The sequence below is a fragment of the Panthera pardus genome, unplaced genomic scaffold (assembly GCF_024362965.1).
Source record: "Panthera pardus isolate Hobbes unplaced genomic scaffold, ASM2436296v1 HiC_scaffold_6, whole genome shotgun sequence".
NCBI lineage: Eukaryota > Metazoa > Chordata > Mammalia > Carnivora > Felidae > Panthera > Panthera pardus.
The window spans coordinates 24471699-24760056 of NW_026526991.1; the positions used below are offsets into that span (position 1 = coordinate 24471699).

General features: G+C 40.8%; 2 protein-coding genes and 1 pseudogene across 7 annotated transcripts; 1 reads left to right on the plus strand and 2 right to left on the minus strand.

Moving 5' to 3' along the window:
- The first annotated feature begins 2145 nt into the window (after positions 1–2145).
- CDK17 (cyclin dependent kinase 17) lies at positions 2146–110927 on the plus strand. Of its 4 annotated transcripts, none has more exons than XM_019446499.2 (17): positions 2146–2252; positions 73229–73375; positions 78062–78226; positions 82378–82511; positions 85182–85307; positions 93762–93818; positions 94845–94959; positions 95932–96026; positions 96265–96327; positions 97312–97435; positions 102074–102194; positions 102792–102889; positions 103517–103622; positions 106148–106190; positions 107194–107284; positions 108590–108667; positions 109194–110927. In XM_019446499.2, the coding sequence occupies exons 2-17, from the start codon at positions 73258–73260 to the stop codon at positions 109229–109231; spliced, it is 1572 nt and encodes a 523-aa protein (XP_019302044.1). In that variant the 5' UTR covers positions 2146–2252; positions 73229–73257; the 3' UTR covers positions 109232–110927. The 4 variants fall into 4 exon arrangements, with proteins under 4 accessions (XP_019302044.1, XP_019302046.1, XP_019302043.1 ...); XM_019446501.2 differs by lacking the exon at positions 2146–2252 and adding an exon at positions 52067–52129; XM_019446498.2 differs by lacking the exon at positions 2146–2252 and having other exon boundaries at positions 108840–110927.
- A 7836-nt stretch (positions 110928–118763) lies between these two features.
- ELK3 (ETS transcription factor ELK3) lies at positions 118764–184740 on the minus strand. Of its 3 annotated transcripts, none has more exons than XM_019446496.2 (5): positions 184608–184738; positions 157382–157590; positions 135564–136343; positions 125397–125519; positions 118764–119528 (listed from the first exon to the last, which is right to left on the minus strand). In XM_019446496.2, exons 2-5 carry the CDS (start codon positions 157586–157588, stop codon positions 119430–119432), a joined length of 1209 nt encoding a protein of 402 aa, XP_019302041.2. In that variant the 5' UTR covers positions 157589–157590; positions 184608–184738; the 3' UTR covers positions 118764–119429. The 3 variants fall into 3 exon arrangements, with proteins under 3 accessions (XP_019302041.2, XP_053751393.1, XP_019302042.2); XM_053895418.1 differs by lacking the exon at positions 184608–184738 and adding an exon at positions 146588–146683 and having other exon boundaries at positions 157382–157486; XM_019446497.2 differs by lacking the exon at positions 125397–125519 and having other exon boundaries at positions 184608–184740.
- A 75529-nt stretch (positions 184741–260269) lies between these two features.
- On the minus strand, positions 260270–260771 carry LOC109265217 (cofilin-1-like; annotated as a pseudogene).
- Between the last annotated feature and the right edge of the window lie 27587 nt (positions 260772–288358).

Here is a 288358-nt window from a genome sequence, read left to right on the forward strand (position 1 = left end):
GCTTTAGATGAGGCAGTTAGGACAATCTTTGGATTTCTAATTGAGTAATTCCAATCTAATAATATGAAAGGGGAATCATTGATATGCAACTCAGGATGTCGTTTTGTAGACTCACTTTTATTATGATTTTTAACATTTTCTAAGGGACCCAAAAAAAGACACACAATTTTTTTTCCAAATAAGACAAATATGTGAAAAATGCTTGGCATGTAAGTAGGCCTTATATAAATACTAATTTTTTAGCTCTCTAACTTTAAAAGGCCTCTAAAAATGATGCTATATTACATAGATGCTATATTCTTGGTATAGCACAAAGTTCTCTGACTTGGACAAATCAAAAAAGCATCACTAACGGTGTTTTTTTTTAAGCACACTTGTTCTAAAAGAAAGCTTGTGTTCTACATTTGCATTCGTATATGAACGATAAGCAGTGTTAAATATGTGCAGAGCATAAATGTTTCTAATTTATGGATCCTGGTAATTTTAGAGGCATGGGAGAAGTCTGATTGAAATGTATGATTTTCGTTGGCTATTACAGTAGATATATTCCATTTTGCCCAACAAAATAAGAGAAAGAAGTCAGCAGGCATTATTTTTAGAGGGAAAGGATTCATCCAGGAATCCAAGAAGGTAATTGTCAGAAGTCCTTAGGATATAATGTGATTTGAAATTGCATTAAAAACTTACAAAGTCTATTTCCTGGTATTAAAATGGAAAAAATATTTGTATCTCACTTCAGCAGACTTTTATGTGGTTTAAAATTTTTCGTTTAGGTTGTCCACATCCGGTCCCCATTCTTGTCTTTTCTATCCTCTCATTATCTCCCTCTAGGGGTTTGTTTTTACCTTCTGTCTTTATCCTTATTAGTGGAAAAAAGTGGGTCAGTATTACTTTAGTTTGTCTTCACTTTCACTCTGCTGTTCATTCCTGAACTAGCTTTTAGCCTCTGGGAAAGAAGAAAGTAAAAATATTTACAGAAACTGGGCCAACCTCTTGGCGCTCCCTCCCCCCAAGAAAACAAAACCTAACCAAAGGCAACAGTAGCTCCTCTCTGTTCTCTTATAGCACCTTGTATTTCTCTTCTCACATAGCCCATATTTTTATTATAACTGCGTATTGACTATCTTTCATCCAGCTAGGCTCTCAGTCCTTTGAGGACGTAGCATATTGCCAAGAACACAGTACAAAGAAATTAAAAGAACAAATGCTGCGTGAGTGAATGACTGCTGCCCTGCTACCCCACTCAACCACCCATAATAAAGGAGAAAAGTTGCAATCAGTATGCTCAGGTGTGGGCCCCTTGACATCAACTCTCTAGAATACCAGTAGAGAACTGCGGCATTGATATCTTAATTACATAATTGCATAATTTAAGCAAGAGTTTTTGTTTTGTTGGGGGTGGATGGGAGGAAGATGCAGGGGCTGAATTGCTCAGGTAATCTCTTCCCCAGGCGCTGTGTTGTTGCGTCACTACGTAACCATCTCACATCTGCGGGGTCTTCTCACCCCTCTCACCTCGGTCGGACGGCTTCAGAAGCCCTGCTGGAGAGACCAAGGCCCCCACCTCGGGGCGGGGGGTTTCCCGGGGATACCCCGCCCCGCCCTCTAGGCCCCGCCCCCGGACCGTCGGTTCCGCCCCTCCCGCCGCCGCCGCCAGCAGGGGTCGCGCTGCCCGCGGCAAGCCGCTCAGGCGGGGGTGGGGGAAGCTCCCGCGGCGGGTCGCTTTTCTCCGTCGCTGCTGGTTGGATCGTTTCAATAAAAGTCTTTTTTCTCGCTCGCTCGCTCTCCTCCGGGGAACAGGCGGAGGCGTCAGTCCGCAGCCACCGAGTGAGAAAGCGACGCACACGCAGAGAACGAAAGCGGCCGCCCGCGGTCTCCGGAGCTCCTCACGGTCCGGCCGCAGAGAAGAAGGAACCCTCGTCCGGGCGGGCCGCCTCAGCCGGGCGTCACCTCCCTGCCCGCCTCGCTCCCGCCCAGGCTCCTCCGAGGGGATTAGTGGGCTGCCCGCGCGGCCCGGCGGCCCGGGAGCCATGTTGTCCGGGGGGCTTGGCAACGCGTGAGGGACCCGCGGCCCCTCCCGGAGGCTCCGGACCCTCGGCGAGAGCCGGAAGGCAGCGGCGGAGGCCTGCGCCTCGGAGGCGCCTCGGGTCCGCCAGCCGCTGGGACCCGGACCTGCATCCGGTCGCCGCGGGCGTCGGCAGAGCAGCTCACGCTCCGCGCCTCGCTTCGCGACGCGGCCCCCGCACTTGCTGGTGAGTTGGTGGCGGGCGACCTCGCGGGGCTTTTCCTCCTGCCGGGCGGACCCCGAGCCGAGGGGGGCGGGAGGGTGCTTGGGACCGAGGGCCGGGGCGGGAGGCTTCGGGGGCGCTGGAGGCTCAGGCCCGGCCGGGAAGTTGAGAGAGGGAGGCGCGGCGTAGGGAGCTCGCGAGTGCCTGTCGCCCCTCTGGTCCAGCGCGAACCCCGGGTCGCCCAGGCATTTCCGGGGTGGGGTGGGATGGGATGTGGGTATGTGATGGGCTTCTTCGCGGGAGGCGCCTCCAGCCGCAGCCTCCTCTGGTGCTTGCTGCCCGTTTGGTCTCCGGGGGAGGCCCAGGAGGAAAGAGGCTGAAAGTCCCCGGAGACACAAAGATCCCCCTCGGCGGGGGTGGAGCTGCAGGCGCGGGCGGCGGAGGGGAAAGGAAGGGCGCGAGTCCGCGGGAGGTGGGCGAGGAGGCGGCGGTGGCCGCCGCGCTTCCAGCTCCTTGGAGACGCCGGGGGTGTGAGCGGGTGGCGAGCGCGGGGGAGGAGGGGGAGGAGGAGGAGGAGGAGGAGGAGGAGGAGCCTTCGCGTGGGGAGCCGGCCGAGACAAAGATCACCGCAGCCTCCCGCTGGCGGGTCACACCCCTGAGTGTCGGTCAAGAGCTGAGGTGGAGGGAGTGTGGGAAACCCAAAGAACCGATGGGGAGGGGAATATGGGCAGTTGCCAAGTATTGTCGTCTCCGTTGCAATTGCTTTTCTCAGCGTTTTCGTGCCCGATGCTTTTGCTCCCCAACTCAGCTGGATAGCTCCAGATTCCCTGCTTCCCGTCACCACCTCACTGCCACATTGACTCCCTTGTGGTTTCCCCCTCATTCTCCCCCTACTTTTCACCCACTCCTTTTCGGGTAAGCAGTATTTTGCCTTCAGCTTGGGGGAACGTTTGCTAATGACAGGATGCCTGAGCTTGTTCTGACCCTGAACTGCCTTGAACTCCTCTCTCTTCCTCCCACCCTTTCCTTTCTGGGATCTTATAATGTCACATGGCCACTAACAATTAGCTTTTCTTCAAAAATGGCAAAAACATTTAGCTGAAACCCGTGGCGCTCCTCTTTTATATTAATTCGTCCACTAAAGACACGGCCTTGGTTATGGTTTATCACTTCTTAGCCAAATAAATTTTCTAGGTAACAAAAGTGGCAAATTTTGTTTTGAGTCTCGGCTCTTACTAGGGTCAGCAAAGTGTATTCCTGGCAGCCAGACCTTCTGTCACTTATCAGGAAATGCTTGACTTAAAGACAATTCTTTCCTCAAACTTTGCTGATTCTTGTTGAGGGATTTCTTTTAAAGGGTGCTGGTGTTAGAAGGTCAAAGTAACAAATTTGAGTTACTGTATCTTAGACTTCTGTTAACCATTGGGCAGAAGAAAATGAATGGGATTTTAAGATCTTTAATGCCTGGAGTCAAGGAAAGCCTCCGTTGAAGCTAGAGGCAAGGTTCAATCAAATTTTAAGAAAAAAATTTGCTGCCAGTGGTGTTATTGGTTTTGTTTGTTAATGAGGTCATGTCAGTCTTTGTAATTCTAATATCTGCATACTTCCAAAAACAATCGTTGTAACAATGGAAAAAAATTGGCAATATTTAAGGAAAAGTCCTTTTTTTATTAGGGAGAATATTGGAATATAGAAGTGTCATCCTTTTATCTGGTGGACTGTCTCATAGGCCAGAAACACTAACAGTTTGAATGCTGGACTTCAAAGAAAATAGCTGAGCCTTTGGCGTATGTATATACACACACACATATATGTACATGTATACATGTATATTTTACAGCCAAAATAGACATTGAAGCATGATGGAAAGAAATTAAAAGTAAAGACTTTGGTATAGGGACGTTACTGTTGATATTATTCTGGGAACAGCCATATCTTGCTGCCATTACAATGTTGACGCTATAAAAATTGTGAAAAGGATTTCGTTTTAGGGACCCGCCTCTGAATTGTGTACTCCCTACCCCACTCTCACCACTTAATACATTTCAAATATCTCTGTGAAATTAAAGATCGTATCATTAATGATTGGTGTTTTGTATAGCATATTTATCAAAAGGCCAAATCGAAGATACATTGGCTATTTTCTACATGTTGGTTAGTGTTTAATTAGATTATGAAGTTTAATTCTCTGAAGGAAATCTACCAAAAAGTTAACGAAGATTTCTGGGTGGTGTGATTTATGGATGAAAAAAAATACAGCTCTGTATTTTCCAAATTTTTACATTCCTTTTAAAATCAGAAAAAAAGTGTATGAAGTATAAAGCCTTGTTAGTAACCTAATTTTCCTGTTACTGAAAGAAGCTCCCGTAAAAGAGTTTATGCTCATCCTTGAACTCTGACCCAATAAAGTCACTTTCAGGTGTTAGGTATTTGAAATAGTGTAGCCTGCCAGATGTGCTCTGATTACCTGAAGGGAGAAAGAGACATACATAGTAAGGAAAGATGAAATTGCAAGAGTTATTTCAGTGTATGGTAGTGATCCAATATACAGTGGTAGCTTTGTACACCAGTAATCTTGTTCTAATAAGTCATTGGTTTTACAAAAAATAGAAAATTTAAATTTTATTTTCTCTGTAGTCGTGTTGACTAAACAGATTTTAATGTATATATTTGTTGATATGTTTCGTTTTTAGATACTGCTTCTGTCCTATGATTAGGGTGGAAAGAGATGGCATAAAATAATGTACTTTGTTGAGGCTTTTGTTTTTCCCCTTATTTTCAGCAGTATTTCCCTCCTTTTCCTTTATTGGTGAAATAGTACTAACCAAACAACTGGAGGCATTTTACTGTGAATGGTAGAAACTATAGTGGCAACTGAAGAAGTGAAGATGATGTCCTGTAATACTATAAAACATTATCTGTGAACACAGAATTTTCCCCCTGGTATTTTCTTTGTTATTGTCTAATCGTGTTGCATATTTATAAGGCATTACATTTTGAGTCTTTATTACTGTTCTCTAATCTTTATAAAAATTGCAGCATCATGTCATGGCATTCTTTTTTATAGTTTTTACACTTCCACGGAGGATAATTTCTTAACAAATGTATTGCTGTGTTGTAGAAAAAGGACATTATATGTTAAATTCAGTTAATAAAAATATTCATTAGAGTATTTTATCTATTTTAAAAATTGTCTCCTTTCATATATGGGAAGGAAGAATAGTTTTGAGGTTCTTTGAATTTTGAATGTGTAATTTTTGCTTAAACTTTTAAATGGAAAAGTTACTTAAAGTGCAATTTATAAACTGATCATGGCATTTTGCGTTTTATTTATTAATTTTTTTTAATGTTTATCTTTGAGAGAGAGTGAAAGAGACAGAGTGCAGTGAGAGAGGGGCAGAGAGAGAGGCAGACACAGAATCTGAAGCAGGCTCCAGGCTCTGAGCTATCAGCACAGAGCCCAGTGCAAGGCTCAAATCCATGAACTACAAAATCATGACCTGAGCTAAAGTTGGATGCTTAACCCACTGAGCCACCCAGGAGCCCCGGCGTTTTGCATTTTAGATGATAAAGATAAACAGGAGGTTTATGGCATTTAAAATTGTGCTTTATATACTATTTATGAGGTTAAAAAATCACCTAAATAGAAAATTTGGTGTAGGTTACTAGCATTCAACCTACAGTGTTGGCAATTTCTTTGAACTGGTGGGGAGAGGACCTTTTTTTTTTTTTTTTTAATTTCTATTTACAATATTTATGAATTAAGCCAAGAATTCTTACTGTCATTACTGGAGTCTTAGTCATTATTTTACTCTGAGCCTTTTTAGTTGGCAACTGCTTTCATATCTGCAAAATATTGACCTGGAAAGAGTAATTGCCAAGGGCCAGGAAAATGTATTGAATATATCTGAGTGTAGCTTACCTTTCCTAGCCTGTTTCCCTCTCTCTGTTGGCCAACTTGGAAAATAAATAAAAACCTAACAATAAATCTAATGGGAAGGTGCCTACTATAAATAATGTTATGTTCCATAGTAACCTATGATACTGAATACTGTATGTGAGGAGGTAGATTTACAGATCTGTGGCATATTGGGATGAATGAAAATTACCTTGCTCTCCAAGTCTCCTTTAAAAATTTTTTTTTGGGGGGTGCCTGGGTGATTTAGTCGGTTAAGGGTCTTGACTTCAGCTCAGGTTCTGACCTTGCAGTTTGAGCCCTGCATTGGGCTCTGTGCTGACAGCCTGGAGCCTGCTTTGGATTCTGTCTCCCTCTTGCTCTTCGCCTCCCCTGCTTGCACTCCTGCCTCTCTCTCTCTCTCTCTCTCTCTCTCTCTCTCTCTCAAAAGTAAATGCTAAAAAAATAAAATTATTATTATTATTTTTACATTTATTTATTTTTGAGAGACAGAGCACAAGCGGGAGAGGGGCAGATAGAGAAGGAGACACAGAATCCGAAACAGGCTCCAGGTTCCAGGCTCCAAGCTGTCGGCACAGAGCCCAACGCGGGTCTCGAACTCACCAGCCGTGAGATCATGACCTGAGCCGAAGTCGGATGCCCACTGACTGAGCCACCCAGGCACCCCAAAATAAAATTATTTTTTGATGTAAACTATATGTGAAAGAAATTAAACTCAATTACCTCTTTTGCTAGTACTATGCCAGGTATTACTTTGTTTAATCCTCATAGTAAGCTCATCATATAGGTATTGTGCCTGATTTCAAATAAGGACACAGAGGCCCTAGATTAAGTGGTGGTCTCCAAGCTCCTACCTCTGTGATGAAGCTGAGGTTCCAGTGTTGGTGTTCAAACCACTATATTACACTGCCTCCTTGGGGATGTGATGTTAAAAAGTCTGTGTTAAATGTCTGCTATAGAGAGAACTAAAAAGTGATAAATTTAAAAACTCATCAAAATTAGATTTAAATTCCTACACACAAAACAATTGAACTATACAAAATGTATAAGAGGACATGTTTATAGCTAAATATGAATTAAAAATGCTAAAAAATACTGAAAATATTTGTAGATTTATTTTTAATCATGGATTTATCAATTATTTTGGGGGGGCACAAAGTAAAATGAATAGTGGTGCTGAAAAGCAAAAATAATTATACTGTATATTTACTCTCATTTTTGCTTCTGAATTTTCTTATTTGTTTTGATTTTACATGTGTTAAAATTAGTTTGCATTATTTTAGCATATGTCGTAAATGGGAAGGTGGCTCAGATGCATGCTGTGTAGGTTGCTTCAGTATTGGGTGAGAATTTTGCTTTAAGGTAGATAAATTTTATATCTATATCTGTACACAAATAATTGCCTATTGGTTTGGGTTTTGGAATTGCTTATTTAGTTAAGTAAAGTGTAAATTTTGATTTTTGTGTTTTTATTACTATGTGTCTATATACCACTGAAAATGGAAATATCAGAGCAGATTGTACATTTTTGGTGATAACTTTTTACACTGAAAGCCAGCCCTTATGATGTTATTGTTGATATATATCCTATCCGTTGTTCAATTTGAAGAACAGAAAATGTTATTGAATTGACTAGGGTATTACATTAAAGTGGAAAAGCAATGAAAGCAGATTTTCTTTTGTTGTCATAAAAGTTAATTTGGAAAAGGTTTTGTCAACTTTTTTTTTTAATGTAAGCTCTACACTCATCATGGTACTTGAACTTATGACCTTGAGATCAAAAGTTGCATGCTCTACCAACTGAGCTGCACATTCCCCTTGTCAACCTTGTAAAAGCGCATTTTTATTTCTTTTTATGCATTTATTAGTGTAAATACTTTCAACAATAGTCTAAGTTTTAAATGCATATTTGTAAACAGTGGGAAAAGGACCCAAGAATAATTTAACTATATTCTAGGTTAGTGACTAACTCACTTTGGTCTTCTCAGTCATATATTTAGTCCATCTATTCTTATAATTGATGGTTAATATTTGTTAATAGTGTGTATTAATATTAAATAATATAAACAAAGTTTGGTAAAAATTGGTATTAATATTTGTGAAAAATCATTAGGTAACAACATTGAAGCTCTTACTCCAAATTTAGAAGCATTATCCTTTAAATCAGCTAATATGTAAAATAAACTAGCTAATATATATTTTTAAGCATTATCTTTAAAATAAACCTTTCCCATAATTCCAGATTTTAATGTTTTAATTACTGGTTTGTACTGTTATTTCTGGTGGAAAGCTTTTTATTGATTTTTGAAATAAATTTTAGATTCCTTAAGGAGACTTTAGCACTTTGAGCTTGTCTTATTGAAATATTTTTAAGAAATCCTTTATGGCTTTATTATACTTCATACGTTTTCTTTCTCTTTTAGTTTCCTTTTTTTTTTTTTTTTTTTGAGAGCAAGGAGCTAGAGGGAGAGGTGCCCATGTGCATTCAAGCAGGGGAGGGACAAAGCAAGGGAAAGAGAATCTTAAGCAGGCTTCCGGCCCAGGAGCCCAGGGCAGAGCCTGAGGCAGGCTCTATCTCCAGACCTGAGAGAGCATGACCTGAACCAAAATCATGAGTTGGACACCTAATTGACCAGGCCACCCAGGTGCCCCAATACATTTTGTTTTTCAATTCAGGGGTATAATAAGTAAGCACTTTTAAAGCATTTGTTGTGCCCCAGGCATTGTGTTAGTCATTGTATATGGTATAAAAATATAATTTAATGACGAACTATTATAATACGTGAAATAACAGCAACACCGGTTGACCGGAGTGTTCTGCTCTTGGTCCTAATCTCATGTTTTACATGTTCCCTGGGTAGTCTCCTCTGTATTCAGTGCTTTGTTCTTAATTACCTCTATGTTGATGATCTCTACACCTTTACTTCTAATCCAGACCTTTTTTCCTGAATTCCTTCTAGTTACCTCCCAGATGTTGCCTCTTAGTGTTCCTTTACCAGAGCTGAACGTTTTTTTAGTCTCTGCCTCCGTTCCCAACCACAGTAATGCACCACCATCAGCCTTGTCACTTGAGCCAAAAGCTTTGGCAGATTATGCTTTTCTGTTAGCTCTCCTCTCCCTAGTCCAGTCTCTCACACCAAACTTTATCAATTTTATTTCCTAAATATATTTCAGATTTATTTTTTCCTGTTGTTCCTTTAATATGTAAGGGTTTTGGAATACCTCATCTGTATTATTACATCCAATTTTGGCCATTTAAATCTAACAGGTATTCATTCTTCTTTACATTTATGTATATGTCTGTCCTTCCTTCTGCCCATCTATCCATGTATCTATGTCTGTTCTATACTAGCATTCCTGGTCCATCCTAAGAAATAAAGATGAGGAAGCTGATGTGTTGGTGTTACAGTGCTGTGATGCTTGGAGAGAAATTCTCATTTTTGAGGGCAAATGTCACTTTGTCATCTTTCATCTACTCTGGTGGAGTTGTGGTAATTGTACTATAACATTTATGTCTACCATAGTACTTAAGACATTGTTTTGTAATTAATTATTTATAAATCTCCATTCTGGTTGGCCTTGTGCTCCAGATAGACCATGGTTTTTTGGTATTCCCTCCAAATTATGTATTGCCTAATTGAATGAATGAAGTGATAGGATTAGGATCTGAATTGGTAAATTACGGTCAGATTAATCATGGCCTAGAAAGAGTCAAGAGTCAATTCTGATACGGGAGAAAAATTAAAAGCCATCAAAAGTTTTGAGTATTGTTGTTACATGTAGGTGGTATTTGTGTATGAGCAATATGGAAGCAGTTTGTAGGCCAACCTGGAGGGGCAATAACGGCATTATTGGGTCTTTTTAATTACATGTAAACTGTACTAATTTGTTTTCTTAGACAAATTGGAAATATAAAATTACATTATTTATATGTACATAAAGCATCTGTTTCTAAAGATCTAAAAACTTTGGTCGATATCAAGAGTGAAATCTGGTTTAGCTGATAAAACTTCGTGCTTAATGAAATTGAGCTCTTTACCTATGTAGTACTAGAGCTAAATGCATTTACTGAAGTATAGAATTGCACTCAAAGGGAGAGAACAGTGCATTTATTGCCATCCCTGTTGCCCTGATAGTTTATGTATACAGTTGACCAAGAATTTTGTTTTTATTGGGATTATTGTAATTAAATAAAAACTGCTTTAGAGTCTGATTTTAAAATTAAAGACATTTTATTGATATATTTTTAAATTGAGGTTTAAATTATACCTCTGTTATAGTAGGTATGTTGTAAGAATTAGATACATTTTAGAAATCAGAGATTATGGCTTGATGACATCTTGAAATGTAACATTTAAAAATGAATTTTCATAATTTGTGAGATGTAGTGCCTTTTCATATTTCTCAACTTATTATATGGTCTTAAAACATTAAAAATTTTTGTATCAGTTAAATTTTCAAGATCATGATTTATTTACTGACCTTTTTATCATTTCAGGAACAGTGGAGTCAGCACTGTATTTTACAGTAGATTTTTTTGCCCATAATTTAAAAAAAATTTTTGTTTAAAAATTAAGCTCCTAATTTCTAATATGGGGCTTGAACTCACGACCCTGAGATCAAGAGTTGTTTGCTCTACCGACTGGGCCAGCCAGGCGCCCCTCCCCATAAATTTGTGAGCATTTGCCCCCCCCCCCATCAAATGTTATTTCTATTTCTATTCTCCTCTGATCCTGTTTCTTCCTTAGAAGCTATAAAATGGTTGACACATTTTTTAAAAAGTTTATTTATTTTGAGAGAGAGAAAGAGAGAAAGTGAACGAGCTGGGGAGACCAGAGAGAAAGGGAGAAAATCCCAAACATGACATCATAACTTGAGCTGAAATCAAGAGTTGGTTGCTTAACCAACTGAGCCACCCAGGTGCCCTGACACATTTTTAATTTTAAGTACAATTTTTTGGGAAAAAATCTGAACTCTTATAAAGTTGGAATTGGTTATATGTGTCCATATGTTTTCCATAAAGAAATTATTTCAGTCGTAACTGATAATCATGTGATCTTGAACCAGTTACTTAAACACTTAAGGGTCAGTTTCTTCTATGAAATTGGGAAGTGCCAGAACCTATTTCATGGGGTTTGGGGATTAAATGAAATGGTATGTGTACAGCACTTTTCAAAGTACCTTGCATTTAGCATTCAGAACTGGCAGTTTTGTTTTTTTTTTGTATTCCTCTTTAATAGGAAGAATTGTTGGTAATGTACCAGAATTGTTTTGCTGATCTATTCCTTCAGGTTTATTCCTTCAGGTTAAGTAAGTGATTCACAAGGACAATTGAATTAAAATAATCTCTCTGGCTTTTAAAACTGTACATAACCTCCAGGATTTTTGCATATGCTTCCCTACTCCCACCCAATTTGAGAAACATTGTTAGTGAGTTAGCGTTACTGATCGGCGTATGTTGCGTCCTTCAGGTATATTGTGGGGAGGAGGATACTATAGACTATTGGACCAAATAATGTAGGATATTCATTATTGTTTCTTATCTAATGCCCATTATGAATAAAAGTGTTATAACCTTCCTGGTAAATAAGCACATTGATTAATCTTTTCTTTAGGACCAACCAGATTTTTCTTGTAACCATTTGCCCTTTGTCTGTTCCCCTTCTTCAGACCTATCCTGTACCGCTTGTTTGACCTCTTAACAGTATTTGCTGTCCATGTTAATGACTTTTATGTGTGATTCAGATATTCTGAAAGTCAAAATAGAATAACAGGTCATAACATCCACCAAAAAAAGAAAATTGTTTTTGCGTTTTATTCTTTGTCATAAACTCTTATCTTTTTTTTCTTTAAGTTTGTTTTGAGAGAGAGAAAGAGAGTACCTGTGCGAGTTGGGGAGGTGCAGAGAGAGAGGAGAGAAAGAATCCCAAGCAGGCTTGGGGCTGTCTGCACAGAGCCTGACACACAGGGTTCGAACTCACAAACTGAGCCATGAGATCACGACCTGAGCCAAAATCAAGAGTTGGATGCTTAACCATCTGAGCCACCCAGTACCCCTATTATCTTAGGTTTTTATTATCTTATGTTCTTCTAGGTCAGTGGCCTTCACATGAACTTCGGAAGCACTCTTGTTGATTAAAAAAAAACAAACAAAAAAAACCCAACTAGATGTCTCCGTGATGTGTGTGTGTGTGTGTGTGTGTGTGTGTGTGTGTGTGATGTAAAATCTTAAGCTCTGTCCCAGAGCAACTGAATTCAAATCTCTGAGCTTCGTTTTTAAAATGTTCCAGGCAATCCTTGGGTTTTAGAAACACAGTTCTAGGGTTTAGTACAGTGTTAAGAGGAGCAATCACTCGTATAGAAATTAAAGTAAGGGCAAAGTGATTGAAACTTTCCATCATTGCATCTTATTTTTTCTCTCTTTGTATTCTTTTTTGGATTTCCTAGTTTTAGCATGTTTTGGAGGATTTTCTTAACACTATAAAAGTCTTATGTTCCAATTATTGTATTTATTTTTTATCCCTTTAGTGAATATCTTTTTGTTTTGGTTTTTTAGTTTGTTTTCTAAAAAGCAAACTGAGGCATGTTAATTTTTTTTTTTTTTCAAAGTTTAATGAGCATACATTGATTGAGTTAGGGAGCACCAAACCAGAGGTTTTTACCTGTCTACCAACTAGAGCTGGGAGAGTGGAAAGTTTTTACAGGGAAGACCTAGAAGCAAAGGGAATTATTTGATTGGTGATATTTTAAGCAGTTGCCTTCTTTGGAAAGCCTAGTTGACTGTGATTGGTTGTTCTTAAGTTTCATTTTCTCAGATTCTTGTATAGTGACTGTGGCTTAGGTTTTGGTTTGCTTACCTAGGGTACCAAGGCATTAGAGCCACCTTAGTCTAATCACCTTCTTGCTTAATTACTTTAACAGTTTGAGTGTCTTATTGTTTTGCATCTGTACAGTCTCAATTATTATATTTTTAAAAATTATTTTTTAAATGTAAGAACATACCAATGTAGAAAATAGACCATGATCTAAATTCCCTAGCAGTGGTTATCATCTTCAAATATTCTCTGTGTTTTTTCATATACAGAGTTTAATATTTTTGTTTAAGATCCTTTTTATAATGTAAGTTTTTTAAGTTACCAAATAATTTTTATGGCTATCGTTTTCATTGTTACAGCAACAGTTAACTGTTTCATAGCGGTTAATAATAAATTACTACTTTTCATTTTGCATCATTTTAAATTGTGCTGGGACAGGCTGTAGCACGTGACCACACCATCCTTTCCCCGCCATTTTACATTTCCTTAGGGTAGCCAGATACAGAGACAGGGAATTCCCAGATCAAACCCTGTGAACCTTTTCAATTAATGCTTGTTGTGGCAGTGCCACTAGTAATGTGCCACATCTACTTTTACTGACACTACTCTTTAAAATTCTTGCTTCAGGGGCGCCTGGGTGGCTCAGTTGGTTAGTTACTTCCCAGATGTAACTTAGATTTAGATGTCAACTAAGTTTGGTTATGTGTCTGACTCTTGACTTCAGCTCAGGTCTTGATCCCAGGGTCATGGGATTGAGCACCCATGTCAGGCTTTGTGCTAGGCTTGGAGCCTGCTTGGGAGTTGCTTTCTCTTTCCCTCTGCCCTGTCCCCTGCTCATTCTCTCTCTTTCTAAAAAAAAAAGTAATAATAATAATACTTGTTTTAGATAATTTATAGAAAGATGTCATTGCTTGGGTTTGGATTTCTTTGATTGCTGGTTTTTTTTTCCTTATTTTCCCCTCAGATTGCTCAGGAGGAAATGTTTACCATTCCCTGAATCCTGACAGCTTCATTTTTCATTATTTTGTAATACTTTTTTTTTTTTTTTTAATTTATTCTGAGAGGGAGAGACAGACATAGCACAAGGGGAGGAGAGGCAGAGAGAGAGAGGGAGAGAGAGAATCCCAAGCAGTCTCCACACTGTCAGTTCAGAGCCCGATGCAGGGCTTGAGCCATGAGATCATGCCCTGAGCAGAAACTGAAATTTGGATGCTTAACTTACTGAACTACCCAGGTGCCCCTGTGATACTTTCTTTTTTTTTAATCATATTGCTATATGTAACGTTTTTTTCTCTTAATCTGAAATAATTTGTTTTGGTGATCCATCTGTTCTTATTCTAGCTCCAGTTTATTTTAGTTATCACTGCTTTGTAATATATCTTAATGTCTGGTATGGCAAGACAGTTTTTCTTCAAATAATTTTGATACTATGTATGTATTTTTATTCTACTTTTATAAATGGTAGGCAAAAGAGAAGTAAAAGAGGTGTCTCCATTTTTTTTTTTCTTTTCAACCTCGTCTCTCTAGCTTAAAACTTCAGTCCTAGATGTGTCAGCACATCTGTAAGAGTTGGATCAGGAATCAGGGTAGACTTCCATTTCCTCATTGTCCAGGTTGTATCTTGTAAAGAGCATCTCTGTAAAAATTAGGTAATTTATGATTTTGTTCATTTATTCATGCTGTACCAAAGGTGGACTTGTCCTGAAGAGGAGGGAATGACATTCAGCCAAGGGGTACTTGGTAGATTTCTTGGAGGAAGTAATGCTAGAGATGATTAGCTTTAGCACTTACTAGGATAAAAGGGCAGTATGTAAAAAGGAATTGTGAAAGAAGGGTTTACATTAAAAAAAAATTGTTATTCTCCACCAGCCTATTAAGTATTTCCATGTAGTAGAAATAGAGAAATAGAGGTTGCATGTGGAAGATGTGGTAGGTGAGATCAAAGAGGGAGCTATACCAGTAAGAAGTTTGGATTTTATTCATCTATGGAATTGACCTACTGAATATTTTTTAGGCAGAATGTCCTCTTTTCTACATTGAAGTCTTTGGGAAAGTTCTGTGAACTGCTACAAATGAGCTACTTTTTCAGAAGCAGCCTCAAAGGATTGCTTCCTTACTTTAGGAATGCTAAAAAGAGCTACTTGTGCCTTTTTTTTCTGGTCTGGTTCACCTCGGAGACATGAAATTATTTTATTATCTCTTAGGAGCATTTAGAAATGTGTATTTGTAAACCTTCCATTTTTATCTTCCAATGAGGAAGTGATCCCACATGTTAAAATTTGGTTTCATCATTTTATTGGGGAAATAGATAAAAATAGTAAGTTTATGACATTGAAAAAATCCTTTTATTTAACTGTGAATATCAGCATGCCAAAGAAGGATACAAATACTAATTATACCTCTACAAATGATTATTTAGTTCTTTAGACTTTACCTCTGTGTTAATATAATACAGGTAACCATGTAACACTATCCATTTAATAGTAACTCAGTTAAGCTATATGCAGGTACTGAGAATAGGCTAATTTTAGCAGCTACTGGGTTTCAGCACTTTAAAGTCAACTAAGTTTGACTTTACAGTTAATCCTTGAGCAACACAGGTTTGACTGCACTGGTCCACTTATACATGGATTTATTTTGGGAACAAAAAGTACAGTACTATAAAAGTATTTTCTCTTAGGATTTTCTCAGTAACACTTTTTATTCTCCTTTGTGAGAATATAGCATATAATACATGTATGACATAGAAAATATGTGTTAATTGACTCTTTATGTTATTGGTAAGGCTTCCAGTCAACAGCAGCCTATTAATAGTTAAGTTTTTGGGGAATCAGAAGTTAAATGCAGGTTTTGGACTACACAGGGGTCAGTGCCCCTAACCCCTGTGTTGTTCAAGGGTCAACTGTACTTCTAATAGTTACAAAGAATTTTTGATACATTTTTGATCTTGTTCCTAAGGTGGAGGTAACTTTTCTTAAAGTATTTACTCTTCACAAATGATTATCTCCCTGCCCCATTCCTTTCTTACTTTGAACTCTTCAAATCCTTCCACTTTTGTAGGCATTTAACATTAACAAAAAAAATTAAACTTAATTTTTTTGAATAGGTGATATAATTAAGAACTTAAAACTATGTAGAGAGATAGAGAAGTCTTGTTTCACCCTTTGCTTTCTCCTGCCAGTTTTTCTTCCCACACCTTTTATAAGGAGACATTTCCTTTTGTGTTTATCTTTCCAGTGTATTTTTTGCAAATACAAACAAATACATGTATATTTTACTTTGAAGATTTTTCCATGTCTAGTTAAAGATCTTCCTTTATTTTTAATAACTGTCATAAACCCACAGAAGTAAAATTCAGTTAAGTCACTGAGTCCTTTGTGGACACTTGGGTTGTTTCTTATCTTTTGCTATTACAATACCAAATGAATAGCATACATACAACATTTTGTACTTGCATAAGCAAATGCATGATTTAGATTCTAAGAACAAGAGTCCGTCAAGTAGTAAATACCTCTGTACACAGGTTTCTTTGCTCTGTCAGTTGAGAAGGCCTAGAAAAAAATGACACCCCAGTAGCAGTGAGCAGTTAGTGCCCAGATCTTGGTTTCTAATACTATTCTCCCATGAAAGGAACCAGAGCTCTGGAGAAATGGCTGATTCCAGGACTGGGACAGGAAATAAATACAATAATACTGAAAAGTTAAGAAGTACTCCCAACAAAAACAATGAATGAGGTATGTAAAAGGGGCATAGGAGCTGACTCAGGGAGCTCCCAATGATTAATAATAGAACAATTTGAGAAAATAAAGTAGAATTTTAAAAATTGGATTATAATTTAATTATAAAATATCCATGAATCCATACTGAAATAAATAAATGGGGGAGAATAGACAAAACTCCTGTGCAGAGGAATTCCAAATAATTTATGTAGATACTCAGCCTTCAAAGAGGTATAATAAAATTCTCCTCTAAATGAGTGGAAAAACAGAGAAAAGGGTAACTTAGCAGGGGAAAAACCTGACAAACACTACCTCAGCTGTGTGACCAAGGTTTAATACTATAAATACATTGTATTAATACTATAAACCAAGTGTATCTCCCCCGTCCCCTGTAATTTATATGTTGAAACCTGATGGTATTTGGAGGTGGGGCCTTTGAGAGGTGCTTATATCAGTAGGGCATGGAATTAATACCTTTTTAAGAAACACCAGAGAGCTACTTCCCCTCTTGTGCCATGTGAGGACTTAGTGAATAGATGGCAATCTATGAACTATGAAGTGGGCTCTTACCAGACACCAAATCTGCAGGGGCCTTGATCTTGGACTTCCCAGTCCCCAGAACTGTGAGAAATAAATTTCTGTTGTGTCTAAGCTACCTAGTCTAAGGTATTTTATTATAGCGATATTCCTTAAAGCTGTCAAGGTCATCTGAAACAGGGGAAGTCAGAAACTGTCCCAGCCAAGAAGAGCATAAGAAGACATGACAGTATAATAATGTGGTATAGTGCTTGGGATCCTGTAACAGAAAAAGGACATTAGGTAAGAACTAGTGAAATCTAAATAGAGTGGACTTTAGTCTGTAATGCATCAGTTTGGGTTCTATTTGTGACAGATATACCATAGTAATATAAGATCTTCATAGCAGAGTCTAGGTGTCTGGTATAGGGCAACTATGTGTACTATCTTTGCAATTTTCCTATGAATCTAAAACTATCATAAAATATTTTTTAAAATTGCTGTAATTCTGTTGCAGTCCTCTTGGCCATTATGTACCGAATTGTTTGAGAGGCTTATTTTCCCATAGCCTCACCAACTGAATGTGTATCACATTTTTGGAATTTTGCTCTTTCAATAGATGAAAACTGGTGTAACTCAGACTGTTGTATTTTTCTCATTATGAATGAACTGAATTTTTTTTTTCTTTTGTATTTATAATGGACGTTTTACTTATTTCTCCCTTCTGTGAACTCTAGCATTGTTTATTTTTCTGTTAGGTTTTTGTCTTTTACTTCTTGGTTTCAGGAATTCTCTGTAGGGAGTTTAGCCCTTTATTTGTAATACAGGTTGCAAAAAATATATTTTTTCATTCTTTATGATGTTTCTTATGCAAAAATTTTCCTTTTTTATATGGTGATACTATTTTTTCTTTTGTTTCTGAACTTTGAAACATAGTTCGAAAAGTCTTCACCACTCCCAGGTTTGTGAAGGAATTCATCCATCTTTTTTTCCAGTACTTGTGGTTTCCATTTTTACATTTAGATCTTAAAATTTGAATACTTCATTTCCTCCTCAGCATCGAGGCATTTTAAATGCTTAACCTTTTCTTTCAAATTACTCCTGTGTAAGCATCCTTGTGGCCTTATAAGTGCTTTAAATGATTTATAGTAAAATAAATGCTTACACATTTATTCTTGGTGGATAAAAAGCCTCAACTTTCTGGAAAATATATTAAGCATTTCATTGTGTCTTAATTCCAAATCATGGTTTAAAAATAATTTTACAGTAATGAAAATTCCCTTAAAGTTACTTTTCACTGTTAAATTATAGTAAATTTAGCAGTATTTCTTTCCTTGAACTAATTATTAGGTTGTGGATTATTCTAATTTAGTTTTTTCCCCATCCTGTTTCTCCTAAGATTCCTGCTTCAGTTTTCAAACCTGTCTGTGATTTATTTACCTCCCATTGTCTTCAGAACTCCTCATTGGTTTTATGGCTGCAATGATACTGGTAATCTATTTGGTATTATGTAAAGTTTTATTTGGAGGCCAAGTATCTGTTTTAACTCGTTAAGAAAATGGAACCAATGGTGTCAACTGATGTTGCCTAGTGGAGGATGATTTCTTACACCTTTTTATAAAGGTATTCATATTTACCTCATTTTACTTGCGATGAAACTAGTATTGCTGAACTGAATTTTAATAGATATTTGGGAAACTATCTGGTGATGCTGTGGAATGTTGGCTCTTAGAAAATACTACCAAAAAACTACCTAATGACTTTATTGCATGAAGGAGAGAACCACCTTTACAGAGTTGTTAGGATCTGCTAGGGGAAGGGGAGGGCATATGAAAAGAATAGTGAAGTAGGAAGAGAGAGCAAAGTTGGTATGTTTTTTGAGGATTTGTTGGTATCTTTAAGACATATTTAGGACCTTGACTAGAATTAGTAAGGATCATGATATAATAGCTTAGGATTGATAGACACAGCAAAGCAAGGGTTTTGAGGTGGGATTTTTAAAGTGTCCTGGAAAGTGAACAGTCATTTGCTGCTATTTATTAAAAAGTTGAATAGTCTGCTCTTGGTTTATATGGGGTTTTTTGGAAGTTCCTGAAATGAACAATGAAGTTATTTGCAACTCTTATCTGCCTGGACAAGAGTTTCCTGGAATAGTAGAGTCATGTTGTCAAAGACAGCTGAACAGTGATGTTAATGTAGACTAAACTCTGGGTGTAGATGGTTTTAGTTCTCACTACCCATTCAGAACCACAATAAACTTGAAAATACAATTATAAAAAGTATAATTCTTAGGACCAGCTACTAAGACAATACATTCTTTTGGTGAGGTGTTTGACATTGAATGATTTCCCCTGAAGAATGAGGCCTTACTTTGATAATTAAGGCGTCTGAGACACCCGAATAGGCAGTTGGATATAGGAGTCTGTAGCTGAGAAAAGAGATCTAAAAGGATCAGTAATAGAAATTTGGGAGTTATTGTTTAGATTAAATCCAAATGCCTAGATGAGTTTGCCTGAGGAAGCATAGAGTGAGAAGAAAAATACTTGGGCCTCAGAACTTCTAATGCTTAATAGCTATATGTGGGGATGAGAGAGAGAGAGAGAGAGAGAGAGAGAGAGTGAGTGAGAGAGTCTAAACTTGCAAAAGAGTGGCCAGAGAGGTTGGAAAAAAAAAACAGGATATTGTAATGTGATCTCTGGAGATGTGGCTGAAAAGTGGTGGGGTCAGAACACGAAGGCCTTATAGGTTTAGGTAGAGAAAGACCTATTGACCTCAGTGATGAATTTTCACTGAACAGTTCTGTGCTCTTCCCAGAGCTGTTCAGTCTCTTCCCAGAGCTGTTCAGTCTATCATGACATTCTTCACCTAAGAATTGCCTAATGGGGAATTCTGTTTGCAGGGTAGTTATGTGAAGTTAAGAATATTTTCTTAGAAATAATTGTACTGGGGGAGCACCTGGGTGGCTCAGTTGGTTAAGCATCTGACTCTTGATTTCAGCTCATGTCATGATCTCACAGCCTTCTGAGTTTGAGCCTCGTGTCAGGCTCTGTGCCGATAGCATGCAGCCTGCTTGGGATTCTCTCTCTTCCTCTCTTTCTGCCCTTCCCCTGGGTGTGCTTTCTCTCTCTCCCTCTCTCTCAAAAATAAATAAACATTAAAAAAAATAATTTTACTGACTTGCTCCCACATTACCCTGTAAAAGTTATTTAATCTCTCATTTTGACTGTAATTGAGGACAGGTCAGTCGTGTGTAGCCTGCAATTTTGTATACGGTACATCTATTTAGTGTTAATACTTTGGGAGTGTACAGGGGAAGAAGTAATAACATTTGTTGAATACCTACAGTGTGCTAGGCACAATCCATACATTCTAATCTATATCTCACATCTTTCTGAGGTAGTTTTTTATTTCCTTCTCCAAAGAGGAAAAACTGAGGTTGGATTTCTCCGTGTCGTATTTTTCACACTCCCCAGTGTCTATATGAAGACATCACGATTTGAACCTGTGTTAGGCTTATTCTCAATTTTTGTTGAACCCCATGGACTTCCTATATGCTATAAACCCTTGATCGACCAATGCCACAGTTGTAGGTAATTAACATTTCATCAGATTTTAATTAAATGTAGGAATATGGTAGCTTTCAGTTTTTGAGGAACAAGACTGAGCACGTATCAAGCAGTAGTGAAGCAAAGAAGAGAGAATCTAAGCCCATGCACTTAATCTTTGATTAACTGGAATCTTTGAATAGCTATAATCCATTTAATCCCTCTTAAGGAAGCTATTCAGGTTGAAGAATAATGCCCTATTTGACAGAATTCTGGTTAATTCAGACTTTAGTGTTTTAGAATATTTTTCTCTGTCCTCACAGGAAGTCTTTCTTTGGAATTTTTTTAAAAAGTCTGTTATGATTAATGGGTATGCACATTTTGCCCGCTTTTTTTCTTCATGTTGTCTTAATCTAATATAGCACTTCATAGAAACAAAAACTATCAGAAAGTTGAAGAGTGCTGGCATTTTTAATATCTTGCCTTGTCTTCCACTGTTTCTGAGGAAAGTTGGTCACTATCGAGAAAGCTTTAATGAAGTGCTAGTTTTTAAAAAAAAATGTGATAAACTGTTATTGTGTCATCAATGATAGAATGATAACACATTCAGTTCAGATACGTTTTGGTGAGAAAAGCTAGAAAGTTGCCTATGTGTTTTTTCTTTTAAACATAAAGAGCAAATTCGTATTTACCTGTGCCAGGCATGGCTAAGAACATTCTCAATGAAACCTACAAGAATATTTAGAAAATGGGAGATTTTGTGAGATTTGTGCTTTGTTTTTTAATTTTTTTTTTAACATGTATTCATTTTTGAGACAGAGAGAGAGTGTGAGTGGGGAAGGGGCAGACAGAGAGGGAGACACAGAATCTGAAGCAGACTCCGGCTCTGAGCTGTCAGCACAGAACCCGACGTGGGGCTCGAACCCATGGGCCATGAGACTATGACCTGAGCTAAAGTACAACGCTTAACTGACTGAGCCACCCAGATGCCCCTTGAGATTTGTGCTTTGAAAACACATAATTCTTTATTTGGTGGTAATTGAAAATGTGTCATATGATTAGAATTAAATTGTTATTTTTGAAGGGAATTAAAGTTTCATTCTTTAAGAATATGACCTTTTAAATATCTAAATATTTTTACTTCTTTCTATTAAAATGAGGTCCCTAAAATGCTTTTTGAATTTCTTACTGTTAGAGTTAGGAGGTGTTTAAAAGAGTGAATGATGAGCTGAGCATCACAGGATATCTTGAGTGGTGTCATCATGTGTCACCAAGTAAAAAGTCTGATCTTTTCAGTTTCTTATGCAGTTAGTTCATTTTGAGGTGATATGGTACTGTAGAATCCTTTATGTTACTGAGAGATGAAGTATAGTGTTAATTTAGAAAGATCAAGTGAGGAGTAATCTGGCTTGATAACAAATCAATAACAAATTTTGGAGGGATATGAGTGATATGATTGGGGTAGGAAGGGACACAAAGGTTTGAAAAAATATTTCTGTCCTTAAGCAGTTTATAATATGGTGAAACCCAGGAACTTTACATTTACATAGCCCAGTTAATTTTGGTGAATAAATCCATTTAGAAGACCAGATTTTATATTTGGGGATAGGTTGAGAACAACCTTAGAGCAGCAGCTTTTTCTTTTTTCTCTTTTGATCCAAGTGTTTTTTATTTATTTTTTATGTTTTTGGCTTTTTAAGGTTTTATTTTAATTCCGGTTGGTTAACAGGCACTGTTATGTTAGTGTCAAGTGTGCAATATACTGATTCAGCAATTCCACCTATCACCCGGTGCTCATCAGCACAAGTGCACTCCTTATTCCCCATCACTTATTTTAGCCCATTCCTGCCCCCACCTCTGATAACCATCAGTTTAGTTTGTTCTCTATAATTTATGTATGTATTGTATTGTATTGTATTGTATTGTATTGTATTGTATTGTATTGTATTGTATTGTAGTTTTAGAGCACATGAGCCGGGGGAAAGGGGCAGAGGAAGAGGGAGGACAGAATCACAAGCAGACTCCCATGTTCAGTGTGGAGCAGAATGCGGGGATTGACCCCATGACCCTGGGATCTTGACCTGAGCGAAATCAAGAGTCAGACCCTCAACTGACTGAACTGCCCAAGCCTCCCTGTTCTCTATAATTTAGATTTTGTTTCTTGATTTATCTCCTTTTTTCACCTTTGCTCATTTGTTTTTTAAAAAAAATTTTTTTTAATATTTGTTTTTGAGAGAGTGAGACAGAGTGTCAGAGAGAGGGAGAGACACAGAATCTGAAGGGGCTCGAACCCATGAGCCGTGAGATCATGAGCTGAAGTTGGAGGCTTAATCCACTGAGCCACCCAGGCGCCCTCATTTGTTTTGTTTCTTAAATTCCACACATGAGTGAAATCATGTTATTTTCTTTCTCTGACTTCATTTAGCTTATACTCCAGCTCCATCCATGTTGTGGCAAATAGCAAGATTTCATTCTTAATGGCTGAATAATATTGCATTATACATACACACACACACACACAAGCACACTCCACTTTGTCCATTCATCTATTTATTGATGGATGCTTGAGCTGCTTCCATAATTTGGCTATTGGAAGTAATGCTGCAAACTTAGGGGTACATGTATCCCTTTGAATGAGTATTTTTGTATTCTGACTTTTTGAGGAACCTCCATACTCTTTACCACAATAGCTGTACCAATTTACATTCCTATCAACAAGGCAAGAGGGTTCCTTTTTCTCCACATCCTCACCAACACCAGTTAGTTACTCCTTGTGTTGATGATTTTAGCCATACTGGTAGCTGTGAGGTGATACCTCATTGTAGTTTTGATTTGTATTGCCTTGATGATAGGTGATGATGAACATCTTTTTATGTGTTTGATGGCCATCTGTATATCTTCTTTGGAATGTCTGTTCATTTTTTAATTGGATTATTTAGATTTTGGGTGTTGAGTTTTCTCAGTTCTTCATATAACTTTTTATGAGATATGTCATTTGCAAATATCTTCTCCCATTCCATAGGTTGCGTTTCAGTTTTGCTGATTGTTTCCTTTGCTGTGCAGAAGCTTTTTATTTTGATATAATCCCAGTAGTTTATCTTTGCTTTTATTTCCCTTGCCTCAGAAGACATGTCTAGAAAAATACTGTTTTGGCCTATGTCAGAGAAGTTACTGCCTATATTCTCTTGTAGGATTTTAATGGTTTCAGGTCTCATATCTAGGTCTTTAATCCATTTTGAATTTCTTTTTGTGTATGGTACAACGAAGTGGTCCAATTTCATTCTTTTGCATGTTGCTATCCAGTGTTCCCAACACCACTTGAAGAGACTGTCTTTTTCCCATTGGATGTTCTTTTCTGTTTTGTCGAGGATTAAATGACCGTATAATTATGGGTTCATTTCTTGAGTTTTCTATTCTATTTTACTGATCTATGTGTCTGTTTTTGTGCCAGTACCATATTGTTTTGATTCCTGTAGATTTGTAACATGACTTGAAGTCTGGAATTTGTTACACCTACAGCTTTGCTTTTCTTTGTAAAGATGGCTTTGCCTATTCAGGGTCTTTTGTGGTTCCATACAAATTTTAGGATTGTTTGTTCTAGTTCTGTGAAAAATGCTGTTGGTATTTTGGTAGGGATTGCATTAACTCTGTAGAGTGCTTTGCATAGTGCAAAATATTTGTTCTTCTAGTCCATGAGCATGGAATATTTTGTCATTTCTTTGTGTTGTCTTCAGTTTCTTTCCTCAGTGTTTTATAGTTCTCAGAGGACAGACCTTTCACCTTTTTGGTTAGGTTTATTCCTACGTATCTTAGTATTTTTCATAAATAGTAAATGGGACTGTTTTCTTAATTTCTCTTTCTGCTGCTTCATTATTAATGTATAGAAATGCAATAGGTGTCTGTATATTGGTTTTGTATCCTTCAGCTTTACTGAATTTGTTCATCAGTTCTCGCCATTTTTCGGTGGAGTCCTTAGGGTTTTCTGTATATGGTATCGTGTCATCTGCAAAGAGTGAAAGTTTTACTTCTTTACCAATTTGGATGCCTTTTATTTCTTTTTGTTGTCTGATTGCTATGGCTAGGACTTCCAGTACTGGGTTGAATGAAAGTGGTGAGAGTGGGCATCCCTGTCTTATTTCTGACTGTAGAGGAACAGCTCTGTTGTTGTTGTTGTTGTCATTTTGTTCTTCATGTAAGATGGATGATATTAGCTGTGTGTTTTTCATATATGGCCTTTATAATGTTGAGGTATGTTCCCTCTAAAACCACTTTGTTGATGGTTTTTATCATGAATGGATGTTGTACTTTGTCAAATGCCTTTTCTGCATCTTTTGAAATGATCATATGGTTGTTAGCCTTTCTTTTATTTATATATTTTTTGGAGATTTGATTTTTAGTAATCTGTACACCCAACATGGGGCTTGAACTTACAACTCTGAGATCAAAAGTAGCACGCTCCACCACACGAGTCAGCCAGGCACCCCTCCTTTCTCTTACTGATGTGATGTCTCACGTTGATTGATTTGTGAAGATTGAACCACCTCTACAACCCAGGAATAAATCCCACTTGATCATGGTGAATGACTTTTATAATGTATTGTTGGATCTGGTTTGCTAATATTTTGTTGAGGAGTTTTGCATCTGTGTTCATCAGGGATATTGGCCTGTAGTTTTCTTTTGTAGTGTTGTCTTTATCTGGTTTTGGTATGAAGGTAATGCTGGTCTCATGGAATTAATTTAGAACTTTTCCTTCCTTTTCTGTTTTTGGAACAGTTTGAGAAGAATAGGCGTTAACTCTTCTTTAAATGTTTAGTAGGATTGGGTGCCTGGGAGGCTCAGTTGGTGCAGCGTCTGACTTTGGCTCAGGTCATGATCTTGCAGTTCTTGGCTTCGAGCCTAGCACCAGGCTCTGTGCTGACAGCTCAGAGCCTTGAGCCTGCTTCCCATTTTGTGTCTCCCTCTCTCTCTGCCCCTCCCACACTAGTACTTTGTCTCTGTCTCTCTGTCTCTGTCTGTCTCTCTCTCTGTCTCTCAAAAATAAATAATAAAACATTAAGAAAATGTTGAGTAGGATTTGCCTGTGAAGCCATTTGGTCCTGGACTTTTGTTTGTTGGGAGTTTTTTCATTATGGATTCAATTTCTTTGCTGGGAATTGGTCTGTTCAAATTTTGTATTTCTTCCTGTTTCAGTTTTGGTTGTTTAGATGTTTCTAGGAATTTATCCATGTCCTCTAGGTGGTCCAAGTTTTTGGCACCTGTAAAAAATTTTTTTAATTTTTTAAATTTATTTTTATTACTTAAATTGTTTTTGAGAATGAGGGAGTATAGAAGGGACAGAGGGAAAGGGAGAGATAGGGTCACACCCGTGCAGAGCAGGGGGGTTGGGAGACCTTCTTCTCAGGACTGTGAGATCATGACCTGAGTTGAAATCAAAAGTCAGATGCTTAACCAACTGAGCCACCCAGGTGTCCTGGCATGAAGTTGTGGGTTTTTTTTAAATTTTTTAATATTTTTAAAATAATATTCCCTTATAATTGTTTGTATTTCTGTGGTGTTGGTTGTTATTTCTTCTCTCTTAGTTTTGATTTATATATTTGAGATTTTTCTCTTTTCTTTCCTTCATAAGTCTGTCTAGAGGCTTATCAATTATATTGATATTTGTCAAAGAACCAGCTCCTGGTTTCATCAATCTGTTTGTTTTTGTTTTTGTTTTTGTTTTTAGTTTCTGTTATTTCTTTTCTTTTTTTTTTTAATTCTTTTTCTTTTATTTTTTTAATTTACATCCAAGTTAGTTAGCATATAGTGCAACATGATTTCAGGAGTAGATTCCTTAATGTCCCTTACCCATTTAGCCCATCCCCCCTCTCACAACCCCTCCAGTAACCCTCTGTTCTCCATATTTAAGAGTCTCTTATGTTTTGTCCCCCTCCCCATTTTTATATTATTTTTGCTTCCCTTTCATTGTGTTCATCTGTTCTGTGTCTTAAAGTCCTCATATGAGTGAAGTCATATATTTGTCTTTCTCTGACTAATTTCACTTAGCATAATACCCTCTTGTTCCATCCATGTTGTTGTAAATGGCAAGATTTCATTCTTTTTGATTGCTGAGTAATACTGCATTGTATATATATACCACATCTTCTTTATCCATTCATTAGTTGATGGACATTTGGGCTGTTCCCATACTTTGGCTGTTGTTGATAGTGCTGCTATAAACATTGGGATGCATGTGCCCCTTCGAAACAGCATACCTGTATCCCTTGGATAAATACCTCGTAGTGCAGTTGCTGGGGCATAGAGTAGTTCTATTTTTATTTTTTTGAGGAAGCTCCATACTGTTTTCCAGAGTGGCTGCACCAGTTTGCATTCTCACCAGCAACACAAAAGAGATCCTTTTTCTCCACATCCTCACCAACATGTGTTGTTGCCTGAGTTGTTGATGTTAGCCATTCTGACAGGTGTAAGGTGGTATCTCATTGTGGTTTTGATTTGTATTTCCCTGATGATGAGTGATGTTGAGCATTTTTTCCTGTGTCAGTTGGCTATCTGGATGTCTTCTTTGGAGAAGTGTCTATTTATGTCTTTTGTCCATTTCTTCACTGGATTATTTGTTTTTTGTGTGTTGAGTTTGATAAGTTCTTTATAGATTTTGGATACTCACCCTTTATCTGATATGTCGTTTGCAAATATTTCTCCCATTCAGTTGGTTGCCTTTTAGTTTTGCTGATTGTTTCCTTTGCTGTGCAGAAGCTTTTTATTTTGGTGAGGTCCCAGTAGTTCAGTTTTGCTTTTGTTTTCCTTGCCTCTGGAGACGTGTTGAGTAAGAAGTTGCTGCGACCAAGATCAAAGAGGTTTTTGCCTCCTTTCTTCTCGAGGATTTTGATGGCTTCCTGTCTTACATGTAGGTCTTTCATCCATGGTCTAGTGTGTCATTCAAAGCCATTGTTTCCTTGTTGATTTTCTGTTTAGAGAATCTGTCTATTGATTTAAGTGAGCTGTTAAAGCCCCTTACTATTACTTTATCATTGTGAATTAGTTACTTTATGTTTGTTATTAACTGTTTTATGTATTTGGGTGCCTCTATGTTGGGTGCATAAGTATTTACAATTGTTATACCTTCTTGTTGGATTGTCTCCTTTATTATCATATAATGTCCTTCTTTGTTTCTTGTTACAGTCTTTGTTTTAAAGTCTGATTTGTCAGATAGAAGTATTGCTGCTCCAGCTTTCTTTTGACATCCATTTGCTTGATAGATGTTTCTTCATCCCCTCACGATCTGCTGGCGTCTTTAGGTCTAAAATGAGTCTCGTATAGATATCTTGTTTTTTTTATTTTTACTTTTTAATGTTTGTTTTTGAGATGATTATTTTTGAGAGAGAGAGAGAGAGAGAGAGAGCGCGGGTGCGCACTCAAATGGGGGAGGGGCTGAGAGAAGGAAACACAGAATCCAAAGCAGGCTCCAGGCTTTAAGCTGTCAGCAGAGAGCCCGATGTGGGGTTTGAACCCGTGAACCATGATATCGCGACTTGAGCTGAAGTCAGAGGCTTAACTGACTGAGCCACCCAGGCGCCCTTAGATGAGTTTTATTTTTTTATCCATTCTGTCACTCTGTGCTTTTTGATTGGAACATTTAGTCCATTTAAAAGTAATTTTTGATAGATAGGTATTGTCATTTTATTGTTTTGTGTTTTTTTCTGAAGATTTTCTGTGATTCTTTCTTGTTTTTCTCTTTCATTGTTTGCTGATTTTCTTTAGTGATATATATGGATTTGTTTCTCTTTACGGGTATTTATTAGTGGTTTTTGATATATGGTTTCTATCAGGTTTGTGTATAACCTCTTCTGCATATGGCAGTCTGTATTAAGTTGATGTTACTTAGGTCTGAACCCATTTTTTACTCCTCTTCTCTCAATGTTTAAGGTATATGTTGTTATATTTTACATCATTTTATTTTGTGAGCCCTTGACTAATTTTTCTACAGAAATATTAATTTTTACTGCCTTTGTGTTTCTCACTTTTATACTATCATTTTTGATCTCTCCTTTCCACCCAGAGTCCTTTTTATTATTTCTTGCTAAACTGGTTTAGTGGTCATGAACTCCTTTAGTTTTTGTTTGTCTGGAAAGCTCTTTCTCTCTCCTGTTCTGAATGGTAGGCTTGCTGGATAGAGTATTCTTGCCTGCAGATTTTTACCATTCAGCACTTTGAATATATCAGGATACTCCCTTCTGGTTTGGAAAATTTCTACTGAAAAATCCCCTGCGAACCTTGTGGGTTTTCCCTTCTAAGTTAACTAACTTCTTTTGTCTTTCTGCTAAAAAAAATTTTTTTATCACTATATTTTGCCAGTTTAACTACAATATGTCTTGGTGTGGATCTAGTTTTCTTGATTTTCATGGAAATTCTGTGTGCCTCCTGTATCTGAATTATCTGTTTCCTTCCCCAGATTAGGGAAGTTTTCAGTTATTATTTCTCCAAATAAATTTCTGTCCCCCCCCCCGCCCCTTTTCTCTTTTCTCCTTTCTCCTCGGATACTATAGTATGGATGTTACTATGTTTGATGAAGTCACTATTTTCCATAAGTCTACCCTCATTTTGTATAATTCTTTTTTTCTCTCTTTTGTTCAGCTTGATTATTTTCCATTATTTTGTCTTTTAGGTCATTAATTCCTCTTGCTTCTTCCAGCCTGCTGTTCATCCCATCAAGCATGTTTCTCATTTTGTTTATTGAGCCCTTTATCTCTACTGTGTTATTACTTATCTCTCTGTTAAGGGTCTCACTCATGTCTTGCACTCTTTTCTCAAGTCCAACGAGTATCCTTATGATCATTGCTTTAAATTCTGTATCAGCTATGTTACTTATATTTGTTTTGCCTGGATCTCTGGCCATGGCTTTTTCCTGTTCATCCATTTGGGATCAGTTTCTCTGTCTTCTCATTTTGTTTAAATCTTTGTGTCCTGTTTCTGTTGGTTAGGAAAGTCAGCTTCGGTATCCTATTCTTAAGGTTAGTGGCCTTATGAAAAAGAAGTTTTGTAATGCCCTGCCATGTAGTGTCCCCCGTTCTCCAGGGCCTGGAACATCTGGGAGTGCCTCCAGTATGTGTTGTGTGCACCCTGCTGTTGTGTTCTGGCTGCTCTATTCTTCAGGCCACTTGTTTGCAGAAACTTTACTTGCCTGCTATGGGCAATGTTTTTGTTCCTGGCCTCAACGTGGCGAGTTTTAACTAGGCGTGCTATGGTCTCCTTGTGAATCGAGACTTGATGCCACTGCTGCTAGAACTGAGGCCCCACCAAAGTCCTGGGTTGAGAGACATGGTAGGGGCAGGAATTGGGACTGGTCTTGTCAGGGAGGGGGCCCACCTTGCTGGGACTGAGGCAAGTGAGACTCCGAAGGACAGTTCCACCTGAGCACCAGAGGGTGGCGCTTGGTGTAAGCAAGTTAGGTAGCCAGTGGTGGCCCTGCACTGGTACCCTCAGGTGGCCCTGTATAATCTGAGGTGCAGGGGAGGGACATCCAGCCGGTCAGTTCCTTTGTTCCAGGAGGGGTCTCTCTGTGAAGGCTGCCTCTCTGGGACACCCTCAGAGGGGAGCAAATAAATTCCCCACTGTGTGCCCAGGAGTTCTTCAGATTGCATTTTCCATGCTGTATGCCTGCAGGTTGTTTGCATGCATTCTCTCCAAGAGCAGCACAATGTCCTTGGGGCTCTATCCCAGCAAAGCCTCTGACCATTAAAATTCCAGGCTTTAACCCTATTAGTTGCAAAGACTCATGAAATTTGGCCCTTCTCGCCTTTCAAGCCAGTTGCTATGGGGATTCATTTTCCCTGTGTGCTCCCCTGTGTGCTAGTCTGTCTTTCACCCTTCTCTGCAACTGTGGCTCCTTCCCCACTACAGTGGCCAAGGTCTGTTTCTTTTCCAAACAGTGTCTCCACACTTTCTACCTTCTTCATTTTGGCCTCCCCTCTACGTTTAGTTGTGGAATTTGTTCTGCCAATCTTGAAGTCAATTGTGGGGTATTTAGGATGATTTGATAGTTACATAGTTGTATTCGTGGGGCAGGGTGAGCCTAAGGTCTTCCTACTGTGCTGCTATCTTCCAGCCTTGATCTAGAGCAACAGCTTTTCAACCTTTTTGGTCTCTGTACTTCTTTATATTCTTTAACATTAATTTACTTAAAGTTAAAAAACATTATAAATTAATATATCACAGAACATATTTTAAATGAAAAATAACTTCAAAAACATGGCAAGAATATTAGCATTGTTTTACATATTTGTAAATCTATTTAATGCCTAGCTTAATAGAAAACAGCTGGATTCTCACATCTACTTTTGCATTTCAGTCTATTGCAATATTCTGTGCAGTGTAGTTTTTGGAAAACTCCTGTATACTTGAGAGAAAAGTGAAAAAGGCAAATAACTTCTTAGTATCACCATAAAAATAACTTTAATCTTGGGACCCAACCCCCCTGTAAAGATTTCACAGACTACACTTGGAGAACTTCTGCTTTAGATCAAAATGAAATTGGATCCTAATCCTGCCCTTGATCTTCCTCTCTCAGTTGGATATTCTTAGGGGCCATTTCTGTTAAGCTCCAGTAACTCACCAAATTCCAATTCAGGAATCTACTCCTGGGTATCTTCTGCTATGAATAGTTTTGGAGCTGTAGGCTTTGTTTCTTTTGTACACTTCCTTCCTTTTTTAAAGTCATTTAGACATTACCAACTGGAAATGGCAAGGCTTGCAAGCTATGTGATCTTAGGCAAATTTGTTAACATTTTTGAGTCTGTTTCCTTAATTTGTAAAACGGGCAGAGCAATACCAACTCATAAGGCCTTTGTGGGAATCCAATAAGATAGAAGTATATTCAGTTGCTAATATTACTGGATGTTCATGAAAAACAGTATGTTTTTCCACTTTTGTTGGAATATATTCCAATTTTGTTGCATAAATTTTGGACAGCTTTGATTAAGTATGCAAAATATATACTTTTAAAGTTTATTTATTTTGAGAGAGAGAGCAGGGGACGGGCAGAGACAGGGAGAGAGAGAATTCCAAGCAGGCACTGCTGTGTCAGCAGAGAGCCCCATGTGGGGCTTGATCCCATGAATTGTGAGAGCACAACCTGAGCTGAAACCAGGAGTCAGACGTTTAACCAGCTGAGCCACCCACGTTACCCCTAAATGTGCAAAATATTTTAAGCTCAACAAGATGTGGGTCTCCCTTTTTTATAAATCACTCTAGAGAATGACTTGTTTTTTCACTGCCCCCTATTTTCTGTCCAGTACTTGGGCCTTCTTAAAACTAGGTCCTTCATAAGGAAATGAATGGGATTTCAAAACACAAATGTCAAAATGTCCTTCCTTCTCTGAAAGTGTTTATAATCTTGTGCTTAAACTTACTAGAAACAAATAGGAAGATGCTATGTAAAAGATATGTATAAATATTATGAGAGCATAGTGTGGGGAATACCCAATTCTGTAGGCAGAGAAGTAGACAAAGGAAAGGAAAAGGACTCATTTGTACCTTATTCCTCACTCGCTGATTTTAACAACTCCTAGAAGAAAAATTAAGTGCCCAAGGAATGTGTTTATTGAGTGAGTCTATGTGCTAAACCCTATTATGGGTGATATTATGTAATGGTTAAAACATGGACTTGGGTAGGGTCTTACACTGGGTTCCCTCTGGCTCTTCTCCTTACTAGCTGTAACATTGAGTGAATTTTTAACCCATCAGTGACTAAGTTTCTTTAGATATGTAAAATGAGAATAATTTAAATAATTTTATAGGGTTACTGTAATGGTTGAAAGAGTTAATATAAATAGAGTACTAGAAGAGATTGGCACAGGAGTGCCTGGGTGGCCCAATTGGTTAAGCGTCCGACTTTGGCTCAGGTCATAAGCTCATGGCTTGTGAGTTCGAGCCCCACGTTGGACTGTATGCTGATAGCTCGGAACCTGGAGTCTGCCTCTCCCCTGCCTCCTTTCTCTGTCTCTCGCCTGCTCATGCTGTGTTTCTCTTCCTTTCTAAAATAAATAAACATTAAAAAAGATTTTAAAAAAATTGGCACATAGTACTTATTAACTACTTTATTACATAAAAAAGGGGAAAGATATTTCCTTGATTATACTAACTTCTGGTAGTTATATTGAGATCTTATGTTTTAAAATGATTGCTGAAAATTATATAATGTGGAAGGCTAATTTTATTTTTTTATTCCCTTGTTATTGTTATTTAAAGCACATTTTACTACTTTGACTTGTATTAGGAGAAGAAAATTGATAAAAGGACAGATCTTTTAGCAGGCAAAATGCATTTTACCTAAACTCACATTAATGATTTTTTTAAAATGTTTATTTATTTTGAAAGAGAGAGACCCACACGAGTAGGGGAGGGGCAGAGAGAGAGGAGAGAGAATCCCCGGCAGGCTCTACGCTGTCAGCATTCAGCCCAGTGTGGTGCTCGAACACACGAAATCGTGAGATCATGACCTGAGCCAAGATCAAGAGTCCAATGCTTAACCCACTGAGCCACCCAGGTGCCCCTACAGTAATAATTTTTTTCAAAGTACTGTTTTCCTCTTGAATTCATTATAGATGCCTTCTTAGATGATATTGCTAGAGAAACTAATGGATAGGGAAAGGTGTAAACTTAAACCTCATTTGAGAAAAAAAATTGTTGATATCACCAGGTACTAGTTGTTTTATATACATTTGTAATCTTTAAAAAAAATTTTTTTAATGTTTATTTATTTTTGAGTGACAGAGGGAGAGAGAGCATGAGCAGGGGAAGGCCAGAGAGAGAGGGAGACACAGAATCTGAAGCAGGCTCCAGGCTCTGAGCTGGCAGCACAGAGCCCAATGCAGGGCTCAAACTCATGAACCATGAGATCATGACCTGAGCTGAAGTTGCACGCCTAACCAGCTGAGCCACGCAGGCACCCCTACATTTCTAATCTTTTTCTTTAATGTTTATTTATTTTGAGAGAGAGAATGCACATGCAAGTGTGCATGCACACAAGTGGGGAGGGATAGAAAGAGAGGGAGAGAGAATGCCAGGCAGACTCCACATGCTGTCAACAAAGAGCCTGTCACAGGGTCAATCTCAAAAACCGTGAGATCATGACCTGAGCTGAGATTAAGAGTTGGACACTTAACCAATTGAGTCACCTGGGTGGGTGGCCCTCATTTTGTAATCCTATTTGAAAGATATGGTTGCTAGTGTATAGGGACATAAACTTGTAAATTGCCTGGTTAACTTACAAACAGAAGCTTGCTCATATTTTAATGTTGAAAGATTCGCTCAAATAAATCAGTCTCAATTGTCTTTAATAAATTTTGCATCAAAACCAGTTTCAGGTTTTATAGTAAGCTATAAATATTACTGCATTCTAGGGCACTGATTATTGAAAGCTATGTCTTTGGAACCATCAGTGAAAATAATCTTTAAATTTAATCTTTTTTTGCATACAGAAAGAGTAGAAAAAAGAATAAAAACCTTTCTTTGCCCTTTTGTGTTAATGAGGATGTCAGAGAGATAGATAGTAATGCTAACAAAATGTGTACATAGAAGGCAAATACACATTAGGGCTCCATGGAAGACCTAAATTGGAGTGATAGGCTTAAAACAAGAGACTTATGCCACCATTTTAAAATTTCAAGATAAAAATAAAATCTGGGTGTCAAAAATGACCTTTTTGTTTTCTCTTGGTAAAAGAATCCACATATTTGTTTTTTTTTTTTTTTTTAAGTTGGAGTTTTATTTATTCTTTTTCTTTTTTTTTTAATTTTTTTTAATGTTTATTTATTTTTGAGACAGAGAGAGACAGAGCATGAATGGGGGAGGGGCAGAGAGAGGGGGAGACACAGAATCGGAAGCAGGCTCCAGGCTCTGAGCCATCAGCCCAGAGCCTGACGTGGGGCTCGAACTCACGAACCGTGAGATCGTGACCTGAGCTGAAGTCGGACGCTCAACCGACTGAGCCACCCAGGCGCCCCAAGAATCCACATATTTGGAAGCAGTTGGAACCACAAAGGAGGGTCTATTTTGAACTCATTAAGAAGAATTTTAATGCTCTAGGCACTTTTTAAATCTAAAATTGAACATTCTCACTATAATTTAATGATGATTCCTCCCCCCTTACCCCTCCGTATTTGAAGTTAATTACTGTAAAATACATTCTGGAGTTCAGTAATAATGAATTCATACCCATTTTACTGCCTCTTAACTACTCATGAGTTCTGGAGAGCCTTGGTGAGTACCATTAGGTTTTCTTTCCTCTTGATTGTTTGCATACCTGATGCTTTGGATTTTGATCAGATTTTCAGCTATTTCTGCTATTATGAAAGCAGTCATATAAATGACTGTGTATTCAGGTGCCTATGAGTTCACCATAAACCTTGTTCCAACGCATGATAAAAACAGAAATTGATTTTCAAGCATTAGATCAAATTTTATAACAAACATTTATCGTATCGTATCGTACCGTATCTCATCATATCTCATCATATCGTATGTTATCTCTTTAGAAAGAGAGCCCACAAGTGGGACAAAGGAGCATAGTGGGGAGGGGGAGTATCTCAGGCTCCATGCTCAGCACAGAGCCCAGCGTGGGGCTTGATCCACAACTGAAGTCGGATGCTTAACCAACTGATCCACCCAGGTGCCCCACTTTACAGGTGTTTTCAACTTTTTCCCTTTATACTTAAAGAAATGAACTAGAAATTGTAGAGTCAGTGCTGGCACGTGGTTTATGTAAGGAATGCGTATCATGGCCTTTGTCTCACAGCAAAAGATTGGTAAGCACATTTGAGGGTTTCAAGTTAAAATACTTACAGTACATAGGTATACTTTTTCCCTCTTGTGATTTCCTGTATTACCAACTTGATTAGCTGACTGGTTGATTTACCATTTCTTACTTTTAGTGAACATACCTTTTATCTCAGACATTTTTCTTGAACTCTAACTTGAAAGAAAGTTAGTTATGGGACTGAAGCATGTTTTCAAACTTTAACATGGAATTTGTAATAAAATTGGATTAATGCTGGGATTTTGTAGTTAGGACCACTTGTAGGTATGGCAACAATCATAAAATTGTGTATTCAAGCCATTTCCTTTAAGAAGACTTTGTAATTACCTGGGTTTTGGGACTCTTTCTAGCATTGTTTGTCCCTCTTTAAAAAACAAACAAGCAAACAAACAAACAAAACAGACCAGTGGCTTCCTTTTAAATTTCCTCTACCAAGGAATTAGTTGATTTTTCTAAGGCTGACACTTGAAATCCAGTTTAGTGGTTTCGTATATAGAGTTGTTGAAATATTTCATTTTCTAATGAATGTTAGACTAAAATGTGGAACACTTCATTTACAGCTTACTTGGAAAATTAAAAGGAAGGCATTTTGTATTTATGTTTATTTTACTTCTTGGGGATCTGAAAATACCTTTTAAGAATTAGTGGCAATAGGATTGGCCTGTGCTCAAATCTTAGGAGGCACAGTGCCCAGAGAGGGCCCCAAAGCTCTTTTGCTGGCTGCCTACTCTGGAGCAGCTGACTAACCAGATGCAGAGCACATTGATCTGGTCATAATTGCTTTCATCCTGGAGCAGAGTGAGTTAACACAATTTAGATCAAGAACCACATTAGAAGATCCTGACCTCAGAATAACCTCTCATTTCCTACCTTTGAAACAGGCAACAATTCCAGTCACTTCCTAACTTCTAACCATAAAATTGCATGGGAACCTATAGCCACATCTAGAGATTGTGACCTTTTGACTTTCTTTATACTTTATACAGATGGATTCAGAATTATAAAAGTAGCAATAGTTTTAACCTACTGTTCTTTGTTGAAAAGAGAAACAATCCTTCCCCTCCTCTACTTATTTTTTTTTTTCCTGTTGAAGTCTTTCTAGATCATTCCTATAGATGCAGTACAGATGAAATAGACCTGGGATTGTGTTTGTAGACTCATCTTTCTCCAAAAAGCATACTAGGGTATGACAACTCTCTTCTCTGTTAGACAGCAGATCATTGTTTCTTAATATACACATTTTCAGATCATTGCTTTTGATAAATCTAGGCCGCCCATTATTCTCCAAATAATACTATAAGGTTTTGTTGAGCTTTATTTGCTAGAGATTTTAATTATGTTTCTGGTATAATGCACATAACAGAATAGATAATTTCACATATGGAAGACTGTAAGTTACTGTGTAGATAAGAGGGACTGGGAATTGTGAGCAATTCTACAATGTCTATAAAGATACTTTTGTATCCCATTCATTTTTGGGAATGGCGTTATAGGAATAACCCTGAATCTACAATAATTCATTAAGTATAATTCACATATTTCTTACTTCAACTCTTAGTAAGAAATTGAAGTGCTTACAATGTGAGCACAGAATATTTATTGTAAGAATTAACTACAGAAGTGAGAACGGTTGTTTTATTTTGTAAGTCTTCCTGATACCAAAGAAACTACCACTGTGATAGAAGTCTCTGTGCTTGACTCTTGGAAGACATATTGATTTGGAACAAAGTAAGGAGGGAGAGCAGCAGTCATTAAAAATATCATGAAATGAGAGGAAAAAACAAAATATAGAGGTAAAAAAATTGAGGTGTTTTATAAGTATTATAATTTTGTTGATTTATGTATTAGTAGCTTTCTACTCAGAAAAAAACAACAGGACCCAGATATCTACACAGTGGCACATCCTTTGGAATTGTGTACCTTCCTGGTGATTGATGGCATTGAGCCATCTATAATCTTGGCTAAATCCTCATAAGACCACCGATACGTATTTACTATTTCTGAGTGTCCAGAGTTATTGGTATATTGTATTCCTGGTAGCACAAAGATAATTGATTTATATAAGGATCAAATTATGGATCTTAACCTTAGCTAGTTAAACAAGCATGAATTACTACTAACTGACTTTTTTTGGATAATAGAATTTAAAAAGGAGCTTATAATTCCCCTTTTCATTTTTCAGAGGTGATTTTTACTTTCTTCATGTCTGTTAGTCCTATATGCTGCAATATACTAGATATAACACCAGATATTATATAATATATAATGTTACTATAATATGCCAGGGGCTGTAGTTTATTATACTTAAAACTGTGGGAGGGGTGCCTAGGTGGCTCAGTTGGTTAAGTGTCTGACTCTTGATTTTGGCTCAGGTCATGATCTCAGTCATTTGTGAGTTCGAGCCTGGTGTCAAGCTCCCTGCTGACATCACAGAGTCTGCTTGGGATTGTTTCCTTCTCTCTCTCTCTCCCTCCCCTGCTTGCATGCTCTCTCTCTCAAAAATAAATAAACTTAAAAAAAAAAAACAAAAACCTCTGGAGCTTTTCATATGGTTATTTATTTTTCTTTCCTTTATTTGAAGGGCTGGGTTATATTGCCCATAAAAGTAATGACAGAAATGGCTTGCTATGTAAGAAGGTAACATTTGTGTTCACAGTAAATGAGTGTGGCCTCTTTCTGTGATGGAATGTGTAGCACTTGACATTCTCAAAAAGAGTTTATTGATAATTGTAAATAACTATTTAAAAATATAGTGGCTAGATCTTTCGGGGGGTGCCAGCTGCAAGCTCCTCTGTACCCCTCGTAGCCATGCCTCACAAAATTGAAGAAATCAAGGACTTTCTGCCCATGGCCAGGCAAAAGGATGCCAACTCTGTTAAGATCAGGAAAAATAAGGATAATGTGAAGTTTAAACCTTTATACATTGGTCAACACATGAGAAAGAGAAACTGAAACAGTTTCTGCCCTCAGGTTTGGCAGTGAGGAGCTGAAATGAACCTGGCACACTGATTTGGAATGTATTAAAATTCTTAAAAACAAAACAAAACAAAACAAAACAAAAACCCAAAACACTGGCTACTCTAGAAGGAGAAGCAGAAGGTTTGGTAGAGGGTTTTTGTTCTCATTTTTTCAGAATTCTCTTCTCAGAAATGTTGAAATATCACCAGGAATATTTGAAAATTTTTCCTAACCATTTGTGGTATTGAGTCTGGAATTTGTCTGTAGGATTCTCCCCAAGGAGAAATGTTCACAGGCCTACTGAAGGAGGAAGGAGGAAGGAGGAAGGAGGAAAGTTTACAGGGCTCCTGCAGAAGTACTATTTGTAGTATTACCTACTTTGAATAAAAAAATACTTAGAAAATTGTCAATTAAGATATCTTCATTAGGAAATAATTTTTTTTTTTAAGTTTAGTTACCTTGAGAGAGTGTGTGTGAATGGGGGAGGGACAGAAAGAAAGGGAGAGAGAGACATTCCCAAGCAGGCCTCTCTCTGTCAGTGCAGAGCCCTGTGGGGGCTGGAGCCCATGAACCAGGAGATGATGACCTGAGTCAAAATCAAGATTTGCACGCTTAACCGACTGAACAATCCAGGTGTCCTGGAAAGAATTTGTTAAGCACATTTTGGTATAAAAGTAAATGAAATTTGTTGCCTTATAGATAATTTGATATTGCTAAAATTGCTTTAAGGTGTGGTTTTCTTTTTTCTTTCTCTCTTTTTATTTTAAATGTTAATCGTTGAGTGAGAGAGTATGAGCAGTGGAGGGGCACAGAGAGAAAGAGACAGAATCTGAAGTAGGCTCTAGCTCTGAGCTGTCAACACAGAGCCTGATGTGGGGCTCGAACTCAGGAACTGTGAGATTATGACCTGAGCTGAAGCTGGACACTTAACTGACTGAGCATCCAGGTGCCCCAAGGTGTGGTTTTTCTTTTGAAAAAGATGATCACGCATGCTTTCACTTATTTTACTCAAGAATATTACCTAAGTTTACAAAAATTAAAAAGGCAGTTTTTGTGTTTCACTTGTAATCTGCACGAGGCAATTTATTTGTAAGCAGATTAATGGAAAGAGCACATAGATTTTGAATTTCTGTTTTATCAGGATTTACTTAGTAGCTTAATGACTCTTGGATGAGTCACTTAAGTTTTGAGCTTTTGTTTTCTCATTTGTATAACAGGAATGGTAAATAGTTATACTTTTTTACCTCATGGAATCCTTTTAAGAATCAAGTAAGATGTGAAGACTGCTTATAAACTCCATAGGGCTGTGTATATAGTGGTGCCATTCATATTATTTTAACTGTAAATTGGTAAATGAATTATGTATATGTGGCTATTAATACATATCTCAACTTTGGGGGAGAAAAGCAATTTTAATTTAACATTGGATGATAGATTTAAGGATTTTAAAGCTTTAAAATGTTTACAGATAAAAGGGAGCCTGGGTGGCTCAGTCAGTTAAAGGTCTGACTTCAGCTCAGCTCATAATTTCAATGTTGTTGAATTCAAGCCCCGCGTCAGGCTCTATGCTGACAGCTCAGAGCTTGGAGCCTGCTTCGGATTCTGTGTTTCCCTCTCTCTCTGTGTCCCTCCCCTGCTTGCACTCTGTCTCTCTCTCAAAAATAAATTAAAAAACATTAAAAATAATTAAAATGTTTATGGATAAATACATAATAAGTATGAATATAGCATATCGACGTCAGAGGATAATTAAACTGACAAAATATTTGCGTCAAAAAGACAAAAGTTTGGTGTCTGAAAAGGCTTTTACCATAGCCAAGTGATACTTTTTGCAAATTAAGCACCTTCCTTACATACCTCGTTTTATCTCCTGTTTGTGATGACCTAAACATATTTAATATGTTAATGTTAAACATATTTAATAGCTTTCATGGATGAGACTGAAGGTAGGACTGAATTGACAGCATTTTCCCTAAAAGGGAAATGTAATTTGCTGATTTTAACTTTCTCTTTTCAAAGTAGGTTTTGAAGTTTATGCTTGCTGTGTTTCTTGATAGCACCCACCAAGAGGGTTGTTGCGAGGATATTTTTAAAGTAGTAAGGAAACAAGATGGAAAGAAACAGAACATTATAAAAAAACAAGTGTAACATGGCCAGGTGATTTAACATATGTATAATTGGAGTTCCTAAGTGTTATGGTCTGAATATTTGTTCCCCTAGATTTCATGTTGAAATCCTAATGTTCATTGTGATGGTATTAGGAGGTGAAGTTTGAGGACGTATTGAGGTCATGAGGGTGGAACTTTCATGCATGGGATTAATGCTTATATAAAAGAGATCCCCAGAAAGCTCCCTAGCCCCTTTCACCATGTGAGAATACAATAAGAGGTCTACAGCACTTAAGAGAGCCCTCACATGATCATGTGGCATCTTGATCTCAGACTTCTAGCTTCTAGACTGCGAGAAATAAGTTTCTGTTATTTATAAGCTGTCCAGTCTATAGTATTTTGTTATAACAGCCTGAACAGATTAAGCCATTGATGAAATGGATAGGGGAAGGAGGCAGAAGCAGTATTTGAAGAAATAATGGTAAATTTTTCAAAACTGTTAAGACCTCATACCACTGATACATGAAGCCCAGTGAATCCAAAACAGGATAAATAACAAACACCTTGCCTTAGTGCTTTGGAAACTTTTTCATAGCACCAATAAGCCAAAAGAAATAACTAATAATTCTATTTATTAAGTAGTCAACAACTTAATAGTAGGAATTAGTACTGTGTCTGTCCACTGTTGGTGTTATTTTCCTCAGCACATAGTTCCAGATCACAGTGCTGAAACCCACATATAAACAAAAATCTTAAAACACAGAAGGAGAAAAAGACAAGTTACTTACAGAGAAATAAGAATTTTCAAGATTGACTTTTCAATCGATTATGTAAGTCAGAAAATAGTAGAATGACACCTTTAAAACAAAGAAAAAAACCTGACAATTCTATACTCAGTGAAAATATCTTTCAGAAATAAAAATGAAATAAATACATTCTTAGATAAACAAAAGCTGATAGAAGTGTGGCATATCCATACTTCAGGAAATATTAAGGAAGTTCACCAGGCTAAAGAAAAAATTCTCAGGGACTCTTGGGTGGATCAGTTGGTTAAGTGTCTGACTCTTGGTTTTAGCCTGGGTCACGATCTCGTGTTTTGTGACTTCGAGGCCCATGTCGGGCTCTGCTCTGACAGTGGAGAGCCTGCTTGGGATTCTCTGTCTCCCTCTCTCTCTGCTCCTTCCTTTCTCTCTCTCTCTCTCTCTCTCTCTCTCTCTCTCTCTCTCAATGAATAAATAAACTTAATGAAAAAATTATTAAAAAAATTCTCAGAAGCATGATGAAATGAAGAGTAGTGGAGTAAGTATGTTGGGCAAGGCTATTAACTGCTTAAACCAATAGTTTTAACAATGTCCAGTATTCCATTGGAAATATTATATTGGTAAATAATATAACATGTGGAAGTAATTATATGACAGCAATAGCAAAAGAAGTAAATAGGGCCACCTGGGTGGCTTAGTCAGTTAAGCATCCAACTTCAGCTCAGGTCATGATCTTGCAGTTCGTGGGCTCGAACCCCACATTTGGCTCTGTACTGACAGCTCAGAGCCTGGAGCCTGCTTCGGATTCTGTGTCACCCTCTCTCTCTGCCCCTCTCCCACTCGCACTGTCTCTCTCAAAAATGGATAAACATTAAAAAAAATTAAAGTAAGTAAATAGAGTTAAATTATAAGAATGTCTCACTGCATGGAACAGAAATAAAGACAGAAAATAAAGATGCATTTAAGACATCTTTAAGACAGAAAATAAAGATGCATTTTTGTCTTTTACAGTAACCACTGAAAGAATGATGCTAAAAGATAAGCCTGTAGAATACATAGAATAGTAAATATTTAATTAATAGAAAAGAAAGGAAAGGAAGAATCAAAGGACAGAAAACAAGGGAACAAATGGAAAATAAGTAGAAAGATGGTAGACTTAAACTCAACTACATCAGTAATTAAATGCAAATTGACTAAATGCTCCCATGATAAGACAAATATAAATAAAAACAAAATCCAACTATATGCTGCTTACAAAGCATAAACTGAAGTTCAGGGTAAAAATAAGGGAAACAATGTGTCATGCAAATATTAAGTAAGAAATGGCTCTTCTGACTATTACTAATAGGAGATATAGTGGCTTTAGCCAAGAAACATTACTGGAGATAAAAAGGGATAATGTTAAAAGGTTCAGTTCATTAGGAAGATATAACAGTTCTTGTTTGTATACACCTAATTCATGGCTTCAAAACATGTTAGTTGTGGATTTAATACATCTATAAAATACATTTTATAGTTGTGGATTTAATACACCTCTTTCATAGACCTTTCTGATACAATAAGTAGACAAAAAAATACATTAAAAAATGAACAGTTACCCTTACCTCACACCAAATACAAAAAGTAATTGAAAATGGTTAATGGTATTAAATTGTAAGGCTAAAAATATAAAACTTATGCAAGAAAAATACAGAAAAAAATATTTGTGATTTACTGGTACTAAAAATTTCAGGACATAGAGAACCAACAATAAAATAAAAGGAACAAAAGAGAACCAAAGGCAAACCACAGAACAGAAAAATATATTTGTAGTATATATGTCATGCAAAGGGCTCCCACATAAAAAAGCCTTAACTCTATTTAAAATGGGCAAAAAATTGAAGAAGATAAGTGAATGGATCATAAGCACATGAAAAGGTGGTCAACATTGTTAGTCACTAGGAAAATACAACTTAAAATGACAGATGTCATCAGAATGGCTAGAAGTAAAAAAGATAATACCAGTGGTTATGATGATGTGGAGTAAACAGGAACATTTACATTGGTGGTAGGAATGTATAACTGATATACCCACTTCGGAAAACTGACCATTCCTTAGAAAATTAGACATCTACCGTAATGACCTAGCAAAAAAGATGTTTACAAGAATCTCCACAGGAACTTTAATCACAGTATTCAGAAACTGGAAATAACTCAAGTGTTCATTAACAGACTAATGAAGAACCTGTGGTATATCCATACAGTGGAATACTTTTCAGCAACAAAAGAAACTGGATGCACACAACAGCATGGATTAATCTCAGAGTCTTTATGCCGAGTAGAGAAGTCACACATTAAGAGTAAATACTCTGATGTGACTCAGTTTACATGGAATTTCTGAAAATTGCATTACCTTACGGAACTGACACAAAGCTGCCAGTGGACCTGCTTGATCACCTTGTAGCACTGTGACCTCTCTTTTAGTGCACAAAGTTCAAAGGCCAGTTTATTATTTTTTAAGTTACGATCTCTTGAATAAGTAGTACTTCATGGAACCCTAGGATTCTGTAGAATTCCAGTTGACAAAGTCTGTACTGGAAGTTCCAGTTAGTAAAACTAATTGATGATGTATTTACTTCCTTGCAAAACTGGCAATAAGTGAATTTTGATTAGATGTGTAGGGTATACATCAGTGAGTCCTTGTCCTCTCAGATCTTTTAGAAATAAATAGTGTGCATCATTAATGATAAATGTCTGAAGTTTGTCTTTTTCCACTTACGTACTTTGGATGCTGAGAAGATACATCTAGAACATTTGACTTATGGTGTGGAAATAATTTTTGTTAGTATTCACCTGTCCCTTGTCCCCTGTAGGAGTGGTATATGAATGGTGAAATGAATTTCTCAAAGACCAAAACTGCTTTTGTGTTTAGTGTCTCCACATTAATATTAGCATCACTATGAGCTACATTTGGTTTCTTTGTTTCTTTTTTTTTACGCTTAAAAATTTATTTATTTTTATATTTTTATTTTTAGAGAGAGAGAGCACATGCAAATTATGGGAGGGACAGAGAGAGAGAGAGAGAGAGAGAGAGTATCTTAAGCAGGCCCTATACTTAAGCATGGAGTCCAACACAGGGCTTGCTTGATCCTATGATCCTGGGATCATGACCTGAACCGAAGTCAAAAGTCAGACGTTCAGCTGACCGCCACCCAGGTGCCTCTTGACTGCTTGCATTCTGGAAAACAAATTTGTTCCGTTATTTATGGTTTTTTCTGAAAGAAAAAAAAATAGCATGTGATTAGAGCAGGGGTCAAACAAGCTATAGCTCTAGAGCTAAGAATGGCTTTTACATTTTTAAAGGTGGTTTTAAAAACACTTGATAGACACTGTATGTGGCTTATAAAGCTTAAAATATTTACTATTAAGTAATTTACAGATAAAATTTGCTGACACCTGAACAAGAGAATCTTCTAATATTTATTTACAGTTATTTCAAAAGTATGCAATATTTTAACTGTTTTGATGTAAGAAAGCAGAATTTACCATAATTTTAACAGCATTGTTGAATATAATTTCTGTGTTTTATATAGTTAAGTGGTTTTTTAATATATTTACATTTGCACAGTCATCACCATAATCTTAGAACATTTTCATGACCACCCAAAAAATCCTTGTACCTATTCTTTCCCATCCTCTCCCATCTCCTGCCTTAGGCCTGTAAATGTTGAATGAAATTATTTAGCCCATCAGTGTAAAATGAACAGAAATGAACTAAGGTTAGTATTTATGCTATTTGTTGAGTAAATATTAAGATAAAACTACAACGGAAATAAAAATAGAAGCTGAAAGAAACCAAAATACTAAAGAATTGATACAATAGAAGTTGATAATAAAAAAAAAATAAAGTATATCCTGAGATAATACCCTTTAGTAGTACATTAGATAATTAATGTGATAGAGTTCTCGCAATAATTCTTACAAGTCCTTGAAAGAACCCATGAAGTCATAATTTAACTTCTAGCATTTTTTTCACCTTAGTGGTTTATGGACTAGTGCTGTGTTCTAATGACATCTTAGATTTGGGGAAGTGTGGTATGTTTGAAATGATGTTTTCTTAAGTCACCTATTTCAGAGGAAGATTCAGAACTTTTCAGGCAATAAAAATAATTTTTTTTTAAAGTTTATTTATTTTGAGAGAAACATGGCACAAGCGAGTTAGGGGCAAAGAGAGAGGGAGAGAGAGAATCCCAATCAGGGTCTGCAGTGTAAGCACAGAGCCTGATGCCAGGTTTGAACTCACGAACCATGAGATCATGACCTGAGCCGAAACCAAGAGTCGGACGTTTAACTGACTGAGTCACTCAGGTGCCCCTCAGGCAATAAAAATATTAGAGTTAATCACTAAGAAAAGATTTGGTCTAATAGAAAAAGCTACTTATGTTTTGGAGTAATAAAATAGCATTCATCTAAGATTTTAGCAGTTCAGACCTTTCACTAATCCACGTTAATCCACATCACATCTTGTGATGATTTTTGAATACGTGAGAGTTTAAAGTTTGGAGTGTTAAAATAGATGCCCTTATTTTAGGGTTCATTTTTTATATAATTTCCTCAGAGCTCATGAGAAAAGTCAAATAGCATAATTTAACTAGAGTTTTCTGATTCTGAATATTTGCAGAATATTACCTTAAGTACCTAGAGAGGAGAAATTGGGATAGGTAGTGCTGGCTTTTAGGGTATTTTCAGTCAGCCTCATACACATCCTTTAAACTTTATTTTGTAGCGTGGAAGCTGAGACCCTACAAACTATATTTCTTTTTTGCCACCTAGTTCTTTATTAAATTCTGCCAATAGAATGGGAAATAGGAAAGCAAGAGGAGGTACAAGGGATTTGCTCTTTGTGTTTACTTCTCCCTATCAATATCTTCATAGCAACAGGACTTCACCCTGACAGTAAAAAGAGCGGCAAGTGGCTCCATTTTGCATTTTTCCCACTCATAGAACCCTCATCAAATCTTCTCCTAGATGCCATCAGCTAGCCTTTTGTTCCATCTCAGAGATCTCCCATCTTACCTTTTCAGGGACCCTCCTACAAATTCTTTGTTCTTAGCGTTCTTCAAAGAGTGCTTTGTTTCCAGAGAACTGGACCCCAAATGGTTTGGGGTTTCTCCAAACCATTGAGTTTTAGTAATTTCAGTCACTTCTTTTTTTCTCCCTCAGCCTGGGGGTCATAGCTGCTTCCTGTAATTACTATCTTTGTGATTATCTGAGTTCTCTTTTTTGCCTTTTCAGCTCTCCAATTCCTGGTTAACAATTTACACTTAAATTCTTTGTTAAAATTACTGGTGTGATTTCTGTCTTTTGACTAATACCTGACTAATAACACTGGTCAAAATATTAGTCCTGGAGACTAAAGTCCTGGAGATAAGGCCAGTCTTCATTTAGTAGTTACTGAACCTCTGCAGTGTGCTGGGCCTTTCTTTGTTCTCTGTATCCTCTATCAGTGGTCTTCCCTTATCTGTGCTCCCAGAGGTGCTTGAGATTACATCATTATTACACTTCATTGTCACTGCCTGCTTTTCTAGATTCTCACCTCTAGGCCAGTGATAGGGTCTTTTGTTTCTTTGTTGTTAGTGCCTAACACAGGATTTCTCTATACTAGATGTTCAATAAATATTTTAATTAATGAACATGCTTGAAATGTGGTTGTGAAGGGCAGAAGTCATGACAATTATCTTATGAAGGGAAGGATCTTATTTTGATTATTTTTGGCATCTGAAGCTACTCAGATATTGCAATATTTAAGCTGATGTTAATATGGCATCAAAGATTATTTAATACTCTTCTAAAAGTTACATACGTGAGGTTTCACTTGGGCTTTCTGGTTCAGTTGTTCTAGTTCAGTTGTTTTTGAGATTGAATATGCCTTATCTCCTTACATTTTCACCAGCTCTTATACAACTCTGTTCCAGGGAAGAATCCAGATCCATTCATCACACTTCTCAGGTTATCAGGCCTCTACATGTCATGTCTCACATTTAATTAAGCCTTTAAGCTTCCCTTTCTACCGTCATTGTACTCATGGAGTGAACCCCGTACTTCAGTGTACTTTAATTATTAGTGTATTATTAATGCTTGGTACAGGGACACCCAGAGGGTTTCCGAGTCTTCTCGTTATTTTGATTGCAGCATATCTTCTCTCCAGTAGTTAGTGGTGTAACCCTGGCCTACATCTATCCCAGTTCCAGACCCTTACCTCCATCATGGTATACCTTATTGGTATGCAGGTCATTCCTATTGTTATACCCTTTATTGCGGGCTACCTCCCCCTCGGTTTAATTCAAATAATTTAAATCTGTTTTCCAAAATGAGAGATTTGGGGAAATCTTTCTATTCTTGTTTCTTATTTGTAGTAGAGGATCCATTGATCAACTAACTGGATAATTTGAATCTCTTAGTCTACAATACTGAGATTTTAGGGAAAAAAGTAAATATTTCCCTGAAATTTCTTTACACTTGTGTTGTTGAGAGCTATAGATTGTTTTGCTTCTTCTTTCAGAATTGTGCTGGAGATTTGGTCTTTTGGCCTTTTCTTTATTTGCTTTTTGAGTTTTTATGTTATTAAATCTTTTTTTTTTTTATTCCAGTGTAGTTAACATACAGTGCAATATTCATTTAAGGTGTACAGTAGTTATCCAACAATTTCATACGTTACTCAGTGCTCATCAAGACAAGTGCACTCCTAATCCCCTTCACCTATTTCACCAGTCCCCTCATCTGTCTCACTTCTGGCAACCATCTGTTTGTTCTCTGCAGTTAAGTGTCTCCCTTTGGTTTGTCTGTCTGTTTTTCCCCCTTTGTTTCTTAAATTCCACATATGAGTGAAATCACATGGTATCTGACTTTCCCTGATTGGATTATTTCGCTTAGCATTATACTCTCTTGCACCATCTCTGTTGTTGCATATCATTCTTTTTTTTATGACTGAATAATATTTCATTGCATATTGTATATATATACCACTTCTTTATCCTTTCATATATTGATGGACACTTGGGCTGCTTCCATAGTTTGGCTATTGTAAATAATGCTCCAATAAACATGGGGATGCATATATCCCTTCGAATTACTGTTTTTATATTCTTTGGGCAGATACCCAGTAGCACAATTACTGTATCATAGGGCGGTTCCATTTTTAATTTTTTGAGGAAACTTCACACTGTCTTCCACAGTGGCTGCACCACTTTGCATTCCCACCAACAGTGCACAAGGGTTCATTTTTCTCCACATCCTCACCAACACTTGTTTCTTGTGTTTTTTATTTTAGCCATTCTGATAGGTTTGAGGTGATATCTCATTATGGTTTGGTGTTCATTGCCCTAATGATGAGTGATGCTGAGCATCTTTTCATATGTCTTTTGGCCATCTGTATGTCTTCCTGAAGAAATACCTGTTCATGTCTTCTGCTATTTTTAATTGGATTATTGGTGTTTTAGATGAGCCGTATCAGTTCTTTCTATATTTTGGATACTAACCCTTTGTCGGATAGGTTATTTGTAGGTATCTTCTCCCATTCAGTAGGTTGTCTTTTATATTTTGTTAGGAGACATATCTAGAAGGACGTTGCTATGACCAACGTCAGAAAAATTATTGCCTGAGCTCTCTTGTAGGATTTTTATGTTTCAAGTCTCATATTTGGTCTTTACTCCAATTTGAATTTACTTTTGTGTATGGTGCAAACAGGTGGTCCAGTTTGACTCTTTTGCATATAGCTGCCCAGTTTTCTCAGCACCATTTGAAGAGACTTTTCCTCTTTGCATATTCTTTCCTGCTTTGCCGAAGATTACTTGACCATATAATTCTAGGTTCATTTCTGAGTTTTCTATTATGTTTTATTGATCTGTTTTTTGTTTCAGTACCATATTGTTTTGATTCCTGTAGCTTTGTAATATGGCTTGAAGTCTAGAATTGTGATGCCTTCGGTTTTGCTTTGCTTTGCTTTGGCTATTCAGGATCTTTTGTGGGTCCATACAAATTTTAGGATTGTTTGTTCTAGTTCTGTGAAAAATGCTGTTGGTATTTTGGTAGGGATTGCATTAACTCTGTAGAGTGCTTTGCATAGTGCAGACATCTTAACAATATTTGTTCTTCTAGTCCATGAGCATGGAATATTTTGTCATTTCTTTGTGTTGTCTTCAGTTTCTTTCCTCAGTGTTTTATAGTTCTCAGAGGACAGACCTTTCACCTTTTTGGTTAGGTTTATTCCTACGTATCTTAGTATTTTTCATAAATAGTAAATGGGACTGTTTTCTTAATTTCTCTTTCTGCTGCTTCATTATTAATGTATAGAAATGCAATAGGTGTCTGTATATTGGTTTTGTATCCTTCAGCTTTACTGAATTTGTTCATCAGTTCTCGCCGTTTTTCGGTGGAGTCCTTAGGGTTTTCTGTATATGGTATCGTGTCATCTGCAAAGAGTGAAAGTTTTACTTCTTTACCAATTTGGATGCCTTTTATTTCTTTTTGTTGTCTGATTGCTATGGCTAGGACTTCCAGTACTGGGTTGGATGAAAGTGGTGAGAGTGGGCATCCCTGTCTTATTTCTGACTGTAGAGGAACAGCTCTGTTGTTGTTGTTATTGTCATTTTTTTCTTCATGTAAGATGGATGATATTAGCTGTGTGTTTTTCATATATGGCCTTTATAATGTTGAGGTATGTTCCCTCTAAAACCACTTTGTTGATGGTTTTTATCATGAATGGATGTTGTACTTTGTCAAATGCCTTTTCTGCATCTTTTGAAATGATCATATGGTTGTTAGCCTTTCTTTTATTTATATATTTTTTGGAGATTTGATTTTTAGTAATCTGTACACCCAACATGGGGCTTGAACTTACAACTCTGAGATCAAAAGTAGCACGCTCCACCACACGAGTCAGCCAGGCACCCCTCCTTTCTCTTACTGATGTGATGTCTCACGTTGATTGATTTGTGAAGATTGAACCACCTCTACAACCCAGGAATAAATCCCACTTGATCATGGTGAATGACTTTTATAATGTATTGTTGGATCTGGTTTGCTAATATTTTGTTGAGGAGTTTTGCATCTGTGTTCATCAGGGATATTGGCCTGTAGTTTTCTTTTGTAGTGTTGTCTTTATCTGGTTTTGGTATGAAGGTAATGCTGGTCTCATGGAATTAATTTAGAACTTTTCCTTCCTTTTCTGTTTTTGGAACAGTTTGAGAAGAATAGGCGTTAACTCTTCTTTAAATGTTTGGTAGGATTTTACTGTGAAGCCATCTGGTCCTGGACTTTTGTTTGTTGGGAGTTTTTTGATTACGGATTCAATTTCTTTGCTGGGAATTGGTGTGCTCAGATTTTGTGTTTCTTCCGTTTTGGCTGTTTCAGTTTCAGTTTTGTTTCAGTTTTGGCCATTTATATGTTTTTAGGAATTTATCCATTTTCTCTAGGTTGTCCTTTTTTTTTTTTTTTTTTTTTTGAGAGAGGGCACAAGTGAGCAAGGGGCAGAGAGAGAGAGAGAGAGAGAGAGAGAGAGAGAGAGAATAGCAGGGCTCACCTGGAGCTTGTGTTTTACCCAAAGTGAGGCTTGAGCTCACCCAAAGCGTGGCTCAAGCTCACCCGATGTGGGACTCAAACTCATGAGCTGTGAGATCATGACCTGAGCCAAAGTCAGATGTTTAATGACTGAGCCACCCAGGAACCCCAATTTGATGACATATATGTGTGGGTAAATCTTCAAAACCAAGTATATCAATTATTTCTTTGTAATCTTGATTTTTTAGTACATCATAGTATGTTAACATTTCATTTGATGTTTCCAATTTGTGAAATTGTGAAACTTGTTCATAAGTACTCTTACTCTCCTCTTGGGGTATATGGTAAGTATTCCTGCCAAATTAAAGGTGGGCATGGCCATGTGACTTGATTTAGCCATGAAGTGTGAGTAGAACAAGTGTGTGATACTCCTAGATGGAAACTTTAAATATTGAGTATGTACTTGGGGGGCCTGGGTGGTTCAGTCAGTTGAGCATACACTCTTGGTTTTGGCTCAGGTCATGACCTCACGGTTTTGAGTTTGAGCCCAGCATTGGGCTTTGTGCTCTCTGTGCAGGCCTCCTTAGGATTCTCTCTCTCTGCCTGCCCCCTGCTTACACTGTTTCTGTCTCTCTTGAAATAAATAAATAAACTTAAAAAAAAAAAAGTATATACTTTGCCACACTGTCTCCTTCCTATGGTAGCTGCTACTTTAGCCTAGGTCCTTTAAGTCACCTCTCAATGAGCATTTAGCATGAAGGAATAAAATCTTAGTTATTTTGAGACATCAGGATTTGTTGGTGTCTGTTATTGTAGCATAACTTGGTTAAACTTCTATGATTGGTCTTAATATGATTTTTTGTAGGAACATTTATTGATCAAACATATGTCAGATAAAAACTATTCTCCCAGAGTATATATATCTTTTGAATTTCAGCTTAAGTGATTGTAATAATCAGTAAAGTTATGAAGAGTATCTGTTGGAATGATCAGTTATGTGTCTTAATTTTATTCGTGAGCACAATAGTGTAGTGACAGGTATTAGACAATATTGGTAGGTTCGGAAAAGAAGGGAAGTTCAGAATGGAATGGTACCTGTTCCAGAAGTGACCAGATTTCATACCTGATAACATTAAATATAGGCCATTTGTTTCAGAAAAGAAAGAAAGAAAGAAATCCTTTCTGAGCATAGTCCATTTTGGAAGCTCATCTGTTAAGTAAGTGAGTAGCCTGAGATTACACAGCTACTTATTGGCAGGACTGGGGAAGAAAAGTCAGCCCTTTTGACTCTAACCCTGTGTCCTTTTTATTATTAAAACATTTTCACTTATTCTCTTATAAGATTTTTAAACCACTCAGTCTTTAATTATGCCTTTCCTTTCATTCTTAGTTTTTTCCCCTAAACTTAATTTACATTTTCCCACCAATTTGCACAGAATTGTGTTAATCACAATTTGCGGCTCATGACATGTTATTCTCACTGGTCTGTGCATGATTTTATCTAGAGTGTATTTATACATCAGTAAAGTAGTATCTGTGAATCCAACTTCTCAAACATTACCAATTGTTTACATCTTCTGTGTGTTCTTGCCTCTCCCTAAATGCTGGCTATCATTCTGAAATTTGTATTTCAGTCTTTTATGTTTCATAAAGATTTTATTATAAACACATTTACCTAAACAATGTATTTTTTTTTTTTTGGTTTTTGTTTATAAAACAAGTATGCTAAAAGGTAGTCTTCTGAATTTGTTTTTTTGATTTGATACAGTGTTATTAATATTCTTGTCGCATGTAATTGTCGTTCATTCATTTTTACCACTGTATATAGTCTTACATTCTGCAAATTTATCAGGATTTATCCATTTTCCTTATTACAGACATTTGGGTTGTTCCCAGTGTTACGCTGTTACAGACATGTTGCTGTGAGCATTTCTGTTCATATTTCTGGGTAAACGTGTATTAAAGTTTCTCTTGGATATGTGCCCAGAATAAGAATTATAGGATCATAGGGCATGTAATATTTAACTTTACAAAATGGTACCTAATTAATTTCCACTATTAATTATAATAATATATTGTATATTATATATTATATTAATCATAATTAATTTGTTAATATAAATTATATATTAATTTCCACTATTATAATACTGTTCATTTTTTTTTCTTGACCAGGATTGCCAGAGGTTTACCAATTTTATTAATCTTTTGAAAGAAGCAGGGAAACTATTTATGAGGCTTGTTGTAATGTTTTAGATAATCAATTGTCATGGTTTAAACTAAGGCTTAGCAGTGGAGGTAGAGGGTGGTGGGATGGAGAACTGTGACGGGTATGAAAATAGCACAGTCTGACTTGATCCAATTGGATATGCATTTGAGGGAATGGAAATTGTAAAGAATGACCTTTGAGTTTGTGGCCAAATATGAATCAAGAGTATAAATGTAGTTACTTTGTCTGATCTTACAATTGCAAAGTGCCTAGATCAGTTTTGTTTCCATTAGTGTATGTGCCATTATTTTCCTATTTTAAAAATAAAGCTTTTAGGGGTATTGTTTTTTCTCTAATGCTTGGGGAAACATTTTATTTAAACTACTTTACCTTCCTCAAGAAGAACTTTGAAACTATTGTTCTAATATTATCACTAGTTGACTCTTCACCAAATAAAATAAGCTGGATTACTCTAGAGAGGATAGGTCAGGTACTACACAAAGCTGTAAACTCCCAGTGCTTCCTTTATTGCTTAAAAGTGTTAGTTTTCAAGGGATTAAGTAATGTAATTTGAAGCCCAGAATAATCAATAGTCTACTTCAACCTATTGTGGATCTACTTTGAGAAATACTTACATGCAAACCCATGATTAGGAGCTCTTATCACTTAATTGAGATAGACAATAGTAATTTGAATTGCCTTCTTTGTTTTTGAATTATAGTGGAAGAGTTTCGATTTTTTTAGAGTAGTAATATTTCACTAGCCATCAAAGATGATTTTCAAGGGTAGGAGATAATTGGCAGAGCAAGTGTTTTAAAAACAGTTTGTAGGGGTGCCTGGTTGGCTCAGTCAATAGAGCCTATGACTCTTGATCTCTGGGCAGTGAGTTCAGGCCCCACACTGGGCATGGAACCTACTTAAAATTTAAAAAATTAAAATTAAAATTTATATTTTTCAGTGAACTTCTAGTTTTACAATATAATTTAAAGCATTTTTAAATCATAGAAAATATGGTAAAATTAATTTAGCTAGAGTGAATAATAATTTGACCCATTTACAAAGGAATAGATAAAAAGTAATGAAGTCTTACATTTTTCAGATACCTTTTTGTTTTCAAATCTTTTCTGCTTTTTCAGTGGGCCTTTTCCTTTTTGTGTATAACCATTTGTGTATCAAAATCACACACTACCTCAAATGATTACAATTGCTCTCTTGGTTCTGCTGTGAGTAAGCCCATTATTATCAAAAGCATCATATGACATTTCTAATAGATGACTTTCTGAATTCACTGAAACCAAACAGCTGTTTCAAACAAATGCCCTTTCTGTGGGGATTTATCATCTGCAAATCAATTTATTGTTATTTGTGATGAAAGTATTTACATTTTGAGTGATTTTTAAAAATCAGATTTTAATCATATTTTAAATTTTAATGTATTTTCCAACAATATAAGCAGAAATACATGTTAAAGAAAATAAAATACTTCTGGTGGAAAGCCAGAGGATTTGGGGATTATTTATACCAATGAATGTATTGAGATGCAACATTAATAAGCCTGTTAGAGATTTCTTGGTGACTGGTTTCGGTTTTGTCTAAGATGTTACTGAATCCAAGAGATAATGAATCAAGATGAGTAGGGATTTCACTTCATGTTCCAATATAGTGAACTAAAGGTCTTGATCTTTTCAGCCAATCAGATTGTTTTACATAAGTTATCAAATTGGTGAAGCAGTTTTCATGAAAAGTACAGTTTGAGTATTTTCTTTGTTGAATGAATTATTTGACTTTTGTAATAGTTTTAACAACATTTAGTGTATTAACCTGCATTACTGTCACTGGAGTACTGTAACTTTATTGTTCTGGAAATGATATACTACCTCCCCAAGACTAAGTTTCTTGTGGGCAGAGTTCATGTTTTATTTATCTTTCTGCCTTCATGCTACATATTGCCTAGGACATGATAGGGCCTCTGTGTGAGTGTTTATTGAATGAACGAATGAAACTTCTTAACATAAAAGGAAAAGCCTAAGCAGAGCCATCAGAATGGGACAGTGATCTAAAACTTTGCCAGTTAATAAATTGACTTTAAATAGAAATACTTCAGGTTATAAAAGATTACTAATCTCTGTTATTTACTTCATTCATTCATTCATTAGGCAGGTTTGGTGCCTATTGAGTGCTAGGTTTTGTACTAAATGCTGGGTTTTGTACTAAATACAACCAGTGAAAAAAACATTAAGTCCCTGCTCTCAAGGGGATTAAATTCTAGTGGAGGGAATCAGCAGTAAACCAGTATTTAGAATGTCAAGCAGGAAGACTATGGTGGAAATTAAAACAAGGAAGGGGGATAGAGTGTAACCTGGGTATAGAGTTGTCACTTTTATATAGGGTGACCAGGGAAGCGATGTCTGAGTAGAACCCAGAAAGAAGTGAGACTATCTGGGAGAAGTGCATTCCAGGCCAAGGAAGAGCAAGTACAAAGGCAGGATCAGCAAAGAGACTATGCTGTGCTGCTAGAATGGAGTAGGTGGGAGCAGAGAAGGATAAAAAAGGGGAATGGCAGACAGGTCATTTAGGACCTGGTAAGCCATTTAAGGATTTTGGCGTTAACTGTTGAGTAAAGTGCCATTTGTTGGAGGGTTTTTAAGAAGAGAGATGATGTTAGTATGTATGACTTAGTATGTATGCTCTGGTTGCTACTGGTGGTCAATGGGGCAGGAAGGTGGTGGGGTGGGAGCAGGAAGAGCATTCAGGATGCTCTGAATATTCTAGGCAAAGAAATGATTGAGGTTGAGTTAAAATTTTAGCAGTTTAGGTGGTAAGGCATGGTCAGACTCTGGATCTATTTTGAAGGAAGGGCCTACGGGTTGGGTGATGCATTGATTTGTGGGATATGAAGAAAACCAGAACACATGATAGACTAGTAAGAGGAGCAGGGTTTAGAGGGAGTGGAAAATACATGTGTTATTTACTCCTTCATATCTGTCCCTCATGCTAGGCTTTAATTCTCTAGCTAGAATAGGAAAGAATTGCTTCCTAACTCTCTGGAAATTTGGTACTCTGGAAAGAAAACTCAGTTGGGATCCCTAAAGTGGCATTTTAAGACCTGATGCTCTCACTTTCAGATGCTTGGCCAAATCATTTTTTTGAGCCTCTTCAAGCTCTGTTTCCCTAGCCATAAAATGGATTGGCTCCTATGGTCACTGACATTCTTTCATTTATCACAATTTGTGTCTGATTCATTCTTTTTGGAGGTGTTTTGTTGACTTCCCTTTATCCACTTAATAGTTGTAGGCATTCGTCACATTTCTGACCTTCCCTCTTATCACACAATTCTTCCTGGCTTTAATCAGTTTTATAAATGTCACTCTTAGGGGGCACCTGGGTGGCTCAGGTCATGATCTCACAGCCCATGAGTTTGAGCCCTGCGTTGGGCTCTGTGCTGACAGCTCAGAGTCTGGAGCCTGCTTTGGATTCTGTGTCTCCCTCTCTGCCCCTCCCCCAATTACACACACACACACACACACTCTCTCTCAAAAAAAAAAAAAATAAATAAACAAACATTAAAAAAAATAAATGTCACTCTCAGATCTATAAAGTGACTTTTTTTCTGAGTTGTGGACTCATTTAAGTTTGCTCCAGTAAGTTCAGTCTTGAATTCATTGCCCCCCCCCTCCAAATTTGCTCTTCTTCCTGAGCTCACCAATTGGTAATTTCGATTATGTGATTTCTATTGTTAATAGCTGACCATTAGCCTTATTGAATTACTAATATTCAGTTTGCTAAGATAAGTTCATTGGAATGAAGTTTGGGAAGTTGCCTAGCAGATCTCAGTGTGATCCATGATCCTGAAACACTTTCAGGGAGCCTGCGAAGTCAAAACTTAATTTTTATAATACTAAAACATTATTTGACTTTTTAAAACTGTTGACATTTGCTCTGATGCTACATATGCAGTGGTCTATAAAACTACTAGCTCCTTATTTCAAATTGTAGCAGTGGCATTCTTTCCCTATGTGCATTTGCAAGGAAGGAAACAATTTCACTTAACAAGGTTTTTGATGAAGCAGTAAAATATATTAATTTTCTTAAATCTTATCCTTAGATACATGTCTTAATAGTCTGTAATGAAAAAGGTAGTGTAAAACATTTCTGCCTCATGGTACATTTAAAAGGATGATGCATAGCATTCATTTACATAAATAGACCTCTGTGACATAGTTGAAGGAGAAAAGCTGAAATACAATAGTAATAGGAAAACAGCCTAATGTGAGTCTGGACTCTGTTACAGCTTTAGTTTTATTTAGTTCACCAGTGGTATCAGATGTTTTGAGTGCAGAATCAAAGACTTGCCCTTCATTATGTCTTAGGGTCTGAGCACTTGTGAGACTGAAGAAATCTTTATGCTTTACAGCCCAGCCAACAGTTCATAAAACTGTAAGATGTCTTGCCGTTTCACAGCCCAACTGCTGGGATTTTGAGCAGCTGAGACATTTTCTTTTCTCCTTTGCTCCATCCCTGGCTTTCCTCTCTTCTGGAGAAAGCATTTGCCTGATACCCTGATGCCATCCTGTAGTGGGTGTGGCTTTGCACTTGGTGAAGGCCCTTGTCCTTTGGGGATGCTTTTCTCTTAGCTCTGTTGCCCTGTTGCCAGCATTTTGCACCCGTGCCTCCCTACTCCGCAGCTCCAGTATTTGGAAAACATCCTTTTGAGAAAGTGCAGATTTGCTTTGGGAATGAGGCTGCTAATGATTTTAATCTGTTGTGTCAGCCACTGTGCTCCCCTTAAAAGTTTGTTAAATGTTGGACTAATTTTTTCCTTCTATAGCAGGTTCACTCTTCATTCCATCATGACCCCAGCTTCCTTTCATTACTAGAAAGGGCTTGTTCCTGTAGGAATTTAGTTTACTTATGTTTCTTTGCACCTCAGCTCTCTCTGAGATGATTTTATACTCTCTGTCTTGTTCTTGTTGTTGAGGTGGGAGCAACGAAAGTCTTTTGCAAGTTTCTATATCCTAACCATAAGCAGTAATCCAAATATTTACTCTCTTGTGTTCAAAATAATTGATATAGGTTGACTGTTCACAATGAAATTATTTAGCCAGTTCTTTTAATAAAATTCTACTAAAATAAGGTATTGGCCATATTTAAGCTTTATGAAAAACCGATGTAAATGTGTGCCGACACAGGAAAAAAAACCTTTTATTGTGGTAAAATACATAGAACATAAAATTGTACCATTAAGTGACATTAAATACGTTCAGAATGTTGTGTAATCATCACTATTGTCTATTTTCAGAGCATTTTCATCCCAAACAAAAATTCTGTACCCCTTAGGTGATAACTCCTCATTGCTCCCACCTTCTTACCCCTGCTAACCTCTATTCTGTATCTGTGCAGAATTTACCTAATCTAGATATTTCATATGAGTAGAATCATACAATATTTGTCCTTTTGTGTCTGACTTATTTCGTTTAGCATAATGTTTTCAAGGTTCATTCATGTTGTAACATGTATCAGAACTTTCCTTTTTTTGCAGAATAGTATTCTGTGTGCGTATGTTTCACATTTTGTTTATTCCACTTATGTTGTTTGTACCTTTTGTCTGTTAGGATTAATGCTGCTCTTGACACTAGTATTGAAACTAGCAATATACTAGCAGTTGAAAATTGCTGTTTTCAATTCTTTTTGGTATATCCCCAGGAGTGGAATTGCTGGGTGATATGGTTATTCTTTGTTTAACTTTTTGAGGAATCCCCAGACAGTTTTCCACAGTGGCTGCATATTTTAAGTTCCCACCAGCAGTGCACCAGTGGTTTTATTTGTCCACATCCTCACAAACATTTGTTCTTTTCTTTTTGATCAACATTTGTTATTTTCTGCTTTTTATTTGTTTTGTAGTAGCCATCCTAGTAGATGTGCAGTGATATTTCATGGTGATTTTTATTTGCATTTCTCTATGAATAATGTTGAGCATCTTTTCATGGTACTTATTGACCATTTGTGTATCTTCTCTGGTGCAGTGTCTTTATAGTCCTTTGCCCATATTTTAATCATATTTGTATTTTGTTCTTGAGTTATAGGAGTTCTTTATTTTGGCTATTAAGCCCTTACCAGATAGATGATTTGCACCCATTTTCTACCTTTGTGCAAGTTGTAATTTAAGTCTCTTGATACTCTCCCTAGATGCTCAAAAGTTTTTAAATTCTAATGAAGTCTTTCTAATTTGTCTACTTTTCTTTTTTGTTCCCTGTGCTTTTGGTTTCATATTTAAGAAGTGATTGCCAAATGTAACGTCATGAATATTACCTCCATGCTTTCTTCTAAGAATTTTATAGTTTTAGCTCTTAGATTTAAGCCTTTGATCCATAGTGAGGTAATTCTTTGGCATAAGAGTCCAACTTCATTCTTTTTCATGTGAATAGATCCAGTTTTCCCAGCATCATTTGTTAAAAAGCACTATGCTTTCCCTACTGAATGATCTTGGCAACCTTGCTGAAAATCAGTTGATCATAGATATGAAAGTTTATTTCTGGGCTCAGTTCTGTTTCATTGGTCTTTATGTCTATCCTTATGCCTATACCATGTTTTGATTATTGTGATTTTGTAGTAAGTTTTGAAATCAAGAAATGTGAGTCCTTCAACTTTGTTCTTTTACTTCAAGATTGTTTTGGCTATTCAAGGTTCCTTGGAATTCCGTATAAATTTTAGGATGGGTTTTTCTATTTCTGTAAAAATACCATTGGGAGTTTGATAGGGATTGCATTGAGTCTATAGATCATTTTGGGTAATACTGTCATCTTAATATTAAGTTTTCTAATACATGAATACAGAATACCTTTGCATTTATTTAAGTCTTCTGTTTAGGTCTTCTTAAAGCAACATTTTGTAGTTTTCAGTGTACAAGTCTTGTGCTTCCTCATTTAAAGTTTTTCCTAAGTATTTCATTGTTTTTTATGCTATGTAAATGTCCTTTTCATGTATTTGTTGCAGATATACAGAAATGGCAACTGATGTTTGTTTATTTTGTATCCTTCACCTTTGCTGAATTCATTTAGTAGCTCCAACAGGTTTTTATATGTGATTCTTTAGGGTTTTCTACATATAAGGTCTTATCATCTGTAAATAGAAATAGTTTTATGTCTCCCTTTTCAAGTATGATGCCGTTTATTTCTATTTCTTGCCCAATTGCTCACGCCAGAACTTCCAGTATTATGTTGAATAGGAGTAGTAAAAGTGGGCATTTTTGTCTTGTTCCTGATCTTAGGGGAACAGTTTCCAGTTTTTCACCTTTGCATATAATGTTACTTGTGGTTTTTTCATATATGACTTTAATCATGTTGAGGAAGTTCCCTTCTATCCCTACTTCATTGAGTATTTTATCATTAAAGGGTATTGGATTTTGTTAAATGTTTTTTTTTTTTTTTTCGGCATTAATTGATGTTCATGTGGTTGTTGTCTTTCATTCTGTTAATGTGTTATTACATTGATTATTTTCTCATATTGAACCTCCTTGCCTTCTGGGGATAAATCTCATTTGAGTCATAAGTGTGATCCTTTCAGTACTTTGCTGAATTTGGTTTCTTAGTATTTTGTTAGGGACTTCTACTCTGCAAATGAATTGGAGAATGTTAGTAGTTTTAGTATTACTATTTTAGTATTTTATTAGTAGTAGCCTGTAGTTTTCTTGTGGTGTTTTTGTCTGGCCTTGCTATCAGGGTAATACTGGCCTCATAGAATGAACTTGGAAGTAATCACTTCTCTTTAGCTTTTTGGAATATTTTAAGAAGGATTCTTATTAATTCTTCTTTAAATATTTGGTAGAATTTGTTAGTCAAGCCATCTGTTCCTGGGCTTTTCTTTGTTACAAGTGTTGATTACTGATTCAAACTGCTTATGTGTTTGTTCAGATTGTCTATTTCTTCTTGAGCCAGTTTTGGTAGTTTGGTCGTTTCCAGGAATTTGTCCATTTCATTAAGTTATCCAGTGTGGTGTTCAGCTGTTCATAGTAATTTCTTATAATCCTTCTTATTTCTGTGTAGTTGATGGGTTGTCATCACTTTCATTTCTGATTTTAGTAATTTAAGTTCTTTTTTTTCTTAGTCAATCTAGCTAAAAGTTGATTTTGTTGAAGGGTTTTTTTTTTTCCCCTCAAAGAACCAACTTTTGGTTTTGTTGACTTCCCATTGTTTTTTCTGATCTCTGTTTACAGTATAATCTTTATTATTTCTTTTTGCTAGCTTTGGGTTTCATTTGCTGTTTGTTGATTTAAGATCTTCTTTTATTATAGGTTTTACAGCTGTAAATTTCTTCCTAGCATTGCTTTTTCCTATATCCCATAAGTTTTGATACGCTGTGTTTTTGTTTTCATTTGTTTCAAGGTATTTTCTAATATCTCTTGTGATTTCTTCTTTGACCCATTGGTTGTTTAAGAGTTATGCTGTTTAATTTTCACATATATGTAAAATTTTCATTTTTTTTTCCTGTTACTGATTTCCAGTTTCATTTTATTGTGATTGGAAAACATACTTTGCATGATTTGCATCTTTTTAAATTTATTAAGACGCCCTTTGTGGTCTTACTAATAAGTATCATGGAGAATGTTCCATTGGCACTTAAGAAGAATGTGTACTCTCCTGTTGTTAGGTGGAGCATTCTATATATGTCAGTTAGATCTAATACATTAGGTATCTAGTGTTGTTCAGGTCCTTTATTTCTTTTATTGATCTTATATCTGGTCCTTCTGTCCAGTGTTGAAAATGGGATATTGAAATCTCCCAATTATTATGATTGTAGAACTATCTTTTTTTTTCATTTGTGTTAGTTTTTACTTAATATGTTTTCAAGCTTTGTTTTTAGGTATGTATATGTTTACAGTTGTTATATATTAATTTTTTATTAATATATAGTGCCCTTCCTTATCTCCTGTAACCTATTTTAATTATTTTAGTCTATTTTGCTTGACAAAAATATAGTAATTCCAGCTCTTTTAGTTACTGTTTGCATGAAATACCTTACTCTGTCCTTTTACTTTCAATCTCTTTGTGTCTTTGTATCTAAAATAAATCTCTTGTAGACAATATACAGATGGACCATATTTAAAAAAATCCATTCTGTCAATCTCTGCCTTTCAGTTGAAGAGTTTAATCCATTTACATTTAAAGTAATTACTAATAAGGAAGGATTTACGGTTTTGATTTAGTTATTTTCTGTGTCTTGTTTTTTGTTCTTCAATTCCTCCATTATTGCCCTGTTTTTGCACAGTTGATTTTTTGTAGTGTACTTTTCTGATCTCCTTCTTTTTTCCTTTTCTGTAATACTTTTTAATTAACTTCTTAATCATTACTTGGGAACTACAATTAACATCTTAAACATACATGAAACTAGTTTGTGTAGTAGTTAGTTCAATAGTATATAAACACTGATCTGTTTATCCCTTTCTTTCCTCCTTTATATTGCTCTTGTGACAGATTGCCTCTTTATACATTATGTGCCCATTAACATAGATTTATCATTTTTCTATGTGTGTACTTTGCCCTTTAAATCATAGGAAAAGGGAGAAAAAAGAGAAGCTACAAATCAAAAGTACAATTATACTGTCTTTTGTAAGTACATATGAACTTACTTTTACTGATGTTCTTTATTTCTTCTTATGACTTTGAGTTACTGTCTAGTGTCCTTTCATTTTAGGCTGAAACTGTTCCTTTAGCATTTTTTGTATGGCAGGTCTATTACTAATGAACCTCCTTAGCTTTTGTTTATCTGGAAATGTCTTAATTTCTCCTTCATTCTTGAAGGATACTGTTGCGAGATAAGATTTTTCTTTCTTTCAGACTTTAAATACATCATTTCCAGTGCGGCCTGATCTTCGTGGTTGCTGATGAGACATTAGTTGTTAACGTATTGAGAATCACTTCTGTGGGTCCAGTTACTTTTTTCCCTTGCTGCTTGCAAGATTCTTTCTTTGTCTTTGGGGTTTTACACTTTGAATGCAAAATATCTTGGCATGGATCTCTTTGAGTTTATCCTTCTTGGAGTTTCTTGAGATTCTTGGATGTGTATATTCATGTTTTCCTCAGATTTTTGAAGTTTCAACTATTATTTTTTCGGTTATCATTATTTTTGTCTATGACTCCTGTGATGCCTATGGGGGTACATAGGTACCTCAGGCTCTGTTTGTTTTTCTTCATTCTTTTTCTTTTTGTTCCTCAGACTTGATAATTTTGACTTTCTTAAAGTTTCCTGATCCTTTTATTTCCTGCCTATTTAAATCTGTTGAACCCTACTAGTGAATATTTCATTTCAGTTATTGTGCTTTTTTTCAGTTCTGGAATTTCTTTTGGTTCTTTTTTATAATTTGTCTCTTTGTTGATATTCTCCTTTTTCTCGTATATTGTTTTCCTTATTTCCTTTTTTTTCTTTTCTTTTTTTTTTTTTGTTGTTATTATTGGGTTTCCTTTAGCCCTTTGAGCGTATCTAGGACAGTTGATTTAATATCTTGGACTACAAGTTCCAAATTCTGGACTTCTTCAGGAATGGTTTCTGTTAATTTTTTTTAATTGTGAATGGGCCATGTTTTCTTGTTCGTTTGTATGCTTTGTAATTTTTTGTTGAGGCCAGGACATTTATAATGTAGTAACTCTGGAAACCAGATTCTCCCTCTCCACAAGTGTTTCTTTGATTTTCATTGTTCGGGCTATTCCCATCCATTTGTGACTTTCCCAAACTATTTTTGCAAATATATATTCTTGGTTGTGTGTGATCACTGACGTTTCTTTTCTGTTATCTTCGCAGTTAGCTATTGGCCTGATGAAGATTTTCTTTAATATCTGGCTCAAACAACAAAGAAGTATTGCTGTCTCTTTAAATCTTCCAACAGATGCTGTTGTGAGGAGCCCCTGCAGCCTGAAAGGGCTTAAAGGAAGGCATGTGTCTGCACTGTGCCAGTCTCTGATCTGCCTGACTGACCGAAAAGTTCAGCCCCCAATTTTTTGATGTCAAGATTCCCAATTGTCTGCCCTGGCACCAACCAGTTGCTCTAGGAGTGATGGACAGGGCTGAGGAATGGGCAGTGTTGATGGGTTTGCAGGTGTGGTTCTCCTAGCAGTCTCTCCCTTTTAGCAAACACTCAGGGTTGTTTTAAGTGTCCAGTCAGGTTCTAGAGTCCTTAAATAGTTGGTTCTGTTTTGGGTTTTTTTTTCTTCCCACTGTACTGGTTGTTTTGGGTGGAGGGACGAACCCCAATAGCTTCCTACTATGACATTTTTCATCTCGTGGGTCACGGTATTCTTGTATTTATTGTCTTTCTAATGTGTTTATATGGATAGAGGAAAGTTCTTAGGTTTCTTTTTTCTGGTTTGTGTGCTTGACTGTACTGTCAAAGGAAAAGAATTGTCTTCAGATTTTAACACATAAAGGATTAAGATATTTAAGTGTTTTGGGGGAAAAATATAAAGTATGAACTTTTATTTCAGTGCTCTGTCAGTATTTTGTATAGTAACTTCATATTTTATGTAAATAAGAAATTTGTTTCTAGTGAAAAAATTTAATGTTTTTAAATGTTAGTTATTCCTCATTAAGTATGGTTAGCTTACACGTTTGGCATTGGATGTTTATTATGATTTAATTATTGATGGATAAACAGTAGAAAATTTGCTTACAAACCACCTAATGCGTTTACCTTATTTATAATAAGTTTAATTTAAAGCCAGTCACTACGGAAAATGATATAAAGAAATACATGAAGCTGTCTGTATTGTGAAATCATATTACTCTACATGATATTTTAGAATGTTGGTCTGCCTTTGTAAAATTGGATTTTAATCCAAACTTTAAAATGCTCAATTTGTTCTGCATGTAAATTTTGCTTCTTTACCTAAAGAAAAGTCATTTAGGCATTTTAAAAGCAATCTGCAGCTTTTCCCTCAACCTTCTGTAGTTATTAACAAGAAATTGTTTTGATCTCTCAAAGACATAAGCCAAAAATTGCCACTCTAATAAATTCTTCACTATTAAAGAAGTTTGAATCAGTCCAAAGAGGTTTTTTTTGTTTTTTTTTTTGTTTGTTTGTTTTGTTTTTGTTTTTGTTTTTGTTTTTTTTACCAGAAGTGCCAAAGGGGCCACAATATGACACCATTTTTGCAGGTAAATACCCATAGTAGAGGATCTAGTTTGGGAGTGTTCACAGCTTTACAGCTGTTGTCTTTAAAAAAAAAAAAAAAAAGTGTACATATGTATCACCCATTCTTAGGACAAAACTCAGTTGGCATTCCAGAGTGGTTTTCTGTATTCTTGTAAGTAAGTAAAATGGTTACATTTCCACAATTAAAAAAAAAAAAAGAAAAGTTTTTTTAATTTAACAGTGGACAGTCCCAGATCAGGGTTAGCCCCAGATGATAAAGTAAGATAACACAAAACAATTCAGGTTTTTTTTTAAGTACTTGTAGTTGGACACTGATTTTGAACTTTTTCAGTTTGTGTGTGTGTGTGTGTGTGTGTGTGTGTATAGAGTTATATGCTGTCATTCTGAATATCATTTATTGCCCTTTTACCTTTTTAATTTTATCTAGCTATGACAAAAAGCTCGAGATATTTTTGAGAGCTACAAAAGCATAAACATTTTGCATACATACACAAATGTATGTACATATTTGAATGGGGATATATGTGCATATATATGGAATATGTGTGTGTGTGTGTGTGTGTGTGCATGCGTGCGTGCATACATACATGGTAAGTACAGTGAGTGAAAAAAAAACTAAGAATAAAGGAATAGAGAGTGTCAGGAAAGAGCCCTCTGAAGATTAGCATGTATGCTGAAATTTGAGCATTTACAATAGTTTATTATGTAGTTAAGTCTTTAAAATATTAAAACAATTGTAGAGTTTTTGTTTAGGGTTTATTTTATTTTATTTTTAAAAATTTTTTTTTAGCATTTATTTATTTTTGAGACAGAGAGACAGAGCATGAACGGGGGAGGGTCTGAGAGAGAGGGAGACACAGAATCTGAAACAGGCTCCAGGCTCTGAGCTGTCAGCACAGAGCCCGACGCGAGGCTCGAACTCACAGACCGCGAGATCATGACCTGAGCCGAAGTCGGATGCTCAACCGACTGAGCCACCCAGGCGCCCCTGGTTTATTTTAAATTATAGTGCTTTTTTTTTTTTTTTTTACTTTTTTTTTTTTAATGTTTTATTTATTTGTGAGAGAGAGACAGTGTGCCAGCGGGGAAGGGGCAGAGAGAGAGGGAGACACAGAATCCCAAGCAAGCTTCAGGCTCTGAGCTGTCAACACAGAGCCTAACGTAGGACTCGAAACCACAAACTGTGAGCTCATGACTTGAGCTAAAGTCAGATACTTAACCGACTGAACCACCCAGGTGCCCCTATAGTGCATTTACTTTTAAGGTGAAAATAACTTATTTAGTGGCATGAATTAAATATAAAGCTAAAAATTTAGGCATTTTACCATAAATCACATTTAATATTCATGAAAATGATAGTGTAAAGATGCCAACAACCCCAAGTAAAAGTTTTACCAGGTAAAATATTGTAGACAAGTTCTTGAGGGTTTTGATTTGAAGAAATCAGTAATTTAGCACTGCTTTATTACAATGCTGTAGAAAATAATCAACCTGAAACCTAATGTAAATAATTTTTACTTCTCAAAATTGTTTTTATTGTAGCATTATATGTGTTTTTGTTATCACCTAATGAGGGAAAATGTTGATATGTATAATTCTCCCTAATGGTAATTAGAAATGTCAAGGAATGTATCTAATTTGGGAGTACTTTTTCTTTAATACTGATCTAGGCTGTGACAATGGAATTCTTTAACTTCTGTGTTTACTGATCATGTTGATGTAATTAAAGGGTTATACTATGGATAATAAAAAAAAGGATCTTTTTGAAGATGTGGTTTTGAAAATTTTATAGTAAGATTTAGCTTTATAAAGTGAAGTATTTTCTCTTGCTAATATGAACTAGAAATGTGTGTCTTATTCCTGATGGAATAGAAAATACCTAAAGTTATTTTATAGATGAGAATTTTCTTGATGGGAAATAAGGGCAATGAATACTATTCAAAGTTATAAATACATAGAATGTCTTTTGATACATTGTCAAATGCATTCTGTGAAGAAAAGTTGATTTCCTTTTTTATTACTTATTTATTTATTGAGAGAAAGTACATGGGAGCATGAGTGGAGAAGAGGGAGAGGGGTAGAGAGAATCCCAATGAAGTTCCACACCTAGCATGGAGCCCTGTGTGGGGCTTGACTTCACAGCAGTGAGATCATGACCTGGGCTGAAATCAAGAGTTGGATGCTCAGCCAACTGAGCCACCCAGGTGCCTCAATTCCTTTTTTAAGTTGTACTCACTTAAAATCACCAAGATCAATTAGATGTTTTATATCAGCATTTGCCAATAGAAATATGTGGATCCCATACTTAATTTAAAAATATTTTGCATGTATATTTTTTAAAAGTACAATTAATTTTAGTAATACAGTTTACATAACCGAATATGTCTAGAATTATTTTATGTTATCCATATAATAATGAGTTAGTTATACGTGCTTTTAAATCTAGTTTGTATTTTACATTTACAGTACAAGGCAGTTTGAACTAACCACTTCTCAAGTGGTCAGAATGGGATGTTACCATATTATGTGAATTAATTCTGTAATAACATCAGAAGTTTGTTTCATTCTTATTTGTCATCTGAAATAGGAGGCAAGTACCGTGGTCAGCAGACTTTCAAATATGATATGCAAGATTCGAAAGTGGTGATATCTATATAGTTTGATAGACATTGGTGACCACGCCACTACGTTTGATAATTTTGGAGTTGAAAACTTGATAGTTGTGAGCTACCAGCCCTTAAGCGTTTTTGTTTGGACATATAGGTTTTTTGAAGGAGTGTGGTGGCAGGGGTGGGGGGAGGGAGGTTCCTAAGACTGTCCGCAGGCTTGGTGTTTTGCTCAAAGGAAACAAATCAGAGAAAAGCAGAGAGAAAAAACTCGTGATTATGATTTGTTACAGTGAAAAGATACAAATTAAAATCAGCAAAGGGAAAAGCGTGTGTAGGATGGAGGCCAGGTGTAAGATTTTAGTTGTCCTTTCCCGGTGGAATTGCATGGATAATGCTTCCTTCTACCAGCCACTTTGTATGACAACATATGCAAAGTGTTGTCAACCAGGAAAGCTTACCTGAGTCTTGATATCTGGGGTTTTCATCAGGGATCATTTACATAGGCAGGAAAGTACCCATATGACTATCTTAACTACTCAGTCTGCAGCTTCCCTTATCCCTCCTTTCCTCTGAGGTCCTACTGTGGCCCAGACCTCAGGCATACAAAAACAGAATTTACCATAATTTACATCATTGACATAAGTTACCTGGCCCAAGACCTCAGGTATACAGAGAGACTTACCAGGCAGAATATTCCAAGGGCTCAGAAGTTATTTCCCAGGAGTCTTCACAGGCAAGTCCTTTCTTTGGGATGTGCAAGGTTTGAGCCCCCAAGCTTGTTAGATTTTCCTTTTTACTGCACAAGGTGATTTGGATTTTGACAAAGGAGAGTGTCTCTAGTATAAATTCTTACAAAAACAAAAGGGTAGGTGAGATAGGCCATAGCTCAATTTGCCTTAAATATCTAATGTTTTAAGACAAATGGCATGGATTACTAACTGTCAAGGCAGAAATATGTTAGGGCTCACTGAGATGTAAGGAATCTAGCATTTAGGACCCTACAGTAACAGGTTTCTTAGTTGGAATCAACACTTACAGTTTACTGATTGCCTCCTATAAATTCACCTTGCTTGGTGAGATACATATATTATCTATTTTACTTATTTTTTATTAAAATTTTTATTTGAATAGACACAGTGTTAAATTCGTTTCACATCTACAACATAGTGATTCAGCATCTCCGTATGTTATGCTGTGCTCATCACAAGTGTAGCTACCTTCTGTTACCATACAATACTATTACAATATGTATTCCCTATGCTGTACCTTTTATTCCTGTGACTCATTCATTCCATGATAGAAAACCTGTATCTCCTACTTTCCTTCACCCATTTTGCACTTCCCTTCCTCCCTACCCCATCCCCTCTGGAAACCATCAGTTTGTTCTCTGTATTTATAGGTCTGATTTTGCTTTTTGTTTATTCATTTGTTTTTTTAGATTCCACATATAAGTGAAGCTATACAGTATTTGTCTTTTCCTTTATGACTTGTTTCACTTAGCATAATACCCTCTAGGTTTATCCATTGTTGTTGAAAGTGGAAAAATTTCATCCTTTTTTACGGCTGTGTAATATTCCGTGTGTGTGTGTGTGTGTGTGTGTGTGTGTGTGTGTGTGTGTACGTACTAAGTCTCCCTCTGAGAACTACTTGACATGTAGGGAACAAACCGCTTTCAAGGCATTGTAGAGCCTTGAAATCAGTCATAACTTGAGTCAAGGTCCAGGAGAAAAGGGAGATAGACATATTCCATGCTACTTTCCCTTTTGAGGCATTTTCAAACTCTCAGGTTACTTTGGATAAGAGGATAGAAGCTGAACATTGTAGAAGAGATGAGCAAAAAGCAAGGAAGTTGAGTGGAGTTTTCAATAGTTTTTTGTTATTGTTGTTCTAGCCTTAGTTTTGCAGCTGCAATCCTTTGAAAGGGGGCACACCATAAGAGTGGGAACAAATCAGAGGTAGGCCAGTCTTCACAGTGTTTGAAACCCTGTCTCATGCCAGCTCAGTCCTTGATTGGATTTAGGTGATCTGCTCCTACTCTGACTGTTTCTAGAAAAAAATTAAATCATTTCTGGAAGAAGGTAACATCATCTAGAGCCTCTATATTTATCCATATATATTTTCATGCAACCATTCACATACAATGTGTAACATTAAATAAAGAATTACTAGGCACACACATCAACACAGAAAATCAACAATAGATATAGGGATAAATCAACAATAGAAATAGGTTATGCATAGGCTATGCAGACTCTGAAGTTACATACAGGAGCTTTAAAATACTATAATCTATTCATGAAAATAGATGGCAAGGTGGAGAATTTGACCAGAGAACTGGAATCTGTAGAAAAGAACTAAGTAGAAATTCTAGAACTGAAAAATATAGTAACTAGGGCACTGAGTGGCTCAGTTCATGAAGCATCCGACTCGAGTTCAGCTCCGGTCATGATCTCCAAGTCATGAGATCGAGCCCTGAGTGAGGCTCCACACTCTCTTCCTTTCTTTCCCTGCCTCTCCCCTGCTCACATTCTCTCTCTTTAAGATATATATATAGTAACTAAAATTAAGAACACAATAGATGGTTTTAACTGCCAGTTGGACACAGCTGAAAGAGGATTAGTCAACTGGAAGATAACGTAGTAGAAAATATTCAGGACCATGGATTTGTCCTTTTGGTGTCATGACCAAACTAAGCTAAGGAACGGGTTTTTCAGTATCTCACCAAAAAAATATCCATTGTTTTAGAGCGTAAGGATAAAAAAAAAGCCCTTTTGAAGTGTAAGTACAATTTTTTGCTATTTTAATGTGTGTGGTTTTTATATTTTTGTTATAGGTTTTTAAAATAAGTATGTAAAAAGTAGTTGGTAAAATATAATATCACAAATTTCTACTTGAAAGCCTCCCCTCAGCCTTTGAGCAAACAAAAATTATTCATATAGTATCTTATGGAGAATTCACATGTTCAGCGTACTCAGCTATGTAAATAGACCTTAGAATGAGAAAATAAGCAAAAATATTTAGATTCAAAATAGATACCCAGAGCTGGATGGTAAAATATGTATTTTAGCATAGGGGAGCTCTTACTTTTAGTTGGGCTAATGGTTACAATATGTTTGGTAATCTTGTGAAATTGTTCATCCCAAGTAAGAAATAGTAAATTAGAAAAGAAGTTACAGGTAAATTATTGAGGGATTTGTTTTGGCAGTAAATACCTTGTTTGATTTTATCTGAGACTCTGCTATGAATCATACCTTTGCTGTATGTACCACTAAGAAAAAAGAGGCTGTCAATTATGTCAATATTTTGACATCCTTTAATTATAGGATGCATCCTAATTTCAGAGATGTTAAAATGTGAAGGAAAAGGTAATCTTAGTTTTAAATTTTAGTTGTGTCATTTATTGTTTGTTTGGCTTTGGTCAGAGAACTTCTTTGAACCTGAAATAAGTGAAAATAAGTAGTGTAGTCTAGTCTTTAGAGTTAGGAAAACTAAATGAATTAAGAAATATAAAAGTGTCATGTATGGGGTATGCATTTTATACTATTAATTTGGCTTTCATTACTTCCTTCTAAAACTTGGCATTGTTACGGTAACAGGAAGGGGTTCCTGACAGCTAACCAAGGCCGGTGGGGGGGGGGGGGGGGGGGGAAACAGCAAAGATGTAAGATATTGGTTAAATAAGAACTTAAAAAAAATTCCTGTTGGAGCCATTTAATGAGGTTCCAATATCATTCTTTATCTCTCCCCACCCCCTCTACCCCACCTATTATGTACATACATACGTACATATGTATGTATGTATGTATGTAGGCTCCACACCCAGTATGGAGTCCAGTGTGGGGCTTGAACTCATGACCCTGAGATCAAGACCTGAGCTGAGGTCAAAAGTCAGATGCTTGGGGCGCCTGGGTGGCTCAGTCGGTTGAGCATCCGACTTCGGCTCAGGTCATGATCTCGCGGTCCGTGAGTTCGAGCCCCGCGTCGGGCTCTGGGCTGACAGCTCAGGGCCTGGAGCCTGTTTCGGATTCTGTGTCTCCCTCTCTCTGACCCTCCCCCATTCATGCTCTGTCTCTCTCTCTCTCAAAAATAAATAAACGTTAAAAAAAAATTAAAAAAAAAGTCAGATGCTTAACCAACTATGTCACCCAGGCGCCCCTGGCATCCCCCATTTATATATAAAGATATCACTGACTGTTTCCAATGTGGTGATTGATATTTATAATAATGGTACCTATGCATCAAAATCATTCTGATATTTTTATTTTATTTATTTTTAATTTTTTTAAACATTTATTCATTTTTGAGAGAGAGCGAGAGCATGGCAGGTGGGGAGATAGGGAGACACAGACTCTGAATTGATATTTTTATTATATTGGTTTTTAAAAAGCACATTTTAGGAAAATTTCTAATCGTCCTAAATTCATTTGTTATGCTTAAAACCTCTGTCTTTATTTAGTTTTGTAGAATTCCTGCTCTTCTGATGGTGCTGCATAAATATAGCATTAATCAGAATGAGTGGATCTTTTTGTTTTTTATTTTTATTTGTTTTTTTTTTAACGTTTATTTATTTTGAGAGAGAGAGAGCGCGCAAGAGTAGGTGAGGGGCAGAGAGAATCCCAAGCAGGCCCCATGCTGCCAACACAGAGCCCAATGCAGGGCTTCAACTCACAAATGGTGATATCATGACCTGAGCGGAAGTCGAGAGTCAGACGCCTAATTGACTGAGCCACCCAGGTGCCCCAGAGTGAATGAATCCTTTTAAAGAAGGGGTTGGATAAAGAAGATGTGGTTTGTATATACAATGGAATACTACTTGGCAATGAGAAAGAATGAAATCTGGCCATTTGTAACAACATGGATGGAACTGGAGAGTATTATGCTAAGTGAAATAAGTCAGGCAGAGAAAGACAGATACCATATGTTTTTACTCATATGTGGATCCTGGGAAACTTAACAGAAGACCAGGGAGGAGGGGAAGGGGGAAAAAAAGTTACAGAGAGGGAAGGAGGCAAACCATAAGAGACTTTTAAATACTGAGAACAAACTGAGGGTTGATGGGGGTTGGGGGAGAGGGGAAAGTGGGTGATAGGCATTGAGGCACCTTTTGGGATGAGCACTGGGTATTGTATGGAAACCAATTTGGCAATAAATTATATATATATATATATATATATATATATATATATATATATATATATATAATAAGGGGTTGGACTTTGTGATGTTTGGTGGACATGAAAATTCCTTATTATATTCCTAGTTTGAAGATTGCCAGTAAATTCTGAATGACATTTTCCTTGAGCTTTAAAATATTTTATAGCCTTAATTTTGTGTTCATTCTCTTCTGTTCTTTCAGGAATTTTCAAGTCACATTCAGTTGATAGGATGAAAAAATTCAAGAGAAGGCTATCCCTCACTCTTCGAGGAAGCCAAACTATTGATGAATCATTGTCTGAATTGGCGGAACAAATGACTATTGAAGAAAATAGCAGCAAGGATAATGGTAAATATTTGGGGGCTGGGGAGGAGAGGGAAGGAGAGACGCTTCCCCCTTTTAATTACTTTGCAAAGTGTAAGCTTTCTTTTCTGATAAGTTCCTGTTAGCTTCCTTTTGGTTATTTCTTTGTCTTGTTCTCTGGTTCTTAGGAAACGGAAGACAACATAACTTTTTCTTGCTTACTTACTGGAGCAGTGTTACTTACTCCACTAGTACTACTTGAAACCTCCTCCTGGTCTCTAACCCTTGTGGATTCTTCTGTCCCATTTATCTTTCCATTTTTCATTGGCTCTTAAATAAGAATACCTTATATAATATTATCCTAGTTGTTAAATAACTATTTTTAAGTTAACCTAAGTTAATACAGCTTAAAAGTATATAGTAAGTTTGTGAAATTCCTGTTTGGGGCTTCATCATAGTTTTAGAACATTATATATGCATATTGACTAGATGACAGGGTTCATCACGTGAGTGAATTATACTCATATTTACTGCAGAATCTGTTCATAGTATTGAGAGCACTTGATAGGCATGTAACATTTCACATTTGGTAGTTCTTTTTACAGTGTAAAGCAGTAGTTCACATATGTTGACATAAAATGAAAAGAGCTCGTTAAATTGAACAGATTAAAATGTAAAATCCTGATGAAATTTACAGAGCAAGGTTACATATTCCAAAGTGAAACAGCCCTAGGGATGTCATAATAATATCCAGGAAGGGGTTACCGGAATGGCTGCCAGTATATCATGATGCACACGTTCTATGACAAGCCTTTCTTTCCTGTGCCTAAAATTCTTCTGTTAGAGATTTGTGGCAGTGGGTGAACGCATGAATACCTCTGCCCCCTGAATGCAAGTGTCCTTGTTGTGAGAGAGGGAAAAGTATAAAGGGAAAGGGCTCCGGACTTTAAGTTAAAAGTCATAGATTGGAATTTGGGATACACTAACACTTACTTACTAGTTAATATGACTCTGAGTAACTAATTGATCCTACTCAGGCTTTAGTTGATCAGGGTCATTATTTACTCAAGTTTATCTGGCTGATTGTAATATGAGAGAGAAGACATAGATGAATTCAGTAGAAAATACATTTTTAAATCATAATTTGAATATAACTTCTGTGTAGGAGGGGGACACATCTTGCATTTGGGTCAAAACTCAAAGACAATTTTATGATGTCTTACTTTTTTTCTTCTTGCCAAGAGCAAAATCCTTACTTCCCTCAGACCCTCTTTGAATTTTTGGTGTTTTCATTAAGCCCTGAGTATTTGTTCTTATGATCAAATAGTCTTGCAAGCACACTGTACATCTTGATAGGTTCTGCGTCAGCTTCTTAATGGGTATTTGACTATAAGACAAACCTCTCCTTAAAAAAAAGAAGGCACCTGGGTGGCTCAGTTGGTTGAGCATCTGACTCTTGATTTCAGCTCAGGTCATGATCCCACAGTGCGTGAGACTGAGCTCTGTGTCGGGTTCTGTGCTGACAGCGTGGAGTCTGCTTGGGATCCTCTCTCTCTTTCTTTGCCCTTCTCCCACTTGTGCTTTCTCTCTCAAAGTCAATAAACTTTAAAAAAAAAAAAAAAGAAGAATTTGGATCAAAGAAATGGACATCCTTCTTGGAGAGCTAATTAATATTTTAGATTATTTGCATATTTTCTGGAATATTTTAGTATTGTCCTAAAACATGCTTAATTTATAATGAGTGGTGAAATGGTGAAAAAATTTTTTCAAGTGGTTTATATTATTTACTTTATTAAAACTTTATTATAATAGTGACTTTAACAAGGAGTAAAGAAGAGGAAATAGGATCTCTTAGTGAGTTTTCTCTTAAGTTACTTGAAATAATATTTGAAGATGTTATAATAGACATGGATTCCTCTGGGGATGCAGAGATTGTTAGGAGCGTAGGCTGTTTCTGAGTTACAGTCTGCTGTTGCTTACACGCTTATGTGTATTGGCACATGGATTTCACCAATAGCTTTGACAAAGATTCTACACCTTTTTGGTTATTTATCAGTGCCTGTGAGCTGGTTCCAATATATTCTTTATGGAATTTATCTTAGAATATAAAAAGCTCCTAAGATAGGTGGCACACACAGTCTGCATCTGAATATGGTTTAATGAATAAGAAATGGTAGACTGGTATTATTTAATTTTTAATAATTATAGATTCAAAGGAAGTTGCAAACATAGGACAGGGAGGTCTCTTGTGTCCTTCTCTCAGTTCCCTCCTTTGGTTACATCTTCCTTAACTATTGAACTTTATCAAACCTAGGAAATTAACACAGGAATAAAGTGTGAGTATAGTTTTGTGTCATTTTATCACATGTAGATTCATGTAACCACTGCTGTAATCAGGATAAAGAGGTATTCCAGTACCACAAGGAGATCCCTCTCATGCTACTTTACACAGTTATTCCACTTCCTTACCTCCCACCATCTCTGATCTCTCAGAGTGGTATCTTTAAAACGTGAGTGAGATCATATTACTACCTGCTTCAAAGCTACCATAACCGATTGCAATGTCAGAATAAAATTTGAACTTTTGCAGTTACATACAAACCTGCTTATCTCTCTGCCCTCACTAAATAACAATTATGTACTACAGCTACACTTGCCTTCTTTGTGTTCTTCTAACAGAGTGTTTCTCAAGTTTGATCTCTGGGTCAGCAACAAACAGCATCACCTGAGAATTTGTTAGAGATGAAAATTTTTGGATTCCACATCAGACCTACTGAGTCGGGAAGTCAGGGGCTAGGAGTTAGCAATCTTCTATTTTAACAAGTCTCTGAAGGTGATTCTGAAACATGCTAAAGTTTGAGGACCACTGTTCTAGCAAGTCAGATTCCTGCCACATGTTGACTTTTGCAGTGGCTTTACCCTTTGTCTGGAATATCTTTTAACTCACCATCACCTATCTTCCCAGGATTGGCTCATTTTTCCATTTATATCTGTGTCAAAAAGACTTCTATAGAGAGAACTTTACTCAGTGTCTAGTGTAAAATAGCCACTCCTTTATTTTCTGTTCTTTTTTTAATCTTTTGCATATTGCCTATCATCTAATATTTTTCTTATTCATTAGTTTCTTGTTTCCCTTTCATAAGATCTTATAATCTTAGAGAGTAGTACCTTGTTTATTTTGTTCACCTGTTGATGCCCGGGACCTGGAATGGTAGGCACACAATAAAAGTCCCCTGAATAATTGAATGTTTTATGATCTCTCTCTTTTTTTTTTAAGCTGTATTCCTCAAGACTGTAAAAGTTCTATTCCCCACAGCAACTTTTCTATAGGCAGATTATCAATGTATTTTATTATGATTCCAGATAAGAAACATGACAACCTTGGAAGAGAAAAGTTTTCTTATGTGTTCTAGCTTGTATCCTACCTACACTGTTTGACTATTTAATTTTTGCATTTGTATCAGATACCCCTCCCTATTCATTATGAAATCATTCATTATTATACTAGGTTTAAATTAAGATCCCCCAAGTCCTTGATCAGCCAGCTACTGCCAAGGAATGTACAGGCCATGGGACACTTTGGACAGATGTTATCCATTACTAGTTAGGTACTTTTCCTTTTTCCAGTCTGGTATTCTACCCAAATTAGATAACTTGGGCTTTGTCTGAGTCCCGAGGATCCTTTGGCCCCATCCTCCCTCTCCCATCTTATATGCAACCATTATCAGTAGAAGTGCAGGCCATGTGGGCTTCTTGTTCTTGGTGTCTGATAAACCTTTACAGGTAGGAGAAATACTCACATTAGGAGATATTCTTACTCCTGATTATCAGCTACGAAAGAAGAGCTGGCTCCGTTTTAGAGGAGATACTCAGAGAAGCCCCCTTCCTTTTAAAATTCCTTGACTACTACCAGTAAAAACATAATTCTAATACAAAAGACTACTTATGTGTCACAGAAGACTTCATCGTGTCCTTAACCTGTTTTAGAGCTCTTCTTTAGAGGTGGAAAGGAATCTTGAGATTCCTTGTAAACATTACAAAACAGGATTTCTCCCATTTATAATTAAATAACTTTTTAAGTATTATATATTTTAAATGTTTCTGCTTACTTATAAGTGTGATTTCTTAAAAAAAAAAAAAAAGCTCTTTATATTAAAAATCCCAAATTTCGGGTAAATTTCAGAGCCACTGATTTGATCTTTGCTTAAGTACTTCTGTTTTATTCATTAACTAACAAACCTTTTGAATGTCTAGCAAATAGGGATATAAATTCCCTCAGGCCAGGACCATGTATTTTTTACACACACACACACACACGTACATATATATATGTATATATACATATATATGTAGCATTTGTAACCATAAGACATATATGAAGTTAGTAAATGTAGGAGAAGTTGGGAAACAAGCTTGGGATATATTAAAATAAGCAAATGGTTAAAAAAAATCTATGGGCTATAATAGTAGTTCTGTGATTGCTAACCAATTTGGTTACATAAGAAATGGATACTGAAGTTATTCGACCAATTTCAAATAGTAAAGTATTTTCTATAAGTATTTTTCACAGAAATTATTTTAATTTTGGCACTTTGTTTAGATAGCCAAAGAATTCTTAAATGTTACTGATCTCATAAACCTTTTGTTTTCTGTTTTGCTTTCTCAATCCTTCTCATGTGATCCTGAATCTTGGGCTGGTAATGGAATGATTTTGGATACTGTGAACCACAGAGCCTATTGTGAAGAATGGCAGGCCTCCAACCTCTCACAGTATGCATTCCTTCCTCCACCAGTACACAGGATCCTTCAAGAAGCCCCCGTTGCGGAGACCACATAGTGTTATTGGAGGAAGCCTTGGATCCTTCATGGCAATGCCCAGAAATGGAAGCCGACTAGGTAATTTAACGGTCTTTTTTTTTTTTTTTTTCCCTAGAGGTCATGTACATAGCTAGATTATAGTTGTATGGAATCAGCCTTTATTATCTGATTTTTCTTGTAAGATAAAAATCAAGTTGAAAATAACAGAGGTAGCAGGAAGATGGAAGGCTCTAGAGAGGTGATAGCACTGACACTACAGAGCAGTAACATTTGAAAACCTGTCCACCGAAAGAAAACAAAACCCTTAAGAGATGGATGCAAGATTTCAAGGTGAACAGAAGCTTGCTTAATTTAGGGTCATACCATAGTAACTCCAGATTGTCACCATGCAATAGCCCGGTGCGGTAATTAGTATCCATGATTATCCCCTGAGTTCTCATTCTTAGGTCACTGTGTCATTGTAAGTATTCAGGAAAAATACGTATCTACAAGTTTCTTTTTATCTCTCTGGTATTTTTTTTTTTTTTTTAACATTTATTTATTTGAGAGAGAGAGAGAGTGAGCGAGCATGAGCAGGGGAGGGCAGAGAGAGAGGGAGACTCAGAATCCAAAGCAGACTCCAGGCTCTGAGCCGTCAGCACAGAGCCTGATGTGGGGCTTAAACTCACAAACTGTGAGATCGTGACCTGAGCCAAAGTTGGAAGCTTAACCGACTGAGTCACCCAGGCATCCCATCTCTGGTCTCTTTTGATGGCATCTTACTATCATGCTTTGATTTTTTTAAGTAAAATAATTTTATAGTCTCATGGCATAATTATATTAACTGAAGTTTCTGAGGGTTTTATTTTGCTGCTTGCTTTATCTCCTTTGTCATGGTAGATTATTTCTTCATTTGTTTTGTTCATTTTGGGAGTATGAGCTTATCTCTCGTGGGGTTTTATCTAGGGGAGAAATGTATGAAGGTTTTATCCTCATAGGTGTAACCCTACAGAATGGTGTACTGGAGTAGGCTCACACTGGTTCATGAGAGATGATTGTTAAGTTTTCAGGAATTTTGCAAGCTGGTTGTTAAATGTAGCCATTATTAAGATTTAAATTATATAAATCTGTAATTAAGTAAGCTAATTAAAAACAAAGTTAATGAATACTTAAAACTCATTATTTCCTAATTATTTTACTACACTTTACTATTACCTCTGCTTTGGGGGTTATTTCTGTTATATCTGTATAATCAAAATTTTATGTAATGGCATGTACATTTCTTCCCAATTACGTGCTCAGTGATGGTCATATTGTAACTTGAAGTTGGCCGTGGAGGGAGTATTTACCCCACAGAAATTGGAGAACACTTCAGATTAGGATTTGATTTATAGTTTCGCTGTCTAGTCCAGGGATTGGCAAACTTTTCTGTAAAGGGCCAGATTGTAAATTTTTTGGGTTTTATGGGCCACATGTTGTCTCTATTGCATATTCTTTTTCTTTTAAAATAACTCTTTAAAGATGCAGAAAATATTTTTAGTTTAGGAGCCATATAAAAACATGTCACATTTGCTGATCTTTGGTCTGAATTTAAGAAAATGGTATTGAAAATGTTAGTAATGCAGATTAAATTTAAAAGTGTATTGTATCTGTAGCTGTTACAGTTGTAAGTGGCACAAAATTGAGCCATTTATTCTTTTAGTACTTGAAAACCATTACCTAATTCAGCAAAGAAGTGCTCATACACGTGACAAATGAATGAAACTTTGACATAATCCTTAATTATTTCACTTTTGTCTTATTAACGGAAATGAAAATGAACATGATAATCATGTTGGAACTACATTTGTTCATTAATGACATGAGTAATTTCTTGGTTGAGTCAGATGGTACTCAAGTATTTATTCATAGTCTGAGATTAATATGCTCCTTTGTGGTCCTTGTACAGGAGAACAGATTTATTTAAGTCTGTCCTTTACTGAAGATGTACTACTTTGAGAGTCTTGTGCCTTTCTTTGGGAGGCTCTCACTTGCACCTTGGACAGCCAGGGCTTCATCTTTTATCCTAGTGTGGTGGCTAAACCCATGCACCTTCTTACCAAGATCAGCAATCCCTCCTCAAGAGAGTGACAGAGTCCATTACGAGTAACAGCTTTTGGCTCTTACTTCTCTGTCTTCGCTTCCTCAATGTTGTGCCTATATTCTTGTAAACTCAGCTATACATTTTAAAATATTATTGCATTTTAATCAACATTTTCTTGAAGGAGGTAGATGTTCAGATTTTGCTGGAAGTTGAAGGCATGATTAAATCATCTTTAGCATTTTAAAAGTGTGACAAAAGAATACTTGGCCTCAGATGTGTCGGATACCATCAGATTAGGAATCAGTTCCCAGTGCACTGACTTTTATTGCCAAGTTAATTTTTTGTTTAAATCTTAGTATGAAATTTCTCCAGAAATCTTTGTATAATAGAAGTGTGTTCTTAAATTACATATCTATTAAAAATCATTATATTTGTAACTACTTACTAGTGTAAGAATTTTCTCAATAATGTGCTATCAGGACAAAAAACAAAAATACAGGAATTCTGAGACTGATTTGATAAGATCCTTGACTTAAACAGTTCTCATTTTCACAAGTAAATATTCATTAAAAATAAAAATTTACAGCTATAAAATACTATTTTTTTACATGTTGATATTTCATATAATCTTTCATTTGAAAGAAGAGGTGCAGTTATCTAGTCCATTCTTTGATTTTTAGTTAATAATCAATTTTAGATTATTTGTTGACTACTTTTTTATTTTTAATGTTTTTACGTATTTATTTTGAGAGAGAGAGAGAACATGAACAGGGAAGGGGCAGAAAGAGGAGAGAGAGAATCCCAAGCAGGCTCTGGCTATAGCACAGAGCTTGACATGGGGCTTGATCTCACAAACCGTGGGATCATGACCTGAGCCAAAATCAAGAGTTGGAGCCTTAACCAACTGAGCCACCCAGGTGTTCCTGTTAAGCACTTTCTAAATATCAGACACTCTTTTAAGTTGGGGAATACTAAAGTGAATAAGCTAAATCGTGCCTCCAATGATCTCAGAAGTTGGTGTAAAATCCCATGAAACAAAAAAATGCTTTTCAGTGCAATGGGAGCAGTAGGTGTGGGTACAGTAGTCATCTGTGTCTGAGAGTAGAAGAGATTTCACTGAGTAATGACAAATGAGCATAGTTTTGAAGAATGAGCTCATCAAATTGGTAAATTGGGGAAAGCCGTCTCTTATAGATACAACAGTGCGGCGGGGAGTATGTTAAAACACTCTAGCATGAAACAACCTACTTGTGGGGCCAATAACTAATTCTGTAAAGAGAACCAGTGGTAAGAGATCTATTTGGGATCTAGTATATGTTTCTGGTAGGCAACTCTTGCTATATGAATTACAGGATGATTGACAAATGCAAATATAGAGCAAGTATATAAGTATACAAATTTGTTTTCAGTATACCCAGATAGAATTAATCTTCCTCCTCTCTCATTTAACTTTTATCCTTAAAAAAAAAGACAAAAAACCAAAACCATAACCCACTTGTATGGTAATTTAAATATGTTTTTTACTTCAAACAGATTTTTGGTGGTCAAAAACTTATTTCTGCAGTTAAATAGATATTCAATGAATAATTTTTGAATTGTTCTTTTATTTTTTAACACTAGAGAGGGAAAGCTGCATTAGTGGCTTTGAAAACTTTTTTTTTTAAGAATATTCAAAGAAGTTATCATTTGTCTGTAGACCCAATGACACGTTATCTAATGGAAAAGTACTAAACTAAATAAAAGGCAAAAGACTAGGTTTCTATTTTAGCTCTGCCTCTAAGCTGTGTAACCTTTGAAAATCATTTAACCTTTCAAAGTCTCAGTTTCCAGATCTGGAAAATCAGAGAACTAAGAAATCCTCAAGTGTTATTTCCAGCCTATAACTTTATTATTCAGCTCTTGATAATAACTTGAATGTTAATTTTTTCCATAGTTTTTCATAATCTCAGAGTGTGAAAGCATTTCTCACTACTGTTTCAAGACATCTGAATTATATTTTGATCTGTTAGCTATATACCTAGAACACCCAGAATGTAAGACTTCTTATGCTATGATTTTTATGTCTTGGCTGTCTGTATCTTAGTTGTAGTGATAATAAATTATGTGATATATAGTAGGGTATAATACATCTCTCCCACGATAAGTGATGTTTCATTTTCTGATACAGATATTGTTCATGAAAATCTAAAAATGGGATCAGATGGTGAGAGTGACCAAGCTTCTGGGACATCATCTGATGAAGTACAGTCACCTACGGGTGTTTGTCTTAGAAATCGTATACATAGACGGATCTCAATGGAGGTAACCATTTAAAAAAATTAAAATGTACCTGCATATGTGTGTTTGTGTATATAAATACACATATATATCAAACAGAGCAAATGCCCATTTGAAAATTTTCATGAAGGCAAATGACATTGTAAGAAAATTTAGTATGGTCTTGTGAATATTTCCTTTTTTCCAATTATCTACCATGCCAAGGCAAGTATACATTAATTATATTTAACATTCTGCAAAACATGTAAGGGTCTGTTGTAGTGGAAATGTGAATTTTCAAAAATACTGGAAATTCAGAATGATACTTTAGCAAAGTTTTCTTTTTAGAAAATAGGATTTTAATTATATTTTTGAGGTTCATCTGGATACTTAATACTTTATATTTTATTTCAGATTTCAAAATGTATACATAAAATAAGCATCAGCTTTTTTTGTTTTGTTTTTGTTTTTGTTTTTTTTTGCTTTATATTGTAAATATGGTTATCATTTCCTTTATGGCTTATTATACCTACTATTGTAGAACATATAAGTTATTTCCCCATGTAAAAGAATTAATAGTTTATATATAACCTTGAGATTGGAAGTTGATTGTGAATGTTCTTATTTTGGTACATACTATAGATTAAAATAGTTTTGTCCAAAAAAATTGAACATGTTTTGAATTAAGAATATTGGGGTTTTTGGTGCTTTTGAGTTGACATTACAATGCGTAGGGTCTCTGTCCCATTGGTTGATTGCATTTTCATTGATAAAAGGTTGTTTCTAAAGCAGTTAAGTAAAACAGTATCAGTTTTCTAAATGATAAATTAATATTTTTAACTCTTGAGATCACCTTGATGTCTGTTCATATCACTGTATAAATTATATCACAATAATAATGAAAATATTTTCTTCATCATATATATGGTTTTATCATATGTTTAAAGTTTATTTACTATTAAGATCTATCGTCTGGACTTTCTAACTCTTTTATTGAGCTGTGTTTATTCCCCCCCCCCCAAAGGTGACCCACTCTTGATGATATTCTTACTTTCATATATTTTAATAGCTGAAGAAAGACTTCTTTCTTAACATCCTCCACATCTTGCACATCATTATATATTATTATTCAGGATGTTTTTGGATGTTACTTTCTGTGTATTCTTCTATATAAATTTTAAATATATTTTTTTAATGTTTATTTTGAGAGCGAGAACGCATACATGTGCATGGGCAGGAGTGAGGGGCAGAAAGAGAGGGAGAGAGAATCCCAAATAGGCTCCAAACTGTCAGCCCAGAGCCTGATGCGGGGCTTGATCCCACGACTTTGAGATCATGCATGATCTGAGCCAAAATCAAGAGTCAGATGCTTAGTGACTAAGCCACCCAGGGCCCCCTTAAATATCGTGTTCTAATAATAATGTTATTGTGATTTGTTTGGGATTATGGAAAACTAACAAACCATTATCTTTTAATTATTTAGTATTACCGTTTGGTAACATGGTATATATTTCAATACTTGATATCTCTCAGTAAATATTTACATAGTTCTTATACATCTCACTTTTGTTTTTTGGTTTGGTTACTATCATGAATAGTAGAGATTTTTTTACATGTTTGTTTATTATTGAGAGAGAGCAGGGGAGGAGCAGAGAGAGAGGGAGACAGCAGTGGGCTCTGTGCTGAGAGTGGAGAGCCGATGCAGGGCTCGGACTCAAGAGCTGTGAGATCATGACCTGAGCTGAAGTTGGACACTTAACTGGCTGAGCCACCCAAGCACCCCAGGGATTTATTTTTTATAGGATTTATGTTTTTTGGTATGATAATGTAGGAAAGATTCCCTTTTGATTTCTCAGTTCACATTTTGTAATTAAATGGAATAGATGGTGCCTGGGTGGCTCAGTCTGTTAAGTGTCCAACTTTGGCTCAGGTCATGATCTCACGGTTCATGGGTTAAAGCCCTGTGTCGGGCTCTGTGCTGACAGCTGGAGCCTGCTTCAGATTCTGTGTCTCCTCTCTCTCTGCTCCTCACCCACTCAAGCTCTGTCTCTCTCAGAAATAAAAAATAAACATCAAAAAATTAACAACAAAAAAGAAATAGAAGTGCCTTTTTTAAAACCCACCCTTTATCCCACCTAACTGTGGTGAGTTTTACATATATATATATATTGCTACTCTAATCTTTATTATTTCCTGCCTTCTACTAGGTTTGGACATTGTTTTTCTTTTTCTAGCTTCTTTAGGTATATAAAGTTAAGTTGTTTATTTGAGATTTTTCTTGCTTTTTATTTATTTCCATTGACATAGCATTAATAAAAGATTTCAGTTGTCTCCCTGTGCTTGTGCACAAAACTTTATCTACTTGGTTGTTACTTAAACCAGTCACATTTTGTGGTGGTCTTTTCCTCTTCCTACAAAGTATAAATCATGTCTAAGAAAATTCCATGTGAAATTTACCAACAAAAGGACTCAGAAATAACGGAGTTGCAGAGTACCATTTCTGTAGAACTCTGTTGTATACTTCTGCTTACAGTAAATATATTTGCATTCAGATATTATATATAATCAACATGAGTAACTTTGAAACTATAATAAAACTTGACAATTACTTATTAATAAATAGTACAGTAGAGCCTATGAATTCAAAAGTAAAATGCCCTTGTCTCTTCTATTTGTGATTACAAATACCTTTTTTCCCTTTTTTTCTTTTTAAAGGATTTAAATAAACGGTTATCATTGCCTGCAGATATCAGAATACCTGATGGGTATCTTGAAAAGTTGCAGATAAACAGTCCACCATTTGATCAACCAATGAGCCGAAGGTCTCGTAGAGCTTCTTTAGTAAGTTTTCAGTCTCCTATACCTATGCCATCCAGTCTCCTTGTTTGATTTTCTGGGTGTAAATACTTTACATTAATTTTTATATTGCTTTTTGAATAACTAAATTTTATTACATTGCCTTTTGGATTTTATCTTTTTCCAATTCTTTAAGGGTTTAAAGATGCATATTGGAATACAATTTAAGCTATATTCTGTTTTATTTTTAGAAGTTTTTTTGATATATGCTAGATGTACAGAATATGTATTATAGAAATATATATTAATATATACTAGATATACAGAAAAGTACATAAACCATAATTATATAGCTCAATGTATTTTGCAAAGTTAACATACCTATGTAACCAGTACCTAGATCAATAAAATTCCAAAAATCACAGAAACCCTATCCTGCCACTTCTCTGTTCACTTTCTACTCTTACTTCCTCAACTGTAGCCACATCCCTGCCTTCTAATGCCAAAGATTAGGTTTACCCATGTTTCCCCATATTATGCTCATAGTATGTTTTAATATCTCGAAAGACTTTTTTTAAATCCTCATTTATGTACACATTCTTACTTTTAAAATGCTTTTAGTTCTGGTTATTCATATTAAATTATGTTTTATACAAACGTATAAAAATGTATGCAAGTTTACGTATATTTTACAATCCACATGGAAGTATACAGTATGTATTTGTTTTTTGATCGGGCTCTTTTGCTCAATGTTCTCGTGTATTTATCTAGTTTGTTGTGTGCATAGTTCATTTGTTCTTTTTGTTGCACGGCATTCCATTGTATACTATACTTTATCTAGTCTCCTGTTGATAGACATTTAAACATTTGGGTTGTTTTTTAGTTTTAGGTTATTACCAAATAGTGGTTCTGTTATCACTCTTGTACCTGTATTTTGGTTAATACATGTAGTCATTTCTGTTGGGTACATACTTAGGAGTGGAATTTTTGGAACTGATTGTATGCATATGTTTAGCTATTTTTTTTAAAGTTTATTTATTTTTGAGAGAGAACACAAGCAAGGGAGGGCAGAGAGGGGGTGGGGGGAGAGAGAGAATCCCAAGCAGGCTCTGCACTGACAGTGTGGAGCCTAACGCAGGGCTCGATCCCACAAACCTTATAAGGTCACAACCTAAGCTGAAATCAAGAGTTGGATGCTCAACTGACTGAGCCACCCAGGCACCCCTTCAGCTTTCCTAAATACTGTCAAAAGGCTTTCCAAAGTGTTTGTACCAATTTACACTCCCATCAGTATTTGATAGTTTTGTTTGTTCACTTTAGCCAAGTTTTGATACTCTTTTTAAAAAATGTTTACTTTTCTGGTCATTGTGTAGTGTTACCTTCTTGTGATTTTATTTTGCATTTCTCTGATGACTAAGCTGAACACCTTTTTAATGTTTACTGGCCATTTATATATGATATATGCCTTCCTTTGTGATTTGACTGCTGAAGTCTGTCATCTCCTTTCTTTTGGGTTTTCTGCCTTTTTGAAAATTGATTTATATAAATTCTTTATACATTCTTTATCAAGAACCTTTCTGAGTTATATGTCTTGCAAATATCTTCCAGCATGTAGCAGTTGACCCTTGCAATAGCCTTTGCTCATTGACAGTTCAGCTTTCCCTGTTGCAGTGTCACCTTTGCCACAGTTTAGGTGATTGTATATGTAAGGACCTCTTTTGAATAGCTACAGTCCTATAATAGAGGTATGTATAAAGTGCTGTGGGATAAAAAAGAAGAGATAGTAAAATGACTTTGCATATTATAGGCTTAAAAGGAGATCATACTTGAGTGGCTTTAAAAGGATGGATAGGAATTTGTCAGGTTGACTTGGTAGAAGGATATTTTTGTTTTTTTTTTGGGGGGGGGGGGTTGTGTGTTTATTTTGAAAAAAAGACAGTGAGGCGGGGGGAGGGTCAGAGAGAGAGAGAGAATCCCAAGCAGGCTCTGCACCATCAGTGCAGAGCCTGATGCAGGGCTCGATTTCATGTAGTGTGTGTGAGATCATGACCTGAGCTAAAATCAAGAGTCGGATGCTTAACAGCCTGGGCCACCCAAGCACCCCGGTAGAAGGGTGTTTTAAGCAGAGGAAACTTGATGTACTAAAACCCACAAATATGAATGTAGGTATGTTGGGAAGTTATAACTAATATGAAGGGTATATGTGGAATAATATTAAAGAATAGGGCTTGAAAGGATAGGATAAATCCAGACTGTAAAAAGCTTTGGCTATCAGGCCAAATAAGGAGTCTGAACTTCATTCATCTCATGTGATGGACCTCAGTGGTAGTGATTTAAACAAGGACTGACATGATCACATTTTTGTTTCTTAAAGTGGCTTCAGGAAAAGTGTAAACGAAGTGGAAGGAGAGAAAGACTAGAGGCAGGATGATGAATTAGGAATTTATTCAAAATTAAGGATGATGTGGCAGTCCTGTGGAAATGGGAAATAGAACCCAGATCCTAGGGACCACGTAGAGAGATAAAATAGGAGCTCTGGTACTCAGTTGAACTTTGTGTTTGAAGAAGGGGCAATTGAAGATTCCTAGGTACTAGCAGTTCTCCTTTTTATATTTTATATCATGGAATTTTTTTTATATACCAAAAATTTCTCTTTTGGTTACATATTCTAAAGAATAAAATTACTTTAGACTGTATATAATATGAACGTATTGTTATTTGACATTCATTCATCGATGCTTAATAAAAGTATAGTGCCAACTTGATTTTGGTGTAGGTTTATTATAGTTTTGTATCACTGCCTAAGACGTTTTTATTTAAATATCTTTGCCATTTGGTTGCCTAGTTGAAAATGTTCTTTGGCTATCAATTTTTATCAAAGATTAGTACTTAGGATACATTTTGGAGTTATTGAATATTCACATTTAGACTAAAGATATGATTTAATCACAACATAATTCTTAAAGCTATTCTTTAAGAGCTATCTTTTTCAGTATACGTGAAATTAAAGAAAACAGTGCCCTCTAATGAATGTTAAGTGATGGAATTTTTATTATGGTTGAGTGTTCCTACTCATCTTCCTTGGTTTTTGATCTAAAATGGCTTATAGATTTCGGTAAATCATGCCAGCTCTATTTGGTTTCTACTAATGCAGCCTTTTCATTATTCATCTACTTTGCTAAAGCATGATTTCTTTTGAAGTATATTAGAAAATTATTCTTCAGTACCCTAGGTTTATGTATGAAAGGGAAGGGTTAGGGAATGGATGGAAAGGAGATGGGAAAAGAAGCTATTCTTCACATGTGTTAGAGCTCATGTTTCCATGGATAATATACTCGTTAAAAAATATATTTTCAAGATAAAATATAAAATTTTAACCTTGTCTTTCTAAAAGTATAAAACTTTTCTCATATTCAATAGCAATGTATAACAAATAGAGTAGTAAAAATAATATAAACCCTTGTTTGAGTAGGAATTAAGGAGCAAATCACAATTCATTTCTGAAGAAAGACATACAATAGGGCTAATTGGTTTTCTTTAAATTCATGGTCATCAGTCTCAAATGAACCCTCAGTATTGCTTGGCTGCTCTATACTGCCTTTCTCTGGTTTACTCTTCCCGTCACTCTACGCAGATGATTTCAAAGAAGAGAGAAGCTGTTTATCAGAAACCTCCTCATTTTTTGAATAACAAGTGTGCAAATCTGTCTACACCTCTACTCATTCTATTCTTTCCTTCTTTTAATATAGAGGAGTTTTCCTTCGTATCCCATCTGCTTGAGATGCTTTAGAATATTTGTAATTGCTGAGGCCCCTGGGTGGCTCACTTGGTTGAGCATATATATGACTATTGATTTTGGCTCAGGTCGTGATCCCAAGGGTTGTGAGATTGAGCCCTGTGTCGGGCTCTGTGTGGAGCATGGAGTCTGCTTGATATTTTTTCTCAATCTCTCTCTCTCTCTCTCTCTCTCTCTCTCTCTACCTCCCTCTCCCTACCTCCCTCTCCCTACCTCCCTCTCTCCCTCTCTATCTCTCTCTCCCTGCCCTCCCCACTGCTCGTCCTCTCTCCCAAAAAAATAAAATTACCATCTCTATACACACACATATTCAGTCTCCCTCTCTTAACTGCATTCTTTCTATTTTTATTTTAGAGTGGTTTTAGACTTATAGAAAAATTTAAAAGGTAATCTAAAGAGTTCCCATATACCACATACCTAGTTACCACTATTATTAACATTTTACATTACTGTAGTGTGTTTGTCACAACCAAGGAAACCAACATTTGGTACATTACTATTAACTCCACACTTTTTTCATATTTCCCCAGTTTTCAGCTAATGTCCTTTCTTTGTCCCCATTTCCTATCTAGGACACCACATTACATTTAGTTGTCATATCTCATATTAAGGGTATTGGTTATTGGATTGGTGAAGTGTTGCTTAATACTCATTTATGGTTGATTAGAAATGGATGTTCTAACTCAACATTTTGTTAAACATTAGATTAGTGGAAATCCCATATGCCAATAGTCATGATGCATTAGAGCATTGATGTACTTAGAATGATGGCATGCCCAGTGGAAATTTGTGAGACTGTTATGTGCAGTTTTAGTAGATTGAAAGTCTGTATATGAAAATTTGCCTCATTATACTGAAATTGTAGGTTTTACACATTTACAGAATCTGTTCCTAACAATGAGTTGGATTCCTCATTCATGGCTTTAGCAATATGTAGCTTATATAGTCCTTTCTTTTTTATTTCTAATAATAGGTGAGGAAATAGGGTATCAAGTCCTGATGTCTCTCAGAAATAATAAATATATTATGCAGTGTGAAAGTTAGGTTCAAAATCCACTCAAAATTTAACTTACCATTGGCATATTATGTACACAATTAAGATACTATCCATACTGATGGTAACAGCAATTTTTGTAAGAAAACTACCAAATAGAATAGAGGTTCTCAATCCCTTTTCTGCCCCCCATATTTCTGTCAGTAACATCAACTCCGTAATTGTTACAAGGAAGGAAATGGGTGTTTGAAAAAATCTCCCTTTGTCCCCAGTGTTTCTTATATATATGTTCACTTTTAGGATGACATCTATAAAACTTTTGCATATACTTCACTTGTTTTTAAGTTCAGACTATATTGCTAGCATGTTAAGACATCTTAAGGACAGCACTTGTAATGAGTACTAGGTGTTATATGTAAGTGATGAGTCACTGAATTCTACACCTGAAATCAATATTAGTTAACTAACTAAATTTAAATTAAAAATTGAAACTGAAGAAAAAAAGACATCTTTACAACTGTGATACAGTGATTATGTTGGCAGACCCAGAGTAATCCAGAAATTTCCCATAATGCTCAAATACCACTTCCAGGTTACAGTGAATTATAGGAAGGCTTTTGCAACTTATAGTTCATCTTGGATTTACAAAAATTTTTCATGTGCTTATGCTAAGAGTCATCTGAACAGGAATTTGGGGCTGCCAAAAAGCCAGGTATTCCCTTGAAACAATGAAGTAACAGAAAAAAATATCTTTATTTGTTTGGAAAGTAGAATTAAGGAGGTTTTTATATGTTATTAAAATATGAAACTTACTGTTCCATTTCTTTAGCTATTTTTTTTTCTTTACAAAACTTGGAAAATAATCTAATGATGGAACTCAGTCTAGATTGTGAACTCATGAAAGCAGGAATAATTTCTGTCGTCTTCACTATATCCCCAGTACCTAGCATTGTACTTGGTAAATGTTGAATAAATGAGCTTTGTCCTTTGTCCTCTGAATAATTTCTGTAGGAGAGCATGTCAACAAGCTAGTCATTATATCTATTGTTAATCTTGTCATGTTCAGCAGATAAAAATGCAAGCAAAATTTTCTAAAAATTCCATTTAAAGATTCAGTAACTAATATTTAAATGTAATTAGTAAAGCCTGGGTTGGAAATTATTAAAATGGGCAATGAGGTAAAAACACTTTACTCCGGCATATAATTCACTAGTATAACTGTGCCTTTTGTCTGAATTCTCTGCCAGCCTGCATGATGAAATTCAGTAATGCTCTTTATCTTATAGATTGATTATTCAAATTTAAATTCAACTTCATAGCGTAATTATAGTCTAGTATTTACCTCCTTTTTAAAAAGTAGACTTTCAGCATATGTTAATGATCTCACTGAATGTCATTCTCTGACAAATGACTTTGCTTTTATTAATATTTGATCATCTCTTAGTTTATTTCTTATATACTTTATAGGATATAATAATCTCAGTAACATTTTCATTTTTATAGTCTTGAATTTGTAGTCCACTTATATACTTTTTAAAGCAAATGTCCACATTTTTGTCATAGCCACTGGACCATTGGACCAAAGTATGTCTGATGTTTTTAGAGAATGCTAGTATTTTAATATAAAAGAATGAATAAAAAAATTTCCCAACTCCTAATAAGAAAAAGTTTCTGTCTTGCAGTCATATTTTTCTTTGTGGTTCTCATTATTATAGATGGTATTTTTATTTTTCTCAGAGACATTCATTGTTTTATTTTTGCTGTTTTCCATTTATCATCAATATGGTTTTTTCCCCTTCATTAAAGATATGACACAAGACTTAAAATTCATGGCAAAAGTGCAGTAGTTCCTATTTGTGAGTTTAATGAATTCTAGAGATAGGTGTAAGAAAATAAATACATTCCACCATAGTTTATGTGACGCTGGCAGTTAGCATTTTTTCAGAGGTGTTAAGATCATATCTTAAATAGGCTATAAATAAAACATAACATATGCTAAAAGAGTATTCAGGATCAGGTTCACATGTACCAGGTAGTGGGCTCTTTGCCACATTCTCCCTATTAAAGCTAAAAACTGTATTTGTATTCAGAAAGTGTTACAGTTTTACTGTTTTATTCTGCAAGTTATTGATAATAGGAAGCAAGGACTTAATATCTCTGAGTCATATGCAAGACAATACAGGCATGGATGGTGTATGATGGTTCCAGAATCTCATTTTTTAAATAACATTTTTTGAAAATACCACATAAAAAGTCTTAAAGAGTGCAAAAAGAAGTTTTGCAGTCATCCATTAATACCACCTGTGAACAAAGTTTTAATTAGTTTAGCAAAATTGAATTAAGTACTTTGGACATAAAGTTTTTCTAGTCTTTTAACTTTATATAAATCATAACAAAAGGACAAAAACAGTGTTAATGTTTATTGTTTTAAAAACAATAAAATTTTTTAAAAAGATGAAAATCTCTTTGAGGGACCTCTTGCTATTTTTGGCCGTTCAGCTTTGGGCAGTTTACCCCTACTGTTCAGAATGGTAAGTGAGGTTAAGTCAGACCATCAAGTATCATTTTTGCTTTATTCAGCACCTCTGGAGAAATTGCATATTTGAACCTCCAGAATTGGACTAAATATTTCCTTTCACTGGCTACTCATTTAAGGGCATTAACACCATTCTAGGTGAGAAGCAAACCTTTAGATTATTGCCTTTTTCACTAACTAGAAGGGGTACTAGAAAGCAATTTTAAGAAAATTTTTATTCTCTCTTGTTAACTTTTTCTGTTTTTGCTCTGTCAATCCCTGAGTTTTCATCTCTGTATATTTTGCCTTTTTTCTTAAATCTTTTGTTTTGTTTTGTTTTTAGTCTTTAAATATTTAGTTTCCTTTACATATTTGGGTGTATTCCATCTACCTCATTTATTGACTCCGTACAAAAGTGAGGCAAACAAGTTCAGGGTTTAAAAGCGATGGTTTAAAAGAACTCACTTTTAAAGACTTTTGATGGAGTGCAGGGTGTTGGGTTTAGACTTACTGCTTCTGGATTAGTTTCCTGATCTATGACGGAGTGTGACTTGCAGTTTGCCTTTTTCATTACATTTGGTTAGAAAACCTGAAACAAATAGAATTTTGTTGTTTGCAGGCCTTCCTAGGGAACTTGAAGATTGATGAATGAAAATGTGTCAGAAAATTACTTACTTTGCAATTTTGTTTAAAAAAAAATCATGTAGTTGTCTTTTATAAAAATCTTAGTATCTTAAAATGCCTGTGGTATCTTAAAATCTCAGGGTCTTAAAATAAAACAAAACTTTTCACAGCAGAATGTTAACCATCTATATAAAAAGATGGTTTGGCAGTTTTAATTGTGAACTTTGATGTTTTTGAACCTTTGAATATTCCAACATCGGGTATATTTTAAAACTTGACAGATGTTCAACAATTTACTTATAGTCAGATTTTTCTATTTTAAGACACTCTTTAAAGAAGGAAAGTTTCAGAAATTGAGGAAGGGGGCGCCTGCTGTTTCAGTGGTAGAGCATGTGACTCTTGATCTTGGGGTCATGAGTTGAAGCCCCATGTTAGGTGTGGAGCTTACCTTAAAAAATAGAAATAAAAATAAAGTGCACCTCAAAAAAAAGAATAACATTTAAAAAAGATACTTAGGAAGAAATGAATTGAAATTTCAGGAATACTAAATTTATAATTGTTTGCTTTCAGTCAGAAATTGGGTTTGGAAAAATGGAAACCTATATCAAATTGGAAAAACTTGGAGAGGTAAGTACATACTTATCTCAAAAATATAAGACATGTTCATTATCTAAACTCCACAATTAGTCCACAGTTTTTACCAACCTTGAAAAAAAAGATGTAAGCACCGATGTCTAAAAGATTATATGTTGTACTGAAAAGGCAACAGAATGTTAGAAGGAAAAAAACCTTCCATTCTTGAACTTATGCCATCAGTTTGAAAGGAAATGAGTATTTTTTATAGCTTGTAATTTTTTATTGCAGCATAAGATGTTGTGCTCTCTTGGTAACAAAATAGGCATCTATTTGTTTTGCTGTCTGTACTGTGATGTGGGAAAATTGCAGGAGTTCAGACCTGCGAAGAATCAAAATATTATCTCTAAAGATGAAGACACATGTCATTGAAGGTTAAGGAAATTTGGGGCTAATAAGACTTTGATTTTCTTGAATTTGGTACTAGTGTTGACTAAGTTTGAAGTGGTCTTCCTCCCAGGGTGAGAAAGGGCAAGCCAGAAATAATGGAATTAGCTAATCAGGAAGCCTTAAGAGAGTTTGAGGGCTATGATAGAAGAAATCCATAGAATATATTTGTTCTTTAAGGGAGAGTGAATGTATAAAAATTCTGGTAAGTCTGAGAACCAATAAAATTTTTCTAATTTAACAATGTGTTAGTACATTTTCAGTTTTCAGTTAATATGCTGTTAATTGCCTCCAGTCCACATACCATTACACGTAGAGTGCCTTGGATTCTGAAGCTACTGATCCAGTTGTTAATCTATACAAAGTACAAAAAGTAAATTAAATATTCTCTGTATGTTTTCATATTTTGAGGCACTCCATAGGGTTATAAGAATATGGAGGCTCTGCAGATAGTAGTGAAAGTCCTCTTAGCTATAAAAAAACAACCAATACTAATCATTGTAGAGTTTTCCCCACAAAATGGACTTTAACATACGCTTACAAATTAGGAATTTAATTAGGTCTCTTTATTGTATAGATTCTATAGATAGACTCTTACGATATTTTGATGTCTTTCCAAAATATATTTTATAGGGTACATATGCAACAGTATATAAAGGAAGAAGTAAATTGACAGAGAATTTGGTGGCGTTAAAAGAGATCCGGTTGGAACATGAAGAAGGTGCACCCTGCACAGCTATAAGAGAAGGTAAAATTTGATCTTTGTGAACAAAATGTATAAGGGAGTTTACATAGAATTTATATAGGTTTAAAACCAAAGCTGCATACTAAGAGTTCATTTTTTATAAGTAAAAAGAGCTCAGATAACAGAAATAGTAGATGACTGGGAGATATATTTAGACCTTAAAAAAGCTGATATTTAATAAAGGCAAATTATTTAACATAATTATATTATTGTATAGCTTATAGTGAAATACTGTGAAGTCATTAAAAATTATGGTCATAGGTAAATATTTGACATTGGGAAATGTTATATACTATCTATGGGAAAAAGCAACTATAAATTAGTATATACCGAATGTAAATAGTATGATACCATTTTTTTTAAAAAGGTTAATTATCTAGGGGGGCCTGGGTGGGTCGGTTAAGCTTCCAACTCTTGGTTTCAGCTCGGGTCACGATCTCATGGTTTGTGAGGTCGAACCCTGCGTTGGGCTCTGCACTGACAGCATGGAGCCTGCTTGGGATTCTCTCTGCCCCTCCCCTGCTCGTGTGCATGGTCTTGCTCTCACGCTCTCTCTCTCTCAATAAATAAACATTCAAAGAAAAAAAAGTAAAAAAAGTTCTGTATCTTTAAAAAAATAATCCAGAAAATGGCTTGAGGAAACCGATTAGCAATTTGGAAGGAAAACAACTGGTACCTTCAACTATATCTAGATCTTAGAAGTCTCAGTAAGTTAGTATTTGAGAAAAAAACAGTTATGGAGAATATTATTGTAATATGGAGGACAATTTTAAATATTAAAAATATCACACTCAAAACCATAAAAGAAAAGAAAAAACTGAGTTCTATGAAAATTTGTACTACAGGTCCTCTTGGTGAATTATTGTTTTACACTTAAGAGAATCTTAAACTCAATCAGTTCATGTGTTTATACTTCAGGTTTTTATAGTCTGGCTACTGCAGACTGAATAATTGACTTTCTTTTCTGTTTTCCAGTTTCACTATTAAAGGATCTAAAACATGCAAATATAGTAACCTTACATGACATTGTTCACACAGATAAATCTTTGACTCTGGTATTTGAATATCTGGTAAGCATTTAACAAAAATTCAGTATTTACTTTTGCTGTAATAAAACATAGGAAATTGAGTGTTTTAACAGCTCCAGGGCATTATTGTTTAATTATCAGTATTTAATTAAATTATGTGTTGTACATTCAATATCTTTACTCAAAAAAAAAACACTTTTAAAAATTAAATACTATTAAGTAAATCATTCATGCCTTCTGGGAAGTATGTGTCACATAGTAAAGCACTATATTTTTTTAGGATAAAGATCTAAAACAGTACATGGATGACTGTGGAAACATCATGAGTATGCACAATGTAAAGGTATGCTTTAGTGTGTCATTTTAAGTTTTGTTTAAATAGCCCTTCGATTTTCCAAACATAGAAAGTAACAGGAATATATAGAAATCATAATTTTAGAGTTTTCAAAACATAAATATGTAGTGTGTGGAGACTGCTGCTTGGAATTTCTTTGGGCTGTTTTTCCCCTCCTGCATTGACTTATTCTTGATGTTCTAATGCTGTGTTTTCTACCTACAAGTAAACCAAGGGTATATTCTTAGATCCTCTGAACTTGAGACTCTTCTTTGTCAACGCCAGAGAATTGAAGACCTTCTGTGTTCCACATCCTTTTTTCCACCAAAATCTAGGAATTGCTTTTTTCAGACAATCATTCAGAGCTCTACTGTGCTAATTCCCTTTTCTGAATCATAGCAGATTTTGAAGGCTGAGTAGGAGGTGCAGAAAGTAAAGTACCCAGAGGGTGGGTGATAGAAGCTGGTTTAGGTTATTTTTATAGCACGTAATTTGCCAGGGCTATGCAGCACCATTCTCTCTGACACCTCAGAATTTTTATACAACCACCAATTCCATTGCCTTCTTTTAAAGACACTGTCCCAGATCAGGTATTTTTGGTGGATGGGTAGAGGTTGGTTAGTTGTTTTGCCAGAATATCATAATCAACCAATAAGGCTTAGTAGGCCTGTAAGCTTATGAGGATATATTTTATATATATTTTTTATTTTAAATCATTTTCTATAACAAATGGACGATTACTATGGGGACAAAGCTTCATTCCACTTTATTTTTAATATTTATTTTCGTAGAAATTGTCAGACTGGAAAATAGATGCTTCAAATAGAATAATAAATTATAAAATTCAGAAAACTACATAAGGAAAGGCTTTGTACTTAAGGATGCGTTTTTTTTCTTTGACTATTCTAAGCCTGTTTTTTGTTTACCATAGCATGCTTACCAAAGTATATCTTATTATTTGTAAGACTAATTTCTGTTTATTTGTTTCTGTAGCTGTTTTTGTACCAAATTCTACGTGGTTTGGCATATTGCCACAGAAGAAAGGTATTGCACCGAGACTTGAAACCACAGAACCTACTCATTAATGAAAAAGGAGAATTAAAGCTAGCAGATTTTGGTATGGAATATATGAGATATTTATAAATAGTTCTATCTAGGTGGTTAAATTTATAAGAACAACTGTTGACACTGTGTGATTGCTTTTATGTGAGTTTGGAAATTTTCTCTGTAGCCCACGGAATAAGATATTTGACAAAACTTAGGTGGGTGAGTTATGTTCACGAATGCTAAAAGGCCTGGGTTCTCAGGTGTGGACCCATCCTGAGACCCTTCCAGGGCATCTCCAAAAGTATCCATCATCAAAATCATATTGTTACTTGCCTTTTCCACTGTGTCAGTATTTGCAGTGATAATCTAAAAGCAGTAAGGAGTAGAGCTGCTAATGCCTTCGTTTAAATCAAGGCAGTGGCACCTGATTGTACTTACTAGTCATTGTGTTCTTCACCAGTATACGCTTGTAGGAGAAAAGTGTCAATTCTATATAAAAAGGTGTTTGATGAAGCAGTAAAATTTATTAACTTTATTAAATCTCCAACTTTACATGTCTTTGTAGTATTTTATGTGATGAAATGAGAAGTATACATAAAACATGTTTGTTGTATGTGGAAATACTGTATCTCAAGGAATAGTGCTTGTGTGACTATTTGAATGCAAACTGAACTAACCCTTTTTTTCAAGGAACACCATTTTTACTTGAGAAAAATGACTGACAAAGTATGGGCGCTCAGACTTATATATTTGGCAGGTGTTTTCTTTGAAATGAAGTGAGCCTATCGTATTTCTTGCCAATGGGAAGGTTTGAGTTTTAAAGCAAAAATTAGATGTTGGAAATTTGGACCTGCCACATTGAGCTTGATATTTTTCTGATACTTAAAGTCTTTATTGCTGATGAGATCAGTGGTGACATTAAGAAATATTTTTTGATATGCTAAAGAAATATGTAAATATTTGGAATATCTGTATAACTTAGGGAATCAATATATTCCAGATGACTAGTACTTACACGATGTTATAGAATCATGCCTGGGTAAAAAGATCCACTTATAGTGGAAGACAGACCAATGAATTTTAATGTAACAAGAGTATGAGAAGTTTACTAATATGATTTCAGTTACCATCTAATCTTTAAGAAACTAAATCTGATTCAGTATCGAAGAATATGCAGTTTTCAGAAAGGCTATTTAAATGTTCTTCCTCTTCTCAACTTCATTTCTGTGTGAGATCTGGTTGTCTTCATATACTTCAAACAAAGCAACATATCACAACAGATTGAATATAAAAGCAGATGTGAGCATCTAAGAGTCTTCTTTTAAAATAGACTACAGGGGCTCGTGGGTGGCTCAGTTGGTTAAACATCCAACTTCGACTCAGGTCATGATCTCACGGCTCATGGGTTCAAGGCCAGCGTCAGGTTCTGTGCTGACAGCTCAGAGCCTGGAGCCTGCTTTAGATTCTGTGTCTCCCTCTCTCTCTGCCCCTTCCCTACTCTCATTTTGTCTCAAAAATAAACATTTAAAAAGTTTAAAATAGACTACAAAAATATAAAACAAGGCCATTTGTACTAATTTTTACTTTCCTGTAGAAAAAGATCTTTTTCATAAAAATTCATGTTTAATATCTAATGAATGGTGTTTTTAAATGAATACGTTTTAAATTTTCTCAGTTTTTCTAACATGGCAAATACCAATAAATATAATCTATATAAATAAAAGCTCTTTGGGTCTTCAATAATTTTGAATTATAATAAAAAGAGTCCTGAGACTAAAGAGTTTAAATGCCACTTCTGAAAAAGGGTTCTTTAATATGCCTGTCACCATGACTTTGTACTTATTTATCTGCTTATTAACTAATTATTGCTTAAATAATAGCTGTTTATCTCTCTCTGTTTAGCTAATCAGTTTTAATGAAATTACATACGCTTTATGCTTCTAGGAAGTAAACTTTGTTATATTAGAGAAACTTTGTATAGTAGCTTTCTTTTTTTGATTTTTGATTTTTTTTTTTAATATTCTACATTTTGAGAGTTTCAGTACTCTAATAGAATTTGGTTTTAAAAATCCAGTGCAAGGGCGCAGGGGTGGCTCAGTTAGGCATCTGACTTCAGCTCAGGTCATGATCTCACAGTTTGTGAGTTCGAGCCCCATGTGAGGCTCTGTGCTGACAGCTCAGAGCCTGGAGTCTGCTTCAGATTCCTTGTCCCTCTCTCTCTGCCCCTCCCCTGCTTGTGCTCTGTCTCTCTCTCAAAAATAAATAAACATTAAAAAAATTTTAAAAAAAAGTAATAAAAAGCCAATGCAGTTTTCATAATTAGCATTTATCATTTTTCATAAGTGATTATAGATAGTAGTTTTACTTTTGGAGTATTGCATTAAATTTGACAATTTTAAGTCTCTCAAGTATTGCTTTGTTAACAAAAGATTAAAAATTCACTAAGTGGTGAGTTTGTTCAGGAAATTCCTATGCTTTTACTCATTTAACACTTTGTTGTTTGTTTGAAAGTAGATTGGTATTTGTTTTTACTTCCTTAAAAAGGAAATGGGTAGGTCACATGTGTTTAAATAAGAAATTACAAATTATTCGTATATGCTCACATAGATTATATAGTCTCGGGCACAGTTTTGTTGTTGCTTTCCTTATAATTGTTATTTTCTCTCTCTTTCATTCTTTTTTTGGCCAAAGTGCATTTACTGCTCCTTGTTCCTTAATCCCAAAATGAATAGCAGTGATAGAGAAACCCTGCTTGGCTATTATAAATGCAAAAAAAAAAAAAAAAAAATGGCAAAGGCCATCAAAAACTTACTTTTTGGGGAGAGTGCTTTAAATTTTGCTTCTAACAAAGCAGACCAAGTAAATTATATCTTTTCACAGGTCAGTAAGAAATTCTGATTATTCCATGAGGTAGTACAGTCAATTTTGTCTCTGCTTTTAGTTACTTATTTTTTGTTGGTCAAGCAGTAAATATACTTCAGGACTGCAAGTGAGGGAGGGTCATACAACTTTGAGTATTGTTTTGTTTTTGTTTTTTTAATTTATTTAATGTTTATTATTTTTGAGAGAGAGACAGAGTGTGAGTGGAGGAGGGGCAGAGAACGAAAAGGAGACACAGAATCTGAAACAGGCTCCAGGCTCTGAGCTGTCAGCACAGAGCCTGACACAGGGCTTGAACTCAGGAATGGCGACATCATGACCTGAGCCAAAGTCAGATGCTTAGCTGTGACTGAGCCACCCAGGCGCCCCGAGTATTTTTTTGTAAATTGTTTGTGATCTCTATGAAAATTCTATCCCTTTTCCTGTGATGGATGAAATTCAGGTGTAGAAAGTACTAATACAGACAAACATTTCATTAGTAATAGAAAATGGCTTGTATAATTATATCATATCACAGTTAACTTGGTTTGGAAGAGATGATTTCATTTCATGCCACTACTGAAATTCTAATTGTGAACCAGGAGACTATTTGAACAAGCACCCCAGTTCAGAATTCTCTCAGGAGCAGGAGAGTAAGGTATTGAGGAAACTATAACTTGCAGTTGCTTTGATGCTATACATACAGGATATAGAATAAACAAACTTGTAGCCCTGTCCTTGGCCCCTAAATAACCCACTATGAATATCAGGAAGGGAAATTAGAAAGTTGCCCCCATCTTGCTAATTACAAAGTTGGTAGGAAAATTATTTGTTGAACTTACTTTACAAAGCTGGATTGGTAGAATAAGACTGGTAATTAAATAAGATAGTGTCAACATTGTTCCAATTACACCCTTTAGCTGTTGTACTAAACAAAAATAGTATGAGTGCTGCCTAATTATTAAAATTTCTACTTTTATTTGAGTGACTTTATCTAGTTTACTCAAGTGTTGAATTCCTTTTGTTTGAATTCCATTTTTCTTATTTAATGTTTTAATCGAATATATAAAGTTATACATAAATGAGTTGTTTGAAATAAACTATATGTTAGAATGAGTTTATATTTCTTCAGCTATCTTTTAAAGTTGCTTCTTAAAGTTATTAGAATTTGGAGGCTTAGAGAAGTAAAAACAACTCTCATGCCAGTGGCTCAAGGGATAAAGTTGTGAACTCTTGCCTTTGTTTCTCAATAATCAGTGAATTCCACTTTAAATTGGAAAGGAATGACATTTACATTAGTTAATAATCTAATACATTAATAATATCCAAAGGCAGCGTGGTCCATCTTACTTAAAACTGTCCTTATATATAACTTAAGGTACACAGCAGCAGTGTAATTTATTCCAAGAAAACGAAGGTTGGTACAGCAAATGAAAATTGGACTTGGGTTTAAAAAAGTAACAAAAGTCTAAAAGGTAAAACTGTTTATCTCTGTGTCATTGACCTGTTTTGCATTCATTTTAAGTTCAGCTTGGAAATAATTTTGGCATCATGATTCATAGAAGAAAAGTATCTTAAGTTTAGATTAACCCATCAGATTATCAGATGCCTTCACATTCATAAAAGCAAGCATAGGCTCTGATTGTGGAATTGTTATTAATTACAAAAGGATTTGCCGACCCAAGACTATTCACACTCAAGAAAAATTCTTAAAACTGATTTTGTTAAATTTCAAGAAACTACAGAGTAGCAGCTATCTTGGACATCCTTGTGACTGGAGTCATGGTGAGGCTATGGGCTGGGGAATCTGTTACAGCCATTTCTTAATTGTCTTCTTTTCCCTGTGAAGGGCTAGCCAGAGCCAAGTCAGTTCCCACAAAGACCTACTCAAATGAAGTCGTCACACTGTGGTACCGGCCGCCTGATGTGCTTCTTGGTTCCTCAGAGTACTCAACACAGATTGACATGTGGTAAATATATGCACATGTTATTGCCATTTATAATTTTGAAAGAATATAGCCATTGGTACAGGGCATACTGATAGATATCTGACTTATAAGAGGATATTATTTTAAAGAGCCACAATATAAGCAACAATTAAAGAGTTCTAACACATGAGGGGTGCCTGGGTGGCTCAGTCAGTTAAACACCTGACTTTGATTTCGGCTCAGGTCATGATCTCATGGTTTTATCTGTCTCTCAGATAAAAAAACAACAACAAAAAACCCATCTCTGATCATTTGTTTCTCCCTATCTCTGCTACCTGCTACCTAAGACATAATAAGCATTCAGTCACTATTAGCTATTGTTAGTGTTATTCTTCAAGGGACGTGCAGAGGAGAGTTGGACATTTTAAGGGTCATGGAGCAATGGATACAGCAAGATGGAAGTTGAGACAAATAAGATAAATGTTAACAAATCAGTTGGAGCTGAAAAAAATCTGTGCAGGAGGTTTTCCATCAGGCTAATACAAAATTCTCCAGAAAGGCAATCTTAAGGAAAAGATAATTGTGCTTCTTAATATGTAAATGGATTGATTGCTCATTTTTTTATGATATATTTTAAAGGGGTGTTGGTTGCATTTTCTTTGAAATGGCTTCTGGAAGACCTCTATTTCCAGGATCAACTGTGGAAGATGAACTGCACTTAATTTTCCGACTGCTAGGTAATAGAAATATTTTCCCAGTAATTTGTTACCTGCAATTGACTAGCTGGATAAGACTACATATTTTAAAATGTGGTACTGAGACTAACAAATAGCTGTTACAAAAATTATAATTAGTTGGGGTGCCTGGCTGTCTCAGTGTAGGATTTGTGACCCTTGATATCCAGGTAAGGAGTTGGAGCCCCACAATGAGTGTAGAGGTTACTTAAAAGCTTAAGAAAACCACTACTGATTAAAATAAAAAAAGAATTATAATTAGCATAATTATAAAGATAGAGGCTTCTAGGTAACTTCTTTTCATTTACTGAGTTCTGCCTTTGCAATAAAAATTTTGTGGAAGAACAGAGAAAATTATTACTGAAAATTGACCTTTGGCGTATTATTAGGAAATATTTGTAGGTTAGATGTCATTTAGGTGGCATCATTTTTATGGCATCATTGCATAGTCCAAAAAAAGGTCCATATGTGTTTACTGTTTCTGTCATTTTGCTTTCAGATGAAATAGTCAAATCATCTACTAAATATACAGTGTTCTTTAAGACACTTTCTCATTTGTCCTTATTTATATATATTTGCGTATATATACATTTTTATATATTTATAAATACTGTTTTTTTTTAAATTCAGGAACACCATCTCAGGAAACTTGGCCGGGTGTTTCTTCAAATGATGAGTTCAAGAACTACAACTTTCCAAAATACAAACCACAGCCTCTCATTAACCATGCACCCAGGTATTTTTTCTTTTTCTTTTTTCTTTTGTTTTTAGTGTTTATTTGAGAGAGAGAGAGAGAGAGAGAGAGAGAGAGAGAGAGAGAGACCAGGCGTTGAGTAGGGGAGGGGCAAAGAGAGAGGGAGACACAGAATCCAGACCGACTGAGCCACCTAGGCACTCCTCTTTTTCTTTATGTTAAAGGGTGGAAAACCCACATGATTCTTTCCATTCTCTTGAAGCATTAGCCACAGATGGGTTTAGGAAAAAATACATATAATACATACAGTTCTTAAATATTTTAGAATCTAATTTAATTGAATTTCTTCCTCCCTTGTGTCAGATTAATTTTATAATTCAGAGATCAAGATATGTAAATCACAGAATTGAGCTATAAATAAAATGAATATTAAAGCAACTGTATTAGAATTCTAGAGTTTATGTAGGTTATTTCATTTCTCAGAAAGAAGACATTGGTTAATGTCTTTTTCAATACCATGAAGACCATGATGAAACTTCTGTTTTGCTTTGTATGGGATTATTCTATATTTACTTACAAAAATCTAAGGAAGTGTTATAAGTAAAATCTTGACTCGGACACAAGATGACCTGTCAGTATTTGGCCAATGTTAATGACCTAATTTGTATTTGAGGAATGTAAACTCTTTCTGACCCCTCATATCCTAAATGTTGGCCATTTCATTAAAATTTCTTGTCAGATCTATCCCCAGATCCATTTAAAACCCCCATTAAAATGTCAGTCAGAAATTTTTATTTATGGAATTATTAAATTTTCAGTATGTAGCAGAGAATAACCCCTTTGACTATATTTTTTCATCTTTCCTTAGAAAAATCAAAGAGTACACCCAGGTACCAAATAAGGTCAATGTCTATTTTAATCAAAGCCATTCTCATTGCTGACAGTATAACATACTTGCTCTAATTCCATTTGTTCTCAAGCTAGAGAGAGTAGAAAAACAAATTCAGATACCAAAAATATTTTTAAAGTACTTATGTGAATTGATGTTCTTATTGTTACTATAGCAACTAATAACATTCTAAGTAGACTTTCTTAGGAAGAATAATATGTGCGGGGCTTTTTGTGTGTGTCTCTTCCTTCTGAGTAGCATAAATCCTATTTTTGTCACTTATACGTTGCTTCTATTGTAATGTCCAGTGCAGAAAGTTGAAGCTCTTCTTTAAAGCAGGTTCTCCATGACCTTAACCCCTAGTTTGTGCCCAAGGAGCTCTGGATATCTGTCAGAATGGCAAACTACAAAGGATTAGAAGAGTCTGGAGAATGTCTAGGCCATAGCATCCATGGAACCCACTAAGAGCACTTGGGGAAAATATATTGCCAGTGAAAGGCAGTGCAGAATAGAACCTATGGTTTCTGATCAAGAGATTATCCCATTAAGATAGTCCCCAAACCCTCTACTGCTCATTATATGAATATCATCACTATAATTATCTGTCTTTATCGACGGCTTCATTGGTTTTGTAGCTCTAATTTTTTTTTTATTTTTCATTTATTGATTTAAGTTTTTATTTAAATTCCAGTAAAAATATAGGGTAATACTGGTTTCAAGCATAGAATTTAGTGATTAATCATGTACATACAACACCCAGTGCTCATCACAACAGGTTCCCTCCTTAATGGTCCATTCCCCAACTACCTCCCCACCAGCAACCCTCAGTTTGTTCTCTATAGTTAAGAGTCTCTTAGGGTTTGCCTCCCTTAGTTTTTTTTCTCTTCACCTATGTTCACCTGTTTTGTTTCTTAAATTCTACATGTGTAGCTCTAATTTTTAATTAAGTTTTATGATGTTATTAAGGCAGTTGAACTTTATAGGGGTGCCTGGGTGGCTTAGTTGGTTCAGCGTCCCAACTCTGGATTTCAGCTCAGGTCACCATCTCACGATTCTTGAGTTCAAGTCCCACATTGGGCTCTACGCTGACAGAATGGTGCCTGCTTGGGATTCTCTCTCCGTCTCTCCCTGATTCACAGGTGTTTTCTCCCTCGCACTCTGTCTCAAAAAAATAAATTGAACTTCGTAGCTTCTAGTACCTAGTTCTTAGTAGACTGTTGTGTAAAAATATGTCGAATGAGTCATCTGTGTTTATTGTGAACCACAGTGACACATTTTGGGGTCACTTGTTTCTTTTTTCACCTATATAATAAGAAAATGATGCTGTTGTAGCTTGCCTTTCGTAGAACACTATGAAAATGATACACTTTACTTAAGCTTTCCTGATAATAGAGATTACTTTGAGACAGAATAGTGCTTTTTAAAAAAAACTTTAGTAATCTGATTTGTTCTTCATTATGGAAAATTTGAATTGGAACCTAGTTTTTTATATTTTCTTCTTCAACAAGTGGCAAGATAAGTCTTAAGTGTAGCACTTTTGAGTCTTTTGAAAGCAAAAAGAGTGGTTATTGTAGAGCACTTAATGTTTGCAGATTAAAACACTTGGAAAATAGTTTTATTTGAAAAGTTACTGTCAGCTAAGATAAAAGAATAAATTGCCACTTTTTTGTTGTTTTAGGTTAGACTCTGAAGGAATCGAGCTGATAACAAAATTTCTTCAGGTAAGTTACATCTTTGTAATTGTTAAGCCTCAGTTTCTGCATCTGTAGAATGGGATCAGGAATACCTCCCTTAAATATCTGTCATGACCATTAAATAAGATTATTTATGGTAGTATCTGGCATGCTTAAATCATATGCTTAGATATAATAATAATAATAATAATAATAATAATAAAAAATAATGGTTTCACCTTATGTGTCTGGGTCTCTTGTGCCCTAGAATGGTCTGAGGTTGTCACCTTCTGGCATCAAAACTATGTCAAGGGCATGTTGTCTGTAATTTATGTTCTCTTTCTTTTCCTTATACTTACTGCCTTACAGGCTGCTGCACCTACAAATACCATTCATATCTTCTATTCAAAGCAGGAAGAAGAGAGAGGATAAGGGTGTCAGCCATAATAGTCCTCTTGTATCTGGAAAGCAAAGGCTTTTCCAGAAACCCCTGCAAGGCTTCTTCATAAGTCTCGTTGGCCAGAACATTAATTGTAAGAGAGGGTGGGAATTGGGGAGCAAGATTATCATAATTAGCCTAAACTTAGAATAGTCATGGTTCACGTTGATCTGTTGGACTTGGAAGCATGGACACCTTAGACAAATTTAGGTTATCTCATCAAGGAACAAAGGGAAATGGGTATCCAGTAGGTAATTTAATAATATCTGTCATAAAAGTATTGGGCATATTTCCAATGATACTTTGGTGTTCATGAGGAAAAGTAACACCAAAGGTCGGGTATTTTAATTTTTCATCACTTAAGAAAATACGGGAAGTCTAAGTTTTTATAAAAGTGAAGATTTAACTTCATCTTGGAAATTTGGAACTAGATAAATTCATTACTACATAATCGCAGTAGTACTCACATTAGAGTATATCTGATGTAATCCAAGTTGGTTCTTAAAAAACAGTCATTGTATTAAATCATCTTATTAGCTCTACATGCTAATCTACCTCCCCTCATGATGTTTAGAGAAAAAGTTAATGAAGCAGTTCTTTGCTTTTTCACAGTATGAATCTAAGAAAAGGGTTTCAGCAGAAGAGGCCATGAAGCATGTGTACTTTCGAAGTCTGGGACCAAGAATACATACTTTACCTGAAAGTAAGAGAAATTCTAAAGTCCCCATCTCCCATTTTCATTTGTCCAGGGTAGGAGACTGGGTGGTAAATTAGGGGTTTGGGAAGAGATTGTTGGTTTTTAAGCCTAAAATTTTAACTATTTTTGTAAGTACATCAGAATTCCTTGAAGGGAAGTCTATGTCTTCTTTGCCTATGTTTTAATTTATTTCTTTTAACACTGAGCACATTGCCACTGCTTTGTAAGAAATCAATAGTACTTAGACATGGGTTATTAATCTTACTGGACTTAAATTGGAAAATGCCATCTGATGATAGACATTGTCATTAGGCCCAATCTAGATTTCTTCGATTCAGAGTTTCTAAAAATGGATTTCAGGCAAAGAGTAATGGAGCAAAACATACGATTGTTTCCTTGTGAAAGTAGATTTCATTTTCAAGATATAAAGATGATTTTTCTTTGCTGTGGTCACTCTAACTTTACTATCCTCGTGACAGTGGTGAGCATATTGTTAGTCACTAAAAGAGCTGATTTCTCATGCCTGAGGTGACCGCTTCATCTTACTTATAAGATCCTTTTTAAAAATTACCTCAACATTTTGCTTTAAAACTGAGTAAGGTGAATGGAGAATTAGAATATTTAGGAACTGAGATTTGCTGTTTGGAATCAAGAATCCTTAAGACTTTTAACTTAGAGCTTACTGGATATTTTTTAATGAAAGACTACCTCTCTGGCAGAGATCGGAAATGAGAAAGAGATTGGAAAAAGAAAGATTGGAAATGAAAAGAGAATTACAAGTGTTTTTAAGATGATACTTACATTTCATTGTTAATATCAGGCAATTATGGTTGGCAATTTGAGGTAGGCAATTATGGTTATACAAACCTATTTCTTATTTTTCTCTGAAAATCTGAAGATAGTCTGAGGCCCTGGTACCTTCATGCCATCATAAGAAGACAGATAAAGGCAGAGAGAATAAAAACCAAGTAGTGCCTTTTGATTAGGTCTCCTCAACCCCAGTAGGTCCTAGAAATAGACAGTGTATATTCTCTGTATGTACATACTCGAAGAGAAACATACAGTGGAAGTGTGACTCAAAGCAGAATTGTGGGGGAAAAGTTCTGAGGGGAGATTATTTTGTTGGTTTTTTACTCAAAACATTGGGACAAAGGGGAAAAATAGTTCAGCAAGGCTGTAACCTTGTGAATGTAGCATAAATGTTTCATGTTGAATCAGTATACATTTTTAAACAATTCTGTCGATAGCTGGATTATATTTGTTTTAATAATGTCAGACCTTTACCTGATAGTTTTTGTCTGTGCATTTTAGGTGTATCAATATTCAGTTTGAAAGAGATTCAGTTGCAAAAGGACCCGGGTTTTCGAAATTCTTCTTATCCAGAGACAGGTGTGTTTGTCATAAACCATTTCACGTGTCGATCATGAAATTTTGCGTGGAACTAAGTTTTTGGTTTATAAATTGATCAGTAAAATTATTGATGTAAAAACCAATGTACAGTGCATTCCACAACTGTATGTTTAGCATTGCACGTACTCACTTTTCTGTATGATGTGGGCAGCTCAGTAATTCTTCAGAGAGAAATCTGACTCAGTCAAGTCAGGGATCCTGAAAGCTGCAGATGGCACAAAGACCTTTTACAAGTGGCCTGGCTTGATCACTGCACACGCCATTCCTGGTACCTGAGGCAGAAGACACATCTTATGCTTCCCTAGTCATCAGGTTCATCACTTCGAAGCATAGAAGCTGTAGACTGACCCCATCAACAAAAGGGTCATTTCAGACAGTGCTGATCACTCTTACGTGGAAGATTAGTTTTTGCTGGTGGGAACATTAGCTTCCTAGAGTCACCAAATACTGTATGTGGGATAAAACTGAACCTTGAACTGCCTCATAAAATGACTTTATATTTTAGGACATGGGAAGAACAGAAGACAGAGCATGCTCTTTTAAGTCTGATAACATGGTTTCAAGCCCAGCCCCCAGCCTTTCTTATCAATCAAGGACTCAGATCTGAAGGCAATTATTTCTTTTGGTGGACTTGGAATCTCCGTTTGTCTACACTGTCCTCTTCACAGTGGAGTCTTTTTATTTCAGACCTACAGATTGTTTTTATATTTGTTGTCACAGTGTGACAATTTTTTTGTACAGTTGGTTTTAAGGTCTTCTCTGCCATTAGAGCCAGTAGGTTACAGCTATTGATGTAACTGTAGCTGCAATTTTTGTGCAGGACTGAGAAACACAGTGCATTATTTATTGCGGAATCATTGCTGCTAAATAACTACTGTCTGTTTATTTAACACAACAGTTAAATGCCTGAAGAAGTTGCAGTGGCTTTATTAGATGTGAATGCATCTGTTTCTCCCCACGAATTGTTTTACTGCTGCATTTCTTGTTTGTTTTTAGAATTAAACTGCAGTGTTTCCTGGAATGTAAGTTTAGCTTTGCTTAACAGTAAAATAAGTGAGCCATCTTGAACACTCTAAGTTCATGCTGTATAATCTTTCATTGAACATCAGCAAATAGAGTAGCTAAAAAATTGATGAGTACATCATGTTTAGGAAAGCATGTGATGCAGAGGTTGATTCAAGCAAGTGAATACCTGACATGGGGATCTCACATTAGATACCAGTAATTTAAAGCACCAAAATTATTTATTTTTACCTTGCCTCATTTTAGAAATATTTACTGCATATTATTGGATATGTGTATACTAATACACTTACCTATTTTACATTGTGCTTTAATTTAGTTAAAACTAAACCATACAAGTCCAGTGAAATATGTGAGGTCTTGTTTTCATTTTAAATACAGTTCTTTTATTAGAAAGGATGATACTTTTGGGGGGAGCCATTTATTTCATTTGGGGGCTGTCTATATGCGTGTGTTTTAATAACATTCACTTGGAATCAGCTAAAAGCTGTAATATGTCTTTGAAATGAGCCATGATAAATACAAATGATAGAAAGGAGAACTGAGGATTGTTTTAAAGCATTGTAGGTATTAATGTGTTTATCAGAGATAGTAAATATTACAGTTTCAATTATGCATCTCTTTGAACATCATAAACACGCCTTGGTGTTGGTAAGTGTTTTAAGCATTTGTGTTAACTTTTAAGGACTATTTGTTTAGTGCATCTTACAAACTACAAATCTTAATTGGTATATTTTGAAATGGTCATGTAAATTTTTGGCTTATATATCATGAAAATAATCATAACTTAATTTTTTTCCTGATATTCACTGTAAAACATTCAGGGGTCCTACCATTTCTGTTCAGGAAATCTTGTAGTTTATTGTTATTTAACAGTATTAAGTGAATTTTTGTATATTTCATTTTAACTTTATTTGTGAATAGTGATTGTGGCATGTTTGGGTGTTATTTTAATATTTCATGAGACAGAAATTTTAATTTTTAAAAAAAATTTTCTGGAAGAAACAGATTCATGTGTAATGGTGAATATTGGACCACTACTGCTTTTCACATTTGTAAATTGGTTTTATGTTAAACCCTGTAGCCTAACAAACTGCTGTTATTTCTAACTGACAGACATGTATTAATATTGTACTTTGAAGGTTATAAATATTATGTGGAAATTCCTCCATTTTGTTTTGAAATTTATAATAACAAGATCTTCATGTTGTTAAAATGTGGTTTTGTTGAGTCACCGTTCTTTCTGGGGGAAGAAGGCTGTGCAGAACGGGATCATTTTCCTTTATGGGTTTCATTTTTAAGAGAATGAAGTCTCACTGCGTCAGTAATGATATTTAATTTATATTTGTGCTGGCCGTTCATTTAGTAATCTCTACCATAATTTTATAGGATAGCACCCTTCAATTATAAAGTTGTCACATTTTTCATTTTATAGGTTACAAAAATGTTTTGCAAATTTTATGTATTTATCCATAAGTTTGATATTCTTGCAGATAAAACATGAAAAAATATATCCAGTAGTTATATAAAATTCTTCTTCCTAGGAAGTCCTAGGGATGTTTCTTCATTTTATTAAGGAATTTGGTATTTTTTTTTGATACTTGAGCACCACCATTCAGATCCTGAAAACTTTGCAATGAAGAGAATTGAAATGTAGAGATTTTGAACCTTGAACACTTATGATTCATCTTAAACTGACATGGTTTTAAAGGTAAGAGAGGATGCGTTTTTGTTTTCCTTCCAAATGATGCTATTGATGCTATTAACACACATTGAATATGTCACTCTAGGTGTGTAGAAGTCGTTCCATTCTATCTGGTGCTTTATTATATTTGAAAGACTACTTGTTAACATGTTATAATAATTTGTCGTTTGGGCCCAGGACAATTCATGAGGTTGAGGCTGGTTTTTTTTGCTTCTGTTTTTACTATTTTTTTTTTATCTTGCCATTTTTTTTACCCATTGTAAGTATACAATTTGGTGGCATTGATTAGAGTATTGTACAGCATTTACACTGTCTTTTTCCATAATTTTTCATCTCTCCAAATAGAAATTCTATACCCATTAAGAACAACCACCCCATTTCCCCCTCCCCACAGCCCCCCGTAACCTTTAATGTGTAGGCATAACTCATTTTACTGCACTGCACTTTATTGCGCTTTGCAGATACTGTGTTTTTCTTAATGAATTGAAGGTTTGTCGTAACCCTGCATTGAGCAAGTCTGTGGGCGCCCTTTTTCCAACTGCATTTGCTCACTCCATGTCTCTGTGCTACATTTGGTAATTCTTGTAATATTTCAAGTTTTATTATTATATTTATTATGGTGATTTGCGATTAGTGATCCTTGATATTACCATTGTAATTGTTTTGGGGTGTCACAAATCACACCCATGTAAGACAGTGAACTTAATAAATGATAAATGTTGTGTGTTCCGACTGCTCCACCAACAGGCTGTTCCCCCATCTCTCTCCCTCTCCTCAGGCTTCCCTATTCCCTGAGACACAACAGTACAGAAATTAGGACAATTAATTACCCTACAGTGGCCTCTAAGTGTTCAAGTGAAAGAAAAGTCACATTTCTGAGTTTAAATCAAAAGCTTTGAAATGATTTAAGCTTAATCAGGAAGGCATGTCAAAAGCCAGCATAGGCTGAAAGCTAGGCCTCTTGGTCCAGTTAGCCAAGTTGTGAATGCAAAGGAACAGCTCTTGAAGGGCATTAATAGAGCTACTCCAGTGAACGCATAAATGATGAGAAAGTGAAACAGCCTTATTGCTGATGTGGAGAAAGTTTTATTGGTCTGGGTAGAAGATCAAATCAGCCACGGCATTCCCTCAAACCAAAGCTTAATCCAGAACAAAGTCCTAACTCTCTTCAATTCTGTGAAGGCTGAAAAAGGTGAAGAAGCTGCAGAAGAACAATTTGAAGCTAAGGGAGGTTGGTTCATGAGGTTTAAGAAAAGAAGCTGTCTCCATAACGTAAAAGTGCAAGATGAAGCAGCAGGTGCCGATGTAGAAGCGGCAGCAAGTTATCCAGAAGAACTAGCAAGGTAATTAATGGGGGTGGCTGTGTTAAACAGATTTTCAATGTAGGCACAGCAGCCTTCTCTTGGAAGAAGATGCCATCTAGGACTCTCCTGGCTAGAAAGGACAAGTAGTAGTGCTTGGCTTCAAAGCTTCAAAAGATAGGTTGACTCTCTTATTAGAGACTAATGCAGCTGATGACTTTAAGTTGAAGCCGTGCTCATTGACCATACGGAAAACCATAGGGCCCTTAAGAATTAGGCAAAATCTGTTCTCCCTATGTTCTGTCAGTGGAACAACAGAGCCTGGATGACATCATATCTGTTTACAGCATGATCTGAATATTTTAAGCCTGTTTAGAAAAAAATTTTTCAAGATGTTCTTGTTCATTGAAAATGCACCTGGTCACCCAAGGGCTCTGATGGAGATATACAACCAAGGTAAATCTTGTTTTCTTGCCTCTTAACATCAGTTCTGCAGCCCATGGATCAAGGAGTAATTTGGGCTTTCAGGTCTTACTCCTTAAAAATACATTTTGTAAGTCTATAGCTGCCATAGATAGTGATTCTGATGGATTTGGCCAAAATAAATGGAAAACCTTCTGGAAAAGATTCACCATTCTAGGTGTCATTAAGAACATGTGTGTGATTCATGGGAGGGGTCAAAATATCAACAGGAGTTTGGCAGAAGCTGATTCCAAAACTTCAGTGGAGGAGGCAGCTGCAAATATGGAAATAGCAAGACAACTAGAACTAGAAATGGAGCCTGAAGATGTGACTGAATTGCTGCAGTTTCATGATAAAATTTTAATGATGGGAAGTTACTTCTTGTGGATGAACAAAGGAAGCAATTTCTTGAGATGGAATATACTCCTAGTGAAGATGCTGTGAGGATTGTTGAAATGACACCGAAAGATTTAGAATATCACATAAACTTAGTTGATAAAACAGTATCAGGGTTTAAGATGACTCCAGCTTTGACAGAAGTTCTGTGGGTAAAATTCTATCAAACGACATGAAAGGAAGAGACCCCATCGTTTCAGTAGACTCTGTTGTTGTCTTATTTTAAGAAATCGCCACAGTCTAAAAAAAGGGCAGGGAGGGGGGCACCTGGATGGCACAGTCGGTTAAGTGTCTGACTTCAGCTCAGGTCATGATCTCACAGTCCGTGAGTTCAAGCCCTGCATCGGGCTCTGTGCTGACAGCTCGTAGCCTGGAGCCTGCTTCAGATTCTGTGTCTCCCTCTCTCTCTGCCCCTCCCCTACTCACGGTGTGTCTGTCTCTCTCTCTCAAAAATAAATAAAAATTAAAAAAAAAAAAAAAGTCACCACAGTCTCCCCCCTGCCTTTAGCAACCACCACCCTGATCAATCAGGAGCCATCAACATTCGGGCAGGACCCTCCACTGGTGAAATGACTATGACACACTGAAAGTTCACTCAGATGCTGGTTAGCAGTTTTTTAGCAATAAAGTATTTTTTAACAAAAGTCTATGCACACTTTTTTTAGACATAATGCTATTGTACAACTTAATGGACTACAGTATAGCATAAACATAATTTTTTTTTTAAGTTTATTTTGAGAGAGTGAGATAGCGCACAAGCAGGGGAGGGGGCAGAGAGAGAAGGGGGGAGAGAGAGAGAGAGAGAATCTGCACTGATGATGCAGAGCCCGATGCGGGGTCAAATTCATGAACCATGGGATCATGACCTGAGCCAAAATCAAGAGTCAGAGGCTTAACTGAGCCACCCAGGCGCCCCTATACATAATTTTTATATGCACTGGGAAACCAAAAAATTCACTTGATGCACTTTATTATGGTATTTGCTTTATTACAACAGACTGGAACTGAACTTGCAGTATCTCCAAGGTATGCCTGTACTTTTCTTTTTTATTTATTTACTTAAGTAATCTCTGCACTCAACATGGGGCTCACACAACCCTGAGATCAAGAGTTACATGCCTTTGCACCCATGGTAGGCCTGTACTTTTTGTGTCTGAATTTGCCTTTGTAGATATTTCATATACATTGAGTTATACCACATTCACCCTTTTGTGCCGTATTTCATTCACTTAAGATGATGTTTTCAAGTTTTATCCATGTTGTACCATGTATCAGAATGTTATTTCTCTTCATATCTGAATAATAATCTGTGAATATGCAGCATTTTGTTTAAACATTCATCTGTTGATTTCACACTGACTTTTCCCCATTTTTTGGGCTTTTCTGAATAATGCTGTCCTGAGTATGGGTGTACAAGCATATGTTTGGGTCCTTGTTTTCATTTCTTTGAGCTTAAATACCTAGGAGTGGGAATTGTTGGGTCATGCATAATCTATATTTACCTTTTTGAGGAACCATCAAACAATTTTCCATGATGACTGTACCATTTTACATTCCTAATAGTAATATATAAGAGTTCTAATTGCTCATTTTTACCAACACTTCTGTTCCTTTTTTAAACAAATTATTATATTCATTATAGTACGTATGACTTGGTATCTTATTGTGCTTTTTTGATTTGCATTTCCCGAACGAGTAAGGATGTTGCGCATCTCTTCATGTCCTTATTGGCCATTTGTATATTTGCTTTGGAGAAAACTCTATTCAAGTCTATTACCCATTTTGAAATTGTGTTGTTGATGGTGGTGAGTTGGGTCAGAAAGCTGTGTAGTTCTTTATATATTCTAGATATTAGACTCATTAGAGATATGATTAGCAGTTATTTTCTTCTGTGGGTTTTTTACTTTCTTGAAAGCATCCTTTTGATACACAAGACTTTTTATTTTTTTTAGAGTTCATTTTTGAAAGAGAATGTACTCGCACAAGCACGTGGGGGAGGGGCAGAGAGAGTCCCAAGCAGGCTTCTCGTCAGTGCAGAGCTCGATGCAGGGCTTGAACCCACAAAGCATGAGATCATGACCTGAGCTGAAATCAAGAGTCAGATGCCAAACTGACAGAGCTACCCAGGAATCCCAGGACTTCTCATTTTAAAGAAGTTCAGTGTATCTTTTTTTTTTTTTTTTTTTTTTTTTTTTTCCTGCTCTTGGTGATATATGTAAGACACTACTGCCAAATTTAAGATCATGAATATTTTCCTCTGTTTTAATATTCTTATAGTTTTAATGCTTACATTTAGGGCTTTGAGTTCATTTTTGCATGTAGTGTGAAGTTTGGATCTAACTTCATTCTTTTGCATGTGAATGTCTAGTTTTCCCTGCACTGTTTGTTAAAAAGACTATCCTTTTCCCATTAAATGGTCTTGGCACCCTTGTTAAGTCAGTTGGCCATAAATGTGAGAGTTTATTCTGTTTTACTGGTCTGTATCTCTTTTGGCCAGTACCAGTGTTTTGATTGATTGTAGCTTTGTAAATTTTGAAATCAAGAAGTGAGTCCCCCAACTCTGTTCTTTTTTTTTCAATGTTTTGGCTATTCAGGGTCCCTTGAAATTCCATATAAATTTTAGGATGGGATTTTTCTATTTCTGAGGAAAAACGCCATTGGGATTGTGATAGGAATTGCATTGATTGACTCTGTAGATTAATTTGGGAGTTCTGTGATCTTAATATTAAATCTTTCAGTCCATAAATGCAGGATGTCTTTAATTTCTTTTAGCAATGTTTTGTAGTTTTTCAGTATATAAGTCTTGTGCCTCCTTGATGAATTTTATTCCTAAGTATTGTATTCTTTTTGATGTTATTGTAGACAGAATTATTTTCTTTTCTGAATTTTTCATTTGCTAGTGTGTAGAAATACAAATGATTTTTGTTTTGTTTTGTGTCCTATAATTTTGCTGACGTTATTAACTTTTTTTTGTGGGTTCTTTAAGGTTTTCTACATGTAACACGATGTCTTCTATGAATAGAGATCCTGTATAATTTGGATTTATTTTTCTTGCCTAATTAACTTTGGTTAGGACTTTCGGTACTGTGTTGAAGTAGAATTGGCAACAGAGAGTATCCTTGTTCTTTATGTTAGGGGAAAACACTTTCAGTTACCATTGAGTATGATATTAGTTGCAGCTAAAAGAAATGATCATTTGTTTTTTTCCCTTCCTCATCACCTACCCTATCATTCAGTGTAGAATAATTGGTAAACCTTAAGATTTAAAAGATGAGGGGACCACTTTTCAAACCCTTTCTCCTCCCCAACCCTCACCAATTCAACCTCAATAATTGTTTCATTAAATATCTCTTTGAAGCAGATTATATATACAATAGCATGTTTTGATGTATCATATTTGAGGCTAGAGGCCGGGACTTATTTTTCAGCTCTTACCCATATAGAAAAGCAAAATTTGGATCGTTCCAAGTAAATGGAAGTAAACCAACCCACTTGCCTCCTTGCACCTTTTATCACAAAGTATTTATTGAACAAAAACAATAGTAAAATTGATACATATATGAAAGTGAATGAAGATATGCACTCATAGAAAAGGTGTGTACAAAGAGACCAACGTTTAGGTTATAGTTCTATAAAACCTTAGCTATAGTAGTAGTTTAACACTGATCAAGCAGACAATAAAAAGGAAAAAGTTATTTAATATGTTCTTTGAAATCTATTCTCTAAAATAACTGTTAAAACACACACACACACACACACACACACACAGAATGAGGCAGAGCTATAAGAGTTACATTTCAATACCTCCAATTCTCTATTTGTGTCATAGTTTTCTGATCCATAAAAATTATGGTGTTTTTCCGTTTCTAATAAACAGCTAGAGTCCATAGTATTTCAAGGAAGGAAATATAGGAATTGGGTTTATAGTCATTTGAATATTTCCAATCAGCATATACACTTAAAAATATTTTTGGTTGAAGTTTTTGTACATTGATTAACTTTCTCTGTAAGAATCTTCCATTTGGGGTATGTTCTTCACTTATCCGATGAATTGTTTTTAATGTTCTAACATAGAGCTTGGGGCCAGGAGTGGAAAAGCATAACTGGACTGAGCACCAGTCACTGTTCTATCTTTAATGAGCTGTGTGGCCTCAGGCAGCTCCCAGTTGTTTGTGTAATTGCCTTATGTGGAGACAGTGGTGAGAAGCATTCTCAAAGGCCCCCTCTACCTGTAGCATTTCATGTTGGGTACATCTCAGTTCCCCAGACCAGCTCTTTTATTTTAGTACAGAATTTTCCTCAGCCTATGAGGGAGTGACAGTAGTGTCTGTGGATTTTGGAATTTATATCCAGAGTTGTATATTGGAGATGTACAGAGATGCTTAATTCCAATTGAAAAATCTCAAGATTTTTAGAAAATTGCAGAAATGTGTTTTTACAAGCTTTATTTTTTATGCTTTTTCATAATCCTTGCCACTTAACACCTACTTTGGAGTCAGTTATTTAGCCATATTTCAAATTGGTTACTTATAGTTCAGGATGATAATCTGATCTTGAATCGAAAGTGCCGGACACTTTCCAGTTCTCTCCACATTAGAATTTTCCTACCTCGTGTACAGAACAGTGCCTTAGAGTGGTGCCTGATGTTTCTGTTATCACTGCTCTAAACTGTGCTACACAAGAGAGTTAACTGCTGAGTGCTCCAAATTGTTACTAATTCAGTTCCATAATGATGAGGTTCCTGAAGAGTTTTATATTTCTTGTATCCAGTTTCCTTCATTCTCCCCATAAACTTAGTAATACATAAAGCAATGTATTCTACCTCTCAGTTTCACAGGCAAGGCTATGCCTATACACATGAAGATACTTGGTGTTCTAAAATTGTTGTCTGTGAGCCTCTTCCAAAGCATAGGTGTTTTAAATGTTAATTATGGTTGTAGGGGTTTACCCTAACTCATAATGGTACAGGAAATATATCAGGGGTGTGATTCTCTAGGGAAACTGGGAGAACCACAGCTGATTTTTTGAAATAAGAACATGCTTACATAGATATTTCAAGGCCATGGGTAGAGTGAACTTGATGTAGATTTCCATCTCCGGTTTATGCTTGGGAGGAGTCTAAAAGATTGTAAACAGCTAGGTGGCTAGCCTTTCAAAGTTCATTTTTTAAAAAATGCACTTTAGAACATTTTCTTTTATGAATGTTTATTTTCTAAATATGGCTTAGTTTATTTTATAAAAACATTAACTTGGACATTTACTGAATTTCAGTTCAAAAGAGGTTCTAAGGCAATTCTTATACAATTGAAAGCGAAAAGGAAAAATATGAATATGCTTTCATGTTGCCTACTTGTGGAAAATAATGAAATTCTACTAGAGAGCTGTTTGATACTAATTTTTGTCTTTCAAACATTTTCTCTTAATACTAAAAAATATATAAATCATTTACATAAAACTAAATGCAAAGGAAGGCACAGCTGGTTATAGTGTCTATAAGCATAGTTCAGCATATGCGGAATTAAAGAGAAAAAAAGCTTCACATCCTTATTAGTTATACTGAAAACCATTAAGAAAAGTTCTTCACTGTCAACAGTGTTCAACACTTAAGAGCTAAGAAGATATAAAACAAAAACATTAAAATTCACTTAATGCCAAACAGATCTTCATATATACTTGAATATAAAAAAAAAAGTTTTAAAAATGCTAACATAAATCTAGACCATCCATGTTATGAAAAGTGCAAACCAAATTAACAGAGGGTTTCACAATGTCCTTCTCATGACACAGGTAAACTAGCCCAGGGGGACAAATTTGTCTCATCAGTTAATAAGTCTTTAATTGTGGCCAGATGTCATCAGGATTTCTGAGAGTTCGAAGAAAGCAGTACTGGAGAAGCAGCTCTATCCAGACTGGGGATTGGCACTGGCATGTGGCCATTAAGCAGTGTTGGAAACTGTAGGGAACAAAAGAGTTTTAAAATAATTATTGCAGACCCATTGGGAAGAACCTGAGTTCTTTACATTCCTAGACAGACCACGGTGGATCACCCCTGGGAGACAGGTCGGTTGCAAATTATTTTACAGAATGAGATCACGGTTACACAGAGCAAAGAATAGGGCCCAGAAAATCTCCCTAATTATTAAATACCTAGGCCACTAGAAAAAAAAAAATGTATATATGTTGCTAAAGCATGTTCTAATACTTTTAAAAGGTTCCAAGCTACTCAGAATGCTGATTTGCAAGACAACACACTCAACCTGGTTCTCATGTAAAACTTCTAATAGTATTTTGAAAATGGCCATGGTTTGTCCAGAGTACTGTAAAGATGCTTCTCAGTAACTATTAAAAATAAGTACTTTACCTTAAAAGGCTTAGAAAGCAAGAATATATTTTGGGGCTGAGGAAGTATTCTTTTTAATTACAATGACAAATAATATCCTACTTCACGGTAACAATACTTAAAAAGTTAATTTTTGCATTGTTGGCAACTAAGATGATAAATGGGATAAAGGTAGCTGGCTTTGATAACAACTTTCAGGTCTGAAAGAAATAACCACAACTATACTCCCAACTGAACAAGAATAATTAAAGGCCTCCCTTTAATACATTACTATGCATAACTAGATTTTCATTGTCCAGAATGATAGGTGTCAAAATGATCTCCCGGCTATCTTCTAGTTTAATTGCTATTTCGTCTAGATAAGTTAATACTAAATTTCAATACTGAATATCAAACTGCAAAACCTAGCACAAGGTAGAAGTACTGTACAATAAATACTTATAGATTTGTCCAATTTTCAAACTATTTCAATAATTTATGTCTGGTGCCTTGCAGTTTATCAGTGGTTGTCACTTCAGTTGATATCTAGGATCCTGTAAGGTAAGTTTGGTTATCCCCACAGAGCATGTGGGGGTGCTCTTTAAATACTATTTCAATTTCCTTAATGGTCATTTAACATATTCAAGGATTTGTTTCTTTTCTGACACTTTGGAATTTTAGTTGTTTGTAGAATTTTACCCATTTCAACTGAGTTATCACACCTATTAAACATATAGCTTATACTCTTTTAAAAGATCCATGCTCCTAACTACTATTCTCATTGACTTGATTTTAGCATAGACCCTGGAAGAAGAGCGGGTGTTGAATTTTCATTCCTTTAGCTTATTTGCAGTCTTATCTCATTTTGGTTTGTGACCATTTTACTGGTCAGCTTTTGGTTTTGTTAATCTTCCTGTTTAAATCTAGATATTATTGATTTCTGCCCTCCTCAGTTGTAGTTCCTCTTGCCTGGCTTTTCTGGCATGTTTCATCTTTATTGACTCCCCACGTCCACTCTCTTAAGTTGCAGCATTCCCCCAACTTTACCCTCTGCCTGCCTTTCTCCCATACTGGACTCAACAGTCATTTCCTGCCATCAGTTAGATGTCCCCATCAGTGCGTCTTCCCCAATAGCCTGCAATTCTGTGCTCACTCAAGTCAGTCAGAGTGGTGATAGGAGCATGACCCTAAACTTGAATCCAGGTTTTGCTACTTATTAACATGCGGTCTTGGGTAAACTGAGCAACATCTCTGGGCCTTCGTTTCCTTAGGTTTTCAAAAAGAACTACTGGGAGTACAGCTGACTCTTGAACAACACAGGTTTGCAAATTTTTTCAACAAACAGCATAATACTGTAAACGTCTTTTCCTTACAATTTTCTTTTCCCTAGCTTACTTTTTATAAGAATACATACAGCATGTAATACATGGAACATGCAAAGTATGTGTCAGCTGTTACCAGAAAGGTTTCTGGTCAACATTAGGCTCATGTTTTTGAACAGTCAGAAGTTATACATGGATTTTCAACTGCAAGGGGGGGTGAGCACCCCTAAACCCCACATTGTTCAAGGGTCAACTGTATTAAATGAGAAGCCACGAAAAGCACTCTAAACAATGTCTAACATATAGTAGCCCTCAAAAAATGTGAGCTTCTTATACAAAAGTAATCTTTGTCTCTTCCTAAATTTCACTACTTCTTACTCCTGAAACCCAGCTAAAAGTCTTCCTCTCAATTTTACCCCTGGAATGTCTTCTAAATATATTCCCATTTCCACTATAATCTAAAAAATGATTTTCCCATCAGTGTTTGAAGTAATACAAATTTTTCTCATCTCTTCCTTCCCTCCCTTCAATCCTTTCTCCACATGCTGTCAGCAATATGTTTCTAAAATAGAGATTATATAGGGGCACCTAGGTGGCTCAGTCAGTTAAGTGTCTGACTTCGGTTCGGGTAATGATCTCTTGATTCATGAGTTCGAGCCCCACATCGGGTTCCATGCTGACAGCGTGGAGCCTGCTTGGGATTCCTGCTCTCTTCCTCTCTCTCTGCCCCTCCCCCACTCATGCTCGTTCTCTCAAAATAAACTATAAGAAATATTTAAAATAGAGATTTTTATTACACTATCTCCAGCTAAGAAAGCCTCCCATGGTTACTTAAGAGATTAAGGTGGAAAACTCTGAGCATACTATTCAAGGCCCACAGCTGCTTTTCCAGTCACCCAGTCCCTTCCTGAACAGACTGTGTACTTGCATAGTCAAATCATGCAAATTATCTAGAAGGTGCTTTTCTCTCACCCAAAATCCTGTCCTTTCTTCCCAGCTCAGGTGTCACTTGTTTCCTGGAGCCTCCATCTAGTCCCCAGCTAGAAAATTAGTCCCTGTTGGGTTCCTACAACGTTTTGTTTATATGTCTATTATTCCCATATTGTATATCCTCTACAATCCCTGATAACACAGCACTGCAAATCTCTTCTGGGTTAGATCTGTTGAATTAAAAATTACAGAAAACCTTCTTAATTGAAAACCTTAATTAGCCCTGCCTTGTTTTGAGATATTAACTGTACCTATTCCAAATTTGATCAGTCTGTTTCGAAAGTGGAACAGACATCCTATAGATAAAAGTTCCAAATACCAAACTGTTCAGACCAGAATCACTTTATTTTTAAATATACCTCTTCCAGAAAAACTAGTATCTTCTCTCCCCTTCCTTTAAATTCTTCAGTATCTGCTATAACTTGCCACAATAATTATACCAGTGGACCTTCTGTGCAAAAACTCTTCCACTCTGTCAACTGTTACCCTAAGGATTCTGACTTTTCTAATTATCACAACGGGAAACTTGCCAGCACCATTTAAAGCTTACTGTAGCCCAAGTGTATTTCTTTTATTCCTCCAACACATTTACAGTATATGTGAAAAGTTTGTTATTTTTAAAGAAAATTATTAGTTTGAAAGGAGCACTGTTGATAATCTGAATTTCGAATATTCTTACGTTTTACTTACTGTTTTAAAAACTTCTGGTTCCAACTTCTATCACAACTGGTCTTATCACAGGAAGAGTGATAATATTTTAAAGGGCACAAAGTTGTTTTTCCTTAGTTTTATGGACCCTAATGACAGAGGGCACAAGGCCCTGCCAGCCATCTAAAAATGATTATATTCCTCATCCTGACCTTGTGTTTGTAGTTTGGGTTGTAGTTTTGTTTTGAATGGCTCTGGTGAGAGGAGAGGTACATTTTGTGAAATGAAAATTTTGAAGCAGGTGGTCTTTAAATGCAGCAGTTTCTTCTCCAGAATTCTAATTGTAAATTAGGAACCACCGGTCTGCAGTGGTTCTCAAAGTGGATTCCTAGAGCAGCAGCATCACTGCGATCTCGGAAAGATGTTATTTTCAGGCCCCAACCGAGATGTTCTGAATCAGAAACTCTTGGGTTGGGGCCCAACAAGTTTTTAACACCCCATTTAAGCTGATTCTGTTGCACACTAACTTTGAGAGCTACTGGTTTCTCCATGACCGAAGAGACGAGGATATGTATATCCAACACCCAGAGTTCCTATTATCTTGACAGTGTGTAGAAACACTACGGACATGGGCAGTTGTCACTGTTAGGAGTGATGGGCTGGAAAAGGTTTAGATTCTAAGGCAAGGGATCCTAAAGAACTCCCAACTTGTTAGTTGGATTCTAACTATCCAGTTTTCTATGGATTCCTTAGGAGATCACTAAGCCCTATACCAGTCAGGTGGCAGAATTCCCAGTAAGGAAGGAAGGGAGATTCCATTCGTTATTCCCAAACATCTAGTGAACCCTACGGAGGCCTTGTCAGATGTAGCACTGGAGTAGGACTTCAGTCCCCAGGCCCACAGAGCTCACCGTACACATGCTCCAAACAACTTCTGCTCTAATCAGGAACTCGAATACTAGAAGACTGCTGCTCCAACCTGAATACCAGGAAGTAAGGTCTTTTAACTCTACCAAAAGATTACTAATCTGAAACTTTGCCAGTACTTCACTTGCTCACTGCTTTTTGCTCACTGCTTCTAGTTTTTGTTTCCCTGCCTGAGTTCAGATGGATAAGAATCAACATGTTGGCCGTGTATGACCATAGCTCAATTTCTTGTGATGCGAAGACAGGCCTGAAGAGAAACTTGATTACTCTAGGGATATACAGTCCCTACCTCAACCTTCCTAGGAAACCAGAGAAGCAAGATAGCAATCAAAACCTCTTTAGCTCTACCTTTCTTCCAAGACCCTAAATCCCAGCATGTATAGCCCCTGGCACAGAGAAGGTAAATATTAACTTTGACAAGCAAAATGACCCACTCAGAAAAGCATGGAGACCTGATCTTTTTAACAACATTCTTAGACGATTCTTATTCTTTTCTTTTTAAAATAATCTCTACATTGAACGTGGGGCTCCAACTCACGACTGTGAGATCAAGAGCCACATGCTCTACAGACTGAGCCATCAGGTGCTCCAGTTTCTTGGTGAATTCTTAGACATCCATTCATTTAGTCAGCGATAATTACTAAGCATCATTTGTGTGCCCAGCGATGTGCCCGACACAGGGGGCACGCCGCAGTAAACAAGAAACACGATGCAATTCCAGCCTCCTGAGGGCCCACAGTCTAGTGGAGATTGCCAGGCGAACAGGCAATCATAAATACAGAGTGGTCAGTGCTAGGTGCAAGGGGAGAAAAGAACTACAACTATCTTGGGTGAGCCACTCGGTGGCGGGGGGGGGGGGGGGGGGGGGCAGGCATGGGATTTAGGGTGGATGAGATCAACAGGCTAGAGAGAGGGTGTTTTCACTTCTCCCAGCTTCGCTTCGCTCCTATCCCTAGGACTCTATTCCCTTAGTAATAACATCTTGGTCTGTGAGAAACAGTCTTTGAGTCTTTCAAAGAGGAAATACTGATTACCACACGATAGCAGGCAATGCACTGCATAATTGCAGTGTGTGAATGAATAATAAACGTGCCTACCTAGTAACAGGACTTGTGCAAGATAAAGCAGCTACGATTGTTTTTAACCAAATGCCCTGGATGTTCCTTTCTTATGGAACAGGGAGAACTTGAGGACGATTCACAGAATTCTACAGATCACTTTTCTATTACAGTATGGAAATTCTTCATTATTTTTGTTTTTCAGTTTATTTCAAGTAATGTCAATATGTTGATTAATTTTTTAAAGTATGAGCTACTATAAAATCATTTTAAAGTCCCTTTTCCTGAATAAATTTCCAGTTCTTATAGGCAGTAAAGATATCCAAATACTTCGAGAATTAATTGTTCCATTTGTGGATATCTGACACAAATACGCTATTTCTGCCTCAGTGAAAATGTCTGCCTTTGAAGGCTGGCTCTTATAGCCCATCATCTCCCTTTGGAAACTTCACATTTTAACCAAATGGAGGGTAGTGTTCTGTAACCTATGCAGGATTTACTGGGGAAACACATCCCTTAGAAGTTTAGTGTGTACAAGTTCATTTCTAAATGCTCACCTGGAACAGCGTGTTTGGCCCTTGCAACCGGGCAGGACTCAGAGGAGCAACTGGACTAAGGCTGCTCCAGAAATGTATGCTGGATAGCAGTGGACTCGGGGTCAGAAGCAATCCATTTGGTGTCTGGGAAAAAAGCACACAGATTTTGATAAAGGTATCAGCTGACTCTAGCCGTGATCAGCACTGAGGCTAGGTACACTAGCCTTGAACCAAGAAACAAGCCTCACCATCTTAGGAAAATCTGGAAACCATGTTATTTCTGCAAGGCTGTGCACAGTTGAATTTTCTTCAATGCTAACTGTATTAGCAATTTTATAAAGGAGAAAAGTATGGACAAGTTACCTCCCCTAAACATTCTAGTTGTGAAACAAGTTTATAGCAACTTTTGTCCAGGTGGTCTCTTCAATTTGCCTCCCTTCCCCCATTAAACAAGATTTAGTGTACAAAATGGGACTCCATGAAGGGGCTATATTTTTATCTCTTTTCTTATTTTCCTACAATGGACATCCACTACTTGGGTTACACACACACACACACACACACTTTTTAAAGGGCCTCTCGAGCTTCACTTTCCCAGAAAGCAGCAGCCCTTTCAGATTTTAGGATTTGCTGTTAAAATACCCTGTAGCAGCTTCTTCAAAAGTTCTGAACTAGGTTTTCCAAATTCCACTCCGGATGTGGGGCTGATGAGAATTCATCTCCCTGGCAATGGTTTGGAGGGGGAAAAATTCTTTCTTGTTAGACTGGGTGTAAAGCCAAAACTCTGGGTTTCCCAGGGGAGTGCCAAGGACTGCATCTGCTCGCACACACACAGCAGGAGTCCTGGCCTGCAAGCCAGCTAGAGGGCAGAAGAAACAACTCGCCCAGCTGCTAAGTCTGCATGGCTTTTGTTCTCAGCTGAGGCAACCTCCTGGCCCAGGGTGGTTTTGCACCTTTGGTGACTAGAAGGAGCCCCTCCGCGGTTTTATGATGTCAGTAAGGTGCTTTGCGTAATGAGAACCACAGCAAAGGCTCCAGTGTGCACATTGCATCATGTTGGATGCTAGAGTGTTATTTTTTCCTAGAATTGGCTTCAGCAGCTTTGTTAATTATCGGGAACATGTGGCATAAACCTAAGTTGAAAGGTCTGCTGTGTTCAGCGGAAAGGAGACAAACCTCCAAAGGTTCTCAAACTGTGAAGCTACTGAAAGGTGAACTAATTTATACCAAGTCATTTGAATCTTTGATTCCACAGCATTGCCTACACGTGGAATGACCAGTGAGGTTATTAGGATAAATACGTGTTCTGGAGGTGCTTCCCAGTTCTAATGCAAGGCCGTTTCACAAATGCACCAGGCCATCTGGTCTGACGATTAAGACTTTTTTAGCATGCGCTCTGCCAGTGTTCCAACCTCAGAACCACTACTTACTACTAAGGTCATCTCTCTCTGCCTTGGTCTCCTCATCTGTAAAATGGGGAGGAAAAAAATGCCTACATTACAGGATTGCTAGGAAGATGAAATAAGATGGTCTATAAAACTCTATACATGTGCCTGGCACACAGCAAACGCTCAAGAAGTGTTCATAAAAAGTGAACCTGACGTATTCTATGAATTTCATCTGTTCATGGGAGAAATTCTCAATGTATATATAACCGTACTCAATGTCCTGAAACCAGGCACCTGCCGGTACCTTCAAGGCTCCTCTCGGCCATATTAGGCTCAAGTGCACAAGCTCAAGTGATCGGAGAACTAATATTTGCACGTTGCACTGGAACCAAATTCCAACCACAATATGCCACATTAACAGTGTGTTCAGGGCCTCCTAGCTTACTTACCAATGAAGCTCCCCAAGCTCGAAAGAGACAATAAGCCTAGACTACAAAACCCAGCTAGCTAGCTTTCTCTTATTCATGGCCATAAGTATAAATCCACTCCTTTGTGATCTTTTGAGCAATACATGAAGTGTAGAATTTGTATTTTAGTCTAAAATGCATGCACGCTTGTTTCTCAGGGATGCAGGATGTACTCAGAATACAGCAGCCATCAATTTCACATGTCTGAAATATCTTCTATTAATATATGCAAATAAATATTTTTGAAATAACTTCATTCACTCTTCTCCCTCCCATCCCCATTCTCCCTGAAGATCTGGCTATAAAGAAAAAACTATTTGGGTTGCTCTTTCAAGGGACGGTCCTCTTAACGCTCACCCTGGCTAATCTCCAGTACAGTGAGTTTTCAGAGCCTCTTTCCACAAGCTCTTGGAGTCAGGCAAGGTGGTATGGGCTGGGCCCGAGGGCTAGAGGCTAAAGAAAGAAGCCACAGGCAAAATGCATGCTTCCTCTTCCTTCACCAAAGGATATTTTAGTAAATGGGCCCTTTGGGATGGCAGACAGGGAGTTCTTGATCCCATCAGCTGTAGGGAAGGAGAGGCCCGAGGACCCAAGGCAAAGGGTATTGATGTTCAAGGGGAAAGACCTTCCTATCGGGATCTCGTTTTCATCTCCCCCACCCCAACGCAGTTCTTCTTCTGCATAATACAGGGTCTCCTAAAAAGCCTGCACATTTGAGCTAAACCTGGTGAGCTGGCATTGCCCAGACATACCCCATTTGAGTGCCCTGGTTCAAGGCCCTCTGCCTGGACCGTGCCCTCAGACCTCCTCCTCCACCCTACCCCTGCTTCCCTCTGCCCATCAAAACACCACCCCTTCAAAGGAGACTTTACTGCTTTTCCCTCAATCTTTCCTCTTTTTCCTGAATCTGTATAACAGTCTATAACCACTTTTTCCTTAACATTTTCTACCTCATTATGTTAATTTGCATATTCTTATTATGCCTCTTTCTGTAACGTTTAAGGCATCTTGATCATCTTTATTCCTCCTGTGGTACCCAGTTTCTAAATACTTGATGAGCTGAAGTGATCTGTAACTCCAGGTGCATCCCCTCACATATCTGTCACCTGTTGGACATGTCAACTTGGAATGCCCCGCCTGTTCAAACCGGCCTTCCTCACCTTCTTTCCAAACCTAGTGTTTCTTAGGACTCCCCGTGTCTATCAATACCACCACTGATCTATCCACGCAAGAAATACTGAGCACATGGTATGTATCAGGTGCCAAGGATACAATGATAGGACAAGACACGATCCCCGGACTTACAGCCCTGTCTACAACCCAGCATCCTAGTCACTGAGATGCAAAATGCCTCCCACTTGCTACAACCTCTGGGCACGGCCTGTGGATCCTTCTTTGAAGTGACTCTCTTATTTATTTCCCCCATTTCCATTTCTGCTGCATTCAAGGCCTATCACCTTACCAAATGGCATTCAACAAAGGCCACCTAAACCAGTCCACCTCTGGCCTCTCTTCCAATGTAGTCTTCATTTTATTTTATTAAGTGCATTTATTTTGAGAGAGAGATAGAAAGCAGGGGAGGGGCAGAGAGAGAATCCCAAGCAGGCTCTGCATTGTCTGCACAGAGCCCGATGTAGGGCTTCAACTCCCAAACTGTGAGATCATGACCTGAGCCAAAACCAAGAGTGGGACACTTAACCAGCTGAGCCACCCAGGTGCCCCTCTTCCAATCTATTCTGAGCACCGCTACCAAATCAGTCACCCTAACATACTGTCTTCCTTTCAAATTCATTGTTTCAGGGGGAAAAAATTCATTAGCCACAATTCTAGGTTGCCCCATGACCTGGTTTCATATGCTCCCTAATTTCCTTATATGAACCTTCCTACTTTGCTTCATGTGTCCTGAACACTATAGAATTCCAGCCTACCAGTCCTTTAGCACTTGTTCCAGAACCTTCCCTGACCACCCAGACCTTATTTCCCTGGGGTACCCTGTTTCCATGATTTTAGGCACCCCTTACATGTTGGTGACTCCCTAACTTTATCTTCAGTCCCAAACTCCTTAGCTCCAGCTGGAACTGGATGTTCTATGTCATACAGGTTCCTCACACTCTTGATGGCCCAAAATGGACATGTAACCTTTCACTGCAAGCTTATTCCTATCCTATGCTCCTCATACTCAACTTCTGGCGCTCCCCTAACACCTTCACACCTGTGGATGGCATTCCCTATGTCTCTCTCACATCTGTCCCCTTTGGCCCCACCCAACTGTCACAGCCTTAGATCCCCCTTGTCTTTCATCTGGAATATAATAGTATCCTAACTGGTTCCGGCTTCACCCCTCCCCAATCCACGTCATCAAGATGAGTTCTAAAACACAACTATGTCACTCATGCCCCATCTCCCAACCACGGGCTTCACCTTTGCAATTTGTCCCCACTCCCTACTGAACCACTGTACTGCCCCTCATTCACTAAGCTGTTTCATATCTTTATGGCTTGGTTCAAGCTGTTCCTCTGCCTACAATGCCCCCCTCACCTTATGTGCCAGATGGTCGCTACCCTGCCCAAGTGTGCTCATGCCTTCCAGGAAGCCCTGTCAACACCCTTCCCCATCCCCAGCAAAATTAATACCTTCTTAATATTTCTTCTGTACTGATCTGGGATAGTGTATCAAAGAATTTAAGGCAAGTTATGAGCTCCTAATGATCAGGGACTAATTCATGTTTGTATCCCCAGCTCCAAGCACTGCATCTTACATGTAATAGGTGCTCACTTCCTATATGTTGAATTGGACTGAATGATCTTTCCCCTCTTCTGTTCCTATGGTGCTTCTCTGCACTGTGTATTTGACCCTTGCCACATGCTGTGTGTGTGTGTGTGTGTGTGTGCGCGCGTGCGTGCCTTATTTTGGCTAGGTCCTAAGGTCATAAAAATAGGCACTGTACATACTCCTGGTATCCTTTCAGTGATTCGCAAATAATGCTCAATAATTATTTGTTGATAGATTCTAAAGGGAATTTGTTTCTCTTTAAAAATCCCAGCAAGCTGTTAATTTCTTACCAAAACGAGTCTGAATTCCTCATCCAGTTTTCAGCGTCCCCTATAATTTCACATCACCCTAAGTTATATTACCCCATATTCTTTACCTAATGGACAGCAAGCTTATGAGAGCAGGAACGGTCTACCTTGTTCACCTCTGTATACCTCAATCACTAGCAAAGAGTAGGTGTTGAACAGTTATCTCCTAGATGAATTAATTAACATAGTAACTGTTCATTACTGACCAAATAGGATGTGCATGAGCCACTCAACAACAAGTATATGTGGATTATTTGACTTGGGAATATGAGATACTGGTAAGTCTTGGAGGCTCTAGAAAATAAAGGAGAGGAGATCAGGATGTCCGCTTAACATTCTGTTGTACCAACATCACAAATCTTAGTCTCTCAGTCTCCATGACTTAGTCTTAGTCTACAAACATCACAAATCTTAGTCTCCATGACAATGCCATTCTGGGGTTAAAAACAAATCCTCAAATAAATGTCAACTATTTCTGGCAGACTCCTGGAGTTGCCCAAATTCAAGTAAAAACAACGATTTTAAAGACTTTAAGAGAGAAGTTAAATCACACAAAAGTTTGTGTAGCACTCAATGTGCTGATCTTAATGAAAGGGTTCCATGAGAGTTCCAACAGAACTCCATGCGAGTCTACAGGAGATGTAGCAAGTGGCAGGAGGGGGAAAGGAGTTAAGAGCAGAATTGGGAGGAGGCAGTGGAACCAAGAAGGCAAAGGAGGGAGATGAGACAGGCCCGGAGGTGGAGAGAGGGAGGGCATTATCACAATTTGTTTATCCTGGGCAGCCCAGAGCCCAGGGAAGGAAGAACCTTCAGCTGGAGTGCCAAGTCACGCAAAACTCTACCAGCAACATCTTCCACTGCCGAGAGCTTCTAGAAGGACCACCTGTCCCCTATAGGGTCAGTATAGAGAAAGCTTTAGGCTAAGCTGGAAAAGTGTTGTGGACAGTGGGATGAAGGGGAAAATCGTTTTTGCTTTTGTGATAATGGCAAAGGAGACAGTAGGATGAGAAACCAGTCCAGAGATGGGACACGAGGCAATATATCCTCAGTGCTCCTCATCAGACACATCCATTTTTACTCCACAAATTCCCACCTCATGATTTTGGCCCAAAGCTGTTACCTCCACCAGCACGTGAAGAAAGGAGGTTTTCACATTTCAGTCCTCTGCAGGTTTTCTCCACTCAATTAATGCCAATCAAGGCCGCTGCTAATAAAACAGCCTGGGGCGTGCATGCTCAGACTCTGACGAGGAGTTCATGCCCCGATGCCCGCGCATATCTGAGTTCAGCATCTTAAACATCACACGTGAGATTAACAGAGGCCTTGGCATAAATGAAGGGAAAAGCAACGGGGCAGCCTCCGGTTCTGAACTAACTGCACATTGAGAACAGGTGAGGAGGGAGACACCGAACAGAAGAGACAAACGGAAGGAAGAGTGACAGACAATACCACGGTGCAGAGGACGCACGGAACCAGCCAGCTGGCACTCTTCCGGTCTCTATGGCGCCTGGCTAGGAACCAAGAGGGTTTCACATCTTGGCTCCTCCCTCATCTCAACTTCTGTAGTTCATGCCATGAGAGAGAACATCCTTGCTCTTCTACCAACCGTCCAGTGTGACCTCAGTGGCTGAGCTCCAACTACATCACTGCTGGGTACGCAGCTGGCTTTTGTACGCTCTGTCCTCAGTTCCTCATATCCACCCTTGAGGGGTGTTTGGGTGATCATCACGTCCGTCTATATTCATAATCTTGGTTCCCAAGAGTAACCACGACTGGGCAGTACGGGTCCCAGCGGATGCGCCACACGTAGTTCGGAAGGGCACGGAGGCTATGGTTTGGGGCATAATACACATTTTTTCATGCGCATCATACCCTAGGTGTTTCAAATCTGAATTTGGGCCTGTGCAAGGTAGGTGGTTGAAGATGATCCCCGGAGGGAACTGTAACGACATGACCCTGCTCGTGCCAAGATGCTCTTAATCCTACCATTCCTCCTGCCATATTTCTGGCTGAAAGTAACTGGGAATTATTCTTGGGATGAGTAAAAAATAAATAAACGGTTCTTGGGATAAATAAACTAAATTCTTGGGAATTTCATTTTCAGGGTATCAAGTTATTACAGCACACCTTTCATTTCTTCTTTAAAGACAAGGGTAAAGAAAGGTTGATAGGAGGTTCCCACTGGTAACAATGTTAACGTACAAAGGTGTCACTGCACACAGCACAGCCCACAGAGGAAAGTAATTTCTGTGATAGAAAGTGCGAAGGTAGGAGGGAAACCAATGAGCTGCAGGAATGAGACATCACTGCTGCCCGTGGGGGCAAAGGCCCAAGTCTCCTTCAGGCGAGGAAACCCCTGGAGTTGACCTGGAAGCAAAGGGAAGGTTTTCACTCCCACCCCCTGGGAGGATTTCGGGGAAATGGGCTCACCCCTCGGGATGAGGCCAGCCGCTGAGAGAGCTGACCTTGCCTCTGACTGTGCACTGAGGGAGAACCGTGCTCCAGGGTTAGTTTCTGAGGCACCCAAAGCAGTTCCTGGGGGAGGGAATCTCTGAGAATCCAAATCCTACACTGACTCCAAGCCTGCCCTAAACACCTGGAGGACTGTCAAGCCGAGACAGGTGTGACCGTCCCGTCCGATCTCGGAGAAACGACTTGGATGAACACCTGACCCGAGTCCTGCCCTTGCTCTGGCCTCCCTCCGGTTTCTTCCTCCCTGTCAGCCACCGTTGGCTGCACTGGGTGCAGAACTGACGCTGCTGGAAGGTGAGGGAATTCAAGTCCTGAGATTCCACCATCCCCCAAAGGCAACCCTTAACTCCTCTGAATCCATTCAGAGCACTACCCAGTGGCCACCCCCTGACCCCTCGGCTTGGTCCAGAGGCACTCTCAGCCCCAGGCCAGACCCTGCCCTTGGCCTCTCTCCCTTTGGAAGCCCCGATCCCATTTCTTGGGCTTCCTGACACCAACTCACAATCAACATCCTACCCTCGCCACTTGGCTGAGGACCACTCACTCTCATCTGCCCAAGGCACAGGTGGTTTATGAAAGCATCTGGCTTTCCTCTGGTTTCCCCTCCCTGGCTTTAGGCTGTTCTAGTGGGTCGTGTCTCCCAGTCCCGAGTTTAGCATTCACTTGTTCATGTCCACGCACTATCCCTTCTCATGTCAAGGTTCCTCCTCCCCTCAGCCCAGCCATACCATCCGTCCTCAGTCCCACTGAGCAGAGCCACCCTAGACCCACCGTGTCCAGTCCAAAACCACAGGGCTAGCCTGAGCTGCGTTCCTGAGACAGCTACGGGACTGGCATCTGTTCAGAGACGGTGACACAGGCTCACAGAGAAAGCAGATACGGAAATCAGAGTTGGCCTTGGCCTTGCTCAAGACCTCTCTAAACCTTACAGTTGTAAACACAAAGGAGGCCAGGGGAGATCATCCTCAGATTGTCCACCCTGGCAGTTACTTCTTGGAGCTACTCCAGGAACCGGTTTCTGAGCCATTTTACTCAGCAGTTCTCGGCCCCTGGACAGTTGTGTTTGATTAGAAGACGCCTGATTGAAAGCACACGTGCTCATTCTGACCATAGCTGAGCCCTTCGCCCTCCCTCCGCACAAGGGCAGCATGCTCATTCTGACCGGCTCACAAGCTTGAGCAGACACAAAATCCCGGTGACACAATCAATTTGGGAGAAGCCATGGAGAGGAAAATGGCCAAGAGTGGCTTTCAGTGGCTTTGGCAGACTCCACAGACTGTTACGATCAGGGACAACTGGGTGTTTTCCCAGTGGGCATGCCAAGAACATTTTACCGAAGAGGATGGATTCTGGAGCAGACTGACAGGGTTCACGTTTGCTTCTCCCACCTGTTACTGTGACCTTGGATGAGTTACTTGACTTCACGTGCCTCATTTACCTCAGCTGGAAAGACGGGACCTAACGGCATCTACTTCACGGGCCTGCCATGCAGAAGAACTGAAGTGGTGCATGGCAAGCGTTTAGAACAGTAGCCGGCAGACATGAAAATCCATGGCGCTGCCTCCCCCCGTGATGGTTACAGCAAGGACGTCTACGGCCACGAGTGCAGAGGCCAGAGATGGCGCTCCCACCTGCCTCCGAGTTCCAGGATCATACCTGCCAGCTGTAGCTAGCTCTCTTAGCGTGCCCATTATCCCGTTCGATCCACACAACAACCCATTTCACAGATGTGCAAACAGGCTCAGGGAGCGAGCGCCCACCGTCACACTGCCACCAAGCAGCGTAGCCAGGAACGGAATCCGGTCTGTGACCCCAAAGCCAATATGTCTAACCTCGGCCACCAAAGTGTGCCCCGCTTTCCAGAGGAAGCAGAGATGGGTTTACCAGCACCTGCTCTGCCTTTGCCCTACAACTGCCAGCTGGACAAGAAAGGGCATCTGTGTATCGTATTTGAAGGAAAAGTCCGGGGGCGCCCGGCTGGCTCAGTTGGTAAAGCATGTGACTCTTGGTCTCAAGGTCATGAGTTCGAGCTCTACGTCAGGCGTAGAGATTACTTAAAAAACAAAACAAAACAAAACACAAAACAAAACAACCAGCGGAAAACAGCCTTAGCGGAAAAGGCTGCCTTCTTGCGGGAGTTAATAACACGGAAGACTTTCTTACTCCATAAGTTTGCTTTCCTCCCCCTCGTGATGTGGACCCGTGAAACTGGGTTTTCTCAGAGGAGCACTGCTTTTATTGAAGAATCTCTTTCTCACCACTGGGTGTGGCCCTTACATTTCTTGTCAGAGAATACAGGACAAGGCACATCCACCCTGATGACTGCAGTGGCAGTACCGGTTAAATCTATCTTCTCATTAACGGAAAACAAACAGCTACTTCGTCAGGTGCCCCGAGAGAGGACTCTGTCATACAAATTTCACAAAGCCCAAATGCCTTCTGAAACGTCACTCGGCCTGCTTAACTTTCCCTAGGAAATGACTGTTTGGATCTCCTTTGACGGCCAGGGCACATGCTCCATATTATGATCACTTTCAGCCACTTACAGCAAGAAACCAATCGAGCGTCACACTGCAGTCGATATCCCAAACCTTTTCTCTTTGAACACCTTGGTCTGGGGATGGAAGAGTAACTTCCCTTCCCATCTACACCGTGACTTTGGTCTACGGGCCCTAAGGTGATCTTTCGAAGGGCAGAAGGAAGTTGCTTTGGTTGCTCTTTCTTCCGTTCTGCTCTGCCACTGAGTCTGCGTGCAGCCCGGATGACAGGGACGGCTCTTACCTGTGCGGTGAAGAAGGCTGGGGTGAGGGATCCCGAGGGGAGAGCTGGGCTGTTGAGGGCGATGGAGCCGATGTCAGTGCCAGAGAGCACCAGCGGGGGCGCAGAGATTTCCAAGCCTTTGGGTTTTTTGGCCTTTGGGGGAAGAGATGGAGACCTGGTCTTGGAGCCCGATGACAGGTTCAAGGGCTCTAGGGAATCGGAGTCATGGCAGGCGGCCTCCAGGAAGAGGCTTCTGTGTTCAGAAGGGAGGGGCGAGCTGGGGGACAGGGACGGGGACCGAGACGAGGAGGGTGAAGCGGACGAAATGCTGGCGGCATTTGGCAACATTAAAGAGGAGACCTTGGCTGAGGCGGACGAGGCCAGGAAGGCCTCAGAGGTGGAGGGCAGGGGCACCACGGGCCTGCTGGTGTGCTTGTCGGTTTTATTGGTCACAAACCTGATGACAGTCCTGACTTCTTCCACGGGAGGGCTGTCTTCTGGCTGCTCCTCCAGCTTCTCTGTCTTGATTGCCTTGAAGGATTCTGGTGGGTTCTGCAGGGAATTAATGGTGAAGGACGAGTACAGGCCTGAGTGGATGTATTCGTTGCGGCTTGCGCTTTTGAGGGCTGACAAGCCGTGTCTGTGTGCCTCGCGGCCCTCGGGAGGCACCTTGCAGTCGCTGTCCTGCAGCAAAAGGCTCTCCCGGCTGATCTCCACCGCGTGAGGGTCCATTTTCAGTATCTCCGGGAAAGAGACAAACTTGTACACAAACTTCTGCCCAATCACCTTTTTGATGATGTTCTGTGAATACAAAAGGAGACATTGAAAAGATCAATGCACCAGAGATACGGAGTACGACGTGCGTGGTCACGGGGAGTTTTGCCGGCAGAAGCACTATAATATTCCTCCTGATTCACGCTTCTTGGCTAAGGTGTAGTGGAAAGAGGACTCAAGTTGGAGGCAGCAGAACTGGATTCGCGATTTGCTTCCTGTTCTGACTACTAATGGTGTGATCTTTAGCAAACTGACCGTCTAAATTTTTAGTTTCCTCATCTGTGAAGTAAGGACTATCACACCTAATGTCATAAGTCACCATTTATTAAGCACTTACTAGGGGGCTGGCAGTGTCCACGCATCGTCTCATATAACCTGTACAGCGATCCTAAAAGGAAGGTATGAGTAACTAAAAACTAAATTATTAAACTCTCGTTTTAAAACTTCAGGAAATAAGCTTGCAGTGCTTAAATAACCCACATAAACCACACGGTAGGTAAGTGGTAGAAGCAGCATTTCCTCAACCGTGATGCAGTATTGTCTTACCCACCTCTGGGAGGTAATTCACTTACGAGAATTCAATGAAATAATAATAGGAAAGCATTCTGCAAGCTGGAAAGCATTACAGAGATGTAAGCTATTATCACCAAACACCACAATGTTTTCTTAAATCGTGTAGCCATTTTTTCCTTTTTAATTTTCTGCCAAGAAAGCCACTGGAGGAAAAACAAAGTGTCTACTTTGATATTTACATCACTCCCACAGAATTTCCAGTTGCTAGTATCTACTTCCGGTTCTTCAGTTTATGGCTCCAGCCCTCACACATTAAGATGTAAATGAAAACCAATAATCACTGCAAAAGTTTTCACATCCCTTTGGGAGAAGGGACCTCATATGAAAGGCTTTACACCGTTCTTGAGGTTTATTAAATTGGAACATCAGCAAATATCTATCAAATGTCTGTGGGGTCCAAGGTGCTCCAGGAGACAAAGATGGTCTTCCCTCAAGCACAAAGAGTCAGCAGCGCCATCCTGTGGGAAAAAGATTCAGAGTGGTTCCTTACAAACTGTTCCTCCTAAAACTTCGGCATGAGTGAGGGTAAAAAAAAAAAAAAAAAAAAAAAAAAAAAAAAAAAAAAAAAAAAAATATATATATATATATATATATATATATATATATATATATATATATATATAATTTTGGGGAGAAGTACTTTAGAAGTAGTAGCTCCTAGTGAGCACCTACCGTGTACTGGGTGTTGCACACAAGCTCTTATCTGCTTTCACACTCACCCTCCTGCAGGGTGGAACGTGTCATCTTATGACGCAAGCTCAGAGATGGGGACTCATCTGCCCAAGAACCACCAAGATCTACTCATTCTGAAGCCTAAGCTTTTTCACATTTCCACAATAATTTGAGTGGAGAGAAGCAAAGAATCCCTTAGTAGAGGTAAAATTTTCATTTTTTTTTAAGTTTTATTTATTCATTTTGAGAGAGAAAGAGAGAGAGAGAGACAGCATGAGCAGGGGAGGGGCAGAGAGAGAGGGAGAGAGAACACCAAGCAGGCCTCCACACTCAGTACAACGACGTGGGGCTCGATCTCATGAACCTTGAGATCATGACCTGAGCCAAAATCAAGAGGTGGACGCTTAACTGACTGAGCCATCCAGATGCTCCCAGAGGTGAAATTTTCAAAATGGAGATGTAATTGACATGTAATATTGTTAGTTTCAGATGTACCAGTAATGACTTGACATTTGCATATATTGTTAAAGGACCACCACCATAAGTCTAATTAACATTACCAGACAGTTTAAATTTTTTTTTTTTCTGGGGTGCCTGGGTGGCTCAGTCAGTTAAACACCTGACTTCGGCTTAGGTCATGATCTCACAGTTTGTGGGTTTGAGCCCCATGTTGGGCTTTGTGCTGACAGCTCAGAGCCTGGTCCCTGCTTCAGATTGTGTCTCCTTCTCTTTCTCTCTCTCTCTCTCTCTCTCTCTCTCTCTCTGTGCCCCTCTTTCACTCATGCTCTCTTTCTCTCAAAAACAAACAAACATTTTAAAAAATTAAAAATTTTTTTCTTGTGATGAGGGCTTTTAGGACCTACTCTCTTAGCAACTTCCAAATATACCATAGAGACAAAATTTAATTAAATGCTGATGTTCCTTTTGCAATCATTGTTGGGTTTGTAATTATGTTCTTGCCTTCCCTCTTGTTACATCACAGCATTCTGATTTGCAGTTTTCCTCCTTAGACAGATCATCAAATCCCAGAAGTGAATTGATCTAGCAGTCAGGACGGGAGGGCATATTTACTATGCCACTGAGATTTTTGAGCAGGAATCCCTCAGGGCAGGTATCTAAGGGAGGGACACACAATGTCCCCATTCAGCACCAGAAATCCCAGTAACGCAAATCTTGGTGAATCTTTGCTCAGCACCAGCATACAGGAGGCTCCCACCCCTGGGCACGTCAGATTCAAAGCTGAACAATTCTAGTGCCTGGCATCCTGGCGCTGGGGACCGCGATTTAACTCACGGAATGCCACTTATACCCCCATCTGATCTCACTTGCACACTCAACACTAGCAAAGCTGAAAAGTCACAAACCTTCAGAGAAATTTGCAAAACTTTCAAGTCCCACCTGGGCCTGCTTGGCATTATCTCAGCGGCGCTCCAGCACCTAGGAGAAATCCGCTCCCAGGAGGACAGGGTTAAAGAAGGGTGTCACTGGAGCCACCTGACTCAGAGTGGGCTCTCAGCGAACAGAAAGCATGCTCGCCTGGTGTCTACCGCTGCTAAAGTATGTTTGGTTTTCACGAACATTCTTCTCCCTAGGGTTGGAAAACTTTCTTTGTCCTCAGCCAGTCTGAACATCCCTCTGAACTGCCTGAATTATTAGAGCCTAAATAATTACACAGAAGAAAAGAGAAACTGTATCGTCTGAATAGTTTCTTCAGGCACGTCTTGTAAACTTTCTCTTTAAAACCTTTAATTTTATTATGGGTATTCAAAACATAACATCTGAGCAGGGATTATAGTCGTAAGGAAACCAAGGAGTAATTTGGGGCTGTGATAAAAATAACAAAAAGGCCTCGCCTCCTGATTAAATGGTTGGGAACTGAAAGGCAGTCTCAAAGAGTGGGGCTTTGATGTGTTCCAAAGAACATAAGGAACAACTCACATGACCGTCAACTGACAAATGGATAACCAAGATGTGGAATATTCCTACAACAGATTATCCAGCCACAATCAGGCATGAAGTATGGACGTCACTGTGGATGCACCTTGAATGCATTATGCTGAGTGAAAGAAGCCAGCCCCAAAGGCCACATATGTGATAGATTCTATTTCTATAAAATGTCCACAAGAGACAAACCTATAGAGACAAAAAGTAGACTAGTCATTTCCTAGGATTTGGGAGGGGGATGTAGAAGAATTGTGGGGTGACACTAAAAAGTAAGGGTTTGGGAGGGGTAGTGAAAATGTCCTAAAGTTTATTGTGCTTTTGGATACACAATCAATATACTCAAAACCATTTCGTGTACACCTTCAATGGGTCAATTGGATGGTATGTGAATTATACTTCAATGAAACTGTTTCTTTAAAACAGAACACGAGAGATCTTCTCTGTCCAGCTTTACTGAGATATAATTCACATATAACATTGTGAAGTTTAAGACATACAATATGAAGATTTGATGCACGTACACATTGCAAAATGTTTACCACAATAAGGATGGTTAACACACCTATCACCTCACATAATTACCATTTTGTGGTGATGGTGGTGATAACACTTAAGATCTACTCTCTTAGCAACTTACAAGTATACAGTAGGGTATTGTTAACTATAGTCACCATCTATAACTTAGATCTCCAGAACTTATTCATTTATGGCTAGAAGTTTTTGCCCTTTGACCAACACTTCCCCATTTCTACTCCCCTCAGCCCCTGGTAACCGCCACTCTATTCTCTAAGACTTCTGCTCTTTTAGATTCCACATGTAAGTGATTATACAGTATTCGTCTTTTTCTTATTTCATTTAACATAATGCCCTCAAGGTCCATCCAAACCACTTACATGTTTAAATGGCAGACGGTGGGAGCCTTCTATGGCTGGATGGTGACTGCCTTGACCCTACTCTGAATATAAAAAAGGAGCCTCCGCAAAGGTTACTGAACTCAACCACAGAAAAAGGGCCCTTCAGTAGCTGCTGCCTCTGTGGGGAGAACTGCCAGGACACCACCAGAGCTTTTTAGGAAAAGGTTATAGTGATAGGGATGGAGATGATTTAAGGAGCTGACCAAAAGGAGGAAGAAAGAACCAGGGAGGGGCTTGTTGGTCTATTCCATCAGAAAAGATGGATGGGGCGCCTGGGTGACTTAGTCGGTTAAGCATCTGACTCTCGATTTCAGTTCAGGTCATGATCTCATGGTTTATGAGTTCGAGCCCCACATCGGGCTCTGTGCTGACTGTGGAACTTGCTTGGGATTCTCTCTCTCCCTCTCCCTGCCACTCGCCTGCTCGCGCTCTCTCTCAAAATAAATAAATAGACTTTAAAAAAAAAAAGAAAAGGGGCGCCTGGGTGGCTCAGTCGGTTGGGCGTCCAACTTCGGCTCAGGTCATGATCTCACGGTCCGTGAGTTCGAGCCCCGCATCGGGCTCTGGGCTGACAGCTCAGAGCCTGGAGCCTGTTTCGGATTCTGTGTCTCCCTCTCTCTCTGACCCTCACCTGCTCATGCTCTGTGTCTCTATCTGTCTCAAAAATAAATAAATGTTAAAAAAATTAAAAAAAAAAAAAAGAAAAGAAAAAGAAAAAAGATGGAGTCGATCTGGCTACCTAGATAATCTAGAACCTCTGGAAATGAGGTTGGGCAAGAAGGTGTGTGGAGGGTGCAGGAGGGAGGTCAGAGGCACTGTGTAGCCCCACTGTTTGAGAGCCTAACACATCACAGGAAAATCTGCTCAGGAGGGGAGCTGGTAAGGAAAGCCCCTCAACCAGGATGCCCATGGCCCGAGACCTAGGTAGTAGGTAGACTCGGAGGAGGTATGTGCCTGGAAGCTGACGTCACAGCCCCTTAGCTTCCAGGACAGACCCTGGGAGCGCATCAGTGGCATGTATGTTCGGAGATCTCTCTGTGGTCTCCGAAGGGAGATTTCCTTTCAAGAGTTTGCCCCAGGAGAAGTTTGCTGAGAACAATCATAGTATAGGGGAATAATAGGTAGTAGTTGGTGAGCACATATCATCTATCAGGCTGCGTACTAAGAATTTGACCGCGTGAATTCATGTAATCCTCCGAGTGACTAGAACTATTATGATCCCCATCTTAGAGATGGGCAAACTGAGGCTCAGAGAGTATACATTACCTCCGGTCACAAGCTAGTAGGCGGGCAGTCTGATTCCAGAGTGCTTGGCCACAATGGAAGGTGACATAAGACTCAGGCTGAGACTACTCAGGACAGAGGAGCACTTGGGGACAGGCTCTTATTATGAAAAGTGATGACAGTATTTACAGAAAGTCCGTTTTTTTTCACCCCTTCCTCCCAGACCCGCAAGTATGTGTTGCTTATAGTTGCCTGGTAACCTGACCAATGCTGTCTGTGTCCAGTTGAGCTAAGTGACTTTCTCCAACATGGTTTTAGACCAACAGTTGCACACATCTGCTGCCCTTTACACATGTGAGATCAGCCTCCCTGTTGGTCATTTCCCATTAAGTATATATTCACAACCAGGGTGGACTCTTGACCCCGCATTCCGTGTGAGATCACAGGCAGCCAGGAAGAGACGGACTTGAGGAGGGGAAAAGAACGTCCACCTGACGCACGCTAAGTGGGAGCTCCAGGGGACAGTGGGAAGCTGCTCCCACCATTGCCACTCCCCAGTTGGTGTTCTGAGATTGCAGGAGCCTAAGGGCAAGCAGCCTGTTGGGGGTAGGACTGTGGCTGGCCATCCTGTGCAAAGGAATCCTTCCTGACCCACCAGCCACCTCTGGCAACTGAGGGGCCAGTGAGTCTCCCTTAGTTATTTCATGCTAACAGGATGGAAAACACAGAGAGCAAGTCAAATTTCCATTTCCCCCGGTGCTGTCTGTTGCCCTGACAGGGTCCAGGCTTACTGATAAAAATAGAGGTGTCCGTAAGTGTGGTTTAAACATGTACACACATACTCAACTCTACTTTCTCCTCCCACTGAAGAGAAAGAAAGAGCCTGTGTAAATAATGCCATAGAGCGGATAAACTAGAAATGCATCTATTAAGTATTGTGACCTTTTTAAAAAAATGGTAGGCAGTGCTAGGTAATGAAGAGATGCTTGAGGAATTCAATTTAGCCTCTGAATTTTGATGTTATTAAGGATAATATTAAGTTAACTACGTGTTTGTTGAATGAATGACTCTCACTGTAAAGAGAACTGACCCGGGCAGGAAACCAGAGGCTTCACCCCATGAGAGATGCAATTTTCCGTGGCTAATCCCCAGGCTGGTTCAGGCTGCATGTGAATGTGTCCCACATGTATAACTACATGTGCTTTCTTGCTAGCATTTTCAAACGGAAAACTCCCAGACACCGAGGGCCATATGCGAAACACTACAACCCCACGCCCCCTAAGAGAGTTTAATACACTTTAATTTCACTTATCCATGGACTCGGCACATATGTGCTTCATGCATTGGCTCTGCCCTGGCACCCCAGTTGTGATCTAAGGTCATGCATCAGGCTTTCCGGTGTTCAGACTTCTTATCCCAGTGCTCCCCTGCCCTCCCCACTGCCGTTCCTGGACCAAGGAGGAGCCAGACTAGTTATGGGTTCTCCACAGGTATGGCTACAGCTCCCTTGATTTTCCACCATTTGAGGGCTTCCAGGAACGGCAGGACTCCTACCCTCTGATTCTGCAATTCACCTGTCTTGTTCTCAAAACTGGAAAATGTCAGCGGCTCACTAACACGGCAGGAAAGGCCATGCAGGAGATTCTTCCTAAGAGCCCAACCTTCTCCTAATCCAACAGCAGCAGCAACAGGGCTGAGAAGACAGAGTGATGGATCCTTCCGCACACGCCCACTTGACTGTGTCACAAAGGGATTATAAGGGATTATAATGGGATTATAAGGAGTGGCTCTAGAGTCACTGTCTGAATTCAACTACTGCTCCTGTCTCTTACCAGCCACGTGTCTCAGTTTCCCCATCTATAAAATGGGGACTGATCTACCACCTGCCTCATGAAATTGAATGAAATAATCCATTTAAAGCTTATAGCAGAACACCTGATATAGCCACACACGATAAGCCCACAATACACAGTACCTCTTAGTATTATTATTTTTACATTCCCATTTAAGCGAAAGCAAAACAAAACATAAAATCCACTCTCTATCCACCCCAGTGACAAATACATCATCAAAATTAAACCTATAGAAGGCTGCGTGTATTCCTCTTACTTTAGCCACAGTTCTGGGTACTGAGCTGGGTCATATGGAAGACAGAATTACATCTGGTTTATATATCTCGACCAACAGAGGAAACACGATGTTTTATTTAGTTGGGTTCAGACAAAAAATAGACGCAAGGCTTACAGCAGATCATACCTAGCATGGCCAGCACTCAACATGCACTGTGAAAAAAACCTCACACACTCCAACGAATTCAGGGGTGGGGTGGAGGGGGCTGGCCCTCAGGGCAGCAGATGTGGAATCCAAGTGTCCCGCTCAGGAGGAAGAGAGGCAGCCCGTCTAGCCCGGCAAGTGGTACAGACACTAACCAGACACTGCAGCCGATCTCCGCTGTTCTCCATTGCCTCTCAGAGCAGGAAACGCACTGCCCAGACAGGAGGGAGCAGCCCCGCTCTGCGGTGTCTGCTGGGGCTGGGTCCCAGGGGAGGGCAGTGCGGGCTGCTGGCCCTACACGCCTGTCACCAAGATTCCTGGGCAGGGGAAGCAGGATGGATTTATTTTGAGGACATTCATCTCACCATGGTAGAATACCCTACATGAAAGGAACCCGGGGCCAGAAAGAGCAAAGGCAAGAAGCAAGCATTTACGAGAGCCTACCACATGCCATACTCGCACAGCCACAGCCTAGCACTGGGATCCCATTTTAAAGATGAAGAAGTCAAGGCTATTGATGGGAAGGGAGGTTATACCCAACTTCCTGTCCCACAGGAGTGGGTTAAATACTGGGAGGGCTCTACAGTGGAATATCATGTGACTATTTTACTTTAAGAATTTTTTTAATGTTTGTTTATATTTGATAAACACACACACACACACACACACACACACACACACAGAATCTGAAGCAGGGACCAGGCTCGGAGCTGTCAGCACAGAGCCGGACATGGGGCTTGAACTCACAAGTCGTGAGACCATGACCTGAGCTGAAGTTGGACGCTTAACTGACTGAACCACCCAGGTGCTCCCCACATGGCTATTGAAGACGACAGTGCATTGTGAACATTTCCTATGCCTTTAAATAAATGTACAGTAAGTGAAGGGGCGCCTGGGTAGCTCAGTTGGTTAAACGTCAGACTCTTGGTTTTGGCTCAGGTCGTGATCTCAAGATTTGGTGAGTTCGAGCCCTGCATCGGGCTCTACGCTGACAGCACAGAACTTGCTTGTGATCCTCTCTCTCCCTCTCTTTCTGCCCCTCCCTCACTCACATTGTCTCTCTCTCAAAATAGATAAGTAAACTCAAAAAAATAAAAATAAACGTACATTAAGTGAAAAAAGCAGCACGCATGGGATGCTTCCATTATTTTAACGAAATAACTATATAAAAGAAAAGAAAAAAATCTCAAAAGATGTGTAATAAAACTTAACAGTGGTAGGATTGCCAGTGACTTGTAATATTTCTTTTTGCTTCTCTGCATTTTCACATTAAATAACATATGTTTCATATGCACTAGTTGTCAAATCAAGCCCTTTGTTTTTCTTTTCAAGAATGAAGCAGGCTCTGAAAGAAACACTTACCAGCCCAAGACCAGCAGCTTTGCAAAGAGTGGAGATAAAGCTTAAACCAATCCTGTCCCTGCCACGCCCTCCCCCAGAAAGCAGCCACTGTTGGCTCAGAGGCTGCTGCTCAAGTCAGCAGGCTGGGACCCTAGGGCTCTGCATTCCAGAGTAACGGGGTGGGGGGTACCTGCAGAGAGCCTGGGAAAACCAGCTTTGCTAAGGAAGCAAGGTCCTTACTCAGGAAAGGTCATTTCTGGCTCCTCGTGAGGAAGACCAGCTTTCGCTAAAGTCTATTCCTTAGCTGGAAATACAACTGCCTCTGCCCACCCACAGAGGAGAGGAGGGGCCTGCTCTGACAGGTCACCCTGCGAGAGGCACCAGGGACCCGGCAGCTCCACTGCAGCAGACCGGACCTCAGAAGCCCACCTCAAAGCGGGTGACAGCCAAGAGATACGGTTGACCGAAGAAGAGCAGGAAGCTGGCATCCACACCCACAGCCTGGTCGTGGCCCCCACTAAGCAGCAGAAGTGCTCACAGGTAAGCATGGGGAGCACGGACCAGCACCTCTGAGCGTCCACAGGCCTGAGCCCGGGTGGGCCAGATGTTAAGGAACCAGCACTGGGGGAACGGTCCTGGCTGCAAATCCCAGTTTCTCTACTTCCTCTGACCTTGGGAAAGGTATTGAACTTCCGTAGGCCTCCATTTGCTCACCTCTAAAGGCAGAACAAAAATACTGCACAGGGTATTGATTTTTTTCTAAAAAATCAATATATATCAGTGCCCCACTCAGAGGTCCTCAACACAGGACCTCTCATCCAGTGCAATTCTGCTTAGCAAGCAATGATCTAATTGTATAGCATCCCCATTGTATCGCAGTGTCTTTTCATCGGATTCTGCCTTCAAATAACCTAAATTCTTTTTTTCTTTAAGATTTTATTTTTAAGTCATCTCTACACTCAACATGGGGCTTGAACTTACAATCCTAAAATCAAGAGTGGCACATTCTACCGACTGAGCCAGCCAGGCGCCCCTCAAATAATCTGAATTCCCTATTTGGGCACCTCACTTTATAGTTTACTGAAGGCTTACGCATAATCTCACATAATCCTTACAACATGCTGATACCCATTTTACAGATGAGGGACGTGAGGCGCCAAGCTTAGTTCACAAACTGGTAGCGGAGACGTGTCTCTGGGCCACCAGTTCCCAGCCAACACCCTTCCTTCAGCTCCTCATTTTGGGTTCCCATCCAGACCACTGGCTGACTCACTCTTTCCTGACACAAAACCTGACTGTCCTCTCTCCAAAGTTAGAACAAGTACTCACTGTAGGAGTCAGGCTCAAAGTTCCTCCTCTCTAACAAGCAAGCATTCTTTCAACAACATTTCAGACGCTTTCATATGGAAGGCTCCTTGGTAGGCCCTGAGGAACAGAAAAGGAAGTGAATCCGGCCTCTGTCCCTGAAGCATCTGACGGCTGCTTGCATCTGGCCCCTCTTACTCACTGCCATCTGAACCCAAAGGCACACAGAGCAGTCGGAGGGCCATACGGAGCTCCGCTGCGAATCTGTCGTGGGCGGGCTCACCTCACACCTGCCATCCTAAGGAACAGCTGTGTGAGGACTCCGACCCACCAACTTAAGCTGCCTCTCCCTGGGGCAGTCTTTCCTTTCCCTAGTGAGTTGAACAGTGCCTCCCCCAAATTCATTTCCACGCAGCACCTCACAATGTGACTTTATTTAGAAACAACATCTTTGCAAATGTCCTCGGTTAAGGACATTGGGCTGGAATCATCGGGGAGAGAGTGGGCACTAAATTCAACACGTACAGTCCTTACAACAAGAGGAAAGGCACAGGGAGACACACAGGGAAGAAGGCACAGAAGAAGGAGAGGGACAGACACAGAGGCTGAAGCCACACAGTCACAGCCGAGAAACGCCGAGGGCTGCCGGGGCTACTGGAAGCTGGAAAAGGCAAGGAAGGATTCTCCCCTAGAGCCTTCAAAGGGAGCTTGTCCCAGCTGACACCTTGATTCTGGACTTCCGGCTTCTGGGATGTTGAGAGAATAAATTTCTATTGTTTTGAGCCACCAAAACATAACCACCCTCCCTTCTTAAAGGCTCTGTCCAGCAGGGCAGGGAGGCATGGCCCTTCCTGAGAGCTTGGCCTGCCTGTACACGGCCAGGCTACCGAAGGCACCGAGACAGATGACGCCAGGGCTGTCCTCTGTCTAAAGCTTGAGCTTGGAGCACACACACTAGCACATGCACACACACACATCCGCCTTCCAACTTCTAAGAATAATGTGCTGCCAATAAAGGGCTCCAACTCTGTCTTCGAATTGGCGGACTCCCGGCGGAGGTTTCTTTGTGGTTTGGGTTGAGATTTCTTTATTCTCTGGCACCGCTAAACTGCCGTGTGAACCGTCTCTCCAAATTCGGCCAGCCTGACATTGGAGGGCTCCTCACCCTCGCCGCCCGAGTTACTGTGCTATCCTGGGGGCCTGTGAACAAGAGGAGCCTGGCCGGATGCCCAACCTGCAAGTGGACATTCAGAGCATTTTTCCATCCCCTCCGGGCTTGTGGCTGCTTCCCCTGGAACTGAGAGTCTTGTCTCCCTGCTGGCTCTCTTTCAACACTCAAGGGTATTTTTATTAAAGGCCTCTGGAGTGTTAATAAAACCAAATGTAAAACCGTTCCCCCAGCACATGCTTTCCCGTTTGCCCTGCGGGGCAGGGAGTTGCCAACAATGACTTTGAGCAGCCACCTCCAGCGCTGGGGCCGGGAGCCACAGGTGGTCTGGGAGCGTGTTCTCACCCTGCCTTTGCCACGGATTTTCAGATTCACCTCCTCCTCACTTGCTGGAGGGCGGGCAGGCAAGCAGGGCAGGTTTCTTAGGTCCTTGGCAGTGCTGACATTCCAAGATGACAGACTTCTTTCTACGCTACAGAGAATCAGGTTTGCTTCAGGCTTGTCCATCCCGTGTCCGTCCTACGTTCCTTTGGCACCCACTGCGTGCCAGGCGATGCACAGACACGAGGAATGGTAAGGAAGACCAGCACCCGATCAGCGAGGCAGGCACAAGGGCGGGGGAACACAGCGGAGAAGACAACGCCAAGTGCAGGCATCGGGTGGAGGAGAAGCAGAGAGGCATCCGAGGATGAGCTATAGTGGGCCAGGCAGGAAAAGCGGAGGGAGAGCCCGGGGAAGGATGAGGTCGGAGTAGGTGCCATGACGGGGTGGCAGGCTGGGGTGGTGCGGGACAGGCAGTCTGGCTGGGGCCAGATGGTGAGGGAGTTTGGAGTCTTTCCAAGAGGCTGTAGGATGCTGGGCAGGTGCACAGGCAGGGGGGTGCTCTGCCCGGCTCTGGCTTCTTTAGGAAGCGTCACTGGACATGTGGGAAGCGGGTGGGGGGAGGGTCCAGGGCTGCCAAACCTCACATTTTCGGCTGGCTCCGAGAACTCAGCCAGCAGTTCTTCCACTGTCATTTTGAACAAACAGGGGTTGGTCTCCTTTCTCTGCCTACCCCGGGGTAATAACCAGCGATATTAGGAATGCGGGATTCAAGTTTGGGCCCGTGGCTCTGTAGCTGTGCGATCCTCCAGCCTCACAATCCTCAGCATGAACGGGGGGGTCAAGCCTCCTAGACGGAAGGTTCTGCTGCTTTACCAGCTGCTCTGTCTTGAGTCTCTTACTTAACCTCTCCGAGACTCAGTATCCCACCACTAAAATGGGCCCGTTGCCAACTGTGACGGTAGGCCTTTCACATGTTAGAAAATGAGTCAATAAATGTAAAAACATCTAACACAGGGCTGGCTTAAGACAAATCCTCCACACAAGCGAGCTTCCGCTCCTTATGTCACAAACAGGGGGTAGGAGCCGGGGTAAACTGTTGTCAGAGCACAGGCAGGAGGTGGGGAGGAGGCCTGCCCAGAGGAGCAGCTGGGCTGGTGGGTGGGTGGTGGGCGGTATGATGGGAACGTTAAGGGTTCTGTCAGCGTGTCTACACAACCACTGAATTTTCCTGCAGCGAGAAGCCGCCCAGAAGCAGGAACACTCTCGCCGGCAAACCAGTGTGGGCTTGGGCAACTGCCTGACGTAAGTGGATCTGGCCAGGCTGCCGGGGAGCACTGGCAGCTGAACACGGTCCACAGCAGCCCCGTCAACACAGTGTTGAAGGTCCTCAAGACTCCGGGTGTTTCCTAGCAACGGCCCTATTTGGGGGGACGCTGAGTGCCACCACGAAGCTAGCTTGGAAGCATGTGCAGAACAGACAGCACCCCCCACCGACGTGCGGTGCCCCCCTACAGCCCAGCCCCCTCTGCCGGCTGCTCACGCCTGGGGCAGTGTGACCAGGCTGGAAGACCTTCCTGAGGCAACCAGCTCATTCCCCGCCCCGCCCCGCCCCGCGCCGGTCTCTAGGCAGCTTCCAGGACCAAAAGCTTCCAGAAAGTCCCTAGTTTTCCCCTCGGCCCCCAAGCAAAGTGTAGTTACCATCTGTGGTACTTCAAACCATCTGAGCAGCTTGATGTGACGGGAAGGGAAAAAAAAATACCCAACAGAAACACCAGACCCTTAACACTCAGATCCAGGGCTGGGCACAGGGGGGCACAACTTGGATGTACAAAACACTCCTGAACACAGCCCAGGATACATGGGGCTTCTGTGGAATTTCACAACCAACAAGAGTGTTCTAGAAAGTTCCAGGATGCAAATGCTTGCTGGACTTTTGTTCCTGCTCCACTCTGACAGACAATACATCGTTTTATCTTTGTAAAATTTATTTTGGGGAATTAAAGAACTCTGCCAGGGCCAGGCTTCTTGGCACAGGCAGGCGGTCCCCGATATGTATTATTAACACGAACATTTTCCTGTCGTGATTGCACACCCAATTTAAAATGAATTATCCAATTAAGTTAAGAAGGTGACGCGTTCTACTTCCAGGAATACGCTGCCAATGACTCTGTCTTGACTGTTCTCCCCTGAACTTCTTCCAATTAAGCAAAGACCGTTGGGTACATTGTGAGGATAAGCCGGGATGTTGCTGTGGAGACAGGAGGATTTTTCATCATATCGCCATTTCAATCTCCTGATGAGAAGGGAGCTGGCAAAGCCTCCAGCCTCCCCCTGGGATGAATGCTCACCGCCAACAACAACAAGGACAAGAGCTCTGCTGGACGAAAAAGGACAGGGATTGCGTAAGCCTCCAGGTCTCCCGCAGCCAGCTCAGGGAGTCTGCGGTTGGGGCTTCTTCCACGGAAGTCAGCTGCTGCGTGTGCAAGGGTGAGCAAGCGGCAGCCCCACTGGGCTCCTTCTCCCCCTGGGAGGGGGGTGCACACCCCGACCTGAAGGCGGGATAGAGCCCACTCAGCCAGCCCAGAGAGATCCGTATGTGGTAACTGGCCAAAAAGATCAGCGGGATGGGCGGGGGGGGGGAGGTGCGGACTGGGACAGCATCAACACCAAGAAGAGCAAGAGGAGACAAAGATTTTTATTTCTAAAATGCAAATCTGGCCACGGCACTCTCTCGCTTTCAGCCCTCGCCATGAAGTTCCAACTCTTCAGCATTAACACGCTCCATGCTCTATTCCCCACTCATTCTTCCCTCCCCCTCCTCCCCTTAATTCCCTGGAAAAGCCTGGGAATTCCCCTGGGAAACCAAAAGTCAAACTCTCTCACGCCTCCCTGCTTTTGCACATGCTGTTCCTTTTCTCAGTATATCCTTTCCCAACTTGGTTCAGCCTGCAACCCATTCTCCTTGCTCCACACTGGGGCAGGTGTCTTGCCCTCCGGGGGCTTTCTCTCTGCCTTTACTTCCCTCCCCTGTCCTGGCAGATGCTGGTGTCACAGCCAGGCTAACGCTCTATTATAACTGCCTGGCAGATGTGTCTCCCTGACCAGCCCTGGAGCCATTCAAGGGCAGGGGGTATGTTTTCAAAGGAAAGGCTGAGCCAGGGAAGAAAAAAGGCAGGGGTGAAAGAAAGGGTGAAAGAACGAGATGGACATGTGACTGAAAACCACCCAGAAGCTACTCAAGAAGTGGACAGATGCTGTAAATCATGGCAGTGCCTCACGTGCCTCGAGCTTGGGCCCTTGGGTGTGGCTAGTTCACGGGGCCACTTATGGGTGTGCTCTGGGCTTTGACCCCCCTCGCTTCTCCACCCCAAGATGATAGATTTAAAAACCAAGTCTGTCTGATGTTAAAGAGTGAAAAAGAGTTGTTAAATTCGTTAACAAAGAAAATCTCTGAAAGAGATCCTTACTATCGCATCGGATTGTAAAAGGACCTTCCGGAAGATTCAGTTCAGAAGACTCTAAGAAAGGTAAAAAACAAACCCTCCCCCCAAAATCCAACCATCAGAACAACGATGAACAAAGCCATGTCCTAGGACGTACAGGGAGACCGCAGGAAACACACGGTTTGGGGAGAGTGATTTTGAACTGCCCAAGCACAAAGGAGCTCTGCTTTCTGTGCTCGCGGGCTCAGACACAGGGTCCTCCCTTGACCTGCATGTTTCCAAGCTGACCAGGGGCCTTCAGTCCAGGCCCGAGACACAAAACATGCTGCATCCCAGCCTGGGCATTGCTCCTTTCCTGGGATTCTACGTGGGTTTGCCCAGCAGCCTCTTCAAACGTTGTACATGGGGCAGCAGGTTCTCGGCAGTGCTCAGTAGCAGATCCTGACCGTCCAGCCTTCCCTAACACACGTGTGATGGGCAATCCACAGAAATGCAGGGCCTCATGCCACAGGCACTGCGAAGCCAGGATTGGAGCTATTAGGGTAGTCTTTGTTTTCCCCCCTTAAGTTCACTTCACGCCCAGCGCAGGGCTTGAACTCACGACCCTGAGATCAAGACCTGAGCTGAGACCAAGAGTCAGACGCTTAACCTACGGAGCCCCCCAGGCGCCCCCAGGGTGGTCTCTTCTTCCCATCCAAGTCCTCCATTAGAACTGTTGGCTCTCGCAGAGCAGGAAGGTGCTGAATTCCCAACGACCCTGACTCCTTCCAAGGCCAGACTCATCTTCATCTTTGCTTCCACCCTGGGAACCCAGCACAGTGCCACTGCCATGATGTGCCTGGCACACAATCTAGCTTCACAGCTGCTGTTGGGTCTAGCCACTGTGCATGTCACGGGACGCAGTTTTCCTTCAGAGGGTGTTGCATCAAACCATCATCTCCAAGGCTCCCCCTTTGTAATTTTGTAAATCTAAAAGAGCCTAGTAGGGTCTGAAATACATGTATACATTACAGATTGAAGTATGTCCCCGAAACGAAAATGTGGAAGTCCTGACCCCTGGTACCTGTGAATGTGACCTCACTTGGAAATAGGGTTTTGCAGATGTATTTAAGAGGAGGTCCTCAGGGTGGTCCCTAATCCCGTAGAACTCGTGTCCTTGGAAGAGGGAAATTTGGACACAGAGACACACAGGGATAACATCACGTGACAAGACAGGCAGAGACTGGAGAGATGCAGCTAAAAGCCAAGAACACCAAGGACCAACAGCCACTTCCAGACGTTAGGAAGAAGCAAGGAAGGATTTACCTAGGGTCTCAGAGGGAACACGGCCCTGCTGTCACATTGATTTCGGACTTCTGGTCTCCACAATTGCAAGACGATAGACTTCTGTTGTCCCGACCCCACACTTTGTGGCTACGACAGCCCTAGGACACTAACACTCTGTTTGTGAGTTGAGCGTGTACTTAATGTCACCTTTCATTACATAAGTGATCTGTATCTGGGTAGCGTCCGCTTCATTACGTTATCCAATCGCTCTTTCGTTTCACATTTACCGAGCAACTCTTATGTGCCAGACCATATACAAGGTGCCAGGACAACAAAAGTGGGTAAGCCGGGAGACCACAGTGAAGATGGTTTTGTGAGGAACACAGCTCTATAACCAGGCGACTGTCACACAATGCAGTACGTTTCATAAGCACAGATCAGAGACATGACAAGCATATATCGAATGTCTACCTAACAGGTACCTGACGCTGTGCTGAGCACCTTGTACACGTGGTCACATTTAATCCTCACACTATCCAATGAGGGAAGGCACTACGGTGATGCTTCCTCTCCCATGGGTGAACTGAGACTCGGAGGCAGAGGGATTGCTGGACTCCAGCCCGGAGAGTGGAGTGTAACACCCCTGCTGGCTGCTCAGGGAGCACAGGGAAGATGGAGACCGGCTCCAACTGGGGGTGCACGGAGAGGCGTGCACTTTGATTCAGAGGGGCAAGGAAGCATCATTTAAATATTAAAGCATCTTGGGGGCGCCTTGGGGTGCCTCAGTCAATTCAGCATCCGACTCTCGATTTCAGATCAGGTCACGATCTCATGGTTCCTGAGTTCAAGCCCCGTGTCAGGCTCTATGTTGACAGCACAGAGTCGGCTTGGGATTCTCTCTCTCCCTCTCTCTGCCTTTCCCCCGGTCATCCTCCCTCCCTCCCTCAAAAGTAAACATTAAATAAATAAATAGACAAATAAATAACTATTAAAGCGTCTTAGTCGCTGAATTTCAGAACAGCACAAATAAATAAAGACAGGCAGTTGGGTAAACAAACCGTGGTCATCCATCTTTAGCCACCGAAAAGCATGACGACAAAGCAGTCGTGGTAGCTCATATGCGACAGGAGCTGTTAACCCCCAGACCTCGTGTGCTCGTGCGGGAAGGAGGTACACAGGTCCTAATTTTCTTCTGCGCACCTGTCTCAAGCTTTCAAGTTACAAGGAAAATATCATCTGAATCATTACTCTGGCTAATACTTTGTAGCACCTAATGTATTTTGAGCACTGTTCTCTGAACTGACCATGTGTGAACTCAGCTAACCCCCAGCACCACCCCGTGGCTGCCCCATGGTGCAGGCTCTACTGTTTTACCCATTTTAGGAAGGAAGCCAAGGATGCACAGGACGGAAGGACGGAGGAGGGGGCTGAGGAAGACACCAAAGGGCAGCAGGGACTCTGAGAGCCAGGTCACTGTGAGGAATGCCAGCAGTGAGGGAGGGACACCTCTATGAGTGTCCATGGGGCCAGGAGCTTCACAGTCACAAAGACCCTCCTCAATTCTGTCTCTCAGGTTAGAACCCAAACCATGTGACCCTGCCATTTTTGTGGGTCAAAAATAGTCAGACACCAGCAATTTCTTAGTTCAACACATAGATATAGTCACAGAGTAACTCCGGCAAAGTCGAAAGAAGTGTTCACTGTGAAATGTAAAACCTACTAAAATTGTTGTGACAGTTGCCATCTCTCTTCCTCCTCTCCTCTCCCTCCCCTCTTTTTTTCCTCCCCACTCCAGGCCCTCTCCACTCCCCCCTTCCCCTTCATCCTCTGCCCCCTTTCTTGCCTCCTTTCTTGCATTTTAAACTGTATCAGGAGCCTAATGATCATACTTACTCATCGCTTGAGAACATTTCATGAAAGATTCAAATGCCCATGTGCACACATGTGTATTGTGTACATGCCCATGTATATTGTGTACACACGTGTACTGTGCACGCATGCATGTATATTGCATATACTCACATGTGTACTGTGTACCTTTGGATGTGTGTTGTGTATACATGCATGCATACATGCATGCTTACTGTGTACATGCACACATATACAGCATGCACACACACGTATATTGGGTATACACATAGTTGTGCATACACATATACTGCGTATGCATATATGCATGTATTTTGCACACGCATTGTGTGCATGAATGCATACTGCATACATGTACATGTATATCACATATATGCACATGCACGCTGTGTACACACACATGTACATTGCACACACGTGTGTATAGTGTGTGCACACAAATACGGCGTGTGTGTATATTACGCTGTGTGCATGCATATCATGTGTATACATATGTATGTTGCGTACACAGACACGTACATGGCATACAAGCGTGTATAATGTGCACCCAAGTATAGTGAGTCCGTGCATGTGTATTACATACACACGTGTATATTGTGCACGCACATGTATAGTGTGTCCATGACACATGTGTTGTGTACACGTGTGTATTGTGTACACACATAGGTATTGAGCACAGATGTGGAAGGAAGGACATAAAGCATCTTGCCCTGGTGGCCAAGCCTGCGTGACACACTGGACAAGAGCTGCTCCTGCTCTGTTAGCACCAGCTGGCTGCTCAAAGGTCACGTGGCCAAACCTCAAGCTCGGCCCCCGTGGGAGAGGAAGAGGACAACAGGGTGAGTAGACCACACCGGCCATTGGGACCCAGGGCCATGGGCTCAACCTGAGGCACGGCGCACGCCAGGATTCTTCAGTATTTGATAATAAACAGAAATATAACTTTTGTGCTACCTGACTGCCTACCTGGAACTCAAATATTCAGGAGGCAAAGGAAACAAACGGCCCAGAGGGTAGGGCATATGCCTTTTGGCCAGGAATGTGGGCAGACAAGCAGGGTTCAAACCCTGGCTCTACTACTGTCTCCTGGGGACAGGAGCGCGGGCAGGTTTCTCCTCAAAGCCCTCCTGTGTTGTGTGTAACAGGAGAGGCCGTCAGGTCCATCTCAGGAGGCTGCTGTAGTTTAAATGAGTCAAGGGCAGCAGCACGGTGCCTTAGACACAGAAGGTACCAAAACATACCCGGTGACGGGAGGCCCTGAAATTACTTTCCCTAGACATTTAAGGTCTTCCGAGGGAGATCAAGTATAGTCTAAATAGCAATGGTTCTGCTAGTCTTTTGAGGAGTCACTTCCAGCCCATGACCTTCCTTCATGCTGAAGACACATGATCCTCGGCCCCAGTGCCCAAGCCACAAGAAGAGAGAGAACGAGTCACAGATACTGAGGCAGGACTCCATACCTTTGACACCTTAGTTTAAAACAATACGTTTTTTTAGTCTCAAATCCATGCTTTCAGGCCCCCTGCCAAAAGGTATGATGACTGTTTTCCTTCAGAGGGCCCCAATTCCCATTGTGCAACTTAGAACCTGGGGGGAAATGCAAAACAATAAACCCTCTGCAAGTCTTTCAGACCAGGCAATTTGCAAGAAGCGCTTTCACATCATAGAAGGACTCTGCATTAGGCCAGAACTAATTAATTGCTACATTAAAGGAAAGCACCTTTAACATTTCAATGACATAATCATATGTAATTACGATCATATAAAGGAACACTTTATAATTAATGATGCCTCCACTTCCTGAGATGTGTAATCCTTCTGTCTTGAATTCCAAAGAGGTTGGCAAAAGGCAGGCACTAAATATAGATCAGGAACTAATATTTAAATCAGCTTTTAATTCACCTTTCAATATGAACAGTAAAACCAGAACAAAAGCTTACCCTTAATAGGACTCTAAGTCTTTACGTCTATGGGGCTAAATATACAGCAACAACAGATCCACGCAGAAATGGCCAAAATTACAGGCCTGAAATGATTACCCCTAAATAGCAATAATTTTGCCCCAGCAGGTTCATTAACTGCTTTTCCAGAAATGCAGTAAAACTCACCCCAACTGTCCCTGCTTTGGCAACTATGCTGTGTTATCGCTTAACAAAGCACTCTGACTCATCTCTGAGACTTAAAAAGGAAAACGGTTTTTCTTTCAATGAGAGAAATTTCCCACGAAAGGTGCAAACCCCAGATTGGTAGCACACATTCTAAGTGCTGTACATGTTTAGTCTTCGTAACAATCCCAAGATGGAACTACTAGGATCAACCATTTTATAAATGAGGACACTGAGGCACTAGATTGTTAATGAACTTGCCCAAGCTACCAAATTCCCAGGAAAAGACCCAGGATAAACAGACTTTCTAGATTTTAACATTCATCCTGTCACTCAAGCAACTAACGATGGGGAGGCCCATCCCCAATCTCTGTTGTTAGCAAAGGTCTGCAGCAATCGCAGGCGAAAACGCAGAGGGAACACAATCTGACCCACAGGAACACCCAAAGGGCTTCCAGAAAACAAATCCCCAGAGCACAGCTCTCCCCTCCACCAGCCGCCACCCCCCTGCATTAATTGCCTCCATCTGATTTTTCTAATTTGCTTCATGGCCCGTGATTACCTGCTTTCATCAATGAAATAGGCAGGTAGCGCTCTGCCACCCACGGCCGTCTCCCGGTCTCCCGTAAGGTCGAGGGCTTACCTTGTCGTAGTAGTATCGAAGGGCTCTGCTCAGCTTATCATAGTTCATGTTTGTTTTGTTCTTGCGGAGTCCCCACAGTTTGGCCACTTCTTCCGCTTTGAGGAGCTTGAATTCGCCATCGCTGGAGGTCCAGCAGATCAGATGTTCATGCTTCTGGTCTAACAGCAACTGCAACAGGAACTGCCACAGCGTGATCGCGCTCTCCATACCTGGGGGAAGGAGGCTGGGTGAGAACCTGTCCTCATAGGTGCGGCTCAGGGCGCTAGGGAGGGGGTCTCGGGGCGAGCGCCTCAGCTCCTACCGTTCCTCCCCCAGTGAACCTATAACAAAAAAGTCGCTCTCACAGGCCACTTGGACTCAGGTGCCTTCTGAATTCATTTTCGTAAATGGCCGCGATTCAGAAACACAGGGAAGCCCGGTGATCCTTGTGGTCACAGCACACATCCCCTTGGGCAGCAGGGTGGCACTGGGAGTAACTTGAGAGATTCATGAACCGCCCACTTGCAGAATGAGTCCCCAGTCAAGCGATTCCCACTTAAGGCTATCGTCTGCTCCCACCCGTCCCATCTACGCCATTGGTGGTCAGCCACCAGTCCTTGGTTTGCTGTGAAATGCTGGATTCCATGATGAGTGCTTTTAGGCAGGGGACTGGGGTCTATCAGTCACTGTAACTACAGGACACGCTGCCTCCGGAACTGATAAAAACTTGTGGAACTGAAGAATCACCAAGGCCACTCGAAGAGCCCTTGGCTTCCCCACGACATGTTGGGGACATGTTGATCACGTTGCAGATCAAACCCACTGCCACACACGCCGAGATGGGAAAAGCATTTCTTCCCTGCTTATAAAATACTCTCTGGTGTGGACTTTGTAAGTGTTCTTCCTTCTGTCCAAAATGCTGCTCCCTAGCCCTGGAGCCTGATAAAGTCCTACTTATCTGTGATGACCCAGTAATAATGAAACCTTCTCAAAGAAATTCTTCCCCAACTCCCCCAGGCAGTTTCATATCTTCAGACACTTAAGAGCTTTCATGGCAATGTGTACTGATTCTACTACTAATAATAATCCACTTATGTTGGCAACATTCATTAAATTAGTAGGTGATGGGGATGAAGGAGGTCACTTATGATGAGCACTGACGGATGCATGGAATTGTTGAAACCCTATATTGTACACCTGAAACTAATATAACACTGCATGTTAGCTATACTGGAATTAAAAAATAAAAACAATAAATTCTCTCAACTAAAGGGCGGGGGAGCCATTTGTTATATTAGGAAAGAATAGTTCGTTGGGCTGGCCTCCAAAGCTTCACCTCAGACCACCTGTCATGGTTGGACACATGAAGCGTCCTGGCTTTTAGTCTGGGCAGGATAGGGGCGACATTCCAGTACCAGGATGAGGAAGCCAGGGATGACCAGACGGGGGGAAATTGGCTTCTGGCCCGAGAGAAGCTTCAAAGGCAAGCTGTGAGGTGGGGGACAGAATAGAGAGAAAGAGGGCTCATCTGCTATGAGAGCAACAAGGAGACGCTGAAGCCGGGGTGCCCAGAACAAGGAAGCGGTGAGGAGGTGCCTAACTCCAGGAGACCCGGAAGCCAGAATAACCTCCTGCGGCGACTTCTCTGTACCAATTTTTGAAACGAAATAGGCAGGTAGCGCTCTGCCACCCACGGCCATCTCCCAGTCTCCCATAAGGTCGACTCACATCTTTCGTGCGTTTGTTTTAAAGGGGCAGCTTTCAGACTGACAAGCTACTTTCCTCCCACTCGGGAATGGACGTGGAAGTACCTAGCCACCCGAGAAGTAGTCACTTACTTCTTCCTTTTCACATGTTTAGCTGAAAAAACACATTTTATTATTTCCCTAAGCCACCGTGGGGCTTTCCAGGTAAAAGAACGCAGATTAGGAATGTTCTCCGAAAACCCATAAGGCATTTTATTTACAGCTCTTTAAAGGAGATATCCTTTACAGAAATCAATCTTCACCACAATGGCCGCTCAGTCTGTAAGACAGTAAATCATTTCCTTGTTGGATCAAAACCGCCCCCCTGCATCTCACGCACGAGTCTTGCTAAGCACAACTGCTGGGATACGCAGCCTGCTGGCTCCAGTTCCTAATATGAACCACCCTCCCGACTATTTGTGGAAGCCACAAACTTGTTTCTCATCACTGGCACTAAGAATTGCTAACAGTCGTCTCAAATTTTGGGGTGTTTTTTTGGCCAAACGCTTCAGACAGTAAGCTTTAAAATATCTCTGAAACTTCAAGCACATGCTCAGAGGAACCTGCTCCAAAGGGCAGAAGGCTGCCGTGGGTCTGGAGGTCTGGATGGCAGGGTTGGCTGGGCCTGTGGCTCACGTGCCAGGTAGGAAGGCGGTCAGCGGTCCGCACTAAGGGACTCGAACCATCGTGTTCCAGATGGGACAACAGAAACTTATTCGTGTATTTGAATGTATTTTACGGTTATTGTTTCTACCAAACAGGACTCCCTGCAGTTTATGTTTCCTGGAATCCCGGTCCATGGCCTTCCAGCCCCAGGTATCAGAACCATGTTCTCAGGGCATGACTTAGGGGGATAGATGTTCTCAATCTTTCACCCCTTCCCCCATTCACCAGACGGTGCAGCACTGTGCTCAAGTGGGTGGAGTACTCTTTTCCCACCCACTCCAATTTGGGCTTGACCATGTGATTCAATTTGGCCAATGCAATGTTCAGTAGACAGGATAACCATGCTGATTCCAGGTCTAAGAAGGTTCACATGTTTGCACTTTTCCTCTTGTGCTCCTGTCACTGCTGTGAAGCTGCTGCCCCTAAATGAGACACGTGGAGCCAACCTGAACTCCACCCAAAGCCTGGAGCTAAGTTCCACAGCCCACAGTCTGAGGCAGCATCCCTGAAGCTCATCGCGAGAAACACAAATGCCGTGGTAAGCCAGTGACTCTAGGGGCTGCCTGTTATGTGGCACCATTGCAGCAAAAGTTGACTATGACATTGTCTAACATCTTTTTTTTTTTTAATTTACCATTTTAACCATTTTTTAAAATGTTTATTTACTTATTTTGAGAGCAAGATAGAGAGAGAATGCAAGTGGGGGAAGGGCAGAGAGAAAGGGAGAGAGAATCCTAAGCAGGCTCTGGGCCGTCAGCACAGGGCCTGATGTGGGGCTAGATACCATGAACCCTGAGATTATGACCTCAGCCAAGATCAAGAGTCAGACACTTAACCAACTGAGCCACCTGGGAGCCCCCAAGTGATTTTTTTTCTAAATTTTTTATTCTTTAACGCCTAGAATCGTTAATGAAGTACTAGGTCTTAAAATGCAGGTACAATAGGGGCGCCTGGGTGGCTCAGCCAGGCATCCAGCTTCGGCTCAGGTCATGATCTCACAGCTTGTGGGTTCAAGCCCCATATCGGGCGTTGTGCTGATAGCCCAGAGCCTGAAGCCTGCTTTGGATTCTGTGTCTCCCTCTCTCTCTGTCCCTCCCCTGCTCTCACTCTGTCACTGTGTCTCTCAAAAATAAATAAACATTAAAAAAAAATTTTTTTTTAATGCAGGTACAATAAAGGCCAATTTACCTGGCTGCCATTATAAGGAATGTGGGTAATTCAGAGAGCATACTGTGGATCTTTAAGTAAAATGTTCAAGAAACTGTTGATACTTGAGATTTAAGTTTCATACATTAAAAAAAATTTTTTTAATGTTTATTTTTGAGAGAGAGAGACAGAGTGGGGGGGGGGGAAGGGGGGAAGGGAGGAGGGTGCAGAGAGATAGAGGGAGACACAGGCTCCAGGCTCTAAGCTGCCAGCACAGAGCCCAATGCTGGCTGGAACTCACAAACTGTGAAATCATGACCTGAGGCAAAGTCAGATGCTTAACCGACTGAGCCACCCGGGCACCCTAGGTTTGATATGTTATTATGCAAACAGAGACCTGCTTCAGTTAAAATACTTCATCAGCCTAAGCTCCTGTACTGATTCCCCACAACTCTCTGCCTAAAATACAATGAGCACATGAAATTTCTAGAAATCTTTTAAAAATATTCCCTGAACTTTTTGCTAATTAGAAAATTCTTCTCTTTCTCGTTCCCCTGCCCAGACTTTATTTTGGACGTACACATTTTATCCAGTATTGTAATGCCATTCTTTATGCAATATCAAATTCTGCACTTTTTATATTTAGGAGGAAAAGTCCACTTTTGAAGGCACCATTGCTCTTACAGGAAGAACGGCTTTTCAGCAGTAAACACTTTGTCTTCCGTTGGCCCCCCTCAATCTTGCCCCTGACAGTAGATGTTTCCCACCCTCTCTCCTGGAGCTAACCAGAGACAACAGCCTCTCCAGAGAACAAAGCCACCTGCTCTTTGTCCCAGCCCTCCTTTTTCTTTGTAATTTACAGCCTAGATCTACCCACAGTGGAGTTTAGTTATTTAAAACCATTTGTCCAATTTGAATAAGATGCATGCTTCCTTTTAAAGGGAAAAAAATAGGTTCCCCATATTGACAAATTATTTTCATTAAAATTTTTGTCATATTCTCCCTTCAGTATAAAGAAAACTGGATCTAAGCTCAAGGCTTACGATTCTTATATGATAAAATGAAGTTTACAAATTAAATAGCTTCCTCCCCTGTCCCACTCAAATTAACAATTTTACAGATGACAGATGATGTTTAGTTGAAAGACGTCCCACACTCACAAAAAGGTTATGGCAATGACCGAGCCAATGTAAGCTCTTTTGAGTAAGATGTGTTTATACCACTATTCCCTATAAAGATTCAATTCTCTCCTCACTGCTTTCAAAAAAATTTTTTTGAGCATCCACTTTATGCCAAGACACCATCAGGGTATTTGGGAGACATCCACGAGCAGAACAGACGAAGACCTCTTTCCTCATGGAGCTCCCCCTTCCAGTGGGAGAAGACAGGCCACAAACAGCAAATGTGAGCGTCAGAACAGCGCTACGTAGAACAGTGCTATGGCCAGAGCAGGTTAAGGGGCTGGGGGCCTGGGGGCGCATGAGCAGAAGGTGACGGAAGGCCTCAGTGAGAAGCTTTAGGTCGAGAAATTCCTTTGTCATAAAATAATTTTCCAAGTGGGTAAAATCATTCTTCTCATGCAGACATAAAAATGAAGGATTTTATTTTACTTACTGACCAACTAGGAGGGAAGTAGGCAGACCTTATAACAAGTTAAAAAATACCTGAATAAGAGAAGCATTTATAGATTAGAAATATTGAAATGAATGCACAAACGGGGCAAAACCGAGGGTGGGAGAGAAGTCCACTGAACACTGCAGGACAGAACAGGATTTGCATGTCTCTAGACAATCACTACTTTGCTGTCACTTATCTATAATTAACAAAGTTGTCAAACAGCTTCCCTAAAATCAGAATCACATCGCCCAGAGGGGTTTTCTCCTGAATTCTAGACAATGCAGTTTTTCACCAAAGCACAAGTATTCCCTACAAATTGCAGCAGGTGAGGGAGTGAGCCACTTTGTCTATTTAGAAGTCTACACGGTGGGTCAGAGCAGGTTCGAAAGCCAGCCTCCCTGGGTTCCAATTCAAGTACTGGTCCTGTTTGGCTGTGGGACTTTGGGTAAGTTGCTTAGCGTTTCTGTGCCTCATTATCCTCATAAGTAAACTGGGGATGATGGCAGTACTGGGCTGCTCGAAGGATTGCTTGAATTACTAACTAGGCACTTGAACTATACCTGCTACATAGTGTTACTCAAATGTTCACTATTATTTTTCAAGCAACAAGGAAACCTCTTCATCGAGCATGCTGCTTTCACCTGGCACGAAGGCATCACTTAGACACTGTATCAGCTTGGTTGTTTGTTCATTAGGCAAGGACCCCAATACAGTCACTGGAATCCAGGGAGGATCTTCAGCTATTCAGTGACTGCTGTTTATAAAGTGACTCAAAACATGCTTATATTTTTTTAGACTACCATCAAAAAGGAAAGGACAATTTTTTTTTTTTTTTAATTCTGAGAAAACTCAGATCCCTGGGCACATATTTGCAGACTCCAGCTTAAGAACCACTGGTTCAAAATGCTTAGCCTGGGGCCTCCAAGCTGCTGTGAGCCCCTGGGTGCCCACACCTCCCTTAGGGCTAGTTTTGCTCCATCTCTCTTGTGTTCCTGGAGGGTATGGGCAGGGAGTCACATAGATGAAAGCTGTTTGGTCAGGAAAAGAGAAGTGCTCTAAAGTGACAACCGAAGGGACATCTGTGACGACATGTTTATGACCACTGGTGATGGAGCCCACACAGGTACGTTCCCCGTGGCCGGTCAGGGCAACAGATGCGGAATGCAGAGGGGTGGGGCTCGCCACGCCAGTAGACAGTAAAGGGCTTGTCTACTGGCACAGACTGGGAGAGAAACCGAGGCAGACTGTTACTTTCCACCCCCAGTCTGCGTCTCCAACTCTGTTATTTTTAAAGAATGCAAATACTACCCTTGATTCAGTCTTTAATCTGGATGGAGCCGCACAGAGAAGGATCCTATAGACTGAACGCAGCGATCACTCTCATTATCCCTGGTGCCCTCCTCTGCCCGCTTGAGAGCCCCCAGGCCACGTGTCACTATCACACCTGCAGCATCTCAATGTCTCTTCCTCAAGTCAAGGGCACTAGCCACCAATCCCACCCTAGCACACTAACACCAGGCACACTTCCTCTGGCTCCTGGGGGTCTAATGAATACCCTGCACAAAGAAGTGGAAGCTGCTCCCTCCACAGGACCAGGAAAGACCAACACTCATGAAACAGGGGGAGAGCACTTTCCTGTATTATCTCAATTTGTGTTACACCCCTATGGGTCAAATATATTTATCATTCCCACTTTGTAGATGAGAAAATTGAGGACCAATTGTGGAAGAGCAGGTGCCCCCTAGAACCATCTATGCAGTAAGTGTTCAACACACCAGTGCTAACTGTTGGTCACCAGTCCAAGATAAGAGGAGGATAAAAACCCAGAATAAGTATATAGAGATTTCTACTGCAATTTGTCATTATCACTACATCCGAGTGTGTGTCAGTATAGGCTCATCTTACTGCCACAAGCTATGCACAAGTCAGAATCACGAAGTAGGACCATGCTAAAATGTGTGATATTCAAGGTTTTTCAACTGTAACCCAAGAGTATACAAAAAAATCTAGAATTCATTGATTAAAAGATTTAAATATAATTATAACTTTATAGGGAAAGTTGTGGGAACTGGCAACCAATGGATGGAAGATGGAATTTTAAAATGCAGCCATACTTGCTTTGTTTTAGGTTATTAATACTTGCTTAATTTTAGGGGCGCCTGGGTGGCTCAGTCGGTTGAGCGTCCGACTTCGGCTCAGGTCATGATCTCGCGGTCCGTGAGTTCGAGCCCCGTATTGGGCTCTGTGCTGACAGCTCGGAGCCTGGAGTCTGCCTTGGATTCAGTGTCTCCCTCTCTCTCTGCCCCTCCACCCCTCCCCTCTCAAAAATAAACATTAAAATTTTTTTAAATACTTGATTTTAGATGGAAGTTAAAAAAATTAATATGCCAAGTTTGTGGAAATGGGTTTCAAAATCTCCTTTCTAGTGCTGTCAACATACCTCTATCAGACTGGCTTCTCTTCAGTGTAATTGAAACAAAACACAGAAATAGTTTACATACATCATCTCCTACAAGTAGCAGTGTGGTATCCAACCTAGATTAAATTCATTAGTTAGCAAGAAGCAAACTCTTTCTACACTAAACGTGAAGTATTGATGAATGTGGTGTTTGTTTAAAGTGTACTTACAGGCATTTAATACAGGGAATCACCAGTTCACTTAGAACCTTTTTTGTTTGGTTAAAATTACTGGATGGCAAAAAGTTACCAGTATTAATAATGAACTTCTATATTATTTGCCTTTGTATGCATTTTCAATGAATATTTAGTTTTTGTAATTGTTTTTCTTATTACATTTATTCCAATTGTATATGTTGAAATGTCATTTCATGCCCATAAAATCGCTAATTAAAAATCGGGCTTATGTTTTGGTATCTTTGGTCATTATTTTCCTAGTAACCTAATTTTTCTTGCATTTCACAAAATTATCAGTCCACCGTATGTTGGAAATTCTAAAAACTGGTCCTTTTCCCCTGCTGGCTTGAGAAGCACTGTTCCCGGATGCCGATGTGGTGAGTACCAACCTTTGTTTTGCTTGTCGACGTGTCCCCAGCTTAGATCAGTGACAGGTCACACTACACACCCAAGAGACATTTGTCACATGAATGGATGAATAAATAAAACTGAGGTTAGCACACACCACAACGTGTACTCTTACCTGCTCTGTAATACCGCAAAGGAACACGCATGAGAATTTGGAGTAGGCTCCTTTGGAGAAGGCCTTCCAGAGGAGCGAGCGTGAGCACTCATCCTTTAAACTAAAGGGTGTGTACAATTTTAAAGGGGTGACTGGAGAGAGGCAGATGTCTTCCACAGGAAGAGGAACAAGAGCAAAGGCCAAAGCAAGAATTGGGATGGGGGTCTGGAACAAAATGCACCTGCAATTTACCCAGAGGCAACCTCCCCCACTTGAGCCTGAAGAAGTCACCAAGTAGCAGGCGTGATGTGCTCCCTCCAATTCCACCAAACCTCCAGCAGCTGCTGGGCTGATGGGAGAGTCAGTTCCCCCACGACTGCCAGCCCTGCTTTCGCACCTGGAACCTGAGCTCCGAGACTAACTCACAGTGACATTAATAGTGTAAGTTAACGCTTCAGGAACCACCTCATTGCTAGGGGTCCTAGTAATTCTTCATTTCTAATTTGGAGGGAGTGGTACAAAGAGGTACCAAGAGGGTCTCTCCAAACTGCTTAAGCTTCAAGCCCCACAAAACGTGGGCCTGCCCCTGTAGAGCCTCTTTAAGCTGCCTCCTTACTCAAAGAAGCTGCTTTTCCTCTTCTGGGAAGTGGGCATTCTCTCTGTCGGCCACAAGGTGGCGCCAGACATCTTAATGGGAGATGGGGCTGCGCAGAACCGCTTTATGCAAAGCATGAGGTTTTTGCTTCCATTCTTAGAAGTTGAAATACCAACGTATTTGTTCTTCTTTCTATTGATGGCAACCTATCACTTCTCTTTGCATGTTCCTGGTTTCATTTTTAAAGTTACACTAAGGTGGGAGTTGAGGGGACAGTACTATTTGATTTTCTAAAGCTTACATATTGTGCCAACTAAAGCAATTAGCCAACTTAAAAATTTTTTTTTTCAGTCAGAAATTAGAGAGCTCAAGGAAAGAAGAAAAGTGCCTATGTAAGACCCAAACAGAGCAGGCAGATGCTCAATAAGTACATGTCTTCCTGCTTGCTAAAACCTGAATGGTTAGAGAAAGGAGGTTGAATGTTAACACTTTGTACTGAAAATTCTCTTACCTTCCACTCCTCTGTCCAGAGTAGCATCTAGTAAGCATTTGTATACCATTAAATCATCAAGGTCCAAGAGGAAGGGCAGAAACCATTTCATTATATGAAACAAACCCTATACTTATCAAGAATTGGAAAACAACACTTTGTATTATTTGAGATGGCCGTAACAGTACAGAACACCTTTAAGGCATTAAGTAAATGAGGATAACATTTGGTAACTATGCCCAGACGTGAAGTCTTTTTCATTATTTTTATAAGGTGGGACAAGGATTATTTAAATTTATTTTCAAACGGCATTTTAATTATCGTCAACCCCTGCATTAAAAAAAAATGCCATCTGTGAGGCCAAGTTCAAGTCCCTCAAAGCTCTTTTTTACTTAGTAGCAAATGTGTGTATTCTCATTCATTCTGGGGACACATACAGAGTGTTCATTTTTTTAAAGAGCAAGGTGAACAGGAGGGAGAGGAGCCATTGCTCAGTCTACTTATTCACCCTTTATAATAAGTTCGCAATGTTTTCGCAAATACAATTTTTCAAATAACTCTTCCATCTGAGGAAAGAGAGGAGGAAGGCACTGTACTAGAAACAGTCACTGTACTAGAAACTTTGGAAACTGTATTGTCTCTGGGTAAATTAGAAGCAACTTGATTGGTTCACTGGATGACTTTTTATAAGTGAATTTCCTTTGGACAAGTAAATGGATGACTACGTTAACTTGAGCTGGGAAATCACGTTTGAGCCATTCTACTTCCTCCTTCATCTGTATATGCATGCCATTTCCCATCCCACCCCACTATTGCACAACCCTGCCCATCTCATCCCGTATTTTCAGACAGACCTGCACTGAGATGGAAAATGGCCTATTTTCCCACTATGCTGCCTCACATGGGCACTTCTATGATCCTTAATTTGGCAACATCCCCAAATTTCCTAATGTTTCTGGTACAGAGTTTGTTCTTTTCTGTGCTTGAAGAAGCAGCAGGGAGCAATCAAGCCAGAGGATTAATAAATAATTGGCTGCCCCAGAAGCACACACCTATTTCTCTGTACCTCAAACAGGCAAGTCCATTTGAGGGGGACGGTGATGGGGAAAGCTCAGCACGCTGCCCTATCCATTACGAGCCTTCCACAAGGCTTACTGTTGCCTCCACATATGCCTTCTATGGAGCCTTCAACAAGGCTTCCACAGGGGGAGCTACTCGATGTTGGCCATCATTTCATTAGTGTCATCAGCAATTCCAACATGGCACCTGGCGAGCAGGTATTTTCTAAACAGGTGTGTAGGGAATCTAAATTTCTTTGGGTCTCAATTTCTTTTTAAATGTTTATTTATTTTTGAGAAAGAGAGCACAAGCAGGGGAAGGGCAGAGACAGAGAGGGAGACACAGCATCTGAAGCAGGCTCCAGGCTCTGAGCTGTCAGAGCCCGACGTGGGGCTCAAATCCACAAACCGTGAGATCATGACCTGAGCTGAAGTCGGACGCTTAACTGAGCCACCTAGGCACCCTTCGATCTCAATTTCTTTACCCCTAAGGAGGGGATTGTAATATCTGACTTCAGAGGCTCTTCTTTAATGTGCTAATGAGTCCAAACAGAGAATAATTTTATTCATCTCTTTTTTATCTCAGGAGAAAGATGGACTTACTCACTTCTCCAGTATCTTCTGACTGCATGAGCCCTGCATGCCCTGCATCTCCCCACTTGGCTCGTCAGGTAGCCACACAAACAGAGTGTGCGTTCTGCAGCCTTAAACACACACATCTCCATTTAATCTCTTCTTTGAAAACATCACACAAAATTTTATTGGGCAGTTAAAGGAACACAAGCCTGCTAGATCAAAGCAGCCAACTGGTCACCCAGCCTTCCCAAAGTGAGGCTATAGTTCATTATAGCCACTCGGTTAACCACATCCACCTCCCTCATATATCAACATGCCCAGGAAACAGATTTAGAAATCCTGGGCACTGCAGGGGAAATGTTTTCAGGTAACCAACTGTATTTAAAAAGCAGACCACGTCTTGACAGATGAGTAGGACTGCAAAAAGAGGTACCTACAACCGGGGACAGTCCCCAGGTCTCTCTCCCCCCACCCCCACCCCCCCATAGAATCTCACAGAGAAGCACAGGCTCTACTGACAAACGTCTTTTCTTTAAACAGACGGGTTGTTCCTTCCCAGACAGTTTTGGACTAAAACCCAAACGTTCACTTTCTTTGCAATTGTTTTTGTTGCCCGTGTGTTTTGAGCACATCTTAATTCTGGCCTGAAGCACGTCGTCCCCCTTTAGTTCTCATACTCGGTAACACTCAGCTTCCTCTTCTGCAGGTTGCAGGCAGGAAACTGGAAAATGGGCCACAGGAAACCTGGCCTCCTACATCTGTCCCACTTTGTAATTGCAGCTCTGGTTTCATTTTGCTTTGTGTGTCAGCTCTGTTTTAACCCTCAATACGACGGCCAAACTCTGCTTTCTGGAAGAACACAGCTATTCTGGTTGCCCAAGAAAACTCACTGAGACTGTTTTTCCCTCCTCAGAGTAATTAGCCCTATGAATTCAATAGGGAATAAATACTAAGCAAATTCTTTTTCAACAGTAGCCGTTTGGATCAAAAGTGCATGGAACTAGAAAAATGATTCATTAGATGTCGTAAAGCTACCAATAAACCCCTGGGGAAAATCAAGTCTATTTTAGAGTACTGTACACAGAAGTTATTGTAGAGAAATAGGATTACCAGTGGTCCAAGGCTCCCTGACAAAGTTTGACTTGTGAGGCTCTGGTAAATAACGTATGAAAATAAGCTATACTCATACCTCATTATAGTCTCTTTCATTATGACACTGTCTCAAATTACATTACTTAACAATTACCACCATTAGGTTGAACTAAATGAAATTGTTGTTTTTATGGCTCAAAAACCAGTCAAATATCCACAATCTCATATAGGCAACTTAAAGCATATAATCATATACATAGAACACACACACACACACACACACACACACAGAGTCACATCTCCAGAACAGTATCTTCTTCCTGTGTTTGGGTCCATGGATCCCTTTGAGAATCTAAAAGTCTCCGGGGTGGGGGGGGGGGGGGAGGTAAACTCCTACAAAATACACATAATGTCAACGTGATTCATAAAACACTAAAGATAATTTATAAAGTTCCAAGAGCCCCATTCTAAAGGAAAGGTTAGGTATATCCTCCCTGACCAGCAATACTGAGAGTCCACGGAATAATCAAGAAAGGGCTCGTACCAAAATAAAAACCTGTTCCTTCTCTAAATAGGAGCTTTTCTTTTTTAACACTTAACATTTTGATGAGCATGTATCATGTACCAGGCATTGTGCTCAGCACTTCATACACATCTCAATTTAATCCTCCACGAGGAAGTCATGACTTTAAAAGGTGAAATAAGATGCTCACGGCCACAGGATTGACATGGACAGAGACTCCTACCCAGAGGGATCTGGCTCCAATGTCCAGCTTCTCACCATTGTTCCTCCAGCAGGGGCTTCATTTCTTGCATGCACATCTCACTGCTGCTAAGCGAGAAGTCTCATTTTAACTCAGTGGGACATGTAACATTCCCATTGTGAATCAAATCAGGAAATTTCCTTGTTCATTTCTGGCTTTGCCTCCTCTGTGACTCCAGTTATTCTGATTGGTTCTGTTTTAAGAAAGAGACTTTGAACCCATGCTACCATCGTTTTTTAAACTCATTTCCCTTTTAAAAAGATCTGCATGTTGGGATGCCTGGGTGGCTCAGACCATCAAGCATCTGGCTCAGGTCATGATCTTGCAGCTCGTGAGTTTGAGCCCCGCATCAGGCTCTCTGCAGTCCTCGCGGAGCCCACTTTGGATCCTCTGTCTCCCTCTCTTTCTGCCCCCCTCCCACTAGCGCTCTCTCCCCCCAAAAAATTAACTTTTTTTTTCTTAACAAAAGACATGTATGTTGGTTTAGACCCACTCCAGGTTCATTCAACACTAAATAATCAAGGTTGGCTCTTGATAATAAAGACAAGATGTGGGAAGCTGCACCTTCTGTAACTCAGCTCCTCCTCAGCAGGAGAAGTCTTCCTCTCGCTTGGGGTGTATACACAAGCCAGTGGAACAAGAGGATGCGAGTCAAGAATAGAAATTCTATGGACCGAGCCTGGCTCCAGAGATGGGGTCTAAAACCTGCCCGCATTCCTCCAAACAATAAAAGGAATCGTGGGTGTCACTTCACCTGAGAATAGGGACAGACTGGGAGCCCCTCTGAAACCACATGATAGGACCTAGAGTGGCACCCAGCAGAAGCTCACATTTGTTCCTTTAAAAACAAACACCTCTGGGGAAGCCCTGTTTCAAGTTCTAAGAGAGCAATATTTGGGATTTCGTGGAGGATCATAACAAGGACATGAAAACAAAATGCTGCCTTGGGTTCAGTACAACTTACTTAAAATCTTGCCAACCATCCTTAAATGTGAGCTTCCACTGAGTGGAGCTTCCTAATTTCCAGTGGGCATTTTCTCTCCCATACTACCCTTGATTCTTACATTTCATAGGCCTTTGAAAGGAAAATCTTTTACCTAAACTTTGTCCTATTCCTATATTTGAAACTTGATCCTGTGTGTAAGGGGAAAAGTTGGAAATCAGAACATAAATTCTCATGACAGCCACGGCCTTAAAGAGTTGCATGATCTCCGGCAGGGACGTCAACTTCTCTGTGTTTCAACTTTTTTTTATCTGTAAAACAAGGATAAGGCCAGCCCTATCCCCTTCCATACATGAGTGCTATCAAATTGAAAGACTTTATATGTTTATTTTGAAAATAAAAATCCAAGTTATCCTTTTGGCCAATACACTGTACAAATTATCTTTAAAATAGGAATGGAACAATGCCTTCAGCTTCAAATAAAACCTTAACAGAGATATTTTTTAAATCTGTGGTTGTCTTAACATCAGGAAATGTTTGTTTGCTTACTTTTTGTTATGATAGTTTTACAAAAGTCAAAAATAAAGGAAATCTTACATACTGCTTTCACTAGGATGAAACCGTAATCTCTCAGATAAACTTGAAAGCTTTTCTGTGCTAAATAATAAGTTGGTAACCGCCAAAAGAATATATACCCAGCATAGTAAGAAAACTTCTGCATGATACAAAATGATGGTGAATTTTCCACATCCAGAAACTAAAACATTTCCTGCCAGAGCATCCTCCAAACCCTTCTATTGTGTTGAAACTGTAAAATCTTTCTAAATCAGGACTTCCTCCTATTATGCTTTAGAGGCGTCTTTCTGGGAAGGGTAGATCCAAGGCAAAAGGTAGGAACTCCCGCAGCACCACCCAGTGGAAACGTTAGAAAAAAAATACACACACACACACACACACACACACACACACACACAAGATAAAATACATTTAGTCAAAGAAAATGCAAGCCTTAGCTCTTCTAACTAAAAACCTGGACACCGCTTCTTTTTCCAACAATGGCAAGCAGCGATATGTTTTGCCTAATAACAGTGCTCTTCTTCCTGGAACTGTTCCTCAAATGCCACCCAGCCAAAGGATCACCAACATCATCTTCCCCATCTCTCTCACACGTGTCCACACACACTGAGCGGACACCGGGGTGGGGGAGGAAGGAGGCCCCGGTGGGGTCAGGTGTGGGCTGCTACACCATCTCTTCCTCTCTGGAGGAGTCCCAAGGGACCCTGGGGACGGGGAAATGTGCACAGCTGTGCTCAGCATCCCAGACCTGCTGCAGCTCTGGACATTTCCTGACAGAAAGGTAACCCTGTGTGCGCCTTCCTCTTCCCTTGGCCGGGCTGCACCCGGTCTGGGCCACCTCCAACATCTGCACGGCAATTCTCCCTCCCTAGCTCCACCCAGGGAAAGGTACAGAGCCTTTCCTCTTGGCCCATCTCTCCCGTGCCTCCAAATCTCTCCCCAGTATGACCACTGTTTCTGCTCCCTGTCCTGCCAAAGCCGCCATGGGTCCCACACCCTCTCCAGGAGTGGTTCAGTCTCTGCTTCATTTACTAGCATTAGAACACGTCTCTCTTCACCAGTGGCTGCTTCTCACGCATGCATGACACATCAGGCTACTAATCTTAGGAACCCTTGACCTTCTCCTTCCAGCTTTCCTTCACGGCCCTAGTAGCAGCCTGGAGAGGGAGAGAAGCCGTGGTCTTCCCAGAGCAACTTTTCTGGTCTTTTCTATAGAACTTAAAGTAATAAAGTATCATTTCTTCTATCATTTCTGGATAGCTAAGTCACTGGGTGGCTCAGTCAGTTAATCAGCGGACTTTGCCTCAGGTCATGATCTCACAGTTAGTGGGTTCAGCCCCATGTCAGCAGAGCCTGGAACCTGCTTCGGATTCTGTATCTCCTTCTCTCTCTGTTCCTCCTTCTCTCTGTCTCTGTCTCTGTCTCTGTCTCTCTCTCTCTCTCTCTCTCTTTCTCTCTCTGGGTTCGAGCCCCATGTCAGCAGAGCCTGGAACCTGCTTCGGATTCTGTATCTCCTTCTCTCTCGGTTCCTCCTTCTCTCTGTCTCTCTCTCTCTCTCTCTCTCTCTCTCTCTTTCTCTCTCTGGGTTCGAGCCCCATGTCAGCAGAGCCTGGAACCTGCTTCGGATTCTGTATCTCCTTCTCTCTCTGTTCCTCCTTCTCTCTCTCTTTCTCTCCCCCCAAAATAAACATTAAAAACAAAACAAAAAAAAAAGACACTGTCCCCAACATCTGCACTCCTGGCAAAGTTATCTTTCCCTCTTCCTGGAGTAAATCTACAGAAACCATTTTATAGGTCTTTTTTTTTAAACAGTATATCTAGAAAATGATACTAGTTAATGGATCTTGATATTCTTCAGAAGTATATGATCAGTGTTAAAACTTTATAATCTAGCATACTTGCACTGATAATTTACAAATGGCTAATATTATAAACATTCTTCCTTTCCGTTTCTGAAATTTAACATAGGCCAAAATGTGATGGCTCCTGGAAATGCCGCGATTTAGCTGGATAATACGGGCATCAGCTTGTGTCTGGGTCCTGCTGTTTACAGTACTGGTGCAAATATAGTTACGAGTTACCGGTATTTGTGACATCTTTAGAGACTGCTGAGAAGCACAAGGCGCTGCCTTACACGGATGGTTAGCTAAGCAAGGAAATGGCCCCTCCGGCTTCTAGATTCTGTGGTCACTTCAGCTGCTCAGCTCTCGTTGGGTGCTCTTCTCAGCAAAACTCTTTCATGGTTTAGGAAATGCAAATTCTAGGCATCACCAGTTTTACATAATCTGTTGGGATAATATATTCACTTTGCAAGGGATCTATAAAAACCGGTGACTCTGCAGTCTTCAAAATGTCATCACCTGCTCATGTGGTGGACACCTGTGGGGGATTTTAGCTGCATCTCAAGCCGTGAAGGTAGACTATCCCTTTTATGCTTTTACGGGCTCCACATGCACGTTTCTCTCACATTTTTGTACATTTTGCTACATATGGTGATTATGGTACCAAACGCAGAGTTTCATCTAAACTTAAATAACTTCTAATCAAGTTCTTTTTAACACAAAGCAAAAATATGATGGCATTAAGATAAAGTGGCACACAAAACGCATCTCATTTTCCACTGAACGTCTATTTAAAATCGAGCCCGACTGGTCGAGAAGCTACAGTAAGTGGAGCACATTTAAAATATCTTCATGTGGAGTACAGTTATTTCTAAGAAAACTGTCGCAAAAATAGACAAAGAGTGATTTCAAAACTAATCTTTGCCCAATGCCATGTTATTTTAAACCTATTTATCAACCCCCCAAATGTACTGAATAAATGAACAAAAAAACCATTAGAACTGTCATCTAGTGAAGACCGATGATTTATTCATTTGTGTCTGGTTAATGCAGACATATTAACCTTCAAGAGCTCTGTAAAAACATCTGATGGAAGAGAATGGCTGTTGGTGGCATCAGAAACACACATCAGATACATACCCCAAAGTGTCTTGATGGCCCTTTCCTCCCATTCAGAAAGCTGCCATCCACTAACCTGGCTTGGCCCTTTCCTGGAATGTCACACACAACTTGATACTCTACTCTTCCAATAATTGTTCCACAAGAGTATACTAACTGTAAAAAATAAAATAAAATAACAGCCAGATCTTGCTGTAGATGATCTTCTCCCTCTTGCTAAAGAAAGTCACCCTTCCTACATTTTAATCAGCTGGAGCATATATGATCTCCTATGTCAAGGTCTTAAAGTTTCTACTTTTCCAAAGTCAAATTAGTAGGTCTTAATATTTAGGTTAAGAAAAAAAAAAAAGCAAAGGATGTGGCCAAGGCTGGAAGAGGATGCTGTGCTTGTGGTTCGGCTCTGATTTAAATCAGAGCAGGGCAATGCCCTTATTTAAGAGCAAACACTCTAAGCTCTGGAGAACCTCCATGTACGTGGGTCATTTGTTTGATTCAAGGCATCTTCTAATAGCCCATACCTTTGTAATGAAAGTAATTCACTTTAAGAAAATGTTATCACCACTCAAAATTGCTCAATTTATCCAAGTATCCTAAATGCCAAACTGAGAATTAGCACTAAAGCACCCAAAGAAGTGAATGAAGCGAAGTCAGGGAATGTCGAGGGCCGAGTGGTATTTTTGCCTTGACTCTCAAAGATGAATTTAGCCCTCTGCTACAGGCTCAGCATGGATGGGACAACCTAGGTCTGCTTGGGGCTTAATCAGTTCCCGACCTGCACTCAGAATGTCACCTGTAGAATTTGGAGATATTCGTTCTAAAATACTTTTAAAAAGAAAAAATGAAATAGAAGTAAAAAGTAATTCTCTACCACCCAACACCTTCTGGTCTAAGTGATCAGTATCTTGGATCAGGGCTTGGATTAGCAGAAATAACTTCCCTACTAACGCTCATGGATTCTAGATTCCAGAAGATTTAAAAATGCAAAACCTGCATCCATATATGGTGTTCCAAAGACTACTGAAGGGTTTGGTCTCTTCTTGTATGTTCTTAATGGGACCTGCTGAAATTATCAGGAATATTCACTTTCTCCTCTCCTATGCATTATATTTTTTAAAAATCCAAGTTTTCTCTGGGTTCTCACAGTGAAATAATGGTGCTTTTGGATGAGAACTTTAGCAAATGTTCCCTTATGCTCCCGTCCTCTGTACAGAATTAGGGCTCAGATCCTACAGGAGAACAGTGGCTCTGGATGTAGAAGGAGCACAAACTGAGATTATACAGTACCATGTTCTCTTAGATGCCTGCATCCCTCTTATTGCCAACATATGTGGAGGCATACCCACACAGACAGACACACACACACACACACACACACACACACACACACACTCCTGTCAATGCTTATCTTTTTCACTTTCAAGTGAACTCCAATCACCAAGGCTTATATTTTAGCCTTTAAAGGAAAAATTTCCAAACTCCAATAAGGAGATAGTGGGGAGACTATATTTCCAGTTCACTGAGTATTAACCAGAGAAGCGCTCTTCTTAACTCTAAGTGTTCAGAAACTGGATGACCGTCTACCCCTTTTCTTGCTTAATCGAGCATTCTGACCTTTCCGGGCCTTGGTATCATCTTACTGAGGATGAAGAGAACTTGCAGGTGCAGATAGTGTAGGAGAATCCTGGCAATTAATTCCTACAGAGAATTCCTGAAGTTACCCAGGAGCACATCCTGGAATAAATTCTGGGGCTTATTCTGCTGTTGTTGTTTTGATCCTTCTCTTCTGACAGTTAACTGCAGAAAGAGAAATCTGCTTAATCATACGTTCCGGTTAATCAAGGTTTGACTATCAACAAACTGCTATTTGGCAAAACCAGCTGAAATTCAGCAGAGCTAGCCTTCCTCCACTAAAAGCAATGTAGATATTAGTCATTCATCCCTTCAAATACACAGGCAGAGTCTTTTGTTATTTTAAAAATTAATCAGCAACATCATCCGTTAATTACAAAAAGTTACAAACAAAAGCTACACACGCGGGTTTTAGTATAAGTGAAGGACTTGGAACTGTAAATATTATGGAATTCAGCCTAAAGAACTATGAAAACTTGGTCAATTGAAGTCTTGATAAAGACTAATGATGATTGCTATACAATGATCAATTTTAACATGGAAAGAATTTTACATCAAGATCCTTCCAAGTTGTACTGACCTATGCCAACCATTCCAGGAATAACACCGATATCAGCAACAGGGCTGAGGTTTGTCCTCTCAGATATTAACAAACTTGTTTTCTGTACCGTTCATATAAGTCTGGATAAAAACTCTGGAAAATGACATATCCTCTATAGAGTTTCTTCCTGGCTGGCTTTATGATTTAACCAAGAAATATGCCTCTTATTAATCCCAAATAATTCACTGTCCGGGAGAGGGTTGGATTTATGCATAGCAATAAAGTGCTTTATCAAGTCCAGTGGCAAGTTTTTTCCCCTTCAGATTGTTTCTAATTCAATGAATGCCAGGTATTGGACAACGTGCTGGATGAATACAAGGATGAGAAAAACAGAACAGGCCCAAAAGGAGCTTCCAGACTTCACAGACGTGAAACACATCATGGCGCTTTCATGCGCGGGTACCCCTCACTCTCCGAATCTAATGGATTCAAGGGTTTGGCAGAGACTTCGGGTAACAAGGGAGGCTGTGCCATCAAATCTACTTGGCTCCTGAGTTCGGAATAATGAGTATCAATGAATAATCAGGGACACCAGACCCATCTCCAGAAATATAGATCACAAAGTGTTCACTACCTACGTTTGGATAGTAAGAATTTGGAGAGGGAGAATTCAGGTCAATGAGAAAACCTGTAAATAAAGGTGGCAGGGGTTCCAGAGGCCGGGGCTGATGACCAAATGACAGTGGGAGCTGAGCCTTGAAGGATGGCTACAAACTGGCAACAGAGTGAGAACAATCTATGCAAGTGGGGGCAGGGAAGGGAATTCCCAGGAGAGAGAACAGCATTTGGAAAGGCCCAGTGGCCAAAGAGCTCACGACTGGTCTGAGGAATGGATGAAAAGCTAGCGTGGCTGGCCCAAATCACAGCTTACATTAAGGATTTGGGTCTTTACCCTGGCAGAAACCACTGGGAGATTTTAAGCAAAGGCGTGAGGCAGTCAGACCTGTGTATAAAGGATCACTCCAGCTTGTGGGTAGACAAGGGACTAGAGAAGGCAAGAAGGAACAGGGGACCCCCTCAGACACAGCAGTGGAGGATGGACAGCATTTTCAAAGACTATAGGAAGGAAGGAGCAGGGACTAAACCTTGTGATCAAAATCCTATCTGGGCCTACTCAGCATATGACCCACACACAGTCACTGGTGTCTCCAAGAATGACCAACCGTAAGCCATTTAGATATTGTGATGCTGGTCACAAACCTTAAAAAAAGAAGGAAATGAAGCACAGCAGCTAATACCAACCTTTCCTTGAGTGTTCCTCACTCAGCAAGGGGCCAGAATGGGATTGAAGGGGAAATTTATGGGGAACCCCTTTTCCAACCACAGAATACTTCACTTAAATCGCTGTGTTATGTCTGAAAGTTGGCTGTTTGCAGAGGACAGCAAAAATTTTCACATTTTCACAACTTTTAGAAGAATTCAAGTTCCTTACTCCAAAAAAATAGTACAACACAACTTTTGGCTTGAAAGGGATTACCCCAGTCTCTCTACCTGGATCACTTCACCATCCAGCTGGAAAACTGAGTTCCAGGAAGATGGAGGGATAGTGTCTCAACCCAACTTTTTTTTTATTATGATTATTTTTAATGTTTATTTATTTTTGAGAGACAGAGAGAGATGGCATGAATGGGAGAGGGGAGAGAGAGAGAGAGAGAGAGAGAGAGACCCAGAATCTGAAGCAGGCTCCAGGCTCTGAGCTGTCAGCACAGAGCCTGACACAGGGCTCGAACTCATGAGCTGTGAGATCATGATCTGAGCTGAAGTCGGACGCTCAGCCAACTGAGCCACCCAGGCACCCCTCAACCCAACTGGTTTTAAAGGAATCTACTTTTTTCCTGCAGCACACAGATTACTTTAGGTTAGCTTAAGTGGTATTAAATAATGTAGAAGGGACTTTTCCTCCTATCCTATTGCTGAGGAAATCTACACATTTTAGTGATTTATGTTTAACCAAGCAGATTAAATAAAAATACTGCAGTATTTTATGAAGGTGTTCTGGGGTTTAATAACCTACATGGTGGAATCATGAAATTGTCAGAACAAAAAGAAATAGCTAGGGCATGTTTTGGGGTGGTAGAAATATTCTATATTTGAAGGTAAGGGGTATAGATCTCCTGGATATATACAAAAACACTGAAGATCTGTCCATTTCCATGTATGAAATTATACCCCAATTAAAAAAAAAAAAAAAAAAGGACACCTACGATCTCAGATTCCTTGTTCTACTGCTTGGAGTAAAGGACTCCTGACCCCAGTCTAAGAGAAGGCATTAGGTAAGTGTGTTTTATATCTACCCCATCATTCCCATATTTATATGTGGAAAATTAGGAATTATTATTAGATATGGTATCTTTAAAGATACTTACGATACCATGTGCTTTAGAGCCTTTTTTAGAGCAGATATGTGAGTAAATTAATTTTAGTCCAATTCAAATTAGAATGTTAGTATAACCATCATCTTAATTTCTTTAAAAATATACAAATAAGTCTTACGAATTATAAAATAACCCCACTTAATTCTTAGAATTGAATAACTACCTTCCAGGAAATGCAAATTGAAACATATCATCGATGAGTTACTAATTTCTAGTGGCAATTCACACCAAATTACAATTTATTGAAATGACCAATTCAAGGTTTATTTTTAAACTGCTGACACATATGTTAAGTTTCAGGTAATGGATGAAAGGCCATTTTTATTTTGGTTATAGGCAGGAGTCATAAGGAGTCAAATTTCTGCCCAGACTAGTTACTTAAACTGAATGATCTACCATTGTTGAAGGTTAGGATTCGTTAACAGATGGTTTTATACACACACACACACACACACACACACACACTCACACACGCTGATAACTCAATTTCCTGGGGCTGCACTTTTGGTGGTAAAGACAGTTGTCATAGTCTCACTGCTGCAGTTTCAACCAAAAAGTTGGATGATCTTAATTCAAACTGGCCATGAGCAATAGTAATCTTGAGATACGAATCCATTTAAAACACCAATTTCAAAGTTTGGAAACTCTCTGGATATAAAATGAAACACTAATAACTAAGAATTGTCTCAGTGTGCAAGAGACCTCTTCCTCCCTCTTTAAAGCTCAAGGTATATTTTCGGTTTAACCTAGCTTCTCTTTTTTCATCATCTAACATTCTATTTTGATGTGTAGGGCCCTGGACTTCCTGTTACTACATCTTGATATTCTACTGCAAATTATGACTCATTCTTAAATCATAGAGAAACTCATCAAAATCCCAAATTTCACAGCACATATGAATTCAGTCTTTTAAGAGGTCAGCATTCTTAGGACATTACTTGGAGCCGCAGAGACAAAAACACTGAACAAGTCCATGTAGAAATTATGTCAATCCACTGTTGAGTCAACACATTTATTAGATCAATAAATATATGCTCTATGTGTAGTAATTTTAGTCTTGGTACTAGTTATGAAAATCTGTTACATGATATGTTAAGTAAAAATAAGTTATAAAACAGCAAGTATAGTGTGACTCCAATGAAAAGTTTTATGTATGTGTGCATGTACGTGGGTGTGTGTCCATACACACACACACATTGTAGAAGACTGAAAAAATATACACCAAAATGTCAACGGTGGGATTATGGGAGATGTTTATATTTTTCTTCGTGGTTTTCTGACTCTTCCTAACGTAATTCACATTAACTATTTTTTTTTAATTTTTTTTTAACGTTTTATTTATTTTTGAGACAGAGAGAGACAGAGCATGAAGGGGGGAGGGGCAGAGAGAGAGGAAGACACAGAATCGGAAGCAGGCTCCAGGCTCTGAGCCATCAGCCCAGAGCCCAACGCGGGGCTCGAACTCACGGACCGCGAGATCGTGACCTGAGCTGAAGTTGGACGTTTAACCAACTGAGCCACCCAGGCGCCCCTCACATTAACTATTTTTTAAAACAGAAGTAAAACCTCCTGACTTTTAGAAAATATTGTTATGCTAGTGTGATCTCAAATATACTTATAAATCAATCTACAAAGGGGGAATTATGGATAACCAGGACATAAAAAGCTCTTGCCGGAAACATACAGAAAAATCTGACAGGAGTGGGGTCCTTCATTCAAATGACCCGTGTTGCTCCCGTGTGTGTGTGTGTGTGTGTGTGTGTGTGTGTGTGTGTGTGTGTGTGTGTGTATGTGTAGGTGCAGGCCCTCATGAAGGGGCAGAAGCCAGCTGCCTGCAGCCAGGGCACAGCCAGAATAGAGAACCCATTTCTTTTAAAGTTTAATGAGGAACCCCAGGTCTGGAGAACATGGAGATGGCTGAATCATTCCCTAGGACTGGAAAGGAGCAAAGCAGTATTAATTCATAGGCAGTAATTCACCATCACCAAAAAAAAAAAAAGAAAAAAGAAAAAAGAAAAAGGACTCTACTCCGGGAAGTCACATCCTTGGACAATTTTCTGTTAGTGTTTTGGGTTTGTCAGTAGGTAATGTTCTATAACCATATTGGTTTTTTGAATTGGATAGGTATATAAAAATAATTGGGTAGCACAGAACACACAAAACCCAGTATCTGACAGCTAAGAAAGGAATATTTTAATTTATATGCACTGACTGGAAGGACTTTAAAACCGATTTCAGGAAAAGATTCAAGTTCCAAAAAGTTATTACAAATATAAATTTCAATATATGATCTCAGACTTACATTTACTGTATATTACAGTTTTGAATTATTAATTTTTTTAAATAAGAAAAAGAGATCTTTAATAAATGTTTTAGGAAACTCCAAAATTCAAACAGGGCTGAAAAATCACTACTTTCCCTATCTGGGCTATTGCCGTTCTGGTCCAAAAAGCATTAGTATCAAGTGAGCGAGGTTCAGAGATGGTCTAATTCAGCTCACAAAGGTAAACCATCACAATTCATCACTTAAATGTCCTTCTATTATGTATTACTGACCAAAAAAGAAAGGGAGAGAAAATTCACGCACACTGTATTACATATGTGGCAGAAAAGTACAACTTATAACTTGTAAATGTCCTGTCCATTGAATGGCTGCCTATAAAAGACTTATCATCGTTAATGTAAATAAAGCTTCTCAATCTGGCCACTACTGACATTTGGAGCTGGAAAATTACTTTGGGGGGCTGTTCTGTACTTTGCCAGATGTGTACCAGCATTCCTAATTCTTTACCCCACTAGATGCCAACAGCACCCCCTCTGGTTAAGACAACCAAAATGTCTCCAGATATTGCCAAATGTCATCTGGGGGAGAAAATTACTCCAGAAAGTCTGTTTATCCAGACTGGTTTGTAGTTTGCTCAAAGGGGCCTTTCTTGAGCCTTTGGAAAGCTTTTTTTCCCTTATCTATTTATTGTAAGTTCTGTTATCCTACTCACAGATTTCAATGCAACAATTTATTGAGCATCTACTCTGTGCCAGGCACCATGTTAGGGACATCTGTACTTGTGTCCACTGACTCACACCCTAGTTGAGCTGTTTTCAGGACATGCTTTGTGACCATAAGAGAAACACCAACACTTCAAAAACCCTCAAGAGTATGTCCCCAGCAACAGGTTCTTGTCAATAAAGCAACCCCACAGTTCCAATCAGGTTCCTTAAAATTCTTTACCCTTTTTAGCAACTCTACACATTTCCAACATTTAAAGGTTTAAAAAGGAAAAAAAAAAAAAAAAAAGGCCAGAAGGCCTTTGCTATTTTGCTATATTTGGCACAGAAAGACCATCAGGGGGTTTTGCAGGCAGGATCATTACTGGAAACTCTAAAAACACTTATGGACAGTCTTCTTAACTGTCTGACCCACATGCCCTCCTAACACAATTTGTAATTTTATAATCCCCATAAAGTGAAACCCATAACTGACCTATCCCAAATAAATGTGTGTCACAGACAGAGAAAAAGGGAGAGAGATCAGAGGGTATTTTGTTTGGCAATAAAGCAATAAGGCTCAGAAATCGATTTGAGTTCATTAATATATGCCTGGAACATGCTTAGTTTCTCATCTCCTCTGGCTCCCCACCTTCCACACCCCCTCCAACAAAGACATAAGCACAGAAGAGAGAGGATGGGTGTGTTTAAGCTGCTTGGGCAATAGAAATTTTACACACACACACACACACACACACACACCCTACACACAACTGGGAAAGAAAAACCTGTAAGTCTGAAATCCAAAATGGCCAAAGTGACTTCAAAGTTTCAAGATAGTGCCCTGAAAAGGTTGTTGGCCAGCTGCACCTCTAAGTAAATAAAGCCGTAACTTGTCTCCCTCTGCAGCACAGGGCTCCCTGGGCTGACAGTGGCTGCACAAAACCCCTCCTGTGCCGAGCAGCGGAAACTCCTAATGAGATTAGTTGGTGTGTGTGCAGACATTACTTAGCAATGACTAAAGGGGCTCTCTCTTCCTGCAGCAGCCAGTGGAAAATTCAGGGAACTTTTTCCCCCTGCAGCAGCAGAATCCCTTTAACCCTCTCCCCAGCCAACTTCCAAAAACAACTCAGCCTCCCCCAGCCCCCGTCGGGCTGGGGTGCTGGGGGTAGTTAAAGACCGGCCAGGGGCTTCCAAAAGCGGGAGGGTAGGAGGGGGCCGGCGGGGAAGGGGCGGGGGACCCCTCGAACACTACAAAGGAAACTGTAAAAGGCACAAATACATAAACCTGAGAAGGAGCAAACCAGTTTCTTTGTGAGCTCCTCTAGTGAGTCATTTTCAAGATGCTGTCTGCTGCCAGTTTCAAAGCGGAAGCGCATGGCAATTAGTCTTGCCGTTTCCAGACAAGCCAGAAACTCTCCCGACACTCGTTTTTTTTTTTTTTTCTAAAAAGCCCCTTTTGCAGTTTCTGAAATAACATTTCTTACTCCCACCCCCACCCGCCACCTAAATGCAGCTTGTCCTCACGAAGGTTCGGTTCAGAAAATATAACAAAACCGAGACCTCTTATTTTTCTTTAACTCTCCAAAATTTTAATTCCTCCTCCCGAAAGTTAAGTAGCATTACAGGCCAACATTCAGTTGCAAGCTGAAGAGCCCCTTCCTAAAGAGCTGGGGGCTCCAAGACCGTCTCCTGCCCCGATCCTCTGCCCAAACCGTGTCCAGTAAAGACTCCACTGGCTTTTAAAGGTCCACCTGGGCGTGCACCTGGGGCGGTGACCCGGGCGGGGGTCACCTGCCGAACGAGAATGGAAGCGACCCCCAGCCCCACGTCTTCGTTCCCCACGCCCTCCGCTTCCCCCTCCACCCCTGTCCTCTCCCCGAATCGGAGCGTCGGTGCCCACTGCCACCCCAGGAGAATGCCAGCCCCGGTTGGAAGGTCGGCGGTGGCCCAAATCCAGGCACGCAGCCCGTCCCGCCGCCGTTCCTCCCAGGGACCCCAAGTCTCCACGTCCCCTCCTCCCCCCCACCCCCCGCGCGCCCCCTCCTCCGAGCTGCAGCGCAGCCCCAGGGCAGGGTGCCGCCGGCGCGGGGTCGGACGCGGCGCAGAGCTCCCGCCGGGCGGGCGGCGCGGGCGCAGGAGCATCCCCCTCGGCGCCCCCTTCCCAGGCCCGCAGCCCACCCCGCGGCGCCCACCAGCCCCACCCCCACCAAGCCAAAGAAAAGAAAGAAAAAGCACCCCCGACGAAACTTTGCAACTGTCCGAGCAACAGGCAGAAACCCCTGCTACCTACCCAGATGTGGGGGAGCTTTCAAGATCCTTCTTCGGGGGAATTTCTAGGAGGAACCGGGCGAAAGCCCCCGACTTTCCATGCTGACAGGCGTCTGCAGACGGTCTGTTGCTCTTGTAATGAGATCCTGATTTTTCCCCCTTTTTTTTTCTTTCTCTCGCTCCTCTTTTTTTTTTTTTTTTTTTCCTCTGGTGTGTGTGTGAGAGCAGGAAGTTGGAGCAGTCAGGCCGAGCCGGCTCACTTCCTTTACTGCATTATTCCCCAGGCGGTGTGCAGTCTGTGTAAACAGGCTTTTCCGCCCCGCGCCGCGCGCCCCGGCCGCGGCTGTGCGCCGGGGCTGGCCGCCGAGGCCCGCGCATACTCCGCCGCCTGCGCCCCGCGCGCTCGCCCCGCACCGCGCCGCGCCCCCGCCCGCCGCGCGCCCCGCTTCCTGCTCGGCCACCCCAGGGGAGGAGCCTCCGGACCCTCTGTGACTCCGGGCGGCCGCAGCCCCTCCCCAAGGCCGGGGACTGCTTGGCCAGAAACCCAGAGAAGCGGCCCCCCGGCGCGCGGGTGGGGACCCCCGGCTGCGGTGGACCCGAGGATCCCTCCTTTCCCCTGAGCGGGGAGGAGGGGGGGGTGGGTCTCTGCGCTGAGCACTGCAGTGGGGTCGTGTCTTGCCCAGTTGGCCTGGGCTGGAAGGCCCAAAGCGAGGAGGCCGCTAGACTTGGCTGTTTTCTGTTAGCTGGGATGGCTGAGTTGTGGGGCAGTGGGGCACGGGGAGTGGGGTGCAGAGTTGGGTGGCTTTGGGCAAAGGGCTGCTTTTATCGTCGGTGGGGACGTGATTGCTTAGGAGGAGATGTTTTGATGTCCAGAAAAGGAGGCACGGTTTCTGTCTAGGGATGGACACAGTTTCTGTCTAGAGTTTAAAAAAAAAAAAAAAAGCCAGAGCTCAGAGTAGGGGGCCCACTTTGGGGAAAAGAATAAGGAGCCATAAATTGGAAGCCAGGATTTGTCAGGAAGAGACCTTTCTGGCCGTTTACTATGGCCTACCGCAGGCCCAACCTTCCCTGCCCTGCAAAGGAGCTCCGGAGGGAAAGGAGCAGCCACCAAGGGGGCCCGAGTGACTGAGGCTTCAGAAGGAGGCTCTGTGGTCGCCAGACAGGACTATACGCCACAGGATCTCTCAAGGACGGCCCACCCAGAGGACTCAGGCCAGGCTGTCACTGGAGAATTTGTCCATTGCCCTGAGACTGCTCTTAGGAGGAGGGGGTCTGTGAAAGGGTCCCTCACCCCCAGCACTGTGCTCCACCCCAACTGCTCACCTTCCAGAAGCCCTCCATTTCTGTGCCTCCACCCCTTAGCAGGACAGCCGGATGGTTCTCAAACTTGAGTGTGTACCAGCATCCCATGGGGGGCTGGGGCTGATAGACTACAGGTCACCTGGGTCTCACCTGCCAGAATTCCTGACTCAGCCCAAGCTTCCTGTGAGAATCACCTGGGGAGTAGTTTGAAAAACTACTGGTCTCTATACACAACCAAAACCAATCAAGTCAGATTCCCTAGGGACAGGGCGTGAGTCCTTTCAAAAGGAACACATGCTAAGAGTTCCTCCACTTGGTTTCTTATTTTTGCAGTCTTTTCTAACGACTATTTGTTTGTGAATCTCTCACTTCTGTCTACTAACTGTGGGCTTCTAAAGGGCAGGCATTGTATTTTACTCAAGTGGGTACCAGCTCTCAACCCCTAAGTGCCTGTCAGAGCACCTGAGTCCATTCCAAAGCATTTGCTTCCTGGCTGGTATGGATAGTTCAGAGAGGTGAGACATGGCCCACCAGGTCTCTGAGAAGGGTGGGAAAACATGAGGTGAGGGCAAGCTAAGAGGGCGCAAAAGCAGGAGAAGGAATGGGGAGGAGAGCTGTTTATCAGCCCCTGATTTTCTACAGCTAATTTTCCACCTTAGGGATTATTATAATTCCTAGTTGGCTTCTCTTGTCACTCAGGAGAGTTCACTCCATGTCCCCGTGTGATCCAGCAATCTGTAGACTTGGAGAATGTAAACTTATTTTATTATACTTCTCAGGGAGGAAAAAAATCACTCACACACAATTGAGAACACCACCATCGCTTTATTTTAAAAAGTGTAAGCCAAAGCCAAACATAAGTATATTCAAAGCCGGTAGCTTTCATGATTTTTATTGTATTTTTTTTTTTCACAGTAAATCTTTGGAGAATCCTAGTATGTATGAGAGAAAAGGTGTACATGCTTTCATCAGGCAGTTTGATTGTTCCGAAGAAATGCTTCCCTGTTTCAAGTACACATGAAACATGGACGGCCCTAGGGTTTCTCAGGCCAAATGAAGACCTCTGAAGTTTTTCTGGTGTTTTAGATTGTCCACACCACTACTCCCAGCTCTCCATATGAATGAGTAATTCAGAGCTGACTCTGCTCTTCCTCAAAGCACAGGGAATAACTTTTACTTTTATGTGTTTCCAGGTTCTGTCCTTGGCGTTCTAAGGGAAAACTGCTGTTACTTGGATGCTATCACAAATGCCATAGACTGGGTGACTTAAGTGATGGACATTTATTTCTCATCGTTCTGGTGGGTGGGAAGTCCAAGATCAAGGTGCCAGCAGATGTGGTCCTTGGTGAGAACGCTCTGCCGAGCATGGACCCCATATAGCCTTTTCTCAGTAGACACGTGGGGAGAGAGAGAGGAGGGAAACTCTCTGGTGTCTCTTTTCATGAGGACACTGAGGGAGCTCCACCCTCATGACTTCATCTCAAGCGAATTACTTCCCAAAGCCCCCACCTCCTAATACCACCACATTGGGGGTTAGGGCTTCGATGTTAATTTTTGGGAGATACAAACTTTAAGTCCAAAACAAGTGCTATTTGTTTTCCATGCTTCCTGCCCACTATCAAAAAGTAGCCAAGAAGTGTGGCATTTAGTGTTGTATGATCCACACTCTTCTTTCTATGCTTTTCTTGCAAAACAAACAGGAGTTAACTATTAATTTCTGCTGGCCAAGAAAGTGTTAGTCTCTCTCAGCTTTGATGAGAAGAGCTGAGATCTCAACAGAGATGGAAGTTAGTCAGCATAATGTGATGGAGGGTGCTGAGGCTGGATGGAGGAGGGTCAGCCCAACGAAACCCTATGGATAAAAAGTGGAGGAGGGCTGGGTTTCCAGAAGAAAATAAAAACCCTCATTCCAAAAGAAGGGATGTATTAGTCAGCTTTTGCTGGACAGTGTTTGTTACAGTGTAACAAAAAAACTCCAACCCTCAGTGAGCTGGGTATGGTTAGCTGGGTTCTGGTCTGCTTCACCTATCTTTTCCTTTTGGGACCTAGGCTGAAGGAATATGTTCGACTTGAGACATATGGTTCCCTAGGAAGCCAGGAGGTCAAGAGAGATGAGTAGAGACACATGAGGTCTCTTAAAACCTCTGCTTAGGACTCTCACACCCTCACTTTCACTCACAATCCATTGGGGAAAGCAAGTCATATGGCCAAGTCTAAAGTCAATGGGACTAGGGGAAGGACAAGGAGGGAAGGGAGAATTCTAAACAAGTAATACAATCTACCACAAGAAAAAAATGGATGCTGGATATACAAAAATAGCAAATCTGTCAGGTCCTTCATAATTTAACATTTCACAATGTATAACAGAATGGGATGCTATGAAAAGTAAAAAAAAAAAAATACAGATGGATGAGGAAGCATAATTAGATAGGGCAAGAGATGAAAATGAGTTTTAGAATATATCAACTAAAATATTCTAGAATGTAGCAGAACAAATCATATATAAAACTTATGAATTGATGGTATTAAACATGAATTAATAAATTTTGGAAGAGACTCAAAAGTGGGTTGCCATCACTACTTTGAAGACTGCGTCTATAATGGAGGGATATTTAGGGGCTGGGAATGGAGAACCAAAGCCTGATGGAAAGGCAGCCTATTTGGGTGGAAAGTATACATTTGGAATCAGGAGTTTTGGGATCCAGTCCCATACCTGACTTGTCCTAGCTATGGGACTTGACTAAGTCACTCACCGTCTTTGAGCCTGCATGAGCGTCAGTTTTTACTGATTTTTACAGTGAATGCCAATTTTACATTAAAACAACATGTGTTATAGACTAGGATTCAAAGACATTCATGAACTTCATTTGAAAGAGTACTTAAAAGAATTTTATAGACTTGTAGGCAGACCCCTGTGGGAGTCTGCTTTCCTCCTTTTGTGTTGTTAGAGGTCTTTCAATGGGGACATTTGAGAAGCATTGATTCAGACCATCTTTTTTGCCCTCGGACTGGCCACCCATTGGCAAGAGTTTGGCAAATTACAGCCAACAGGGCCTGCTGCCTGTTTCTGTATGACTTTCAAGTGAAGAAGAATTGACTTCTTTTAAGAGTTTTTAATTGTGGCAAAAAAAACAACATAAAATGTGCCATTTTTTTTTTTCTCTTCTGAAATGGTACATGCCACTTCCACTAATATTTCATTGGTCAAAGAAAGTCATCTGGCCAAGCTTAACATCAATGATGTGGGAACTGTAATGCTCCTACAGGGAAAGCCTGGTAAGGAGCAGCTAGTAGGAAACAATGATGAATGTTTTCACATTAATATAATCTATCCAAGAATTAGTCAATGCTACAAGTTTTTATTCAGTCACTCTTGCATGCTCACACTTATTTAATTCTTCCTACACTCCTTCAAAACTCCAAAACTTCCTATCCCATCCTACTCCCTGTTGATGACCTTGCAATCCCATTTCACTGGAAAAAAAAATCAAAACAATCAGAAGAGAAATCCCACATGATCTCCCTACCTGTCTACCTGCTTTTGTAGCCATATATGCTACCTTCCCTTGGATTCACTTTCCATGTTCCTACTTAGGGTTGACCCTTCATTTGTCTACTCCATCAGATTGCCTCCATCTACTCAAACTCATTGCCCCAGCTACTCTTTAATCACTTCCACATTGTCAGTTTCTACTCTGTACTGGACTATTCCCAACAGCATGCCAGCATGTTGTAATTTTTCCAATCTTAAAAAAAAATACACAACACCTTGACCACATTCCCTCTCATGATACGCCTCTATTTTTAGTTCTCATCTTTGAAAGGGTGGTTTATGCATGCGGTCACTATGTTCCCCCTTCTAATTCTTTCCTGAACCCACTACTCTATCAATGCCTCAGTGACCTCAGTGTCGTTAAGCCAATAGTCAGTTTTCAGTCCTCATCTTCCTTGACCCATCAGCAACCTGGAAATTTCTCTGCGTGCCATTTATAAATGTACACATACCTGGTTTTCATTCCCTCTGACCACTGCTTCTCAGTGTTTTTTGTGTTCTCCTTGCCATTTCCCTGATTCCTCCATGGCGGAGAACTTCAGGAAGCAATAATGGATTTTCTTTTCTCTGTCTCATACTCTCTCCCTTGGTAAGTTCATCCAGTCTTATGATCTTAAGCACATTCTACTCATTGTTCTCTCTCAAATTTATAACTTATGCTTGGACCCCTCCCATTAATTCCATACTTGTAAATCCCATGCCTATTTTACATCATCAAGTGGATTTCTGATAAGCATTTTTAATGTAATATGTCCTAAAATCATCTCAAACCTCCCCCAAACCGCTCCTCTTATAGACTTTCTCATCTTAGTAAGTGGCACTTCTATTCGTCCGTGTGTCCCAGCCAAAAACCTGGCACCTATTCATAATTCTCCTCTTTCTTTCCTTTAGAATACCTGTCTGACCCACCCACAAATTCTGCTAGCTCTACCCTCAACATATATTGTAAAAAATCGATCACTTCTTTCAAGTACACAGTGCAATTCAGTGTGTTCCCGTTGTTATGCAACCAATTTCTAAAACTTTTTCATCTTGCAAAACTGAAGCCGTAGATCGATTGAACACAGCTTCCCACTCTCCCTTACCCCACCCCCTGGCAACCATTGTTCTACTTTTCTATTTCTATGAATTTGACTACTTTAGATATCTCATGTAAATGGAGTCATACAGTGTTTATTTCTTCATGACTGGCTGATTTCACATGGCACAATGTCCTCAATAGTCAGCCATTTGTATCACGTGACAGGACTTCTTTCCTTTTCAAGGCTGAATAATATTCCATTGCATGTCGATACCACTTTTTTTGTAAAAAACCGTGCATCTGTTGATTGATATTTGGTTGCTTCCACCACTTGGCTGTCATGAATAATAAGAATTCACCTTTTTAAACTGTTGAAAACAAATCAAAGGAAGAATAATATGTTATAGCGTGTAAAATTATATGAAATTCACATTTCAGTGTCTATAAACAGAGTTTTATTGGAACATAGCCATGCTCATTCACTTACATGTTGTTTAATGCTGCTTTTGCACTGCAATGGCATAGTTGAATAGTTGTGACAGAGACTGTGTGGTCTATCAAGCTGAAAATATTTACTTTCTGACTCCTTACCAGAAGAGTTTGTCAACCCCTGGCATAGGGCATCTGAGACAAATGAGATTCTGCTGTTTTGGTTTTTGGTTTGGTTTTAACTGCATTTTCTTCCATGTTCCAGAGAAAGCCCTTCCTTGGCACACTGGGTAAAAATCTTAGTGCCTTTAACACACTTCACATCCAGGAAGTTCATCTTCAGAGGAAACCAAGTTGCTGCGCTTCATTTAATTCCTCTTATTTGGTCTTCTGACAAGGTGGAAAATACGGTCCCAGCATCTGAGACAGCCTTTCAGGCCCTTCTCTCGTCTCTGACCAGATCTACGCCTTTGTTCCTGATGATTCCCAGCCCTGGTTATACATCAGAACCAACGTACCAGGGCCTCAGCCCTGAGAGTCTGAGGTTGAGCCTAGGAATCTGTGTTTCTCTGCCCAGACAACCTCTTTCCTCATGAAACCTTTATAAATGTCTTCTTCATCCTTTGGAGTCAGCTCAGACCCCATTTCCTCTGAGAAGTCTTCCAAGATCCACCAGATGAAGTACAAGGCCATTTCTCCTGAACCCCCAGAGCATAGTGTTTGAACTTTATGACTTAGCATTATTTATAGAACTTGTTACTCTGTGCCCCCCCCCATTCCATCTCTGTATCACCAATGCCTGCCCCAAAATGCTAATTTGTTGCTGTGGAATCAATCAATTCATCAATAACACTTTTTTGGTTGGATTGTTCAGCGTATTGTTAATACAAGGAATGATATACCACAAAAGATTGTGAGTGATGTTGGACAGTACTGACTGAGATGTGAACAGTCACCGGGAGGAAGACAACTGGCGACTCTCACAGGGCATTAAAACTGATTCCCAGCCTCAGATCTTTTAATTTCAAAACTCATTGAAATTCATTAACACTGCAACCTCCATATCCACCCCAAGTTTACGTTGCATCAGTAGAGGGGAAGGGAGAATAAAATACAGTGTTAGGGTGTCACGACTCCACAAACTGTGAGTCACTGCTGTAATTTCCAGGATGAGGGAAGCGGAGACACTGTGCTGAGCTGCTGGTCAAAATCACTTCCTTCATTGTAGAGATGTGGCGTCCAGAAAGATGCAAATGGTCTTGGGCCTTTTCTCTTTCAGTGATGCCCAGAGTTCCGGTATAAACAACTGCTTTGGATTTTAAATGTGTAGATCGAGAAAAAAGGTATTTCAATCTCTTGTTTTGATCCCACGGGTTGCATACGACTTTGTAGGAAACTGCAATCCTTCTTTTTCAGGCAGCATCAGACAGAGGAAGCCCAGGAGATACCTGGTGGGTAGGTAGGACGTCATGCTGTGCATTAATGGCAAAGATGGGTAAGCGGCTATTTAGGGGGTTTCAAAACTAACTCCTTAATGGTAGAAAAAGCTAAGGGACTGGAGGTTGATTATCACCTTTTAAAAATCCCTGAAATTCAAAAGAGAATAGTAATTTGAGAGCAGGAAAGGAAGGCCAGGGGCCACAACTAGGCTTGCCAGAGATAATAGTAGAGTAGGAGTCTTCAGAGCAAGTAAAACTCCAGGGCCAACCACAATGATTCAATCCCTTCTCAAGGGTCTATTTGCATGGGTTGATAGGCTTTGTCTGAGGAGGCTGGAGCCAAGTGAGAGATCTGACACAAAATCAGAATAAATGAAGTTGTTTCACCTGAAATTTCAGGATATTCTGAAACCAAGTACTTCTTCCCCTTGTGGCCCAGCACACAGATGGGGAGAGGGTGTTTCCCCCACATTGGCCCTGAACCTCGTACTCCTTGCAATCAAGAGGAAGCCCCCAAACAAGGAAGTCAGATAACTCATGCCCCTAAGACATAGGGGGACACCTTTATTCCCTCATGTTTCTGTCTGGGAGAATCTCTAGTAGGAAAGAGAGAGAGAAGGTCTCTGACTAGCAAGTGTAGGAGAAGAAACTTCAGTGTTTGGCCCAGCTCCTTCCTTCTTCCTCTTTGGATCCAGCTTGTCTGGAGAAGATACAGTCTCTGTTCTCCACGCCGGGGGATGCTTACAGTTTTCCAGCTTGGCCCAGGTAGGTAAGTTTAATCTGGGAATGAAACTACATCTAGCCAACTGTGCTCATCGATGGAAGGTTCATCCTTCACTTTAGCTTTTGTAGTAAGACTATCATTTGGATCTCCATCCATCTGGCTCCTGTGCCTCTATCAGTTGGTTCTGAGATGGGACAGGAAAGAGAGGTGTTATTTATTGGGCTGGGGGTCTACCCAGCCAGCTCATGCTAGACACCACTCTTGGAATTCCAAGCAATAACTCGAGAATACTGTGTTTGCAGGGGAGAGGGGCACAGTATTGAGTTCCCACAGGAACAGGCAGAGGTTAGACAATGTCACAAATGAGGCATCCCTGGTCACAGGGCCTCATGTGTACCCACAAGTTGATGAGGCTATGAAGTAACCCAGAGATGGAAGAGAAGAAAAACACTATTCTGCAGGCTGCTGTCAGGAACCAGGCACCGTGGTTTGTAGGTAAGGGAAGCCGGGTGATGTTGTGCTATTGAATTAGCTTTAAACTAACTTCTGTAGGGCTCTGTGAGCGCTCTAAGGACAGACGCTAGGGTGAAATGAAGGGGAGTAGCATCTTCTCCCTGGAAAATGTCAGTAAAAACTCTTACAAAGGGGTGAGACTTGATAATATTACATTCAGCCTCCTTCATCTCCATAGCAATGTATATTTGTTGAATAAATACCATGGATACTCAAGGAGGAAAAATTATTATTAGAAAATGTATATAATGCCTCAGTCCAAAAAGTGCCATTGAGAAGATGAACTCAGTCGGCCCTAATAGCATGAATCCTGTTTTATATTTGATACAACCTGAGGAGTAGAGATATTAAGTGATTAATGAGTTCAAGGTCACATAGTGAACGACAGACTGCAATTAAAATCCAGGTTTTCTGACCAAAATATAAATCCTTTCCACTAATCTTTGCTGTGTGACAACAGAGGACCACGGGACCTAAAGAAAAAAAGGCCAAGAAGGAGAGGTGGGGAAACCACTGGCAGGTCAGGTCCTACCACTAACAAGTCTTCCTGCATTTCTTAGTTTCAGCCTCTGCGCCTGGAAAACGGTGAGCCAAGGGCATTGGACCAGAAAGTGTCTGAGACTCTGACATGCTGTGAAGGTCCTGGATGGTTCTCCGCATTAGCTCACCTATCTCAGTAATTCAAAGCAATTCTGACTTAGGAAGCCGGTGCCCAGAATCTGCTCAGTGGAAGGTGGGGCATTCAGTCTGTTACCTAGAGCAGCAGATTGAAAACTTTAACCAACCTACAGCAGGAAATTAAGTTTACGTCTAAACCCAATGCACATGTACATGGACTTGAAACAGGTTTCAGAAAACAGTTTTTCTTCTTAACTTCTTTTTTTAACATTTACCCTATGATACCTTATGACATTTTCTATCCTATTTATTTGTTTAGAAGATGTTGGTTAAAGCCCACCGATCTGATTTTATGACCCATGAATGGTATGAGACACACAGATTGGGAAGCTGAAAACTGAGAGGTGGGACAGAGCATGGGAAGACAGGATCACAGAAGCCAGAGAGAGCAACTAAGAGAATTGGCTATCATGCCAAGGGAGAGTACGTGGCTGTGTGCGTATGAGCCGGCGTCCTGCTAAACATCCCTTCATGCTCTCACATTGTCAACTATCACACCAAGCGCTTTCCCACCTCTGCAGAGAAGGTATCTTCCCCAAATGCAATATTTAAAGGGTACTTTTGAGCGTCCTAGCTTGGTTTATCCCTGGCTTGACTTATCAGCTGGTCAGTCAACAAGTTTCTTGAGGAGCACTTCACCTGTGTACACAGCAGGCTGCTATACTTACCATGGAGGGAATGTGATATTTTAAGGGGGTGGCGCATGACATGGTCAGGGGGTTGCCAGGTAAAGGCTGATTTAGGTAGTGGTCTATGGATGGCATCACCTTGGATGGTGTGAGCCTCCACCAAACCACGCTGCTTCCTGTTTATCTGTTTAGGACGGATTTCTTGGTTTAGAAAGTGAGCCTAAACTTCTGCACGTGGTCCTTTAGTCTTGGTCTTCACCACACAAGTCCTCATAGTTAGCTCTGATATTATCACCAAATGATCTTATTTATGCAGTTACAGAGATAGCCTGACAGACTCCATACAAGGCATTCATTGCACATCTTTAAATTTCCATCCTGTTCTCCAAATACCCTGCTTAAAGTGCACTAATATTTTTGTGGGTCCCTAATTTATATGCTGCTAGCACAGTAATAGAATAGTATATTGTGTTTTCTATGTAAAAAGCCACAGTTGGTTCAAGGCAAACAATGAAAATACACCACAAGTTTTATAACTGTCTTTTAGCATTTGTTCAGTTTGCAATATACTGAGAACCTCAAAAAATGGTCATGGTCTATGCCTTTCTCAACTGTGAGAGGCCCACCCCCAAAATTTGGTGACACAATTTTCTTGAAACATTTGCAAGTGAATTCACTTATAAGAGAGAACATTTCTTTCTCAGAGTGGCTGATATGCTTACCTCTCCTGCCCAGAGGATCCTCCTAGGTAACGAGAAAGCCAAGTTAACATTTGAGAATTTGTTGCTTGGTGATCGATAATTAAAGTACCATGAAACGAATATCTTATCATAGAGGGTACTCTCTGGAAACCAGAAAATGCCCATTCCCCATATACATTGTCCCCAACTCTACATTCTGTTAGACAGTAAAGCCAAAGATGGCCTTTCTCTTTGTGCTCCATTCTTATTTCTAAGTTTATGTATTTATTTATTTATTTATTTATTTATTTAAGAGAGAGAGAGAGAGAGAGAGAGACAGCACGTGTCAGTGCATGCATAGACACATAAGTGGGAAAGGGGCAGAGAGAGAGGGAGAGAGAGAGAACCCCAAGCAAGCTCTGCACTCACAGTGCTAACCATGAGCTCATGACCTGAGCTGAAACCAACAGTTGGATGCTCAACCAACTGAGCCACCCCAGTGCCCCATCTTTGTGCTCCATGTGCTTTCTTCAGACATTAAACTTCAGTCAAATAGCTGTTCCAGGAGACCATGAAGATATCTGTTTTCTTCCCATCACATGTAGATTTAATTTGTTTAGTTTAATTTTCCAAGAGAAAACTTACTGCCAAGCCTCAGGTTCAACCTCCCTGTAGGTACCACACACTCCCAATATGACACGGTACAAAAAAAAATAGACACCATACCTGACCTTGAGGATTTGCCATGCTAAAATGGTAGGTTAAACCAAGAAATCTGTCCTAAACAGATAAACTGGAAGCAGCGTGGTTTGGTGGAGGGACACATGGATTCAACAGCCTAGGCTTTCTTCCCAGCCCTGTCTTGTGATTTTGGGGAAGACAGCCTCCCATCTTGAAAATGGTGGGCCTGAAGTGGGGGTGGTTCAGGAAACCTCTCATGACTGGAACCCATTCATTCATTCATCAGATATATATTAGAGCTTCCCATGTACCAGGGTGTGCCACAACTAAATGGCAAGATGAGTAAGATATGATTCCTGCCTTCAAGGGACTTCCAATCTACAGCCTCTAGCTCTAAAATTTCACACTTCAAAATACAATGATAATCAGAGAAATTTATTTGCACAGGGGCAGGTTGACCAGCTTAGTAAGGCCATGTGCTACATGGGAAGGGCTCCCATGGGATCAAATTTGGTCAAATTTGAGAAAGTGCCTTTATCCCTTGCAGTCTCCATTTTCTCTTCTACAGAATGGGCATAATAAGATCTACTTTGGAGCATTGGGAGGATTAGAGCTAAGATATAGAAGGTGACCCACACATGGTAAGCATTCCACACACCCCCTCTCCCAATTTCACTCTTGAACTTCAATGTCCATTCTCCATCCAAGCAGTCAGAATGATATTTTGATTGATCTTAAAAATATAAATTGTGTCATATCACTTAGAACACTCCCATGTGCCCACCCGGATGTGTAGGCTCCTGGCTCCACATATGGCAGCCTACAAAGATCCTGCATGATCTGGGAAAACAAGATCACCACTTTCCCCTCATCACTCCCACCAGGAGACCACAAGCCTCCCCTCTGCTTTCTCAAAAAGATGAGTGTGCCTCAGGGCCTTTGCTCTTTTCATTTCCTGAAGAATTACTGGTTCTTCACCAATCAGATTTCAGCTCAAAGGTCAAAGAGGCCTTTTGTGGCCACACACCCCTCAGCCCAGTCACTTCTATCACATATTCCTGTTTAGTTTTTGTAACATCGGCCCCAAATTCTCTTATTTGCTTCCTTGTGTATTGTCTGCCCTACCTCCCTCAAGAATATAAATTCCCCAGAGGTAGATTCCTTGTTTTATTCACTATATCCCCAAAACAGAGGCAATGCCTGGCACATAACAGGTGCTCAATAAGTATTTTTTGAATTTATGTTGCTGTTTTAATGATTATCATTACCATTGATGGCTGCAATTTATTTGAGTAAAGATTTCTCAGATAATGTCTGAACCTTGAGTCAGAAGAAGAAACTAATTTTATGCCTGAAACACAAAGCTGAGGAGGACTAGTGGGAAAGTCAGGAACTGGAAGGAAGGAGAATGTGGGCCTAAAGGGGGCCTTTCAATGTAATAGAAAGAGTTCTGGATTTTAAGCTGAAAGGTCTAAATACTAGGCCTAATTTAATCACAAGTAACCTCAACCCTCAACTCCTCACGCCTTAGTTTCCTCATATGTATAATAAAGGAAAGGTTGAACTAACTGGCCTTAAAATTTCCCCAGCTCTGTGCCTTGAGGAGAGGGCCACTTCTGTGGAAGCCCAGAAAAGCATTTGCATGAGATGCTACAGGAAAGCGGCCAAGAAGGCGGTGATGTGTGGGAGGCCCCTGCTGCACGCCCACTCAGACATACTCAGCCCTTCCCAGGGCTTGCTTCCCGGACAGGGCCTGGCACAGGGCAGCTGCTCACAAGGTATTGACTGAGCGAACGAGTGGAACCACAGAGGGGGGAACTGACAGTTCAGTGACTCAGAAGGAAGGACCACTGAGTCACCGAGCCACTTCCTGTCTTGCTCAGTGCCTCCACGCCAAGCCCTAACAGGGTGGGAAAGCGGCAAAGGGTTTCAGCTCTAGTGGGTCCACGTGCAACAGTGCCACGTGGAGAAAGCCCTCAGGGTTAAGGGTGTGGGGTGCAGGGGAGGAAATAAAATAGTCACCTAAACTTTGTTTGAGTTCTGGGCAGCAGACCCTAACATACAACTAAAGTCATACAGCCTGATTCCTTTTTCAGAGCAATAAAGTCAGTTTCTAGAACGTCAGCTATAAAAGGGGCTGTATCAGCTATCTAGTCTTGTGTAACAAAGCACCACTTAGTTGATGAAAGCAATAGCCGTTTTATTTGCTCACGGTTCTGTGGGTCAGTGATTTTGGCTGGGCTCAGCGGAGCGGTTCCGCCGGGCTCTTGCAGGGGTTTGCTCACCTGACCGTGTTCATCTGGTGACTTAACTGGGGACGGATGGTCCAACATAGCTTCACTCAGTGTCTTCTGGTTGGTGTTGGCTTCTGGCTGAGCCTTTCTCTCCATGTGGTCTCATCCTCAAGGAGGCTAGCCTGGGCTTGTTCACGTGGCTGCAGCATCTTATCAAGAGGTTGGTAGCAGAAGCCGTAAGGCCTCTTACTGCTTAGACTCAAACATAATGTCACTTGTTCTCCATTTTATGAACGAGAGAAAGTCACAGGGCTAGCCCGGATTCAAGGGAAGGGGAAAAAGATGCTATCTCCTGTTAGGGGAATGATTACGTTGCAAAGGAGAAAAACATATAGGGATGCAAGAAACCGTGGCCATCTCTGTCAACAACCTACTACAGAGGCCTCAAGGCTCATGCAGGGCTCTCATCATACACACATAGGTTAAGTGACTTGGTCAAGTCCGGAGAGTTAGCGGCACATGCGGAATGGGAACCCGCACTTCAGTCCCAAGTTCCACACGTTGAAAGACCTCTTCCATCCACAGCCTTATCTTCTTTACCCAAACCTTCTGACAGAGCCAGTCTTTGGAAGCACCGCACTTCTCAGTCTTCCTGCTTTGGATTTGCTGACCAATCCAGTGACAGATTTAGGGACAGAGTCCTGTTTCTAAGGCTACAGCTGTATTGGTTTCGTGGGCCTCCTTAATAGAAAAGGAGATCCCAGTCCATCTTCTGGTCCTTTGGGAGCCTATCAGCCTCCCAAGCCACAGGTAGATTTGGCAGCAAAATCCCATTTCACTGGGCTCTGTTATACTCATTTAATAAAATAGCACTTTGTAGTTATAGTTTTTAAAGCAATATGCCCCTAGAATATATTGGAAAGGTAGTAAAGCAATCTTTTAGACACAACATGACTACCAAGAATTAGTTCACCAGAACAGCTTCTGAAAGTGAAGGCTGAGGGAATAATCATCATCATCTAATATTTATTGAGTTTTAACTACATCCAGGCACTGGCTCAGTATTTACATGTACCAGCTCATTAATTCTCATAACTACCACATGACATAGGTATTATTGCTATCCCTGTTCATAAAACTGCTCTTAAATGTCACCTTTGTGTCCAGTTGCCAAATCCAAGGTCTTATTTACAGCTTTTAGCCTTTTCAACTCTGCATAATTTGAAAATACTTATTCATTCATTCATCCACACAGTCATTCTACTGGGTGACAAGACCTGGTCTAAGTGTAGGTGGTAATTGCAGTAAACAAGTCAAAAACACTTCTTGTACTCAGGGACCTTCCCGTCTAGTGAGGTGGATAGACATTGAATAAGCAGCAGCCTGCAGGATGCGTGTTGTAAAGAGGGAGCTGGGGAAGCCCTCTCAAAGGTGAATCTTACTTCCCTTGGTTTCTAGGAGTTGAGACTCCAGATTCTACTTCCTTATTTCTCTGACCACTCCTTTGCTGGTTCCTTTTTCTCCATTCGTCCTTTAAACCTTGGCATTCTCCAGAGATTTGTCCTCATAACTCTTTCTTCTCTAACCATTGATGAACTCACCAGTCCTGCTTCAGCCATCACCCCTGCTCCACCCAGGGTTTGGATCTCACCTTCTTCCCTTCTGGTCCATATGCTTTCCCCTGGAGCTCATCTGCACTCTGTGGCTTCAACACCTGCTGAGGATTCCCAAACTTGATCTCCAGTCCCCTCATATTTCCATCTCACTACAGGATGTTGTAATCCATACATCCAGAATCATGCCTTGGCCATTTATACCCCCTTGCTGATATTTTTAGTTCTGCCTTCAGCTACCCTTGCCTTTTCAGCCAGCTATAAACACCGTTCACCTTCAGGGCACAGGGAACAGCCAGCTCCTCCAGGAAGTCTGCCCCACCCTCTTCAGATGGAACCAGTCATTTCTTCCTCTGACCTCTTTTCTTTCCCTACCCCGCCCCCCTCCCCTACCTATCACCACCTTACAGAACGATTAGCTTTGTCTGGGTCGGCCTCTGCCACACCGAGTGCCCCCTGAAGACATGGACCATGTCTTGTTCATCAATACATGTCCCTATGTTTCACCACCCAGTAAACATCCAAATACCATTTGTTGAGCTATTGAACTCAGTTTGGATCTAGAAAACTTTTACAATTCCCCAGTCGAAAGCCATGCCTTTTAACGAGACCACAAGGTGTCTTAGCATTTCTGTTAGGGTTAGCTCAGTGTGCCTGTGTCAGTCACAAGACCGTGGGCAAACTATCTATTTGCAGGCAACCCCCCCCCCCATTTTGTCTTTTATCCATGAACACCCTCCAGTACCAAACATGTAATGAAAATGTTTGTGGCCCAGAGTCATTTCACTACCTTTGTCCATCCTTGGTCAAAGGTTCATTCATTACTTAACAAGTACTAATTGAGTGTTTTCTTTGTGCCAGGTATTCAAGGCACAAAGAAATTTAAATTCTAGTGAAGGCACATAGACAATAAACAAGCAAATAAATAAACAAGATAATATCAGATTGATAAGTGCTGCAAAAGGAATAAATGGGGTGATAAGATACAGTGTAAGAGGGTGGGGGCCATTTTAGCAGGCATGATAGAAGGAATCAGGCACAAAGTTCCAGGAGGCGAACAGGAAGGGTAACAATCCCAACGCAGGAAAGAAAAAAAAAAAGGGGGGCATCTCTGAGAAGTTGAAAGGAATGTAGATGTGCATTGGGTGGAATGAACATGAGGAACAAGATGACATTGGAGAGGCAAGCAGAAGCCAGGTCAGGTGGAGTCCTGCAGGCATGGAGGGACTTCTGATTTTATTAAAAGCAAAATAAGGAGTTATTAAAGGATTTTATACACAGAGGAGACACAATCTGATTTATTTTGTAAAAATAGCTCTCTGAAAAGAAAGTACAGAGGGTGGAGTGAGAACAGAAAGACCAGTTCCAGGATTGTTTTAATGGTCCAGGCAAGTTCACTGGGGGCTTCGAGCAGGTGCTGGCTTCGGAAAGGGAGATGACGGCTCCCATGAGCACCTGCCAAATTCTGTCTGCTCTCACTACCATTCTGAACCATCAGCCCAGCCAGGGGAGTGTCGCCACTGCATGCCCAGGGCCCAGGAGAAACCCATGTGTGGTGGGCAAGAAATACCCAGAGCTGGCTGGCCGCCCACATCCTCTCATCTCTCACTGTCTCCTCGGCCCCTTTCCTTCTGGCTCAGCCCCACAAGAAGGAAAACTCTGCCTCTGTGCCAGCCCTTCAGAGGTCTGGAGAGACTGGCAGGGCACAGGAATGCCTGAAAGCTGAGGCGACTGCAGGATCCAGCAGGTGTGGGCAGCAGTCACAGTGGTCTCAGGTCCTACCAGCTGCCTTACTATAGATCCCCATTCCATTTACCTGGGGCTGCTGTCCCTATCTTGATTTACCCTCAGACTATCCAAACGCTTCATTGTTGCCCTGACTGCTAAAACACAGTTCATGTTTTCCCCTGCAAAACAGAGAAGTGTTTTAAATTCATTAAACTGAGTTGAAGCGAACTAGCCAACTGTTAGGAGGAGCTCCAGTGTGCCCAGGGGCACTGGACCCAGCCCACGTCTTCACCTGCTACCTCTCACCCCTGAGCGTGCACACTCCTGCAGTGTACCAGCCTCCTTCTCCCCTCCTGGGACCTGGTGCTCTCCCCTGCTTACCTAACTTCTCCTTCAGGTCTCGGCTCTAATATCACTTCCTTCTTTCTAGAGGCTGTCCCTGAGGGCTGCCTGCCGGTCTGCGTTAGATGCCCTGATTAAATGCATTCAAAGCACTAGGCACTTTTTCTTCATAGGATTCACAGTAATTATAATGCATACTTACCCAGCAGAGTGGAAACATATGCACCACGGCTCAGGCGTTTTTTTTCAATGCTTAGCTTAAATTTTTATTTATTTATTTAATATATTTATTTGAAAGAGAGAGAGCAAGAGAGAGAGAGAGAGCAGAGGAGGAGCCAAGAGAGGAAGGGAGAAAGAGAGAACCTTTAGCAGACTCCATACTCAGCATGGAGCCTGATGCGGGCCTGGATCTTATGACCCTGAGAGTGAGACCTGAGCCGAAATCAAGAGTCAGGCGCCTAACCGACTGAGCCACCCAGACGCCCCATAAGTATTTTATTTCTATAAATGGTCTCATTTGCTCCCACTCATGCTGATGGTGGTAGTGGGGGTAGGGGGAAATCTTCAACTTGCTAGTGAAAAGTAACAGCCTCTCCCAGTTTAAAATAATCTGTTTTCCCCAGTCAATTAATTCAAGGTTGCAAGTTGCTGGCCTTGGGCACTATCAAGACGCCTTGGGCTACCATTGCCTCCATGTCTGCAATCTGAGGGTCAGCTCCACCCTCCAGCCTTTGACCACAAGGCCACCTCTTAGTTTGCTGTGGCCGGCTCACAAGCTAGCATTCTCAGACGTCTTGGGAGTGTGTCTTGAGGAACTTCTACATCCCCTACGTGCCACACACAGGACAGGAGGAAGTGGGGCGCAATCTCAGGCCCCCTTTCCACGGAAACACATCCGCCACTGTGTCGACTCCACTGTGGCTTCCCCATGGTTTGTGGGGTGCCCAGAGAGAGAATTTTCTCTCATATCCAAGCGGAAGGCAGAGCCCAGTCTCCTGTGGTCTGACTCCCCTTCTGCTACCTGGACTATTCTGTATCCCTGCCGTGTGCTCAGGATGGAGAGACACAAGTCTTTCTCTTCCTCCGTTCTCCTGCCAGTGGAGTTGGGTCTTCCCTTTTCTTCCAGTCTTGTGGGACCCTGTGATCTGTGATGTGGTCTCTGAACAGATTATGTATGGCGGACGGACGCCGAATGAAGCCCACGATGCAGGTTTGCCTCTTCATATGTAAAGGCAAGTTTTGGGAATTAACCACCACCTTCCCCCTGCCCGCCATGCCCCTTACACTTTTCCTTTCTCCCACAGAGTTTGCCTTTTAGGATTACTTTCTTGCAGATTTAAAAAATCAAGTTTGACTCCCTAAAGCTGAGGAGTGACCTCTTTCTCCTACCTTGCTTCCAACCTCACAAAATCCATCCATTCCTGGGCGGGGGCCACACGGTTTTCAGGAAACCAAAAGCACCCCGGCTTAATGTTTTGTTTTGTTTTGTTTTAACTTCTTATTATAGTAATTTGTGTGAGTCTTTGCTGAAGGTGTATCGCTATAATCTCTTTTGCTCAGCGCTGTTTTCTTTGTGACGAACACACATACATGTGATTAACATACACTTTGTCGCATGACTTACGCCAAGGATTAAACTTTGTAATAATGACAAAATGTCAAAATTGTCAGGGACCATAGAGATCATTTAGTCCAATCCTTTTATTTCAGGAGAAGAAACCTAGGCCAGAGTGATTAAACATACTATTCAAAGTCACATCAATAATGGCAGGTGTGGATTTGAACCTCTAATTCTTCTGCCCCCCAATTTATTACTGTTTCCCATTTCAGACAACCGCCTTTGCATGGGATTTCATTTGCCTATTTTGCCTAAACCCAAACTATGTAGTTTCATCGAGAACCAGTTGCCTTCATAGATTTGGTTATGGAGACAGAAATTGTCTCCTTCTCATTTTTTTCATCTAGCCTATATAGATATGTCATTTTCAGAATGGAAATAGTTTGCTTTTTCATGATTACCAAAATCATACCTTCTCACTGTAATAAAAAAAAACTAAAGAAATCTTTACTTCGTGTTTCTAGCATTTAACATAGTGTTGGTAAGTGCTGAATTGATGTTGAATGAATATTAATGAAATAAAAAGTCATGCATAGTTGTGCTACCCAGAAATAATTATTCAGTGTATGTGCTCGCTATTTGTACACGTATAATAAAAACAGAATTAGATATTTATTTTTCTGTTACCAGGTTCCTTCAAAAGAACACATTGAAACATACTCAAATAACTTGTAGCCCATTCAAGGAGGTCACCTGGGGAGGTGATATTCTTATTTCAATAATGTTATTGTGCTAATACACTTATGGAGTTATCTTCCAAGGTTGTTGCTAATTATTTTATTCTCAGTATGAACAAATATTAATCCTTCGATGGATTTTATTTGGAACAGGAATGGCACTTGAATAATGGTGGAAAAGGTGGGTGTTACTGTTTTGGATAAAAAGCAAGACATGAATATCAAAGAATGAGATTGACATTTGCTGGATGCATGCTTAGAAACTGCTTTGGAGATTGGCCCCCATAAGGAGTTCCAAAATGTTTCTTGCAGGGGCATCATAGGAAAAGATGCATATCTCCCAAGGAAACAACTTAGAAGGTAATGGTTTGCATCTGAATGTAAATATTCCAGTGAATGGGTTTTAAAGACAATTATATTGGTTTATGGTAATATTTTGTACAATTTCAAACTCAGAAAACTGAAAAGTGTAATTGTAGCAAATTTTAAATTTAGCTTAATGAGATTTTTTTTTTAATGTTTATTTATTTTTGAGAGACAGAGACAAAGCATGAGTGGGAGAGGGGCAGAGAGAGAGGGAGACACAGAATCCCAAGCAGGCTGCAGGCTCTGTGCTGACAGCTCAGAGACCCAATGTGGGACTCAAACCCACGAACTGTGAGATCATGACCTGAGCTAAAGTTGGATGTTTAACCAACTGAGCCACACAGCAGCCCTGATTTATTTTTTTAATTTTATTTTTTTTTTATTTTAGAGAGAGAGAGAGAGAATGCATGAGTGGAGGAGAGGGGCAAAGCGGCAGAGAGAGAGAGAGAGGGAGGGAGGGAGAGAGAGAGAGAGAGAGAGAGAGAGAGAAAATCTCAAGTAGGCTCCACACACAACTCGGAGCCTGACACAGGGCTCAATCTCACAACCCTGGGATCATGACCTGAGCTGAAGTCAAGAGTCTGGTGCTCAACTGACTTAAGCACCCAGGGGTCCCTGTTTTGTTTTTAAGCAGACATTTTTAGGTCTTCCATGATCTTGGCTGAAGGGTGATCAAGGAGTTTCTTACCAATTGCAACAAGCTTTCTCTTGTAGCTGCTTTGAATTTGTTCCTTACTGCTTTGCTTTTCTTCTCAATGTCCACCTTTAATTTTATGATACTTCGTAACAATGCACAAGAGAAGTGAGCCTCTCATATACTTCTGCACTTCCTAAGTTATAACATGTTATTAGGGCAAAAATGTACCCCATTTTCACTTCAGGGGGCACAAGTGTCTACAGGAGCCAGGCAGGTCATATACAAGTATGAACAGAGTGTCCGTAGGATAACAGTGCCAACCTGATGACAAAGGTGAATAACTGGCGGCCTCGGTGTTGGAAGGCAATAGGAAATGGTGGGGGACTGGGAAAGTCAAAGAACACTTCCGCATGCAAAGGAGACCAACTTTTACCACAGGGGAGTGAACTCAAGGTTATTAGACCTCCTGATCTTTCGTTTTGACAAGGTGGAAGTCTAGGTTTTAATCTTATTTCTCTTGATTTTTAAATGTCGACAAATAGTTCAAACACGTCAGAGGGGCAGAGGAGCATAATGGTCAACAACTTGCATTATGCAGCCAGACTGCTTGGGTTCAACTTCCACCTCTGCAATTTTTTAATTAACTGTGCCACTTTAGGCAAGTTACTTAACCTCTCTGTGCCTTAGTTTCCTCATCTGTAAAATGAGGACAGTCATATAGTACCGATCTTGTAGGTTTGAGGTGCAGATAAAGTGAGTTTATATATGTAAAATGTATATATGCCTGGCCTATAGTTAGTGCTACAGAAATGTTAGCTTTTTATTATTTAAAATGAGAAGCCATTGTGTGGGCTAAATAAAACACATCTGCAGGCTGAATTCAGCCCATAGATTTCCAATTTGGGCACTGTGGTCTAGAAACAGGAAAGAAAGCTTTTGGTAATCTAAGGCAGTTTGTATAAAATTATAGTCACTATCTCAGCATACTCCAAAGTACACTAAGAGTTTAAAATAGGCTAGAAAAGTCAATCTGACCCTTGGTAACTCTCCAATTTCCTGATAAACACAGTGGTCACTCAGCTGATCTACAGGAGGGGGGGGGGTTCCATTTCACCTGTGCAGGGCTCTATAGGTATGGCAGGCTGAGTGGTTAACATATTGAAATAAATGAACAAATGAAATAAAAATCCATAAACAGATGCTCTCCTAGCTGACCCCATCCATGACTTGGCCAATCCAACTACCCCAGCTTCTGCCCCAGTGACTCCTTTCGGCCCTGCTTCTGTTCCACGGCATCTGTTCTGGTTGGTTAGTGTTCTCTCCATACCGGTCGTTATTTTGTTTGTCACCTCTGCACTTAGGTGCAGCAATGCCAAATAAATTGCAGATTCAACCATTAAAAGGTTTGTCTTCCTACAACCTGTTATTTAACTCTCTTTGAGCCTTAGCTTCCTTATCTGTAAAATGGGGATAACACTAGTAACTATCTCTTATTATGATAAATGAGAGAATCCATGTAAAGTGTTTTGCACAGTGCCTGAAATATGTCAACCCTCTCCATAAATACTAGCTATCATTGGTATTAATTTGCATACCGTATCACCAGGTGAAGGTCATGTCTTGAATCTCTTAGAGCCTCAGGAAGGCTTAATCTAGTTCAGATGGGCTTGCTATTCAAGGCCTATAGATTTATAATTATATATAACTATATACAAAATTATATTTTATTTATTATTGTAGATTATTACAGAAGCATATAAACACATTAAAATAATTTGGACAATAAGAAAATGGGGGGAAATTTAACAACTCACCAGTCTAGAACATTAGCTTCTAAATAGCATATTTAAATAGGATTATGTAAGAAGAAATTTTCAAGTGAATCAAATACAATATGACACCTCTCTGTCATTTGGCCAGACTAATAGCCCCCTGAGGGCAGGGTCATGTCCATCTTGGTTACTGCTACATCCCTGGCACCCGCAGAGTGCATGGCCATGATTGGCACTTAATTTTTTATTGAATGAATGGGTGGCTCAGTCGATTGAGCATCTGACTCTTGATTTCTGCTCAGGTCATGGTCTTACGGTTTGTAGGATCCAGCCCTGCCTCGGGCAGTGTGCTGACAGTGCAGAGCCTGCTTGGGATTCTCTCTCTCCCTCTTTCTCTCTGTCAAAATAAATAAATAAACATAAAAAAATAATTATTTATCAAATTAATGCACAAATGTTGAATGAATGAATGAATGAATGAATGAAAACGGGGGAGAAAGCAGGCACAGAACATTAGAGCACAGGGGAGCCCCAGGCTGGGTATTTGTTAACCAGGAGTTGACTGGCAGGTATCATGGATCAGAATTCAGTTTCTGGGAAGGTAGAGTGGGGAAGAAAGTGGGGAGTCCAGATCTAGGAGTATACACGGGGAAAGAACAAAACAGGATCTCAATGTTCAATGAGAAGCCCCAGCAATGAGGTGGAAGCTTGGAGCTGTGTGGTCCTGCTCAGCTGGTTGTTTTAGAGACCCCTAGCCCCACCCCTGCTCAGGCATCTGCTGGTCTTGGAGTGTGATAGGTCCTATTCCATAGGCAGCTGCACCCCTACTGGGCCAGGTGGGAAACAAAGCACCCATAGATAGCTGGTAGTCCCTCCCCAGGTTCATCATCCTTAACGTAATTCCCCTGTTTGTTTTAGCTCCGTCTCATACCCAGCCTTTCCTCACTCCTGCCACTACCCTTCAGTGGGAATTAACGCTCCTTCAGTGGAGCCTATGGAGGACTTTAGGCTCAGGTCAGCTTGAGACTAAAAGATCCTTGTAATATGTCTCTCTGTGAGCTGATCCTAACTTACAGAAACCGGCCCTGCGTTGTTGACTTCTAGAGATGGGGAACTGTGTTTAGTATGTCACCTTGTTCGGTGATATAACAGCTGGCATGCAGGGGCACGGCTGTGGTGGTTACTAAACCATTGAAATAAACTCAGCAACTGGAGGGTTAATACTGGGCACAGAGAGAAGGCCCTCCAATAGAATGTCCAGCAAGTTCTCCAAGGGCTAATGCCTTGTTATGAAATGTATTGAAAATCACTGCTGACTGTTCTTAAAATGTAACCCAATCCTTGGCATATTATTATATAAATGAATGAATGAATGAACGAACGAATGAATGAAGGCAACAGTTGTTCCATAAATTTGTGTTGCATGAATGAGTTTTCTCTGTCAACTGTTTTTTGAAAAGGCATGTATCTCTCACATGCAGCAGAATGTCCTGAATACATCTTAATCGGCGTTTGAAACTAGTCTCAGAAGTCAAGGTCACCCTCTTACTTGTAACTGGGCTTTTATATAACACACTTCAATCACCCAACTGGGGCGACTGTCAGAAAAGCTTTCTATGGTAAGTAACACATCCAGAGCACAAGTCGTATTTTGCTTTACATACTTAAGTGAAGAATTGGTCCCTGGCTGAACATAATGGAAGTCATTTGTTCTGGAAAAAGCAATTCAGAAAAAGATATCACCTAAAAAGCTAGAGTAGTCTACTCAAAACTCTCTCCTCTGATGGGCTGTGAAAGATACTTGGGCTTAAGCGCTATTTTTCGAGGGGTAAGGAGTGTTTTAATTTCCCATAATGGCATCGTCTAGGAAGTCAGTTTATTCACGGTAACCATTTGCCCCTGCAATGTGTGATTGGCCCCATCTGAGAAGTAACGGATGCTCCTTTTAGTGCCTGGCAGTTAAAGCAGTTTGGAAGTGATTTCCACAATTCCTAGCCAAAGTTGAAGGGGTTTCAATCAGTGGGAAAAGTGGAAAGAAACTCCTTGCATTTCAGAGGTTGTCCTTGAGAAGACTCTCTCAAGCCTCCAATCAGGGATCTGGTAACATTTTTTCTATCATTCATCGTCACCCATCTCTGCAACGAGAGGAGCCCAATTTTGGTTTCCTATATAAGGACCAGCAATAAGGGGAGGGGAGTCCCTCAAAGCCACTCTCTCTCTCTCTCTCTCTCTCTCTCTCTTTTATTTTAGCCCCTTTCTTTCAGATTTAACCATGGGATTACTTCTCCCTGTTAGAACTGTAGTTTTCGTAACTCAGCCCTGATGCCAGAGTGCCATGTGGCCTCAGAATGGACAGCACACATCCTTGTAGCAACTTCCTCGGAACCCTGGAGGGTGGAGGAGAGAAGAGGGGTGGGGAGGGAAAATGCGAGCCCTCCCTGGAGTGGGGGTACAACTCTTCTCACATCCCTTATGAGTGAGCTTCTCCAGGCACATCTCTGGCCAAAACGGGGGAGCCGAACCCAAACCCTTGCCTTGTGGGAAGTGGAGATTTGGTCCCTTTCAGCTTTTGTTCAAAGTCTCCTATAAAAGGGAGCCGCCCTGTCCCACCCGGGACTTCAGGGAAGCTGTGCCCTCCCCAGAAATGACAAATGGAAAAGACAGAACGGACTCCAGCCAGGCCAGGATACAGTCTCTGGAAAGAGGTTGTTTTTGTCTCCAGTGCCATAGAAAACACATCCTCTTAACTTATTAAGTAGGGAAACAGCACGATCACACACGCTGGAGGTTACCAAGGTGAACAGAGTCCAAGATTAAAATCTGCCAGCCCAGTGGTGCATGGAAGCATGGAAGGCCCAAAGAGGAAATCTAGTTCACTGTTGGTAAATTTTTTTGGATGCTGTTTATGTTTGAACTTTTCTCTGTTTTCCTGTAGAAACTTCCGTACCCTCTTCCTGTGTCCCTACAAAAGGCCTGGACAATGCAGTCCCAGCACCGCTGTAGGACATGGGCAGGGCCCCACCTTCCTCCTTCCTGCAGGGATATCCTTTCCTATAGAAGAGGTAAGAATGTAAGGTTCATGTGAAAATGTTATTATATTCCTTATCTCAGTCATTTCGTGATTTGCTGTTTGGCGACAATAAGTCAGCCTGGCCACATTCACAATAGAGGTGGCCCCAGTTCCTAGTTTTGGCTCGTGCTGTTTTCTCAGCTGAAGAGGGCAAACGGCTGTTAAAAATGCTGCTTGTTTTCCAGGATCTTATCAAGAGTTCACGTCTAAGGCCAGAAAGAGAAGGGAGGGCTCCATTTTTTTTTCTCTCTCCTCATTGTTTCCAACTGATTTGGCAGGAAATGGGAGTCCTCTACCTGTCCCTCCTGGGAGTAAAATTGATTTGATTTCATTTTTCAGATGTATCCGTTACCACCAGGAGTTGGGGACATTTCTGCTCTCCCCAAAGCAAATGTGCCCTGCATTTACACAAATGACATCTTTCAAAATTGGAAACGAGTCAAATTTAAATGGGGTGCTTTGGGATTGGTGATTGCCATAAATTGCCTCAGAGAATCTCAGCTTTGTTTTATCTTCTAATTCACCCCTTTGTAAAGTGCCTTTTGGGGCTGTGGACTTTGGCTGACTTCAGCAAGTTTGTGTGTGTGTGTGTGTGTGTGTGTGTGTGTGTGTGTGTTGTATAGCATCATTGGCATAGACACTCAGAGAATCGAAATCCTTCACACAGGGTTTCACATAAATTAGGGCAGTTCACATTAACAGCTGCCTAGGAGCATATGTTACAGATGGGCAATGCAGAACTCAGGAGAAGGTGAGTCAGTTTCTCAAGAATCATAGTGTATCTGTGGTTGACCCAGTATTTTCCATTTAACCGAGTTCAGCCAATTCAGTCAATTGGGACAAGAATCAAGGTCCACCTAGGTGCTTCATCTCATATAAAATCAACCTCAGATGATTACATTTTGAAGGGCTGGGTTGTTTTAGTATCTCTAGATAAAGTTTAAATATAGGAATTATATAAACCACAGTTTTCCATAAACAGAAGGATCTTTCCTTTCAATGTCAACACTTCACCTTAAAGCTAAGACACAGAACCTGGACAGTTACTAGATGGAATCATAAAACAATCCATCCTTAACTACCCTCAAGACTACAAGAACTGGAAAAAGCGACTTTATTCTGCTCTAGTGGGATCTTGGTTTTCCCGGGCTACATCATCCTCAATCCAGGACCCTGCCTCTGATCCAAGAATCTCTATCCCCACCCAGTCTCGTTATGGAATTTCAGCTCCTCACGTGCACTGCTCATGCTGGCGGTCGTTTGTGGCTCTTCTGCTGTGTGAGGATGTTTGCAGTCAGGGAGAAACCCTCCAGACTCTCTCCTACCACATGTGGGTCCTAGGTGGCCCATGGAGTGGCTGCTGCTCCCACACCTGCCTGCTCCCCCACCTCCTTGGCTGTGTTTGATCAGAGCCATACTTACCCTCTGTGTTCATCCTGGGGTACCCAACTGCTGCTTCACATACAGATGTCTGATAGATCTGCCAAGAGCCACCCCAGATAGTTTTTCCACCCAAGCGAGACAACCAACTTTAGACCAGCCTCTAAGGGATTACATTTGTGGGAGAAAAATATTTGACATCCTTGTATTGTATTAACCAATGCTTTCCCTCAATCCCAACATTTCCTTTCTCTCCTTGGTGCTTCCCCCATGCCCCTAACTCTCTTTGAAGCAGTTGGGCAATTCTGTGCTGACTGCCTCAGAGAAAGGATGTTACAATGGAAAACAGCCGGGAAAAGACTCTTCCTGACTTTTGAGTTTCAAAAGCTTAGGCCATTAGGGAAATGGAAAAGACCCACAGAAAGGACAAAACATTTGGCAGCAATGTCATGAGTGAGAACAATCCCTCACTAGCCCCACTCCCTGAGCTTCAAGAGTTGGAGAGAGCCAGAGGGGAGAGAAAAGAATTGGTGAAGTCTGGGACAAGAGGGCCAGATCTGAAGGGGCCATTTGCTCATGAACAGAAACATCATCCACAGTATACCCATAATCTACTCAGAACTCTCTGCATCACTCATGCCCACGGGCTATACCAGTTGACATCCGGTGAGGATTTCTCACTGACTGTTTAGCAGGAATAACAGCCGTCTGTGCTCCCAGCTTGGCTATGATGTCACAGTTGGACTTACCCCATGTGATCAACCCAGCAAACAATATCTTAGGGCACCAGTAGGCCCCCAACAAGAATGGTGGGGCCCTTGGGCACCTGGCAAGTTATTGCAGTAGGAGGAAAAGTCCCTGTGTCTACAATTAAAAGCTGAATGAAATCAGCTCAAGATTTTCTCAGACCAAAAATCATGGTTAAGTCTCACCTCTATCCAAGCTCTCCTAATTATATGATTCCTCTAATCTTCTTAAGGGAACTACATTGCTCTTGTATGCTGAAGATCTTTGAACTGTTTCCCACAGAGGTGGTCCAGTGATCTATTTGAGTGATTCTACCTTGTGTTGCAATTCTAGCCTCTGACAAACACTTGACCTTGATTTTGACTGTAAGTAATTGCCTGGCTTTCCAGGTTCTCATGCTTGTCTTCATAGAACCCTGCTCTCCTCAGCTCCCAGGACAAGAGGGTTTGTGCAGCTTTAATGTCTCCAACTTCACTAGAGTGTCAGTCTCAACACACCAGCCACCCTCCTTCTCATGGGCTCATCGGTCACATCAATCACACACCTAGGCATTCTCTAACTCTGAAGACAATCAACCTCTGTCCCATCTTCTCTAAGATTGAGTGAGTTACAGATAAAATGGAGTCTTCAGAGCCACGCCATAAGTACCAGAAGGTGGAGGTTGTGCCTGGGATGAGTCAATGTATGAGATCAATGGAACTAGGTTGAGTGTGTGGCTGGTCTGGATCACTTCTCATCAACATGGGGTCCCTTCTTCACTCTCTTTTCTCCCATGTGACTGGTACCTTTAGACCATCCTGAGGACAGTCCCATTCTCTTCCTCACTCAGGGAAGGGTAGTAGGGTTGCTCCAGACCCTAAGGAAAGGCTTCTCTTTTAGTCTAGAGGTAAGTTCCTGAGGGTCACAAAGTGGGCCCGAGAGCCAAGTGCCAGCAGTTGAAGTTTTAAACTAGAGAAGGAAGGGTATAGGGACACCGGGTGAGTCCTCAATGCTAAAGTTCTCTGATGTTGTCTACACTGAAAGATGACAATGGAAAACGTAGAATAGAAGTGTCACTTCTGATTTATGGCACATACTTAGCACATTATTTATTTTCATCTTTGCTTTTTCCTTTGCCCACCCTGCTTCACAGAGGTGTTGTGAGGCCTAATGTTAATAAAGTGTTGTACAGGTCTCAGATACAAGTTATAAAGAAATACAGGAATGAGCACCATCACTGTCCCTAATTAGCCTGAAGCCAAGGGAGTATTAACTAGATTTAAAGGTTAAAGGTATAGAAATATTAGTGGGTGTTTCAAAAGCTATCACATCGGGGGAGGGGGGATGTACCATAAAAGGTGATTTTTTTCATGGTGAATTTATAAAAGCATTCAGAGGGAAAAAAATGGAGAGGAGCAAACATCAGGGATTATTAGGAGTGACCATGAAAGCAGACTAGTTAGTAAAAACAAAGCAGGTCCTCAACCAAGGTGACAGCATGACTGATTTTAATGTTAAGATTTTCACATCAGGTCTATTAAAGGAACTGTTGGCTCCATGAGTGTTTATTGGATTGAATACTAGCTGAATTAATGGGGCATTGGGTGGGGGGGGGGGGGTGTGAAAATTTTTTATTAAAATACAGAGGTTTTGTGGTAAATTATGGTAGCTATGGGTTTGCAGTTGGGAGTGGGGGATGCTTAAGAATATTCCTTCTACCAATTGCCCTAGCAATCATATCCATCCTAGGAGGTTCACTGCCTCACTTCTGATTTTTGGTGACCTTGGGGCAAGTTATTTAAGCCTTTTGTGTCTTGGTTTCCTCATTTGTAACAAGGAAATACTGAATAAATACCCTTATAGTGTCACTCTGAAGAAACATCAGTTAACATATGGAAAGCACTGGCACATGGAAAGTTACACTAAAGGGCTTACTATCCTTGTGATGATTTTCATCATTATAACTTAACTCTTGTCCTTGGAAACATCTTGAACAGGGAATCAGTTGGAAACCGAATGTGCCCATATAAGCCCCAGAGAAGGTCTAAGGACCTAGGGAAGAGAAAATTGAGAAGACAAGACACCAAGTGGAAGGAGAGTGGATCTGCCATGATGATTTTCTTGAACAGGTTTTCACACATTCTAAACGCTTTTACAGGCTGTTCTACCTCATCCAAAGCCATTCTCAAAATAATATTTGGCCTCATAGAACCAGACTGTTCCAGGCATATTCAAGGCTTGTCTTTAGCCCAATATTTTGAAGCAATGTTAGATACCACAGTATCATTCGGTCCTTCTCTCTCCATTGTCATGGTATTTTCTGAGAAGTATATTTTAGATAATGGAAAGGAGATGGTTAGTGGTGATGATTTGTCAATTATTTTAGCTCTCCTCCTGCAGGGCGTGTGATGGGATGGGATTATAGTTCTGGGCCCTTTGGGGCATTGGATAGGGTCAGGTGGCTACTTCTGGCCAGTGAGTTGAGAAAGGCAGTGAAATGGGTCACTTCCAGGCTGAAGCATTCAGCAGCAATGTAAGACTTACCAATCATCTCCTTCCCTCTGGCTTGGAAGTCAGCAATGCTGGAGATGGTGACTGTCCATCTGCCTGCATCCCTCAATGGCTCTGATAAATGACAGACAGAACCAACTCATTGCCACCCCACTTCCAACCAGTCCCCAGGGGACAGGGAGCATGAATGAGAAATCAAATTCTATTGTCAAAAGCCGCCATTTATGGGGTTATATGTTATGGCAGCATAACCCAATCTCTTGTGACTGATGCGGGTATCTTTAGTGTAAAAATCTACTTGCACACTAAACAGTGAACTACAATAGTGATAGTCTATTCTGACTATGGTCCCCAGGTAAACCTTTGAAAAACGCATCTTGTGTTATGAGATTCATCCTTTGGCCTGGTTTAAAATCCCAGCTCCTTGGCTCTGCTCCTCTAATCTGACATTCTTTTCCACGGCTTTAGTTAACGAAACCTTCTTCTCAAATCAGACCACACTTCTCACCATGGACCCTCAACAAGCCGTATTTATTCCTACCTCCCAGAGTACTCACACTATTTACTTCACAAGAACAGCTACTGGTCTCTGCCTTCTTAAATCCTATTCTTTGATTGTAATTGTCACTATCTTTCCAGATAGCAAGGGAGAAATTACTGTGAAACTCTGGAACATGATTATTGCGTTATTATTAGCAAACATAGATCAACACATAAAATACAAGAGGGCCATGGGAGGACCAATGACAATGAGATGGACCAAGGATTATGATGTGCAACTGAGGTCCTTGCATGTCAGTACGGATATTATCTAGTCACCAAAGCATCATACCCAGGACTCTATCTTGCAGCTGTACTATCACAAGTGTACAAAGTTGCACTTCTTTTTTTAAATTTATTTTTAATTTTTTAAAGTTTATTTATTTTTGAGAGGGAGAGAGAGTGTACACAGGGAAGAGGCAGAGAGAGGGGGAGAAAGAGAGAATCCCAAGTAGGCTCTGCACCACCAGCATGGATCCCAGGGTGGGGCTCAAACTCATGAACCATGAGATGATGGCCTGAGCTCAAGTCAGATGCTTAACCGACTGAGCCACCCAGATGTCCCCAACATTGCACTTCTGAGATATTTGCTGCACGGTATTTATCCTGGTGAGAAGCTGGGAAAGCCTCAGTGGCCACCAATATGACACAGACTAATTATCGCAGATCTGTAAAGGGATATGCTGGGCAAGTGTTAAAAGGAGTGAAGTAAAAGACTATGTATTGACATAGACGGATAAGCATGATATACGGTTATGTAGAAAAAGCACCTTGGAGAATAGTACGCGTGGTATGATTTGGTTTATGTTGTTAAATATATTTTATATTCATAAAACCTCTGGAAGGATATTCACTAAACCAATAGCAGGGGCTGTGTCTGTGAGGTAAGGCTGCTGGTGTGGAGTGAGGAACTCTACTTTTTACTGTATTCCTGGAATTCTTATAAGAAGCATATATTACTTTCATGATAAACATTGTAATACTATTGTTCATTGAGCACTTACTATATGTCAGGTTGCCACTAAGTTCATGTGATAATCCTCAGGATAAAACATCATGAAGAAGTACTTTTATTATCCTTACCCCATAGACAAGAAAACTGAAGGACAGGGAAGTCAAGCAATTTGCCCAGAGTTGGTAAGTGTGAAAATTGAAATCTGAATGCGGGTGGCTTAGCTACGCGAAGTGTACTCTTCATCACTGCCCTATAATCAGAATAAATGATAACAATTTTTTAAGGCCCATTCTCCTTTCAGGACACAGTTCAATTCTCATTTCTGTGATGCCACCTCCGATCACATTAGGCAATTCATTCATTCAACACACATTTAGTAAACATATGTCAAGGGGCCTGTTTGGGATCCTGCAAAGAATACAAGTCAAATTGGTCACAATCCTTGCCATCCAAGAGCTTATGAGGAAGATAAAGAGAGCTTTAAAACTGGAATGGGGGTGCTATAAGACAGCGACAAGGTCCTATGAGTTCAAAGAAGAGGGAACCAGAGTCAAGCCTGAAGGCAAGAAGGGCTTGAAGGAAAGCCACTCGTCTGTTTGGCTGAAGTGAAGGCAGTAATAGACAAGGCTGCCCAGATGGGAGAGAGACAACCTGCTGCGGGGTGTGGCTTCCGTTTGGTAGGAAATGAGATCCTGTGAGAAAAATTTTATTAGGCCAGTGATAGGCTCACCAGAGCAACCTAATGATACCAGTAAACGTTTATTAAGTGCTGGACAGGATGCTAAGTACTTTTGCATATACTACCTCATTTCATCTTCAAAACAAGCTTAGAGGAAGATATGGATACTTTCCCAATTTTACAAGGAGCTGAACCAACTGGCTATTTAGGCAGCGCAGCTGGGAAATAAGCCCAAGCAGTCTGGGTATGAGGTCTGTATCTCTAACCATTTTATCACACTACTTTTTTGGAGAAATATCTGTGGTGCTACCACACAGGGTGGCTCGGGGAGGAGAGAAACTTAAAGGGCAGGAACGTTGATTAGGAGGCTGTCGCAAAACTCCAGTCCACCCTCCCCAAATCTGACAGCATTTGTTTCCAAAGTACCACTTGGCCCTTCATCCTATTATGAGCTTTACACAGGCGTGTTAATATTCTCAAGCGTGTAGGAAACATCAAGAAGCGTATTGTTGCTATCATGCGTGTAACATATAAACAGACCTGCACACGCGTATCATGTACAAGGGTTTGAATGAATAGTTTCTAATATTCTGTCATTTTCTGATTCCATAGGGAGATCTTGATAGTAGAGTAACAAACTACAGTGCATGGCACTTGATGGTTTTACACTTTCCCACAGAGAGCCGTTCTAGTTCTGACCTTTATTTATTTTTTATTTATTTATTTATTTTTTTAGTTCTGACCTTTAGAACAAACCTCTGAGGCAGGTAGAACAAGTACTACTATTTAGAGAGGAGTAAGCAGATTAGGTGAGCTTAAGTGCCCAAAGTCACAGAGCTCCTAAGCACCAGCATTTGGGCTCAAATCTAAGTATTCAATTTCAAGTCTGGTGGGTTTTTTTGTGATGTTTTTTTTTACAGTTAAAGAAAATCCCATGATTCCCTATGACAGTGCTCTCTTAAAAGTGCAACCTAACCTTCACATTAAACTCTGTTTCCAGGGGTGCCTGGGTGGCTCAGTGGGTTAAGCAGCCAACATCAGCTCAGGTCATGATCTCGCGGTCCGTGAGTTCGAGCCCCGCGTCGGGCTCTGTGCTGACAGCTCAGAGCCTGGAGCCTGTTTCAGATTCTGTGTCTCCCTCTCTCTGACCCTCCCCCATTCATGCTCTGTCTCTCTCTGTCTCAAAAAATAAATAAACGTTTAAAAAAAACAAAACAAAACAAAACTGTTTCCAAAATTTAACAGAAGTCCATGGGGGAGGGGAAGGAAAGAAAAAGAGGTTATAGAGGGAGAGAGCCAAAGCATAAGAGACTCTTAAAAACTGAGAACAAACTGAGGGTTGATGGCGGGGGGGGAGGGGGGGTGATGGGTATTGAGGAGGGCACCTTTTGGGATGAGCACTGGGTGTTGTATGGAAACCAATTTGACAATAAATTTCATATTAAACAAATAAACTGTTTCCAAGAATCTCAAAGTTTCAGAAATTGCCATCATCTTTTCACATTGAAAGGGGTGCTTTCTGGGTGGGTACAATGTATTGGGGCACAATGTATGGGTGCATCGAGCCGGAGCGATCAGGAGCGGGAGTGCAGACCCTGGTGGGGAGCTCCCACTGCCCACAGTATTATTTTAGGCTGCAGCTTCCTGCACCTTCATTGCAAGGTCGCATTAAGTTTGCTGCCCTTGCGTTCATCCATAAACACTTTGATGTGGATGGACTTGGGTATGAAGTCACACTCTCTGACTCACTTCTACTTCAAAGCAACCAATTATGAATGAACTCACCAAGTATGTCAAAAAACTGGAAATAATTGACAATTCCCTGCTAACTTTTGCAAGAAACCCTTCTGGATGTGATTACATGAAATACTGTTTGTGGAAGTGTCCAGCACAGGGCCAGGCCCACACGAGTCTTTCAGTAACCAATCATTTCTGAGCACAGTGGCCAGATACAGTGGCCAGAGAAGGTCTCAATGACAAGATGTCTTTCGTTTAAGGGCCAGCCTTCCAAGTTGCTACAGGAATTTGGGCAGCAGCACCCATGGGCATAGCCTGTGAGGGACTGAACGAAGGTAATGTGGCTGGAATGTGGTTAAGAGGGAGAGGGCTAAGATGGAATTCTAGAAAGGAGGTGGCAGCCAGATCATGGAAGGTTATTACAGGTTGGGGAAAAGAGAGTGGGTTATATTCAAGTGTGTATAGGGTGGTTAAGGCAGAATGGCTTGAACTATCATACTGGTATGAGCTAACTCTAGCTGTTGGGTGGAAAATGGAGTATTAGGGGGACATGTCTTGGCTCAGGCTGCTAGCACAAAATACCATAGACTGGGTATCTTAACAGACGTTTATTCTTTCAATAAGCCTCTTCCAGAGGCTGGGAAGTCCAAGATAAAGGTGACAGCAGATTCAGTTCTTGGTGGCCCACTTCCTAGCTAACAGACCTGGCTTGTCATGCCCTCACATGACAACACAGAGAGTGAGCTCCAGACTGTCTTCCTCTTCTTATAAGGACACTAATTCTATCTCAAGGGCTCCACCCCCGTGATCTCATCTAACCCTAATCACCTCCCAAAAGTCCCATCTCCAAACACCATCACGCCTTCAAGGTCAGGGCTTCAAGGTGTGCCTTTTGGGGAGACAAACATTCAGCCCATAACAGGCAGGTGGAAATGAGAGGCACCTGCTACAGAGGTCTGGGTGAGAGGTGGGGAGCCTAGACCAGGATGGGTGAAACTAGGTGGCAATATTAGATCCAACTTGTCCTTTGGAGCTGGAGCTGATGGGGCAGCCCTGGATAAATGTTTCCACACAGGGCTACTTTTCCTTTCCTCCCTTCCTCCCTTGAAACCTCCCCATTTCATTTCATTTGTTGAGCTTTGGCATAAGGTATTTCTTAGGTAATTTACATCTTTTTTTTTTTAGTGCACAGATGATAATTGTATCCAAAGACAAGTCAATTCAAGTCGATCTAACAAAACTTTGTTGAGTGTGAAAAACATACAACCTCTTCACATCAGATGCTCTTTCTACTCATTTCAATTCAACAGTGGGTTGTGATCAGTGGTGATGAGCTGTATCTATGATCGGTTCTGGAAGTTCAGATGAAAAAGACACAGATGTAGCCCTCAATAGTCTCACAGTTCAATAACGGAGAAATATGGGCAAGGAAATAAAATACAATACAGGAGACAAGTGAAACACAGAAGTATGTAAGATACAGGACACTGAAACTGTGCAGGGGGAGAGAGCAACCATCTGAAGGAGGACTAGGAGAAAGCTTTCTGGAGCAGGTGACTGCTGGCCTGAGTATCAAGGAAGGACAGTCCCCTGGTGGACAAGGAGGGTGTCCTGGGTCTGGGAACAGCACAGGCAGATGTATGCAGGAGCGAAACAGTAGGGTTTATTTGGGGGAACCGCAGGCTGCTCAGTATTGCTGAAGCAAACATAACAACAGAAGGACACAGGCTGTCAACACAAGTCGGACCCAGATCACCGAGGGCCTCATTTATTATGAGCCCCGTACTATTTTCTGTTAGTGATGCAGAGTCAGAGAAACATCTCACACCAGGAGAGACCATCAGATTTCATTCAACTCTATGCATTCGCCAAGTGTATCTTTAAAACACACACAGACACATCATTTGAGAATATTTGCAAAGGTGTGTGAATGAGACTTTAAAAACATGTGGCTTCAAGGAAATTATATAATTTGGAAAGGGCAGAGAATGAGGAGAGGAAAAATTCCAGCGGCTCAAGGAGAGATTCTCGGCCCCTTTCCAGCCCCTGGGAAAAGTCCGACGCGGGAAAAGCAGCCCGTCTGTTATGTCTGCAGGCGTCTGAGGCGAGCCCTGCTTCTCCACAGAACGGGGCGATTCATGCAGAATGTAAAGATGAGAAGTGCCCATTTTCCAGGGGCTGAAGTGCCAATTCCAGTTGCAGTAAGAAAGTGACAGGAGCCGGGAGGCCCAGTTGTGCCAAGGTACACATTTTCAGTGGGCACACCATTAAGGCATCTAGTAAAAAATCCTAATTGTGCTCAGAGGACTTCATAGGCCTTGGCAACCTGGGCACGGGTATGGAATGTGTAGCTTCCAGGCCTGGCTGAGTGGTGCCGCGCAGCATCTCAGAGGGTCTCGAGGGGTGGCATAAAAGTCTGCACCAGTGCACGAAATCAAAATTAACTCGAATTCCTTTGGTATCTTTTTTTAAGATGCCACATAAAACTTGGGGAAGGTAGTGCTGCAGACTGCAGACTCAGAGGACAACATCACTCTGCCGTTCCCACTGTGCGGAACCAACTGGGAATGTCAACGTTTCGATGCGGAAAAATCCCCCTGAGGCTTCCAAATGTTGTTGGCTTTTTGGCTTGCTTATAGAAACCATAGGGGTGCAGCCTGGTCTTTGTAGTGGGTAGAGAAGTAAAACTGGGCTCAGGCAATGGCTAGGAAATGAAATGGGAATTGTTATGTTATTTGGAATGAAAATACTTGAACATTCTCGATCGTCGGCTGCTACAAAAATCTTATAATTCTGATTGCCCAGTAGGATAGCAGCTAGCTCCGTTGCTATTTGAACTTAAAGTTGGGTTACCCACATTTCAAGTGCTCAAGAGCCATATGTAGCTAATGACTACCAAACTGTGCAGATTGAGAACACTTCCATTGTGGCAGAAAGTTCTATCGGACAATGCTGTCAGATACCAGCTTCAGGGTGCTTTTTCCTCAGGCCACAGACTCTAAGTGCTGCTTCATATATGGTAGTTGTGATAAGAATGATAATTACATTAATAATAATAATGACGGTTCACATTGTTGAGCTCTCATTCTATGGGGCGCTGTGCTAGAGTCTTTCCATGTCTGCCAGGTTAATCCATTAAGAGGATTTTTTTTCCTCATTGCTTTTTCCCCCTCCCTATCCCAAAATTCGGGAGAAAAGTGGCCATTGGTCTCTTGCATAAGAAGAGATTGGTGTTGCAGAGCCAAAAGCCAAAATCAGCTAAAGACAACGTATCTGCTTCTTTTGCAAGAAAGCTAAGTAAGTGTGTGGAGGAGATTGTGCTAGGTCTCCTGGGAGGGGAGAAGAGAGAAGGGAGGAAAAGGGGAGAATGGGGCAAATCCCCCAGACTGAAAAGAGGATAAAGGTCAGAAAGTCTTTTTGGTGGTGAAAACAAAGCCCCACTCCCTGGAGCTAAGCTACCTATAAGATTCCCAGAGGGGAATGGCCATCTGTGTCTCTACAGAGGCTGGTCCCAGGCTCTAAGTTCCCAGCCCTTACCAAAGCCTCTGTGTCACAAGCATGACACACAGACCCTGGAATCACTGAGCTTTAAGGGACCTCCAGCTGGACCACAACTAGTCCATTTGGTGCCTTTGTGCTTACTAGAAAAAGATACTCTCTAGGGGCACCTGGCTAGCTCAGTAGATTAAGTGTTCAACTTCCGCTCAGGTCATGATCTCACAGTTACTGAGTTGGAGCCCCACGTCAGGCTCTGTGCTGACAGCTCAGAGCCTGGAGCCTCCTTCGAATTCTGTCTCCCTCTCTCTCTGCCCCTCCTCCACTCGTGCTCTGTTTCTGTCTCTCTCAAAAACAAATATTGGAAAAGTTAAAAAAAGAAGAGAAAAAGGCACTCTCTCCTTCATATAAAATAAGTTATCGTGAGGTTAGTATGGTACTGATATGGGCTGAATTGTTCCCTCCTACCCTCTGGCTGTTGAAGCCCTAACCTCTAGTACCTTAGAATGTCTGCATCTGGAGACAGAGCCTTCAAAGAGGTGATTAAGTTAAAATGAGGCCGTAAGTGGGACCTCATCCAGTCTGACTGATGTCCTTATAAGAAGAGGAAATTCAGACTCACAGAAAGACAACAGGAATCCACGTGCACAGAAAGACCTTGAGACAGGGCAGCAAGGCGGAGGCCATGTGCAAGGCAAGGAGTGAGACCCCAGAGGAAACCGACACCGCCAGACCTTGATCTTGGACTTCCAGCCTCCAGAACAGTGAGAGAATACATTTCTGATGTTTGAGCCACCCACCCTGTTATGTACCTTGTGATGGCGGCCCCAGAAGACCAAGACAAGTACGATGCGATCTGAACAGCTCTCCCTGGTTAGGCTGCAGCCCAGACTCATGCTCACACACCAAGACTCTTCTGTACACGTCCACGGTGTACATCTGGACACGGGCTGCTGGTCGGTGAAGAGAGCCTGTCAGGTTTAGGGGGAGGGACGCCTAGGACACGCAGCCCTCGGAGGGCCTCCAAGGACTGTGGGTGGGGAAAAGGAGCAACTTCTAGAATGAGGTGGGGCAGGGCATGGCCCCGCATGCCAGCAAGCACGTGTGCACCTGAGCTACCGTGCGCGTCCATCACCACGTGGGCCTTACTGCTTCAGGACTTGGCAGGGAGGCTGGAATCTTCCTGTCCACCCACCCACTCCCCTAAACCTTAGTCCCTGCTGTGAGTGGCACTCTTAGATGAGACGCTGTGGTGTGGTGCACCGCCTGACCTGCAGATGGGATCGGACCATGACGAAATCTCAGCAACAGCAGGGAGAGGCTGGAGGCCAAAGACTGCAGTCCCATGTTCTCACGAGACCCTAGAACAGAGAATTGCCACAGTATTTCCTACCAACCCAACGGGAGGGGAGCTTGGAGGCAAAGTTGATTTCCTTCAACAAAAATAGATTACCTGGCCATTCTTCAACACTTAACTTTGTGAAATAAGGTTCATGCTTTATGTATGATTCAGAAACAGGGTTCCAGCAAGAAATTGGTGGCATGCTCAAATGGAGTAACTACAGAGGGATGAATGGGATGATTTGCAAAGATGAGGCACGGTTAGGAGAAACCAGGAAGAGACGATGAGGCAACTTGGAGCTAGCCATAAGCTGGAGTGGTTACTCCTAACACCTGATGGGTGTGCAGAGGAAGCAGTTTCTGGAAGGGCTGAAGCTCATGGAGGGAGTCACATGGCAGGAGCTGTGGCCATTGGTGGAGCTGAGCAGCCATTGTCCACCAGAAGCCCAGCAAGCAAAGAGATGTGTCAGGGGAATAAGTCCCCCAACCCTATTTTCCCACCCTCCGATCTCTACCATAAGAGTCCTCACAGCAGAGCCCAGCCAGAAGCCCAGAACAGGGTGAGAAGGATGGAGAGAGAAACTAGGAGAACAAATAAGATAAGGCAACACAGCTTCTAAACATGCATCATTTAATCTAGCCCTCCAGTGACCCCCTGGTTAGACCCAATTATTATCCCTACTTATAGATATAAAAGTTTAGGCTTAGGGAAGAGGTTCAGAGGTCTTGTCTCACTAGATCTAGAACATAAGCTCCATAGAGGCAGTGTCCATATTTGTCTTATATCCAGTTATATTCCCAGTGCCTAGAAAAGTGCCTGGACTATAGTAGGTGCTGGCTGCATGTTTGATGAATGGCCAAATGAGTGAACTTCTTCAAGAGCACACAAGTACCATGTGGTGGTGCAGGATTTGAACCCACACTATCTGATGGCAAGGCTCACAGACCTAAGGATCACATCAGTGTTCCTAAACCAAGGTCTGTAGATCCTTATAAGTCTAAGAGTTTGCCAAGATAATTCTAAAATTTTGTGATTTTGTATATTCATTTCAACGACAGCTTTAAGAAGTATATATTAGCATATCCTGGATCACCTGGATGATCACCTATCCTATAAACAGACACTGTTGTGAGATTTCAGTGCCCAGGTCTGTGTTCGCATTCACTGTCATATTGGCACAAAGTGGCACCATTGTAATGATCTTGGGCTAATGAGAAAGGGACATGGGTGAACTTAATTCCTAAGTGATTCAGAAGTAATGGCTGTGAAAGCTGAATGACATTATGGAATACCGTACAAACAAGAAAAAGAGGGGCAGGGTGCACACTAAAGAATTGGCACCAGGGGCCAGAGCTACTATATCTTCATGGTCAATGATTTAGGTTAATGCAAACATCATCTCTCACACTAATGTTGTTACTCTGAATTGTACTGCTTATGCAGCAGTTTGGTTTTTAAAAATTCAGCTTGTTTTATAGTTGCATAGGAGTTTAAATATAATTTTACACTTATTTATTTGGGGCAAAATAGAATTTAAATTAGCTCTTAGGTGTTTTGTTTTTCCCTTAAAATATACCCAGGCATTAGACAAGTACAGGAAATGCTCGTGCTGTAGGCTACAAACCATGGCATGAATTGCTTTCAGCAGGAACCTAACAGAGGCACCCCAGACTAATTAGGGATGTCCGGGAAAAGGGAAAAATCTTGATGTTCACCCCAGAGTTGGAAATACTTAGTATTTATTGAGAACCTCTTAGTCACTACACTGAGTTTTTTACATGTGCTGCAGACTGAATTGTGTCTCCCCAAAATCATATGTTGAAGACCTAATACGATGGCATTTGGAGATCGGGACTCTGAGAGGTAATTAGGTTTGGATGAGGTCAGGAGTGTGGCCCCTCATGATGAAATTAATGCCCTTATAGGAAAAAAGACCAGAGAGCTTGCTCCTTTGGCCCCCTCCCTCTTAACCTCTCTTTGTATGTGCGGATACGGCAAGAAGGAAGTTGTCTGCAATCCAGGAAGAGAATCCTCACTGGCACCTTGATCTTGGACTTACCAACCTCCAGAACTGTGAGGAATTTAAGGCACCCAGTCTATGGCATTTTGTTACAACAACCTGAGCTAGTACAAGTATCATCTCAAATCCTCCTAACAATTTTGCAATGTAAATATTATGTCCCCATTTCACAGATGAGGAAGCTGAGGGTCAGGGGGATGTGTAACTTGCCCAAAGAACACGACTAGAAAGAGAACAAGGATTCGTTTATAAAGGTTTGTGAATAAAGGTTTATGGATGTTTTTGAAAAGCTCTCTGTCTTCTAAGCCCACGTTAATAGGTGACAAGTGTTAGTCCTACCATCTATGATGAATGTCATACTCTTCATACTGACAGAAGTACTTCCTAGTCCTACATGGAGACTACCTAAAAATATCCTCAACTTTGTACTGATAGATATGTGGACCATTTGTTACTAATGTGGGTATCAACTAGGGTGAACCTGACAGTTCGGCTTTAATTATTTTAAAATTTTGAGTGTATTTGAACCTAACTTCTCTTCCTATTGAAAAGCATTCGCGCATGAACAGAAAGTGTTGTCTAGTCACACGGAGAAAACTTGGAAGAAGAAAGGCTATAGGAGCTCTTGCCATTGCTATTCTAACCCCTAGTGATTCTCCAAATGCCCGCGGCTCATCCAGGCTGACAGACAGCATAATGGGTCAACTTCACAGACAGAAGCAATTAATGAAACAATCCCTTGCAGGTATATAGTGCTTCAGAGTCTGCAAAGAAAATTCACACATGTCAACTCATATAAATGGAGTCTCAACATTTTAAATAGTTTGTGGAGGGTTTGAGCCCAGATCTTCAGAGTGATTCAAAATCTGGTGCTCATTGTTGCTATTGGTTTCCCCACTTCGGTGGAGCATGGACCGCTCAGAAGCCATCATGTGCTTGCAAAGGAATCTATACCAGCATATGCTTGAACTACTAGGAATATAAATTCCATGAGGGCAGGGCTTCTCCAGGTGGCTAAAAGCCAGGGCTCTGACTGCTACATTCAAATCCCAGCTCTTCTGTTAGCTAGCTGCGTGACTTGGTGCAAGCACCTATCTGTGCTCATTTCCTCATTTAAAATAATGTATAATATATGGTATGCAATAATTTATGATAAATTAATAGTATCTACATTATAGTGTTTTAGGAGTAAATTAATGAATACATACAAACTTTTAACGTAATGCTTAAAGCAATGAGAACATAGAAAGTACTCGGTATATGCTAACTATAACTATTATTATTCACCACTGAGTTAGTCGGCACCCAGGTTAGTGCCTGATAAACAGTGTACCCTTTAAACACTTATTGGATGAATTAAATACATATTTCAACCGAGGATTCCCAAAATAGCATGGAGAGGGAATTCTTAAGACAGTTTGTTTTAAAAAGTAAAAAGAAAATACCTCCCTGTGACAGTGACATCTATCCTTGAATCGACAACATTTCTAGGTGACTTCAAATATCCAGAAGAAAATTAGTTTCAAATCACTTTGGCTTTTAGAAAATAATTTCACATCGGTGGTTAGCACAACAGGATGACATCCAGGAGACACTTATGAAATATTTGTTGTTGATGATAAATACATTATTTGGGGTCTGTTTGGGGCAGGAACAAAGGAGAAAAGAGGATCAGTTTCTAGAAGATAATTTCTGCAGAGACTTGGCAAAAGGAACACAGAGGGCTGATCTCAACATAACTGATACCGCATGAACGTTTCTTGTTGAGCATCAGTCCTCATATTAGCAAAGGTAAGCTCTATCCTGAGAACGGAATTTCAAGAGACTTTCTTTGTCCTTTCCCAGATCCAGGACCACTGTTTTTCTGCAGTAACTTGAGAACCAGGAGATTGGAAGTAGAGGTGTGTTTTCACCCAGGCGAGCGGCACAGGCTGGGCACACAGTGTGTCTGCACAGCACTGTATGATAGTTTACCCAGAAAGCCCTCAAGCTGCACCTTTCATGATTCAGAAGAGACCATAACTCTGGCCAGCCAGTGATCATGGGTGCAAGCTGCCAACCAGCAGGCTGATGGTATGTGAGTAACTCTTCTAATATCAAGAAATATTGCAGCTCGGGGAGTTTTTGTTTTCTGGAATGCTATTTCCCTCTTTGTGATCAACTTTGCTCCGCTGTTCTTATTAGATCTTTTTGACTTTTATAAATTTACTTAGAAAATTACATTCTCAGAGCAATTGGAGCTCCTTCTTCCAGGATGGATTTGACCCTCCTGCCTTCCCCCACTGGGAATTTTCCCTGAGACAGGTTTGCAAAAAAAGCACTTGGGGTCTTTTCAACATACGGTGACTGTTCACAAGGCACAATTGTTTGTCTTCAACTTGGAATTCATCTCCACTGAGCCAGGAACAAAATCAAGGCGACAGAGGCTTTAAAATTCAGACAGGAAGTTCTGCCCTTTTGACCTGGGAAACCAAGAGGAAAGTGAGGAGGAAGACGATAAAGAAAAACACCAGGAGGAGGTCTGATAGCTGCACCTCTTATAGACCTTCTATGTTTTCCCCACAAAATTGTTTAAGGTAGACGTGGTCTTTTAAATGATTATTGATGAGCATCAAGTGAGCCACGAGACGCCCCCACCCGCTCCCATCCAGGCAGGCTCTTGGTTTTAAAACCCCTTTGCACAGATATAACTAAGGCAAGTAGTTCCAAGAACTGGGGAAAAAAAAAACTCAGAAAAGAGCTGGGTCCTGTAGCCCTTCCAACACAGAAGTAATTCCACACTTCAGGCTCCCATTTCCCACCTTTTCCCTCTCCCTCCGCACATTCGCAACTTCTCCCTTCCGGTGTGGCCACTCTTGCCATGTATCTATTCCTTGCTGGCTTGAGCCTGCCCCCTCCTGCAATTCTTGTCCTTCCTCCTTCCTCTGCTCTATCCCAGCCATCTCCTCCAAATCAACTGAGCTTTATTTAAACCATTTTTTAAAAATGTTTATTCATTTCTGAGAGAGACACACAGAGCGCGAGCAGGGGAGAGGCAGAGGGAGAGGGAGACATAGAGTCAGAAGCAGGTTCCAGGCTCTGAGCTGTCAGCACAGAGCCTGATGTGGGGCTCAAACTCACAAACCATGAGATCGTGAACCTGAGCTGAAGTCGGACACTTAACTGACTGGGCCACCCAGGCGCCCCTATTTAAACCATTTTTGTTCCACTTCTTTCATTTCTACCATTTGTCCTCAGTGGGATTTTGAGAAACAACATGTCCTCCCTGTGTGTAGCATCAGAGGCTACTTTACAAGTTGTGGTTTGGTAGGCTCACCAGTCACACATCTAGGGAAATATGCCATTGACGCCTGGGATAAACTAGGCTAAAATGAAACCCATTGCCTCCCCACCTACTTCTTTTCGACCCACCTCTATGGCTGGTCTGGCCCTCTTTCTCCTCACCTGCCTGGGTGCCCCCAAACCAGATCTCTCTCCCGCTTCCTCTAAGGCCTATTGATATCACTGCAATACCTTTTAAATGTTATTCTTCCTTTCTGTTCTCATTGCTCTGCTTCAAGACCTGATCATCTCTCACCCAAACTGTTTTCATACCTCCTAATCCTGCTCCAGTACCTTTAGCTCCTTCCTGTCCCCACCAGACTCAACTCTGCAAAACACAGATCTTATGACACCACTTCCCTTGTTCAAAAATCTTCAGGGGTGCCCTGTTCCTAAGGGCAAGTCCGTATTCTACAGCCAGACATTCAAGGCTCCTCAGCATCTGACTCAAACCTACTTTTCTAGTCCCATCTCCCAGCACATGCCAGGTCCTTGGTCACCATGCATTGAATAAAAAATGTTTTATCTTAAGAAGTTTTGTCCCATGATTGTATCAGCTGGGGTTCACAACCGGGGCTCCAAACTGAAAATACATAGGCTCCTGACTGCCCTTAGTGTTAATCTGGGTCATTGCCAGGTCCCTAACACTAACTAGCTGTGTGACCTTCAGCCAGCTCTCACTTCTTCAGACCTAGGTTCCTTCAATAATACCATGAGGCCCAGATGACTTCCAAATTTACTACTTCCAATATTAAAGATGATGGATAAGATGTGCAGACCCTCTAGGCCAGATTTCATGGGCTGTGGTACCCTGCTGCATTGTTCAGGTACTAACTCTGGTCTCTCAGTTCTTTCTGTCTGAAACCATTATCCCATTCAGGGATGAGATCAGACCCTGGAAGAACTGACTCATACCACAGCCTCAGACAAGTCAGATTTGTACCATAAAGCTCCTTCATGAATATGCAGTTGTAAGAAAACTTCCATATGCCCTTCAGAACACCTTCTCCCTAGATTAATGGTACATGCATATTAATTATCACCTAGATGTTTTTCCCTTGGTAAGTAAAATTAGTTACCCAGAGATTGGTTGGGCATACGGATTCAGAATAAGAAAGGCTCGTAGTCTAGAGTCTAGTGTTTGCAGGTTGTGATAGGGCCTGATGAATTCCTTTTGTTTCAAGTGTCTGCTAGGAGCATTTGATTGCAAGCAACAGAAGCTGACCTTGGTTGCAAAGAGCAAGAAAGAGGATAATTGGGATGATCCTGAGTAGCTAAGGGGGGTCTTCCCTGACCATGCAGTCTGAAGCAGCCTCCCCAGCTGGTCTCCATCACATCATCCTACTTCTTTCTTTCATTACTTGTCCAGTGTGCAATTATCTTGTTTACTTGTTTGTCCTTGGCCTTCCTCATGAGACTGCTTGATCCATGAGGGCAGGGACATTGTTATTGTTCGTAGGTCTAGCTCCAGAACCTAGGACAGTGCCCAGCATACATGGTATGCGTGGAAAGATTGTGGGATGAATAAATGAGTAGAAAGTGCTAAAAAATAAAGCCCTAGGAATGGCTGGAGATGGGACGCCCAGTAGCAGGAAACTCTGAACTTTTTTTGTAGGTATTACCATGAATGACTTAATTCCAACTGCATCTGTCTCTCTGTGTTTCTGCTCCAGGTTCACTGCCTAGAATAGAGAATTCAGTTGGCCAAACTAGGACCACATGCCCACCCTAAAGGCCATGATGTTGGAGTCCTGGGATTGTCTGCAGAGCAGAGCCTCACATGGAAGACAGAAGAGCAGATCCTGAAAGAAATGGTTACCAGGCAGACATCCATTGCATTAGACCACAGTGATCCTTTTTCTTAGAGACCTGTCAGTTGACATGGCAATTCTGCTCCCTAAAGATACCTCCATAACAGCTTATCTGCCAAGTGATAACTTTCCTTGTCTCCATGGGCTCCACTTAGGTAGGTCTTACCCACTCAAAAGACTCATGTGCCCAGAGGAGACAGACACACTCACTCTGTTAAAGTGATCTAGGTACTCTCTGCGTAGCATATCCCAGAACATCTTTTTGTACATTTGTTTCTTATTGTTTAGTTCATGAATAAAACATGCATCTAGTTTACATTTAAAAATGTATGCTTTCACTTAACCCAAAGTCCTTGTTTTATGTAAACCCACATTTGGATTACTTTGTTGTGGCTAATACTGTTGGTTGTCTACCCAACAGCCACTTAGGGCTGCAATTCACCCAGTCCTGGGGATGAATCATGATGGAAGCCCCCTACGTCTTTGCCCATAATTGGACATGTAAACCTAAATCTGGGCCGTAAGAAATAATGCAAATTCTACGGAGGACTTCTGGAAAGATATTCCTCCCTGAGAGGGTCACATGGAGAAAAAGCGTTTCTTGTACCTTATAGCTTTTCCTCATTCTTCCTTCTTCATTTTTTTTTTCTTAAATAACAAACACTTTCTTCTTGATGAGGATGCTTTTAGGTAGAGATATGACATTTGGAGCTGTGGCAGCCATCTTGCAAATATGAAGTGATGAATGTAAGAACAACATACGGAAAATGGTTCAGTAGAAGAAAGGAAAGGCCTGAGTCCTTGATTTCATTGTTGAAGCATTGAAATCAACCCTGGATTACTTAAGTAAATAATATGGGTGAAACCACTCTCTGTTGGGCCCACTGTACCTTGCCGTTGAAAGCATTCCTACCTGATAGACCTGTGGCAAATAGCTAACTTCTTGATCTTAATGCTAACTCCTTGGCTTTCTCACACTAGAGATGCTTCTGTTGCATAGTAGTGGGGGTTTTACTGAGCATTAGCCCAAGAGTAAGTCTGAGAAAGAGCCTAAAAGTTCATTGTGTTTTGATACAAACGCTCCTCACGATTTATATCCACTTCCTATAAAGCGATCATTATGAATATCTACCTGAAAGAATACTATGACTATTCATATATATATCTCAAATGTAAAATATGTTATCTAAATTTTTTGTCACTTTCACATTACAATTTAGTAGACTCCGATCTGCTATGATTTCAGAACTTCTAGACAGAAGGGACTTAAGAGTGGCAATTAAATGGGAAGTGGGAGATGGCGTCTGGAAAGTGCATTTGCACTGTGACTATCCATATCATGAAACGGATGGAGCTAAGGCAGCCTCACAACACCCCCATCTGCACCTTGTTGCGAGTATACCTTCCGTCTGTAAAGCCAACTGCTTAAGGATTTTGACTTCCCTCCTAGAAGTCGAGGTATCAGTTTTGAAGGTTTTATAGCATAGACCTTCAAGAGTGGAAACCTGATGGGGGCACCTGGGTGGCTCAGTTGATGGGGCATCTGACTTCAGCTCAGGTCATGATCTCGAGGTTCACGAGTTCAAGTCCCATATTGGGCTCTGTGCTGGCAGCTCAGAGCCTGGAGCTTGTTTCAGATCCTTTGTCTCCCTCTCTCTTTGCCTCTCCCCTGCTTGCACTCTGTCTCTCTCGCTCTCAAAAATAAATAAACGTTTTAAAAATTTTCTTAGGTCTTAAAAAATAGATTGGAAACTTGATGGAATAATATGACTTTACGTCTGCATTGCCACTGGGTTATCACTAGCATTTCCCATAAAAAGAGATTCAGGCACACAGGGTTTAAATGGCTCTCAAAACACACAGCTAGCCAGCAAAACCAGTTCTACAACTTTGGTGTCCTGATCATTATTCTTCCCATTCCATCAAGTGGTTCTCAATTTAGGGATGCAGTCTTTATAATCTAAAACAGTGTGGCTAAAAAGAAATGTTCCTGGCCCATTAAAAGGAGCCTTTAGAAGAACATACCTTTTCCTACCAGAGAAGAGGAACAGAAAACCAGAGGGCTTGGGGGAAAGGCGGGGCCGTCCAATCCCTCAATGGATCTGGAAGGCTACTGATTAAATACCCACCTCTATGTTATCTCCATGTTTTCCTCCAGAATATTAACTGCCTTCTGTCCCGTGTTTGTCTAAATGATACAGACCAGTCTTAACTAGAACAGGTACACCAGGAGGAACTTTAGATCTTTGAGCAGAAAGGAGAAAGAGCGTGTATGCCGTGCATGTCTCTTTGGACAAGTGGTTTGGAGGAGACTGTTTCTAATTCCTCCATACAAGTGTGATCTGAGAGGAGGGTTCTGTGTCCCAGAGAAAGGGAAGATAGTCTTCAGGAGCTGGTTTACAGACCCAGTGAGCACAGGGCTTCAAGTCAAAGTCAACCCTGGGTTTTCCAAACCCAAAGTGAAACTGAGCTCCAGAAGAGACATAGGAAGTTAGGACAGGGCCAGAATGGGAGCAAAAGGAAAACTCATGTTGACAGACTGACTGACTGACTGAAAAGTTTTATACAGAAATGTGAGGAGAAGGAGATTCTGAGTTCTCAGCTCAGGAGCAGGGCCATGATGTAATCAGCCTAAGTGAGACATAGTGGCCTGGCGAACATGCCAAGAATGTGGGCTGAAGGGACCTGGGTTATTCCAGGTTGTCATGGTTTTTAGCCAAAAGTAATAGAGCCAGGCAGGGGAAGCAGGCGGCCTTATGCCTCAAGGATGTTCACACACACTCTGAGGTGCAGGACAAAGGAGTCTTGTTCATTCCCTTACTATGTTGAACCATGAGTAGAGCTAGCAGTAGAGTGTGGCCTTTAAAAGCATAAAATTTGGAATCAGACGGACTGGAGTTCGAATCCTGGCTCCTCCATTTACTTGCTACGTGGATTTGGCAAAGTGACTTAACCTCTCTGTGCCTCAAAATCTTGATCTGTAGGCTAATCGGAGTACCTCATTGATAAGTGGTATGAGAATGAAATAAAATGTGTTTTTTTAAGTTTTTTTTTTAAGTTTATTTATTTTGAGAGAGAGAGAGAGTGTGTGTGTGAGCAGTGGAGGGGCAGAGAGAGAGGGAGAGAGAGAATCCCAAGCAGGCTCTGGGCTGACAGTGCAGGGCTTGAACTTGCAAAGCGTAAGATCGTGACCTGAGCCGAAATCAAGAGTCTGACATTTAACTGACTGAGCTTACAGGAGCCCCAGTAAGATGTATTTTGAAATGTGCTTAGGCTAGTACCTAAAGCAAGAACTCAATTTAACTACTTTTTTTCAAAATAAAGTATATATTGAGGTAAACAGCAAAAGAATGAAAGCAGGAGAGTGGTAAGCACTGATTTTATATACATAATAAAATGCACCCGGGTCGCCTGGGTGGCTCAGTCAGTTAAGAGTCTGACTTCAGCTCAGGTCATGATCTCCCAGCTCATGGGTTCAAGCCCCACGTCAGGCTCTGTGCAGACAGCTCAGAGCCTGGAGCCTGCTTTAAGATGCTGTGTCTCCCTCTCTCTCTGCCCCTCCCTTGCTCACTCTCTGTCTTTCTCTCTCTTCAAGAATAAATAAAACATTAACAAAAATAAAAATAAAATAAATAAAATGCGCCCAATAAACGAATGGGAAAGAAGCAAAGACCAAGAACAGGTTCTGGACGGTCAGTGACCGAGAAGAAAGCAGATGTACTTGTCTTAGGTATGTCCACTGAGGAAACCTTTGGTTTATATCAGACTCAGAAATTTTGAACCTCCTAACTACCACCTGGGAGGAAAAAAAAACCAAAAAACAAAAAACCTATGACACAGATTTTCAAGTAAGGGCTCTGGTGTGCAGATAATTTCTTTCTTTATAAAAACAACATTGTAACATTTTGAAGACCGCTGCAGAAAGGGCTGCCCCACTTCCTGCATGACCCAGGGCCAGTTATTAAACTGCCTTGTACCTTCCTTTCCTCATCGACAGTAAAGTAGGGGACAATAAGAGTACCAACTGCACAGGGTTATAGTGAGGACCTTATAGTTAACACGCGTAAGGTTCTTGGGAAAAAAGCAGGCGCAGAGTCTTAGCCTGTTTATACCACGCCACAAAAGCCATCCCCGGAGTGGGCAAACATTACCAACGCACCCACTGTCCTATTATCTAAAAGCAGCCACGTTTAATATTTTGTGTGTCGTTTTTCTCCTGCCATTTTTCCACGCACACAGTCGTGTAAGTGTTCTTTTGTTTCTCACAAAAGGCATCGTTCTGTAACAGTTTCTTGTGATCTGCTTTTCCACCTAGCAACATATGGTGAAGGTCTTTCCGTGCATCAGCCTCCACTGACTTCAGGAACCACCATCGTGGTCGCCTCTGGGGAGGTAGCGTGGTTCTCTGCTTCTCCCTCCCCGCGCCTCCTGGCTCTCCCAGCTCAGCCTCTGCTCGCTCGCCTGCCACACTCACTGTCTTGCGGGTTCTCCAGGCCCGCTGGCCCTTTCACGTAGCACAGCTCTCCCAAAGGAGGGCTGGGTCAGGGAAGTTTTGACTCCCTTTTGCTGCCCACTGCTCAATTCCTACAATGGTACCAACCAAGGCCGTGCGCGATTAGCAGACTTTTCAGAAGGGTTAAAAACAAGAAATAAAACATTGAGAGGAAAAACAAAACTTAAAGTTTCCTGTTAACTCTGTTTCTGGGGTCCGAGGCGGGTGGGGCAGAAATATACCCTTCATGGGAAATTCATTCTCTGGCACACCCCATCTCCACTCTTGCCCCCCGGTTTCCGGGCTGGAAAGCAAGCTTCCTCCTTGTTCCCCTCTGCCATGTCCACAGCATCACCCAGGCACACTGGCAAGCCTGATCCAAAATTCAACCATCCGAGGTGGTTTGGCCAAAAAGGTGCTGAAAATTTTCTTTTGAATGAGGTGTTACCATTTGAAAGCCAGGAGATTTTACATGTGAACCTAGATCTCTGGCTTCTCTTAAATGATGAAAAAGCCTGGCAACACTGAGCCCACGTGCCTGTGCGGCAACAATTTTGCAGGGGCATACTCTTGCCTCCACAGAGATGGAACATGTGTCTGCCAGGTGGCCTTGGGCTCCGTTAGTTTCTATCATATGACACTGGGTGCCATCACTTGTTTATTTACTTGCCTGTCTCCTGTAGGAATTTAAGTTCAAGCAGGGGGAAAATATATGCTATCAGCTGCCCACATTCACTGAGAACCTGCCTTAGAATCTTCCTCTCCACCCAGATGGCTGCCATTGTCTGGGTGGTTTCAATATCCGGGAGGCTTACCCACATCCCACTTCAGGTCAAGGCCAGTGGGGTGAAAGCAACCTGCACTGGGATGGTGTCGAAGAAGGAGGGCCCTTGGGGAGAGGGTTACCCGAGGGAATCTGAATGTCAGGATGGAAAGGCGGGATCACTGTTGGGAATGGTCACAGCCATTTGTGGAAATGGAGGAAAACACACGCAAGATATCTGAGGAGAGAGCCAAAGGTGAAGCTGGCAAAATTGATGCCTGGGAGGGTCAGTGGAGACAGGAAGGAAGGCATGGCTCAGGTCGTGCAGGACTCATTCCTGGGACTGGGCTAGGAAAGTTTTTCCCCGTTTATGTGACATCAGCCAGGCCACGGGAGCAGAGCGCATTCACACGGTTGTGTGGGGTGACCCTCACTGCACTGTCCTTGGGCAGCCAACCCGTATCCCTGCCTGAGCCTTGTCATCACCTCGAAGTGTTCTCTGTCAGAAATCTGAAATTCTAACCTGCAGGTTTCAGGCCACAAATGTCTAGCCTTTCATCTCCCTTGCTGAGGACTCAGACCGGGTCCACGAACCCTCTTTGCTCTACTTCCTTCTTGCCAAGTCTGGAGGCTACCAGTTATCACGTTGAACGTGGGTGCTCTGCTCCTTCACAGCTTTTTCTTCCAACACCTGCCCTCCAAACCACTAACCTCACTGCCCCGACAATCCTTCTCCACCCTACATTGGGTCACTGAGCACTGCTGGGCCAGTCAAGGCCTCGCCCAACACCCAACTTCACTAAGCCTCCTACTGCACAAGATGAAGACCTTGAAATGTTCCCCTTACCCTGCCTTCAACTTGTCCACACATCCACCCATCTTACTGGTGTCCCTCCTAACTCGGCCCTTGCTCCTATTCTTGGGACTCCATCCTCTCTTATCCCCTCCGTGACTTGTTCTTTCAACACGGCTCTCTGACTCCTATACCTTCAACTTTTCCCTCACTCCTGAGTCTTGCTCAGACCCTAAACATATCCACACTTCTCCCATCTTTGAAGAGAATGCCCGGGAACTTTGGTGGAAATGACTACAAAATGATAACATTCAGGGTTCTACGGAAGGAAGGAGAGAAATCAGCGAGATAAAGAAAACAGGCTGCAGGAAGGTGCAGTTCTTCGAGCTCAGGGTTTTGGCAAGAAAAAGCCAATGGGAACGAAATGTGAGGGACAAAGGGTCTGAGCCAACAGGATGCCCTTTTCACATCATATACTAAATTCGTCATAATACCCTTCTTGTGTATAGGACCGCATAGCTCACATACAGTGTTTTGTCCAGTTCTCACCTCAGCCCAGTGAGATAGGCATGGGGGAGACCGAGTGGTGAGGAGTGGCTAGGGGCCTCCAGGAGATGCTGGCACTGAGCTGGGGCCTGGCCGGATATGCGCCACCAGAAAGAAGGGGAAGGAAATCTCTAGTGGCTGTGAAAGTGGGGTGAACCCAGGGAGGTGCTGGATCTGCGGGGCTGGCGAGATCATTCACACGGATGCAGCCCGAACAGGTTTCCTGAGACGTGGGAGTGACTGTGTAAATAAATGAATTCACCTTTAAGGAGAACCATGGGAGACTACTGAAGGAAGAAAATGATGCCATTATTAAAGGTTTGTGTGACAACCAAGTGGAAAACCAGCCCTAAGTCTATGAGATTAAAGAGGGAGGGGACACCGGGTGGCTCAGTTGGTTAAGCGTCCAACTTCGGCTGAGGTCATGATCTAACATGAGTTCGAGACCCACATCAGACTCTGCTGACAGCACACAGATCCTCTGTCTCCCTCTCTCTCTGCCTCTCTCAAAAATAAATAAACGTTAACAAAAAGGGGGGGAGGAGAGGACCCAGGGAACCAGCCCTCTGGGAGAAATGTTGAAACAAAATAACAGTGTGTATCAGTACAAAAGCACAGACTATAAAAAGAATACCACTGCTATCTAACCAAAACAGACACCCCCTTGTGTAAGTTCTGGAGGTGAGGCCAGGAGGCTTACCCCTACTTACAGGCCTGCCCAAGCCATTTACCCACTGGGGGAATCATCAGGCCTCTCAGTCCCCCTGAACCAAACGTGACAGCACATCACCAGGTGCTTTGGGAATGACAGGGTCTTGTGCCAAGGGAAGCCAGCCAATATGCTGAAAGAGGTGAAAACTGATAAAGAGTCAAACGAGCCACTGCACTCTGAGAGACAGGGCCACGTGGGTCAGAGTAGCTACCAAGGCTTCTTTATTTAAAGAAGGCTCTAGAGTTCTTGCAAGAGGAAATCTTCATCTTATGCAAAGGGAAAGGATGGGCTCTGGGGAACTGTCAATGGTCCACCCATCTGGAGGGGTGGTGTTAGATGATAAAAAGAGCAGAGGATTTGGAACCTGGCTGATGTGGGTTCAAATAAGCCTCTTGGTGGCTATGTGCTACTCATGCCCGGCTCAACCACTCTATATCTATGCAATGGGGTGATAATCTCGACCTCAGAGGATGAAATTAGTACAGAAAAGCTCCTCTACATTGTGATGAGTACTCAGTCCAGCAGTTCCTGGGATGCTGGGTCGTGGATAATGAGGTTTTGTTGGGAGCAAATATCCTTGAACCAATTTGCTTTCTGTCTGGAAAGGGAAGTCAAACATCTGGAACCGTGGTTCTCAACTTGGGGTGGATTTTGCACCCCCCCCCCCCCACTAGGGGACATCTGGCAATGTCTGGAGACATTTTCAACTGTCATAATTGAGCAGGGGATTGCTACTGGCATCTAGTGGGTGGAGTCCACGGATGCTGCTAAGCATCCTACAGTGCACAGGACAGCTTCCCAGAATAAAGAATTCTCTGGCTCCAAATATCAATAGTGCCAACATCGAGAAACCCTGGTCTGGCCCAAAGCCGGGTCTTTCCTTGTTCTTTCCACAGTATCCAGTAGTCAATAAGCCAAGTGAACCCAACTGCATTTGTGGAGTTGTTCATGCCCTGAAGCAGCCAGTGGAGCGAAGTATTTATTGGTGACTCCAATGTGCTAGTTTAGGGCTGTTAACAATCTTTGTCTGAAGCTGGAGTAATTCATTTAGAATGTGTTTATTAGTCACAGAGGACATCAAGTTTGGTGGCTATATTAACATTTTGGAGGAGGGAAATCATGCCCTAAGTCACCGTGGCAAACAAGAGGAGTAGTTTTCTAAAAGCAGAATGGAATCCTTATTGGGGAAAAATTAGTGAGGCTTACAGGTCATGGAAATGACCTGAAGGCCACTGAGGACTACCATTTAAACATGGCCTGTGGTCAGGACTGTGCGATACTGAGATTGAGACCATCCTTCAGCGTTCCTCAGACTGAGCAAGGCTATTTTAAACCACTCAGTGTAGGGTTTTGCATTTTAAAAGAGATTTGGAGAAATCCATAGGAAAGATAGGAAAGCCACAACAATACCTGGAAAATAAGAGTGGTCTGAAAACAGGCAAAGGAGTCTGGGTTTGTTAACATGGAAAAGAGAGACCTGAGTATGTGTAGTTTTGAACACGAAAGATTATCACAAGGGGGGAAAATGGCCAGCTGTTTTCCATCTCCATGGAGGAGCAAATTATAGGAAATGGGTTAAGATTGCAGCACAATGGTGGCTGTGAATATGAAAGCATTTCCTAATTGGACCCTGGAACAGACTTCAGAGGAAGACAGTTCAATTCTCATTACTCAAGTTTGCTAAAAATAGGTTAAGTATTGACCTGACCCCAGACGGGGGGACTTTGTGTGATGACTTCTTGAGCCCCCTGGTTCCATCATTCTTTTTTGCCTGTGTCTTCACAAGGCCCAGCTAATTCGCTGATGGGTGAAAATTTCAGTTCTTTCATTATGTGGCCTATATAGGCTGGTTTCCTAAACTACACATTTGATGGCTTTTGATTGATTATATGGTTAAATTCACTGGTGGTTTGGGAGTAATTTTGACATAACTTGTAATGTCATAACATTTGTTTTACTCATTGAGCTTGGACATGAATGCATAAATTATATTATGCTTGTGGGTCATCAAGTCAGCCTTGCATTGATCATGATGTTTAGAGCTCAGTTCTGAGTCGCTGGCTTCTTTAACACTGATACCAATGCACACTTTGGCATAACCTGAACCAGCCATTCAGACCAGAGTAAACAAGGTGAGGAAATGGTTCCAAGCTTACAATTTGCTCCAAGGGTGTGCTCTTTGTATTCAGAATGTATCACTGTATTAATGTTGAAGCCAACATCTGAGTTTGAATGGGGAGGTGGTGGGGGGGTTGGAAAAGAAGATGTGATCTTGCTGTTTCTAGCATTGTACAGAAATGAATCCATTCCATTTTCAAGTGAATTTACTGAATTGCTGATAGAGAAGGATTCAACCCATTTAAAGCCTCATGCAGTGTACCACGGGAGCGTCCCGTTAGTTTGTTTCTTTGGGCTCTATTATGCAGATACTTAACTCTTTTTATGCTTACACCTAAGTGGGAGCAGGAATATAGATTGAGTTGGTTATTCACTGAGTTTTTAGCTTCTCTGCTAAAAAACGTAACTCTGCATATGTTTACATTAGAGGCACCAGTAACCAGTAGTTCCCTTGTGGTCTTAAAAGGTACAGAAAACTAACAACATCATTGATGTGGATACAAAATGGTGCATTCAGTTGATCTGGTTTTTTCCCTGTGGCAACATTGCTGGCCGTCCCCAGCGGCCAATCCTCCCTACGTCCTTTGAGAATATAGCCTCTGAGTTTTGGTCAGACACATGACTATTTCACTAAAGACTACATTTTCCAACATCTCTTGCACCTAAATGAGATAAAGAATAATTTTCAACTCATGGAATGTGGGCAGAAGAGATTTGGGCAGATATGATGTATGCTGGTCCATGATCTGAAATGGAAAGGATAACATCACCTCCCACATCTTCTTTCTACCTTTCTGTAGGCTGGGTTGCAGATATGATGGCAGAACCTGGAGCAGCCATATTCAACTACAAGATAGAAGTCCTCTGTTGAGGATAAAGGAGAATCATAGTGGAAGAAACTTGAATTTTAATTACCATGGAGCCACCACATCAGCCTTAGACCATTTATACTTTGATTGTTATAGGACAGAAAAACAAACTTCTATTTGTTTAAGCTACTATTATTTTGACTTTTGTAATAGTAGCCAAATTGGTATCCTAACCCTAAGATAAATTTTATCTGGGTTCTTTTTGCTGTGGACAAGGCTATAATTATCCTCCTGTCCAGTGGCCACAGCTGTCTCTACTGTTGACAACTGGGGCTTGGAGAGGCAGATTTACTGAGAAATGAATGGAGTTTAAGCTTCATTTGGTTGAGCCCCTTTCTAAGTCTCCAAGGGCTCCCCTATAAGATTGCAGGAGCCCAATATAAGAGGCACAGAGTTGATCCCAGACGAAATGTCACCCCCTTGCCCTAATATGGTGCTGGGATTTCAGGTAGGGTTAGCTGGCTGCTTGAACCATATTCACATCCACCCAGCACCCAAATCCCATGTGGCCCCAGTGGGCCTCATGGAGCATTCCAATCCTATCTTTGATCATTAGAAGAAAGGTCTGAACTAGATGCTGCTCCGCTTTCTGCTCAGAAGCTGTTGTGACTAGGTTTCATGGCTGCCCCAGGACTTGGAGGAGCATGGGCATGTCAAGGACCTGGCCAAGTTGGACCAGCTGCTGGTGGCAGCTTCTATCAAAGACACTGCTAAAACAAGAGACTGTGAGAGTACATGCAGGAGGAGCATTGCCAACAAAAGATTCTGAAATGCAAAGGAACTTTTCCAAACCATGGACATTAAAGAAAAAAAATAACCATGCAAAAGGAAAGACAGGATTATCTTCCTATTCTCTATTCATAACAACCATTTTACAACACTGTTTTCTTATGGAGAGGTTAAAAGAGTATGCAATCAAAACTGTTGGGGGAAAAGTATTACCAAGGTATTCCAGGTGGTCAATTAATAAATGAAATATTGTTATTCTAATGGATTTTGTGGTGTTTGTGGTATGTGTCAACATTTAACATTTTTTCAATACTCATTTCATACCTAAATTTGTACTTGCAATTCTGTACTCTTCCTTAAAGAGGGTCTCCAAAAGCTGTAGGGCCCATAACACCTGAATTTTCCTTCCAGGAGTTTATACCACTTTGGTAAGAAGAGAACTTCTTGATTGGTGTTTTAGAAGAAGATGGGCTAACCATGTCACATGACACCTTCTGGGTAATGTCATTTATCAGCCCCCAGAAGCAGGAACTTGGGAATCCTTGGAAGACTAGTTGATGCTCAGGTTGGGGTGTGTTATATGAGGGTTAGTGATTAACCTCCAAGAGGTGATAAGAGTGAGCTGTGTATTTCTTTTTGATCCTTTGCAGTTTCCTAAACATCATGAATGTGTGCCCCTACTTCCTGTGTAACTGTAACTCAAAAATCAAGAATATCTTCTTTTATTTTTGGCCTTTCTATCCTCAAAACCCCAGTTGGGCACATTCTTTTGCTTTGAGCATGGTGACCATGAACTCCTTTCTGACAGTGTCTGGGAAAAGTCACGATCTCATTGTCCACATGCCCTTCTATTGTTCTCCTACTCCATAAAGAATTGTTCAATGGACTAGAATAGTCCTATTTCTAAACCAAGTATAGTGAATAGGCTGAAGATCTGGTGATGGTGTTTGCTTATTTTACCACGTTCCCTTTCCTTGGAAAAGAAGCTGGAGGGGGTATAGGAGGAAGTGAGGATGGGCCAGAGGCAGAGAGAAGGATGAAGATTATTTGTTGTAAATGATGGAATCAGTCATGAAAGCGTGTCATTACCCATTACTGTGACCCAGTACATAGCACAGAACCTTTCACTTGAGTTCCTCATGTCCAGGCTTGCCACCCCACCCCAAGCATAATCTCTACACAAGAGCCAGAGTTATTTTTTATAATCAGATCATATCACCCTTTTGCTTAAAACCCTCGAATGCCTGCCCATTGCAATTAATATAAAAGCCAAACTCTACTGTGGCCTATAGGACTTTCCACAATGTGATGACTTCTTCTGTTTCTATTACTAACTACTGTCTGCCATGATGACCTCACCCCCAGCAACCCCACCCCCATGACTTTCCATGGTTTAGCCTTATTTCCTTCTTTCTTCCTTCCCTCCTTTCCTTTCTTCTCTCCCTCTTCTCTCTCCTTTCTCTTTATTTCTATAGGACAGCTTTATTTAGATATAATTCACTTACCATTGCAATTGAATGGTTTTTAGTATACTCACAGAGTTGAACAACAGTATCACAATCAATTTTGAAACATTATTCATCACTGTGAAAAGAAACTGTACCCATTAGCAGTCACTCTCTATTTGCCCCACAGCCCTAGGCAACCACTAATCTACGTTCTATCTTATAGATTTGCTTACTCTGGGAATTTCATATAAAGGGAATTATATAGCAGCTGGCCTTTTAGGTCTACCTTCTCTCACTTAGTATGATGTTTTCAAGGTTCGTTCATGCTGTAGCATCTGTTGGTACTTTATTCCTTTTTATAGCTGAATAATATTCTATTATATGGATATATTATACTATTATATGGATGTTATATGGATGTACATTCTGTTTATCCTTTCATCAATTCATAGGTATTTTGATTGTTTCTACTTTTTGGCTATTATGAGTAATGTTGCTATGAACATTTGTGTATACTTTTTCATGTGGACATAGGTCTTTAATTTTCTTGGATGAACACCTAGGATTACAATTTCTGGACTGTATGATAACTCTAGGTTTAGCATTTTCAGAAACTGCCAGACTCCTTTCCAAAGTGGTTGCATTTTATATTCCCACCAGCAACAAATATATGAGGGTTGTGATTTCTCTACATCCTCACCAACACTTATATCTATTGTTGTTTGCTGTTGTTGTTTTTGTTACTATTATTATTATTCTAGTAATCATAGTTGGTGTGAAACCATCAAGGTTTCAATATTTGAGTTTCCATGATGGCTAACAAGGTTATACATCTTTTGGCCATTTGTATAACTTTTTTTGGAGAAAAGTTTATTTAGATCTATTTTGTAATTGGGTTGTTTGTTGTTGTTCAGTTGTGAGAGTTTTTTATATATTGTAGATACTAGATTCATATCAGGTATATAATTTGCAATTATTTTCTGTCATTCTGTGGATTGCCTTTTCATCCAATCATCAGTGATTAGATAGAAATACCATATGATCCAGCAATCCACTTCTAGGTATATATCCAAAAGAAATAAAATCACTATGTTGAGGATATATTTGCATTCCCATGTCCATCACAGTATTATCCACAATAGCCAAGATATGGAAACAACTTAAGCATCCATCAACAGATGAATGGATAACAAAAATGTGGTGTATATACACAATGGAGTACTACGTGGCAATGAGAAAGAATGAAATCTGGGCTTTTGTAGCAATGTGGATGGAACTGGAGAGTGTTATGCTAAGTGAAATAAGTCATACAGAGAAAGACAGATACCATATGTTTTCACTCCTATGTGGATCCTGAGAAACTTAACAGAAGACCATGGGGGAGGGGAAGGAAAAAAAAAAGGTTAGAGAGGGAGGGAGCCAAAACATAAGAGACTCTTAAAAACTGAGAACAAACTGAGGGTTGATGGGGGGTGGGACAGAGGGGAGGGTGGATGAGGGGTATTGAGGAGGGCACCTGTTGGGATGAGCACTGGGTGTTGTATGGAAACCCATTCGACAATAAGTTTCATATTTTAAAAAATGTGGTGTATATATACACATATATACATACATATAGCTTTGATCATGAAGTTGATCAGCCTATTATTCAGCCTGAAAAAGAAAGAAATACTTTCATTTATAACAACATGAATGACATTGAAGGACATTATGCTAATTAAGCCAGACACCAAAAGACAAATACTGCACCATGCCACTTATATGTGAGTATTAAAAAAAGAAAGGAAAGAAAGAAAAAAGAGAAAAAGAAAAGAAAAAGTTGAACTCATAGTAATAAAGAGTAGAAAGGGGACTTGGGGGTTGAGGGGAGCAGAAATGTTGATCAAAGGGCACACATTTTCAGTTATATGAAGAATGAATAAGTTCTGGAGGCCCAGTATACAGAATGGTGACTACAGTTAATACTAATGTATTAAATGCTTGAAAACTGCTGAGAGAGGAGATCAAATGCTCTTACCACAGGCACACAAATGGTAAAAATGTGAGGTGATATATATGTTAATTAGCCTGATTATGATAATCATTTCATAATGCATATGTATATTAAAACATCAAGTTGTACACTCTAAATATATACAATTTTTATTTGTCATCATACCTCAGTAAAGCTAGGAAAAAAAGAAAATCATTATTATTTAGAAATGGTCATAGTTACTGATTCAGAAAGAAGCATCAGTTGGATTCTAAAATTAGTCAGTAAAAGTTTAATAAGGAAGTTTCTGCCACAAATTACCTATTAATTACAAAGAGAAAAATAGTTATTTTACAATAGAGAAACCTGGCAGACACCAACTTCATGATCAAAGCTAATATTGCGAAGAATGGAACAAACAGACATGATGTGTCTCATGATATGATGCCGTGAGAAGAAACAGTAGCACTTCTGAGGCATTCTTGCCAAAAATACATTACCTGAGTTAATTGTGAGGAAATCTCAGACTAACCCAAACTGATGAACATTCTACAAAGTGACTGGTCACTACCCTTAAAAAATGTCAAGGCCATGACACAGAATCTGAGGATTACACTTACAGATTAAAGGACACTAAAGAAACATGATAACTAAGTATGACTTGTAACCCTGGATTGGATCCTGGACCAGAAAAATAAACTATTTTTTCTACAAAGGAAATTATTGGGACAATTGATGAAATGTGAGTAAGAACTGTACATTAGAAAATAATATGGTATCAGTTTCAACTTCTAAATATGAAAACTGTACTGTAAGATAATGTCTTCATTCTTTGGAAATACACACTGAAATATTTAGGAGTAAAGGAGCATTATGTCTGAACTTACTCTCTGGCAGTTCAGAAAAAATAGTACACACACACACAAACACACACACACGAACACACACACGCGAACACACACAATGTTAGAATGACAAAAAACAATTAGGTAATTGTTAACAGTTGGGAAATCTGGGGGAAGAGCATACAGGATCTTTGTATTCTTCCTGCAACTTTTCTGTAAGTTTGAAATCCTATCAAAACAAAAATTTCCAAAACTTTAAGAAAATGAGTATCTCATGTCTCCCAAACCCCGTACAGGAATCTCTACTTTGGTGTCTTCCACAGTGGGTGGAAGATGTATGACTTGGTAAAAATGGATTGAAGATTGATTAATTGGCAATCAGAGTGTTTTACTCATTATCTTATGAGTCTTATGGAGTTCTTTAAAAAACAGCTACAATATAATTTTTAATATATAAATTAGATCCTGGGATAAACAAAGATTGTCCAGGGATAACAAGGAAGCAAAAATTTGTCAATAGCTGACTATAGCCTGGAACTGAAAAGTCCCCAGACCACCCCTTGTTCTAGTAGAGTTTATTACACCTGTGTAAAATGGAGTCACAGCCCAGAGGCTGCGTCTCCAAAGGCACCTCGAGAACATGAATCAGCACGAGACTGTTACACTGTTCATAATTCTGTTAGAGACTCTGGATGAGGTTAACACCAAAGTGAATAGGTGCTATTTTGCATAAAAAAACATTTAAAAAATATTTATTTGCAATATAAACAAAGCCCCATTGCTGGTTCGGGGTGTGTGTGTGTGTGTGTGTATTTTATTTTATATATTTTTTATTATATATATATATATATATATATATATATATATATATATATACACACACACACACATATGTATATGTCATATATGTACAGATATGTACAGATATGTATATGTGTGTGTATGTGTACATATGTGTGTGTATACATAGGGTCATGAATTTTCCTTCATGAGATCATAAAGTCAAACTGCCCACTCTCTTGGCATACCCTCATTTATACAAATTTGTGTTTTTCTGCATCCTTCTGGGTTTTTCTTTTTAAATGTAAGAAAGAGAAAAAAAGAGATAATGTACAGTATGGAAGCTTTCAGTCAATCTCTCAACTGCAGCCAGCTTGTAATCTGCGGCCTTAAAGAATCCCTGAAGACAGCCCCTGTGAGGTAAGGTGCAGTGGGACAGCATTGATTACTTTCCTATTACTTTTACTTAAAATATTTAAATTATAGGAGAAATTTTGAAAGATTGTTATATAAAACACCTTTTCCACATACTTTCAGTTGCCTCCACTTAACTTTTTTTTAAAAAAAATCAATACTCTCTGATATCAGTTTTGAATTGAGGCTTATATATATGTAAACCTGGAAATTGTATTTCTATTTCCTTTTCACATGGAACTTGTAATTATAGAATTATTTTTTCTCATGGCTGGACCCGGAAGACATTAAGTAGGTGTTAGAGAAAGACAAATATCCTATGATCTCACTTATTCGTGAATCTAAAAAACACAAACACCAAACTCAACAAAAGAAGTCAGACTCATGATGACCAGAGGCAGGGGTGGGAGGAGGAGGAATCGGAGGAAAGTGGCCAGAAGGTACAAACTTCCAGTTACAAGATAAAGAAGGACTAGGGATGTAATGTACAACAGGATGAGTATATAGAATGTTCTATGACATATAGAAAAGTGGTTAAGAGTCTAGATTCCACCAGTTTTCATCATGAGGGGAAATTTTTCTTTCTTTTCATTTTATTGTATCTATATGAGATCATGAATGGTCACTAAACCTACCAGGCTAATCATTTCACGATACACATAAAGCAAACCATCATGCTATGTACCTTAAACGTATACAGTGATGCAGGTCAATTATTTCTCAATAAAACTGGAAAAAATACTTTTTTCCAATGTGTCCAAACAAAATCAAAGAGCTGTTCTATTGCCCATGGCTGGCCTTTCCATACACAATGGAATGAGAGTTTTAACTGGTTCCCTTTGTCTCAAAGTTGTAATGCTACAGTTATAGCCTCTATTTCAAATCAAGTTCTAAAACTGTCCAAGGCTCTCACTGCCCTGACCCACTCGGTGGTCTGGATCCCTCAGAAACTCCTGTCGTTGAATCAGACTTTATTCTTCGGTTTAGACCCAAACTCTTCTTCATGAGGCCACAGCTCAAAGAGCCCCTGAGAGCGCTAGGAGGCAGCCATTCCCTTTCCCTGAAATGCTGGTGACAGTCACTCTTTTTCATCAGGAAGTTGTGAATTCCTGTTGATTTTGTAGCACCTGGGAGTTGAGGGGAAGTGGGTGAGTGAGGGGGAGAGCACGTCTGGCCCGTGTTATTCTATCTGCTGAGCTCCTCACCACCAAGGCACAAAAGAGCACGTTCAGAGGGCTTTTACTTGGGGGTCAGGGGGAAGATAGTGATGACAGAAACTAGGAACACAACCCAACTGTGGAAATTTTGTTTTTAAGATTCTTGAGAGACAGTTTGACTTTTCGTTCTTGCTCTCACAGAATAATTCCTTGGAGGAGGTTTTTAAAATCACAGGGTCATGAAATCACTGTAGTGGGCTACAACTGTCAATTTTTTTATATCATAGATTATATTAGAATAGACGATATCAAAGTGTAGTTAACCACGGACTTGAGCCAGATTGTTGAATTTGAATCCCTACTGTGTGACCACTAATTAGCTATGTGGCCTGGGGCAAATTACTTAACTTGCCCAGGCCTCAGTTTCTTCATCTGAATATTAATGATGTGTACTTCATATAGTTATTATAAGGATTAACTGTATTAATATGCATAAAGCACTCGCTCACTTACCTATGCATCAGTTGAGGATTGGCAAACTGAGTGGGGCTTAGCTGGGCAGCTTCGCTTCAAGCTGCAGGTTCCCCTAAGCTTGGCTCCTCACCATAGGGCCCCAGGGCTGCTCCACAGAAGCTTTCAAATCCCAGGGGGCAACCAATAGATGCCAGGGCTCTTAGGAAATTAGCTCGGCCTTTGTGAGATTTCGAATGCCCCAGAAGACAACTTTGTCATCCAAGTAATGTACTTGGGGACTACTTTGTCCCCAAGTGTACTTTGGGACTACTTATATTTTTAAGCCATATTTGATTTATTAGAGTAACAAGCTTAGAATCCCTCTTCTTCCTTCAAGCTCCCAAGTGACTTCTACAAATCTTATTATGCGATTTCCAAGGGAAATCTTAACAACTTGTTTTATGGGAGGGTTTGATTAAGGGTTTGTTCCACTTAGACTTAGTTCACTAAACAACTTTTTAAAGGTTTTTAACTGCATTTATAAATTTAATATATTTTATTTGCTTTTCACTGACAGCTAACACAGCCCTTACCATGTCCAGAAACTATCGTAAACAATTTACATCATTAACTCTAATTCTCATAGAAATTCCAGCAGATAACTCATATTATTATCATTCCTGTTATAAATACAGGAAAACTGAGGTACAGAGGGCAATTCTCACAAGGTCATCTAGCTACTAATAACTGAACTGTTTTGTGAACCATAAAGTCTGGCTCCAGAATCCAGATTTTGGCTCTTACCCTCTATGTTAATTCACTAACTATGAATTAGGTGACTAAAAAAAAATCCTGACTATTTCAGTCATTCTTGTAAAACCAAAAAAATTAAGCTTATAAATAAAGTGTAACTGGTTCAAAATTCTTTGATTACAAAATTAGTTTTGTTAAGTCTCTTACAGAAGTCTTTGAATATAGCATCTTGTCTTCTGATACACCAAATTCATTTAAACATTACGAGTCTTAAAATATCAAATACACAGATATTCCCAAATTTAACATAAAACAACTTAATACTGATTTACTTCACCTCTGCAATTAAATTCTAAATGTTCCCTGCATGGAAGACATTTTCACTGCTAAGGAAACAATCAAGCTCTCCCAGGCTGTCAGGAATGTGTCAAGAAGGACTGTGCCCCACAGGGTGGATGCTGCTGAATGTCTCAAATGGAGGTCATGGTGACCTTGAAAAGAGTAGGTTTTGCTGGTTTGATGGGATGAAAGCATAAATAAAAAGGTTCAGGACAGACAAGTTGCAGAGAATGAAGATGAGAAGGCAAACCTTTTTTTTTTTTTTTTGGCTGGTAAATGGAGCTGAAACTGGGACAACTGCTAGGGAGATGTAGGATCAAGGAAGATTTTTTTAAGAATATGGAATATATTGTACATAAACTGATAGAAATAATGCAGGGGTGGGAAAGTACAAATTCAGGAGAAAGGAGGCAAATGATGTCCAGGAGGCAGAGGGGAGGAGCCTAGAGCTGGACCATGGTGACTGGGGAGGAAGAAAAGCAAAAGGACACGGATGCTGGTAGATGGGGTGGAATCTGTAGAAGTTTTTTCTGATTGCTTCTGTTTTCTAAACAGGAAATGAGGTCAACCATGTAGAGTGATGGGGCAGGGATGGTGGAGGTTTGAGGAGAAGGAAGACGTGAAATGGTCCTTCAGGGAAGGAGGACAATGCAGTGGGGTTGCCTGTGAGCATCAGGAGCCACTGGCATATGGAGAGGATTAATGTCTTGGGACTGGATGAGGACACTAGGGAATGAGGACACAAGGTCAAGGACCAAGCTTGGTGGGCAGAACTTAACTATGAAGAGGGCTGAGACCAGCTGATGTGTGAGAGACATTATGGACCCAGAGAACCACTGGGATCAGTCTCTACTCCTCCAAATGCAGTTAATAATCAACCACATTCTTACTAAGAGGATCAAGTTCAAGGACTGACCACCTGGATATAAAATGCTTTAGGTGCTACATAGTCCCCCACCAAAATGTATGTCTGGTACCTGCTCCCTTCCAAGACTATTACCTATGTTTCTAAAGTCAAAGCCACAAGGGCCTTCAAAATAAAGCTGAACACAGCTGTAGGTACTCACGCTGGGAGCATTTCAGAAGCCATGAATACATCAGGTTTCACAGGACATTTAACAAGTGGAGGCTTCCAGTGGTTACGTTTTTGGTAGACTAATTATCATTAGGGGCTATATACTGAACTTCTATTACTTCCAGAGGGAAGCTAGTTAAAAATAGGCAAATTGCATTTGCTCATAAGTAGTGTATTAAAATTTCTGGGGGTGCCTGGGTGGCTCTGTCGGTTGAGCGTCCAACTTCGGCCCAGGTCATGATCTCACGGTTCGTGATTTGGAGCCCCACCTCAGGCTCTGTGCTGACAGCTCAGAGCCTGCCTCAGATCCTCTCTCCAGCCCCACTCACCACCTCGCTGCCCCTCCCCACTCATGCTCTCTTTCTCAACAATAAAAATAGGCATTATTAAAAAAATTTCTGGTCTTCTTTCTAATGCCAAATGCTTCTCAGAACATTTGCTTCCAGTGGACCTTTTCCTCAGGTCAGTCATCCTGCCCCATCCCTATCCTATCCACACAGATAGTGACTCAGTTCACCCCACTTTCCTTTCTCTCTCAGAGGCTTCAGCACTGCTGGCATTTTTAACTAGATGATTTCTTGTTGTGGGGGCTGTCCCATGCATTGTAGGGTGTTTACAGCATCCCTGCCCCACCCCTGCCACTAAATGCCAGTGGCACATTATCTTCCAACCCTACCCAAGTTGTGACAACCAGAAATGTCTCTAGACATTTGTACAGGCCCCCTGTGGAGCAAATTGCTCCCTGGCTGAAAACTATTGGTCTATTAGGATTGGGGAGAATGGGACCCACAAGTAACTCAAATCAGAGCTTCATATGGACTATCCCATGATAACCCAGACAGCATAAATTAAGTTTCTGGGAGAACGGGACGGGATCTGACAACCTCAGAGATGAGAAATTAGATACTTTCCCTTCTGTACGGAATGTACAATTAGCTGCCTAATCTTGCTTTAAAAAGAAAAAAAAAAAGAAAAGAACATGTCAGATTTCCAATCTTTTCACCAGGTTGATGAGAAGATTCCTAGGATTAGGAATCAACTACAAGAAAGATGCAATGCACCGAGTTTTAGAATTGGTAAAATGCAGGAAGAGAAAGTAAGAGAGCAGGAAGGGAGAAGAGAGGACAGGAGGGAGGGGGCAGGAGAGAGGAAAGACACAGAACCCAAATGCATGGTCGAGTTCAACTTCACACCAAGCTCAACTTTGTACCTCTGAACTTTGTAGGGGTTCAATTAAATGCCAAGTCTTAATCTAGGATAGCAAAATAATGTGTGTGTTAAAATTGAAATCATCCAGCTCCCCATTACCTACAGGATGAAGTTCAAACACCCTAGCTTGGCAATAAAGACCCTAAACAATGTGGCCCCAAAAGTTTTAAGCTGTTCCCACTACTTATAGGAATGTTTCACTTGATTCCATCTGGTCCACTTGCTTTTCTACAAAGGTACCTTGCTAATTCCCCCTCCTGGGCTTTGTGTATGCACTTGCCCCATCTGGCTCTCAAATGTTTAAACTTCAAGTTCCATCACCCCCACCCCATCTCTTTTGTTTGCTGCTCACTCTAGCATACCTAGGAGCTGGGCCAGGATAGAGAATAAAAGCTTACAGCCCTACAGCATGTACCAGAGACCAGACACTGTTCTAAGCAATCTTCGCTTTGGATGCCGAAGAGGAATTCCTACTTCCAGGACTACCCACTGTACTACCCTCATGAAACAGAAGCAGAACTCTGGGGCCAGCTAGGGTCTGCCAGTGTGATAGTGGCATTTGGTTCCCTTCATCTTGGAGAGCAGAAGTGCAAAGAGAGAGCCCAGCCAGGAGAGCGATAGGGGTAAAGAGCAACCTCGCAGATTCAGCTGAGGGCCACTGTGAGGGCAGGGGTGGGGTAAGGGTAGCTGAACTCAGTCGCAGGGTGTGGGGGAAGGGCTTGTCAGCCCACAGTGACCTTCAGGGCTGGAGAGAGAGGGGAAGAGGAAGCACATTTTAGCTGCTCCTCGCTCACGGCTTCCTGAAGGCGGGGCTCCCGTTCCCTGGTGCACGTCAAGCTTTCCTCTGGGCTCACAAGGAGCCACGCACTCACATACCCACATGTGGCCGAGGTCCAAGGCATGCAGCACTGAAACTGCTAGGGACTCCGTCCCCCAAATCCTTCTGGATGCTGAAAAGGAGGCTTTGATTCATATGTTGAGACTCTGGCTTCGTAGTAACCTCATTTCCCCAGCTTGGAACCAAATTCTCTGAAGAGCTGGCCAAAAACCTTGGCCCGTGTGAACCTCTCTAGAGTTTCTGGCTTCAATAGCAGATTCATTTTGAATCTAAAATTGTTTGTTGAATACAGAACCGGCTCTCTTTAGCTTCCTTTCCTCTCTCTTCATTTCCTGTTTCCTCTTCTCCCTGTCTCCTTAGCGTCTGCTCAGTTATCAAAGAACTGCAGTGCTATTTTCAGGAATGTTCTCAGGCCAAGCCCGTGGAATGAGCCCCAGGCTTGAGTGTTCTGGGGCACCCGCAGCCAGGTCGCAGTTCTCTTTCCAAACCGAACACCATAATCCTTAACCAACCTCCCTGGTGAAATTAATATTCTTTATGGACCCAGTTTCTGATTATATCCATCATCACCCCCCCCCCCCCTTCTCCAGATCTAATCACAGTGGTATTAGAATAGAGTGCCTGAAAAAGATTTTGGAATCAGACAGTCCTGTGCTTAACTCTCAACGTTATCATTTGGGCTTGTTACTGAGTTTTCCCATCTGTAAAATGGGGACAATGGCAGCTATTCTGGAGGCTTGCTAGGAGAATCAAATAAGAGGATATATGTGTAAAGAGAACACTTTATTCATCGGAATTCCTCTTAGGAAGGTAGAGCTGTGTTTGTGGAGAAAATACTTTGCTAAGCGCTAGAAGTAGAAACTGAGATCCTTAGGGCCGGAGGTGGGTGGGACCCTCCCAGCAAGACAAAGGGAGGATTTTGTTTGCAGCTCCAGAAAGGAAGTGGGGGGCCAGGAGAGGGCGGAAGCCCTGGGCTCCTGAAGTGATCCCTCCCCGTGTTTACACCCTCCCTCCACCAAAATCTTGAGTCAGGTTTACCAAATTCATGGAGTACGTGAAATAACGAAGGAAAACAGAGAAGGGGCTGAGTCTTGTCTCCAGGGAGCTGTGGGGCAAAACTATGGTAGCATTTCAGGAACAGGGAGGTGGGGGCAGAGAACACCTAAGGACAGAAAACTCAGGGACCCTCCTGGAAAGAGTATTGGAACTTCAAAGGCCATGAATCTCAGAACCAGATTTCTCAGGGGTAGGAGGCACCAACAGACAACCAGGCTAACCAGTCAAGACACTGTACCTTAATATTATTATTCCCTATGTGGTGCTTTCCTGGGTCTTTCCTTCTTGATCTACAGTCTCACTTAGACTTTACTCCCTCCAAGAAGCCTTTTCTGATTTCTCCAATGTGGGTTAGAACCTTCAACTCTGAGCTTCTCCCATGAGTTCTTATCATAGGAGTGTTCACCCTGAGTTATAATTGCCTATTTGAATATCTGATCTCCTATGAGACTATACTCCATTTGGTCAGAGCTAAATCTCTGATACCACTGTGTTCCCAGATGTGTCACCGTCTCGGACACATCATAGGTTCTTGTTATGTGTTCAGTGCACTAGGATAAAGTAGAAAAAGCAGTCTTTGGTATCCTATAAAAACCAGATTCAGCTTCTGATTTTAATATTTAAAAGCTGTGCAACTCTGGGCATGTTACCTAACCTCTCTGAGGCTCAGTCATCTCCTCTGTAATTAGGATGGAAGGTGCTGGGTCAGTGTAAGGATGGAATCAGCAGATGTTTATTCCTCAACTTACTCTCTTATATTTGGCCCATCCCTTCCATCCACACATCCCTACCAAGTCAAAGCCCCCAGCACCTTACAAACTCCTACTTTTTCCTCTTTACTTCACACTGTGTCTCTTGGATTTATGAAGCTCTTCTTCTGTACCAGACAATATTCCAAACTAAGCGTCTTCAAACTACAGCCCATGGGCCATATATATATAGCTTGGCACCTGTTCTCATACTATTCATGAGCTAAGAAAAGTTTTTACATTTTTAAATGGTTGGGGGAAATATAAAGAAGAATATTTCTGGGGCTCCTGGGTGGCTCAGTCGGTTAAGCGTCCAACTTTGGCTCAGGTCATGGTCTCACACAGTTCATGGGTTTGAGCCCTGCATTAGACTCCGTGCTGGCAGCTCAGAGCCTGAAGCCTGTTTCAGATTCTGCGTCTCCCCCTCTCTTTGCCTCTGTCTCCCTCCCTTTCTCTAAAAATAAATAAACATTAAAAATTTAAGAAAAGAAAAATATTTCATGACACATGAAAATGATTTGAAATTCGCATTTCAGTGTCCATAAAAAACTGTCTATTGGCCCAGAGGCACACTCATTCCTTTCCCTATTGTCTATGGCTGCTTTTGCACTGCAGTGGCAGAGTTGAGTAGCTGTGACAGAGACTGTATGACCACAAAGCTGAAAATATTTCCCACCTGACACCTTATAGAAAAAGCTTGCAAATCCACATTCTAAGCAGTTCCCATGTCGATGGTTATGAAGTTCTCCTTAGTGCGGTATGAAGTCAGTATCATTATTGCCCTCATTTTACAGTTGAGGAGCCTGAGTGGAGAAGTTAAGCAATATAGCCAGGGTTTCACAGCTTGTAAATCAAGTTGGGATCAAACTCTTGCTGCTCTGAAGTGGCAAGAGGACTGGAGACAATTGCAGATAGCCTCTGCACCACGCTGGGGAGTCTGGCTGTGAAGGTTCTTGATCAGGGAGTCATGTGATGACACAAAATCTTAAAGTGATCACTGCGGCCACTGAATCAGAGGAGAGAGCATGACAGAAGTAACAAAGAGTAGGCACGGATGAATTTGAACACTGGAGCTCAGCTTCCCGGGTTTGATTGCAGACGGCCACTTATCTGTGTGACCTTGGACAAGTTATTCAACCTCTCCCTGCCTAATTTCCTTAGCTCTCCAATGGGGAGAATAATAGAATCTAGACTTTCTCTTATGGGGTTGTTGTAAAGACTGGAATGGAAACTTTTGTCTTATTAGTCTGTCTTGAGGCACAGAGCCGCCTCTAGACATTTGCCGTGGTCATGCCTGTTATTCAACCTGACACGAAGCCACTGCTCCCTCTGTCCCAGGCACCATTCCAAGCAATCAAGATACAAAGAGAAAGAAAGACAAAATCACCAGACCTGCTTCCTGCACGTAAGTAGCACACGGTCCACTGACTGGCGCAGGAGAGAAAGTCAGCACCTGGAAGCAGTGTCACAGGCGCTATGATGGGCCATCACAGGAAGCAGAGACAGGAAGACCTCATTCTGGCTCTCCCTTCTACGGCTCAGGCTCTCACTCCTTCCAGAACACACCAGGCATCCTGCTGGGTTTGTCCCATGTGCTCGTGCAGGCCTAAATGGGGAAAAATACAAGCACAGGCAGTTGTCCAACGCCCTGGCATGGAGCTATGTCTGTAAGACTATAAAGCACAAATCAGCCCAGGGTACAAGACCCCTGGGAGAACCTGGGCCACAGAATTATTTGGCCACTTCCACCTGCCAAATCACAAAACAACAAATTCACAGGAAGGGCTGTTGATGCTGAAAAAGCCTAGCAGGTTCCAACCTGGAAACTTGTATTTGTCCTTACTAATGTGCCTTTGAGGTACAGCAAAATCCAGGGCAATTAGGAATTTCACCGTATAATAGGCCAGCATCACCTGCTTGCTTTTCTTTTTTACTATTCTTTATTAGTTTCTGATTTGTTATTTAGAAGTGTATATTTGTGTGTGCACATGAAGCTATGCATAGAAGATTGGAAAAATACACCAGTGGCTTCCAACTAGGAGGGGGGTGGAGCCATTGGCATGTGAAAGAAGAAAGAGGTGGTTTACTAGTATCACCTAACTTTTTTCCCCCAAATACTCATATGCTTGCCTTCTCCCTCAGTTATAATATCTTAAGCATAGGCATATTTTAAAAGCTCCCCAAATAATCCCCATGTATGCCTTTTTCTTCCACTCCCATCCCCTGCCTGATGTATAACCATTAACCTACACCAAATGTTAACAGTAGTTATATCTGAGTATTGGCATTATACTTTTCCTAAAAATTCATCTTTTTTCTTTACTGGTGTTATTAAAATTCTACCACGAACATGTAGGCTAGCACAGTAATTATATGTGTTGGTTCTGGAGTCAAACTGTTGAAAGTTCAAACCTAATCATGGCAGGTCACTGTGCCTCTGTGATCTCATCTGTAAGAGGAGAAAAATAACAGTAGCTATCAAACTGGGTTCTTGTGAGAAGTAAATGCCTTTGCACACAAAAAGTTCTTAAAGCAGTGCCTGGCATGTAGGCTATTCAATAGGAGTTACCAGCACTATTAACACATAAGAAAAAATTAGCAATCCATTTTTAAACTGTAGAACATTTTGAAAATAAAAAACATAAAGAAGGGAAAAAAAGAGTCCCTGATGCTTGCATGTTTTTGAATATTATGGATGCTGGATGGCAAGCTCATGCTGTGTTTTTTCCATCTGTGAAATGGGAAGACAGTACTCTACTGGGGGCGGGGGGGGGGGGCGGGTAGTGGGATACAGAGAGCTGTGAAAGGGCTCCCTAAATTTATGGTGGAATTAAAAAGTGAGGGATGGTTGTTATTACTCGGAGTAGGATTAATGCAGCATAAAAGAAAAGCTACACCGGCCGCGGGGCCAGAAGGCTAATGGTGGCGGGAAGGAGATGGCTGGGCTTCCCCTTCCATCTCATTGGTTCCAGCCCAGAAACCCCACCCTGGCTGGAGAGAGAAGATCTGGGCCTCATTGAAAGGCACCCCAACCATTCTCTTTTTTGTCAGACATTAATGGGCACTCTGCTTTGCGTATGCATTTCTTTCTTCTCTTTCAATTCATGTTTGCCTTTGGCATCTCTGTATCATTACTGATTAGCAAGTTGCAGGCAACTTTATAGCTAATATTCAGTGATGCCAGGCGCTGTTCTAAGAGTCACCATAGTAACTCATTTATCCTCCAGGCAACTTGAGACACCTTTTTATTACCTCCTCTTTCCAGAGGAGGAAACTGAGGCATGGAGAAGTTAAGTAACTTGCACAGTCTGTAGGTGACAGATCTAAGATTCAGACTCTCGTGGTCTGGCTGCAGACTGTTGATGCTTTTAGTCACTAGACTAGAATTCGTTTCAGACTTGATGACAATCAAGACAATTAGGGGAGAAGAGGCTCCAGGAAGTCTACTGCACAGCAGTGCTCTCTGATCTGGGGTGACTACCCTGTGCGGAGCATTTGCTGAGACTGCGATGTCTCAGAGCCCCTATCTGCCGGCTGACCTCAGCCCTGAGATCCCTTCTGGGTCCACGAGCGCTGGCAGAGCCAGGAGAGAGGTCCAGGCGATCTGACTCCACAGCCTCTCCTGCTCATCATGAACCTAAACGGTCTTGAAAGGAGCAGAAATTGGTAAAGGGTTTTCGGAAACAAATGTTGACACAAGCTGTTGGTGTTCGTGGAGACTCCGTATTCAGAATCCCTTTCCATCTCATGCCTCTGGCAACTGGTGAGTATGACTGTAAACGCTTCGGTGTCCAGAAGCAAGTTGCCAAAGACCCTCTTTTTGAAGGAAGAACACCCGGCCCTCACTGCTGGGGATGCAGCCGAGATCATTCGATGCCCGGTGATGTCTGCTGCTCTGACAGTTCCTGGGATCCATTCCTCCAGGAGTTTGGACAGCATCTGCTCTGAAGGTGGCCTTTCCTCTCCCAGAACATGATGTCACTCTCCAATCCTAAGCCTCAAATGGTTTGCAGATTTTCTGGGGTGACTATTTCCTGTGTTCTGAGATCCCAGGTGGTGAGAGCATTCTGCCTGAGAATTGTGGACAGCATTTACATGGAAAGCTGCTTATATCAATTAGGACGGGGCTGGTGGCAAGGAATAGAACACACGGCCCAAGGGGCACCTGGGTGGCTTGGTCGGTTAAGCGTCCGACTTCGGCTCAGGTCATGAACTCACGGTCCGTGAGTTCGAGCCTCATGTCGGGCTCTGTGCTGACAGCTCAGAGCCTGGAGCCTGTTTCAGATTCTGTGTCTCCCTCTCTCTGACCCTCCCCCGTTCATGCTCTGTCTCTCTCTGTCTCAAAAATAAATAAACGTTAAAAAAAATTTTTTTTTTAAAAAAAAAAGAACACACGGCCCAAGCTCGCATACACAATGAAAGGGAGTTTGTTAACTCATGTAACTGAGTGGTCTCTGGGTAGATTTCAAGCCAGGATGGACTCAACCACTTCACAAAAGACCCAGCATTTTTATGTCTTTTCTCAGCTTTCTATGATGTCAGGTTCATTCCAGGGCTGGTTCCTCTCAAAAGAGCAAGAGGACTCCTGGAAGCCTCAGGGAGCATGCTTCTTTGTTCATTTTGAGTAGAAGGAGTAGCTGTCCCAAATTATTAAATGTAAGTCCTGGGCCCCTGATGGGGTCATCTAAGGTCAAATGCCCACCTCTAAACCAACCGCCGTGGCCATAAGCAGACCACAGTTTTTTGTTTGTTTTTTATGTTATTTTATTTATTTATTTTAATTCAAATCCAATTTTTTTTAAATTGGTGTGTGTGTGTGCGTGTGCGTGTGTGTGTGTGTGTGTTAACTGACGGTCTCTTATAGTCTTACTTCCATGAGTGGCTGCAACCATGGGAAAAGGGGAGGGGAACCAGTCCCGAGGGGGTGGATCATGTTCACAACATTCCCCTTACACACAGAACTAAACAGAGGAGCACGGTCACTACCATGGTTAGAAGCTGGCGGTATGGGGGGCACCTGGATGTCTCAGTCAGTTAAGCATCTGACTTCAGCTCAGGTCATGGTCTCGAGGTTCATGGGTTCAAGCCCTGAATCGGGCTCTCTGCTGTCAGCTCAGAGCCTACTTCCCCGCTTCAGATGCTCTGTCTTCCTCTCTCTCTCTCTCTCTCTCTCTCTGCCCCACCTCTGCTCATGCAGCACTCTCTCTCTCTCTCAAAAATAAACATTTAAAAAAATTTTTAAAAAGGAATGAGGAGGAACAAGTGGGGAACAGAACTGTTGCTGAAAAAATACAGACCCTCCATAAACTGCAGTGCCTAGGGACACTGGATCTGCTTCGACCTAAGAGGAATCAGATCAAAAGTAGTTTAGGAAGGCTGGAACCATTAGGGATGGAAGGAGGAGGAAGACAAAGGCTGTTCCTCCAGGGAGAAATTATACTGCCTCCCCCCAGCTTTTCTGCCAGGGTGCATTGGTGCCTGAATTTCTCCTAACAGTTTGCTTGTAATTCATGCTTAATCTCCATCAGCTTCTTCTAGATGACATCCTAGGAGCTGGCATGTGTCGTTCTGCTCCCAAGGAGTGCAGACTCAGAAGTCCTGAGGATAAACACAAGGTCCCCTTCTTGCTCTCCTCCATCTCCTAGTTTGCATCACAGAGGCTGTAACAGCAGACAAAGCACATAGGGGTTGCTGCCAGCCTGGCCCTCCTCCCAGAGGACTTTTCTGTCCCCCTGTAGGTCTCAGAGCACTACCTTCTTGTGCTTCTTCACTTCCTCCGGCATAGATGGCTTGTGCACCTGCATATCATTAAAACACCTTGATGCCATCAGAGATAGCCACACCAGAGGCCATGTCTCTGGAAGTGAAAAGGAGATGGCAAGGAGAGCCAGAGAAGGTGAGAGTCACTGTACTGCTGCCAGGACGCAGACCACAGCTGCTTTCAGTCAATCAGTGGACCCCTGGATCTGGAAAGTGAACACCATGCTCCCCCCAGTACACTGTTCTTTTGATTTCTCATGGCTTTTTCCAGAACCATGAAAAATACCAAATATGGTTCAATAAAGCAACAAAGTAAATGACAACTACATTCTTCTAGTTATTCAAGTCAAAAACCTTGGAATAATTCTTGACTCCTTCATTTCTCTCAGCCAGCCCCATGTGCAGTCTATCATTAAACCCTATCAGCTCCACTACAAAATGCATCAGGAATCTGACCCCTTCTCACTTTATCCATGGTGTTACCCTGGTCTAAGCTGTCTTCATCTTCCATCAAAATATTGTCCCCTGCTTTCTCCCATGTCATCTCATCTACCGAGAAGCCAGAGGAATCCTTTTATTTATTTTTTAAATGTTTATTTATCTTGAGAGAGAGCATGAATGAGTGGGGGAGGGGCAGAGAGAGAGAAGGAGAGAATCCCAAACAGGCTATGCGCTGACAGCGCGGAGCCCAACATGGGCTCAATCTCATGAATTGTGAGGTCATGACCTGAACCGAAACCAAGAGTCAGACGGTCAACCAAATGAGCCACCCAGGTGCTCCCAGAGTAATCCTTTCAAATAGTAGATCATATCACATCACTCCTGAGCTCGAAAGCCCCTAGTGGCTCACATAACACTCCAAAGAAGAGTCAAAAGATATAACAGTGGCTTTGGAGACCCTATATGTTCTAGCTTTTTACCTCTTCAATTCCATCTCCTACTACTTTCTCCTTGCTGATTCTGCTTCGGCCAGACTTGTTTCTCACTGTAACCCCAAAATATCAAGGGTACCCCCACCTTACAGCCATCCTATGTGCTATTCCTTCCACCTGCAACACCTTTCTTCACAGTATCTTCTTGGCTCATTCCCTTTCTTCAAAAGTTGATGTTATCATAAAGATGTTACATGACCCCGTGTGAAGACATACCTAGTCTATCTTGAAGCCACTGACCTGGATTTTCATCGCACTTACCACTAACTAAAATATGTAAGCATTTGTTTACATGTCGTTTTTTCCCATACTAGAATAAAAGCTCTATGATACCAAGGTCATTTACCACTATATCTCCAATATCTAAAACAGTGAAAGCATTCAATAAATAGTTACAGAGAATGAATAAAAGATTTTTAATGTTTATTTACTTATTTTGAGAGAGAGAGAGAGCTTGTGTGAGTGGAGGAGGGGCAGAGAGAGAGACAGAGAGAGAGAGAGAGAAAGAATCCTAAGCAGGCTGCATACTGTCAGCATGGAGCCTGATGCCAGGCTCGGTCTCATGAAGAATGAGATCATGACCTGAGCCAAAGTAAGGGGTCAGATGCTTTGCCAACTGAGCCACCCAGGTGCCCCAGATTTTGAACAAATAATACACCAAAGAAGAAATAGCTAACAACAGATGAAAAAACGTTCAGCCTTTTCAAGAAGCAAAGAAATTGGTTGATTTTTTGTTGGCCATGGCAATATTTTTGCCTATTAAATTGGCTAGAACAATCAAATAATAAATCCATTACTGTTGATAACAATGAAATTGGTATTTTCATGTATTCTTGGCAGTCTCACTGATTCATTAAGTAGATATTTATTGGGTATCTACTATATACAACTGTTGTGCAATTTTCCTGTATATACCCTAATCCATAATAAGGTCCAAAGTCTGTGTATTTTTCAGGATAGAATAGTTCAGCTATGGCAACAAATTAACTCTGGAGTCCTAGAAGTTTAATATAACAAACATTGACTTCTTGCTCTCTCAGCCTACCTTCCTCAGGTTGGTAGAGAGGTAAGGTTTACGTGTCCCTTCCCCTCATGTTTCATTGGCCAGAACTAGTCACATCACATGGCCCTACCCAATGGCAAGGAGGCTGAGAAGTGAAGTTTTCTGCCTGCCCAAAAGGAGTGAAGAAACAGATATTGGCAAATGTTAATAATGTCTATCATAATCCTTGATCAAGAAATCTTAACACCCTACTGGAATAACCTAAAGTACATTAAAATACATTACATACATTAAAAGTACATTAAGGGAAATGTTCATCGATATCTTGTTTATTATTCTGAAATATTGAAAGAATCTTAAATGTTGACTAATGAGAAAATAATGGAATTATAGTTTATCCAGGTAAAATAGATTATTACACAACCATAAAAATTGTAGTTAATAAAGAATATATATACAATAACTATTATAAAATAGAAAGTAAAACTTGGGAAACAAATGAAATAGATACTATAATTATATCATAAAATCTACCTAATAAACATATTCTTTAAAAATACATAAAATGGGGCATCTGGGTGGCTCAGTTGGTTGTGCATCCAACTCTTCATTTAGGCTCAAGTCATGGTTCCAGGGTCATGGGATTAAGCTCTGCAGTGAGCATGGAGCCTGCTTAAGATTCTCTCTCTCCCCCTACTCTGCCCCTCTCCCCTGCTTGCCAGCTCTGTCTCTCGCTCTCAAAACAAAAATACATAAAATGTATTCATTCAATAAATATTCATTCAACAAAACCTCCTATGTGGTAAGCCCTGCATGCAGATTCAGGGATAAAACACACTGTGTGTGGCCTGGAGGTGCCACAGCCATATAAGAATATTCAAAATGGGCTAAAAGAAACCCCTGTCTAAAATCATAACAGGGGCGCCTGGGTGGCTCAGTCGGTTAAGCGGCCAACTTTGGCCCAGGTCACGATCTCGCGGTCCGTGAGTTCGAGCCCCGCGTCGGGCTCTGTGCTGACAGCTCAGAGCCTGGAGCCTGTTTCAGATTCTGTGTCTCCCTCTCTCTCTGACCCTCCCCCGTTCATGCTTTGTCTCTCTCTGTCTCAAAAATAAATAAACGCTAAAAAAAAAAAAAAATTAAAAAAAAAAGATAAAATCATAACAGCTATTCTAATAATTTCATGGGTTCACACAGGGTAGACTTTTATCCCATTTTCACTTGGATCATCAAGGAAATTAGAGACAATGAATCATCATTCACTCAACGGATAGTGACCAAGCATATACTAAGTGGGTGGCCAAGATGACCAAGATGCCAGATCATGCTTCTGACCTCAGAGGACTTACACTCTAGCTGGAATCCTACATGTCAGAGCAGCCTGGTCCTTGCTAGCCTCAGCTTCTGTTCTGAAGAACTTCTTTATGTAAGGTTCCACATCAGACCTGTGAAAATTCCTGGTGCCTAAAATAGTGCCTGGCACATAGTTGGTGTCCTATAAATTCTGGTGCTTTCCAAAACCTACTGTACATATAGGCTTCCCATCCCAGCTGATAACATCAATATCCCTCATTGCTCAGTTCAAAAGTATGGTGTCATTCTTGACTCCTCTCTTTCTCTTGTACTCCACATCAAATCTGTCAGAAAACCCTACAGTTCCCACCTTCAAAAAATATTCCCGAATTACACCACTTCTCCCTCCACACTATACCATCCCAATCCAAGTCACCATCATCTTCCACTGTTACTTCATGCTGTTGTCTGAATGTCTGTCCCCCCAAAATTCATGTTGAAACTTAATCTCCAGTGTGATGGTATTAGGAGGTGGGGGCCTTTGGGAGTGATTACATCGTGAGGACTCTACCCCCATGAGTGGGATTAGTGACCTTATAAGAGAGGTCCCTTCTACCATGTGATGTGACAGCCAAAGGAAAGCCATCTGGGTTCTCACCAGATGCCAAGACTGCTAGCACCATGATCTTGGACTTCCCAGCTTCTAAGATTGTAAGAAATAAACATCTGCTATTTATAAGCTACCCAGTTTATAGTAGTTTTGTTACAACAGCCTGGACAGACTAAGACGCTGCAGTAACCTCCTGACTGGCCTCCTGGCTTCTGCTCTTGCCCTCTATAGTCTGCTCTCTACACAGTAGCCAGTGAGAACTGTTTAATCCTATCTGATCATGATATTTCTCTGTTTAACTCTACTCGGACCACTCTGCTCTGCAGTCAAATCCACAGCCCTTACAATGGCCTTTCTGGTCTTTCTTCAGAAGCTCTTGACCCTGGTGGACTCAAAGCCTCCATTAGTAGCAAACATTGTGTAACACCTCCTTTACAGTCCAGAAATCAAATTTAAGGATAATATCACCACACTCCACATACAATTTTTAAAAAAGAAAATCACATAATGCCCTATCTAAATTACAGAGCAGAATTAAGAGAAAGCAATTCATAATAAAATATGGATTATGTATTTTAACATGGAAATATTTAGACACAACTACACTAGAACAAATACAGCCCCATGAATCTCAGAAGCCCTATCGAATGGTGCCACCCCACTGAAAACCACTGACCTTCATCATCTGGTCTGCCTTCCTCTCTCTAACCTCACACCAGCCATCATGTCCTTCACTCACTCTGCTCCAGCCGTGCCCAGTTTCCCCATTATTTCCAGACCAAAAGGCCCTGTTCCTGCCTGGGGTCTTCACAGTTGCATTCTTCTGCCAAGGAGATGCATAGCTCACTCCCCTACAACCTCAGCTTTTTCTCATACGTCACTTTCTCTGCAGGGCCATCCCTGACCACTCTCGTTAAAATAGCAGCCCTCTTCCCCACGTAGTACTCCCTGTCACCCCTCGCTGCTTGGTTTTCTCCATGCTACTTATCTGAAATACTAGATATTTTTAAAACATGGTATTGTCTGCATCTGCTCCATGAGGTCATAGATTTCTACTCTACTGTGTCCTCATTATGTAAGTGGGTGGCTGGAACACAGTGGGTGTTCAGTAAATATCTGTTGAATGAATGAGAACAATGAATGAGGGGTATATACTGAATGGTTGAATGGATTGCTACAGACATCTAGCAATCATGACATTATTCCTGAATCACTTGCCTCTACCCCCCTGTATCTCGCTCCTCCCCAAAATTTTCTTCTCCCACATACTTATTGCTTTCTACTGGAGATATTCTCTACCCTCAATTTAATGCTTGATCTGGCTTCTTTTTCTTGACCTTGGTGTCACATCTGGCTTACAGATTTGTCTAACTCCTAGGTTCGATCATATTGTGACAGCTTCCTAGCAATGTCCATCTTGTCTCCTCCTCTCCAGCTTCCCAAACACTCCATCACTTTGTCCACAAATGCACTTCCCCCAATATGCTTGTCAAACTCCTACCCATCCTTCAAGGATAGGTTCAAATTCCTTCTTTTTCTTCCTTAAGGAACACCTGATCCTCCATCCAGAAGTCAGTTTCATGTCCCAGAGACCCATACTTATTTGTAACCGTCCTGGACTCCAATAGATCCTTTGCTGTATAAAACCTCTGTGTTCTCTTTATCCCTCCTGCCAGAGTTTAAATTAAGTACAGAGAGTAAGTTTTCTTCATCTCTTGCTTTTCCCCTGGTACATAGTAGATGGTCAATGAACATTAAATGAGATCATTTATGTCAAGCCCTTAGTATAGCTTCTGGACACAGTAAATGCTCTATTACTGCTGGCTGCTAATACTAGTTTTTTTTTTTTAAATATGAAATTTATTGTCAAATTGGTTTCCATACAACACCCAGTGCTCATCGCAACAGGTGTCCTCCTTAATAGCCATCACCCACCCTCCCATTCCTCCCACCCCCCATCAACCCTCAGTCTGTTCTCAGTTTTTAAGAGTCTCTTGGCGCTTTGTAGCAACGTGGATGGAACTGGAGAGTGTTATGTTAAGTGCTAATACTAGTTAATACACAATGGAGGCAGAGTTCAGCCCCACCCAGAGGACAGCTACAACCAATGAGGTCTGCCAGGTGGATTTTGAGAGTCTGTGTTATATCTGAGTCTTTGTTTCTCATTCCCTGTGCCTCTTCCCATCTCAGCAGGTGCCCCATTTTCTCTAGACCACCCGAGGTCTCTTGCAGCAATGGACAGACCCTAGGTCAGGCTCGCAGCTCCCCTCTCATGTGTCTGCAGATGTCTTCCTCTCGGCCTGTCACAGGAGCTTGTTAGACTGCTTGTAAATATAGCCCATAGATGGGGGAGGTGGTACTTAATCCTCCTGGACCAACCCTCAATCAACATGGTTGGGAGTTGTTGTAAAAATGCCCCAGCCTCCTTGATTTTTACTGGGAGAATTCTAAAGCATGCCCCACATGGTTTCTCAAGAGATCTCTACTAAGATTGAGTCCCTGTTGCCCCAACAATAACCTATTTGTTGGGTTTTCTCTCCTCTCTGACTTACATCTCCCACTTCCTTAATTGTGCTTTTTGGGGTCACATCCCAAAACTATAGGCACTCAAGTTCTGCTCTAAGAGAAAACATCATCAGTCAACATTCCTAAAGAAATGAGTGTCCAGCCCTTTACTCTGACAAAGCCCCAATGCTCCCCATCCTGACCCTACCTCCCTATGGCCATCCAGTACAAGCTCACTGGCACCAGAAAATCCTTGGGTTATCCGCAAAGACAAAAATTGGGGTGGGGGGGTTGGGGGGAGGAGGAGGTACAGGTAGAATTTATTCTAAGTTTATCCTTATAGAAAATGTGCCCAGGAAAGGGTTGCCATGACTCACCATTTAAGAACAAAGTCCTTACTCTCACTCTCAGATGTGATCAAGCACTTAGGCCTCTATAAGGACACATTCCTTCTTTATAGAGACAAACATGCTATGAAAACACAAGGAACTTGCTGGTTTATGACTCAGTTCTTCTGGTGCTATATGTTTATCAATGAGGCTCTCATGTATTCCCCAAAGCCTGATCCCTATTCTCACTGAGCACAGGACTAGATTATATCCCTCAGCCTCCTTTGTGCTCGATGTGGAATGACTGGGTTCTGGCCAATGGAATGTGACAGAACTAATGTGTACCACCTCTAGGCCTGACCATTAAAACCCTCCCATAGATGATCCTCTATGTTTTCACTGATTCTGTCTGAAAGCAAAGGACTCCACGATCCCAGCATATGGCAAAAGTCAAGGTGGCAGCAGCTTGAGGCCCTTAGTCACCATGTAGAAGGTGCCTACATTGGCTTGGCTATGAGAAGAAATAACTATTGTTTTAAGCTGAAATTCCAAGGTTTGTTATAGCAGCTACTGTTATGCCAAGCAATATAAAAAATGGCAGCTAGAAGTGGAGTGCTGCCATCACCAAAACCTAAAACAATACAGAACCAGCTCAACAGTTGAGTGGTAATTACTGAGGAAAGTGATATAAGAAACCAGAAAGAAAGAAACCCGTTTCGTAAAGTGGCAAAAATCTGATACAACTGTTGCCTTCAATGGCAGACATTATGCCTACTTAAGCCTGTAGTCCAGGGGAAGTGGCTGGAAATAGAGTAATAGGATGTGTTGATTTTTCCCAAGTCAGGTACTAGGGTGAGATGAGACACGTAGGGCACCGAGTTAAGGAGGTAGGCATTTGTACAACTCTGTTCTTAGTGAGAATTATGAGAAAGAGAGGGGTTTAGGAAAGATTGGCTGGTTTGTAAACAGAAGTAAAAGAGGCTACAGAGTCCAGAAATAGTCGGTCTCAAGGGTTATAAAAGCCTACTCATTTTGGATCCCAAATGCTAACTATATTTGAGCAACAAAATCCCCTTCTGACTCAAGCCTACTAACAACGATCTGAGTAAGGATGTGACATTCCCATCCATGCCTATTGTTTTAGATAGTCTCAAGACAGTTACTCTCAGCTCAACAGACAGAAGCATGAGAGAGGAAGCAAATACATAAATGAAGCTTGAGAAGCATGTATAGGAAAAAACTTTGGGTATGAACTTTTGCTCATGGGATTTCTGGGAAGCAAAGATTAGCACATTCTGAATTTTTAGGGAGTGATATTGCCAAAGAAAAATAAACCTAGATTTAAAAAGCTTTTGATAGTTAGAACCTTGAACCAACCTTTGAGTCTCCAAATTTGCACAAGTAGGAAGTGGGCTTCAGAAGCTGTGTAGCCCTCAGAAAGGACAGGCTCCTCCACACCCATCTCATGGGTTCATAGGTGGCCACGGAGGATAACTGCTAAGGAAGAACCTTCCAGAAAGCAGAGAGGACTACAGAAAACAAAGGACATGGAATTCCTCCCAGAGTGGAAAATCAGGCTATAGTAAGAAAAGAGGAGCCAAGGTACTTACTCCTACTCCTAGGACCAGGTCACAGCACAATGCCTTCCCACTGGGCCTTCACCATTGTCAGTTATCCACATTGCTGTGTGTCTCTGTCTTCCCTTTCCAACTGGGCACAGCTATTACTTTATCTTGTCCTTGCCCACCACTTTATATTGGGTATGAATGGGACACGGAAGTTTGTCCCTTCAGTTCAGAGATCAACGGGCAATGAAGAAAACATCCCATCCTGATGGAGAAGGCCACACAGTACCCAGAAATGCTGGATTTTTAGATAACTGCAGTAACTGCAAGGGGCAATGGGTTGTCTCTTTTGGGAAAAGAATGAGTGTGTTGTTTGTGTGGGAAGAAGGGTTAGTTGAGTGAGGCTATTTGGTAACCAAAGAGTGGACTGTGACAGAATCTGTATGTTCACCAAAACCACTTTCTCTTTTACCTGGAAATACAGCTAGACTGTATTTAACAACACTTGCAGGTTAGATGAGGCCATGTGTCTGAGTTCTGGAAAGTGGCATGGGCAGATGTGCAATGCCTTCAGGCCTCACACATTTAAAACCTCCAACAGAGAATCCCCTGTTTTTGTTTTCCATTTGCTGGTTAGAAGAGAAAGACTGTGGGGCTCTAAGGTATAGAAAAGCGACAAAATGAAAGAAGTCTGGGTCCCTAAACTTTCTACCAAACACCTGTAAATGGGTTCCAGGCAATGAGAAATAATCACTTATTGGATTAAATCAACAACGTCCCATGGCTTATTTGTTACAGCAACTATCATTGTCCTCATACAACCTACCTTATAAGTTTGTTATCAGGATTGAATGAGTTAATGTGAAAAATGGGGCCTGGTGCCTAATATATGAAAGAGGGTGCTATGTAAGTGTTGCCTACTCTTATTTGCTTGAGAACAGGCAAAAAATCCGTCATGAACTCTTGCTTGGCAGAAAGCAGCAGCAGCAATGGAAAACAACATAAACTCAGGATAATATTCCTAGCTTTAATTGAAAATCTTGGAGTCTATAAGAGCCAGACCCTAATCCTGGGGCACACTCGGGAATTTATAATACCTCGTCTAATCCGCCCCCTGAGCCAACCCTAAATTCCATTCTTTAGTGCCATGTAAGTTTGAAAGCCAAAAAACTGTTTACTTTAGAATCGCTCAAACAAACTCAGGACAATGTGTGTTATGCAAATATTCAGGTAACTTTAAGAGCTTTGCTTCACATAACTAAAAGAAAGGTAGAGATGGTCAGTACAATAGCTGGTCACTGGAGCAGAAAATGGAGATGCATTTCTACCCAGCCAAGAACACAGCTGCAGAACTAGCTGAGTCTGGTCTAGCAATCTAAGATTAAAAAAAGAAAGAAAGGAAATAAAAAAGTGAGGCATGCCATAATTTCTTTGATCACCTTCTAAAGGGAAAGTCAATTACTGACACCTTTCACTTCCATCCTGAAACAAGTTTTTAAAAGCAAATCGTGCTATTTTATATCAGACTTTATAGCTTTGTAACATTCTGAGAAGTTTCCTTTCGTTCAGTTTGACAAATACTTATTAAGGGTCTAGAATGTGTTTGACTGTTTTTAGCATACTTGGTTCTACAAAACACCATGATAATTACAGAATGTGTTCTTTTTGTATCCAAAATGCTTATGAGTATCATAAGGAATGCCATAGCATGTGAACTATCAACAAAAGGAAGACACTACTGACTTGGAAAATAAGAATAATGTTAAAGTCTTGTGCTGTTATCAATCAATGGCCAGGTTGGAGGTGAAAAATTTACTCTTGTTTTCAAGGTAGAAAAAGGAGGGTCAGCTCATACAGCTAAAATTATTTAAACAATCAGACCCAAGGTGTTGGCTTAAAAACTCCAAGCCTATGAAAGAACAAGATAGTTGTTAGCACCCAAGGCCTTCGGTAGGTCTTTGAGCAATTAGGTTTCAGAAATATAAATGATGCAGTCTTTTGCAACATAATGAATGAAGAGAATTATTAGCTTTGTTATATAAAGAACTCCTAATCAATAAGAAAATGCAAATATTCGGATGCCTGATGGCTCTTCATTTTGTCTCAGGTCCTGATCTCATGATTTGGTTTGTGAGTTTGAGCCCCACATTGGGCTCTGAAAGCACAGAGCCTGCTTGGGATTCTAACTCTCCCCCTATCTCTATCCCTCCCCTGAGCATGCTCTCTCTGTGTCTCTCAAAATAAATAAATAAACTTAAAAAAAAATGGGGGTGCCTGGGTGGCTCAGTCAGTTAAGCTTGTGACTTCGGCTCAGGTCATGATCTTGCAGTCTGTGAGTTCAAGCCCTACATTGGGCTCTGCACTGTGACAGCTCAGAGCCTACAGCCTGCTTCGAATTCTGTGTCTCCCTCTCTCTCTGCCCTTCCCCTGCTTGAGCTTGCTCTCCCTCTCTCTCTCTCTCTCTCTCTCAAAAATAAACATTTAAAAAATTATTTAAAAAAAAGAAAATGAAAATATTCTAAAAATATATAAAAGATACAGATGGCAAATTCACAAAGTAATTAGTATAATTAGCCAGTAAACATTTGAAAAACCTGACTTTACTGGTCGTCACATTAATATAAATTAAAATATCAAATATAATTTTTCTCCAAAGAAAAGGAAAAATTTAGAAGAGTAAAATAGTAATGTGAGAGAGCTCAGAAATGGGCAGTTTCATACATGCTGGGAGAAATAGAAATTGAAGTAATATTTCTGGAGGTCAAAATGACTTTATAAGGCAAATAAACTTAAACTGTGTAAGACTTTTTTTTTAGATATATTTTTTTAATTCCAGTGTAGTTAACATACAGTGTTACGTTAACTTCAGGTGCACAATATAGTGACTCAGCAACTCCATACATTACTCAGTGCTCATCATAAGTGTACTCTTAATCTCCTTTACCTGTTTCAACGATCTGCCCCATCTCCCCTCTGTTCTCTATGGTTCAGAGTCTGGGTTGTTTTTGTTTTTGTTTTTGTTCTTTGTTTTATGTTATTTGTTTTTTTGTTTTTTTTGGGTTTTTTTGTGTTTTTTTTTTTTTTTTTTTTTTTGAGAGAGACAAAGCACAAATCGGGTAGGAGCAGAGAGAGAGGAAGAGAGAATTCCAAGCAGGCTCCACACTGTCAATGCAGAGCCCGACATGGGGCTTGAACCCACAAACTGTGAGATCATGACCTGAGCTGAGATCAAGAGTGGGAGGCTTAACCGACTGAGCCAGCTAGGCGCCCCCAGAGTCTGTTTTTTTTTTAATTTATGTTTTTAATATACCATTTCTTCATATAAGATTTTTTTCCTAGGAAATAATCATAGGTATGAGAAAACTTCAGTTACGAAGAAGGTCATTGCAGAGTTATCATTGCAAACGACCGGAAATAAATTCAACATCCAACAAGATAAGATCAGTGAAATAAATGATGCTATGCCATTTTCTAGAGTACCATGTAACCATTCAAAATAGTGTTGTACAAGGATACATATTCACATATATTGTTAAGAGAGAGAGAAAGCAGAGTACAAAGAAATACACACAGAAGCATCTGACCTGTATATGTGCTTGTGGCTGTGTGTGTGTGCGTGCATGTGCCCACATGGGTGAACATGCACATGTGTTTCTAGCTGTATCTATAGCTGTATCTATATCTGTGTATCTATGATCTTTTTTAATTAAATTTTTTTAAATGCTTATTTTTGAGAGAGAAAGAGAGAGAGAGAGAGAGCACAAGCAGGGGAGAGCAGAGAGAGAGGGAGGCACAGAATCTGAAGCAGGCTCCAGTCTCTGACCTATCAGCACAGAGCCTGATGCAGAGCTCAAACCCAGGAACTGCGAGATCATGACCGGGAGCCAAAGTCAGACACTGAACCGACTGAGCCACCCAGGTGCCCCTCTGTGATCATTTTTATATCCATATTCAGAAGGATGTTTTCCCCAGAGTTAACTGGTCATCTCTGGGTGTTAGCATTTGCTTTACTGGCATTACTATACTTAATCTCACAACAACCATGAGTTAGGTTCTATTGTCTCCTGTTTTGCTATGATGGAAACCAAGGCTTAGTGAGGTTTAGATGCTTCCCCAAGTTTCTTACTTACACAGCAAGTAAGGAACAGAGCTGACTCAAATTGTTTGACTTTAAAACCTGCACTGTGCTTTTATTAAGGACAATGCAGTGAGTTATCTGTGATGCTAAATTTACCCAACATAAATAGTAGTACTTTCTAAAAGATTAGGTCCTTCCTGCTTTTTTGAGAGGAACATAACCATTCTTTAATGAAAAGATGAGATTGTAAACAGTAACTTTTATTCTTCAATGTCCTTAGTTAGGACATTAAAAAGTTAATAACCTGATATCAGTTCTCCCATTTTATTTGCACTGGTCCTAAAATGTAAACGTTAAGGAGCCGTGGATGATTGCAGGAGCAGCATCGGCAAATTTCATGAAACTACATGTAAAAATATGGTTATATGTGACAACATGCTTTCTTCTGGAGAAAGGCTCCATAGCTTCCTGATTCTCAAATCAGATTCTCAGATCAATCAGATTCCTGACTGAAGAGATTAAGAGCCTCTATTTGATTGTTTCTCCCTTTATTATCTAACACACACCTTCACTAGGCCATGGGATCCCATTCCCTCCCCTTTTTCTGAGACCATCCTTCATGAAGTATCTTTTCCCTCCCCTCCTCTTTATACCTTCAATCTCTTTCTCTATTCTGGTGCCTTCTTATTATCCTACAAATATGCCCTAGTTTTCTTAAATTAAAAAAAAAAAATTCTTCCCTCTCCCTTAAACTGTCATCTGTCTCTTTACTCATACAATGAGAACATACTAGGTATCTACTCTGTCAACCCCTAGAAACAGAGAGAAACAAGACAAAGTCTCTGTCCTTATAGAACTTCATTTTTGGAAGACAAGCAAGGAATACCTTATCAGTTAAGAATGCTTCCAGCTATAGGGACACCTGGGTGGCTCAGTCAGTTAAGCATCCAACTTTGGCTTGGGTCATGATTTCATGGTTCATGAGTTCGAGCCCCAAATCAGGCTGTCTGCTCTCAGCACAGAGACCACTTCGGATCCCCTGTCCTACTCCCCCCACCCCACCCTCTCCCTCTGTCTGTCTCTCTCTATCTCTCTCTCTGTCTCATGTGTGCATGCACACACACACTCTCTCAAACACAAACAAAAAATATTAACATTAAAAAAAAAAAGAATGCTTTCAGCTACAAGAACTAGAACCTCATTAGCAATGGCTTAAACTCTTCTCAATAACACTAAGTCCAAAGGTAGGTGATGGCTGGCATCAGTTGCCATCAAAGCAACTGTACTTTTTTTTTAAATGTATTCCTGCTCTGGTGTCTTTAGCATGTTGACTTTTTGCCATTATGCTTGCCACTCATTGTCACAAGGTGGCCACAGCAGCTCCAGGATTCCACTTTCAGGGTGCAAAGAAGAAGGTAACAATAGAACAACAGAGGCTACCTCTTTTATGAGGAGAGAAAAAGCCTCCTCCCAAACATACCAGAAGACTGACTTCCTTCCGTTTCATTTGTCAGGACGGAACAAGGAAAACAGGCATCTGGGATTCCTGCATCTGCTTGCAAACAGGTAAGAAGGAGGCTGGGAATATCTGTGGGTTAGCCCAGTAACAATGTTCAAAACACATAATCAAACAAATAAATACAATAAACTCGAAAAGTAGCAAGGGTGTCACTTCCTACTCCTTAGGTATGGGTTGTGCATACTGACTTCCTTCCAAAGAGTACAGGATCAAATGGAGGAGGAAGGGGGGAGAGTAATTTTCTAGTGGAGAACCTAATAAACACTACCTCAGCCAGGTGATCAAGGTCAACACCAACATAAACCAAACCAGATCATAAATCATAAACCCTCGATACAATGTGATGAAAATGCTCTTTTACGTCTATAGTCTTTCTCCCTTGAACCTGTAATAATCATGGAGTCCCCCAAACTCCAGGATAATCATGAGAAAAACACCAGACAAATCTCAGTTGAGAAACATTCTACATAAGAGCTAACCTGTACTCAAAACTGTCAAGGTCATCAAAAAAACATTATCACAGCCAACAGGAGAACTCAATGCATGTACTGTGGTACCCTGGATGAGGATGGGACCCTGGATAGGATCCTGGGCTAAAACTAAAGAAATCTGAACAAAGTCTGGTTTAGTTTCATATAAGGCATCAATATAGGCTCATTAATCATGACAAATGCTCCACACTAATGTAAGATGTTAATAATAAGGGATATTGGGAGTGCAGGCAGGAGTATATGGGAGTTTCCTATATGATCTTTGGGGGTGTTACTGTAAATCTAAAATTATTCTAAAAGAATAATTATTCTTAATGAAATCTAAAATTATTCTAAAAATGTAGCTTATTTAAAAGAATAATAGGTGCTATAAAGTAAATGAAATAGGGTAATGAGAGAGAAGGGTGGGAAGGGCTACTTTAGAGGGGATAGTCAAAGAAAATCTCTAAGGAGGTGACACTTATGCTGCCACCCAAATGCTTAAATAAGCTGGCCATGTAAGAGCTGGGTGAAGAGCATTTCAGGCAGAAGGAATGGCAAACAAAGGCCTGAAGGAGTTTAAGGGAGAAAGAAGGTTCATGGGGCTGAAGCAAAGCAAGTGAAAGGAAAAAGGCAGGTGATGAGATTGGGAGATGGATAATGCTGACGGAGCCTGGTCTGCAGACAGTAGCCAGCAAGGAGTGTGTGATGTCCACAGGTCGACCTCTGGATTTGACAGCATGTGGATATCAAGTAATATAACTGTGTTAGTCTCCTATTGCTGCCGTAACAAACTGCCACAGATTTAGTGGCCTAAAATAACACAAATTTATTATCTTACAGTTCTGTAAGTCAGAAGTGTGACACGAATCTCATGGGCTAAAATCAAGGTGTCACAGGGCCACGTTCCTTCCACGGGCTCTGTTTGCCTTGCCTCTTCCAGCTTCTAGAGGCTGCTGGCATTTAGGGGCTTATGCCCTCTTCCTCCATCTTCAACCCCAGCAGTCACAGCCCTCCACCCTCTGCTCCCAGCATCTCCTCTCCTGAGAGTCTGCCTCGCCTCTTTCACTTCAAAGAACTCTTGTGATTACATTGAGCCAAACCAGACAATCCAGGAGAATCTCCCCAACTCAAGATCCTTCCTCACTCAATCATTCCTGCAGCGTCCTGTTTGCCATTGCCATGTAAAGTCACATTCATGGGTTGCAAAAATTAGGATATAACATATCTGTGGACCATTATTCAGCCTATAATAACAACAATGACAACAGGACTACAGACATCAGATTGTGGACTCTTGTCAAGTTGAGGCATTACAAAAAAAATCGCCATATACCAATTACAGTGGAAAATCATCCTCAGGTTTTAAACCGAGGAAAGGCATGATAATGGCCACCATTTTCTGTAGAGACTCCTTTGGGAGAATGCCGGGCCCCCTGAGAGATGCTGTCCTGCAGATTTCTGCCTCCCGTTGCCCCCCAGGCCGGCACACTTGAGCACAGCATAACCGCACAACCATGAGCAGTCACCTTGGATATAACCTCGTTTATGGTCTAAAAGTTTACTTTTAAAAACCCCTTACTATAGGAATCTCAAGCAAATACAAAAGTAGAAAATATACTAAATCTCCATGTGCCCATCACCCAGCTCCAACAATTACTAATACCTATCATCTATATTCCCACCAACCTCCCTCCCCCACTGGGTTATTTGAAGCAAATCAGACATCATTATTTCAATCATAAGTAAACACTTTACCCTTGATATTGGGCAGAGAAAGGTTGTTTAGGGAAGAGGCAGTGGGAATGCAAAAGTGTGCAGGGCAGAGTGGAAGTACAGAGACCCGCTAGATGGCTTGGAGTAAGACAGTAGAAGTGGGAAAACAAGAGATGTGGATACATTGGGGCTATACCGTGGAGGCAGAGCTAACAGTGATAGCCAGTGGACTGTACGTAGGCCATAAAGAAACCCATCAAGATGGCACCTACAGAATGGCAAACAATGCTATGACTTCACCAAATTCTAGTTCCTCTTCTTCCTGGGCACCCAGCAAGACTACATTTCCCAGGCTCTCTTGCAGTTAAGTGGGGCCATGTGACCAAGACTGGGCTGATGAGATTTTGTCAGAAATAGCATCTGTTACTCCGGGGCCTCAGATCTCCCACACAACCCTCATGCCCCCGCTCCTCCTTTCTCTGCTGATCAGGGGCAGAGAGACCTAGGACTCTGAGGCTGAAGTGCTAAAAGAGTGCTTCCGAAACTATATGTAGTGAGGAGCTTTTCTTTTTAGTTCTAATCTATCATGGCCTGCTACTTTTATAAAATACAGTAAAAATAATCACTGAGAAAATTACATTTTAAAAAAGACAAAATATAAGCCCAATTCTATTTTTTATTATTAGATTCAATAGACCTAAAATTATTCTGTCAAACTGCTATAATTTCTGAACACTCTCAGTTCCATAATTATCTTGGCACAAAATGGTGACAAAGAGTTCATGAACCCGCACTGGCCTATGGACCACATTCTGAGTAGCACCTTGCTAGAAGATGGCAGAGCCAGGTAGAAGAAGCCTGGGTCCTGACTGGCCGCGTGGAGCGCAAGCATCCCCTCCCCCAACACTCCTTCCCCAGCCAACATACACTGGACTCTGACACGAGTAAGAAATAAACCTTTGTTGTCTCAGGCCACTGAGAGTTTGGAGTTGTTTGTTAAGACAGCTAGCACATCCCAACTAATACATAGGGTTTTGGTCTGAGCAGCTGGCCAGATGCTAATAATTGAGATGGGAAGACTGAAAAAAGTCTTTCTCTCTCTCTCTCTCTCCCTCTCCTTCCCTCCCTCCCTCCCTCTTCTTCCTTTTAAGCCAAACTGCCTGGAAGTATAATTTAACCTTACTAAATACTTTCTTAACTTCCTATAATTTGTTTTCCACCCTTATGGTACTCCTGAAATCGCTATGCTCAGGGTGATATACACTGAGCCCCAACCATGTACCAGTTCAAAAGTCACCTCCTCTGTAAACACTTTGCTGATTCCCTCAAGAAAGGTTAGTTGTCATTTCTGTGTGAATCCTATCCACCTACACACCACTGAGCCTTATGAGTCCTTGAGGATGTATTCCCTCTCTTTATACCACCCCAACCCCTAACACCTAACTGGGGCTTGTCCAGGCTCCTTCCTAATAAGTGTTGCTAACAGACTCAGCCACTATGCACTTCCTTATGAAGCCCAGGTTTAACGCGTAGTAACCTCCAGGTAAAGTTCTAAATTTTAGCCAGAATCCTTCAAGCACTTCAGTGCTTTTCCTATGGAGAGCTATCAGGGGAAAGGTAGCAAAGAATATTTTGTCAGTTCCTTCTTTCGCTTGTTACACTATTGTTGTATTTAAAAAGATACCATCCTGGGGCACCTAGGTGGCTCAGTCAGTTAAGCATCTGACTTCAGCTCAGGTCATGATCTCGTGGTTCGTGGGTTCGAGTGTCAGGCGGGCTCTCTGCTGTCAGCGCGGAGCCCTCTTGTGATCCTCTGTCCCCGTCTCTCTCTGCCCCTCTCCGCTTGCGCTCTCTCTCTCTCATTTCTCTCTCTCAAAATAAATAAATAAACTTAAAAAAAAAGGTATCATCCTTCAAAGGAGTGTAAAACAAGATCATGTTAATTGACCTCAAGCACAGTCAGCAACCAGACTGAAATTCTTTTTTTAAAAAAGGCGAATCTTCAAGGCTGCTGTTTGTTCACACAGCAAATCTTCATTAAGCATCTACTCTATGCTGGCACGGAGTTAGATGCTGAGGATAGAGCAAGAAGCAAAATAGGTAACATCCCTGCTTCTGTTAGCTTCCTAGGGCTCTGTAACAAAGCACTGCACACATGGTGTGGCTTACAACAAACATTTTTTTCTCTCACAGTTCTAGAGCCTTTAAGTCTGAAATCACAGTGTTGGTAGGGCCACACGTGCTCAGAAACCATAGGGGAGAATCCTTCCTTGCCTTTTCCTAACTTCTGGTGCTATGCTGGCACTCAGCTTGCAGCTGGACCTCTGATCTCTGCCTCCATCCTCACATGGCATTCTCCCTGTGTGCCTCTGTTTCTGTGTCTCTTCTTTTTATATAAAAAGACACCCGTCATGTTGGGGCAGTGACCCACCCTACTCCAGTATGGCCTCTTTTTAACTAATCATACCAATAACAACCCTATTTCCAAATAAGGTTATATTCTGAGGCACCAGAAGTTTACAACTTCAACATATCTTTTTGAGGGGACACAATTCAACCTACAACACTGTTTTTGTGTTTTGGGTTTTTCTTTTTTAGTTTGTTTATTTTGAGAGAGAGAGAGATCATGCACGCAAGCAGAGGAAGGGCAGGGAAAGAGGGAGAAAAAGAGTATCTGCACTAATAGTGGGGAGCCTGCGTGGGGCTTGAACTCTCGAACCGTGAGATCATGACCTGAGCCGAAACCAAGAGTTGGTTGCTTAACGGACTGAGCCACGTGGGCGCCCCTAAAACACTGCGTTTATAGAGTTTATAGCTTAGGAAGGAGCCATAACTCGACATGAAAATGCCATTTGTGGTAAATGCTCTAATGGTAACAAGAACCGGGAAGACATTATAACAAGAAAACCTAAGCTAAGGTAGTAGTCAGGAGGAGATAGTCAGGAAAGAAGGAGGGAGTCAGGAAAAGTTTCTCTGGGGAGGAGAAACTTGAAGTGAGGCCTGAAGAATTTTCAAGCTGGGAGCATTCCTGGGCATGGAATGACAAATAGGGAGCCCCAGGCTGAGGAGAAATTTGACGAGGGACACATAAAAGACCCTCCAAAAAGGACAGCTAGAGAAAACTTGAGACGAAATAAAATCTCTCTCGTTTCATTCACTTCAGTAATCTGAATGGCCCCAACAGGTTGTGTGCATAGGAAATTCAGTTACTCCACTGAGTCTATGAAAGAAGGAAGATCTGTCCTATCATCAGGTTCCCCGACTATTTTAGTGATTGTTTTGCTTAGTCTTTTCAAGACCGTGTTGAGTGAGCCAAATTTCACTTACCGTCTTCTCCCTTTGGGAGCTGGCTGAGGCCGCCGGGCGTTTTGTCTGACCAGGCAAATGTGATAGAGTCACTTCCAGTTTGAAATGTTTGAGAGAAACATATCACATTTACAAGATTTCTGGATTAGCGAACATCGATTTGAGTGTACGATTTCAGTCAGTTGCTGCTGGAATCATTGTGAGTTTTCAGCCAAACACTGTTTAGTGAGCAAACCTCTGAAAGTATGCTTTTATACTTTCCACTCACCCCCCAGAAAGTCTCCAAAACCCAGCTATCCTAAAGGGAGTTAAGACTTCCTGAAGCAGTAGACAAAGAATTGAGTGTTAGCTTCTTGGCCAGGTTTGGATTACCTCCGAAGGCAACTGGGCCATCGTACGTGGCATATATTTTTAGAGTTAGATGGGGAGAAGGGGAGGGCCTGTTGTCCCGGGAAAGGCTGTGCTGTGGCTGGGTGTGGTAGGAAGTCACCCTCCCTCTTTGGGGACAAAGTGTCCCACCCTAAGCCGGATTGTGACATATCACAGCTCAGCCTCCCAATTTCACCCACTGGCCTCTTTCCCATATCATCCAAGGTCAGAGAGACCCAAACCAACAGAGGTGACTCCACAGCCCACAGGAAGCTGAAGCTGTGAGAATAAGGATGTGCCACCCCGTGCACGTCCCCAAGGAACTGTCTGTGCACCGGGCCAGGGCTGCTTCCGGGCCAGCGGCCAGGTCTACCACTGAGGGCCAGGTGGTGTTGGAGTTGACCCATTACCCCTCCTCCATCACATTTTCCAGGAAGGGGTGGGTAGGGACTGGTGGTAGGTGGGGACATTGTCGGCAATGAATGTTGGTGTTTTTTGAGTGGGAGCCAAAGCATTGTGTGTTTCTGGGGGTCTGGCAGACTGCCTCCATTGAGGGAGACACACATGACAAGATCGCCACCTCGGCCTCTAGCAGATTTGTTTGAACTTTGCAGGGTAAGACGGACACTGGGGTGAGTTCCATCATGAGGGTCAAGCCTTTCTCCCCCTTCAATCTTCAAGCAAATGAAGGAAAGGGGCTGAATGATGGGCTTCATGAAGTGGGAGGGTGCTGTTTACTACCAGCCCTGTCAATTATTTCCAGGGGTTAGATATTGACACAGAGTTCTTCTCCTTCTATTGCCCTGTACATGAGTCTGGATCTTAGCTGAAGCAAGTGGGCATTAACAGTGGTCCAGGGCCCCCTGAGTGTCTCAGTTGGTTAAGCGTCCAACTTCGGCTCAGGTCGTGATCTCGCAGTTCATGGGTTCAAGCCCCACGTCGGGCTCTCTGCTGACAGCTCAGAGGCTGGAGCCTGCTTCGGATTCTGTGTCTCCCTCTCTCTCTGCCCCTCCCCTGCACTCGCTTGCTCTCTCTCTCTCTCTCTCTCTCTCTCAAAATAAGTAAACATCAAAAAAAATATTTTTTAAATAATGGTCATCCAGCCCACAGCCAGGGTAGCATAATCAAGCTGTGTTGAGTTCCTAATTGTTTGTCAAACCACTTTCCCACTGTGATTAGTCTTCTTTCTCACATAGACTTCAGTGGCCTAAGAATAACTCAGGAGAACAAAAGCAGGAGAAGAATGTCAAAGTCCAGAATGGCCAGCTTCTAGCAACTCTCCAGGATCTTTTCTTTTTTATTTTTTTTTTTAAGTTTACTTATTTATTTTGAGAGAGAGAGAGAGAGAGAGAGCATGCATGCACATGCACCCAGTGGAGGAGGGGCAGAGAGAAGGAGAGGCTAAATCCCAAGTGGGTTCCACGCTGTCAGTGCAGAGCCCGATGCAGGACGCAAACTCAGGGACAGTGAGATAATGACCTGAGCCAAGACTAAGAGTCAGACGCTTAACCCACTAAGCCACCCAGGCGCCCCTCTAGGAAATTTTCTACCAGAAGTGGGTCTTGCCAGCACAGAATGTTCTTCAGGAGCTAGGTTGCTGTGGGATTTGGTTGGCCCCTTCTACACTCTGCCTGATCACAGCTTGTTTGCATTTGGAAGCTTCAATGCTGCAGGCTGTTGCCCACCTGATGTACATCACAGGGGCTACTACTGCCACCAGGCCTGGCATTTGTTACAAATTTGAGGCTTGTGGTCTTTGAAGCCAGACAATCATTTGGGAGACTGAATATTCATGGAGTGGAGGTGGGGTTTGGTGAGGGAGGCTGATGACGTAGTACAAGCCCCAGAGGAGACCGTGCCTGCTCTGAACTCCCGGTCTGAGCATAGCCTACAACCCTATCAGTCAGAATTTCAGAGAGTCCTTCAGAGGTTGCCAGATGTAACAAGTAAAAATACAGGAAATCCCAGTAAATTTGAATTACAAACAGGCAATGAACACGTTTTCAATATAAGTATGGCCCAAATATCACATGGGATATGCTTACGCTTAAAAAAGTATTTGTTCTTTATCTGAAATTCAAATTGAACAGGGCACCCTTATTTTCTCTGAAAACCCTAACCCAGGTGCAGGATGCTTCCAGAAGCCTCTACTAAAGGCAGAAGTGAAAGGAAACTCTGTGAATGCTGGCTTTTTAAAAATTTGATAATTAGCCTTTAGAGGCTAAAATTAACCAGTTTAGAGGCTGTTGTCAGACTCCAGCAGTGTTTGCTTATGGGATGAACAACTTCATGCAGAGAACCTGAATGGCCAGTTATCACCAACGCAGCCAAAGGGACTGTCACAGAAAAAGAAATGTTGGGGTGCCTGGGTGGCTCAGTCGGTTAAGCGTCCGACTTCAGCTTAGGTCACGATCTCATGGTCTGTGAGTCCGTGAGTTCGAGCCCCGTGTCGGGCTCTGGGCTGATGGCTCAGAGCCTGGAGCCTGCTTCCGATTCTGTGTCTCCCTCTCTCTCTGCCCCTCCCCTGTTCATGCTCTATCTCTCTCTGTCTCAAAAATAAATAAACGTTAAAAAAAAAAAATTTTTTTTTTTTAATTAAAAAAAAGAAAAAAGAAAGAAAAAGAAATGTTGTTTCCCTTGTAGAAAAGTTAAACCTTCAGGTATTTTAGCTTTATCTCAATGGCTGGCTGAGGCCTTGGCAAGGAAGTGCCTCAGCCCACGCCCTGGGGCACCTGGGCTTGTCTTCTCTTTTTTCTTTGCCCTCTTGGCCTCTGGCTGTGAGGAAGGCAAGCCCTTGGGTGTCTCTCCTCATTCCTCCATGTACAGTATTTCCCTAACCCTGGTTACCCGAGAATCTGAACCATTACTTGGCAGGAAAAGTAATTTAAGTTTTGTACCGAGGTGAAATTCACATAACATTAACCACTTTAAAGTGTATGACTCCACAACATTTAGTACCTTCACAATATTGTGCAACCGCCCACCTCCATCCTGTCCCAAAACATTTTCATCGCCCCGAAAGAAAACCCCGTCCCCATTAAGGAATCTCCAGCGACTCACTTCTGGTTTCTTCGAAAAACAGAGTGCTTCCCGCTGCGAGGCTGGAATAAGGGAATGAGAGAAAAGGAGGCAGCACAGCACGGCTGTTAGGAGCCTAATCACACACCTTTAACTGGTTTGTAAAATGGAAGATCTCACGGTTAAAGGGCCCCAGAAAGACAGGTGTGAGAGCAAGTGAGGCTGTGGTTGACAGGAGAGGGTGTGGTGCAGGGCAGGGCTTCCCAGGGAGAGTTTGGAGAAGTTGCCAGCCTGTGAAACAATGGGAAGGGAGCCTTCCGGCAAGAAAGGGTGGGAAAGGTATAAATCTGCTCACGGACCACATTCTTGGGGGATAGAGTAAGGGAAGGGGCACCACAAAGGTGTAGAAATGGGCCTGACTTTCCGGGTTCCGCGGGAGTAAATGACTCACTTTGGGGAGGTGCCGGGCCTTCCCTTGGACTGTCAGTACTTCGACGTTTCCTGATTTTCAGAAGTTGGTTCCTTCTTGAAGGAACCCTTGACTGTCTCCTCTCCAGAGGGACCAGCCCTCCCTATTATATATAAAATCTGGTGCAATGGCATTTTTGGAGACAGCTGCTACTTCCTGCAGTGACTTGAGGCAGCTTTATTATCCAGATGCTTCCAGTTTCCTTTATTCTTTTGCTGCCAACAGGGGTCCCCAGCTTACTGCAAAGTCAGAAGCTTCCTCGCTTTGAACAGAGCTGCAAGGGGAGCTCTTTGTTCAAGATTTAGCTCAGGTATTGAGCAAATGCCCCTTTTGTTAAGGGAGGCAAGAAAAAGAACCAACCGATCTCCCAAAAGGGAGATCTTCTGAGACAGTTCAAGCCACCAGGGTGCACAGAGTTGAACGTCCATCCACTCAGCAAACACCTGTCGAGTTCATGTTTGCATAAGGCACTGGAGGAGAGGAACGAACGCAAGGGAACGGTGTTGCGTTCTTAGGTGTTCGGTGTTGCATTCTGTGTACGAGGCACCGTTCTGAGTGCCTCACTGATATTCACTCACTGAAGTACAACAATCCTGTGATTATTGACATGAAAATGAGCTCCTCTCAGGGTGGGGGTTGTCCTCAGTGTGGTTCACCCTATGTCCAGGCCTTAGCCACCACCCCAGCCACCAAAAGGAATTCAAACCCCCTCCTCTCCCATCTGAGGTAATTACAGGACCCAAAGAAGTTGCAATAATGACAGCAGAGAAGTGGAGGGACAGAATACTCCCACCCTTGTGTGCATAGTTTGCCCTACAAATATCTTTACCCCGTCCCCTTGCCCCTGTGTCCGTGGAGTTGAAACAGTTGCCCACTCTGTACAGCCTATGGACACTTTGCTCAGGTATCAGAGAAGTAACAATATTCAAATAGATGCCCTAGATAACTGAACCAGGAGAATCTCTGGCCCACTCTGCAAGGTAACCAATCATTCATCCTGGGTTTGGGGAATGAGAGATGTAATTATACTTTGAAATTAAGAACTAAAGGAGGATTTAGTAGTAAATTGAGAATAGAGAGCTCAATTGAATTGGGCCACTTATTTCTAATAATTTATTAAACGTATAACAAGTTGAGGGGCGCCTGGGTGGCTCGCTCGGCTAGCATCCAACTTCGACTCAGGTCATGATCTCACAGTTTAGTTCCTGAGCTCAAACCCCACGTTGAGCTCTGTGCTGACAGCAAAGAGTCTGGAGCCTACTTTGGATTCTGTGTCTCCCTCTCTCTCTGTCCCTCCCTCACTCGTGCTCTCTCTCTCTCTCTCTCAAAAATAAATAAACATTCACAAAATTTTTAATGTATATAACAAGTTGATTTTACACCCTTATACAATTTCTTTCATACTAACATCCATAAATTAGGAAAAACTCTTTATTGTGCCCAGTAGTGCAGATCAGGAAATATAGTCCCTATGTTTTGCCTTCCACACTGTATTTAAGCAGAATTGTGACTTCTCTAAACTACATTCCAACTGAAATTAAGTCTCACTTTCAAATGTACTCTTGAATGCTGCATACTCTTACCTTGTTTTCCTACCTCGGATCAGGGTGTAGATGCTGTGTGTGTGTGTGTGTGTGTGTGTGTGTGTGTGTGTATGAGAGAGAGACAGACAGAGAGAGAGAGAGATTGAAGTCTTTCAAGGAAGGGTTAAAGAATCTGTGCAAATCAGCTTCTTTCTCATGGTGGACACTTAGAATCACAGTGCTTAGAAGAAGTGGGATAATGAGGGAGTTGCTGGTTGTGGAATTGCTTCCCTGGGAAGCTTCAGGAAGGGTGAAGAGACTAATTGGCTGGTCTGGCAAACAATTCAAGATGAGTCCAAAAGGAGGAGCCAGCTGTTGTTAGGAAGTGAATGGAAATTCATCTTCCCACTGGCCCTTCAGTGGTGGGTACGCAGATGTGAAAAGCAGAGCGCTTAGGGAGAGAGCAAAGACCCTTCTCTAAATCACCTGCCAAGAGGAAAGCAAAGAGGATTTGTCATTGCCTCCGGGGAACAGCCTTTGCTGTCATTTCAAGATCACCTAAGGAGTTTGCCTACATTGCAAGCCTGTTAGCATGAGCTTAATGGCTTCAAAGGAGTCTCCAGGCAGCATAACTAGGGAAGGGTTATGAGTGAGGCTTTAGTGGCAGCAAAATAGATGGATGTAATTAGTTTAAAATACTGGACATGGGGGACGCCTGGGTGGCTCAGTCAGCTAAGCATCCAACTCTTGATTTCAGCTCAGGTCATGATCTCACGGTCAGTGAGTTCGAGCCCCACGTTGGGCTCTGTGTTGACAGTGTGGAGCCTGCTTGGGATCTCTCTCCCTCTCTCCCTGCCCCTCCCCCGCCTGTGCTCTCCCAAAATAAATAAATAAAAACTTTTTTAAAAATTAAAAAAAATACTGGACATGGGCACCCTCTAATGTGGGATGACCTAGGGTAGTTACACAGGTCGTGCACTACAGAACACTAGGGGGCACCGTTGACATGGAACCGGCATTCCCTAAAACACCCCACCCCACCCCAATCCTCCCTGCTGCAGCTCACAGCCTACACAATTCCCTGTGGCAGTCCTGCTCTTGACTGCTTGGAAGCTGAGTCTCTTATCCAATTTCATTCTACCTGCTCAAAGTGGCTCTTCTAGTTTCCAACCAGGAAGCATTTTCAGGGGCAATGCTCTCCGTATCCTCATTTCCTCAAGGGACTGGTAGTGTATGTTTTTCCAACATATTCACCTCCAGCAAAGAAATCTCACAGATTCAGATTAACTTGATAGCGGATAGAAAATAAGGAAGAAGGCAATATAAGTTAACCAAAAAACATCTGAGTACTTATAATGACATGTAAAATCTTTATGCTTGAGTACATAAAGGGAATTAATTAGGACAGGGCTATAATTTTTTTTTTAAGTTTAAATAGTTTAAATGATATTGAGAATTTACTATGTTGCTTAACAAGAAGTCTTGTGGTAGGGCAGAAGCGAAGTTAGTTAATTTAACGCTTCAACAATGTCTAGAAAGACAGGTTTTTTACAACCATCCCATACCATTCTCACTTGGAAGGTCAGCTTTGTCCCTCTGGCTACCTTACCTCATAGTAACAAGATGGCATTCATGGTTCCAGACATTCTGCACAAACCCCACATCGTCTTTCGGACAGAGTCATTTCCTGTGTGTGTGCATGTGTGTGTGTGCGTGTGTGTAGGTACACGTGTGTCTTTTATCAGAACGGAAAAGCTTAGTCAGAAGCACTCCATATTAGAATACAAGTCAAGCTGCTAAAACAGAAAGTCTCAAAAATATGATGGTTTGAATAAGAGAGAAGCGTGTTTATCTCTCATGTACCAATCCCAATACGCGTAAGTCTGTCTTATTACTCTTGAAGTCACGCTGTGTCTTCAAGTTGAATCACCAATATCACCTCCCAGTCTGCGGGAAGTGGAAAGGAGAAAAAGTGAAGCACAGCAATCCCCTTTTAAACACACGATCTGGAAATGAGACTCAACACTTCTTCTCATATCCCCTTGGCCAAAACAGCCACATGGCCATACCCTGCAGCAAGGGAGGCTGAGCAGTATGGTTTTGTGGATGGGCATATGCCTAGCTCACACTGAAGGGGTGTTACTACTAAAAAGGAAAAATGAATAAGGGCAGGTAATCAATATTCTCTGCCCCATTCCCCTCATGGATTGCTGCTCATGTCTTATTGACCAGAATTACTTCACATGATCGGATCTAAAGCACTCACTGCATGAGAAGTGGAAACGCCGCGATTGGCTTCGACCAGGGTTTCTCAACCTCAGCACCGCTGACATTTTGGATTTGATGATTCATTATTGTAGAAAGCTATCCTAGGGTCTGCGAAATGTTTAGCAGAATCTCTGAGCTTTACCCACTAGATGTCAGAAGCACAACCGTCCCCCTATTATGACAACCAAGAGTGTCTCCAGACACTGCCAAATGACATTTACTTGAAAATCCCTGGCTTAGAGCAGGAATAGGATGCCTCTTCCTTGAGTCATATTTGAGCAAGATGGACACAAAATCAGAGCTATTCCAACTGGAGTGATGGAAGAAATAGCAACCGACAGTGCCTGTGATTGCCAGTAACACAACAAATGTCAAACAACATGTTACCAAATGGATGTCCTGTCAGATCATTTTAATTAAATAATTTATTTATACTACATATATATGTTTTAAGAGCATACATGGTGGCAAAGTGTTCCAGGTACATTCTTGGCTCTGGAAATACAGTAATAACAAAGCAAAGTATAAAATCCCTGCCTTTGTGGATCTTGAATTTTAGCACATAGCTACCTAATAGTTACAAGTCAGCTCTGGGGGCAGTATAGGGTAGTATGGCATTGGAATTAAACACTCCTGCACCCAAATTCTGATTTTGCCACTTATCAGATACGTGACCCTGGTCAAGTTACTTTCAGCCCCTTGAGTTTCAC

Coding starts and splice junctions, on each gene's coding strand:
- CDK17 (XM_019446499.2), top strand. CDS start 73,258: ATGAAAAAATTCAAGAGAAGGCTATCCCTCACTCTTCGAGGAAGCCAA. Junction 82,512..85,181: donor ATAGACGGATCTCAATGGAG/GTAACCATTTAA, acceptor TTCTTTTTAAAG/GATTTAAATAAACGGTTATC. Junction 102,195..102,791: donor TCAACACAGATTGACATGTG/GTAAATATATGC, acceptor TATATTTTAAAG/GGGTGTTGGTTGCATTTTCT.
- ELK3 (XM_019446496.2), bottom strand. CDS start 157,588: ATGGAGAGCGCGATCACGCTGTGGCAGTTCCTGTTGCAGTTGCTGTTA. Junction 136,344..157,381: donor TTCGATACTACTACGACAAG/GTAAGCCCTCGA, acceptor TTGTATTCACAG/AACATCATCAAAAAGGTGAT. Junction 125,520..135,563: donor CAGCCTTCTTCACCGCACAG/GTAAGAGCCGTC, acceptor CTTTTTTCCCAG/ACACCAAATGGATTGCTTCT.